We start from the raw sequence: 217,952 nt of genomic DNA, 5'->3' as shown, positions 1-217,952 counted from the left end.
CACGTGTGTGGGTGCTCGGAGGTGGAGGGGCCCCGCCGGGAGCCAGGGACCCCAGGACGGCAGGGTGGAGGCTCCGTGTGATCTCCCAGTCCGGCGTGCTGGGAGCCTGCGCCGTCCCCGGTGAGCCCTCAGCAGCACGGCGGGGCCCCGTGGCCCGCTGGCCTCACGTAGGGCCATCTGCTCTCCAGCCCCGCTTGCCCAGCCACGTGCCTCCCCGGACGGCAGGGGAAGGACGCCTGCCCCCAGCAAACGTGCCTCCAGGTTTGCTTGAAAGCAGGACTCTGCCCTGGGCACGGGTGCTGGGCTCGCGGGGCGGCGGGCGCCCTCTGTCCTGCCGTCAGGTCCGCGGCCTCCACGCAGCGGGCAGGCTGAGCAGCTTCTCCAGGTGTGGACAGCGTGGGACACCTGCGGGGCTGCCGGGGAGCCCGTGCCCCAGCCCCAGCACAGCCGCAGGCTGCAGCGCAACCAGGGTGCGGCGCAAACGTTTTATCTTCTCGTGGAAAGAGGGATGAAAGGAAATGCCCGTCAGCAGTAAGAGGGCAGGCTCTGAGTGACTTGGGTTTTTTTTTTTTCTTTTTTTGTAATACCCGTCTCAATGGGATGCTTTTGAGAGAGAAAAGGAGACGCCCCCGGGATCACGCCCAGGTGGGAAGTGGCACCACGGGCCCCAGGAGGTGGGCACATGGGCCCCTCTCTGCGTCCCCACCTGCCTCTGTCCCCTCCCACCAAGAGGGGCAGGGTCGGGCCTGCAGGAAGGCCCAGGCCTTTGGAGGGGCCTTACCCGCCTCGATCCCAGGACGAGGGGGCACCGAAGCCACCCAGGCCCAAGGTGTTGGGGCTCGGACTCCTGGCCCTGCTCCCAGCCTCAGGTCACGTTCTCCTGTCCTGGTGCCACGCTGCTTCCTCTCTCGCGCGGGATGTTTGGGTGGGGCTGCCCCTGCCCTGCCTCGGGGTCTCCTGGGATTTCTTTGGGATCCGGACCCAGCTAGCCCTGGTCTTGGAAATGATGTGAGACATAAACTCTCTTGCTGGATGATTAGCCCAGTTTCGATAGGGTTTTCACAGGTGGCATGTGCAGCCCTGGGCCAGTACCGTGTGGATGCTCGCATTGGAAGGTCTGGGGGTAGGTGAAGCCCTTGTGCCCCCAAAGAGGTGACCCTGCGCAGACTGTCGTCCTCTGCACCCCATCTGGCCCTCGTCCTACTCCCAGAAATAGCTCAACTGGTCGCCCCCAGAGCCTGCAATGTCCTGCTGGGCCCAGGCCCCTGCCTCCCTCCAGAAGGACACACGGAGCCGACCGGGCCTGTTGCTGGGGCGCGGGGCGTCCGTTTCTTCTCGGCAGGTCTGCTGCCTCTCCTGACCGCAGCGGGTTATTAGGCCGCTGACTCAGGCCCCAAACTCCAGCCTCACCCACAGCCAACGGCGTCGTCAGTCAGTGGCTTGAGAGCTGCCTGGGTCCCACGGGGAAGGGGGGTCTGCAGCAGGCCGAGCTCGGGCAGTGGGAAGGACCCGGGGTGAGGGGGGCTTCTCCCTTCTGGGCAGCACCACAGGGGTCGTCCTCCCAGCCAGGTGACAGGGCCTGGTCCCCCCTGCCTCCCGCAGGGCTCACTGTGCACCTGTTCAGGAAAGGAACCCCCCTGCCCTACTAGGGCTGAATGGACCACAGTCCGGAGGAACATTTTGTCCCCAGAAGGAGGACACCGGCTGCAGCCACCCCAGGCCACCCCCACCAAGGACTGTAGGAGGGACTAGAAAGGACGGGATGCGGGGTCTGGCCTTGGTCTGAGTCTCAGCTCTGCCCTTGCACCTGCCAGCCCGTGGTGGGCCTTCTCTCCCCACCTGCATTTCCTTCTCTCAAAATGGGGAGAGTGAGGACGTCCACTCTGTTGAACCCACAGGCCCCGGGGGCGACACGCTTCCCAGCCAGATGCCGCGGGTGTCTGCGTCACCCCCGCCCCCCGAGCTGTCCCTCGGACACCCTCCCCGTTCCCACCCCTGGGCAGCGGTTTGTCCCCCGACAGCGCTGCCCTGGCCGCGAGCCCCAGCCCGGGACGGCAAGCAAGCTTCTTCCACGGACCCGTGGAAGGAAAAGAGCAAAACCAAAGACCCGCCCGACAAACTGGCCGGAACGTGGCGAGCCCGGCTCCGTGCCGCCGCCCTCCGAGCCGGGCCGCTGATCCCCTAACAAGCGGTAATTAGGGGGCTCCAGGAGGAGCAGGCGATTTGCATGTTCCCCAGCTAATAGGCCACACGCCCCTCCTCCCTCGCCGCCACTGACACCAGCCCCGCCGGTGGCCTCTCATCTCGATGAAAAGACTTGGCCACTGGTCCCTCTTAATCCTGATTTAATGGTGGCCGGCCTGCCTGGGGACAGCACGGCCCCGCGGGCCCGGCTCGGGGCCCAGCCTTTTCTCTCCCGCCCTCGCTTCGCTGCGAATCCTGTTGTGCAGCACCCGGGACTTCTTTTATGGGCAGCTGTCCCCCAAGACCTATCGGTGACTTCGGGATCGATTTGAGGGGAAACAGAGCAATCACGTTATCTGTTCAGCTGATTGATTTTGAAACCCGAAACCCGGGCTGTGAGTGAATTCTGGAAGCCTGTGGCTCGCCACCGCCCCCGCAGGGCTGCCCCTGAGAGCGGCCTGGGCCCTGGTGGGGCCTCCGTTGCCCCCGAGGGGCTGGGGCAGGTGGGGTGTCCCCGTGGCCGTCTGAGGCTCAGTGGCCGGGCCCCGCCCCCCCCCCCCCCCCCCAGACCCCGCAGTCGTCAAACTCTGAGTCAAAGCCCAAGTCAGGTCAGGGCCGTTTATTTCACCAGAGGTCACCCTTGCACACGTCGGGCATGACACAGTCTGTCGAGTTAGGGCCCCGGAATCACCCTCCGCCTGCCGCCGGGTCGTCAGCGGCCCTGGGAGGTGCCCCAGCCTCTGGCTCCAGGGTGACTCCTGGGGTAGGAAGGGCAGCGGGCTGTCACCGTTGGGGGCGGGGTAAGCGGCCACTCCGACTCTGGGTGGGGGCCAGGACGCGGGCAGGGGTGCTGGGCAGTCCCAGGGAGGCTGGCTCAGCCCGGGCTGCATGGGCGGTGCCACATGCCCCCACCTTCTCCAGGCCCGACTCTGTGCACAGAATGTCTGCTAGAGGGGCCGTGGGTGAGTGTCCCCGGGTCCAGTGAGGTGGGACAGGTACAGGAGCAGGTGCACCCGGAGAGGGCTCCCAGAGCACCTCCAGCCCACGCGCAGAGGGTGCTCCGAATCTGGGGGCACCCAGACAGGTCTGTCCCCTGCTCTGACTTCACGGGGGCAGGCCATCCCGGGGGGACCCGCTCCCCAGGCAGCTGCGGGGAAGCAGAGGTGCCAGCTGGTACCTTCTCCCTGTCGGTCCAGGGTCAAGGGCAGAGGGCAGGGCCATGGGTGGTCCGGGCACTGGGGCAGGGGCGGCATGAGGCCGGGGGCCGCCCCCGAGGCTCATCACTTGTCCGCGTGCTGCAGCAGCAGGTCCACGGCCTGGGCCAGGTTGTCCACGTACCCGTCAGCCTTCACCTCCGGATGGCGCTCGTCGCTGGGCCTGGAGGGCAGGGCCACAGGTTAGCGGGTCCTGACCCACCGAAGCCTCCTCCCCCCCGTCCCCCCATCTAGCACAGGCCCGGCCTGCCCTCCGGAAAGCTCCAGGTCCTTCCGCGCCAGGTTAACGGATGGCCCCCTCCTCCCGCTCCCCGACCCGGCCTCCCCCCGCAGGGGCACGCACTTCTCTCCCGTTCCCTCTCCCAACCCCTACCATCAGAGGCCTGCTCGGAGCCCCACGCGAGTGACCACTGCCCCCTGCGCCATCTGTGCAGCCGGCAGAAATGTCATACTCTTGACGGTAGGGCCAGGAGCTTGACCCTGCTCTGAGTGCCTTCCTGCCCAAACCCCAGGGGTCACTGTCCTCTGAGGTCGCTCCCACACAAGAGCGGGGGCCTCCTGGCAAAGCAGCTCTCTGGCTGGGTGGGATCTGGGGACCCCGGACCTTCAGAGCCCCAGATGCTTCCTGACGTCTGGCTGGATGCTGAGCACAAGGGAAGTGAGACCAGGGCATCAATGCAAACACCTATGGGGTCCACAGGGGACCCCAAAATGGGTGCCCCAGGAAGGGAGGCTGCGAACTATAGTCCTGAAGTGGAGCAGGGCTCCAGGGGGGGACATGCGAGGGGAACTGTGAGAGGGCGGGAGTCCTTGCCGCAGGAGGGACCTGGGGTGGGCTCCTAGGGACATCCCGGAAGTCTTCAACAGCTGTAGGGAGGGTGGGACCTCGTCCCTGGGGCTGCGTGCAGCCTGGGTGCTGTGAGCTGGAGACTCAGGTCCGGGTCCAGAAGACCCCTCCCCACTGCTCATGGGCTGGAGTTGGTGGGGGTGGGGGAGCCGCCCCTCTGCAAGCTCACAGCCCTGAGGACCTGCTACTCGGATCACCCCAAGGTCTGACCCAAGCTCCCTGGGAAAGCATGAACCTGTGCCTTCCCAGCAGCCAGGCCACCACCTCGAAGCTCCCACCCTGGTTTGGAAGGAAGTGGTTGACAGTGGTTCTGACAACATCCTAAGAGCCAAGTCGGCCCTTTTGAAAGGTTTGGTTTTTGTTTTTTTTGGTTTTTTTTTTAATTTATTTTTTATTGGTGTACGATTTACTAACATACAGAAAGGTTTGGTTTTTGCAAAGCGTTTTATCCTACAATGGTTGTCCTTTTGTTTTAAAGAGTCAGCCCAGTGGATCGAGGCCACCTGCCCCAGGCTGGGGCCCTGGGGGCAGGTCTGAGAGAGAGGAGGGCAGAGTGGACAACCTTACGGCCGAGGCCCCAAACCAGAGCCCTGGAGACACCACCAGGGGCTGAGTGCACGGGGACCCTGACCGCCACCCGCTGGGTCAGCGACTCGAGCGAGAGTAACTGTCGTGTCAGTGCAGCTCTTTGAGGGGACACCACCCGGCCACCGCGGGAACACAGCAGATGCGTGCTTGTCTATCAAAAGGTTGCATAGGAGGCGGCCACCTGAGCAAACGGTGCGTCGACACCTACTCGCGACCCACCGGTTTCGCTCCTGGGTACGCACACAGCAAAAATGCACCAACACGTTCACCAGATGACACGCCCTGGAACGTGCCAAGCAGCTTTAGAGATGACAGCACGAAGGGGGAAGCACACGAGTGTCCGGGGAGGGAGAAGCACTGTGGTGTGAGCGCGCGTGAGAGCTTGGAGGGAAGGGCTCCAGCTCCGGCTCCGCCGCGGCGGGTGGGCCCCAGGAAGCCAGGCTCGGGGAGCCCCAGCTGGGTGACCCGCTCAGGGCAAGGTCAGGAATGGGCACAGCGCGGAGGCCGAAGACAGTTACTTCTCGGGGGCACGTGACCCGCGGCACTGGCTGGCACTGTTCTAGACCTTCACTGGGTGGCGGTCACGGAGGGGAACGTGCACCACACTGGTCATTTCAGGGTGTTTTACGTGCAGACACACGTACGGGTATGGAACAAAACGTCACCTAGGACCTGACAAGCACGAGGCAGGCCTCTCCCACACTGTGGCCGTTCTCTGTGGCCCCCCAGGCCCAATCCTGCCCTCAAGCTGCTGCAGAAAGCAAGGACTATGCAGCACGGGGCCCCCAAGGCCTACCCAGCGCCTCCCTGGGCCTGTGCCACAGGCTTGCCGACCCCTGGCTCTGGCCACCTGCCACTTTTGTCCACCCAGGATGGCGCTCATGCCGCCGGCTGCCCGGGGCTTCCCTGGACAGGCCCTCCTGCGGGATGCTTCATCCCTGGAAGGCCAGCGCGCCCCCCTCAGGCCCGCCCAGTGTGCGTCAGGTGGGTGCTGCGGGCCATGCCCGATGCAGGGTGCGCGACTGCCCCCCATCACTCAGGCCCCGGGGCAGGGAGGGGCGGGGATTCTTCTCTGAGCAGCTCGGAGCCCAGGGCTCAGCAAGGGGCGCACAGGTGGGTGGGAGGGGTTCTCAGAGAGACGAGGCACCCAAACAGGCAGTAAACCCCACCCTGGCAAGCTGTCTGCCTCGGTTTCCCCACCTGTGCCCTGAGCAGAGGCGTGGCTCCACCTCACTCAGGTGACTTGGGCAAGGTCCTTGCACCTCTGTGCCTGGCGTCCCTGTCTCTAAACAAAGGTCGTAAGAGGACACCTGTGGGGGCTCCGGTGAGGAGCAAGCCGACACGCCAGGCCGGAGGTGCACGTGCAGGTGCGGTGCGAGGCGGGGGGGGGGGGGGGGTGCGGTTCTTGCCTCGATTACTGAGGACCCGGGAGCCGTCGGGGAGCGCGCCGGAGGCCAGGGCTGGGCTGGCAGGGAGATGTCGTGGCGGCCCGGCCTCGGGCCCTGACCTGGGTGCCCGTGTGACCAGGGGCACTGGAGCGAGAGGGGCAGGCAGGCTGGGCCCAGGCCCCCCGCGGGATGAACCCACAGCTCGAGGGAGTGGCCGGGGGAGGCCGGGGAGGCCGGGGAGGCTGGGGGAGGCCGGGCACCACCGCTCCCCTGCGCCCAGAGCCCTGGCCTCACCTCTTGCCCGGCCTGGGCCTGGGGTCTGGCGCCGCCCTGGATGTGCCCGTGGGGGCCTCCCTAGCTGTCCCTGGGGCCCAGCGGCTGCTCCAAAGCCCCACTTCGCCAACAGTGGAGGGGGGTACCCAGCCCTTCACTCTGCGGGGGTCATCGGGGCCGCGGGGACCGCCAGGCAGGCCTTGGGTCGTGCCCGTCCAGGCGCTGACCCCCCGGCCCAGCTCTGTGCCCCCAGTGCCCGTGGCCTCCCAGCTCTCACCCCAAAAACACAAGGTCACCGTGACCGCCCCAGGGACCCAAACTTCTTAGAGCGAACCCCCCCCCGGCTCATCATCCCAGTCCCCGGGCGGCTGGCCCGGGGCTCCCCCCCCCCTCGTCGGACATCCGCCCTGGGCCCCGGGGCCCCGCTTACCCTTCAGTCCAATGAACTGGACCCCGAGCGGGAACCAGAAATCTGCGGGTGAAAGCAGCCACTCGCGGCCTCCGCAGCAAACGGCCCCGACCGCGTACGCGGCTAATTACGCGTAATTACACAGCATTAAGTTCGAGAACCCGTTACAAGAAGGGACCGCGTTAGCAGCGGCCGGTGTTTGCCAACACGGGGAATCGCGGCCTCCTACGTCTTAATTACGTGGCGCTGCCGTGGGCTGTGGCTCTCCGGGGGCACCGGGTCTGGGCCGCCCGCCCCCGCCTGGGGCCCCCGCAGCGGCTCCGGCCAACTCGTGTCCTGCGGGGCCTAGAGACGCCGCAAAGATGAGCCCTGGGCCGCGGAGCGGGGAGGGCGATGGGACAGCCGGGCAGTGACGGCGGGGTGGGATCGCGGGACAGACGGATGCACACACACAGGGAGGGGAGGGAGGAGAAACTGAGTCAGACAGACACAGGCGGAGGGAGGGGGAGGAGAGAGCGAAACAGAAGGTGCTAGAGACGGGGAGGGAAGGAGGCGAGGACAGACGGGCGCAAGGGGGCCGAGAGACAGCGAGTGTGTGCGAGGTGGGGGCCGAGTGGGCAGCGCTAGGCCTCCTGGGTCCTGGTCACCCCCCTGCCCCTCCGTGACGTCGGGGGCCCCCTTCCCGGCACCCCCGTGGGGCCCCCGTGGGCTCGCTGCTCGGCCCACCATGACCTGTCCCTACCTCCCCGAGCCTCAGCTTCCCCATCTGTACGGTGGGCACGTGACGCGGCCTCCGGGCTGCTCCGAGAACACCTGGTGCCCCCACCCCAGCCTGCCCTCTGCCCTCCGGGTCACAGGGCGACAGCTCTGAGGGCACTTACAGGGGACCTGTGGGGCCAGGGAAGCTTCCAGGAAACGGGACACGAAGCCTGGCCCCCGTCCCCCAGCCCCGGGTCCTCCCCGCCCTCCAGAGGCTGGCGTGGACGTCACCCTAACTAGGCAGGAGCACGCGGCCCTCAGACCCTGACCCACGATGGTGGCAGAGGCAGATTCCACAGGTGGCTGCCCTGCAGGGGGCCCAGGCGGTCGCCTCCGCTCCCCGGGGCCCCTCGGGTGGCACCTGGGGGTCGCTGGCGGGGCCCGGGTTGGGCGCGTGGGTCAGAGCAGCTTCCCCGATGCTCATCTGCCCCCACGTCTGCCCCTGCTGCGGCCGGACCCTGGGCAGGGTGGCCAGGCCCGTGCTCCTTCCCCGGCCGGCCCGGCGGCGTCTACACTGCGTCGGGGAGCGCTCTCCAGACCTGCTCCAGCTCCGACTCCTGTTCACCCGCGGGCCTCACTCACTCTCCCCACCTCCAGCAGCCCGAGCCCAGGGCCCAGCTGCCCCCTCCTGTGGGCACACGGCCCCTGTCCCCGACCGCGCCACCCCGGCAGGTGCTTGCCGACCTGGGCTGCTGGGGGGGGGGGCGGCTTCCTGCCGGGGGTGGTCAGCGCAGGCCGGGCCCGGGGCGCGCACCCAGGAAGTGTCGCCGGCGAGCGAGTGGACAAAGGCCCCCACCCGGCAGGGCGCCGCCTGCCCTGAGCTACTCCTCCGCCTCGTGCCCGGTGACAGGCAGAGAACAAGGCCCGTCTGTGCCCGGCCCGCGGGGCCTGACAGGGACAGTCTTTGTGCCGCAGAGAACGGCGGCCGGACCCGCCACGTCCTCGCCCGCCTGCTTCTCGTGCGGGGCCGCGGGGTGGCCTGTCCTCCGGGAGCTCCCGAGGGGCCGGCGCCACCGAGGCAGGCCCGCCCCCCGCCCCTGCTCCGCCCCACACGGGCTGGGGCACGCGTCCCTGTCCTCGATTGTTCTGGAAGCGCCAGGCGCTGGGGGCAGGCCGGCCAAATGAACTCAGGGACGCCAAGCAGGCCGTGCTGACGAAGTCAGAGGGCAGGACGGAGGGAGTCGCTCACGGGGCCAGAGGTGACAAGCCTGGGCCAAGGGCGTCTTCTCATCTGAGCCGCGGGGCCCCGACCCCGGGAGGCCGGAGTGTGGCCTCCTGCAAACGCTTCCACGTCCACCTGCTGGCCCAGGGCGCCGCGGGCCGAACGGCAGGCAGCTGGGAGCCAGAGGGGCGCGGACCTCGCGGCGGGGTGGCCGGGATCCGAGGGGCCGCTCCTACCCCGTCCCCGGGACCAGCACGGGACCCGGGTCCCGGATGCGGGGTGGATGGGACAGACGCCCGGGCCACCCCTGGGAAAACTCTGGGTCCTCTGCCAACAGAGAAGGGCGGCAGGAGCCCCTTCCCGAGTCAGCGCCTCCACTACCGGGGTCCCCCGGGACCCTCATCACCTTGCCCTCAAGGTCACCACGGACACAAGGGCCAGGTGCCCAGCAGTCATGGGCAGCAGTCATGGGCTGCCCTGTCCGCACCCCACCCCCACCCTGTGTCCCCCGTCACTTGTCCCCGGCCCCACCCTTGCCGACCCAGTGCCCGTAGACAGGGCCCTCGTGACCTTAAAGTCGCATGGGGGGAAAATACCAAATAAAAGCCCAGGCCTCAAAGATTGCTGGGTCCCCCGGCCCTCTGGGGCGCAAGCTCCCAGGCCAGGAAAGGAGGTGGGGACATGTCCCTGCTGGCCAGCACCTCTGTTGGCGTCAGAGCTCCGCTTGGGTGGCGGCTGTACCCCCCGGCCTCCATCTCTGGCAGGCACCTGGGCCCCCCCTCATCTGGCCACCAGCTCCTCTGTAATGGGGGGGGGAGATGACAGGTAACCCTCCCTTGGGGTCCCTGCCGGGGCCCCATGCAGGTCTGAACCACCTCCCACCACCTCCCCCCCCCAATGAACTTCCTTGCACCTCAGGTGACCAGGCCCCTCGGGAGCGGACAGCGGAGCCAGGGGCCCGACCTCGTGGGGGAGGCCTCGTGGGGGGAGCACAGGCTGGCGGTCTCCCCGCCCCTCCACCCCTGCTGGTCCAGGCAGGGCAAGGCCCCAACACCCACCCACTGGGAGACACACCCTCCCTACATCTGCACCTGTGGACTGTGGCGACTGGGGGTGGCACCCAGAATGGGGAGCGCCCTGCGGCTTCCTGGTGGTCCAGCCCTCACTGGACGTGGAGGCGAGCTGTGGCGAGGGGCAGGGCTGGGCTAACTGGACACCCCTTTTGTTCAGGTGGGTGGCGTCCCTGAGCTCAGAACGGCACCCTGGCTGCCCCACCGTCCAGCTGCGAAGCACCGGGAGGCTCTCCCAGCAGGAGGCACTTGCTGGACCCATCTCAGGGGCTCTGAGCCCTGGTGGGTAAACCGAGGCAGGGGAAGGCGGGCAGGCCCCGGAATGCAAACAAAGCTGGCCTGGCTTGGGGGATGGGTGAGCCGCAGATGCCACACCCCAAGGACCAGGGCACAAATGTGTGGCCTTTGAGGACCACACTGCACAGGGGCCCGAGAAGCGGGCACCACAACCCGTCATCCCAGAGACGACGACACGGACGCATGAGGGGAAGGCACGGGCCCAAAGTCGCGAGCAGGAAACGGCAGAGCTGGGACTGACCACACGTGTCTGGCTTTCTGGAAAAGTTAAACCCGCGCTCATGTTAGCGAGTCCTCTCCCGCACACGGGGCGGACTCGGCGTCCGTCTCACCAATGTGCCGAGAGGCCTCTGGATCCGCTCCAGGGCAGGGGGTACCCCAGGAGGTGCCCCCAGCATCAACAGATGCAGTGGGGACGGCACAGCGTTTGCAGAAAACCAACGAGGAAAATGAAAGAAAAGGGACAGGCGAGGCCACCTCCTCCCCGGGCCCCACAGTCCCCAGCACGGGGAGGGGGGGGCGGGGGGGTGCGGTCACCACGCACCCCAGCAGCCCGCCCCGGGGCCGCTCCGCCTGCAGGGAGGAGGCAGGGCTGTTTACGGTCGGTCTGGGCCCACTGGGGCCTTGTCACCCAGAACCCCCCACCCCGTCACCCCTGCCAGCTGCTTCCTGGGCGGCTCGCACGGCCGCTCACCTGCAGGTGCGCCCAGAATGGACGCGGGACACAGCCCCGCCCGCGGCTAAGGTGGCCGCCTCCAGGGGTCCCTCGGCACCCCGAGTCCTGCTGGGAGCCCCCCACAGCCTTTGCTCAGTCCACCTGCGCCCCGAGGCTGGACTTACAAGCCGGTGGCTCTGGACACTTCGGGTTGGGCCCATGTACCGTTTTTAAAACCAGAAGCTGGATGGGACACCTGGGTGGCGCAGTGGAGCTGGGACCCCTTTCCCAAGGAATAAGTAACCTCCTCCAGGAAGCCTTCCCGGAAGCCCTTCCTTGGCCCTCACCTCCGTCAGGTGCGTGCTCCATGGCACCCGTGCCGACCCCACCGGGGCACCCGTCTCTCTCCTGCAATTGCCTGGAGCTGTGTGATGCCCCCAGACTGTGGACTCCCTGAGGTCAGGGGCATCGCCTCATACTCCCGGCGTAAGGCCTCGGGTCCTCCGGAGACGGGAGCAGTCAGCAACGGTCCGAGCAGACAGGAGGTGGCCGCCTTCCTTCTGACCACCGGGGGCCGTGTGTCCGGCTCCCCCCGAGCCCGAGCGGCCGAGAGATCTAGGCGTGAGGCCCCGTGCGTCTTGTAGCGGAGGGTGACGGGCAGTCGGGCAGGCGTCTAGGGCCCAGGGCCCCGGCGGCCCGGCCTGCTCGCCCCTCCCCAGCCCTCCCGAGAGCCCAGGCCCCGACACGCGGGCCCACGTGCCCTCCGGGCGCCTCGCCTCCTTGAGGGAGCCCCACTGCTGGGTCCCCGGCACCTGAGCTCCCCCGTCCAGATGTCAAAGCCTGGAAGTGCCACCCCACGCCAGGGCCAACACCTGCCCGGCAGCAAGCTCCCCGCACGAGGCCGCGTCCTGAGAAAAGCCGCAGGTGCCAGAGTCCCGAGCGGAGGGCCAGTGACGGGTCTGGGCAGGACACCCGGCACCCCCTGCCATCCCGCTCCCACCGAGACCAGGTCCACCCTCCCTAACGGGGCCCAGGAGGGGGCCCTGGAGCCTGCCAACCCCCACCTGTAACCCCGCGGCTCTGGTGTTCACCCTGTCCCGTCCCCCAAGCCGCCTGTGCTGCTGCCTAGGTCACCTCACATGCCCGTGTCCCCCATGAGGCCCGACTCAAGGGACCGGGGTCTCCCCCCTCCCCGGGTCTCCAGGACCCATCGTACCCCCCGAATGGACACCTGCAAGGCCTCGGGGACTCGGGCCCGGGGAATCCAGTTGGGACCTTCCAGAACGGAGGCCTGGCTCTGCTGTGGGAAGGGTACCCCAGGGCGGGCAGCTCTGGCCACAGCACCGCAGGGCACCCTGGGCACCCCGGGCACCCAAGTCAGGCGCCAGCAGCAAGCCACCACACGGCCCTGTGGCTCCCCCAGCCCGTGCAAACAGCAGGGGCGGCTTCTCCTGTCTTCCCTCACTTTGTTCCCAGAGACCCCAGGGTTCCTAACGACAACCAGATGCTTCCCACCCAGGCAGGGACCAGGCAGGGCTGGGGGGGGGCGGGGGCTGCCAGACGGAGCACGTGGCATCCCTCCCACTGTCCCAGCCCACGGCTGTGCACCGGGCCGGCCTGCCCACTGTGTGACCTTGGCCAGACACCAGACCACCCGGAGCCCCCGGTCTGGGGCCAGGGAGACCCCCTCCTGGGGCTGCACTGGGGCGTCTGGAGACGCTGCAGCTGGCACAGGGCGGGGGCCCCGGCACATGTGCCATCCGGGTGGAGGGACACCCGGCAGGCCCTAGACTGGGGTGGGTCGAGCCCCTCGTGGGCGCCCTCTGGCCAGAGGGGAGGGGCCGGGTCCCCAGCGGCTCCTGGGACGCTCCGGTGGGCTCCACGTCTGGAGAGCACATGCCATCTCTGGAGAAGGTGGTAGGTCCTGAGGGCCAAACACCTCGGGGGGCTCTTGACAGGACCCGGCCAGGCTGCCAGGGGTGGGCACAATGCTCCCGGCTTGGCAGGTGTTGAGCGTGACCATGGGGACCATATGCCTGGGCCTGGGGACAGGTGGCAGGGGCCACTCTGGGCTCCTGGGAGAGAGAAGGGGCGGCCACGGGGAGTCGCTGAGCCAGCCTGTGCCCCCCGCCTGCCCCTGGGGCCTACTCCTCCAAGCCCACAGGACTCGCTGTTCATAATATTATTCACAATAGTCACGGTCACCCAGAGCCGTCTCCCTCCAGGGACTCGGCGAGGGGCCTCGTACGCTTTAGTTCCTCTGGTTTCCACAGCGGCTCAACGCGTGGCTGCTACTGCCTCGCATCTTACGGCTGACAAAGTGGAGGCTCAGAGGGTGAGGGGCCTGCCCGGGGTCGCTGAGCCACTGCCCGAGCCCGAGGGCCTCGCCGGCCCGGCTGGAAGCACCTGCAGCGTGGCCTAGGCCTCACCAGGCGCCGGGCGGGCTGGGCGAGCAAGCAGCAGGCAGGCCCGCACCTAAAGGCCCCGCTCGGGCAGGGCCCGGGGCCCCTGGGGGCTGGCATCGGGCCTCCCGCAGAGGAACTCCTGACAGCTGCTCAGAATATTTTGATAAAAACATGTTGAACACCTGGTGTTTAGTTTAACACAACTGGCCCGGCCCCTTGCAATATGCTCTCCAACGGCCAAATCCCCCGAGAAGTGTGCACGTGCCCCCACCCGGCCCGGCCTCCCCCCAGAAAGCTGCCACACCCCTGCCCCCTTGGACGCTGGGCCTCAGGCTGGCAGGAGACCCCTGGCTAGCCCAGCGACCCTGGGCTTGCACACCCACGCTCTGGGTCCTCGTGAGGGGGCCCAGGAGAGAGGGAGGGTGCGGGCGGTGGTGCCCTCCCATGCTGGGGGCAGAGGGGCCACTGAGGCCTGGTGTCGCTTCCACCAGCACGCGCAGACCTAGCGGCTGGGCCAGCAGCTCTGGGTGTCGGAGTGCAGCTGCGGGGTGGGGGGTGTCGTGCTGGCTTCCTCAGGCGCCGATAAGCCCCCTCGATACATGAAGACAGAGGCTCGGGACGGGTGGTCACCGCCCGGTGCTCCGTGGCAGCTCGAGGCTCACCCCCGAACCCTGTCCGGGTCTGTTAGCCTGGGAGCAAAGTCTCCCGAGTCAGGGTGCCCCCTGCCGACGAGCCAGGCCGCGCCTCCCCGGGTGCTGCTCAGCGTCCAGAGGCGGGGAGTACAGCCTGGCCTCAAGTGCAGTGTCGCGACCCCACGGTCTCCGGGGGACGCACGTGGGACCTCATCTACCAGCCTTCGCCTACTTGGCGCGTGTTCCTCTTCCACGGGGTTAAAATGGGCACTTCACAAACCGGGTCCCCCACGGCCCCTGTGCACGTGCGAAGGTGCCCAGCGTCGGGGCCAGTACGAGCCCCCCCAGAATGGCCCGAGTGAAGGTCAGGGAGCGCTGGCAGGATGTGAGCAACAGGAACTCTCCCACGTGGCCCGCAGGAGGACCCACCAGGCAGCCCTCTGGAAAAAACTGGTTTGGCGCGGTATCTCCTAAGTGGAAACGCGTGGAAACCACGTGTGTGACCCGGGATCCCGTCGTGTGCACCCACCCGGGGCACTGAGCCTTTGCTCCCCGAGAGACGGGGACAGAGACGTCCCATCAGCTCTGTTCATAAAGACCCCAAGCTAGGAACAGCCCCAGTGCCCACGAGCAGCAGAATGAATAAGTTGTGGTCCAGACAATGAAACATGGAACAACACGGATGAAGAGTTGGCTTTTTAAGGGTCTTGGGTACCGAGAAAGGCACACGGTGACGTTTCTCCAGGACAGCCAGAGGAAGTTAGACACACGGCTGAGAAACCACAGTGAAGAAGCGGGGAAGCACCTGTGCCACAGGCCTGGGAGCCAGAGCAAAACACGGCGGCTTTGAGCTCCCTGGCGGCCAAGGCAAAGAGGGGAGCCCTGGGGTTACACAGAAGCAGGTGATCGTTCAGAGGGGACACCTTCCTAGCGGCCGGGGCCAGCAAGGTCTTGTTCCTGCCCTCGGGAGGGCACAGTGAGGCTCCAGCACCCCGTCTGCAGAAACTCACAGGTCATCCTTCCCAGACGAACAGACTCCTGGCTTCTCACTCCGGGGAGCCTGTGACGTGGCGCCAAGGGGACAGTAAGGCCTGGGGCCCGGACTGGCTCCCCCTGTCCCGCTGGCTTCCCAGCACCCGGCACAGCACCTAGGTCATTGGATTGTTCAGCTCAGGTTTTTCCAAACTAGCTCCCACTTGCACGGAGAACCCCCTACCACCCGCCAGCCGCCCCTTGTTCAGGGAAGTCCCTTCTCTCTGGACTTAGGAGCCTCCACTCTAGAACTGCTGACCCTCTGGCCCTCCCACCCTGTCGCCCATTCGTGGATGGATGTCTGATCTCAGGGGCCGACAGGAGACAGGCGGATACCGGCGGGGACAGGTGGTACAGGGGATGTGGGCACGGGGCTGGGAGGGGCGCCAGCGGAGGGATGCTGGCGCAGAGACGCGGAGGTCTTAGGAGCCAACAGGGTTCCGGAGCCCGTGTTGAATGAGACCCGTGCTGGGATATTACTGTTCAGCTCGGATCCTGCACTTCTCTGAAGATGCCCCCGGCGCGGGGTCACCGGTCACTCTCCTCCCCGGCAGCCTGGCCCAGGGTCTTCATGGAGGAAATGGGCTGAGCGGATCCACCTCCAGTGCCCGGGCCCCAGCCCACTCCAGAAGGCCCTCCAAAGGCCAACCTGGGGCCCTCACCTGGTGAGGACTGCTTCTAGCATTTTTTTAAAAAAAGATTTCATTTATTTGAGAGAGAGAGAGAGAGAGGAGAGAAGGAGTGGTGGAGGGGGGGAGAGAGAGAGGGAGAGAAGCAGACTCCCCGCTGAGCGGTGAGCCTGATGCAGGACTCGATCCCAGGACCCCGAGATCCTGACCTGAGCTGAAGGCAGATGCCCACGGACTGAGCCCCAGGTGCCCCAGGACTGCTTCCACCTAAGGAGGCCCCTGGCCCCGTAAATGAAATCCGGTGTGCCGGGCTCGTAGCACTGAACCGCACTCCGTCCTGCGCTCCCGAGCTCACGGCCTTCCCTGCCTCACCACCATCAGGAGCCGCCGCCGCGACAGCAGGGTGGCAGGAGGGACGGCACCCGCTTCCCGTGCCAGGCAGGGAGCTGAGCGCTGCCGGCCCGGCTCCCACCAGCCAGAGAGCTTGGAGTGCGAGCTCCTCGCTGCGGTCCTCACGGAGCTCGGGGGCCTGGCACAAGGCCTGGGGACAAGGGCCCCTTGCACACGGGCTCGGGACTTGCGTGGCCAGGGCCCGCATCCTGCCTGGGCAGGTGACGTCCCCCGCTGCTGCGGCACACAGATGTGAGGACTGAACAGGATGGGGGCCGCCGGCCCGCGAGGGGCCCCGAGGTGAGCGGTCAGGTGAGGCCAGAGGCAGCGGTGCTGACGGCCCTCACAGCCCGGAAGCCAGGCAGCGGGAAAAGCCCAGATCACCCCGAGTGGCCATCAAGAAACCCTTCAGAGGGGCTGCTCTTCCACTTCCCACCAGCACCCGGACTCGTGAGGACTGTCCCCTGCGGGGTGGGGCTCACCTGCCGCAGCCCTGACTCTGGGCCGCCCCCCATCCTCCTGCACGTGATCCTGCTGCAGCCACGTGGCGGCTCCGTTTGTCCTTACGCATCATGCCCGGGACGCAGACACGGTCCCCTCTGCCACCCTCCCTCCCCCCTGGCGGATGCTCAGCTGTCGGCGCTTCTGATGGGGGTCATCCGGGGAGGACGTGGAGGAATATAAAATGAATTATGGTCTTTAACCCCATTCCTGGAAATCTTTCCTGAAGATTTAATTCTAGAGAGACCTCATACAGAGTCTGGCATGTGCAAAGTCTTCAGTAAAAGTTTGCTGAATCGAGGGAAAAAAGTACTTTCAGAGACGTTTGTGACAGTGCTACTCGGAACAGAAAAGGCACCAGTCCAAACGCCCAGCCGTGGGGGAGGACTGAAGCCTCACGCAAAGCACGCCAGCGCTCTGAAGCGGGCCGGGGCCAGGGGGCGGGGGCAGGGGCAGGGGCTGCTGCACCCATGCCCACGGTGCAGGAGGGGGCCGGCCGGAACCCCGAGACGGACAGCCGTCTAGGCGGGGAGGGATGAGAGACAGAACCTTTGGTCTTCCAAGCTCCGCTGGAGGCTGCAGTGATGCCGTCTCAATAACGCACATAATAATGACAACGGTTTCTCGGTTCATCTCGCCACGGCTTCACCCGAGGTATTAGCAAGGCTGCAAAGTCGAGGTTAGATTATGCTTCAGCCCAGACAGACGCGAGAGGCCCAGCAACCCCGCCGGGGCCCGGGGCTCACCAGCCATGGGGACGACAGTCCAGGCCAGCCGTCCCGGGGGCCAAACACTGAGCCGGGCACCACCAAAGTCACCTGCTCTGCAGACGGTATCAGTTCGTTACAGGGCAGGGGCCTGGCCAGGTGCACCAAGGTGACCCCGGGGACGGGTGGCACCAGCCATGTCAAACGCACCACGGACCACCACCCTGGACTGGTCCTCCCCTGGCCCCTCTGCCCGGGTGGCCAACCATCGGGTGTCAGGCCCAAACCCACCCCCTGCAGGACGGAGAGTCCCAGAGCTCTGCCCAGCATATCCACGGCGGCACCTCATTCATATCCACCCAGACTTCATGTCTCATCCCCCAGAGAGAAGGACACTGGGGACGGGGCGGGGGGTCAGCTTCAGGTCGTGCAGCCAGCGTGCAGCAGGGTGGGACTTGGACCCCGGTTCTGACTTCAGTACCAGCACCTTCCCTGGATCTACTGGATGAAGCACGACCAGAGGGAAAAGCAAACGAGCCCCAAACCCAAAAGCTGGGGGCACTTCTGGGCACGACCCCTCCTTCCTCCAGTGAGGGAATGGAGGCCCAGGAAGGAACAGATGTGGGCCCGAGATGGCCCGGCCACACTGCACCCTAGATGACGAGTGTCAGTGTGGCTCTGGGCACCCAGGCTGTCTGCCTGCCACCCACATGGCCCCAGCAGAAGGGGTCCCTGGGGCCGGGGGCCTCAGTGCCTCCGTAAGGATGGGGAAACCGAGGGCCTCGAGTGACCCAGCAAGGAGGCCGGTGCCCCTCCCCCTATTTACTTAGCACCTTCCACCCGGGCCAGGTTCCCCGAAACGCTGACGGACGCCACCTCATTCATCACAGTCCAGACGGCACCTCATAAATGGTCAAAGCCGCCCGGCGAGGGGGCCGTTCGCTCCGGGCCTCGGGGACGCCAGGCCGCCGGGACGGCGCACCCCACAGTGGGCCGATTGTGCGCGCAGGGTCCCCGGCCAGGCTGCCTGGCTCCTGGCCGCCCGCCGTGCCCTGGACGATTCCTAGACGGAATCTTGTTTTCATCGCTTCCGTCTCCAGCAGGCAGACGAGCTGCTCCTCCGGAGCGCTGGCTCAACACAGCTCCGATCCTCCTCAGACCCTGCGCGCGCCCCACGGGATACAGGGCAGCCATACACCAGCCCCAAACAAGCCTGCCCTGCAGCCCCCGGAAAGGCCTGGAAGCAGCTCCGCAGAGGCCCGTCCATCACGGTGGGCTGTAGGTGGGGACGGGGACGACGGCGGCCTCTGGCTGCCCTGACTCGGTGATCCTCAGGGGGGCGCTGTCCTGTCTGCAGAGGGGGAAACTGAGTCCTGGAAGAGGAGGGGAACCGGGACACGGCAGCCGTGTAGGCTCAGGACCAGGGTTTGCCCCGAGTTCCGGGAATGGCCCGGTGACACGACTTGCCCCTCATAGCCTCGCAGAGCCTGTTCCCCACCAGCGGCTTCCGGGGCTCAAGCCCTAGTTCAGTGTATTTGGGGGGCTCGGGCACACCAGGGTTCCAGAACCGGCCAGGGCCCGTCTGGTGACGGGCAGGAGGGGGGAAGCAGGACCGGCCTCCCGGGGTGCGGTGTGGGCTGCGGTCCAGCGGGAGGCAGGGCCCAGCAGGCCTGCGATGCCGTCCCTTCCCGGTGCCGGGGACGGGGCCCGGCAGGTGCAGGAACACCTCCCCTCACGGCCCCGGCCCGGGCGCACGCCGGGACCACACTGTTCCATCCTGTTCCAGCGCTGAGCACCAGGTGAGGCCCGGCTCGCTGGCCCCTCACCCCCGCCCCTGCCCCCAGAGGCTTCTATTCACTTGTTCTCTAGATAAGCTTGAGGAGTAACTTGTCGGTGTGTCTGTGTCCCGAGGCGGGGGAAGGAGAGAGCCGCATAAACGGCCGGGCTGGGGTCTTACGTTGTCCCCCAACCAAGTCCTTCAGCAGGCGAAGCCCAATTTCCTCCTCGCAGCCCTGGAAAAGGACTGGGAAGTGCTCTCAGCTCCCCGTCGGGGTGGCCCGAGAGCCACAGGAGATGAGGACACTGGTTCTCAAAGCCCCGGCTCCTGGGGCGTAGCTGGGGGGCTGAGAACCGCCACCTGGGGCCCAAGCTCAGGCCAGGACCTGGAGGGAGACTCGCAGCTCCACAGCGATGCTTATGCTACGAGAGAAGAGTCCCCAACCCTCACCTACGCGCCCACCTTGAGAAACTAGAAAGAGTAGAGCAAACCAAAGCCAAGGCAAACAGAGTTCATAAAAGGTCAGAGCAGAAGGCAATGAACTGAAAACAGAGAAACAACAGAACGTCCCTGAAACAAGCAGCTGGTTCTTTGAAAAGACCGCCTGGAAATGCTGATGCCCGAACCCTACCCCAGAGGTCTTTTCAGTCGGTTGGTCCGGGGTGCGGCCTGCGGGCTGGTCTAGCCCCTCACCAGGTGCTTCGGATGGGCACCCCGGGCAGGAGACCCCCTCGCTCCCAGGGGCAGACCACTCGAGGGCTGGCTTGCAGGAACAGAGCAGGTTCCACGCCTGGCTGTGTGGTCTTGGGCAGGTCGCCTCCCCCATCTGGGCCTCATTTCCACACCGGACTTTGTCCTAGAGCTGCCACTGTCCACCTGTGCTGCTTGGGCCCTGGCTTCCCAGAGGCACCCGGGGCAGCCAGGGTGGGAGTCAGGGTGCCAGTCCCGTGTCCTGCCTCCCCAGCTCTTCCCCTGAGGGTGGTACGGACTCCTCCCTCTGGGGCGCAGGGTTTGTCTCTCCTCCCTGGAAGCTCCCACCCCAACTGGACGCTCGGGACACTATCAGGATGCGCCCTGACGGTCAGGGGGGCGTCCCTACTGCCCCCCACCTCCTCTCTAATTAACAAGCCTGGACCCCCAAACAGCACTGAACACAACACCCACCTCACCCCACCCCCTTGGCTGTGTCCTGCAAACTGCGCCCCCTCCTTCCACACCCTGGAGGCTGCTCCATGTTCCCAGAGCAGAGAGCCATGGGGATGGGAAGGCCTCAAGCTTTCTGGCGGAAACTTCATGAAAGCAGGGTGATGGGTGAGATCTTTTCTGTCTGGGACAAGGATCCTGCTTCTTTCAAAGAGGCGGGCAGCAGTGTGTGCTCACCACAGTCCTTCCCTGACGTTAGGGGGCACAGCCCACGCTAGGAACCCCCTCTGTGCTGGATTTGCACAGTATTACGATCTAAGAGTCTCTTTTTTTTTTTTTTTAAGATTTTTATTTATTTATTCATCACATACACACACACACACACACACACACACAAACACACACACACACACAGAGGCAGAGACACAGGCAGAGGGAGAAGCAGGCCTCCCGCAAGGAGCCCAATATGGGACTCAAACGTGGATCCTGGGATCACACCCTGAGCCGAAGGCAGATGCTCAATCCCTGAGCCACCCAGGTGTCCCTAAGAATCTGTTTTATGGATGAGGAAGCAGGCTCAAAAAAGGGGCCGTGAACTCCCTTGGTCCCAGAGCAGGTAAGTGGTGGTGCTGGGCTTCGGACCCCACGGTCTCTGGGCCCATGGTCTCCCCGCTTCCCTCATCTGCACACCACTGGGTGCCTCTGCTGGGACGGGCCCTCCATGCCGGTGCGGGCAGGCTCCAGACAGATGGGACGGCCTCAGAATTCAGAGCCAGGAAAAGTTCTCTTGGCTCCGATGGCGCCTTTGGAGCTCAAGAAAGACAAAAAAAAAAAAAAAAAAAAAAAAAAAAAAAAAAAAAAAGAAAGACCCCCGACAGCGTGCCCTTCATGCCCTTGCACCAGGGAAGACGAGGGAAGGCCAAGTCCGGGGGCCGCACGGCGCTGCCCCTCCCACCGTGGGGAACAGGCGGGCGTATACACACAGAGCTGGATTATCAATTAAGCCAGGCCTTTCACAACATCACAGGCACAGAGAAGAATGCCAACAGGGATGCCCAGCTGCAGCAAACCCTGTGCAGAAGGTTCCAGCATTTCCCTGCGGCCACCCATGGGCACTGTCACCCTCTGGCAGCCCGTGGCACTTTCCTTGGCACAGACCTGGAAAAGCTCTGTCTCGCTCCGTAGCCCCAGCCTCGGAGCGCTCATTTCCCATACTCTCCCACTCCCGTTCCGTGCGCATCTGGAAGGACAGAGGGGGAGTGTGATGTGAATGAACGAATGAGCTGTTCACGCCATTCTTTGCAGAGGACGATGGGTTCGAACCCTGCAAAGCCCATCAATCGCACATCTATTTCTCCAAAGGGGCAAGTGGGGGTGGAGAGAGCTTTCCTGAAAGGACTTGGCCTTGAAACATTAAGCCAAACAACTGGAGTTGGCAGCGGCCAGCTTCCGAGCACCGCCAGCCTGAAGAAACGGGCGGCCAGGCCTGCGAGGCAGGGCCGGGAAGAATGAACTCATTCAAAGCCAAGCCGGGGGGGCTGGAGCCCGTGCGCGCCGGGGGCCTGCACGTCAAGAGGCTGCAGCCCGGGGGTCCCCGGGGTCCCGGAGAGCCTGACCTCAGCTCCGCCTCGGGCTGCCAACGGGGAAGCACAGGTGTCGCCAACACGTCTGTCCAGGATGGACAGGGAGAGGCCTCGCTCCGCGGTGTTGGCGCAGCACGGAAGTCCGGCTCCTGGGAATTGTGGGGGCCCGTCGCCGGCTGGCACTGAGGTGGCAGGGGGGTGACCCCCCGCAGGCTGAGCCCGCAGGGCTCCGGCCCACACCTCCTGTCTGTGCTCCTGCCGGGGGCACGTGGCGTGGGAACCGGGCCGGGGCAGCTCCGTGGCCGAGCCCGGGCCACCTTTTTGAAGACAAGTTCTATTTTCATTTATTTTAAAGATTTTATTTATCTATTTGACAAAGCGGGGGAGAGAGCAGAAACGGGGGGAGCGGCCGGGGGAGACGGAGAAGCAGGCTCCCCGCTGAACACGGAGCGTGACGCGGGACTCGATCCCAGGACCCCGGGATCATGACCTGAGCTGAGGGCAGATTCTTCGCGGCCTGAGCCCCCCAGGCGGCCCTGAGGCCTTCATCTTTGGAGGCGGCTCTGAAGCCAGACTGGTGGGCACAGCTCATCCAGCAGCGGGAGCTCGTGTGGACGGAGCGGTAGAAACGCAGGACCCGAGGGAAGCACGCGAGCCGCCGAGGAGGTGCCAGCTGTAAGCTCTGAGCTGCTTTATGCAGGAAAAGGCGTCTGCCACGCACAACCTAACTCCGTTCCACCCACCAGGCCGCTGCGCGCCGCCCGCTAACCCGGGCAGGCACTGCTCCTGCACGCTCTGCCTCAGAGGCTGCTCAGAGGCTGCTCGTAAACCCGCGGTCCAGGAACACGGTTTGCCAGGGTCTATGCAGGCTGGGCAGAAGCCATGGTTCTTGCAGACTACGGGCTGATTTCTCCCGGATGGTTTAGTGGAGGGCCACCGTGAGATCATTCCACAGTCCTCGCTGGCTGCATGGCTCGGGGGAGCCGTGATTACGGACGCTCCGCCAGGGTTATGAATAACCATGCTTTGCTGGCAACACGCTGGTCAAGAAAATGAGCATCTGGTTTTCCCTACCCTCTGCTCTTCCTTCCTCGGCTCCTAGAGCACAATGCCACATGTGGGCCAGCCTCTCTGCCCCCTGGACCCCCCACTCCAGGGGACAAGGTAGGCATTGGGCATGTTCCAATGTCCCCCCCTTGGAGAGCAGACTTGTCTCCTCCAAGCGGTCACAGCAGGTCCTGAGGAGCAAGAACCCAGCAATATGGATATTTGTGTGCAAACATTTGCAAAACCTTCCCCCGGCCTCCTCCTCCTCTTCCTCCTCCCTTATTTTTTTATTTTTTTTTTTCCTCCTCTTTTTAAAATTAAAAGCATAGCTTGCTGCCCTAGAGAGCAATGCTTCAGGTCGGCCAGAACCCCATGGTCACCTTGGAGGTGAGGCCTAGGCTGACATGCATCATGGCCCCAGCTCATGGGGACCGAGAACACACGGAGCCCCTTGAGCTGCAGACACTTGTAAGGTCAGAGCCAGCCTCTGATGTCTCAGCAAATATTTCCTGGCTTTCCTTCTTCTAAACTCAGAGTTTGTTCCAGCCACACTGGAGAATCAAGAGCTAGAGCGAAGGGCACGGAGCAGAGTGGAGGGACTGTGGCAATTGGCAGGAAGTAGGGCACAGCAGGGCTCAGGGGTCTCGTCACATCACTGTCAAGGGCCCGCTGGCCTCAGAGTTGATGGGAGGGATGGAGAAAGGAGTGAATCAAACAGGGAGGGAGACAAAATCAAGGAGCAAAATCAATGAAGTTACTGGAGCTGAGGTGAGAGGCAAGGTGGCCTTGGTCAAAAGGACAGAGAAGGCTGCTCGCTGAGTCGGGGGCAGCCTCACCCTCCTGTGGGGACCACCCTTGCACCCCGCACCCAGGGCCCCCCAACCCAGCCAGGCGAGGGGGAGGAGCAGAGAGCCCGATGCGGAGCTCCACCTGGACACTCAGATCGTGACCTGAGCTGAAATCAAGAGTCACAGACTTAACCAGCTACCCCACTCAGGTGCCCCCTGAAACCTGGAGATGTCTGACCTCCTTGGGCTGTTCTCCGGGTGCTGGCTTCCCCTCAAGGGAGGCAGATGCTCCCTCCACGCATCTCTAAGTGTAACTGATGTGGGGGGTGCACGGGTCAGAGCCTAGGGAATGCTCCGGAGGTGGCATTTCTTATGGGATTGCGACTTCGTTGTTCTTCACGCCTCCTTCTTGTCCCTTCCCTACAGCTCACCCAGAAACTGCTTTGCTTCTTCATTCCCTGAGAAGACCAGACTCCCAAGCCTCCTCTGCCCTCCCAGGGCCACGGCTGCACAACCACAAACAAGCACTGGGGGTGAAACCAGCTGATGACGACCCTGCTGACACAGACCAGTTTGCCCCAGCAAGAGTTGTGTGACCGGTTTCTTTTTCAGAACAAAGGTTAAGTGGGGGTGTGCACGGTGGTGTGCTAGAGCTGGTTTGTACTGACTGCGCATCTCCTCCCAACTTCACGTTCGGTGACCTCGCTTTGGTGGCTTGAAACCAGCAGGGCTGGGAGCACAGTATGCCACGGAAAGTGCAAGCGCTACCAATCAGGGCTTCCCCTGCCACCCCAGAGAGCTCGCTGTTACATCTAAAGCACACCGCTTGAACTTGGTAATCCTCCACGCTGCTCTGAGGTAAAAACAATTCCATGAGACAATGATTTATACGCTCACATGTAATTAAGCCCATGTTCACAGATGTGTGGCAGGGCAATTTCCAAGATAATGACAATAAAACCTAATTACCGTTAATCCAGGGAAGGTCTGCTGAAATGAGCAAACCTTTAATTCTATAAAATTTTTCTGAGTCACTGAGATCAGTATTAGCACGGTGGGGGTCCACAGGAGGGCCACGGCCTCCTTCCTGCCTGCACAGTGACAACAGAATAGCCACACACGAGAGAACAGAACGGGACCCTTACCTCACACCGTAGCAAAAATAAAGTCAAAACGGCTCAAAGATCTGAATGGATGAGCTAAAAACATAAAATTCTTAGGAGAAAACACAGGTAAGTCTTCAGGACCTCAGATTGGCCAAGGGGAGGGGAACTGCAAATCAGAAGTGCAATGAGACCACTTCACCACCCGCTAAGACGGCTGGAATCAAAGGGCCCGATCGTAACAGGTGCAGGCGAGGATAAGGAGAAGTCAGAAGCCTGAGCTACTGCTGGTGGGAATGTAAAGTGGTGTGGCCGCTGTGGGAAACAGTCTGGCAGTTCCTCAAGTGATTAAAATTAGTTACCATACGACCTGCCAATTCCACCCCTAGGTATATACCCATGTGAAAGAAGCCAGTAAAAACAGACTACTTTTCACATTTCCATTCCTACAAATGTCCAGAGTAGGGAAACCTATAGGGATAGAGACTAGATTAATGGCTGCTGTGGGCTGGGGAGACGGGGTAGGTTGCTAGATGGGGAGGGTGGTACACAGTTCTTTAGGAGGGGATGCAGGCAGCCTCAGTGGCTCAGCGGGTTAGCACCGCCTTCAGCCCAGGGCCTGATCCCGGAGACCTGGGATCGAGTCCCACGTCGGGCTCCCTTCGTGGAGCCTGCTTCTCCCTCTGCCTGTGTCTCCCTGCTCTCTCTCTCTCTCTCTGTCTCTCATGAATAAATAAATAGAATCTTTAAAAACAAAAAAAAAAGGAGGGGATGCAAATGTTCTAAACTCAACCGACAGTGATGGTCACTATATATACTAAAACCTGTCAAATTATACATCTTAAGTGGGTAAGCTATGTGATTATAGATGCTATCTGAAAAAAGCTGTTTATTTAAAAAAAAACACATTTTTAAGAAAGATTTTATTTATTTATTCATGAGAGACAGAGAGAGACATGTGCTCCCCGCAGGGAGCCTGCTTCTCCCTCTGACTGTGTCTCTGCCTCTCTCTCTGTCTCTCATGAATAAATAAATAAAATCTTAAAAAAAACCCGACAAAATAATAAAATAAAATAAATAAAAAGATTCATTTATTTGAGAGTGGGGGTAAAGGCAGAAGGAAAGGGAGAGAGAATCCTAAGCAGACCACGTGGAGCCAGGAGCCACCTCGGGGCTTGATCTCATGACCCTGAGATCATGACCTGAGCCGAAACCAAGAGTCAGATGCTCAACCAACTGTGCCACCTGGCGCCCTGGGTCAACTGTCATTTTAAAAGTGACAAGCATTCCATAGTAAAGCGTACAAACTATTCGAACACATAATCCACAAAGGGGCATTCGGGTGGTCATTAAGCATTTGAAAAAGCGCTCAACCGCACCAAACGTACAGGGAGTGCAGTTTATATTAAAATGAGATATTATTACACATTCTCCAGACTTGGAAACGCTTCTTAACAACGTAGCAGTACCAAGAACTGGCAAGGATGTGGGAAAATAGGATTCTTTTCCACTGCTGGAGGGGACAGGAGTGGGCTCGTCGATGCACTCGGGAGTGGTCAGCAGTATCGAATTCGTAAACGGACAGCCCGGCCGTCCGCTCTGGGCCAGCTCTCCTGCTCCCGAGTCAGGGCGTGCTAACGCTCCCCGATAACAGGAATCACTCAAGTACTGCTGAGAGACAGCAAAGAGTCCGGGCTCCCAAGTCGGACCTGCCAGGACAGACCTCGTAATATGTATGCTTAACCAGCTCTCCACAGTGATGCTTATTGCCCGGCAAGCGGGAGGAAAATTGTCCTAAAGAAAACCTAGCACATTTGCACAAGAAGGCATGCCAACACGGTTCGCCACAGCATGATTTATAATCATGCAAAAATTGGAAACCATCTACACGTCCATCAACAGGAGACTGGAATGCAAACTGCAGGACAGCCATACATTGACACGCTGTAACGTAACTCTGGCCGCCTTCCTGGCCAACCCTGAGAGGCTCATTTCCAGAGGCTGGCCGGGCCTCTACATAAATAGGGCCTATGTGCGATTTTCCCTGTTGGTGCCATGTCGCATGAACGCAGCTGAGGGAAACTGGAAGGCGTTCAGTGCTAGGATTCTTCTACCTTTCCAGTAGCTGTTTCCATGCAGAGGCGGGAGTGACTCACACTCGCCAGTCCCACGGTGGCGGCAGGACCGTCCGGGCGGCCAAGCCCTGGTGGCGTGAGGTGCTCCTAGAAAGAGGGGTTCTGGGGTAGCACTCAGCCAGCTAGGACACGTGTGCACTTAGGACAAGCACTGGGAAGACCTGCCTGAAAGAGGCAGAGACGCCACAGGAGCATCTGGAAGGCCTTCAGGGGGACGTGTTTCAGCACCGGGGCTGTCAGCACGTTAGCCTAAAGCAGCCAGCTTTCCCCAGATTACCTGCCTGGGAAACCCCTTTACCGTGGAATCCCCTTTACTAGAAACCTCTCTGGGCCTTGAAGGGCCCTTCCAAGCAGCCCGACATGGGGGTGGCCAAAGATAAATCATGCAAAAGGCTCTTTTTTCCAAAGGTCCAGATGGAAATGTGCAAGCCAAGGGTGAGTGCCCACTGGAGGCCAGGCACCGCAGAAGGCTCAGGAAGCTTCTGGAAAGAGCAGCAGGGGCAGAAGACGAATGGCCTAACCCACCGCATCCTGGTGCCATTAGCATTCCCTCAGCCCTGCCCCGGTTGGGCTGCTGCTGGGGACGTTGGTGACTACGACAGTGTGGCCTCACCTCAGGAGGCAGGCAGCCCGGGGGCTGGGGGGGCGCACACATGAGGGAATCATCACAGAGGAGTTAGAATAGGTAATCGCACCATGAAAGGGGCTTTGAGAGAGGACGTGCTGTCTGCAGGGAAGGGAATAAGGGACAAGGGTGAGTAGGTCTGTGGCCACCTCGCCGGGAGGCAGCGAGGCAGCCGTGACACCGTGTGGCAAGGTGGGGAAGGCAGGGAGGGCCGGGCCCCGACGGCCACCTGGCCTCGTCTGAAGAGGGAGGGCTGCCGGCCGCCTGCCTCCAGGCCCGGCCTCCCCGAGGGGCCCTGGAAGCCGAGGCAGGCCCTCTGGAGAGTGTCAAGAGTGACAGTTATGAACCTAATTAACTTCTTTCTTTGGATCAATAAAATTGCAGGGTGGGCTCCTTCCAGGGTGCATCTTGCTTCAAAGAAAAGGTTAGATGGGGAACAAGGCTGCACGGGTGGGCTGAGGACAGGTGCGCCCTCTGCGCCCAGGAGGCCAGCGTGGGTCCAGGGGACACCCCATCTCTGATGCTGGAGGCTTAGGGGAGCTGCCTAGTGGGTCCTCAGGGCCCAGCACCCGGTCCATGTCCCGGCCAACCACACACCTGGGCCTCATGCCCCCTGGCTCAGAAGCAGGGGTGATAAGGGCCCCGACTTCCTATCCGTGAGGGTGGCATCAGGCCTAACATCAGTGAGCGCTCAGTGGGCACTATTATCATTTTCCCCGTCCTCAGAACGCAAGGAACGGCTCCTGCTTTGTCTCAGTTACAGGTTGTGACGTGGCTGGGGCAACGTACCGAGAGCTCAGGGCTGTCCACAGCCCGGGGTTCAGCAGCCCATCCCGATGGGGTGGAGGCAGGGCCTGGGGAAGGAGGGGCGGGCGGAGCGGCGTGCACCCTGACCTAGGCCCCACGTGGGACCCCGGCCTGGAGCCCTCCCCGGTCCTCCTGCCGTCGCTCGCTCAGGGAGGAGGGAGGGCCGGGTGTGCTCACGCAGGGAGATCCAGAACACCCCGCACCCCGTGTTTCCGGCAGGCCTGGGGACAGGCTGTGGGGGGGAAGCGTGGGGGCAGGATACGGAGGGGGGTCTGGCCCAACTGCGGTGGCCCAAGCGTGCCCCCGAATTCCCTCGCTGCCTCACACTTCACACTGGTGCTTTATGTTCCTTCTGGGTTCTTAATGGGTTTTTTTCTTTAAATATATTTCTGGGAAAGCTGTATTTTTACTCTTGTCCTGCCAGGTTTTTTTTTTTTTTTTCCTTCTCTTTTTTAAATATGTGTGCACTCCACGAGGCAGTAAAATCTCCACATGAAGTCATCCTCGACAGCTAATAATCAAAACCCTGGGTGTTCAGAGAACAAAGCGATTAAGAAAAGCAGGCCTGAGTGCCCCGGACCAGAGAAGTGACCGACGCAGTTGAGATCCACGCTCGCGTCCAGCTCATGCCTCAGTTTTACGAACTGCTGATGGCTAACATCACCACAACACCCAAGGGGTGCGAGCCTCTCGGGGGGCCAGCAGGCTGCCCGGAGTCCTTGCCCTGCTGCCCCCCCGCTGTCCTGCCACACTGCCCTCCCACTCACACACCCACCACGCTGCAGGGTGAACACCGACTCTTTCTGGGAGAATTTTACTCACCCAACCATGCACGCAAGGCCTCCGACAGCCAGCCTGTCGAGGAACAAGACGCGGCCCCACGCCCCAGAGCAGGGGGCCAGAGTGGATGAAGGGGTCAGGGACATGAGAGCCAGCCTCAGCTTAATCATCGTCCCCCAGACGCTGGCACCCTGATCTTGGAAGCCCAGCCTCCAGGACTGTGAGAAAATCAAGGTCTAGTGTTTCTGCCCGGGTCTGTGGGGTTTTGTTTCAGCAGCTGGAGCTGACTGATACACGGCGTCTGAGCAGAGCAGACGGAGGGAGGAAACGTGACGTTCCTTGGAGAGAACAGCAACTGTTTTGTACAATGTTCCTCAGTGAGTTTGTTCTTAATGATCTACGGAGCTGCGATTCACATGCCGTCTAGGTCACCTGAAGTGTGCAAGTCAGTGGTTTTGGGTGTATTACATTATTAAGTTTTCTAAATTGTGGCAAAACATACAGAACAAAAAAATTTGCCGTTTTCAAGTGTACAGTTTTAAGCGTACGGTTCAGTGGCATTAATGACATTCCCAGTGCTGTGCCATCATCATCACCAACTATTTGGAAAACTTTTTTTTTTAATATTTTATTTATTTATCCATGAGAGACAGAGAGAGAGAAAGAGAGAGAGAGAGGCAGAGATACAGGCAGAGGGAGAAGCAGGCTCCATGTGGGGAGCCCGATGCGGGACTCGATCCTGGGATCTCAGGATCACGCCCTGAGCCAAAGGCAGATGCTCAACCACGGAGCCACCTGGGCATCCCTTGGAAAACTTCTTCATCACCCCAAACACACACTCCACCCCAGTTAAGCAGTAGCATCCCAATCCCCCTCCGCCCCTCTATGTTCTGTCTCCACGTCTCCCGAGCCTGCCTCTTCTGGGCACCTCACCTAAGTGGTCCCTTTGCAGCTGCGTCTTTCACCCGGTACATCTTCCGGCTTCCTCCAAGTCATGGCCTGTGCCAGACCCTCGTGCTCACCGAGGCTCCGCCAAACCCCAGGGTGCTTATCCCTCACCAGCCGACGGACAGGTCACTCCCACCTTTTGGTGACTGTAAGGAACGTGTGTGACGACCTGCGTGCAATTCCTTCCTCGACACGGTTACATCTGAGGTTTTCCCGTGATTCCCGGGCCAGGACACGCGGGGCCGAGCCGCCCTTCTCAGCGCATGGTCAGGTCTCAGGGCCGCGCCGTCCGTGAACCTTGATCACCAGGCTAAGGGTGAATCTAAGGATCCCCCGTAGACTTCCCACGTTGCCCTTTGTGACGGCTGAATAGATGGCATGTTAATGCCACGCAAATACCCTGTTTCTGGAACCTGCCAGGTTGGAGATGGCGAATGAGGGGAGGGGAGGCTACTAGAGGCAGGGGTCAGGGAAGCTGGGTTTAAAGCCGGAGTGGGTCGCCTGGGGGGAGAATGGAGAAGCAGAGCAGTGGGCCTAGGCCCAGCCCTGAAGCCTGTGACATCTGTGACATCTGGAGACCGGGGAGGGGAGGAGCCCAGCAGGGAGACACAAAAAACCCCACGAGTGACCTCACACTTCAAGGGCGTGAGAAGACACATGGCCTCGTGGCCTCAGCAGGAGCAACACTGGAATCCATCCTTAACCCTTCAAGGGAACAGGCCCATTTCCCCCCTCCGCAGAGCGGAGCCCGCACCCTTCCCTCCCCTGCCTTCCGTTCTCTCCCCACCCGGGTCTCCACACAGCCTCCCTCTCACCCTACAGGGTCCACCTCACGTGCTGCATCCCCTGGAGCCCTTCCAGGGGCTCAGTGGAACGTGACCACCCCCCTCCCCTGGCCCAGACTCCTCAGGACTTTGTGCCCTTGGAACAGCACAGATGCCCGGGTCAGTCCCTGTGAACTTGGAGCTCTAGGAGCAGCTCCCCTCTCTGATTTTCCACAGGCCACATGCACCCACCCCTCTGCACACGAACCCCCGTCAGCCCTCCGAGCCAGGCGCTGTGTGTGTGAAGTTCTGGGGATCCCAGGTGACTGCGACGTGGTCCCCTCCTCCCCGGCCCTGTTCTAGGCGAGCGGATGAGTCCCGTGTGCACGTTCCTACAGGGAGATGTCCCGGACTCCCACTTTCCAGCAAACCTGTAGCCCTCCGCACTGTTCTGCTTGTTTGGTGTAGCTGTGCGTCAAGAGCCATATGTCAGAAATGACTTACTATTCTGTGTGACAACAAATATTTTGACAGGCAGGGCTCATCTGCTTGTCTTGCAGGTTTTACGCATGCACACACAGACAAAACACAGGGATGCAACTCGCAGAGGCGTCAGGGGGAGCCAGCACTGAGGTTTCCAGTCACCTGTGCTGTGCCAGGCACAACCAGACACAGCTCCCAAGGGTGCCAGAGCCTGAGCCTGGCGTGTTCGCAGACAGGTACAGCGCGGTGACTGCAGGGTAGCTGGGCTGTGCTGCAGGCCTGGGGCCTGTGTCCCTGGAGGCCGTGATGGTGGCTTTTTATTTCCCAGGCCTCGAACGTGAACTCAGACTTGTCTGGTCTCAGGTACTTAGTTGGATAAGATGAGTCTGGTCTCAGGTACAGGCAATCACAGCTCGGGAATGCGGAATCTTCTGCGTACCAGGGGGTATGAGGAAGCTACCTCACTCCATCCTGTCTCTATGACTAGCTGCTGCAAGCCTGGGACCTCTTCACCTTGGGTCTCTAAACATTCCCTCTGACCTGGTGCCTGGGTGGCTCAGGCACTGAAGCATCTACCTTCAGCTCAGGTCATGATCCCGGGGTGCTTGGATCAACAGACTCCCTGCTGGGGAGGGAGTCCCTCCCTCTCCCTCTGCCCTTCCCCCTGCTTGTGTGCTCTCTCTGTCTCTCAAATAAATAAATAAAATCTTTTTAAAAAACTAAAAAAAAAAAAAAAAAAAAGAAAGTTCCCCTGACCCAACAATTCCACTTTGGGGTATTTATTTTACAGAAACAATCAGAGGTGGGACGCCTGGGTGGCTCAACGGTTTAGCATTGCCTTCAGCCCAGGCCCTGATCCTGGAGACCTGGGCTCGAGTCCCACATAGGGCTCCCTGCATGGATCCTGCTTCTCCCTCTGCCTGTGTCTCTGCCTCTCTCTCTGTGTCTCTCATGAATAAATAAATCTTTAAAAAAAAATTAAAAAGCAATCAAACGAGCATATAAAAATATGTTTGTGGTAAAATCTATATGAAGTTTAGAGTTTAGATGAAATAAACCAATACATGCATCAATGCTGTTTCACTGATGTGGTAAGTGGACCATGGAAACGTAAGGTGTTAACCAGAGAAGAAACTGTGTGAAGAGCAGACAGGAACTCTCTGCTGTCTTGGTAACTTTTCTGTAACTATGAAATTATTCCAAAATAAAAAGTTTATTTTTAAAAATACACACACATATGTTTGCATAGGAATTTTCACTGCAACACTGTTTAAAATAGTGGAAAGCTAGAAACAGCAACGTCTACCAGTCTGGGAATCGTTAAACCTACAATAGTGCAAGCGCGCTCTACACGCGTGTGGCTGCAAGATGGGGAAGGTGCACCGGGTATGCTGGGGAAAAACAGGATTACTGAACTTTATACTTAGGGTACAGCCCCAGTAGAGTAAAAAAGTATGCGTTTATAGACACATAAAGAGTCCAGGAGGACAGAGGTCAAGCTGTGAGAGGACTGTCTGGGGGGGGGGGGGGCGATGATGAGGTGACATCACTTTGCAGTGGACGCATTTCTGTGTTACTTAGAACAGAGTGTTTCTTTACAACATGCTTGTACTGCTTTGTGCAAGCGACCGCCACCTCTCCATGCCGAAGCCACCTAACTGGTGTCCCTGCTCATCTTATCCAACTAAGCGGCAGAGGGACCCCTTTCAAATCTGAAGTCAGACCACACCTGTCCTCATTGCGAAACCCCACCATGGGCCGTCTTTGCAGAATAAAATCGAAAGCGTTTGGAAGGCCTGCAAGGCTGTGACCCCTCTTATGCCGGCTAATGCTTCTGGCTCCTTCTCTCTGCCCCGGCCACCCTGCTCCAGGCCGTTCCTTCTCCAGAAATCTGCAGGGACCCCACCATCTCCTCCAAGGCTTTGTTCGAATCTCAACTGACCTCGTGTGTTAATGTGGCACCTGCACCCTGTTCACTATCAGGAAACTCTCTCGTCTCCTCATGCACAATATGATCGTTCACTTAGCATCCCCATCACCTGTCATCTTTGGTGTGGTCCTAGGGGCAGATCGCTGTCTCTCTGGCACACTAATGCCTCTCACGCACCCAGTGTGGTGGGTGCCGGCACCGAGTGGGTGCCCCGTGAGCGCAGGCTAAAGGAGTGAACAGTTCCATGTAAAAACACCATAAAAACAAGGTTGCCAGTGACAAGATTCACATCTTGACATGTTATTTGGCAAGTTTCTTGACAGGAAATGGATAAGCTTAGTCTTTTCCTTACGTATATTTTTTAAAGATTTTATTTATTATTTGAGAGAAAAAGAGAGAGAGCATGTAAGCAGGGAGGGGCAGAGGAGGAGGGAATAGGAGAGAGAATCTGAAGCAGACTCCACATGGAGCGTGGAGCCTGCTGTGAGGCTCCATCCCACGACCTCGAGATCATGACCTGAGCTGAAACCAGGAATTGGACGCTCAACTGACTCAGTCACCCGGGCACCCCATTTCTTTACATATTTTTATCCAATCTTCCAAAATGGCTGCTCATTCCTTAAGAAGTTTAACTCAGAGTCAACCATATGACCCAGAAATTACACAACTCATCATATATCCCAGAATTAAAAATACATGTCTGCCAAAAACTTGTACACAAATGCTCACAGCAGCATTCTGTACAGCAGCCAAGAACCAGAAACAACCCAAGTGTCCATCAGCTGATGAACTGATAAGTCAAACGTGGTCTCAACATAGGATGGAACGTCACTCGGCCATAAGGAGTTTAGTACGACGTGCGCTACGACACAGATGCACCCTGAACACGTTACGCTGAGTGAAGAACGCCAGTCACGAGAGGCCAAGCGCTGTGTGATTCCACTGACATGACATGTCTGCAACAGGCAAATCCGCAGAGACTGAAGTACACCAGTCACCGTGCTGGGGGCTGGGGTGCTGGGCAGAAAGGCCGAGTGGGTATAGGGTTCCTCGTAGGGTGATGGAAATGTTCCAGGATTAGACAGTGCTGATAGTGGCACAACTTTGTGAATATGCTAAAAACCCCAAACCCACCGAATTGCACACTTTAAAGGGAATTTCACATCTCAATTACAGTTTTAAAACCTGGCTGCTTGGAGGGTAAAAGCTCTGATTTGAGGCCGGTCCCAGCTGGCTTGTCCCCTGCATCCCCCGGGGCCCTGGGCCGGCTCACTGCCTGACTCACAGTAGGTGCTTCACGACGGTCGGCTGCACGGAGCTGCCCCAGGTGAACCCCATCTGAGGGCCTGTGTGCCAGGGTCGGGGAGCGGGCCATCCGCTCAGCGGGGCAGGTGGCGAATGCAGGCCGCCGGGACGGCCAGAAGGGCTCTGAGGGGCTCCGGCGCGGTGCTGTGGGGACAGAGGGATGCACTTCCTCCAGTGTGGAGCAGGGTGAGGGTGCCTCAGGAAGGAAGGGACAGCAACCTGAGCTCTGAAGGGCAAGTGCTACTTAGCTCAGGTGCAGCTGTGTCTGGAATTGCCGTCCTCTGCATAGTTATCCTGGGAGCCCCTCAAGATCTCTTCAGTGGCGGGGAGGGGGTTGGAATACTTGCCGGATTTGCCTCTTAGAAATAAATCTTACACCTAAGTTAATAATCAAAGTCCTCTCCAAGTAAAAGGCCTTCCTCGTCTGCTGTAGGGAGCACCGGGAAGTGAGAAAGCTAAGGTACTGGCAGGAAATCGGAACTGCAGTAACCTGGGGAGGGGAGAGCTGACCAGGAAGAGAACCTTCTGGGGGCTGGAACGTTACACGGATGGATCGGGGGGTGGCTCCCAGGTGTACACACATGTACCAGTGCATCAAGCTGTACATTTCAGAATCACGCACTTTACTGTACGTTAAGAGACATTCAGGGCAGCTCTGGTGGCTCAGCGGTTTAGCGCTGCCTTCAGCCCAGGGCATGACCCTGGAGACCCAAGATCGAGTCCCACGTGGGCTCCCTGCATGGAGCCTGCTTCTCCCTCTGCCTGTGTCTCGGCCTCTGTCTCTCTCTCTCTCTCTGTGTCTCTCATGAATAAATAAATAAAATCTTAAAAAAAAAAAAAAGAGACATTCAAAAGGAAGAGCAGATCAGGGCAGCCCCGGTGGCTCAGTGGTTTAGCGCTGCCTTCAGCCCAGGGCGTGACCCTGGAGACCCGGAATCAAGTCCCACATCGGGCTCCCTGCATGGAGCCTGCTTCTCCCTCTGCCTGTGTCTCTGCCTCTCCCTCTCTCTCTGTTTCTTTCATGAATGAGTAAATAAAATGTCTTTTAAAAATAAATAAAAATAATATTTAAAAAAAGAAAAGAAAGAAAAGGAAAAAAAGAGAAAAAGAAAGAGCAGATCAAAACGTACTGTTAACAGTCATTACCCAGGGTGCCTGGGGGGCTCAGCGATTGGGCATCTGCCTTCAGCTCAGGGCCTGATCCCAGGATCCAGGATCGAGTCCCACGTCAGGCCCCCTGCGAGGAGCCTGCTTCTCCCTCTGCCTGTGTCTCTGCCTCTCTATGCGTGTCTCTCGTGAATTAAAAAAACAAAAACTAAAACAAAAACAAACACCCCAGTCATTACCCAAGGACCTCGCACCGCTCTGGCCCTGAGCGGCAGGCATCCCCTCTGAGAGGCTGGGCCGAGGCCCCTGTCTCCCTCCCAGGCCCTGGGCTCCGTGGAGGCAGCGACACCCCGGCGGGCGGCCAGGTGCATGAAGCCACCCAGCAAATACTCGTTAGCCAATGAGTCCCACGTGACAAACGGTTCTCAGGGGTTTTGCCCTCCACATTCTCGTTTGCTTTGGAAACCCTGGTTCTCCCAGCTCTGCCTTCAGAGGGGGCAAGACCAAGCGCCGCGCTGAGGCGAAGGCTCACTGCTTGTGCTTCTCATGAAGCCGCGGTGACACCCCTAAGCCAGGCACAGGAAGTAACGTGTGGCGGCTGCCAGCACAGGCTCCTCACAGACCACAGGGGTGCGAATCCAGTGTCCCAGGTACTTGCTGTCACTTCAGTTTTCTGTGTCGGCTTCCTGAGGTCAAAGGTCACGGTCAGCAGCACTACCTTGTAAAGTTTAAATGAGACTGGTGGGTCCCCCTCACGGGCCTACAATGAAGAACAGTGTCAGACACTCCCACTGCCAAGCTCACACCTGGGAGAAATGCATCTCGTGTGCACCCCCCAGTATGCAGGAATGTTCTGGAATGCTGTTCCTAACAGCCTCAAATGCCTGCATCAGTATCCCAGAGATGCAGTAGGGACTGCACAGCACTGATCAAGGCAGGACCTGAACCGCAGGAAGCTTACGGTCCACCGTGGGGACAGATTTAAACGCAGGAAGCCCCAGCAGAGGTTGGGACAAGGGGCTGGAGCATCCAGAGGAGGGCGGAGTCGGGTCCACACCATCTGGAACTCTGAGACCAAGGCAGAAGCCCCAGCCCTGAGGTTCCGGAGTCCCAGGGAACGTCCCCTCCTCTTCCCCTCCCCTGCGCTTCTCACCCTGGGACCCGTCACTAGACAGGGGGCTCTGCAGGCCTGGAGGCCAGCTCCCGCAGAAACAGGGCGCCTGACCTGGGGAGGTAGGGCGCTGCTTCTGGGCAAAGTGGGGCCACCTGCAGACACCCAGTGGAACCTGTGTGGGTGCCCGGGATGAACAGCCTCCAGGCGCAGAAGTTCACCCTCAGAACCTCGGCCTCTGTCGTCCAGGTAAACAGCGCGGCTGCCCACCCACCTCTCGGCCTCACAGCCTCACGGAGACCCGGCCAAGTTTCTGTTGGGATTCCACTCACTCTGCACAAAAGACCCCAAAAGCTAGAGGTGTCCAGTAAACCAGCTCCCCGAGGGGGTGGGAGTAAACCCTGGTTGGTGAGCGGCTGCCGACTGCCGTGGTGTAAAGACTTCCACAGAGGCCGATTTCAAGCTGCGAACGTGATGATGCTGAACACGGGAGAAAGGATGTGTAAGCTGGTGCCGGCTCGCTCCACACACCTACACGACCGTCACCCACGTCACCCGAGCTGAAAGGTTTAGTGTCAACAGTCGGGAAAACCAGAGGACAGTGGGCAGACGCCCTGCAGTGGTGGCCGGCACGCACGGCCTCCCCGGGGGGAAGTAAGCAGCATGCCCCTGGGAGGCCAGGACAACCCCTTCAGAGAGTGGGTCCCCCGGGGACTCGGCGATGCCAAGCAGCCTGCTGGCACCTCGAGGGGACCTGAGCTTCGGGAGGGGGATACGATGACATGTGCAGCCTCCAGGATCTGCACACCCACTCCCACCCTGAGAGTAACCGGAGAAGGTGCCACCTTCTGGCTCGGCCGGGCTGGGGAATCACTGGGCTCAGGCACCCGTCCCAGGGCCTCACCTGCTGAGACGCCTGAGCGTGGCATGACAACCCCCACAACAAACACGGCCCAGCGGCCCAGCCCAGCCCTGCAGGCCACCCAGGGCCAGGCTGCCCACACGGCGCCCACGTCCCCAGACGCCCCCCGGAGGACAGCAGGGGCACTCTCTCTCCGCTTCGGTGCCCCTGGGCAGCTGTATTTCTGAACGTGTAAAAGCCAGTTTTCTCCCGAACACACCAGCATGGAAGGGCAGCCCAGGTCTTCTGACCCTGCTCAGACCCGCTGGAACACGATGCACGGCTGGAGAGACAGCTGGTGGCCACGGTCCAGGCTCTGGGTGCCGGTGTCTTCAGTGGCCACCCGGTGACCCTGGGCCAGGCCATGCCCCCAGGTCCCCAGCTGCATGCTCGGATGAGGGGAGCTGTGCTTCTACCCCCACCTGATGGAACTGGATGTGCCAAGAACTGATACCAGAAACCTTGCAATTCTTGGGTGAAGGTGGCCACCAGGAGGTGGCCTGGGGCTGCCTCACTTTCTCATCAGGACTGAGCCCTGGGCCTCTTTCCCAGTGACCACTTCAAAGGACACAGGGTTACATTTAGACTCTGGGCTGGAGGCTATCGATTTAAAAATAGTGCCCTTCCTAAAAATAGGTGCAAAATCCGGAAACGCAGCTCGCCGGGTCCTGCTCCCCACAGACTCAACCGTAACCCTACAACACTTCAGAAAGGCCAGCGAGTTCTTGGGGACTGAGGCCTGCACAGCGCGCCAGCAGGCACCTGTGTTCTTTATCAACTTCCAGTAAAGGACGCGCGGAGACCAGTCCTCTCGCTTCTGCAAGTGGCTAAAGACCACGCAAGCAGACCGACGAAACCCTCTGTCTCGAACGCAAAAGATTTCCAAGGGAGGAAAGAAATGTCCTCCTCACACTTGCTCCTCAGCTGCTGTGGGAACGGGGAGGGGGTGCACCCAGCAAAGGCCTTTGAGTATCTCAGGTGGGCCTCACCTGCTGCCCGGTGTGCCGTCTGCAGCATCGGGGCAGACCGTGTGTTAGCCTGCGTGGGGCGTCGTCCACCCCCAGGCGGTGGACGCCAGCAGGTGGCCTCCAATCCAGCCCAACCCTGACACTGTCCACCTGGAGAAGCATCAGATCCTACAGGTCCAGGGTTCAGTCTCGAGAGATGGTCCCTCCCCCACTTGAGACACCAATCACCGGCCGGGTTGTCACCGGGCTTCTGATCGCCCAGCTACAAAGCAGGTCCCCAGGCCCTACTCCTCGGGTTCAGTTAATTTGCTGGAGCAGCTCACAGAACTCGGAGAAACATTTCCTTGTGCTCACCGGTTTATTATAGAGAGTGTGATAAAGGCTACAGGCCAAGGTCCAGGGCAAGGGTGGGGAGAGCGGTGACGCCCTCCCCAAGCACGCCACTCTCCTGGCACCTCCACGGGTGCACCAACTCCGAAGCTCCTGGAAGCCCATCCTTCCAGGTTTCTAGGCAGTTTTCATGACGGAGGCATGATTGGTGAAATCACTGGCCTTGGCCACTGAAGTCAAGCCCCTCCCCCAAGGGGTCGGTGGGTAGGTACAAAGTACCAACTCTGATCACGTGGCTGGTTTCCCCGGGACCAGTCCCATCCTTAAGAGCTTTGCCTCAAGTCACCTCAATAACAAAAACTCAGATGTGGTTGAAAGGGGTGTGTTATGATGAGACACCTTCATCCTCTTACCACCTAGAATTGCAAAGGCTTTAGGAGCTCTGTGCCAGAAACAAAGACAAAGACGAAACCTATATTTCATATTATAAATCATAGGATCGCAGAGCCTAACACGGGACATGTGGGGGCAAGGACATCGCTGCTGAATGGAGACACGGGCTCCTGTGACAACCCCGCTTCACTCCCGCCTCCTGCTTTATTGCTTGGTGGGAAAACAGGCTGGAACAGGTGTGTCTGGCACAGGTGAGGCCCACCACCAGCCATCTGGTCCTGGGAGGCGCTTGTGTCAGAGAAGTGCAGGGCAAGGCCCCGGCAGCAAAGTAGAGCAAAAGTCCTCTCTCTGCTCCCCAGAACCCAGAGCTGTTGTCAGGAGACGGTCTAGTGGCTCAGTGCACCCCACGAGCTCCCTGAGAATAGCCAGCAGAAGACTTAACTTTGCTCATGTGGTTTCCTTTTTTAATACGTAACTTCTCCCATCATAAAAAAAATAATATAATCATAACACATGTTTAGAACTTAGAGAAAAACATCACCCATAATTCCACAGCACAGGACACTGCCTGTCACCTGCCCCCAGGCCACACCACAACTGCCCCCTCTTCATGGGTCTCCCATTCCTCCAACTCAGCCACCTGAGCCACCTAAGTATCTTGTCTTCAGAGACTTTCCCCACAAGCATGTTTATCCCAGAATTACCATCACTCTTAAACAGTTCGTCATCAGCCCCTGGCACTTCGGTGACATCACAGGCATTTTTCTGGGTTGCTACACACAAAGGGTCCCCTCTCCTTGTTCCATTGCTTTCTCAGTAAACTGTTTATTTTAAAGTAATCATAGACTGACACACAGCTATAAGAAGTCTACGAAACACAGATTTACCCATTTCCCTCAACAGTAACCATCTTGCAAAACTATAGGACCGCATCAAAACCAAAATATTAACATCAGTATATTCAAAATACAGAAGGTTCAATCCCTAGGATCCCTCATGCTGCTCTCTGTAGCCACATCCACTCCCCTCTCCGCTGACATCCTCTCCCTAATCCCTGTCAACCAAGAGTCTGTTTTCCATCACTATAATCATATCATTTAAAAAATAATTTTATCATTTTGAAAATGTTATATGCTCGGGGTCAGAGAGTACATAACCTTTGGGCACAGGCTTTTTTCACTGAAGAGTTTATCCAGAGCATCATCTGTTTGTTTCATTTCTTTGCCAAGCAGGATTCCACGGAATGGACAAACTATCCACCCACCAAAGAACATCTGAATCACTTCCAGTTTCAGGCTTGGAGAAAAACTGCTATGAACATTCATGTACAAGTTTCATGTGAATTATAAGTTTTCATTTCTCTGTGATAAATGCCCGGGAGTGCCATCGCTGAGTCCGAAGACGCTTGCATGTTTAGATTTTTAAGAAATTGATGACCTGTTTTCCACGTGGCCATACCATTTCACATTCTGACCAGCAACGCCAGAGTCGTCTAGATTCTCAGCATCGTCATCAGCATGTGCTCTTGTGACTTTTTTACTTTAGCCATTCTGATAGGCGTGAAGTGATACCTCACTGTGTGGGGTTTCAACCTGCATCTCCCTAACGATTCACGCCACTGAACATCTTTTTATGCACTTATTTGCTATTTGTGTATCATCTTCGGTGAAATGTCTGCTCATTTTCTTGAGCCCATTTTTTTTCTCTTCTGCAAAACCTGTTTCTATCTTCATGTTCACAGACTATTTCCTCTGTCCCTTCAATTCTGCTACTGAGCCCATCCACTGAGTTTTTTATTTTGGTTATTGTATTTTTCAGTTCTACAATTATCATTTGGTTCTTCTTTAGATCTTCTATTTCTTTGCTGAGACTTTTTTTTTTTTTTTTTAGATTTTTATTTATTTACTCATGAGAGATACAGAGAGAGAGAGGCAGAGACATAGGCAGAGGGAGAAGCAGACTCCCTGCAAGGAGCCTGATGTGAGGCTCAATTCCAGGACCCTGGGATCATGACCTGAGCCAAAGGCAAACACACTCAACCACTGAGCCACCCAGGCGTCCCCTTTGCTGAGACTTTCTACTTTATCATTTGTTTCAAGCATTCTTATAACAGTGCCTTTAAAATCTCTGTCCTAAAAAAAAAAAAGAAAAAATCTCTGTCCTAATATCTGTGCCATCTCAGTACTGGAGTCTCTTGGTTGTCTTTTCTCATTCAAGTTGAGATTTTCTTGGCTCTTGGCATGATAATGATTTTGTATTCAAACTTGGACATGGAAATATTACTGTATAAGACTCTAGATCTTTTTTAAACCTTCCCTTTTAGCTGGCTTTTCTTGGACATACCTCTGGCAAGAGAAGGTGGTTAGAGCTGGTTCCCCATTTGTCTTCTGTTGACACTGAGGTTGGGGAGGGGATCTTATTACTGCTGGTCAAGAGTGGGAATTCCTTGACTGTTTCCCAATATGGACTCCATTGGCACTCTGTGTGGGAACAAAGTGGGGGTGAGGCAGCCTCATCACCACTGGATGGGAGCAGAAGCACAGGATCTCTGTGTGGTCTCCATTGCTACCCCAGTTGAGGGGCCCTCATTACCACCCGGCTCCTGGCTCACTATTGGCCTTCTCTGATTTACTCCCCACCCCAGTGGTGGGGGCTCATTACAGCCTCATGAGGGTAGAAGTCTAGGCTTCCCATTCAGCCCTGGCTGGCGTAGACGGAGATGGACCACAGTTTTGCTGTGGTATTTGGCTGGTATAGACGGTTATTGACTATGAGTTTGCAGTCTGGCTATGCTGCCCATTTCCTCATCCTTAGGCTGGAGAGAGTAGGTTTTTGTGGGGCTTTTCTGGCTGTGCCCACTGGTGCTTCCAGATACTGGCCTCTTCAACCTCAAGTCTGGGATCTGTGATGCAAAAAAATAATTCAGGGAGCTCACCGCTGTGTTATTTCTCAGGTCGCAAGGTCGCTAGACTGTGTGCCTTCTTCTCTCCACCTTCCACAGTCTTATGTTTGCTTTATCCCCAATGTCCAGGGTCTTTGGGTGTACATAGCAGGAGAAATAGGGAAAGGTACTTCTACTCCATCTTACTGGAAGAAGAAGTCCCTACAAATGCTCTTCACAGTTGAAGATTTTTCCTCTTGCAATCAGGGTGGGTCTTGGGTGAAGAAGTAGTGGATGTCCAACAGAAGACCCCTCCGGCTCCCTACAAAGTGTTTGCTTTGCAGAAGAAGCTGGAGAGCTCTTGAGGTTTCTCAGAAGCTGGGATCTCCCCCTCCACAGCCAGGCCAGGCCATCCTCCAGCGCCCCTTCCCGTGACAGCCCCTTTCTCATCTCCAGGCTCGACAGAGAGAGCACCACATGTGCTCCGTGAGCCTAAACACCAAACACCCACCAGAGGGTCCATTCTTGATCCTGGCTAACTCTGCCTCATTCCCTTGGGAGGAAAACGTGCAGCCATGAGGTTCCTTGTGCCAGGCCAACGAAAGGGATAAGCATCAGCATTCTGGTCTTTTCTGTGCAGCCCATATCAAAAATGCAGATGAGTCTCTTTCAAAGTTGACAAGTACTGTAAAATTCTGTAAAACTGTACAAAAAACATAATATCAATTGTGTTTACAAGATACAAAAGAGTGGGGGAACTGGGAGAAAACATTCCAAAATGTTAATCGATATTACTGGTGGGTCACAAAAGGATTTCTTTTAGCTGCTTAAGAACTGTTAATAATTTCCAAATTTTCCATGTGAACATACCACGTTTAGAAAATTAAAAATCACAATTTGAAACCAAAACCAACCCTCTCAAAACAAAAAAACAAAAAAACAAAAAACTAGGACCATTTGAAGCTCTCGCCGGCTGCGTGCCTCCTCTGGACCTGAGCTCACACCTCAACAGTACGAGTTGTGGTCGAGGCAGGACTGTGATGGCGTTGCCCAGGATACAGACCAGACCCAGGACCTGGAAAGTGGAAATGCGCCTCTTCCCTGGGCGCCTGAAGCTGCCATATGGCCCAGCCCCAAGGCCTTCCAGTGTCGGTGGCACATTGTGGCTGCTCCAGGGAGTCACTCCGTAGATGCAACTGAAGATGGACCCCATGGAATCTATTCTGGGGGCTACAGAGTCAGTGGGACTCACCCCGCGCAGGAGCTCTAGGGGCCTGCAGTAGACAGCGCCGCCAAAAGATCAAAAGTGCAGTAATGCTCAGCACTTCCAAGAATCAACACCGCCGCCCCATACCATAGCCTCCCCCAGACTGGCCAGAAGAAGTCCTCTAGGACGGAGGCAAAAGAACTGCTCGTTGCCCTACAGGAGCCAGCTCCACAGCAGGATGGCCTACAGCCCGGGGCATCTTCCCCAGCAGACACATCCTCGGCCCCCCCACTGTTCCCCCTCTACAGCCTTGGTGGGTGGCCTCCATTTCAGCATGCAAGGCGGGTTGTAGCTCCCTGGAAAGCTTTGGGCCCTGGGGAAGCCAGATGGCCCCCTGGCTGGAAGTCTGGGACCCACAGCCAGGCAAGTGCAGGAAAGTGAACACAGCTAAGAACCAGCTGGTCTGCCTCATGGGCAGGTGCCCTCGGACCCACCCAGATTCCTCCAGCAGACAGAGCTGTCAGAGAGCCGAAGGGCACTTCCAAAATCCAGGACACACTCGGCAAACCTTCTAGGAGTTGAAACACATCTTCAGGTGGCACCATCTTGCAGGGAGCCGTGCACCCTGTAAGCTCCCCCCGTAGTGTTCTTTCTTTGGTCGTAGGGTGTGGAAACCACGCTCCCTGTCCCTCTGCCATCTGGAATCATCCATTAGCTTCCCGTCACAGAAGCAGGGCCACATGGGGACCCTCGTGCTCAGTAACAGCTGTGGAGAAACCACGGACGGCCAGCTGGGGGAGCAGGGCCAGGCCTGGCCATTGGCTGCGTCTTTATTTATAACTTCTTTTACTTCCAGTGTTAAGGCCCTGCAATTCCAACCAAAAAGGTCGAGAGAAAAATGAATGCCTTGACATTTTTTCCAAACATCCTCTCGGAGAGCGCTTGGCAAGGGGACTTGGTTTTGCTGAGAGCATGAGAATGTCTGTGGCCGCAGAGCCCTCCTTGGATGGGATCTATTTTTGTTTGGTGAGACAGCTGTGTTCTGCTAGGCTCAACACTTGGGACTATCAAGGAATAACAAAACGTGGAAATGGGGACAAAAAGCTGAACCAAAATAAGAGCGGGTCTTTAGGCACGCTGTCACACGTCCAGTGGGCGGTGAGGAGTGTGGCGAGTGCCCCTGCCTGCTGCCTGCTGCTCCTGACCTTTCCAGGAGGTTCTGTGTTGGAACAGAACAAATACAAGTCAAGCGCATCCACCCACGGGAGAGGCCGGGGCTCCCCACAACTAAGAGGGAGACAGACAGAGCAGCTCAGAGCACGGCTTCCAGAATCACACCACCAAGGGGCTGAGTCCCGTCTGCCTCCTCCCCCTGTGGGCCTTGGGCAGGTGACTTACACCTCCCATCTCTCTGTATCTCACCCAGAAAGTGGGATTACGATCAGGGGCTGTGCCAAGCAATGTGTGTACATGCGTGGATGGCGTGTGTGCAGCATGAGCTACACGCGAGTCTGTTGTGCATGTGGGTAGATGGTAGCTCCAAGGGGCGACGAGGTCCACCGGCCATGACAGGACATCCACCAGGGAGGACATGGGAAGCCCTTCCAGCTGCTCCTTGCCATGCAGATTCCAGAAGTGTCGGGATCCCTGGGTGGCGCAGCGGTTTGGCGCCTGCCTTTGGCCCAGGGCGCGATCCTGGAGACCCGGGATCGAATCCCACGTCGGGCTCCCGGTGCATGGAGCCTGCTTCTCCCTCTGCCTATGTCTCTGCCTCTCTCTCTCTCTCTCTCTCTCTGTGTGACTATCATAAATAAATAAAGAAAAAAATATTTAAAAAAAAAAAAAAAAAAAAAAAAAAAAAAGATTCCAGAAGTGTCATCATGACTTCCTCCCCCTGCAAAGGCCACCAAGTGCACTGCCACCACCCCCTGGTGCAGCCCAGCAGCTGCAGAGTGGCCCTTGAAGTGGCTGGTGCAGCTGTTCAGTTGCAGCAGGAGGACGTGAGGCTACGTGGCTGCTTCCCTCTCACAGCTCTGTGCATCCCGGCCTGCCACCCAGAGTCTGTGACCCTGAAGCACCACAGGCCAGTCAGAAATGACAGGGAAAGAAGTGGGACAGGCTTCGCTCGACCATCCTTAGTATCAGGACACACGAAAGGAGGGGGCCAGGGCTGTACCCCCTGCTGGCTTCTGTGTTTCTCTCACCAACTCCTGCACACGCTCAGGTTCCCTAGGCAGCCTGTGCTCCCACTCAGCCCAAGACCACCCTGTGGGTCCCCACCTCTCCAGACCACCCCCAGTCCCCTCCTGTGCCCTCACCCCCCGTGGCCAGCCTGGCCCAACATCACCACAGGACAGAAAGGACACCTGATCCCATCGATGGCTGTGCCAGGGGGAGCCCACCAGCTGGGCAACGACGAAGTCTCACGGAGTCCAAGCCCCACGCCAAGACCAGCACACCTAGCTCTCCTCTAGGAAAGAGTTTCCAAATGGACGGTGACTGACTCTAGGACAGAAATCACTTATTTCTGTATCCTTGTTTCTCCAGTTCCTGGGGACACAGGAGTTTGAGCACACAGCAAACACAAGATGTTGCACATTGACTCACTTTCCCAACACAAAGAGGAGGCTGGGATGCATGCGCTCTGAAGGCGGAGCACACGAGGGCCCCCAGAGCACCACCACTCATTCAAGTGACATTTGCTGAGCACCAGGCCCTGATCCGCCAGCCGCTGCTGCTGGGCCTCCTTCCTTCCTTCATCAGCTCAGGACCAGGCCTGGAGTGCACGCCAGGACCCCCGTCCCGCCCCGGCCTGGACACTGGGGATGGAAAAATGAAGAAGCCCTGGCCTGGGGGTCCAGATGCTCTTGGATCTAGTACAGAGAGGGGCCTGTCAAGAAAGCTGTGACCAGGGTACGGATGAGGCCCAGATCCTTACGCACGCCGGCCACCAGTCTCGCCTGCTGCAAAGCAATTTGCCAACATCTTTTGGTATCTTATTAGATTAGAGAACAAAAACCAAGCATCTTCTCTTGGGAATAAATGAGTGACAGACTCTGAGTTCCAACTTTGATGAAATGCAGAGTTCTCATTAAAAGAAAAGCTTTGAAAAATAAAATAAAATAAAATAAAGCTTTGGTTTTGAAAACATACAATAAAAATTAAAAAGGATATAAATATGCAATTTACAGAAGGAAAAAGAATCAGTGACCAAAGAAGCTAAGAAAAAACCTTTAGTCTCATTAGTAATCAGAGACACTACCCTTTTTTCCATCAATGGAGATGTTTTTGAGAAGCTGACGATACCGTTCAGGGTATCATCACCTGTCGGTGAGCCTGCTGAGGCGCAGAGCACGCGGTCCATGCGGATGGGGGTGCCACGGACGTGGGGAGGGAGGACCTGCAGAAGCACCAGAAACCTTAGACTTCTGCCTATCTTTAGACCCAGGAATTCCATGTGTGCCCAAAACAGGCATTCTGGAATGCCCCCAGTTTTATTATCAATAAGAAGAATCATGAATTATTATATGGAAGCTTTAATAAAGAGGTTAATGGTCACAAGAGTGATTCTCCTGCCTTGAGACGACCAGAAAGTGGGAATAAAATACATAAAACGACAGCATTCAGGCCCTGGACGACAGGCAGGGCAGGGCTGTGGTCCCAGATGAGGGGGAGCAGTGAGGCCAGCCCCCCAGCTGTCCGGTGCAGGGAAAGGGGGTCTACCCATGCTCCGGGGGGGGGGGGCTGCACCACATGGGAGGGGCGGGTGACCTGTCCCCAGGTGTCCCATCCCTGCAGGGCCCTCCAGGAGGAGGGATGCCTGGCTGACTACCCCCCACCCCACACCCCCCACCCCAGCAGGCCCTGGGCAGGATCTCCAGGGCTCAGTTCTCATTCCTCCTGGAGAGGACACCCTCCCCCAGGATCCTGTAGGCTCCTCCCTCTGGTCCAGCCAGGGGATGCTCACCTTGCAGGAGAGGGAGGGTGGTGGGGGCTACAGCCCAGCCCATCCAGATCTTTCCTGTTCTCTACCCCACAGAGGGAGAAGTGTCTGCATGACCATCCCCTCGCTCAGCCCCACTGGCTGGCCCAGGAAAGAGCGGGTAGGGGGCTCCCCTTCAAAGGGAGAGAGCAGAGTGACGGTGAGAATGGCTGGTCCTGGCCCAGCCACTCCCTTGCTGGATGAATTCAAACCAATGACTCAACTTCTCTGAGCCTGTTTTGTCATCCATGAAGGCGACTAGAATGCCAGCTGCACGGAGCTATAGTCGGGAGTCAGTGAACCAGTCTGTGCAATGCTCAGCTGAGTCTTGCACACAGTAGGTGCTCAGTAAATGACAGCTTCTTATTATGATTTGCCATTTGCTCCCCTAATGTGTGTGCTACCCCCAACCAACCGCCTGGTTCCTATGGAGATATACCCTGTACACGAGTGCCTCCATTGGAAAACCTGGTCCTGTCTGGAAATTTCTGCTGGAGTTGTGAAGTCTCTGGGGTCCAGAGTCATGGAGGTGGGCAGAAATAGAAAAGGGAGAAGAGCCAGCACCAGGACCACCGCACACAGCAGACCAGCATCCTCGTGGTGGGGAGAGCCCAGACCCCAGCCTCCCTGACCCTGTCTGTCTCACCCAGCCCCTCCCTCCCACACCCCTGCCTCCCTGTAGCCCTGCGGCCACCTGCCCTGTGTCCTCCAGAGCCTCTGTCAGTGACAGGGGTGGCAGCAGCAGGAGCAGCGTTAGCTGAGCACACACAGTGGAGCCACGTCAAGGACCTCGTGCACGTTATTTCAGGGCGCACCTCACTTAGATATGCACGTCACACCCCCATTAGTGACCCGGGCTCAAGGTGCTTAAAGAACTTCTACCGGCCTAAGTCACAGCAGCTCAAACGGCAGAGGCAGGAGCTGAGTCCAGGCAGCTCTAGCTAGTGACAGCCCTGCCACGCTCCCTCCCAGCACAGGCTGCGGGCTCCTTCTATCTGCGCTGGAATCCCTCCCAAAGGAACCATATGGTGCTGTCTAAACCAGCACCTGGTTCCCAGAGGACCGGGCTGCATGGACAAAAGGAGGTCCCTGTCCCTTCCAGAGTTCTGCTGCTTTCCCGGGCAGGAAAAGGACAGATTCCAGACAGATTAGCCCGTGATAATCCACCCCTGCCCCCTCCCCCGTGGACACTGCCTGCTGAGGCTGAGGCTGCCACTTATCTCCGGCTCCGGATGGGATGGGGTCTGGCAGGAGGGCCTCTGCGCAGCTCCCGAAGCTGACGTTCCCAGGAACCCGGCAACATGCAGGAACAGGAGCAATCCTGGCCCTAGCATGCAGCTGCTGGACTTTTCCTGAGGTTGGGAAGGGAGAGGGGTGAGGTCTGGAACATTCTGTATCACTCAGTGTTCCTTTCCCTGGACACACAGATTTGGAGACTGTGCAAACGCCACAGGCAACTAAGTGCCTCTAGATTTCCTGGCTGGCTCCCCTCAGCATCAGCCCTGGACGTGGCCTTTGGGGACTGGCTGTGCTCCCCTGATCCTTGGGCCTCTCCTCTTACCACCTGCAGCCCCCCACACCTACCAGGCCCACCTCCCCACCCACGGGGAAAGAGCAGGGCAGTCCCACCCCGCTTCTACCCGCAGGGCAGTGAGGACACAGGTGTAGTCTGGCTGCAGGTGCAGGGCATGGAGGGGAGGAAAGCCCGAAGGTAGACACCCCCCTCCCAGAAACTTCTGAGGCTGGGGTAGGAAACTCCATATTTGGTCTGGTTTTTAGTTCCACATGCTGATCTCGTTCTCTCTCTCCCAGAGCTGCTCCACCAGGCTGAGTCTATGAGCCAGAACTCAAGCTAAGCACTGGGGACGGGGTCTGGCTCCCCTGGTGCTGTTGTCATCGGCCGGGCGCCTGCCACAGAGCCCCGGGGTGGTACCAGCGGGTGCCGACCCCACCCCCGGGAGGTAGGGCGCGAGCACTTGGTGCAGAGGCCCGAGGTGCAGAAGCCAAGAGCTCCAGGAGGCCCCAGAGCACCGCGCCGGCCTCATTATCAGCTCGGAAGGCCAGCTTAAAGAATATCCCAGTAATTGCAAGGTTTTTTGTAAATGTTAATTACAGTTGCCTTAATTAGCTCGGAACCCATTGATCTATGGATTATATTAGGTTTATAAGTGTAATTACCTTAACAGGCATATGGATTACAATTATGCTCCAATTAAACCCCAAGCGCATGGCATATAAATCAGCCGAGGGGGCCTCCTAATTCTTCAGGGTCGGGCTGTTAAAATGCTGGGGCTGGTCCTGCACAGGCTCAGGGGCATTTGCGGGTTTGGAGGGAGGGGGAGAGGGAGGTGGGCCCCATGATCTCTGGCGTCTCCCAAAGGATGGTGGCCACGCGTCCAGCCGGTCAGGCCTGATTTCGAAACGGCGGCCGAGACGGGCAAGGCGCGGCCCCAGCCTGCGGGGCAGTGTGCGCAGCATTAGGGGCTGTGCCCGGCCTGGCCGCTGAGGCGCGGCGCCCCCTCGGCCCCCTCAGCCCCGGGCCCCTTTCTGCCCTCAAGGAGATCAGGACGCTCAGCCCTGCAGGGGGAGACGGCTTTCTCTCCTTATCTCTGGAGAGGCTTGATGAATATTATTAGCCTACTTTCCAGGGTGGGGGGTGAGGAGGCCATGGGGGCAGATGGGCACGGCGGGCAGGAGGGCAGGGGTCAGGGCGATGGAGTGCCAGGAACCCCCACCCAGCAGCCTGGGAACCGGGTGACGAGGCGACAGCAAGGAAAGGCTCCGGAGGACAGCCCAGCAGAGCAGGGAGAGAGGACGGAGGTGCCTGCAGTTAGTGGAGGGATGAGAAGGGTCCTGGGGCCTCAGGACACTGGACCTCTTGCAGGGTCCCTCAGACGACCTGCAAGACCACACAGGTGGCCCGGCACAGCAGCCTCTGAAGGCCCCAGTGTGAGCCCCGGCTCCGAGGGGAGGAGGCTGGCATCCCAGCAGGGGCCAGGGGTGGGAGCTCCCGTCTCCCCTGCGCCCTCCCAGGCCTGTCACGGCCGTGGACTTTCCTCCTGTGGAGGCGGGAACCACTGGCATCTGAACGTCAGAATGCTCTGGCACTTTTGCCACCGTGGCAAAGGTGGCTCCTCTGGCCCAGGGTCCCAGGCCCCCTCTACCCACTTTGGCTCTTGCCGTTCTGAATCTCCTGCTCAGGGCTTCATCCCATCCCCTGGCCCTTACCTCCCTGAGCTTATGGAGGGAAGTGCCACCCCCACCCGAGCCCATGGGGAGGCAGTGGGGGACAGGGCTGTGCCCGGTCAGCAGGCTTCCAGGAGGGGACTGGGGTGACGGAGGGCGTCTGGAAGTCTGGGAGGTGGATGTCTGTCAATGGCCGAGTGTGACCACCCAGAGGGCACAGGAGGGTAAGAGTCCAGGGCCTGAAGGGCGGTAGGCAGGCTTGGAGTCTGGGGGGGGGGGTGGGTGGCAAGGCAGGGGGAACAGGGCTCCACCCCTCTGGGGATGGGCCAGCTAGTCATCGGTCACCCGGCCTTCCCCTCTGCTCGGTTTCTAAGGCAGGGGGGGTAATGAGGCTGGGGGGTGTTGTCTCCTCGGGAGCCCCGGGGGGCAGATGGGCGCCGATGCTGGTGGGCATGATGAGGATGAAAACCAGCACCAGGGGAGGTGGTGGCTCCTGTGGTCCCATTTTACAGATGTGTTACATAGAAATAGAGGCCCAGTAAGATCACAGAGAGAACCCAAGATCGCAAGTTCGATTCAGACCAGGGATCGTTGCTCAGGCTGTTGGGCTCCACGCTGGGCTCGAGATCCCCACCTAGACGGAGCCCTTATGTGGGGCACAGGGCGGGCCCCTCGCTGCCAAGGACAGTCTTTACCCCAGGACACAGAGGTGCTGGCAGGGCCGTGAGCGGGCGATTCAGCTCCCCCGGGTCTGCGTGTGCCGGCTGGGCCCTCCTCGCCGCCCTGGCCTCCCTCCCCGCCAGCTGGCATCCCACAGCCCGTTTTCCAGAGTCTCAGCCTGGAGAGGGGAAGCAACTCTGCCTTCTCCACAACCAGTGCATGTGGGGAAAAGTTGTGCACACGTGTTCACAGGCAGGAAGGGCGGGCCCGGTGCATGCTGGGGCCGGGCCCTTACCTGGTGGTCCCCCCTACTGCAGCCGGACCACCCCTTCCTCCACCTACACAGAATTTTGAACACAAGTACTACAGGGAGAGTGGGGATGGGTCCTCTCTCCTACAGCACACAAGAGCGGGAGGCAAGGGCCAGGGTCAGCCACACGCCCCCTGCCCCACAGCAGCACAGGTCGGGAAAGACGGTACAGAGACGACGGCAAGGACAGCGGACCAGGCTCCCTCGGCCAGGAAATGAGCTCCCCAGCGCCAGAAGTGTTCAAGCCCTGCTTGCAGGCACGAAGAGGAGGAGTCCATCCAACCCCCCTCCTCCAGGCCTGGGAGGGGCTAGGAGACGGGCCATCTGCCTTGCACCCCAAGGTCAGGACATCTGTGCCACCCATTCCCTCACGGCCAGCGATTACCAAGCCAGACGCTTCACAGACACAACCTGATTTGATTTAATCCTCGTAACGGCCGACAGAGAGGCATTACCATCCCCAATCACAGACAAGAAAGGCAAGGCTCAGAGAGTCTGTCACTTGCCCCAAAGTGCCCCATCAGGCAGTGACAGAGCCAGGATTCAAACCCGAGCCTCTGATCGCAGACACCAGGCCCTCTCATGCAGCCAGAAGCCGGCCCGGCCTGGCAGACGCTTCCAGACTATTCCATGAGGGGAAAGAAGGCTCACTCCTGCCAATCACAGCATCGGGCCCCGCAGGAAGCCCACATCCTATGCTCCAATGAAGGGCAAAGACTACCAAGTGGTTTCTTCTAGGAGTTTCTAAGGTTTTACACATAAGACCGAAGCTTAAGAAAAAAAGAAAGAAAGAAAAGAAAGCTGGTTTTCAGAAGGAAGGCTCAGAAACAGTTCCTCCTTTTCCTTATGCTTCTGAATTTAACAAATAAGATTCACTCATCAGAGGGCTCTCTGTCCACGATGCGCTGCTGGACATGGTCTTGTGGGAAAAAGCTAATTAGACTAGATCTGTATATTCGACTCAGTTCCCGGTCACGCCTCAACTTGATAATCAACATTGCTACTTACAGGTGAAAAGAGGCCACGCATTTGAAAATGCGTATATTTATTCTAAACTGTCCCCCTTCTCGTTTCTTTCCCGGTCAGGGTGGCTTGGCCAGTGAGAAGACCCCGCTGTCCGGGGCCAGGGTCCGGCTGAGGCCCTGCTGGACAAGCTGTGTGGTTGACCCCAACCCCTGGTCTGTCACTTGGAGCTCGAGACTCGAAGGCCCAACCATCGGCGGCTGGGGGGCTCCACCTGGGGGTCTGACAGGCCTCTCCAGCATGAGAAGGCCAAGGCAGGAGTGCCCACGGCCCCCCAGCCCGGCTGCCCCCTCGCCGCCCCCCCACCCCCGCCCTCTCAGCCCTGCCCGTCTCTGGCTCTGGACTGAAGTGTTTTCAGACGAAATGACGAGATGCCCGTATTTGTTCCAGTCATTGCTGTGGACAGGCCTGGCTGATACCAGTTGTGACAAAGCACCACCAACTGGGGTGGGGGCGGGCGTGGGGGGTTAGCGCGCGCGAGAGACATTCTCTCACAGATCTGGAGGCCAGGACTCTGAAATCAAGGTGCTGGCAGGGCTGTGTTCCCTTCAGAGCTCCTGGGGAGGGCCCCTCCTGTGCCTTCCAGCTCCTGGTGGCCCCAGGCGCCCCTGGGCTGGTGGCCACGTCGCTCCACCTCTGCCTCTGCATGGCCAACTTCTCCCTGTGTCTTTCCCATCTCTTCCCCTCTGTTAGGGGCCCAGTTAAAGGCCCATCCCACTCAGCCCTGGCCTCAACTTAATTAAATTTGCAAAAGACTTTCAAATAAGGTCACGTCCACAGCCCTGGGAGCGAGCACCCTCACCAGCCTGCGCAGCCTGCACCTGCCGGGACCTCCTTGCAGCCAGAAAGCCTCCCCTCTGCAGCAATGTTGCATCACCAAGCATGGAGCCAAGGTCAGGGGCCTCAAGGTCAAGGGCAGCTTTTCATGTCCCCAGCACGGGCCCCAGGGAGACCCAGAGTGGAAACCTCCCCCAAGACACGGTGGGATAAAGGCTCACCCTTCTGCATGCTCAAACCTCACCCAGCGGACACCGGGAAGGACAGGCTGCACAGTTACCAGAACTTCTCTTTTCTCCACAAAGATGTACATTAGTAGAAATAATAAAATCATTAAGAGAATCTAAAGTCCAAACCATTGAAGTGAGAAATTGGAAACAGTTCTAAAACATGAAAATAAGCTTAAGAAAGCATATTTTTTCATTTGTAATGGAAAACGCTGAAAGGAAAGAGGCCGAATATCCATTAACGGGGGATTGGAGGAGTAAGCCAGAGCATCCACACCAGGGGCGGGCACGCAGTTATTCAAAAGCATGAGCCAGCACTTCTGCTCCCACTTGGCGGGTGGCCAGGATGTGAAGTGAGAAAAGCAAGGTGCAAAGAAAAACAGTGCGATCCCATTCTTTAAGAGATAAACAAGACGACCCCCATGTGTACCTGCGGGTGTGTACACGCGCGCGAGCAGAGACAGAGGCTGAGCAGATTGTTAACACAGATTATTCCGGGATGGGGGTGGGGGTAGGAGAGAGGAGGGCAAATCGGTGGAGAAAATTTTAAAGACCGTAACAAAAAGGACAATATGGATGGTATAATGTTAAGTGCCAACGCAGAACACAAAATTCTAACTACAATATTATCTATAAACTGGTATGAATGAGGGACACCCAGGTGGCTCAGTGGCTGAGCATCTGCCTTGGGCTCAGGTCGTGATCCCAGGGTCCTGAGATGGAGTCCCACATCAGGCTTCCTGCATGGAGCCTGCTTCTCCCTCTGCCTCTCTCTGTGTCTCTCATGAATAAATAAATAAAATATATATTTTTAAAAAACTGGTATGAATGAGACCTAAATGTGCATATGGACCAAGAGGGACTGTGGAATGTGATAAGGAGAGGGACACTGGGGAGGTGCGGCCGGGGGGCAAGGGAACACAGAAGACCCACACTCGCCACAGGCCACAGGAAACTGCAGGGTGTTCAAGGTAGGGGGCAGGGTGATGGAGAGCGCATTCGAGGTCCTTCTCCCTCCCAGGGAAGATGGACTGGAGGTGATGCAGAATGGGGACAGGATGCCCGTGTTGGTGTGACCTTCACTGTCACCACCAGCACCAGCCACCTGCCCTGCTGCCCTGCTATGACTGGTCCCACCCAGCGCCCCGTCCCTTGTCCATAAAACAGGGATGGGAGCATTGCCTGATTCTGAATTTTAAGGGAGGGTGATTCAGGAAGAAGGGCACAGAAAGCACCGCCTGCAGAAGTGCCCCGTCCCCACCAGCCACTGTCACTGCCATCCTCACAGACATTGCCACCATCATGGTCAACGTCACGGCCAAGGCCCCACAGCTGTGGAGGAACAGGCCATCGGGAACGCTAAGGCCGGTGCCTCCAGAGGGAGTGAGGCTGCACTAGGACAGGCTGTCCTAGGAGAATCATCCAGACAATGGCGTGATGAGTTTGGCCTTGTTTGGGAGGCAGTGGGGAGCCTGCCTTTGGCCCAGGGTCTGATCCTGGAGACCTGGGATCAAGTCCCACGTCGGGCTCCCAGCATAGAGCCTGCTTCTCCCTCCTCCTGTGTCTCTGCCTCTCTATCATAAATAAATAAATAAATAAATAAATAAATAAATAAATAAATAAATCTTAAAAAACAAAAAACAAAAAACAAAGGGACTCTCACGGGAGGGGAGCTCACCGGCACGGCCTTGAAGGTGACCATGACACCCGGTACCGTGGCAGCCATCTTATGACCACGAGGTGACAATGTGTTCCCCCCAAAGGCCATTTCTAAATTGGGGTAAAAGTCACAAAACATAAAATTCACCATCTCAGAAGGTGCACTTCAGTAGCTTTTGGTGCATTCACAACATTAGGCACCCATCACCACGATCTACTTCCAGAACATTTCATCACCCGCAACGGAAACCCCGTACCCATTAAGCGGTCAGTCCACCAATTCTGGCTCCCCTGCAGCCCCTGGCAACCACTGATCTATCTTCTATCTCCACAGATTTGCCTATTCTGGACGTTTCTATAAATGGGACCAGGCAACATGTGGCTTCTTGCGTCTGGCTTCCTTCCCTCACGCCATGTCTGCAAGGACCGTGCGTGGTGCCGTCTGCCACAGGGCCCCGTTCTCTTTTATGGGTGAACAGCATTCCACTGTATGGGTACGCCACATTTTGTCTTCCATGCATCAGCTGATGGACATCTGGGTTGTTTCCACTTTGGGGATATCGTGAATAATGCTGCTCTGAATATTCGTGTACATGTTTTTGTTTGAACATATGTTTTCAATTCTTTGAACCTAATTTTGTATTCATTAGACCTAATGTTGCTTTTTTTTTCTTTTTCTTTTTTTTTTTTTTTTCTTAAAATGCCCCCCTTGTCCATGCCGTCTAAACTTCAGGCTTTAGAAAACTTGGATTTACCCTGATACTAAGGCTGGTGGGCCAGAAAGACAAAGACAGCCCTTGTGAACGGCAGTGCCAGGCCGGAGTCGGAGGATCGCCGGCTGGGTTCTTAGGTAAATAACTACCCTGAGGGTTGAGGCCACTGCTGGTAGAGCGTCCTGTCAGCTGCAGCCAAAGGCGTCCTGACGGGAACAGGGGGTCATGACAGGGATCCAGGCCAGGGGCGCTGACAGCGGACGCGGTGGCTGGCTTGAAATATTCAGGCGGGAGAACAGGAAGGCTTGGCAGCGGCAGGACAGGACACAAGAGGAATTTAGGATGGCTCCGGACTTCTCCCGGCAACTTCTCGGGCACAAGTACAACAAAATAATTCACTGTCTTATTATTTAGCTAATAATTTGAGCAAATATTTGGCAGGTACATCTCAGTGCCTGGCAGGGGCCAGGCATTTGATAAATGCGAGTGGCCGACGGCCAGGAATGGAATGATGCGTGCAGCACCCAGCCTGCTCCAGGCACAGCAGGCATGAAGCGACCCTGGCCCTTCGTGGCCACCCAAGGTCAGGAGAGGGTGGCAGTCCTGTGGCTCGTCCCTTCCACCCCCTGCTGCTCCGAGAGATGCCCCCTGCAGACGCTGTGCCCCTCACGGAGTCCTACACACCCTGGACCTCCCCACCAGCCCGGAGAACGGCAACCCGGCATCACCCTGATTCCAAGCACACCCCCGAAACAGACGCCTCATCACTGCCCCACCTCCGGCCTCCTGGCTCCATCAGAGCCGTGGTGACGTCTGTCCATCGCTGGACTTACCGAGCTGACCGCAGAGGCAGCTGCATCCCCCACCCCCACCCCCCCAACAGAGCTTCTCACCTCAGTCTCAACAAAACGACATCAGCCTTTATGGTAAAGACCCTGGTTACACCTGGCAATTTGGGGGAATATTCAGGAACCACAGTAGTGTCTCTCGTAGTTTCTGATTTTCTTGTTACTGAAAACCAACACGAAGCCTCGGGAACAGGTGAGTTGAAATAACAGTTGGTTTGGACGCAGCAGTGATCATCTGTGGCACTTTTATGGGGAGCCAGGCACGACTCGACGCGACGTGCATGATCCCACTCAACTCCGCGGCAGCCTGCGAAGCCCGCGTGATCGGATACCCCCATGTCCGGATGAGGATGTGCATGTCTAGAGGGGTGCACACCGGCTCGGTCACCTGCTCCCAGGGAGCCACCTCCTCTCCCCCAGAGCTTCCCTCGGGCACAGGAGCCCCTCCTCCTCCAGAGGGCTGTGGGGCCAGGCTGCAGCTGAGGACCTCGTTCTGCCCTGGGTTGGGGGGTTATGGGGGCGGCGCCAGCAGAAGAAGGCGGAGAAGCTCCATCTCTGGCTCGGCTCTAGGCACCGACACACCTCGGGTACAGGAAGACGGGATAAGGCTGGGAGCCACAGCCCCTCGGGGAGCCAGCCCCGACATGCAGCACCATGGCAGCACATGGGTCACACCTCCACGGGTGCCATCCACCCATGGGACCCAACTCCACGGGTGGGTCACACGCAATCGGCATCCAAGTGCTGGTGTCTGTGCCAAGAGATGGCCTCACCCTACCAAAGGCTGGCTGGGCACCAGACGCATTTACTTGTCAGGTCCTGTGAGGTCGGCATCCTTCTCCCCACTTCAGAGATGAGAACGCGGAGGCCCAGCCCAGCCAGGCATCGTGCCGAAGCTTGTGCTCACGGCTCTGATCACATTCTTGCCCTCACCCCACATGACGTCGTGGTGATAAGACATAAAAACAGGTGCCAGGTCTCCTGCAGGGAGGGGCTGCCGGCCAAGAGGTGAAGTCAGGGCCTGTCAGTAAGTCAACATGCTGGCTACGCTGGCTTGAGCGGACTGGCTTGCCTGCACTTGGCATCTCAGAGGGGTCCACGCAGCTCTCCAGACTCTGGAGGTGGAATGAGGAGGGGCTCCTCTCTCAAAGACAAGATCAGTGGCCCCTGTAGGGTGCGAACCTGACTTGACTCAGTGGCATTTCTTGGATGTGTCCTGGCCTCTGCCAAGGTCAGGGTCCGTCCAAGGCAAAAGTGCCAATGGCCTCCAGCCAGTTGTTCTTGCGCCACTGCCCACAGAGCAGTACCCAGGGTTCCGGGCACACAGAGGGCCCGATGACAGCCCCTCACACAGCTCCTTACCCCGATGTCCCATTCACACCATCTCTGCACTCGAGCCACTGAAGCCCAGCCCTGGCCCCTGGGGGAGAGAGCTGTGCCCCCCCCCCCGCAGCTCTGCCCTATAGGCCTGCCTTCTGGCACGCCTGCCCTCCCTGCCCACCTGCATTTGGGCACCTGAGGCCTTGCAGCGGGACACCACCCTCCATCCCACGCACTCACCATGGGTGAGGGACCTGCAGTCACTCACACCACACGTCTAACCAGGGGGTAGGTAGAGCCAGAGGGACCTCGAGAGACTCCTCTATCCAACCCCCACCTCTTCTGGAGGCTCGGCCGAGTCACAGCTGCCCCCCGTGCAGCACCCCGCCTGCACCTGCTGTCTCCCCTCCCAGAAGCATGTGTCTCAACCCTTAGGTCTCATGGTGGAAGAAGATAGGGAGAGGTCTCTGACCAGCAGCTTCTTCCTGGTGCCGCTGGGAATCCCGGCACGTCTGGTGTGCAGCAGGCTTAGGGCCCAGGAGATGGACGCACAGGTCCAACACCGGGATGGGTGGTGCTGAACGGGCCTCCTCGAGGGCTGAGCGGGCAGGAGGGCCACTCCGGCCTCCGACTCCGCACGTGGCTTCCTGGGCCCAGGCTCAAGAGGAGCAGGACCAGGGAGGTGGCTGCATGCGCAGGGCTGGGAGCCTATGAGGAAACGAAGCTCTTCCTTCTGGCCTTGCCCTGCCCCCAGCTCTCGTCCCCCCAGCAAACTCCCTTGCACCCCTCAGAACTGCACTCGGGCTCTCCCTCCTGCAGGGAGCCCCCATTCACCCTCTGGGCTAGCTCTGCATCTGTGGGCTCAGCCCCCGTGCCAGCCAGCCCCAGAGGGAGAAACTGTCTATACACCAGCTCCCGGCCCCGCGGACCCAAGGTTTCTGCAAAGCCAGGTCTTAGCGTCCCTCTGGCAGGAGCAACAGTCAGGGAGCGTTTGCAGAGTGACTGAAAAACCCCACCGTTGGAGAAGCGTCGCTGCCCGATCACGGATGCCCTGACGACGCCACATGGTCCCACCGCCCACCCAGCAGACCCCCCCCCTTAAAAGGCCGAGACCATGAGAAAGAAGAGCACGTGTGCTATGATTCCCTTTATAGAAAGTTCCAGAACAGGCAAACCAATCTCTGCTGTTTGAGGTCGTCAGGGTCGTGGTTATCTCAGGGGACTGGTGACTGAAGGGACCCAAGGGGGTCTGGGTGAGGGAGGCTGGTCACGTTCTGCTTCCACGGGCCTGTTCACGTCCTAAGCTAGCGTGACCAAGTTCTGTATGCTGTTCTGTACGTTACCTGTCAAGAGTAAGTTTTAAAAATATGAAAAGAATCCTGACACCATTGATGGAACCCTGACCCCGAGGCTGACAGTAGCCAGGGGTGTGTGCAAGGCCACTCAGCACCCTCATTAGCCCGGCCGATGAAGCAACTCAGGGGCACTGATTCTCTGCCCTTTGACCCCGCTGTCCAGGAAGGGGGGGAGGGGGGAAGGGCATAGGCCACCCCATGAGGAGGGTGAGCCAGGGCTGCATGTGCCCCACCAGGCTGGGCAGGGGCAAGGCAGGGAGGAGAGGCACACGCACCCCCCCCACCCCAGGATCTCCAGGGCCACCCACCACATACACACTTGTTGAACAGGTATGTGGAAGTGGATGCTGGAGCCTGCCCGTCACTATCTGCCACACGTCCTTCCCACCGTGCCACCAGCAAGTCTGCTCCTGGCCCCTGGGGGCTGTGGACTGGCAGGCATGCCCAGAGCCATGAAATGGTCATGTGGGGAGCGGGGCACAATTCCTCCCACCCAGGGGTTCCAGACACGATGGGGTAATAGGGCTTTGTCTGCACAAAGGGGTGGGGGAGGGACATGCCTGGCTCAGACCTTCTCTGTCTCCCAGGCCACCCTGGGGCAGAGGGCTGCAGGTGTCACCAGCCTGCCCTCCTGCTCTGCTGGGCTGGTAGCTTCCCGACAGGTTGCACCCCGGAGGATGCAACCCCAGGCTGGACCCCAGGGAGCTTTGTTGGGAGGCTGGAGGCTGCAATTCAGTGAGGACACAACCACATCCCAGAGACGGGAACACGCTTGGAGCAAGTGACTCCTTGAGCATGCTCTTAACTTTTTTTTTTTAAGAAACAGGCAGAACAGGGACACCAGGATGGCTCAGTGGTTTAGCGCCGGCCTTCAGCCTAGGGCCTGATCCTGGAGACCCAGGATCAAGTCTGCATCCCGGCTCCCTGCATGGAGCCTGCTTCTCCCTCTGCCTGTGTCTCTGCCCCCATCTCTCTCTCTCTCTCTCTGTGCCTCTCACGAATAAATAAATAAGTAATCTTGAAGAAGGAAGGAAGGAAGGAAGGAAGGAAGGAAGGAAGGAAGGAAGGAAGGAAGAAGGAAAACAAAATGCTAACTATGATTCCCTTTGTGGATTTTCCTCTTTGTGCTTTTCTCTACTTTCCCAAAAAGATATAGATTTCTTTTACAATCTGAGAAATTACATTAAATTTTTAAAAAGGAAAAAAAACCCAACCACTGGAAGCAATATCAAAAACATTAACCCCCGACAGGGTTGATGGGGCTCTTTGGGGTAAAAATGGCTTTTCCCCGTGCTGCTGTGTTCCAGCCTAGACAGGCCCACTGAACCCACCACATGGCAGATGAGAAATGAAGACACACCCCAGCACCTGCTCGGTACCAGCAACTGAGTTCGTGGTGTGAGGGACCCTGGCATCCAGGATGTTCCATCTTGAGATAAAGGCCCTGAGCCCAGAAAGACTCCTATTCCCAGGCTCCCAAGTCTCAGCCTTCCAGAGCTTCTCTGCTTCGTCCCATGGGCATGACTGCTCCTGGATAGGGAGGTGCAGTCCCAGCTGTGGGTGATGCGGCCTCAGGCAGTGCCCCACGTCAGGTGGGTCATGAACTTGGGTCCCTGTGGGGTGTGCATGTGTCAGACAGACAGCTAGATGCCACTGGTGAAACGCAGGTGGGCTGTGCCCACAGGAAGGCCCGTGAAAGTGAGGTGGGCAGGGTGGGCAGAGCAAGGAGGCCATCAGAAAGCCAGCATGCAGGAGGAATGAGGCCCAGAAAGAGGATTCTGGGAGAGATGGGCCTCCAGCATGGCTGAGCCCCGGGCTGCACAGCTGGGTGGAGTCAGTGGAAGACTGGCTCCCGCTAACTGCCCCATTCCCCCGCTGGTTTCATCCTGCCCATCTCTCTGGTCCCCAAGTACAGGTAAGGCCCGAGGAGGCTTGATGCAGGAGGGCAGCTCCCCAGCACCTGCTCTCCAGTCTGTGTGATGCCACGAGGGCGGGAGCCCCTGGGAAGCCTACAGAGGCCCCTGGCACCACCTGCCCTGGACAGCCCCAGCCCGAGCACTCAGACTGGAAACAGAACACCAGTGCCGCTCGCTGCTGGTGGCCAACCCCATCTCTGTGCCTGTGTCCTCACCTGTGAATAGGGAGACATTAATCTCACCCAGGGTGGTTGTGAACATCATCTGTAAACATCTACGTCAGTAAACGAGTGGAAGTCACCCTGTGGCGAGCCTCACAGACAGGCCGGGAGCCCCAGAGGCTTCTGGTTCTGGGACTGTGAGCCACAAGTGTGTCTCAGGAGAGCCCCTCGAAGCCCCCTCTCTGCTTCCATCTGTTGGGGCAAGGGTCTAGGGTGGACATAGGTGGCTTGCCACTGGAGCACTCTGGCTCCAACTTTTGGGAGGGACAAGGGCCCAGTCCTGTGGCCAGGACCTAGGAATGGGCTCAAGGGGACAGGAGAGGGGACAAGTGTCTTCTATGAACTGCCAAGTGCGCGGATCCATGGGTCTTGATACCTGTACCTCTGCTGCTCCTGGGGACTGGGGGCCCACCAGGGCCTGTCAGAGAAGATCTGCATGCTCCCCACAGCCCTCAGGCCCCTGCCCTGGCCCTGCCTGCAGAGCCCTGCTGCTGAGCAGCACAGGAGCAGGGGAAACCGGGTGGTTTTCTAGGTAAAGTGGGCAGCGGGGTGCAAGAGGCCGGCCACAGCAGCCCGGGGTCCCCTGGCACAAAATCTACTCAAACTGTGAAGGGCAGACCAAGTGAACAGGGCGTGCTGGGAAGAGGGCCGGGGTGTGAGGCTGGGCCACGTCAACAGTAGGGGTGCCTGGTGGAAGAAGCTGGCTCTCTTTCAGAGAGAGGCTTCCCTCTATTCCAGAGATCACTGCGTACAGGGCTCCACACTATAGTGAAAGGTCCCTCCTTGTGTGGCTCCCCTGCTCCCAGCCCCACCACCACATGGCAGGGACCCAGAGCCACGTGGACCAGGAGGGACAGTGTAGGGCCACGTGCCTGGGCTGCGGGCCCCTGCTCGGGTGGGAGACCCCCGGCCTCTGGAGGCTGACAGCTCGGGCACACCCAGAGCATCTCCCCAGAAACGGGCTCACACGGCTGCAGAGGTGCAGTGAAGAGGCTGCAGTGACACATGGACCCCAGTAGCTGCAAGGCAAGTCCCTCCCTTCCACAGTTATCCTGGTGCCAGTTTCCTCAAATAATCACCCTGACGGGAACACCCATAAAGATAACACTACTCAGCATTTGCTGAGCACTCACTATGTGCCAGGAAATGTGCTGAATGCTTTCTGCAGGATACGCTGTTCTATTCTCCCCAACCCGAGGGTTAATACTCATTTCCATTTTATTCTTTTATGATTTACTTATTTATTAGAGACAGAGGGGGAAAGAGAGAAAGAGATAGAGAATGGGGAGGGGCAGAGGGAAAGGGAGAGAATCCCAAGTAGACTCCCCACCGAGTGTGGAGCCTGACATGGGCTCGATCTCCCGACCCTGAGATCATGACCAGAGCCAAAATCAAGAGTCAGATGCTTAACCGAGTCACCCAGGTGCCCCTCATTATTCCTTTTTTAAAAAAGATTTTATTTATTTTTTCATGAGAGACACAGAGACAGACAGAAGCAGAGACACAGGCAGAGGGAGAAGCAGGCCTCCTGCAGGGAGCCCGACGTGGGACTCGATCCCGGGTCTCCAGGATCACACCCCAGGTTGAAGGCGGCACTAAACCACTGAGCCACCTGGGCTACCCTCATTATTCCCTTTTAAAGATTAGGAAACTGAGGCCTGAAGGGACTGGAGCAGGATGGGAAGGCAAACAAGTGGCTTTGACCGAAGATGCTTTGCTGCCGCCCCTCCAGCGTCCCCAGCCCTCGCCTTGGGGAGCTCAGGGGAGGGAGGGCATTTGGGTTTCAGGATGCTCGGTGAGCCACAGGGAACACCTGGGGGCCCGCCACATTTCCTCGAACCATCCAACTGCCCCGGAAAGGGGCCGTGACTAACCACTCCACACTAGCAGTCTGTCTGCCCGAGCTGCGGCAACCGTATTCTCCAATCCCCGTGAGGCCGGGGTAAAAATAACTCAATCCCTACAATATTTTGAAAAATAAAGTGCCTTGAAATGTCATGGGAGGTAGCACAAACTTCTCAGGAAGTGCTTGCTTCCTTGGCCACGCCTGTGGCAGGAATCGAGAGGCAGGGGGAGCGCGGGGGTGAGCACTCCCAGCACCCGGGATCCAGGCCGCTCTCCCACGGCCCTGGGAGCCACTCCGAGGCCTACTTTTCTGTGAGGTGCGCGGGGAGGAAAGGAGCCAGAGAACTCCTCAGGGCTCTCCACACTCCCGGCCCCTGGAGCATCAGTCCCCAGAGCTTCACCATCGCCGCTCTCTTCCAGAACCGGGTCGCGAACCAGTCGGTGGGCAGCCGCAGGGTTCAGGGCAGAGGGGCGCGGCCCAGCCCGTCGCCCGTCTCGGGGAGGCCACCTGTCCCCTGGGCCAGCGGGGCAGCGGGGCTCCGAGCAGCAGCCTGCTCTCCGGACGCTGCGGGACGTGTGCAGGCCGGAGCCCGGGAGCCCCGCGCCTCTCTTTTCTCCCACAAAACATCCCGACGGGGATCCCTGGGTGGCGCAGCGGTTTGACGCCTGCCTTTGGCCCAGGGCACGATCCTGGAGATCCGGGATCGAATCCCACATCGGGCTCCCGGTGCATGGAGCCTGCTTCTCCCTCTGCCTGTGTCTCTGCCTCTCTCTCTCTCTCTCTCTCTGTGACTATCATAAATAAATAAAAATTAAAAAAAAAAAAAATCCCGACGGGGAGAGAAGAGGAGGCGACAGGGAGACCACGCTCTGGGAGGCGGGAAGGCGGTGGCAGGGCTGTGAGTGGGTCAGGCCCGCGGAGGCGACACCTGCAGACCGCAGGAAAAGCGACAGCAGGGTGGGCCCAGCCCTCGGCACCGGGCTGGGAGGCTCTGGGGACGGGGGTCCCCGAGGAAGGGGAATCGGATTGGCGGTGCCCAGAAGACGGCTCGTCGTAGCAGAGGTCGAGGACCCCGCCAGGTCCTAAGAGGGTGTTTCTGTCACCTGGGCCACAGCCCCACATCTGAGCCCTGTCCACACCCCTGTCTCTGCTCTGTGGCCGCGTACGTGTGGGGATATAAACCGCACGCTTATAACTGGGCAACACAGGCCCAGCAGCGTTTGTTCACGACGCAGCCTACACTACTCACACCCGGCTCATCTCTCCAGGTCCCACCCTAGAGGCCGTAGGCACAGAAATAGGAGCCGGGAATAGGGAGCTCGGCTCCTAGGGCTGGCCCTCACGCTGGCCACGCGGCTGCCTGGCCTCAGTGTGCCTCATCTGTGAAGTGGGGACAGTGCGATGGGTGAGATAGAGCCCAGCCGGGATCTACAGCAGGCGTAGCCCGTAGGTAGCGTCTTGATGCAACTGCAGAAGCGCTCAGGGAAGCGCCGGGCTCACGCCGCTGTCTGCTCCGGGCCTGGGGCTGGCCAGGGAGGCAGCAGGTGCTCCGGGAGGGCCCGCCTTCCCACCTCGCCTGCCTGCAAAGAGCCTGCTCCGGGCGGGCGTGCCTGCCGCCCCCTCTCTGCAGCCCTGATTCAGGCCTCCAGCCTGGGCCCCACTTGCAGCCACAACGAGGAGCCCTGCCACATGACTGAGCTCTGACACCCCCAAAATGTTCCTAGGCCCCCACAATATCCCCAGGCTCCATGTGCCCAGGACCTCTCTCAGCAGCAGGGAGGCAGGGGCAAGTGGGGAAACTGAGTCTGGGCAAGCTCCACAGGGATTATAAGTAGAGACTCTGGGGGTTAGACATACCTGGTTCAAAAAAAAAAAAAAAGAAAAAAGACATACCTGGTTCAACTCCCAGGCTGCTACTGTCTCTGATGCTCAAGTTTCTCATTTAAAACCCAGAAAACTATATTTACCCTACAGGCTGGTTACACAAAGGAGGAAATGTGCCACTTCCTGGACCTGGCAAATGCTGGAATATTCCAAAAAGACTCTTGCCATCACCTGAGAGATCAGGAGGCCTGAGCCACCACATGGCGGTCCGTAGCAGAGCCAGGAGGCCCAGTCCAGGCACCCAACCCCTCATGGCCCAGTCCCTCCACCCCCCAGCAGCTAAAGGACTTCTGACAGCTTCCAACGTGGCCTGTCAAGAGCCACTGTCCAAACCAATCCTTGCCGGATCCAACCCAACTCTCCTGGGGCTGGAGCTGCGGCACAAAATTTGTTTTTTGTTTTTCTTTTTTAAAAAGATTTCATTCATTTATTCATGAGAGACACACAGAGAGAGGCAGAGACACAGTCAGAGGGAGAAGCAGGCTCCATGCAGGGGGCCCGATGCGGGACTCAATCCCGGGTCTCCAGGATCACGCCCTGGGCCGAAGGCAGCCGCTCACCTGCTGAGCCACCCAGACGTCCCACAAGATTTGTTTTTAAACGTCTCCGATTGCCAATGGCCTTCTGCCAAATGGGAGCCTGTCCTGCTTCCTGCCTGCCTTCAGAGGGTCCCGTCCACAGGAGCCCTGAAACTCTCTGCTTCCTCCCCTCCCTGCCCGCCTCCAGCCTCCCCAGCCTAGGCTCACAGAACCCTCCGGAGACTTCTACTTCAGCTCCAGGACACGCCAGCTGGGCTCCCTGGGGCCCCGGGGTCCCTCGGCTTGCCCACCACCCCCAGGTCTGGGAGCAGGTGTTCGCAGGCCTGCAGAGGGGATCTGGAGCACAGGAGGCACTCAGGAGCTTCCATCCTGGTAGGTGGAGAGGCAGGACAGGAGTTTATTTTAAGCTCTCTTATATTGGGTTGGGGGAGTGGGTGGCTTAGTCGTCTGCCTTTAGCTCAGGTCATGATCTCGGGGTCCTGGGATTGAGCCTCACATGGGCTCCCTGCTCAGCGGGGCATCCACTTCTCCCTCTCCCTCTGCCCCTCCTCCTGCTTGTTCTCTCTCTCTTAAATAAGTAAATAAAATCTAAAACAGAAAACCCACTACTTGGTATGATGGGGTGCCTGGGTATCTCAGATGGTTAAGCAGCCAACTCTTGATTTCAGCTCAGGTCATGATCTCACAGTCTTGAAATTGAGCCCTGAGTCAAGGTCCACGCTGGGTATGGAGCCTGCTTCAGATTCTCTCTCTCCTTCTCCCTCTACCTCCCCCCTCCCAATAAAAATAAAATATCCTTCAAAGTTTTGTATGAAGACACTGATGCTTCCCCTTTACTGGCAGGTTCCAAACAGATGAACCCACCTCTTCTCCCTCCTGGCTGACTGTGGCCAGAATAAAGCCAGAAATGACTTCCACACACCACCCGGGTCCTGCCAGCCCCCAGACGCAGACAGTATCCATGAGACCCGTGAGGCCTCCAGACGGAGTGCTGGGGAGGGAGCCCAGGGTGGCGGGGCCCACCTGGCTGTGAGGTGGGGCTGCACGCATAGGCGGAGGTCGGAAGGGCAGGGAGGGGAGGGGGCGCTGGTGCCCCTGCCATGCCTGCCTCCCACCCAACTCCTGGCCTGCCTCAGCCTCCCTACCTGTAAACGGGGAGGTGGGGTGGGGATGGGGAAGATCAGTGCTCCTCAAAGTTGTCACATGCTTTGAAGGAGCAGAACCTGCTGGGACACTCAGAGGCTAGGACCCTGGGAATTCACAAGGCACCCGATCCCGACAGGAGAGCTGCTCCAGCTGAATGAGGGGTAGGGTCTGGAAGCCCCACCTGGATCGCTCTCATTTCCAAGGGACCAGAGCAGAACTGAGGCTCGTAGTCCCCAGCCTGATGACCCTGAGCCACATTCTCTCTGCCCTGCAGCTTGGAGCTCCTCTGGCGCCAGCGAGTGGTTCCTCCCGGCTCCAGCCCCCACCTAGCAGGACTTCACAGCACTTGCCCCTGGCGGCTCACTTGATTTAAAAGTCCACCGGACTAACCTAAAACGGTACAGAAACAGATGGAGAAGCAGTAATCACAGGTAACGGTGCTCACGCTGGACTATGGGTTCAAAGGGCAGCTCTCTGACCCCAGGAGAGTTACCTAACCTCTCAGAGATAATAATAGTTAACCACCCCATACAGCTGCTTTGAGGGTAAATGAACTAATAGAACAGTCTCTGGTGCAGTAGGTCCTGCGTCTGTTGCTGTCACAGTTTGTGTTTTCCCAACGACCTTAGGAAGGAGACACGTTACCCCACCACCTACAGCGAGGAAGCGAGCACCAGAGAGGTTAAGTAACCAGCCTACAGCCAAACAGCTGAGCTGGGATTCACACCCAAGCAGCAGCTCCCAGAACCTGTGTGCTTAACCACTGGGCTCCAAAGACCAGGGCACACGAGAAGACACTCAGATTCCATGAAAAGTCTTTATTTGGAAATATTTCCAAGGCCTCACTGCTACGTATACAGCTGGACCAAAGAGCTCTTCCCAGCCGTGTGTCAGTCTGAGCCGGAAACCATGAGAGATCTCAGTCAGGAACTGGGGAGGGAGGGAGGGAGGGGACAGGCAGGCTCACCTGCACCCCTCAGAGCATCCTGCAAGAGCAACAGTGTCACCTGTAGGATACAGACAGAGCACAGAGAGAGAGAGAGGTCAAGTAGCCCATGCAGGGTCACATCCCAGAGACTTCATCCCCTGCCTTGGGGCTGCAGAGTAGGCTCCTCCCCAGCCCCCGTGCACCTGGGCCAGGGCTGGTCAGGCTGAGAGGCACCCACCCAGGGCCTGGTGCCCACGCCGCTGCTGCTTCCGACAAGCCAGTGCTGCCCCCTCCCTGCCAGCAGCTCTCCTTACAATCCCATGATCAGAGAAAACGCTACAGTGCTCTGGTGAGAAGACCCAGGCCGACCCAGCGCCTGCCTCCAGGTACTGAGATCCCCAGCACAGGGTCGGTTGCGGGGGAGATAGCGACACAAGTTCCCCAGCAGTGGCCATCCGGCTAGCCCCATGCGGGGCGTCTGCTCCTGAAACACAGGTGACCCTGCTATGGGGCCTCCTCCTGCGGCCCACCCACCTCTCAGTCATGCTTTGGGGGCTTTCAGAGATCCTTGCCGCAGCAGAGGGCTCTGCTCTAGCCCGCCCACCATCTCCAGGCTCCCACCCCGGCTCCCTTGGGTTCTCAGCCCTGATGCCCTAACACTGTCATTCAGAGCCTGCAGTGTGTCCGGCCCCGTGCCCACTTTGGGTAGGACAGAAGCAGGGCAAACACAGTCCCTGCTGGTCGGGTGATCCCCTGTGCTGCCACCCTCACCCTATCCGCCTTATCTCCCCGCATTCTGCATCTCACAGAGTCCCCTTCCAGCCCCATAAGCCCCCTGGACACACATTCCATGCCCGGCACTAGACTGGGGACTCTTCGTCCGACACACTGCTGAGCACACACAAGAGGTGCTTGCAAAGCTGAGCCGCCTTTCCAAATCACTCTGGGTGGCAGGAACGGACAGCCGTGGCGACAGTGGGATACAGCTCCTTGCATGAGGGTGAGGGAGGCTGGGAGCAGCCACCTGCTTCTCCCCGCACAGTAAGCTGGGAAACAGCCAACCGCACCCTCTTTACAGAAAAGCCAGCTTTTCCAATCAAGCCTCTTCCCTCCTGGGTGAGGCCGGCCCTGTGGAGGCCGTGCCACGCTCCGCCGGCTGCCACAAGGCTAGGAGCAGCTGAGACCAGCTCGGCTGGACCAGTGCTTCCTCCTCCCGGCCCCGTCCAAGTACCTAAACTTGTGAGCACTGCCAGCCATCCCCCCACCCGAAGGGAAGGCTGCGAGCCGGTCTGCGAGGATGTTTTGGAAATCGGAGGACATGGTCTCTAGGGGCAAATTTTCAAAGTGGTGCCGTGACTATCCTGGTTCATGAGCCCCGTGATTCTACCCAGAAGTGGGGGCCTGGGGGAGCCTGCCCTCAGGAGTGCCCCGGGCATCGGGAGGGTCAGGTGGGCAGCCTCGGGCCCTGCTGTACTGTGCATACGTGGCATCTCCCTGACTCATCTCCTGCAGCTGGGTGTGTATCGAGCTCCTCCTGGACCAAAGGTGCTCAGGATGTAAAGGAAACCGCCCCCCCATCCCCATCTCAGATGAGACCTGAGGCTCAGAGCTCTTCCTGCTGGAAGCGGCAGCTCCAGGATGAGCTGGGGTTCCTCTGTCCTGGGAGCACGTGCTCTCCCACAGTAGCGGAGCCCAGGGGACTGCCCGGAAGCCAGCCACAGATGGTCCCTTCTCCCATACGGACACAGACACGGCAGGGCTTGGCGTTCATCCAGGCACAGGGACAACGGTGACAGACATGGGGGCAACTGCCCTGCCACTGGCCTCACTGGCTGGGGAGACCCGAGGTTGAGTCAGCTTCTTCCCCAGAAAACAGCACTCACTCCGCCCACCATGCGGCTGGAAGGGAGCTACAAACGTGACAGTGGCCAGGAACCTGAAGGGCCTCTCCCAGCGGGGAAGGCCGTCACCGCTCAGCTTAACCAGCTCATGCAAGGCATCGTGGGGAAAGCAAACTTGGCAGACTCATCGCTTCACTCAAGAATCAGGGTGGGAGAGAGCAGGCAGGCAGATGAGGCAGCAGAAGTCTGGGGTCTTTCCTGCCTCCTCGTGGGAGGGTAGCCCATGGCCCCCCAGGCTTGGGAAGGGGTCCAGCGCCCCATGTAAGGAGGCTCTGGAGTGGTGAGTGGGATGACAGCCTGGCCACAGAGAAGCGGGCACCCAGCAGCCTGGCAGGGGAGGAGCGGGCACCCAGCAGCCTGGCTGGGGAGGAGCGGGCACCCAGGAGCCCAGTCGGGGAGGAGCAGGCACCCAGGAGCCCAGCCGGGGAGGAGCAGGCACCCAGGAGCCTGGCAGGGGAGGAGCGGGCACCCAGGAGCCTGACAAGGGAGGAGCAGGCACCCAGGAGCCCAGTCGCGGAGAAGCGGGCACCCAGCAGCCTGGCAGGGGAGGAGCGGGCACCCAGGAGCCCAGCAAGGCCAGTGTGGTATATTCAAGGGGACTGAGCAAATCTGTAAATGGAGAGAGAATAATGTAAACCAGTTCTCTCCCTGTAGGAGAAGGAGGGCGCACATTTGCAAAGGCATCAGGCTGGGATGAAGCCGGCGGCGTTGGACTGGAATCAGAGGTGCTGGTGTGAACGCACAGGGCTTGAGAGATACGGAAACAGAGGTTCCGGTGGATGGACGTGTGCACTGCAAGTGTCCACCTAGGCGTACGTGTCCTACCTCTGTCCACGGAGAGGGCCAGAGAGCAGAGACACCCAGAGGCCAGGTAGGAACGTCTGGTGCACTGGGGTTCGATTCTAAGTACCGCTTGCCACTAAAGGAACCGGGGCTCCGTGAGAAATGGTGAGATAAAGGTAGAACATTATGAATGTGAAACATCTTTTTGCACCAGAAAAGTAAGGGAGGGCTTAGAGAATGGTTGTGACCCAGAGTTGGCTGGAAAGGGCTGCCATGAGCCACATCGGGGACCATTTGAGCCTCAAAACAAATTATGATAGTAACAGATTATACCTGTTATAACTGAATCAAAGAGAATTCCATTAGTCCACGCTGGTATAAGGAAATAAGTGGGGAGAAGAAAACATTCTTTACGGTAGAAAGCCAACCACAAACGTAAGTAAGAATGAAAGATGGGATGTCTTGGCAACCATCAGAGAAATAATTGATTCGAGAAGCAGCAACAGACGTTAGAGCCAACGAATAGAAGTGGGGTGAGGAGTGGGATTCTATAGTCTCCAAGCATCTCCCCACAAACGGCCATAGATCCCAAAGGGAGGAAAGCCTCTAAGCCTGCCTGACTTTACGGCAGTCACCATCTCCATCAATGGACATTACCACCCACGCCTCCTGTTAGGACGCCCCTGAGAAGCACACAGAGAAGCACCACTTCTGGGAGATTCCCGCCCAAAGTGCATAACCCAGGACACATCATGAGGAAGCATCGGGTAAAGTGGATGTCCTGTGATCCTCAAAAGCGTCAACGTCCCGGGAGCTGAGGCGAGGCCTGCAAAGTGCCCCAGCCCGATGAAGCAGTCTAGGGACAGGCCCCTGGGCCACCTGCCCCCCGCTGCTCCTCTCTACAAAGTAGGACATCGGGGACCAATGGGTGAATCCTGACCAGATGGGCACATTGAATTTTTTTCTATTCTGGAAATCTCAAAAAGGATTTGGAAATAAGAAGGCTGTGGGAAGTCAAGGCAGTGGCAGATAATTCCGGAGGTGAGATGTGTGGGGGGAGCAGCAGAAAGGGCCCTGGTGTGGGTCCATCACAGACTTGTGATGGCCACGGGTTACCCCTGCCCTTGAGATGGTCTCTCTGCTACCCCTGGTTGCCCACATGAAGGGCCCTTCCATGTGGGAGGATTCTGGGAATTCCTTCATTGGGAAAGCTGAGGAAGGGGTGGTGGGACAGGCGGCAGGCACAGCGTGAAGGCCGGCGTGGAGGTGGGGCAGGGCGGAAGCGGCTGGAAGGGCTGCCACTGGTGGTCACCCAGGTGGTCACCCAGCCTCTGCTGGGCTTGCAGGTTAGGCCAGGAGGCCCGCCCCCACACTCAGAGCACTTGCCGGTTTCAGGCTCCTTGCCCCTGAGAAGGTGCCAGGTGCCAGGTGGAAAAAAGATAAAAGGGCTGGTGAGCTGATGCGAGGCTGCTCCACCTGATTTTTTTTTTTTTTTAAGGTTTCACTTATTCATTCATGAAAGACACACACACACAGAGGCGGAGACACAGCAGAGGGAGAAGCAGGCTCCATGCAGGGAGCCCGATGTGGGACTCGATCCTGGGACCCCAGGGTCACACCCTGAGCTGAAGGCAGACGCTCAACAGCTGAGCCACCCGGGCGTCCCTGCTCCACTTGCTTTAAATCCTGGGGCCCCCGCTGGCAGCAAAACCCTGAGACCCAGCACCTCCATGTCTTCGAGGCCTTGGTGAGGGTGCCTGCGAGGGCAGCGGAGGAGGGCGAGGGCCCAGAGGGAGGGCAGGCTCCCCAGGCCTGCTGCCCCAGTCCCAGCCCAGACACAGCTGCCTCCAGGAAGAGGGGGCGTGCGAGTGAGTGGGGCCAGCCTGTGGGCTGGGCGGGAGTGTGTGTGGGTGTGCCAGCAGGCCCACATGTGCAGTCTGAGGGGGCCTGGGTGTGGGTGTGTGTGTGTGTGGCCTGGGTCTGCGTGCATGAGCGTGTGGGAGCTGGGCGTGAGTCTGTTGTGAGTGTGGCCCTGGGCGTGAGTGTGGGACAGGCGTGTCACGCGGGAGTGGGTGTGCATCCGGCCCCTCCCGGCCCGGCAGCACGGCGCCCTCTAGCGGCCCCAGCCGCAGGCAGTGCGCGGAGGCAGGGAAATGAAAGCTGAGCCTCCCAGACCAGGGGGGAGGCCGAAGGCCGGGCCCAGGGACGGGCAGGCGGTGAGAACAGGGGGGAAGGGCACAGGGGTGAAGGCGGGGAGAACACGGAGGCGGCCAGGGGGCACCTCCCCTGGGGTCCCGCTCAGGGAGCAGTGGGTCTTCCTGGTGACACCCACCCTCCTAGATGACACAGGGCCCTGGCCTCATAGGGCCGGCCTGGCCCTGCAGCCAGGAGAGCCCCGAGACGGCCTTCTGACGCCCCCTCTCCAGCTAGGGCTGCCTCAGGGCCCTCTGCCGGCGACACACCTGGCCCCCCACCCCATTCTGGGGTCCACAGTGTGCAAGGCCAGAGAAAACCGCCCCAAACATCCTCTCCGTGCTGGGGAGCCTGGGATGCCACCCTTGTGTGGCAGCTCTTCCATGGGTCAAAATGTGTGTGTGTGTGTGTGTGTGTGTGTGTGTGTGCACGCGCACGCACATGAGCATGTGTCAGCAGGTGTGAAGGGTGAAACGAGGCCACGCCTTGCTGGGCCCCTGGGAGACAATGCCATGGGGAGGTCGCAGGCAGCTGCACATGTGTGGTGGCCCAGAGAAGGCACTGGTTTCACCGCCACGGGGCCCGGAGCCCCTCGCCCTCATCCCCTCTGGATGAAACACCCCGAAAGGTACAGAACGTACCTTGGCCTTGTCACGTCGGAAGGGGAGGCAAGGGGCGCTGGGGGTGCCGTCGCCGGGCCAGCCAGGCTGGGGGCTGGGAGGCTTCCAGTACCAAGAGGCCTATTTTCGGTGGTGATTTAGCCTTGTGAGTGAGGAGGGGTCCTCTCTGGGCACCGGGGGGTCAGGGTAGAGCTGCACACAGGCTTGGGGGTGTTGGGGTCCTTGGGTCGGTTTCTGTTTCTGAACTAATAAAGCTGTGCTTTCATTTTATTTTATATATTTACTTTTCTTTTTGAGACAGAGGGAGAGGTAGCATGAGCAGGAGGGGCTGGGGGAGAGGGAGAGAATCCTAAGCAGGCTGCATGCTCAGTGTGGAGCCCAACTCGGGGCTCGACCTCACGACCCTAGACCACGACCTGAGCCAAAACCAAGAGTCAGACACTTAACGGACTGAGCCACGCAGGCGCCCTGAACTTGTACTTTTAGGTGGTTTTCTGTTTTGGAATGTCCCAAATTCACAAACCTATGGGTGGGGGCACAGGTATACTTTGAAAAAAATTACTCTTATTCAGAGTCTTATTGCAAAATGTTTAGAAGACACTTAACGAAATCAGCTGTAACATCTGCAAACATCTGCCAGTCTACTCGGATGTCTACACGGCTGCATCTATCTCTACCCGTGGTGGTTTTCACGGCTCTTGCTCAGCCCATGACCTAGAGGAGGAGGCCACAGACCGGGTGGAATCAAGGCCAGGACAGTACCAGCGCCCCTGCCCTGCCTGGGCCTCAGCTTCCACCTCCGCAAGTGGGAAGTGGTGGCGCTGATTCTCCGTGTCTGTCAGTGGGAAACAGGACTAGCCTCCCAGGGTCCTCCCGGGGTCCTCCCGGGGTCCGTCCAGGGGCCAGAGGCACAGCAAAGTTCTAGCACAGGTGCCATCACCATCAGCAGACTCAGGATGCATTTGAGGCTTCATTTCGCCCCAGCCTCTGGCTGCTGCCCCTTCTTCAGCCTCCCCAGAAGGAGGCCTGCCAGCCTCTGCGGGCCATCTCTAGGTGATGAGCATGCCCTCCTCTCCAGGCAGCCCATTCTATGTTCAGCTGGCTCTGGGGGGCCCGGGGGCCGTTTCCTCTGAGGCTAAATGAGGTTCTTTCTAGCACTTTCTAGAGCATGGAGAAAGCCAGCAGTGGTGTGAGCTGAAGGCCACCGTGGAGGTCTCTAGCTACCCCTCGGAAAGGGCAGCATGGGGACATCCTCCACATGGAAAGAGAGGGGAGCCCTGGGGCAGGCTCCCCAGTGGGCATACGTCAGAGAGAAGCCCACAGTGCTAGCCGGCCAGGGAGACCTCAGAGGCTGTGCGGACCAATGCTGACACACCACAGCGCGCTCCTTGCTGCGTTGCTCACGAAACTACGAATCTAATGGCCACTTTACCAAAAAGGCCAGAGGAGGGACCTGCTTCGGGTACAGCTAGATCCTGATGCTCCAACGACATCATTGGAATCTCTCTCCCCATCTCTAGACTCTGCTTTCTTGACTGTCCACTGCACCCTCGATCAGGGTTCCCCCATCCCTGGGGTGCCAGAGATGGTCACTGGAACTTCTTGGCTTATACTTCACTGGCCATTTTCCCAGGGGTTCTGGAAAATCCTGGGCTAACCCACCAGCCTGACGCAGATCACTATCCCATCACTGTGGCCAGAAGCTCTGCACGCTCCAGACTGGCCCAGCCTGAGTCCCATGCCCAGGCCTGCACCTGCCGGGGGCCTGGGGGTGGACGAGGGTGACCCCAAAGGAACACAAAGATCACAGTCCACACAAGCCAAACCCCAGGACACCTGACCCACCCACAGGTGAGGCTCAGGGGAGGCAGCTGGGCCCAGTGTCACAGCAACTGCCCCCCACCACACCCGCGTGCCAGGCGGTCAGCTTGACTGCCCCAGGGACCACTGCTAGGCCGGGGTCACTGGGGCAGGACTGGCCAAGTTCCAATCTGCTGGGCAGTCAGTCTGAGTCCAGTGCTGAGGGACTGCTTCTCCCAGAAGCTTTCCAGGAGGGGAGCCAGGGAATGTGAAGAGCCAGGGAGGAAGGCAGGGAGAGCCGCCCGGGGTCCTATGGGGTCGCGCTACAGGGCAGCAGAACTCCAGTGTGTGACGTCAGGAAGCTGGGGGTCAGGGGGCTGCCCCCAGCGGTCCCCAGCCTGAAGACACCACCAGAGCTGGGGGAGCACACTGAGATCTTGTGGGCACAGCCTGGGTCCTGCCTGTGACACAGGGAACCTCGGCCCAAAGAAAACCAGAAATTGTGTGATCATCAGAGACAAGAGCTGTGTCTTCAAGAATGGGGGTCCCGGGGCCACAAGCCACCTTCTTTTCCTCATTTTTCTGGGGAAGAGGCAAACACCAGAGACCTAATGAGTGGATCAAAAGTGTACCTGCCCTGGGGTGTTAGCAGACAGCACGCTCTCTCTCGGGACACTGCACCCTCGCCCCCCCAAGGCCGGCTCATGCCCACAACACTGGCCACATCCCAGAGCCGTGACACCTGGGGGAGGGCAGAGGCTGTCTCCGGGTCTCAGAGGGGCTCCCAGGCGGGGGCTCTCTCAGCCTTTGGGGGGCAACTGCCTCAGCCCGAGTAGCCAAGGTTTGTGTTGGGTTAGAGGCCGTTCTAACAGCACGAGCTGTCAGGCCACAGTTCCTGCCACGCTTAGAGTGGTGTCCCCCCAGGCCTCACGGCCTCACTCTGCAGCCACCTCCCAGCCTCACGTGGGACCCCCTTCTGGGCACTGCAGAGCCCACCCAAGGTGTCTACAGTTTGAGAACCTTTCCCCTCTCGCCCTGGATGTGAAGCAGGCTTGGTCAGGGACCAAGAAGGGCAACTACTGTCCCCCGACCACCAGCCAAAGCACAGGTAAACGGAGCAGGTGTGGAGGACGCCACGATGGACATGCCTGCCCCTGCCTCTCCCACGCCTTCTCACCCGAGGTGCCTGGGGGCCCCTCCCCAACCTCCTGGGTGGTGGGTGGTGACACTGCCCTCGAGACCCCCTAAGCCCATAAACTAAGAAGAACACAGGCCTCTCATTCAAAACAGCCCATGGGGAAGAGGCTGGACGCAAGTGGGGCCCTGTCCATCACGAGGGCAGTGTACACCCGCACAAGCAAAGCGGAAGTCCGGCATGACCCAGTAAACGTGACCATATGCACTCCCCGTGACCCAGCAATTCCATCTCAAGCAAATCTACCATACGTGGACTCACGCCCACGTGCCCGGGAAACATGGATCGGACATTCCTGGCAGCACTTCAAAGAATGGCCAAACCGGGACCCACCCGAGCGTGTCCCCGCAAGGGGAGGGGAAGAGAGAGGTGTGTTCACACCACGGAGGACGCAGGGCCACCAGGACGAACCGGCTACGCTCGGTGAAACACGCAGCAACTCCAGGTAGATGAAGGTCAGCCCAGGCAGACCGACTGCATTCTGGAAGGAAGCAGACCCCCATGGGAGAACCGCAGACAAGGGCACGCAGCGGTCCCCATGCAGGGTGCCATGGGGCCTCAGGCGCTCCGGCCTGCGGGGCCGCGGAGCACAGGGTTGCTCTGGCATCCTCTGGGGTGTGTGTGTGGCGAGTGCCATCTGCAGGGCAAAGGGGGGAGGTGCAGGGCCCCCGCTGCCCAACAGAAATGCCCTGAGCCCCGATGTGAGCCAGGGAGGCAGGCAAGAACCTTCTAGCAGCTACGGTGACAAAAATTAAAATAAGCAAGTGAAATTAACCTAAGATAGCACCTGTGAGCATGTAAATGGTACACAACACTATAAACGAGCTTTTCCACATTCTTCCTCTCCCATGCAGCCTCTGCCATCTGTATCTTGGACTTCCAGCCCAGTCTGTATCGTGACCCAGCCCAGTGCTCAGCAGCCCCCCGCAGTTTGTGACTCATCGGCGCAGCAGAGTGGCCCCCGCAGAGACGCCTCGCACGTGCTTTCACGCGCACAGAACCCAGCGTCCCCTTCCACCTGTGGCCTCCTCCTCAGATGGCTCCTTTGCTGCCTTACCTGTAATAGAGCTCCTCTCACTCTGCCCTGCATGCTAACGAAGGCAGATTTACGTCCTTTGGGCAAACAAATAAAAAGATATGAAGTTGTAACACCTTCGAGAAAAGACACACTGCGTCCCATCCTCTGCCTGCTAGGCCAGGCGGCTGTCCCCGGAGGTGAGATGGTGTCACCGACAGCATCACCGTCACCTCACCGTTGCTGAGGGCCTGCCGGATGTCAGGCACTAAACAGTACTTAACGTACAACATCTCCTTAGGTATTTAAAAATTATGAAGAATGGTCATGGAAAAACACTCAAAACACCGTTCAAGAAAACAGCAGGCTGTGCAATAATATAATGCCATTTTTATAAAAAAAAAATAAAGATATATATGTATCTTATACATTAAATCTACACACGGTGAGCAGGCTAGAAGGATCTGGCCAACTGTTGATGAAGTTTACATCCCTGGAAGACAGTCACGGGGCACTCCGAAAAGCACCAACCCTGGGGCTGCAAAGTAGGACATGGGCAACACCATGCAACAGAGCATCAAGCAGAGGGTGCCCAGTCCCGCTGCTCAGCAACAGGCCTCGGTGCTGTACCTTTGAGGGAGCGATGGAATTAGGGACTTTGGGGCCCCAGGCAGCTCTCTTGAAATGTTTCTGAGGTTTGTGAGTGGAGTCTCCCTCACTTCTTCAGGCCAGACATAGCCCAGGGGACCCAGAACATCCTCCTCCTTTGAAGGCCGGTATTTCAGGTGTGCTAGGGGCTTGAAGAGAGCCTCTAGTGCCCTGGGAGCGTCCAGGACGTGGCTAGAAGGGACTTTCTGGCCGCAGACCCCACATGGATCAAACCTTCCCCACTCACCTTGTGTCCACCCCAAATCCCAGGTCTCTTGGGTCTCACACACAACAGAGGGGCCTCACAGTGAGTAAGACCTTCTAATCCATTTCCCTGACCCAGGTTCTTTGTTTTCTAAAGATTCTTAAATTTATTTTGGAGAAAGAGAGTGAATGCGAGTGGGGGGCGGGGCCAAGGGAGAGAATCTCAAGCAGACTCTCCATGAGCACGGAGCCAGACACAGGACTTGATCTCATAACCCATGAGATCATGACCTGAGCTGAAACCAAAAGTCAGACGCCAAACCAACTGAGCCACCCAGGCACCCCACTTCTCGGAAGACGTTAAGCAGACACAGGACAGATACACCCCTCCTTCCCCTCGACCCCCGCCACCAATCCAAGTACCTCTGGGTAACCATGTTTTAGCCAAACTCTCTAGCAACCACAAAATTGTATTTTCTCCGAAGCGCCATTATCAAAATTGTTCAGGACAGGTGAGACATTGCTCTGATGTCTAAGACACCCTCAATGGCCCAACAAGCCAAACCTCAATCCCACAGGGCACCTCCACATGCCCACAAGCAACTACCTAATCCCTGAGAGATGCCTGTTGGCGATCTGCTGAAAACCAGGCTGACCCAGGAAAAGAACACAAGTTCCTCTGGAGATGGAGGTTTGGTTCTAAGGGGTCCCTGACCAAGGACCTGGCATCTCTAAGTTCTGTCTCCCACAAACAGAAGACAGAGCACGAGAGGGAGGGTGACCAGGTGGGGCTGAGTGCCCAGAAGCTGGAAGCTCCATGTGCAGGGAAGGCTCTGACCACCTTGCCCAATGGAGCACGGCCCAAATTCAGCCTGAACCGCTGCAGCCTGGGATGGCTGGAGCCTTTGGTCTCTTGTCTCCACACTACACCCTGTTCAAATCCCAGTTGTGAATTCTGGACCATGTATCAAAAGCTGCTTTACCTGTCCACTCTCTCCTATGAAAAGGTCAGCTAGGCCCGTCCTTAGGGGACAGTTACACAGATGTCAGCAGATGTCCACGTACTGTTCTTTTTGGAAAAAATAATCCCCTTTATTTTGGGGGAAGAAACCCAAACCAAACCATGGACACCCCAGGAATCCACGGAGGAAGGGAGGCAGATGAACTGGACCACGCGTGGGGCACTCACCTGAACTTTCCTGTCCGCACCTGCAGGGCTCTCATTCCACAGCGCTGGGCACCGCCAACATCACCCACGATATCGTCCCCAATCATGACGGCCTGCCGGGCAGGGACATGAGCTCAGAAGTGGTATCAGGACAGTTCATTCCTGTGTTCCTTCATTATTTTTTGACACAATCAACTGCTTGATTTAATGTTTAAAACCACTGTCATACAAATTAAACAAGGCAATATTGTCATCATATTGATGAAAAGTCAACCCACCTTGAATATATCTCCTGCTGCTAAACCCCCCACCCCACCAGCCTCCTGCTCTGCCCATGAGCCAAGTGGCTCTAACAGTGCATGTGTGGGCAATCTGAAATCAATCAGCAAGTGGCAAAGTGCTACAGAGTCCCAAGGCTGTGTGGGGAGGTGACCCCATCTTGCCTCTACTGAAACACAGGCTCAATTTGACCTGCAGCTAAATACTCTGTAACTAGGTGCCAACCACCAGCTCTGTGAAAACTAAATTTTTGGCAAATCTTAGCAGCTCACAGTTTAGGAGGTTTTGCTTTCAATAATGAAGGTACTACCTATAAAAACCAAAATACCGTGGAAACAAAAACACACACACAGAGGAAATGCTTGCAGCCTGGCTGTCATTTCAAAAAGCATCCTGTGGGATCTACTCTCCCACCTAAAACAAACAGAAAGCCAGACAAACTATATGAAACAAGTTTTCAAGTTATTGGACAACAAGCCATGAAGGACAATGATTTCTGGGACACAGGAAACATATGAGGTGAGCCCTGCAGTGCCCTCAGTTTCCAGACTAGGGTTGCAGGGAGGGAGGACCCCATGGAGCCTGGCAGACTCCTGGAAGTGAGGGACAGAGCCAGGAACTGGGAGACAGAGGCAGTTAAGTTCTCAAGATGAGTCTCAGAGAAGAAGGGGAGGCCCAGAGAGAGAGGAAGGACGCAGATCTGGAGAGGGTCCCTCTGAACAAGGCAGCGTTCTGTTGACTGCTGATCAGCGTGTATGAGTGAGGAAACCACCAGGGGAAGAATCACACTGAAAAATGAAAGAAAACACTGCCTGGACCTCACACGGGGTTGGCAATAGTGCCTGTTCCCACCAGCCAGACTGGAAAATCTCATAATTCACAGGGCACTGGGTAGCGTTCTCAGAAGCATCTTGCCTCGGTAGAGGGAAGTAATTAGCCTTAGACCCAACCCTGCTCTGGTGCTGCCTCCCAAATCTTAAAAGCTAGATCTGGAAGGATCAGTTTCCAAGTTGCTTAACTACATCCCAGAACAAAGTGCAAGAAATATTTATAGGCACACAAAAATATCCATCACCCCAAAAAAGCAAAATTCACAACGTCTGGCAACTTATTTAAAAAAGTGATCAGACATGCAAAGAAGACAAATATCACACATAATGGACAGGAAAATCAGTCAACTGATCCAGAACACACATGGATGTGGGAATCTGCAAACAAGGATATTAAATTAGTTACTGCAAGGGCAGCCTGGGTGGCTCAGTGGTTTAGCGCCACCTTCAGCCCAGGGCCTGATCCTGGGGACCTAGGATCAAGTCCCACGTCGGGCTTCCTGCATGGAGCCTGCTTCTCCCTCTGCCTGTGTCTCTGCCTCTCTCTCTCTCTGTCTCTCATGAATAAATAAATAAAATCTTAAAAAAAAAATAAAAGAGGCCAGAGATGTTGGCTACATTCTTAAAAAAAATATTTACTGCAACTATCTTCCATATGTTCTAAAAGCTAAGTAGGGACATGAAAGATAAAAGAAAAGATCCCATTCGAACTTCTAGAGATGGCAACTGCACCAAGTTTTTTTCTGATGGAGAAGAACTGCTTTTATTTTTGATTACTAGTTAACAGTGTAACTTACTGATATTTGTAACCAATGGCAAGTGAGCAGTAATAAATAATGCTTATGTTTTATTTACATAGGTAGCACTTGATATACACTATGTCTAGAATGGAAAACCTGCCAGATGAAATTAATACTGGATTACCCAGTACAGAAGAAAATATTAATGAACTTGAAGATACAGTAATAGAAACCATTGAGGGAACCCTGGGTGGCGCAGCGGTTTAGCGCCTGCCTTTGGCCCAGGGCGCGATCCTGGAGACCCAGGATCGAATCCCACGTCGGGCTCCCGGTGCATGGAGCCTGCTTCTCCCTCTGCCTATGTCTCTGCCTCTCTCTCTCTCTCTCTCTCTCTCTGTGTGACTATCATAAATAAATAAATAAAAAAAAATTAAAAAAAAAAAAAGAAACCATTGAAAATGAAACTAAGAGGAAAAAAAGACTTAATAAAAATGAACAGAGTAGGGAGCCTGGGAGGCTCAGTCAGTTAAGCATCTGCCTTCAACTAGGGTCATGATCTTGGAGTCCTGGGATGGAACCCCACATAGGGCTCTTTGCTCTCAAATGAAATCTTTAAAAAAAAAAAATGACAGAGCATCATCAAGCTATGACATGACTTCAAAGGGCCTGATACATGTGTAACTGGAATCCCTGATGGTGAGATGAGAAGAGGTGACACAAACAATATCTGACTTCCTCCTAATGGCTGAAAAATTTCCAAACACCAGTAAGACTCATAAATCCACAGATACAAGATCCCAATCAACACCAAACACAAGAAACCTGAAAAAAATTACATTAAGGCATGACATAATCAAATTGCCCAAAGTCAGTAACAATAAGAAAAATCTTAAAAACTGCTGGAGAAAAAAACAAAGGCATATTACATACTGAGAAACAAAGATAAGACATGAGATTTCCCACCGTAAACAATGTAGGTGAGTAGCTGGTAGGGAACCATCTGTAAAGCACTGAGAGAGGGAGACACACCAACCTAGAATTCTATACCCAGCAAAAATATCTTTCAAAAAAACAAAGGTGAAATAGACATTTTCAGATGTTGTAACCTAAAAGACATTATCACCAACAGATCCACACAAAAGAAATATAAAAGGAAGTCTCTCAGGCAAAAGGAAAAGGGTACTAAGTGGAAATATGGACCTTCACAGAAGAACAGAGAAAGGGTGACCCACGGGACACGCTGACATTTGTGCCTGCTCTCCCTTCTTCTCCTGGCCAACTCCTAACAGGCTTTCAAGACCACTGCCTTTGAACCCTGCTGGGTCCCGAGGCCCTCCCAAAGCCCTCTGATTACCCCCTTGCACAGCATGTCCCTACTGCATTGTACTGCTTCACTTCTCTCTTTTCCAGCAAGCGTGAGGTCCCACAGGCAGGGATGTGGGCAGATGCTGGCATTTAGCTAATGACCAGCAAAAGCTTGTTGAGTGGACTGGTGTTTGGATTGAAGGCATGGCTGCCCATGTCTGGAGAGAGGGAGGAGGCACAGCCAACAAGACTCTTCACTGGTCACCAGTGTAGAGTCTACTTCAGTGCTGCCTGAACTGGAGTCATTAGTGGGCCTCCTTTTGCCGTATCAATCTGTATTATTAATATTCTTGTTTAAATCGAGTCATACTGGAATGCCTGGGTGGCTCAGTGGTTAAGCATCTGCCCTTTGGCTCAGGTCATGATCCCTGGGTCCCGAGATTGAGTCCCACATCGGGCTTCTTGCAGGGAGCCTGCTTCTCCCTCAGCCTGTGTCTCTCATGAATAAATAAATAAAATCTTAAAAAAAAAAAAAAAAAAGAAACAATCAGGGGTGCCTGGTCCAACACCTCAGGCAACCAAACATGTTCCCAGATCTATTCTCAAGTCCAGTCAGGAATTTACACAGTAGAGACTAAACAGGCCTGAGAAACCAGACTCCCATGACAAGGTGGGTGTCCTGATGCTGCCAGGACAGAAGCTTCAAAATCAACAGTTACTCCCCAAGTCTCCTCTCTGGAATCCAGATGCCAGATATGGCTAACCAATGAATAGACACACAAGCCAAAATCAAGGAAAATCAAATTGATGACTGTGAAGCAGTCACACTGGGGAAATTACTTGTGAGTTTGGACTCTGCCTGTGAGGACAGGAGCCCACATGGAGCTTGTCTGCCATCTTAGAGTGGGGCATACAGGGCAGTGGAAACAGAGGCAGGCCCTATATGGCCAGCAGAACAGACTGAGCTAAGGATTCAGATGTGGCCACAGCAACCTGGCTCACATTCGAGCTCTGTTATCTCCTAGCTCTGTGGTCCAGGGCAAGCCTCCACTTCAATCTGCAGAATGGGTACAAGCAGTGTGGTGTTTAAATGAAATCATGCAAGTTAAGCATCAAAGCCAATGCCTGGACATGAACTATCTGTACATGTTAAAAAAGAAAAAAAATATTAGGAAATGTTTTGTTGGGGAAATTCCTAATCTAGCCCTGTTGGAGACAGTCCAGCCTCTATCATGGTGCTTTTGCCTCCAGTGACCCAGCATCTTTGTATCAAGCTGCTTTGGGGCCAGGCAGTGAGGACACAGGGAATCAAAGAGACATAGTCCCTACCCTCATGAAGCTCTCAGTGGAACGCAGAAGTCAGATGATCATCAGACAATCTCACAAATACATAGCCAAGACCGGTGAAAAAGTACAGGAGTCTCTAAGGGGGTAGTGGTCAGGGACGGCTTCCTGCAGGAGGTGAGGTTTTGAGCTTCAATTGAAGGGCAAGAGAGGCCACCCAACCAGGTTAGGAGGTAGGGGAAGGGGTGAGGGCCTGTCCGGCAGGGGACCCCACATGTGTACCAACAACCCATCTGTCACCACTCACCAGTGCAGGCCGTATGATGAATTCCACTAAGTACAGGCTAATAAGCCTGAAGCAACTGTCCCTGAAAACAGCCAAACAGGCATTCAAAGAAGTGGAGGGATCACGAGGGGTTTGTGGAAAAGCTGGTGCCTCTCTGGAAGCCAGGGAGGTAGTTGCAGGTAAACACGAGGCTCTTCTAACAACCGGCACAGGCGGTGTCACAGGTACCAAGCCCCTGTCACTCAATCGTATACAAGCAGAGGCTGAAGGGGCTCTTCAGCAGTGAAGCCACAGGCAGATCCCGGCCCCAGGAGGAAGCCCGGAGATGGACAATGACCACCAGTATGAAGAACTGTGCCCAATGCCAGCGGCTACCACACCCGCCCTCCCCCACAAGACACGTAAAGAACTTGAAAAAAACTGCATTTCTTCCAGTGAATATTCTAAACTTCATAGGCTTCACTAATGCCCTCTGCTCTCGTCTCTAATCCACATCTCCCAAGTCAGTTTTGCATGTGGGTGACACACTATTTGATTTTAGGTAGAACGACATTGCATCTTAATGTAACCGTTTGGCATTTATTTTTGGAGTAATCTGTGGTAAGTAAGTGATTCTGATTCTCCACTTATAGGAGTGATCGAAGTTCCTTTAAAATACATTTATTTAGGGGCACCGGGGATCCCTGGGTGGCTAAGCGGTTTAGCACCTGCCTTTGGCCCAGGATGTGATCCTAGGGTCCCGGGATCGAGTCCCACATCAGACTCCCTGCATGGAGCCTGCTTCTCCCTCTGCCTGTGTCTCTGCCTCTCTCTCTTTCTGTCTCATGAATAAATAAAATTTTCAAAAAGGTATACAAATAAATGAATGAATGAATGAATGAATGAATAAATAAATACAATACAATACAATACATTTATTTAGGGGCACCTGTGTGGCTTGGTGGGTTAAGTGTCTGACTCTTGTTTTCAGCCAGGCCATGATCTCAGAGTCCTGGGATCGAGCCCCACATCAGGCTCCCCACTCAGTGGGGAGTCTGCTTGAAGATTTTCTCCCTCTGCCCCTCGCCTGACTCTGCATGCTCTCTGTCTCTCTCTCTCAAATAAACAAATCTTTAAAAATAAATAAATTTTAAAAATAAAATACATTTATTTAGGGGTGCCTGGGTGGCTCAGTCAGTTAAGCATTCAACTCTTATCTTGGCTCAGGTCTTGATCTCAGGATCATGAGTTCAAGCCTCACAGTGGGCTTCACGTCCACTTAAAAAAAATTTTTTTAATTTAGTTAAGTTTTTAAAAATAAAGTGATTTGAAGAATAATTAAGCAAATAGAAGTGCTGGTAGGCAAGTACCCAGGTATGGTAAAAATTGTAAATTTTTTCTAGAATGACTGGTGCTGGGGAGAACGCTGCCAAAACCAAATGGGTTTAATTTTTATGTCTATCAAGCTCCCACGCAGCTCTGGGGAAATCATCGGTCACCAAAGAAGAAACAGCCAGTGGCAACGTGTGCATCCTGAGGAGGGAATGGCTGCAGAGCCTGCTGTATGCACAGGTGATGCTGCAAGCCAGGGGTCACCCAGGCCACCACACGCCTCAGCTGGGGGTGGGGGTGTGGGGGCTGGAGCAAGCGGTGCTCGGCCCCGGGGGGGTCGCACCAGCCATGAGCCTCAGTATGAGATTCTGCTGTGCCCTCTCAAGGAGTTCTCCTGAAACCATTAAGTCGGCCTGTGAACATGCATTACATTCCAACTTAGGATCCTGTCCATTGCTACCAGAGGCTCCAGGGGCCATCTTGCTAGAAGTTCCTTGGAAATGAAACAGGCCTTCCAATGATTACATGTCAAGCCTGATGCCTTCTGTGCTTGTGGGGAAAATGAAATTTTGTGCACACGTACTCCCCAGGCAGCAGAAATTCCTCCCCCTCAGAACAGAGCCTCCCAGGGTTTCCTGGGCGAGCACATTTGTCGACGTGGCCCACAAAGATGGAAGCAGAGATCTGGGCCCTCGGAGGAAGAACTGCGGAGAAGCAGCAGCTACACTTATGCATGATGAGCCGCTGCCCAACCTAGACAGCGCCCCAAAGCCGTGTGTGACGCTCGGGGAGCGAGGGGTGCCGGAGACGCGGGGTGCGCAGCTGCCCGGAGCAGTGATGCCTGTCCGGGCCAGCTTGTGGGCTCCGCATACCAAAATGTGCTGGGGCCCCCGGGGATTTCACAGATTTACTATCGGTGAAGGGCAATAATCACGCAAGGAGGAGCAATTATTGCCAAATCATTTAGGATTTAAAAAATCATTGGCAAGAAGATAGAGGTCAAGAGGTGTGCTGTCGGGGGAAATAAAAAACCCCTACCTGTCAGGCCTGGGATGCACTTCCTCTCTGACTGCGATATGGTGAAGGGAGCTCGGAGACACCGCAAGGCTAGACTCCTAGGAACGCAGAAATCCAGTGCTGGAGGGGGCACCGCAGCCCTGCAGGCGGGTTTTCTGCTTCGAGCTCTCACGCAGATGCATTCACCTCTCTTAAATCTTTCCTGCCACCATCCCTTTACCATCTTGGGTGCCAGGGGGAGAAGCCGTTCTAACAGGTGATGATGTTTGGGAGCATGACCTTCCAGTGCCAAGGAAATTGCCCAAGCAAGCCCACATTTCAGACGTTTCTGGTTATCCCAGGACTCTGGCCAGGAGCCCGGGCTGGTGCTGCAGGAGCACTGGGCTCCGTCCGGATCTCAGCCGGAGGGGGGCACACACGCTCACAGGGAGATGCCTCAGGAGGCATCCACCTAGCGCTCGACGAGCCCCGGATCTTCAGCCTCCGAGACCTGCAGACGGCTCACTGCCAAGTCATGTCCCCCAGAGTCTGACACATTTGTGAGGAACACCACCAACACAGCACAGCTCAAAGATCACTGTTTTATAAGAAGTAAGACACAGGGTGCGTTAAGGATGTGGGGGATTGCAGCTGGCAAGGAAGGTAAACTGATGCCACCTTTCTGAATTAAGCCATGTGCATCATGGCCTCACAACCACCGCACTAGGCAGGATTTCCCCACAAATGATCAGATGTGTACAAAGGATGTGCGTTCACGGGTGTTCATAGGGTCCGAGAGGGAAAGTGAATAAAGCTCAAGGTCCAACAACAGGGGAGGGGTAACACACATTACAGTAGCCCATGTGAGGAAATACTACATAGCCACAAACGTTATTTTGTACAAGTGCTTAAGAAGGCACAAAGGAAATTGCTCCCAATGCAATTTAATACGGTGCGTAATATTTAATATTGAAAAAGATCAGGCTTCAAATAGCAGATACAAGATTATCCAAATTGTGCATTAAAAATGTATATATAGAAACTAAAAAGTTGGAAAGGTTAAGCATGCTTTGCGTTTATTCTAGGTTGGTGGGATGATGAACAGTTTTTTTCCTTGTACTTTGTGAATTTTTCCCATCTCCTTTAATGAACGTCAGTTACTTCATACGACAAAATTCTTGTGCTTTGAGAAGAAAATCTATTTTTAAAAAGGCTCTTGGTGGCGGGGGTGGCGGGGGGTGGGGAATGTCTTAGGAAAATGTAAGGTTTTACAGACACCTTGTGACTGAGATAGATGCCAAGGGCAACCTCAAAGCCAGAACTTCCCGAAACTCCAGACGGTCTCAAACCCGAGGCTGGGGTGATAGGCCTGTCCCTGTCTGGAGACAGAGCTTCACGTTCAAATCAGGGCCTGCAGGAGCGGATGAGCCACTCCTCTGGCTCGCTCTCCCGATGCTCCAGGCTCACGATGTCCCAGCCAGGTGTCCCTGAACTGACACCCAAGACTGTGCACACAGATGGGAGGCAGGGCCTGGGCTGGTGCAGGGGACTGGGGATGGGTCTTCCATGGAAATATGTGATGGGGAGGAGGCCAAGAGAGAAATGAGTGACCCCACGTGGAAATTCACTCCCCAGCCACAGGTCTCACCACTAGGGTAACAGCCTGTCCCCACACCCACGTAGCTAGGACGAATAATCTGAGAACCAGCAACAGAATGACAGCACCTAGTCCATGTTTTATGCCTGGCCCTCTTGGGAAAAATCTACAAATCTTGCCCCCATGTTTGATAAGCCGTCCTGAGGGCATCTACCCTCCCCACCTAAGATCTTAACTTCATATTCTATAGTATATATTCTGTCAAAATATATAGTATTTTTCAAAATAGCAAGTGATGCTGTACTACTAAATACAACTTTTCAAAGTTCAATTACCAAGCCTAGAAATCCCACTATAGGGCAGCCTGGGTGGCTCAGCGGTTTACTGCTGCCGTCGGCCCAGGGCGTGATCCTGGAGACCCAGAATCGAGTCCCGCATTGGGCTCCCTGCATGAAGCCTGCTTCTCCCTCTGCCTGTGTCTCTGCCTCTCTCTGTGTGTCTCTCATGAATAAATAAATAAAATCTTAAAAAATAAAAATCCCACTATATGTTCGGCCCCCTCCTCGAGAAGTGGGGTACCGCAAACGCCTGGAGGGCATGGGGTCCCTAGCAGAATAATCCTAGGATCAATACTAGGGTTTCTGCAACTACTCCCTAATACTGTCCTTCTCAACTGGGGGCAAAGTGGCCCCCGGGGAACGTGTGGCAACATCTGGAGACATCTGTGGTTTCACAACTGGGGGAAGGATTGCACAGGATGCCCCCCCCCCAAAGAATGATCTGGCTCCAAAATGTCAAGAGCACCGAGGTGCAGAAACGTTGCCCTAACCTTAAAATGGAAACGTGAGCTCCGACAAGGACTGGAGCGAGGACTTCGTGAAATAAACAGACACGTGATGGTGCCCAGGTGTGCCCAGCACACGTGGTGCTCCAGCATTCCAGGTCCTTCCTTGCCAAGCCTCGGGCTCCCCATCTGTGAAATGGGTGCCCCCAGCTTCTTGGCTGCTGTGTGCTGGCTTCTGTGCTTACTAAGCACTCTGGTTTCAACAGCCCCAATTTCCACGAAACCTGCACAATTTGCAACGGATGCAATTTCTATGTTTATGGAAAACTGCCAAAACCCTCACATCATTTGGGCTTCAGTGTGAAGCTATAAAACCACCCACTGATTCAGAAGCCTTAAGCCATGAGAAATTAGGTATTTCTAGAAGTAACCTTTAAGGTATGTTATTCTTTGCCTTATTACTGAATCCCGGAAAGGGCCTAGTTACCTCTAAGAGGTTTGAATTTCCAATCTATTAGAGTAATACCAGCAATCTGTTATTTCTAGGCTATTGAGGAAAGGTTAGAATGAAAATTGGATTTGGGTGGTTGTGTCCATTCCGCGCAGGAGGAGGACTCAGCAGTGGAAGCGGGCCGGGCCCTGGAAGGAGCAGTTATCAAGGGAAATGACTGGTGATAACTTTATTGATTAAAGCAGCTTGAAAAATTTAAGATTTGCCACAGCCTGGCACTTTGGCAGCAAGATCGCTCCTCGTAGGCATTTTTCATTAAAAATAAAATAGCAGGAACAGAGAATTATTACCTTGTGCATAAGACACAGTTCATTTGAAATGGCCTTATTTTGAAATACTGCCTCAAAACGTCTACACATCCTGAGGCTCAAAACAACATTAACGAACATTCTAGAAAAATGGTGGGGTGAGGGTGTTAACAACATGCAGTTGCCACTCAACTGTCTGTCAAAGGGAAAGACAGAAATGACATGTGAGGGCGGAAGGGAGAATGATAATGTGAGAGGTAAATAAGATTCAGCTTCGCTGCCAGAGAAAACAATCCCTCAGCTACCCGGGGCCTCTGACGCTTGCAATCACTGCCGAAGGGACCTCAACCTCATCACGCACAAAGATTCACGAGGGATCCCCAAACCGAAGCCCACTCCTGGGCCCCACAGCCCCAGCACCCGCCAACTGAGATGTGCAGATTAACTGATGGGCCTCAGCTCCTCTCTGAGGTGCAGGGAGGGCAGTTTCTCATTCAGAATGTAAAAGGTGCCGGCTGTGAAGACACCTGAAAAATGCCAAAAAGCAAAAAGGGGAGAGGGGACCCATGCCAGGTTGAACTACCCAAATATGACCAATGATAATGTCATGACATGCAGGTCCTCTGGCCTTGTGTCTAAGCAATGGAAGGCAGTTTCTGTTTTCTGTTTGTTTGGAGGAGGTTTTCTGAGATGACTGTGGTCATATTGCTTATATAATTCTAAAGACTCATGTTTTATTTTTATTTATTCATTTGAGAGAGAAGAGAGAGTGCACAGAGGGAGAAGCAGACTCCCCACGGAGCAGGGAGCCCAACATGGGGCTTAATCCCAGGACCCAAGCCAAAGGTAGACGCTCGGCCAACTGAGCCATGCAGGTGCCCCTCAATACTGTTTTTTTTTTTTTAAGATTTTATTTATTTATTCATGAGAGACACACAGAGAGAGAGAGAGAGGGAAAGACACAGGCAGAGAGAGAAGCAGGCTCCATGCAGGGAGCCTGATGTGGGACTCGATCCCAGGTCTCCAGGATCACACTCTGGGCTGAAGGCGGCGCTAAACCACGGAACCACCAGGGCTGCCCTCAATACTGGATTTAAAAAAAAAAAACTCACATTACATTAGCCTTTCTCCTATTCTGTAACAAATTATCTTAAGAATTTATTCTCTTAAATTTATCCTATGAGTAGAATATAAATATTTGCGGGGTGCCTGGGTGGCTCAGTCGGTTGAGTGTCCAACTTTTCATTTCGACTTAGGTCGTGATCTCCAGGTCACTGGGTCGGGCTCCATGCTCAGTGCAGAGTCTGTTTGAGATTCTCTCTCACCCTCTCCCTCTGCCCCTCCCCCTGCTCATGTGAGCTTGCGCTCTCTAAAATAAATACATAAAATATTTTAAAAATAAATATATAGGGACGCCTGGGTGGCTCAGCAGTTGAGTGTTTGCCTTCGGCCCAGGTCGTGATCCTGGAGTCCCGGGATTGAGTCCCACACTGGGCTCCCTGCAAGGAACCTGCTTCTTCCACTGCCTATGTCTCTGCCTCAATCTCTCTTATCAGTAAATAAAATCTTAAATAAATAAATATAAATATATATGCATACACATATTGTTTATATTTAAGAAATGGAAAAGTAAGCCATAATATTTATAAAAAGGGCTCCAATGAGATGAGTAGGAAGAGAAAGAAAAGGACAGGAGCTCTACATGCTTGACCATATCTTGTTTTATGGATTTGATTTTGGAGCAAATAAGCATTTTACAGAACTATAGACAAATGTAAAAAAAAAAAAACAAAAAACAAAAAACAAAACAAAACAGATGTAAATGTTGAAAACCAATTCCTTAAAAAAGTAGAAGTAAAGTGAATTCAAAAAGGAACTATTCCTTGTGGCTCAGTGTTTTGGCTGTAAATCTCTAGAGTGAGGCGCTCTGTGCAAAAAAAGGAACTTTCAAACAGAGAAATCTCAAACAGTAAAGGTAATCAGTCCTATCAGATTAAGTGATGAGTCAGGACAGTGACACTGTGATGGCCGTCCAGTCCACTGGGACAGCCACCACAATACCGTCCCTAGCACTGTGGCGGCAGCCCACTCTTGTTTGGCTTCTTTCCCATAGTTTCTGAGATTCAAGGCTTCTGTGCATACTATAGGCTAAAACAAATGAGTGATTCTATTGGTATCCTGGAAAGCCAAGACTTTGTTGTTGTTGTTGTTTTTTGGAGAGCCAAGATTTTTGATGTGGAAAAAGGAAATACAGATAGAAGACTGATAGGTCAAGTACAACCCCACAGGCCTGATGAATCAGAGGTTTCAGTATTAACTCCTGATATAGTTCGTGTTTAAAGAGAGACTTGGGGCCTGGGTGGCTCAGTTGGTTCAGCGTCTGCCTTCAGCTCAGGTCATGATCCTGGGACTCTAGGAGCCCCACAGAGCAGGGAGCCTGATTCTCCCTCTGCCACTTCCCTGCTTGTGTGCTTGCACTCTCTCTCCCTGTCAAATAAATAATTTTTCAAAAACTTTAAAAGGAATATAGATACTTATCTGAGCCTTGTTGACTAAAAAAGCTTAGAGGAGCACCTGAGTGACTCAGTAGTTGAGCATCTACCTTCAGCTCAGGGGATGGTCCCAGAGTACCGAGATTGAGCCCCCCACATCGGGTTCCCCTCAAGGAGCCTGCTTCTCCCTCTGCCTATGTCTCTGCTTCTCTCTCTGGTCTCTCACGAACAAATAAATAAAATCTTTTTAAAAAACAAATAAATAAAAATTAAAAAGCTTAGAAAAGGGGCGCCTGGTGGTTCAACTGGTCAAGCATCTGCCTTCAGCCCAGGTCATGATTCCAGGGTCCTGGGATCGAGCCTGTGTGGGGCTCCCTGCTCAAGGGGTAGGCCACTCCTCCCTCTCCTTCTGTCCCTCCCCCCACGTGGGTGCGCTCTCTCTCTCTCTCTCTCTCTCTCAAAAATAAATAAAAAGTGTTAAATAAAAATTAAAAGACTTAGAAATGATGATCAATCCAGTAGCAACAAGAACTGTTAATGTTCCAATTATGGTTTCTAAATACCACTTTCCACTAAAGTTAAGCATGGCTCTTTGGAAGGAGGGTGAATCCCAGGCCTGAGGCAGGAAATGTGCAAAGCAGATGTGGAACATCCTGTCATAACAGGGTATAAAGAACCTCAAAGACTATTGGGGTCAGATGAGAAGGACCTAGAGGCCAACCTTAAGGGGATCCCACTGGTCAAAGATGAAATACTTTGAACAGGAATAAGATCATGACTGTAATGGACTGAAACACATCAAATATGCTTACACCTATCTATTTATAGTGATGTATGTAGTTTTAAATCTCCTTCATTACCTTGGGAGGATGCTAGAGAATCAACTCATTATTCTGAAAACTAATTACCAATGAGAAAGAAACAGGCATTTATCTGGAGTTCCCTATGTGAACCGTACCTCAGTTTGGTGAGTTTTCCTATGCAGAAGTAATCCAGAGGGGAAATAAAGAAGGAATGATAGAATTCAAATATCTCCATTCTATAGTCCTTGATGAATTAAAGGAGTTAGCACCAGTCATGAATAGCAACTAATAACATGAAAGGAGAAAACAGGACATTCCATGCTTGCTGATGGAGGACACGCTACCACCTATAAAGCAGTTATCAAAAAACTGAACCAGATTCTGATCAAACTTCTAGATCTAACTATCAATATTCAGAGAACAGAGGACAGAAGAGCATGTGAAGGTATACCAGAGGTGCAAGCAACAAAATCCAGACTGTGGGACAGGACAAACCACCCAGTTTCCCCTTCATAACGTTGCAAAACAAAAGGGAGATGGAGGGTGGGGGAGGTGGGGGGGAATCAGTAGATTAAAAAACACTTGAGAATCTCACTGACCAATCACAATGTAAGAGCCTCATCTGGATCTGATTCAAACAAATTGTAAGCAACATAAAACAATTATAAGACCATCAAGGAAATGTGAACAATGGATATTTGATGATATTAAGGAATTATGGTCGGTATTATTTAGACATGACAACGGAATTATCTATGATTTTAAAAAGAACTCCTCTCTTCTGGGGACACAGAAATATTTACGGCAAAGCAACAGGATTTCTGGGATATGATTCAAAATAACCTAGGGGACGAGTGCCTAGGTGGTTCAGTCGTTCAAGCAGCTGCCTTCGGCTCAGGTCACAGTCCCAGGGGCCTGGGATGGAGCCCCACATTGAGCTCCCTGCTCAATGGGCAGCCTGCTTCTCCCTCTTGAGACATTGCTTGTGTTCTCTCTCTCAAATGTGTAAATAAAATCTTTTAAAAAAATCTAGGGGAGAAGAACAGGTGGAGTATAGTTTAAACAACTATAAAACTTATTAAACTTGAAAGACTATTTGATGGCCAAATATGGGACAATCTGAGCAACAAAACTAAGAATAATGGGAATGGACTGTAACTCAAAGAATAAAACAAATATCCCTGAGTCCATGTTGGAATAAATAAGTCAATGGGGAAAAAGAGGAAAGCTCTTCTTTATAGTAAATTCTAGCTAATAAATACAGAAGGAATGATAGAAATACAAAATCATCATTTGGCAAACACCCCATAATAACTGCTTCAGGTTAAGGATTATCAATGGACGCAAACATTAAGAGGGGAAAAGAATGATGGGAAAGAGGATATTTATACAGTCAACATGCTTTCCCACAAGATACTTATTAGTTACACGGAACAAGAAGTAATTCTGCAGTGGAGAACCCTGGCACGCAGCACCTCCGGAGCTGATCAAAGTGAACCCAAGCAACAACGGAGTAAAGTACTGTCACAAGCCACCTGATGGAATGCACCGAGGGCACAAACTGTTTCTGGGACATGCCTGCCAAAAATGCATAACCTAAAATTAAATTAGGGCGCCTGAGTGGCTCAATCATTTAAGCATCTGCTTTCGGCTCAGGTCATGATCTGGGGTCCTGGGATCAAGTCCCACGTCAGGCTCCCGGCTCAGTGGGGAGTCTGCTTCTCCCTCTCCCGCTGCCTGATGCTCCCCCTGCTTGTGTTCTCTTTCTCTCTCTGTCCAATAAATAAATAAAATCTTTTTTAAACATAAAAAATTAATTTAATTGTGAAGAGACATCGGGAAAAAAACAAATTGAAGGACAGTCTACAAAATAACCACCCAACACGGAAAGCTGAGCAACTGGCCCAGAAGGGGGCCTGGGTACACGACTGCTACATGCAACTGTCCCAGACAAAGAGGCTGGTGGGCTGGCTGATGACGTCTGATTTTATCACCGTTCTGTGTCTGTTATGTAAGATGTTAGCATCTGGCGAAGCTGGCTTAAGGGCATATGGCAATTCTTTGTGCTAATGTTGCAACGTTTGTAAGTGTGAAATTACTTCAAAATGAACAGTTAAAAATAAGGGTTTTTTAAAGTAGTTGTTAGTTGATCATTAGTGAAGCTCGGTGATGACTATCCAGGAGCTCATTATACTACTCTCTCCACTTGCATAGATACTTGAAATGTTCCAGGATAAAAAGTTAAAATGAGGAGTTCCGGAGATGAAACAGCCACATGCAAGGTACAGACCCTGTTTGGATTTGATTCAAACAAATCAACATGAAAGAACATTTCTGAGACAGCCAGGGAAATTTAAATATGGGTGATGGGATGATACTAAGGAGTCACTGTTAATTTTGCAGGTAGCTTTTTTTTTTTTTCCATTATGATAAAAAGCACACAATTTACCAGTATAACCATTTAAAGCCTACAAACCAGTGGGATTAAGTACATCCACAATGTTGTATGACCGCCACCCCTGTCCAGTTTGAGACATTTTATCACCCCAAAGGGGGGATTCTCCCCATCAGCAGCCAGTGCCCCCTCCCCTCTCCTGACCCCAGCAACCACTAATCTGTTTTCTCTGATTTGCCTATTCGAGGTATTTCACCTAAAGGCCATATATCATGTAAAATGGGGCCTTCTGTGTCCGGCTTCCTTCACTTACCCTAATGTTTTCCAGGTTCATCCACACAGTAGCTTTTATCAGCATTTCGTTCTTTTTATTTTATTTTTTTAGTTTTTTTTTTCATTCTTTTTATAGCTGAAATATTCCACTGCGTGAATAGACCATATTTTGTTTATCCGTGCATGTGCTGATGAGCGTTTCCATTGTTTCTGCCTTTTGGCTATTGTGAATAGTGCTGCTATGAATATTCATGTACAAGTTTTTGTTTGAACACCTGTTTCCAATCCTTCTGGATGCAGTCGTAGGAGTGGAGTTCCTGGGTCATACGGTGCTTCTGTTTACCTCATCCAGAAGCTGTTTTCTAGAGTGGCTGCTACATTCTGGCCAGTGTTCCCACGTAAGGGTTCCAACTTCTCCACATCCTAGCCATCGCTGGCCATCTTCCATTGTTTTTGTTTTTAAAATTATTATGCATAGGAGCACCTGGGTGGCTCAGTTGGTTAAGCGTCTGTCTTTGGCTTGGGGTCAATCCTAGGGTCCTGAGATCGAGCCCCGCATCAGGCTCCTTGCTCAGCAGAGAGCCTACTTCTCCCTCTGCCTGCTGCTCTCTCTGCTTATGTGCTTTCTCTCTGTCAAATAGATACTCTTTTTAAAAAATTATTATGGATGGCCATCCAAGTGGGTGTGAAGTAGGATCTCACTGTGGTTTTGATTTGCATTTCTCTAATGACTGATGATGCTGAGCATCTTTCTGTGTGCTTCTTGGCCATCGTTAGGTGTTTTAACATATTGTAGTTATGTCAAAAATAACCATCTTTTTTGGAAAGACGTACTATAATATGAAAGGATACCACAACAACAAATCTGGGATTTAAAATACAACAGGAAAAAAAAAAAAAAAAAAAAACCAACCCACAAGTTAAAAAAAAAAAAAAGATGAAGAAGAAAAGAAAATGAAGGGAATCTGGCAAAATCTCTTATTTACTTTTTTAAAAGATTTTATTTATTCATGAGAGACACAGGCAGAGACACAGGCAGAGGGAGAAGCAGGCTCCATGCAGGAGCTCAATGTGGGACTCAATGATCATGCCGTGAGTCGAAGGCAGACGCTCAATCCCTGAGCCACCCAAGTGTCCCTGGCAAAATCTTTTAATTGTTAAATCTGAGTGATGGATATATGGAGAGAATCACTGCATCATTCTGTAGTTTTTAGGGTATAGGTCCTTTACCTCTTTGGTTAGGTTTATTCCTAGGTATCTTATGCTTTTCGGTGCAATTGTCAATGGGATTGACTCCTTAATTTCTCTTTTTTCAGTCTCATTGTTAGTGTATAGAAATGCCACTGATTTCTGGGCACTGATTTTGTATCCTGCCACACTGCCGAATTGCTGTATGAGTTCTAGCAATTTCAGGGTGGAGTCTTTTGGGTTTTCAATGTACAGTATCATGTCATCTCCAAAGAGGGAGAGTTTGACTTCTTCTTTGCCAATTTGAATGCCTTTTATTTCTTTTTGTTCCTTGATTGCTGAGGCTAGGACTTCTAGTACTATGTTGAATAGCAGTGGTGAGAGTGGACATCCCTGTCGTGTTCCTGATCTTAGGGGAAAGGCTCCCAGTGTTTTCCCATACTGCATCATTCTGTTATTTGTGTATGTTTGAAATATGCCACAATAAAAACAGAAATTAAGTCCTAGGAAACAAAGTCGTGAAAACCCAGGGTTGTTAATGCCTGTGGTCTTCGTTCATTCAAAGCACAAGCCTCTCCTCTTCTGCCAAGCTCACAAGGCATTTCCTGGGTTCTTCCTGGGGAGCCCAGAGACCTCGTACCTTCTGACATTCACAGATGTCAAGGAGGCTTGGGGGCAGAGGTTCTCAGCTTCTGGGGCTAGGGGCCATCCTTCTCCAGGCACCATGAGAGACCAGCGCTCTAGACCTGAACACATGTGGGAAATCCAAGTCCAACAAGAAGGGAGCACTATCCTGGGGGCACTCGCCTCACTGCAGGACGCTGACATTGTCCCCAATGCCATGTCCCAAACAGACATCAGGGTGGCCTCAGGCCGGCTGCAGACACATACCCATTGTCTTTTCAGTGATGCTCTCAGAAAACCACCTGCTGCTGGGGACCAACTCCATACTACACAGGAAGTAGGGGGTACTGTGGACACCAAAGTCGTTTTGGTTTTTTTTTAAGATGTATGTTGGGAAGGCCATCTGTCTCAAAAATAGTCATCATGTAAAGGTGGCAAGATGCATGATTTTATTGTCACATATTCTTTAAATCTTGCTATAGATGGTCTTTTCAACGAACTGGCTTTTTTGGGTTTTTTGTTTTATTTTGTTTTTTTACGGAAAAACGTCATCTTATTTTATCATTACTAACGTAAGCATTTGATGCCAAAGAGATGAAGGTAATTTCACAAACTCAGAATGTTTGCAAGGACATAAAATTTCCATTTTATTGCGGTTTTCTGGCACACTAGCTCAAATGCACTTGTCTCCAAGCACTCCTGCACAGCTCCTTCGGAGTTATTTCAGGCAGCCTCAACATGTGACTCTGCCCAATACTGTGGGTCTAGAATAAACATATAAAATTTTAATTATTAACTTTTTGATGAATGAGGTAAGAAATAAAGTCAACAGGTGATGGGAGTCATCAGTTGGACTGTTAATTTCCAACGAGAAACTCAGTTGAAATGTTTCTTCTGATACTGTGGTTACAAATGAGAATTTTCCAAAAACAAGGGCAGAAAAGTACAATGAAAGAAACTTCTGGGATCCCTGGGTGGCGCAGCGGTTTGGCGCCTGCCTTTGGCCCAGGGCACGATCCTGGAGACCCGGGATCGAGTCCCATGTCGGGCTCCCAGTGCATGGAGCCTGCTTCTCCCTCTGCCTGTGTCTCTGCCTCTCTCTCTCTCTCTCTCTCTGTGACTATCATAAATAAATAAAAATTTAAAAAAAAAAAAAAAAAGAAACTTCTGCAGCTTAGGCCTCTCCTAGCACTAGGCCTCTGAGAGCAGCAAGGCAGAGAACCTTTCCTGCAAATCAAGTGGGTTTCCAGGATTTCATGTAGTGGAGCTTCCAGGGATAGACTCTCAAGATGTATCATTAAGCTCAACACTCCCTGGGCTCTGGTCATTTTAATCATGCCCGAAGAGTTAGATACCCATCCAAGTCCAAAGGGCGGAGGAGGAGCACGCACATTGGTCTGGTCGTAGGCAAGGGCCAAGTGTTGTACCATGCGAAGCTTTCTTCCACAGACGTGGAGTCGAACAGTCTTGCTTAAGAGACTGACCCCATAAGGGTGGTCAACGTAGGAAGAGCTAGAGACATTTCTCTCCCCCATGTCTTACTGCCACTCTGTTTAAAAGGTAAGTGGTAAAAAAAAAAAAAAAAAAAAGTGGTATTAAGAAAATTCAGTTGTATGTGTTGTTGTCTTTAATGATGCTCTACTGCTACTCCATTTCTTCTTTTAAAAAAAAAAAATTATTTATCCAAGACAGAAAGAGAGAGAACAAGCAGGGGGAGCAGAGGGAGAAGGAGAAGCAGGGAGCACGATGCAGGGCTTGATCCCACGGGATCAGGACCTGACCCTAAGCTGAAGGCAGATGCTTCCCCAACTGAGCCACCCAGGCGCCCCTGCTCCATTGCTTCTTGCTTCTGTTTTTGATGTGTCATCCTAGCCGCCGGAGGTACCACATTAGGGATGCCATCAATAATTAGATGGGCTATTCCCGACTCTTCATTAATCAATTCATTTGTTGATGCTTCGTATCTGAGAGGCTTCTCGGAGAGTGGGCACACCAAGAACTCCAGCGGCACCCCGTGGAAGGCGTGGGCCGGATCCCCTGTCCTCTGGCTGGCCTGCTGACCGCCACGACCCGGACACATGAAGGCACCTATGGGCGACGTGGGCAGTGGCGTGTACCCACGGTGCTGAGACGAGCATGGTCTAGACGGCAGCCCGTGACCTTTGGCCGGCCCCCCCAGCCCCTCACGTCTTCTGTGAACTGTTTTCAATACATTGGTCAATTCTTATCCTTCCACAGAAGAAGCAGAAGTCACTTAGAGATGGCCATAGGCATTCGTTTCTTTCTGTTACTGAAACTAATTTAACTGGATGAAAGCCTTCAGTAGGTCTCCTCTGTGGTCCTTCTTCCCCTTTCCAGGAAAATCAGCTCTCGTGGGTGGAAGGGTCCCCTCTCACTGCCCAACCTCCAAGGCTGCCCGAGCCCTTGAACCCACCTCAGGCCCCAAGGCCGCCCTGCCGGAGTGCTCAGGACCAGAGCATTCCCACGACGGAGCTGCGTCCACACACACACTCCCAAGAGAGGCCACCCTACCTCGTGGGCTTCCACTGCCATCTCCTTCAGGGCCGACCGGAAATACTCAGGAGAAGGCTTCCCCACCACTTCGGCTTCGATTCCACAGGCATACTGGCAAAAGACAAAAGGACACAGCATGGGTTGAGAATGAAGCAACAGGTGAACCCCACTCCGAAGGCCTCCCTCTGGGGAACCAAGGAAAGAGTGCCCCAAATGGGTGCCCATAGGCCAGGGCCTCCTAGAGGCAGGACACTTGGGCCGAGAGACACATCTCAGAGGCAAGGGAATCGCGACTCCACATGAGGAGGCTATGCTCACGGCAACCCCACAGGCCCCCTACCATCTGCTCTAAACCCTGAGCACAGCAGGAAGTGGGCCACCCCAACACGGCCACCACCACCATCCCCGCTGGTGCTCTCATTTGCATACTTGCTTCTCCCCTGCCCCCCAACTCTGTCACAGGCCCTCCAGGGGAAGGGGTGCAGGGCTCTATCTGCCTGCTGCTTAACCCTCCCACCTGAGTGCAGGTAGGCAGGAGCCAACAGAGCAGTGAGGATGGCAGGCAAGCTGACCCATCGGGAGGGGTCAGAGTGGGCACCGGCGGCTCCATCTGAGCCTGGCCTTGGAAACTAGAGGAGGGAGTCGGCAAGGAGTCCTGTGAGGACACATCAAGCTCAAGGTGCTGCAGGTGACTAGCGTCAGCAATGAGGCAGGTGGTCCACACAGATACGGAAGCCAGAGTCTGAGAGGAGAGCACCCAGTGAGCACACCGGATGCCAGCCGGGGCCGCAGCATGCAGGGCTGGGGTGTGGGGAGGAGCAGAAGGGACAGGAGAGCAGAGTGACGACCAAGGCGGCCGAGAGGCCAAGCTCTGGGGTGGAGGGGGTGCTCAGCCTGAAGCCCCAAACAGGAGCGCCTACTTTGGAAACATAGAGGGCGAGTCAGACGTGGAGAGCACCCCCACCTCCAGAAAGACCAGAAACATCCCAGGCAGCCCTGATCCTTGAAGAAGGTGCAGACAGACTCAGGGCAGGTACCTCAAGCGCCTTCGTGTAGGCACCAACGTCCAGCATCAGGCCAGAGGTCTCCTTGTAGTAGCGTCTACGAAAGAGCAGGAGGGGACAAGGTGAGCTGAGCCCAGGAGCTGTGCCAACAGAGCCCAGCGGCGGGTCACGGTGCCCGGGCAGGAGGACACTGGGTCAGCAGCTCAGTCCCAAGGGCCCCCTGCTGCCAGCCTTATGGGGACGCCAGGGGCAGATGGATCCAGTCCCTAACACAGAGACAAGTGGCCTCTGTTCTGGGAAAGGGCAGAAGGTCCATAGAGCATGTGGTGAACCCCTAACTGCTAATAATTAACCCCTAATTGCTGCCTGAAAAAGAAAACTCCATTAGTTCCACGGCACCCTGCAGCATCTCCTATTAGCCAGAGGTCGAGGTGCAGGTTTCACGCACACCAGATGCTTTTACGAGAAGACAACTATGTCTTCCCTGTCTCACTGGGGACCGACCCAGCTCGGCTCGCGGGAGCCTGCCTTTCTGAGGACAGTTTTGTGACCTCCTGGGAGCGCCCTGTGGCCCCGGCTTCCACCATCTGGCCCACCCCGGGCCACAGGTAGAACCCTCGGGACACACAGTGGACGGAGCCTGGCTCCTTCTGAGCAAAGCCATTTGACTATAAAAAGGGGCAAAGGTAGTGTTTTTAATTTTTTAAAAATATTTATTTATTTATTCATGACAGACACAGAGAAAGGCAGAGACATAAGAAGAAGCAGCAGAAGCAGACTCCCTGTGGGGAGCCCGATGCGGAACTCGATCCCAGGACCCTGGGATCTATCCTGAGCCAAAGGCAGATGCTCAACCAACTAAGTCACTCAGGCGTCCTGGGCAAAGGTAGTTTTTTTTTTTTTTTTTTTTTCAAGATTTTATTTATTTATTCATGACAGACAGAGAGGCAGAGACACAGGCAGAGGGAAAAGCAGGCTCCCTGTGGGGATATTGTTGAGAGATTCAATCCCAGGATCCGGGATCACGCCCTGAGCCAAAGGCAGATGCTCAACCACTGGGCCACCCAGGCGTCCCAGGGCAAAGGTAGTTTAATCTGTGCCTTTCTAACGGCAGGGTTAATGGGAGTCTGGGAACACCACTAAAATGTTTTGAGACCCATCACATCAGGAGTGCTCTCGTTCCTATGCCCTTCAAATCGGGGAGACATTGAACACATATGCAGAGACCCAAAGAGAAGGCAAGTGAGGCATGCTGACCCCAGGGCCAAAATCCAGCTCTACTTCTTTTTAACAGTGGGCCTTGGGGTCCCTGAAGCCCTCTGGGCCTCAGTTCCCTAATCTGAAAAGTGGGGGGGGGGGGGTCCAGGTGCCTATCTAATGGATTGTCGTGAAGCTCAAGTGAGATCATGCATGCCAAGTTCTTAACATGACGCCTCATGTACAGAAACTGCTCAAAAAATATTAGAAACTATTGTTATGGGATCCCTGGTTGGCGCAGTGGTTTGGCGCCTGCCTTTGGCCCAGGGCGCGATCCTGGAGACTCGGGATCGAATCCCACATCGGGCTCCCGGTGCATGGAGCCTGCTTCTCCCTCTGCCTGTGTCTCTGCCTCTCTCTCTCTCTCTCTCTCTCTCTCTGTGACTATCATAAATAAATAAAAATTAAAAAAAAAAAAAAGAAACTATTGTTATGCTGTTTACCCAGACAGAGCGATAGGCAGTAAGCTGAGCTGGGCCAGGAAGGATGAACACAAGTCTTCCAATCTCTGGGGGATGTGATCCGTTCTGTGCCTACTTAAATGTTAGAGGTGAGCTTCTCAGGAGCTGCTGTAGGGCTGTCTCCTATCCTGCAGCTCTGCACACCCAGGAGTCCAGCGTGTTCCTCTCTGCCCCCAAGGCCCTGAAGGCTGCAGGAGCCTGACCGCCCGCCTGCACTCGGCCAGCATCAGTGTTTTCTGCTGCCCGATGTCCACCTCCGGCAGCAGCTCCTGACTTCACACAGGCTGGCCTGCAAGGCTTTAGCCAAAGCTTTGCTTTGGCAAGGGCTGGTCCTGTCGGGGAGATCTGGAGCCCATGCAATGAGCCAGGAATGGGGAGGGGGGTGGTTCTTGGCACAACAGGACTCATGGGTCTCCAAGGGAACCCTAGGCTCCTCTGTCAGGGTCACCCCATGAGGGCCAGCCAGGACACTGCATACCTTCAGGAAGATGCTTGGAAATCAAAGAGAACTACTTCCTCCTTTCAGTGCGGGGGGCCTTTTAAAGGGTGACCCCAAAACACAGGGTTAGAGGTTCTTAATTGCATTTGTCTTAAATCCAAAATCCAGGGGCACCTGGTGGCTCAGCTGTTGAGCGTCTACTTTGGCTCAGGTCATGATCCCGGAGTCCCGGGATCGAGTCCTACGTCAGGCTCGCCGCATGGAGCCTGCTTCTCTCTCTGCCTATGCCTCTGCCTCTCTCTGTGTCTCTCATGAATAAATGAATAAAACCTTAAAAAAAATCCAGAATTCAGACATGTATTCTGCACTGACACGGCCTCACCAAAGTGTTCCTTTCCTTCTATTTCCCCATTTCTACAATAAACCACCTTCCAGAGTGGTCCCAAGTTTTAAGGAATGGCAAAGTAAAGCCAAGTCTGGCCTACAGGAAGAGGGAGACGCTGGATGCTGGGTCCTGCACATGGTGGCACCACAGCTGGTGACATTCAGGACACAGCTGCCCCAGACTCCTTTGCAGGACTTGGTGACCATCCCAAACCTGGGCTGTCCCCCAGGTCCTCCCCATCTGGTGGGGAAACAGACCAGTCCACGAACAGAGGGGCAGGGCACAGGCGATGTCCAAGGAAACCCCATGCTCTGCATGCTCTGCTTGAGGAGGGCTGGACGTGCTGGGGACGGGGAGACAGAGAGCACCCCGGGGACACATCACAGCTGAGACCTGAAGCTCAAGGGAGAGAAACAGAATCATTCAGCCCCGAGGACCTTCTCAGAATCACGCAGCAGCACCCTGCTGAGGACCCTGGGGGTCAGACACTGCTGCAGGCCCAGGCTTCAGCCAGGTGCTCGTAGGGCCACCACACTTTGTCCCCTTGCACATCCACGTGATGACTGCCATGGGAAGGGGAGAAGGCGGGGGTGGTGGGAGCCCAGAAGGGGCAGAAAGGGGACCAGGGAGGGCCCCCCCGAGGAAGGGACTTATCAAGGTGAGCCAGGGACAAAGGACAGAGGTGAGGACAGGCTGACCCAGAAACCAGAGGACAAATTAAAAACAACACCACCAAAAAAAATTAAAAATTAAAAAAAAAATAAAAACAACGCCACCTTGTTGCAACAGGCACAGCTCTGTTTGGAGCTGAGGATTCTAGGGGCCTCTGGCCAGTGCCCTGGGCTGGCTGGAGGAGGCAGGAGTTGGGTGTACCTCCCTCTGGAAAATACTCCCGAGGTCACCTCCACAGCAGGACTTCTGGCCTGGCCCATACTCCCCAAAGTCTTTCTTCCCAAATGACAGGAACCGAGACTTTCTTAAGCTTAAATTTAGTCCTGATGGGAAGGAAAACCCGAGCACACGGCTTAAAATATTCAATGCAAACCTTGTCTTTGTTACGCTCATTTTTAGAGCCTAAAGAAGAAAACTGACTTCCATAAATCAAAATTAGAAACCTTACAATTTCTCTTTAAACTGAATCCGGGTTTGTTTTGACAGTGTCCAGAATGTCTCTTTATTCGGTGTTCACTCAAGACAACCAAAAGCCACCTTGAAGGCCATCTGTTAGCTGAAAATATTTTTAGAGACACGGTAAATACAAGTACCGGAGTTAATTTTTTTCTAAATATAAAGGCCCAGGTTAGCCAGGAAACCGAAGAGACTTGCCCTACCACCTTTTGTTACTGGCATAACGAGGGCGACAGCAGGCGGGGTTGGGACTCAAGTGTCCCGGCCCCAAAGCGACCAGCAAAGGGCTGGGCAGGAGCAGGAGATAGATCTGATGCTTTAGTCCCCTGCCCTTCCGATTATTCAGCGCGGCCTCCCTTCAAAATGACCACTTGACCTTTCCCACAAGAGCCATTAACCTTCCATAGTCTGTCGCGTAAACAGCTTAATTTTCTGACGGCAGCATGACAGAAGAAATTACAAAGGCAATTCCCACTCTCGATCCAAACAGATGCCAAATGTAAATCACTCCATTTCCAGGAGGAGGACATTCTGCCCCAGTGCCTCGGCCTACCCGGCGCAGGGCGGCCCCTCGCAGGCCACGACCCCCCCACCCACGCCAACGGGCCTTGGGCTGCCCGAGAAGCTGCTGACCGAGGCTGGAAAGCTGTCAGTCCCTGTCCCTTGTTTCTGGGCGCCCAACCCAACTCAGAGCCCCCATAAGTCAGAGGCACCCCCCGACCGCTGGTCTGTAAAACCAGCCCTTGCCTACTCTTGAATTTACCGCAGGATGACGAAGCTAAAACTCGACAGTTTCCATTTCTTCTTCAACAGCATACCTACTTTGACTACTACCCATAACCTGGGATAATAATGTTTAATAATGAACGATTTTATTTATTTACTGAAGATTTTATTTATTTATTCATGAGAAAGAGAGAGAGGCAGAGACACAGGCAGAGGGAGAAGCAGGGTCCACACAGGGAGCCCGACGTGGGACTCGATCCCAGGACCCTGGGATCACACCCTGAGCCAAAGGCAGATGCTCAACCACTGAGCCACCCAGGTGCCCCAATTAGAGACAATTTTAAAGGAAAAAGTTTTAACGTAAATGAGTTATAACAGAGCTTCTTAATTATGCTGTTCTCTAGTGAGGGGTTGGTGATTTTAGGGACGGTTGATGGACCAAGCCTGGAACTGGAGGGAAGAGGCCGGGTTCCATGGTTTGCGGTGCTCTAAATTATAAGGCTGTGAGCTCGGAAAGGGACTAGGATGGTGAATTTTATCTGTCAATTTGGGCCATAGCACCAGATATTTGGTCAAATAATATTCTGGATGATGCTGTGAAGGTCTTTCTTGAGTGAGATTAATATTTAAATCAGTGGTCTCTGGGGACGCCCAAGTGGCTCAGTCAGTTGAACAGCTGCCTTTAGCTCAGATCATGATCCGGGGTCCTGGGATGGAGCCTTGTGTCGGCCTGCCTGCTCAGCGGGGAGTCTGCTTCTCCCCCTGCGCCCCATCCCCGCTCATGCTCGCTCTCAAATAAATAAATAAAATCTTAATAAATAAATAAATCAGTGATCTCTGAGGAAACAGACTGCTCTCCATTCCATGGTGGGCCTCATCCAAGCAGCTGAAGACACGAACAGAACAGTGTGACCTCCCTGAGCAAGAAGGAACCTGCCGGCAGACAGCCTTTGGACTCAGGCCACAGCTCTTCGCCACGTCTCCAGCCTGCCAGCCTGCCCTGCAGCTTTTGGACTTACCTAGCCTCTCTCGGTTCTGTTTCTGTGAAGAATTCTAATGAGGGACACATTTTATTTGTATAATAAACACACTAGAATATTTCTAGTTCCTAAAGGAAATATATCCTCCTTTCCTTTCCTTAAAAAAATCTCGTTTGCCTATTTTGTTAGAGACAGAGCCTTGAACAGATAGTATGAGAAAACCCACCAACAGTGCAAGGTAAGTGACAGCAGACGGTGAGCTAGGTGAAGGGGACGGCAGGACGTGGTGAGGTCCACCATCAGCTGGAATTGATGGAGGTAGTAGCCTCATCTAAGCTTTTGTGTGCTCAGGAATGTGGGGCCCTGAACCATCAGATCTTTTGATTTTTAAGAAGAATCCCGAAATCTGGATATTTCATATAAAATCTCCCAGTTTTTAAACACATTTGCCCCCTCCCCACCCAATTTAAGATCTTGTGTGGGCCAAACATCTGCTCTCAAACATAGGCTGGAGGTGACAAGCACAGGCTCTCGGTAGCACTCCTGGCCCTGTCAGCATTTCCTGGCTGGCGACTCCGGCTTACTTTACGCGCTCACACCTCCATAAGCCCACCTCCAACACAGTGATGCTGCTGCCTACAGCTCACAGGGTTGTGGTGGGAATTAGACAAAATGAGTACATCAAGTGCTTGGACATGGCCGGTGGCCAAAGAAAGGTCCCTCCCTTGACCACTGCAATAGCCAGGCCCCATCCGGCAGGCCCAGGCAGGGAGCTCCCAAAGAGCAGAAGCACCAAAGCTGGGAAAGCCTTCCTCAGAGGTGGCCCCCAAATCTCTGCCGAGCACGAGAGGCTGGGGCCAGCCTCTACGGTGTCCCTACTACTTTATGAGCCCGTGATTCTAAAATCCTAGCACTACGCCTGTCAATAAGAGAGTCAGTCTACAGAGCTTTCTGAAAAGCAACCTGATGACATGTTGGAGCACCTCCGATGCGCACATCATCCTAAATGCACAAAGATGCTTATCGTGGCCTTACTTTGTGTAAAGATCAGAATCAGCCTAATGGATATCACCAGGCATCGGTTTAAGAAACTACAGGATATCCTGTAAAAAAAAAAAAAAAAAAAAAAGATTACAGGGAAACGACGCCACAGAGACGTTTATTTATTGAGTCGAGAGTTGTTCACAAAGTATTATCTGGTGAACAACAAAAACCGGGTGACAAAACTAGGTCAGGTTTGATACTGATGCTCCGAGGACGTCCCTCTGTAATGATTTATTTGGACCAGAAATCAGTTGGAAAGAAACACAGCAACACGTTGACAGCTGTTTTCTTGTGCAGTGGAATGGAAATACTTTCTGCTTTCTTCTTTTTGCTCATCTCTATGCTCTAATTTTCCTTCCATGAACATGCGCTGTCTTGGTGGCAAAAGATGTTGAGAAAAATAACCAATGTGGTTTGTTCTTTTAAAGAAAAATACAGTGAGGACTGTGCTAAAGGCTCAGAGGAAAATGCTGGTAACAAAATCATGACTTTACAGAGATCTGTGCCCAGAGATGTGGAGCCCGGCCCAGAGCATTCCTCACTAGGCCCGGCCCTCGAGCCCTCTCTTCACTATGTCGGTGTCCCCTGGACACAATCTTCGTGCCTAGTGTGGTATCCCGTGCAAACCCCCCTAACCTTCGGACAGTCAGCACTTGCGCTCTGAGACCTCGATGGGCGCCCCCCACCCCCCCGTCCGCAGTGACCCTGCCCGGCTCCAGCCCCTCCCAGCCCAGTGCCCACACGGCAGCCTGACCAACCAGCTCCTGAAGTCAGGATCCTCATTTCCTCACAAGTTATTAAAAGAAAGGAAGGAAGAAATGACGAAAAAAAGCAAGAAAAAGGCATTAGGCAAAGCCTGCGCCCACCCCACACCCTCTTTTCAGCACCGTTTACTGATTCCGTAAGCCAGAGACCCACAGAGTGTCGTCAAAGCAGCCAGAAACGCTCCTCCTGAAGCTGACTTACCCTTTTCCCAGAGATATGAGCACAGGATTTTCCAGCTCCATGAGCACCTGAAAGGCTTTATTCATGTTTTGGTAAGAAAAGGCTTCTCCGGCATCTGCAATGACCACACAGTTGGGGTTGGACATGTCATTCTGATCAAATTCTGAGCGGACTCCTGGAAAGAGAAGGAGGGATAAAGCCCTGGGGTGATGTGGCCTACCTCCTACCTCCTCCCAGGGACACCTGTCAGCCACGTGTGCCTGCCCCGTTCTCAGACGTGCATCCTGATCCTCACAGCTGTACAGGAGGTGGGCAAGGTAGGGGTATTATTCCCACTTTATAGACAAAGGAATTCCCTTCCCCACAGTTAGGGTTTGTTAGGAGAAAGATGGGCCTGTCCCTGGGGCTCCCACCCCAATACCGGCATTACCCCAGGGGCTACTCACTTCATACCCACAGGCAGGAAACCCAGAGCTCTGTAACTGAGTAGGAATATTTGCCTAGAAGACACAGATTCCCGGATATAGACTGAAATGAGGCTGCTGGCAACCTTTATAGGGTTGGTGCAGCTGGACCCAAACTGTAAGGACACTGAACATTCTGGCCCAACCCCACAGAAGACAGGAGAGCTGAGACATATACAGGTGCTGAAAAGAAGGAGCAACAGCTGATTCCTGCTGTCCCTGCTCACTAATCCCCTTAGCAAAGCCTCTTCCTCCTTTGCCTTCTCTGCTCTCAATTTTAAATTAAAATCCGGAAAGTTGCAAGGATAAACTGAGTCAGTGACCTTATGCCTCCAGTTCCTAGGACAAAACACACTCTCGCCTATCTTGGTATTAGACATTGACCTTGGGACACCTGCGTGGCTCAGGGACGCCTGGGTGGCTCAGCGGTTGAGCGTCTGCCTTCGGCTCAGGGCATGATCCTGGGGTCCTCGGATCGAGTCCCACATTGGGCTCCCTGCGTGGAGCCTGCTTCTCCCTCTGCCTGTGTCTCTGCCTCTCTCTCTCTCTCTCATGAATAAATAAAATCTTTAAAAGAAAAAAAAGACATTGACCTTGCTGGCTTTAAAAACCGAAGTAACCACATGATAACCCGTCCTACCTGCCAGAATGCCAAGATTTACGAAGACAGACACCACCAAGTGCTGGTGGGGAGGCAGGGTGCCTGCAACAGCCAGCTGGCGGGAACATAAAGTCCTCTGGGGAAAGGCTAGCTGTTTCTGATAAAAACTGAAGAGCCACTTACCCTCTGACCCAGCAATTCCACTCCTAGGTATTTACCCAAAAGGACTGTGAAGAAGCACTCCTAGCAGACTTCCTCCCTAATAGCCCAAACCTGCAAATAGCCAGGTGTCCATCAACAGGGGAAAGACCAACCGTGGTATGTTCACTTAACGGAGTAGCACTCTGCAACCAAAAAGAGTAAATACCTGCAACCATACGGCTACATCCCAACTACAGTATTGTTGGGGCTGCTCTGACCCCGTGGATTCCAAAGAAAGGCTGTCCTCAGGGCACCTGGGGGGCTCAGTTGGTGAAGCATCTGCCTTCGGCTCAGGTCATGATCCCGGGGTCCTGGGATCGAGCCCCATGTCGGTTCCCCGCTCAACAGAGTGTCTGCTTCTCCCTCTCCCTCTGCCCCTCGCCCCTCTTCTGCTCTCTCTCCAGTAAATAAATAAAGTATTAAAAAAAAAAATCAAGAGTTTTTTTCCATGCCTGAGGCCCTGGGGGCCTGGAGATTGAATAGCCAAGGTCAGTCCACAGGTGCTGTGTGCCTACCTGACCGACCCTTAATCAAAACCCTGGATAAGAGGCTCCAGGGAGCTTCTGCGGGTGATGACACGTCGCAGGTACCGTCACACAGCTCTGCTAGAGAATTAAGTGTGTCTCAGGGCAACTCCAAGGGTGGGGACCGCTGGAAGGTGGCACCTGGATTCTCCTGGAGTTCGTTCGCCTTTCCCCCCTTTGCTGAGTTTAATCTGTGTTTTTTTGGTAAGTGAGTCTGACAACTGTTCTGAGACCTGTGAGTCCTTCCAGCAAATCATCAAGCCTCAGGGTGGCCTGTGGTCTGGAGAACCCCTGACACAACTAGATACTGGATGGTTCTTTTCTTTTTTTTTTTTAAGATTTTATTTATTTATTCATGAGAGACAAAGAGAGAGAGACAGAGAGAGGCAGAAACACAGGCAGAGGGAGAAGCAGGCTCCATATAGGGAGCCCGATGTGGGACTCGATCCCGGGACTCCAGGATCAGGCCCTGGGACTCCAGGATCATGCCCTGGGCTGAAGGCAGGTGCTAAAACCCTGAACCACCCACGGATCCCCTGGATGATTCTATTTATATAAAAATCCACCCGAGGCAAACTTATTCATAACCAGAAAAAAAAAAAATCAAAGCAGTGTGTGTCTCTGAAGGGTCAGGGGATGGGGATTGGCCAGGCAGCACCTTTCAGGGTGATGGTAAAGTTCTAGATCATGAGCACGACAGGGGTCTGGGATACACAGAGTGGACGTCTGTCAAAACTCAGCAGAAGTACACTTGAGATTTTTGTACTTCACTGTGGATAAATTTTATATCAAGAGAACAAAATGTAAACAGATGTTGAACTCTAGTTAATGATGTGCTGAAGTGTTTTGAGGACGTGTACCGACATCTGCTATTTACCTTGAAATGCATCAAAAAGATAAGATGAAGGGGCGCCTGGGTGGCTCAGTTAAGTGTCCGACTCTTGATTTTGGCTCAGGTCATGATCTCAGGGTCGTGGGATCAAGGCCTGTGTCAGGCTCCACAGTCAGCACAGAGTCTGCTTAGTTTGTCTCTCCCTCGCCCTGCCCCTCCCCCACTATGCCACTCCAATAAACAAATGAATCTTAAGAAAAAAGATGAGATGAAAAGTTGGACGAAGGGATGGGTAGACATAATAATGAAGAAAATACAGTAAAATGTCATTGGTAAAGTCATGGTGATGAGCATATAAATATTCCCAGTAGAATTCCTTTAACTTTGTTGTATGTTTGAAAATTTCATAATAAAATGTTGCGGGGGGTGGAATCCATCAACGATAAAACTTGGAAAAAGATTCGAAGTCTGAAAACACAGGCATATTTATGGAAAACAGATGCAGGACTGCAGCCGAGGAGGTGCATCTGCTCAAGCTCTAATATCAGCTCCTCGAACTCATCGATTAAGGAGCCCTTCAAGGCAAATCCTGAATTTCCCTCCTCTTCCCACCTCATTCCACCCCCATCCCTCCCTTTGCCCCAGGGGTGGGTATTTTCTTTCTTAAGTTTTTCTCTTTCTTTGAGGACCTGTTCTAAAGACACTGGCAGAGATCCCAGATCACAGAGGAAGGATTTTGAGAAAGAGGATTTCTAAAGGCTGGGCATGTTGCCCTCAACTGGCACCAGCGCTATGGATTTGACACTCAGGCCTTTCAGGGAGCACCCTCAACCTCTGGGGGCCCCACTCCTGCCGGGAGGCAGAAAAGTATGCTTGCTTCTGCCAGTGGTTCCTAAATAAAAATACCAAGTTCAGGGGAAGAAAGAGGGCTCAGTGCATCGACAGGGAAGTGTCCTGAATTCTGAAGCACTGCTTATGTTTCTTCTTTTTAAATATTCAGAAGGCAGCAGATAATATTGCTCCTTCCATTTCTTTCCAGAAAAACTCCCCACTGAGGGTCAAAAGGGCTCTTTCCTTGCATTTAGACTAAGATCAGGATGTAAACCTGGTGCCATTTGCCAGAGCAGAGCTGGTTTTCACAAAGAGTTCAAGTTCAGGGTTGGGGGTGAGGGGGAAAGGCTGGGGGGTAGACTCCCTTCCTACCTGCTCCCCCAAACCCTGAAAGCTAGAATTCTGCCCCCTTGACAATTCCCTGCCCCCTCAGTCCATTCTAGAACAAAGAAAGCAGGCTCAGGGTTTTGCTCTGCAAAAACTGCTTCGACAGGAACGTGCCTCTAAGAATCCTCTGGTGTGAGGCCGGGGGTGCAAGGGTTCTGGTCCCCAGCAGGAAGCCCACGAGGTTTCCACCTCACAGGCCCATGAGCACCAGCGGCAGGAGCCAAGTGTTCATGTCCTTCCCAGTGGCTTGGGACAGGTGAGAGGGACACCCTCTCTCAGCCGCCACCATGCCCAGGGTCCAGCGGGCTTACCGTCATGGACAAGCAGGTGTGGCCGCAGGCCTCGCTCCTTCAGGATCAGGGAGGCGGCCGGGGCCGGGGCGGTCACCTCGCCCTCTGAGATGTCGAAGCCCAGGCGTCGAAGCAGCCCCACCAGGTTGCCCCGGGACTTCTGGCTCTCGTTGGTACAGAACCTCACCTTCAGCCGGGACCGCTTCAATCTGGAAGTGGGAACAAAGGCAGGGGGTGCTGTCAGCACTGGGACATGTGGCCTCCGGGGAGGAAGCTAGGTGGTCCCTGCCCAAGGGCAATCGGGACTTCCAGCGAGGGCCAGGCGGCGGCAGCTCCCTGAGGCCAGCCTCGGCTGACCCTCGGGTGCTGGACGGGGTTGCTGAGCTGGAGCCCACCCTTTCCAGGGAAGCCCGACCATGCCCCACACCCCTCCTCTCCATCCTCACTGAGTTTGTCGCCCGGGGCGCATCCCCGCTCCCTCCGCCTGGGACAGGTCCCCACCTCTTCATCAGAGAAACATCTCTACACCAACGGCCTAGGACACATTCCCTCCACTCCCACACGGGACACACACCTCCTGCTTCTACCCGGGGTATGTGCCCACTCTCTGCCTAGGGCTCATCTCCACACCCTCCATCCGGGACACATCCCGTCTAATCCCTCTACCTAGAACACATCTGCACTCTCTCTGTGACACATCCCCACTCCTGGGACACATCCCTGTTCCCTCTCCTAGGACACACTGCCTCTCCACACGTGGCAATTCAAACACCTCCAGAGACCCCCTGGACATGTCCCCTCCACCACTCCACCCACCCAGCCTGGTTAGAGGTCACCTGTGAATGTCCACAGTAATTTCTCTGGACCATTCCACTGTGATTAGCACTTGCACTCTACAGGTGAGCTACGTATGCCTAATTAACTCTGGATCCATACTTCCCCTAAAGTGCCAAGGCTGAGGGACCAGGCTCAGGTGTGTCTTCTCATTGCTGTCGCTGAAGAAGGGTTTGCCAGATGTTCATTACACAGATGATCCCGGGATGGACAGAGGGGACCCAGGGAGCCCCTGCAAGCCCGGCATTAACCTCAGACGACCCGGAGATGCTGTGGCAGGCCAGCTACATGCACATTTCTTCTTTCCTGAGCTCCCAGGATACCTGCTGCATCCTGACTGCATTTGGGCAGGTTCTCGGAATGCAAAGCCACAAAGCAGATGCCTAAAGAGGTCCCAGATGCAACAACATCCAGCCCTTCCAGTTACTGAGCACCTACTAAGTGTCTGGCTGGGGGCCAGTGCCCAGAACTGTAACCTGGGACCACAGGCAGGCTCCCCAAGGGGGCCACAGGCCAGGCAGTGGGAGGAAACTTGGCAAAGGAAGGGGGATTTGTGATTGTGGACAGAGATGTGCTCTGAAGGACTGGATCGGGATGAAGAGACAGAAGGGGGTTAGGAGGAGGCAAAGGAGCAGCACCCAGCGGAGGGAAGAGCGGACTGCACGGGAAAGGAGGCCGGCATGGCTGAGCCCCCAAGCAAGGAGTCAAGTATGATGGCAGCTGTCCACGTGGGCCCAGGGCCTAAACACACAGCCCTCCCTGGACAAGCCTCGGCCAGGGCAAGAGGAGAGTCCTACTCAGCATCTGTGCAGAGCTGCCGTGTGGGGTCGTGGAAAAGACCCCAGGCTACAAGCCAGGTGGCCTGGGAAACCCTAGGAAAATTAACTGAGTATACTAATCGCCACCTAGCACTGTTCTAAATAGGTCTCTAGGGACGCCTGGGTGGCTCAGCGGCTGAGCGTCTGCCTTCAGCTCAGGGTGTGACCCCAGGATCCAGGATGTGACCCCAGGATCGAGGATCGAGTCCCACATTGGGCTCCCCGCAGGGAGCCTGCTTCTCCCTCTGCCTGTGTCTCTGCCTCTCTCTGTGCGTCTCTCATGAATAAGTAAAATCTTAAAAGAAAAAAAAAAGGTCTCTAAATACATCCATGTCAACGGTCTCCAAACACACAGGAAGACATCTTTACTTTTCAGCCATCCTTTCAGATTTTACATTTTTTATGATATAAATAGTACATTTAATACAGTGTTAAGTACATAATTTATCATTTATTATTTATCAATAAATACCCATGTACAAGAGCTACACACTCCAATTTCGTACTCACAGATGGCCCATGTGCAGAAGTAACACGGAGGTGACCCAGTTTACTTGAGCTATGGACTTGAAATCAACCTCCATCTGGGCAAGTGAGACCCTAAAAATGCAACTCTGCCTCAACCCCAGTGGTAACTTACTTTCTATCCTGCTTTAGGAGTGATGACACTGAGTCTTAGAAAGGTCAAGAAGTTTCTGTCCCTCTCCCTGGATCTGAGGCGCCGGGGACATGGGCTAATTCCTACTTGGCCCTAACACGGGTCCTGGAACTGATACAGAGTCAGGAACAGGAAGCACATCCACCACAGCTACCCCACAAAGGTGGGTCCAGAGCACGGAAAGGTCTCCTCTCAGGATGGGGTCTCAGAAAAGACTTCCCAGAAGAGCCAACTCCAACTCCAATCGTGCAAACAAGATGGCCAGGGAAGGGTGGGTGGAGCAGCGGGAGCAGCAGTTGCAATGCAGGCCCTGCCTTCCTGGGACCTGGTCAGGCGTCAGAATCTTCGAGCAGCCCAGGGTATGGAAGCAGAGCCAGAAAATGAGGCTGGAGAGGAGGCTCATTGAATGGGTAGGGATGCCTCAGGCAATCTGCACCATCCTGGGGGGGAGGGAGCTCCAAATGCAATGCTCCTTAGTGATGACAGACCTGGGAAAAGGCAGCAGGTCTCTTCAATGTCCGCTTGTCCACCCTGTGTGATGCTGCCCTCATCCTACCTCTGCCAGTATTTTTCTTTCTTTATAACGCTAACCAGTATCTCCAATTCCAACTTTTATCTTTGTTTATTGTCTCTCTCCCAGACCTCTGTGCTCCATGAGATCAAGAATGACATCTGGTTCATTCTCGGCATCCCTGCTTCACACAGGGCCGGCACGCAGCAGGCTCCCAACTGCTAAACGACTGAGTGATGAAAAAATCCAAATGACAACCAGTGAGAGGGACCCTTCCTTAGTACCACACACCTACTGCCTCCCCCAAGGGTGTCCTGGGCCTCCAGCCCCCTCACAAGCCCCATCAGAAACAGGCAGGTGTTCCCACGTGATGATGAGCCTCCTGACCCTCCAAGCACTGGAGCTGACAGGTGCCCCTTGGAAAGGAATCTGTAGATCTACCATCAACACAGTGAACACACACCTCAAGTCTAACCGTGTCTTAATCAACAGCCCAGGTGGTTCAGTCCTTTCTTAATATTTGTCTTTCCTAATCAGAGGGTTATGAATGATCAATTACGCTTAGTGGTTAATTGCCCTTCATAAAGACAGCTTTTGTATTTTTAAATTAGGCAGTTAATATATTGTAACTAATAGCATCACCTTGTGCGTTATGGACGGATCTTCATTGATTGGCGCCTGGAATGTGTGATTCGCACCCAAGTTAATGGAGCAGTTGAGCGAAGAAGTGCAGAGGTGTCGGGGGACTAATTATTGCTAATGAATTATGATGTGACCTTCTCAGAACAGTGAACAATCGGTGTGACAGTGAGATGACAGTGCCTCACATCTGCTATTCAGAACGTGACTTCAGATGCCGATGACAAATGAGTAAACACAACTCACTTCGGGACACTTCCGCCACAGGGTGTTCTTTGAAATACTCACCTAAGTTCATAAAACACGTGCTTTAAAGTCAAAGTACTGGTTTTAGGATTAAATCAGTCCCTGAAAAAATTGAGTGCGAAAGGTGCGGGAAGTCCCCATCCCATCTCGGCCGACTGCACCCCCTTTCTGACCATTTGGGACGAGTCCCAGGTTCTCTCTCTGCTTCTCGCAATCACTGAAAATAATGAAAGTGTGTGTTAGTAACAGAATAAAGCATGATTACAATGTTACGTTGAGCCCTGCCTCGGGATCAGCATCTGTGATCTGATGTCATCCAGACCCACGTGGTTTTTTCTGTACAAACATCCCCTGGGCCTGGCGTGCAGGCTGAAGTATGAGCTCAACGAGCAATGAGCCAAGAAATGACAACCACTGTCCCCATTCTACCGCTGACAAAACAGAGGCTCTGAGAGGCAGAGACCAATAAAGTCATGCGGCTTGTGAGCAGCAGAGCCCACGGCTGTGAACCGACCACACGGTGGCAGCTACAGGGTGGCATGCCCAGGCCTGCATGGTCCCAATAAGGGAAGTGTCATGTAAGACACAGCAGCCCAGGGGCGTGCGTGGAGCACACATGAGTGTGCTCGGGGGACAAGATTGTGAGATGACGGGTTGGCACTGAAGGGAAGGCCCTGAATGGCCAGTGCTCTGGGCCGAGTCGTGTCCCCCATCCTGCAGCCCTAAGGAGGTAATGGGGGCTAAGTGAGGTCAGGAGGCTGGGGCTGTGATAGGACAGGATTGGTGTCCTTAGAAGACATGCCAGAGATCTCTCTCTGCTGCACAGAGGCGGCCACATGAGGACAGCAGCCCCTAGAAACCGGGAAGAGAACTTTCACCAGAAACAGACCCTGCTGGCACTAGATCTTGGGCTTCCCAATAAAGTCTGCTGGAAGCCCCCTCAGCCTGTGGTTTTCTGTTGTGGCAGCGTGAACAGACACGACAGCCAGAGAACCAAATCCTCAGCATCTCCCGCCGGGTCTGCTGCCAGATGTCACAGATTTGGCCTTAGGGGCCCTAGACCACAAGGATTCAGAATGTCAGGAGAGCTCCAGCCAGGCACGGCTTCGGGACTTGAGCATAGCCTGCAAGCAAGAGCGGGAGAGCAACTTTCCAGGATCTCAGCATCAGGCTGGGCCCAGCTCCAGGACAGGCTGCTAACCTCACACACCCCCAAAACCCAAGAACTCCTGGAACAGGTGTTCTATTGTGGGGCTCTGATGTCCCCGGGTGGGGCTCTGGCCACACTGCCCCTTTGAGACCCCGGGCACCACCTCAGCCTGCTGCCCCCTCCTCCCCAGGAGTCCCACGAGAGTGGGATTTGCCCCCACTTCCTGCAGCCACACCAGATCTTTGAACTGACCTTTACCTCATCCCGGCAGGCCAGGACGAGCCTCTGAGTGACAACGTCGCCTGGTGCAATTATTGTGCATCACATGAACTGGTCCCTTGCAAATCACCTCGGACCTCACACATCTGCTGGCTGTCGGCATCTGCCAGGGGCGCTCACCCGAAAATAATGGAAACCCTCTCATTATGGCTCCATAGCAGGTAGAGCACTAGGGCGATTACTGGACATCCTGACCGACCTTGGCATAGCTCCACAGCCCACTGTCCTCTCTGGCTCGCCACAGAGGGGCTGGGAGGGGAGGCCACCCGGGGGCGGGGGGGGCAAGAAGGCTGCCCCAGACAAGGCCCTGCTGACTGTGCCCATCCTCCCTCCTCACAAGCCCTGGGAAAGCTGTCACCTTCGTGGGACCCAACAAGGCCTCCGGTCACCCAGAGGCTGCTGACTACAGGCACACCTTAAGTCATCCTTTAAGGCCAGGTTCATGCTTCCCTTCCTCCAGGAAGCCCCCGGACCCCAATCCCCCAGGTGCCCAGGCACAGCCCATCTTCACAGCTCTTGGAGGGTGACAATGCCTTTCTGTGGGAGTCCCCAACTCACCCAAATTGCAGATCTGATGGGCCCACCTGGTAAAGGAACCACATCATTCCGGTACCCAGAGGAGCTCAGGAAGAAAGCCCATGCTCCCAGGTAATCCCCACGCCCCACCCAGGAGGAGAGGCCTCTACGGGACGGTGGAGGGAGGAGGCCTCGAGCTGAGCAGGTCCTGGATGAGAAGATGAGGCCACCGGCTGGCAGGTTAGACTTATGACAAATGAAGTTAGTGCCTAGAGGGGACGGGTGACTTCTCTGCCTCAAGAGAAAGCTGAGTGTGCTTTCTTTGGTTCTCTCCTGAGGCTGGTCCCCCGAGAGCTGAATGAGGCCCCCCTAGGCTGCCCTGGGCCAGAGCTCTGGTCTCCAGCTGGGGCCACCACCACCTCTACTTCAGGGGTCAGGAACCCTCTCCCGCATGACAAGTGACCAGGAGGGGGGGACTGAGGGTCACAGAGGGGGAGTCCCCCCATCCTTGCCTTGGCCTGCTCTGCCCCTGGGGCCACAGCTCAAGAGGTTCTCTGGTGGGGCGGGGGGCATGACTACTAAAAGGGGAACAGCAGCAGATAAACAAAGCTATGCCTCAGTTTCCTTACAGAGAGGAAGTGACATTCACAGCACCTCAGGGGGGTGTTATGAACCAAAACACGGGTGGCAGCGCCTGGCCAAGGCCCCCAGCGAACCCCAGTCCCAGCGACCCTGATGGCACCCAGATGCGAGCCTGAGCAGCGCTCTACGGCCGTGCCAGCTGCTGTCTGACTTTAAGATCTCTGGCTGCTTCTCTCATGGAAAGCCACAGGGATTGAAAACACACATTTGGAAGAAGTGAATCTTGCAAAGTACTTATTTGCTCTAAGAACCCAATTTTTTAAAATAGAAGGTCAAACAGGAGCGAGTGGAACAGGAACAGTTTTGCAGCAGAAAAACAGTCACTGACGCCTACCAAGAGGCGCCCACACTGATTCAGGGAGGGACCCAGCCTGGCTCCCCAAGTGCCCCAATGATGGGCCTCAGCTGGGGTCAGGGAGCCGCCTTGTGGCTCGAGCAGCCACAGAAGGGTTTTTGCCCCGTGAGAATAGGTCTGGCTTCCCAGCTGGGGTCCTGCACTTGCACCCGGCAAATGCCTTTGGCCAGACATCCAGACACCAGACTCTTGGGGTCCCTGAATCCCAGCCATGACATGGGGTAACAGCAGTGCCTGGTCCTCTGCTCTCCAGGTGTGGGCATGCCGTGGGCCATCCCACATGCTGGTGTCACCATTCGACCAGGAACGCCAAGGGGCACCAGTAACAGCTTTTGCCAGTAGCTGGGGCCGGGCCCGCCGCACCTTCCCCTTCCTTCCTACAATCCACCAGGGCAAACCTTTCAGCTAGGCTGACAGCCAGCTGCTCCCCGACCCTAAAGTCCTTCCCCATTCTCCATCTGACATTCTGTGGGCAGCGATGCACATCACTGTGTCGTCAGAGTCCAGGCAAGAAACAGAGTCCAAAGTCTGGATGGACAGAAGAGAAAGAACAAAGGACAGGGTGACGCACATGGCTGGGTCCTGGCTGGGCCTCTCAGTCCCAACCAGCTGGCTGGTGACCTCAGGGAACAGCGATGAGGTCAAATAGACATCGGGCAGGCTCCAAAGCCAGAGACGTTGCGAAACCCCAGGTGCCTCTTTCCTGTGCCCGTGACCACCTCACCTGCCACCCAACATGTTCTCTCTGACCTTCCTAAGCCTCAGAGCTCAGACCAAAGGGACATGCTGAGTCCACAGACATCAGTTTACTATTTCTTAATAAAGACAACTTAAGGGCAGCCCGGGTGGCTCAGCGGTTTAGCGCTGCCTTCAGCTCAGGTTGTGATCCTGGAGTCCTGGGATCGAGTCCCGTGTCAGGCTCCCTGCATGGGGCCTGCTTCTCCCTCTGCCTGTATCTCTGCCTCTCTCTGTGTCTCTCATGAATAAATAAATCTTTTAAAAAACTATTTTAATAAAGACAATTTAAAATCAAGTGCAGGGAATCTAGAAACCAGAGGAGAGCTTGGGCAGCATTCAACCAATGGCTCATTTCAGAAAGCGGGGGACAGGAACAGAGGGACACAAGGTGCCTAAGGGCATGGGCTGTGGAGTTGTGGCTTCTTGGACCACTCCCCAACCTGGGAGAGTCCGTGGCCAGCCAGTCCTTCCAGAGCGCCATCACGGGCTGGTCCGGGCCAGGGGCTGCAGGGGACAGAGGCCAAGGACTCCCGGGGCGAGGTGGCAGGAGGTGGAAGCCCGACTCAGAAGGCAACACACCTGCCACCTCTGACTCTGTGGCTGAGGCTTCTGACCCAACCCTCTCCAACCTCAGTCTGCCTATCCATAAAACGGGACACTAACAGAAGCTACTTGACTGGGCTGTTGTGAAGACAATAGGCAGAACCAGATCAGAAGCACTCGGCACGCTGCAAATACTCAATAATGCCAGTGAAGACGTGGGTGGTGACAGTGCCTATCACCCCTGTGGCAAGCCCGTGCTGGGGACATCTGGGCCCTTGAGGTGGGCAGTCTGACAGGAAGCCACAGGCCAGTGAACCAGGGCCCAGGAGGGGCCAGGAGGTGAGGGAGCTCAGAGAGCACTGTTAAGAGGGCAGAGGGAGGCTGGGGCAAAAATCCAGGGCTGACCATCCTGAAGAACAATCCTGGGGCACCCAGGACAAAGGGAACCCCAACAGCAGCTACCACAGTTCCGGGTGACTGGCCGCCAGTGCCTCCCCAGCCACCCAGTATGTCACCCACAGGCTCACAGTGAATTCGCAAGACAATCCGGAAAATGGGTCAACATCCCCATTTACAACGAGGACCTTGGGTTCCGAGGGGATGAGTGCCTCTCCGGGGGGTGGGGCACAGACGAGAACCCCTCATTATGAACTGGCCTCACGAAAATGCACACAAACGTGAATAATACCCTGTGGGCCGAGCTGAGGGATTTCGGGTTGACCAAGTACCAAGTTCAACAGGTGAAAGACTCCGCTTATCAGCAGAAGAACCACCTCTCCACCATTAGCTGACCGTTCAGGCCACAAAATGCTCCGTTAGCTCCTAGAGGTGGCACAAGTGAAATGGCAGTGTAAGAGGAAATATCTCACTTGACTTCCCCCCGCTGACACAGGTGGGAAACTGAGGCACAAAAAAACTATGACACCTGCCTGAGACCACATCACCACCACGGGACAGAGCTGGGACTCAATGCCCAGGGCCTCACCCACAAGAGCTGGCACCCACCCTCTGTTGGGTGATACGAGGAAGCAGCACCCGCCCTGGGGAGGGCACCGGCCCTGCTCTCCCTCCCCGGGGGGGCATCTTTAAGGCAGGCCTCTGAGTCTCTGGTTTCTCCTCCACACGTGGGCAGCATCCTGTCAGCCGCAGGGTCATGGAAATTTGTGGCAGACGCCACTCCAGGCAGGGCTGGGGCCGGGTGTGCCAGCATGGCTTCCCCGCACATCCTTGGGGTGCTAGAGGTGGGGCGCCTGGGGGGCGCAGTCAGTTAAGCATCTGCCTTCGGCTCTGGTCACGATCTCACGGTCCTGGGATCCAGCCCCACATCCTGGGATCCAGCCCCACATCAGGCTCCCTGCTCAGCGGGGCACCTGCTTCTCCTTCTCCCTCTGCTCCTCCCCTGCTTGTGCTCTCTCTTTCTCTCCCTCTCATAAAAAGAAATGAAATCTTTAAAAATTAACTATTAAGCTGTCCACTGGTCGGGGCTTCAATATCGTCACTCACCAAAACACTTCGATCATTTTCACTGACTGGCTTCATCATGGATTATGGACTTGAACAGAGACAACATACACTTGTTGAACTTTGTCCTTTTGTTTAATGGGGGGGGGGTCTACCTTGGATTCATTTGGGGGGTAAATGTTCCAAGGCTACATAAGAGTTGGAAAGCCCTGGCTCGGGATCTGCAGGGACTCAGCCTTCTGTGACCTGGGAGCACCAGGGAGAGGAGGCCGGAGTGCGGGGCAGGGGGTGAGGAGGGTGTGATGTCAGGAGAGGGTCTTGGAGGCACTGGGTCTTCAAGTCCTCTGTGCTTCGGGGTAGGGGGAAACAGAGCAGAAGGGGTTTGGGAGGAACCACAGTGTCACCCTAGAGGAATGCGTCGGTCAGCGCTGGTGACAAAGGTTTGGACTTTTTGCTCCGTACCTTCCAGTACTAGTGGGACTGTTTGCGAGGAGGGAGCCACCCACGAAATGGCAGCAGGAAGTGGCAGGGTGGTCCCGTCAAAGCACACCTTGTCCCAGGTCTGGGCTGAGTCAGGAAAGCTCCTGTTGGCTCAAACAAGCTCAACCAAGTGGCCGCCCCCTCCTATATCCCCAAGGGACCTCCTCTGGCAGGTGCTGGGCCCCAACTGGAAGGATGGGCCGAGGCAGCACAGGTGAGGCTCCCGGCTGTCTGTCGTGGGTCCCTGGCAGTTGTTACTATTGCCACCCCTAGGGCCAGATGCAGCCGGGCGGCCCAGCGTCGAGGAGGGGAGGCCGGAGGAGGGGTCAGTCCTGAGAACTGCAGGCTGGTGACTTCAGACACGGTTCCCCTGGCCCCGTCCCTCGCTGCTCCAAAACCTGCTGGGAGGGGCCTCGCCGGGAACAGGGTCCCAGGGCTTCCGGTGCACCCTGGGGCTTGAGAGGCCCCACCTGGAAGGATGGCTTGTGGGACTGGCGGTCCTGGGTGGGAATTGCTTTATGAAGCGACCCTGGGCCGAGCTGGGCTTCCTTCCGCCGGCCACAAAAAGGCCTGCGAGCAGGGCTCAGCAGCTGTGCTTTAGTGGCCTGAGACAGGACGCAGTAAAGGCCCACCTGCCTTTCACATGCAGATGCCTCCGGGGCTCTCCTTTGTGCCGGTCAGCCCCTGCTGTGCCCAGCCCTGCCTCCGAATGGCTCCCCTCCGAGAGCCCAAATGCCCAAGAATGGGCTCCAATAAAGGGCCCGTTGGGGGCACCCCGGGCTGGTTACAGATGTCCCATTACCACGCCCGCCCACAAATCCTAGAGCCGTCAGAGAGCTCGAAGCACGGTTCCCAGCAGCTCCAGGAAGGGGCCTGTGTGGCCCTCTGAAGCCTGGGCCTTCGGTTCCATCTGGGACACTCTGGCCAGGTGGTATGTCCAGATCCCAGCGCACACAAGCAGCCGATCTGCAAGGCTGTGCTTCCCCACTCCTCAGCTCCCTGTGGATCACACAGATCTCCCAACTGGGCCCTCGGCTTCACTAGGCAGGGACTTCCATCTGCCTTGTGTCCTGGCAGTTTAGAAGGGCCCAGTGAATACCTGTGGGGTGGGAATGACTGAAGGAGCAAACACATGTACTGAGAAGCAGGGTGGTGCTGGGAGGGCCATGGAGGCCTTGCAGTCGCACAGACCTGGGGCTGACCTGGCCCAGCCACCTTTCCCACTTCTGCTGGTTCCTGAATCTCTGCACCTCACTTTGAAAGGGGCCCAAAATCCCACCTCAGGGCTGGTTGTGAAGGTAGCTTTGCAGTCAAGCACCGGCCCAGAATGTGACAGGCCTCCCTCAATCACTGGTGACCGCTATGACCGTGGTCCACATTGTTCTGTAAGGCAGAGTTTATCCTCCGCATATGTTCTATGTCCCCCAGATGGTGGGAACCTTTCAGAAAAATCTGAGGACACGTGTCACTGCAGAAAGTCCAGGAAGGAGAGTAGTGAGCCGCCCCCTCCAGGGTTCCCAGGATGGAAGGTACTGCTGGGAGCCTATGGTGCTGGGGAGCTGCCAGGGGGTGAAAAGCCCCCCAGGACGTTGTCCCCTCCCCATGATGCCTGTCCCTCTGCAGCCGCTGTCACCCCTGGGACTTCCCTGGAGCTCCCTTGGATAATCAAAGCAAGCCTCACATATCAAGGAGGCCACAGAATGCAGGGTGTAAAGAAATCACCCTTGGGGCTACAGACACTATCCTTGGCAGGTAGCACCTGTTCCATAAAAGGTTCCTGGGAGAGCCTATGCTTGGTGTGGCCGCTACAAAACAGGGGCATTCTGCATGTGTGAAACATCCCCATGGAAACTCCAAAAGCAGTGGGAAACTTCTAGTACCACACTCACTACCACGGTGCATCTGGGCGCTGGACCTCGTGCATGCCCAGACCACCCACAAGGAGGGCCCGAGTGTGATCAGTGGGCCACTGGAGGCAGGGCAGAGGAGCTGAAGAGAAGAGGATGTCCAGGGAGCCAGAGCGCACGGTGCTGTGGGTGAGCCTGGGTTCAGGGGGTGCTGGCCACCAAGGGGCTCATCGGCAAAAACCCTACCCACGAGTCTATGCAACTAGGAGCACCAAGGGGCTCATCAGTGAAAACCCTACCCACGAGCCTACGTAACTACGCAACTAATACTAGGCGGGTGCGGGAGTGGGTGAACAAAAGGCCACAAAGCTCACTTGAGAAGGCCCTAGTAGGGGGATCCCTGGGTGACTCAGCGGTTTAGCACCTGCCTTTGGCCCAGGGCATGATCCTGGAGTCCCGGGATGGAGTCCCACACCGGGCTCCCGGCATGGAGCCTGCTTCTCCCTCTGCCTGTGTCTCTGCCTCTCTCTCTCTCTCTCTCTCTCTGTCTATCATGAATAAATAAATAAATAAATCTTTAAAAAAAAAAAAAAAAAGATGGGCAGCCCGGGTGGCTCAGCGGTTTGGGGCCGTCTTCAGCCCGGGGCGTGATCCTGGAGACCCTGGATCGAGTCCCATGTCGGGCTCCCTGCACGGAGCCCGCTTCTCCCTCTATCTGTGTCTCTGCCTCTCTCTCTCTCTCTCTCTCTGTCTCTCATGAATAAATAAAATCTTTAAAAAAGAGAGAGAGAGAGAGAGGGAGAGACAGAAGGCCCTAGTGGACCAGGGGAGGCCGGGGACTTGGTCCTGTGGCATGGGAACCCGGGAGGTTTTGGAGGGACGAGACCATTAGGTCTCCAGGCCCCTGGACAGCACAATGATAAAATCTCCCAGGATAAGGAGCACCCTCACCAAAAATAATCCCACCTGCTCTAGGGAAGGAAATCCCCCTCTCAGCCACAAAACAGGCTCTGATATATTTTAAGACTGTTAGTATACAGCTGTTAAATTTACACAATATAGCTGCTACCAGAGACATCCCAGCTACAAAAATCAGCCTGAGATAAACAAAATCAAAAGAAAACCCTCCTGGCGATCAGTGGGAAGGTGCCAGCGCAGAACCCACACAGGTTAGCAGGCCAGAGACCCCTCCTTACCACTACCCTGGGATCTGTGCCTCCATTGGTTGGCAGGTCTGTGTCAGGGTGGGAGCATTCCTCAGGTTGGCCTGTTGGAAGCCCTGACCTTTGTCAATACCCACTCTTCCCACAAAGGACTCGAAGTATGGCTCTGGCACAGCTGTTGGGAGTCAGGCAGATTTGGGTCGCCGGAGTCCCTGGGCCATCCCAGCTGAGGCCCTGGCAAACCCTGAGCTGCACCGGCTTCAGCTGACAAAGGGGAACCACAGGGATCCCTGGGTGGCGCAGCGCTTTGGCGCCTGCCTTTGGCCCAGGGCGCGATCCTGGAGACCCGGGATCGAATCCCACATCGGGCTCCCGGTGCGTGGAGCCTGCTTCTCCCTCTGCCTATATCTCTGCCTCTCTCTCTCTCTGTGACTATCATAAATAAATAAATAAAAAAATTAAAAAAAAAAAAAAAAACAAAGGGGAACCACAGCCCCTCCCCAGCCCAGACTGTCAGGGGCCACACAAGGTAGTGAGAGGAAAGCATGAACACCTAGCACAGAACAGGCACCCTCTGAGAGCAGCCTCGCCCAGAAAATACAGGCAATATAGTCAATAATACTGTAACAACATTGTTTGGTGATTGATGGTGACTACACCCATCCCGGTGAGCACTGAGTAATATTCAGAACTGCTAAATCAATATGTTGTCCACCTGAGACCAATAAAACATTGTATGTTAATTATATTTTAATAAAGGAATTCCAAAGGATCCCTGGGTGGCTCAGTGGTTGAGTACCTGCCTTCAGTCCAGGGCGTGATCCTGGAGACTGGAGATAGAGTCCCATGTCAGGCTCCCTGCATGGAGCCTTCTTCTCCCTCTGCCTGTGTCTCTGCCTCTCTCTCTGTCTCTCATGAATAAATAAATAAAATCTTTAAAAAAAAAAAAAGAATTCCATAACTTTAATAAACGTATGTATATATGTTGTGCTGTCATGGGGTCTATCGTGCACTGAGCACTCAGCCAAAAACTTCACATACATCACGAGCCATCAGGGCACCTGCCCTGCACCCCCTCTCCACTCCTCTCTATCCTTTCAGGTGCTCTAACCCAACACTGGGAGTCATTCTTTATTCCATCTTCTCTCTGGCCCCCACAATACTCATCAGTAGGCTGTCCTGGTCCTACTTCCAAAACACCTCTTTCATTCACTCCTTTCTTGCCACCCCCCTGGTCCACATCCCACCATCTCTCTCTGGACCATACAATGGTCTCCTATCTGGTTCCCCTGCCTCTTTTCTTGAGCCCTGCCACCTACTACACTGCCAGGCCATTCCCCATTTTGCAACCAGAGTGATCTTAAAATATTTGTAATTTTTTTTTGGTGCAGTACCTTTTTTCCAGCTTTAATGACAGATAATTAACAAAATACCTGTAATTCAAATTTACAAATAGGAGATACATTCATGTGGTCCAAAAACGTTAAAAAAAAAAAAAAGGTTAATACACAAAGCTGTACAATGAAGAAGCAACCACCCAGCACCCCTCAATTGTCCGCCCCCTTGCTCTTCAAATAGTGAAACTCTTCTCTCGGTTTCTTTACACAAACACAGCAGCAGGAACACATCACTGCATTTCTGCCTTTTTTCATCCAAAAGACAGACACTGCCCAGTCTGTTCTGTGCTTTGCTGTCTTCACTGACAATACGTCTATACGACAGGCACACACTCATTCCTATTTATGCCACATGGTATTCCACTGCATAGATGGGTGGGCCATGACATTTCCCTATTGGTGGATATTTGACCTGTTTCCAGTGTTTTCCTATTTCAAAAGTTATTGTCACGAATGACCTCGCACTGATGTCCTTTTCTCATGTATGAGGTAGGGCAATTTCCAGAAGTGGAACTGGTAACAGATAATGCCAAATGTATCTTCCACAAGACAGGCTCTGTTTCCACAAACTCTCACCAAGAGAACGTATGCCCAAAGTTGTGCATTTTTGCCAAGTTTCTCATATTGAAGAAAAATGGCACATTGGCATTGTTTCAATTTGCATTTCTCTTATCTAAGTAAGGCTGAGCATCTTTCATATGCTTAGGGGTCACATTTATTTTTTCTTCCTTATGAACTGTTTACATCTTGCATGCATTTTTCTATTAGGCTGTTGATTTTTTTTTTTTCTGTTGACTTCTAGATTTAAGGGCATAATTATAAAGGTCCTCTACTCCAAGATTTCAAAGGAGATCTCTCCTGTTTTCATTTGATACTTACACAGTTTCACTTTTTACATTTCAAGTTCCTTAAAACAAAAATCAGATCACACCACTTTCCTGCCTAAGATCTTCAGTGACTTCCCAGGGCACTGAGGATAAAATCAGGCACCTCTCCGTGACAAGTCCCTGCTACGGCCATGCTCCCCGTCTCCAGTTCCGTGAACATGAATGTGCCAAGCCCTCTTCTGCCGCAGGCCTTTGCAGTTGCTGTTCCCTCTACCTGGAATGCACTTCCTCTGTCCCTTGGCCCAGATGGCCCTTCTTACCCTCTAGTTCCGTCCAATGCCTTCTCCTCAGAGAAGTCCAGCCTCTCCTCTGTCACCGTCCAGCCAACCTTATGTTTACTTGTCTGCATCCAAGTTTACTGTCCATTTCCGCCTCAGACATGAGCCCCATGAAGACGTGTCTGCCTCATTCACAGCCCTAAGACTGTGGTCTCATGCTCCCCCTTACTAGGTCCAGTTAACCCCCAAACACAGTCTTGTTCATGACAGAGCTTCTGTGAGGCCCTTGGGACACCAAGGCAAAGGGCAGGACTTAAACCTGGACTTTAGGAAATGAAGCTCCCAGGGCCATTGGGAGTCTCCCAGGTCTGAGCTGTCCTTCACATGCTCTCCTGGAGGCCCTGTCTCCATTTTCTGACTTCCTGGCTTCTCAAACACCTCCTGCTTCGTGACACAGGACAGTATGGCTCCTGTACAGACCAGTGGGGTGGGCTCTCAGAGAAGGACCAAGACGCTCACCTAAGTGCCATCTAGGGCAGCCCGGGTGGCTCAGCGGTTTAGCGCTGCCTTCAGCCCAGGGTGTGATCCTGGAGATCAGGGATCGAGTCCCACATCAGGCTCTCTGCATGGAGCCTGCTTCTCCTCTGTCTGTGTCTCTGCCTCTCCCTCTCTGTGTGTCTCTCATGAATGAATAAATAAAATCTTAAAAAAAAAAGAAAAGAAAAGAAAAAAGAAACTGAGGTTCAAGGACATGACATACTTTGCTGATAATCCCCAGCTCTGGAGCTGAGACTGGTCCCTGGGCAGTGGTGTGCTAGCAAATGTCAAAGACCCGGCTCGCTGGCACAGAGAGGGCTTTGGGCAGGTCCTGGTTGCGTTTGCTGGTTTCCATGGTGTAAATACTTCCACCATCGCTGATTTCGGGCTATGGGCATGGCACTGAATGCAGAGTCGGGAAGAGATGTGTCCCACCGGCTCTGGAGAAAAGCTGGAATCAGCTTTTGTGTCTCTCATGAATAAATAATAAAATCTTAAAAAAAAAAAAAAAAGTGCTATCTATAGGTAGGTAAACTGAGTCCTAGTGAGGTCAGGCCATGAACCAGGGCCCTCCAACTAGTGAGTTTGGGAAGCCAGGTCCTGGGCAATTAGCCCTTCCTGGGCTGCCCCTCAAAATCATGGCAGCACTGGCCTGTCCTGCCAATGGCAACTACAAAGCAGAGGGTCCGGTGGTGCCAACCGTCCGTGGTGGTCCTTGTGCGGTCTTCTGGGAGCAAGATGCCCTCCTCCTCCTCTCCCTCCCCAAAACAATCGATGCCAGCACATACATGATTGAAGGTTCTCTGTGAACCACATCAACAAAAGCAAAAAACAGGTGGAATCTAATACCTTTTATTTAACCTAATATATTCAAATCCTTATCACTCCAACACGTCATCCCTAAAAAGCAACACAAGGAGCTCTTTACGTTTCTGCCACGAAGTCTTGGAAAGCGGCGTGGACTTTGCACTGAGAGCGCATCCCAACCCTGCCCGGCCCCATCCCGAGCGCTCAGCAGCCGCAGGAAGCCAGGGGCGGCCCGGGCGACAGCGCAGCTCGCACCCGCACAGGCTCTGCGTTCCGCGGGGTGCGGGGTGCGGGGTGCGGGGTGCAGGCTGCGCGGCGCTGCGGAGGGGGCGGGGCCAAGTCGAGGCCACGCCCCCGACACGCCCCCGACACGCCCCCCGGCAGCGGCCGGAAGCCGTGGGCGGGGGGACCCGGCGGAGCGCCGAGCCTCGCGCCCCCCGCGGCCCACTCACCTCGCCACCGCCTCCACGGAGCCAGGGATCGGCGAGCCGCCGTCCTCACCGCCATCGTACAGCACGCCCGAGATGTCGAGCAGCACCCCGCGCACGCCTGCCAGCCACTCGCCCCACGCGGCCATCGCGCTCCGCCGTCGCCGCGGACTCCGCGTCCCAACCCGCGGCGGGGAACGGCGGCCCGGCTCGCCGCGCAAGGGCGCCTGGGAAATGTAGTCCTGGGCTGCGCGGGCCGGCGGGGCGGGGCCAGCGGGGCCGGCGGGGCGGGGCCAACGGGACCCGCGGGGAGAGGCCAGCCGCACCAGCGGGGCGCCCCGGGTGCCGCCAGCCCCACTCCCGGGTCACACGCCCCCGAAATGGGAGCCGTCTCCCCAGGAGAGCTCAGTGGACAAAAGGCAGGAAAAGCAAAGACAAAAAGCAAGCAAAAAAACCCAACAGTCAACCTCCCTAAAAACCAGAGCAAGGCCAATCGAGACAAGGAGGTACCTGGAAAAGTAGCAAAAATCAAAGACACCAGCGCTGCATTGGTGTCCTCATCCTTTGGCTGAAGAGTGTGACAGCCCTAAAAGCAGTGGAGGTAGTTGCACCGATTGGCTGGATGATGGCGCGCCTGGGAAGTGATGCTAAGGAAGTGATTCGAAAGTCGGTGAGCGCACCTAAGCTATCATGCCAGCATAAGCTGCAAGAGTCCATGTGCCAGCAAGTACGACATGGCTATAGAAAGAAACATTATGCCGTCAAAAATGAAGACGAAGACAAGGCAACGACATGGAAACTGCACGTGTTATATGAGAAAACAGACTACGAAACTGCAGTGTGGACTTCAGCTCTGCAAAATTAAGGATTCAAAGGAATAGGGCTGGAAACAAAATAGGAAAGTTAAAAAAAAATGGGAAAGTTGCAATGTGTTAGGCCAGTGACCTTATGGATGAATTGTTACATTCCAATTACCATTAACTAATTTTTGCATTAAATAAAAATTGAAAAGGGGAAGTTTCCTTGACTAGCCCTCTGACCGTTCCAGGTATTTAGACTGAAACTTGAAGGGCGTCTGGGTGGCTCGTGGGTTAAGCATCTACCTTCGGCTCAGGTCATCATCCCAGGGTCCTTGGATCCAGCCCCACATTGGGCTCTCCTCTGCGCTCAGCGGGGAGTCTGCTTCTCCCTCTCCCCTGTCGCTTCCCCTGCTTGTGCTCTCTCTCTCTCTCTCTCTCTCTCTCTCGTCAAATAAATAAAATCTTAAAATAAATAAACTAAAACTTGAAAAAATCAGACTTCTCTGGGTGTGACTTAGCTTTGAGGTATCAAAAGAAGACCATAGTAGAATGGCTACTTCATTTAGGTTCTCAAGTCACAGATAGGATGAAGAATTCATCAGAATCTTAGAACTTAATTGTGCATATCATGTGCCAAGTTTACTGGGGAACTGTGTACTCTGTTGATTTTATAGGAGAGATGTAAAATGTAGTTCCCATTCTTTGGAGATTTATAATCTGGTTGTGGGAGAAAAGAATATTAGACCTTACGTTAGCCATGCTTCTTAGTTGCAGAAAATAGAAACCACTCCAGCTAAAGGGTTATGTTTATACGAGGCAGTAAGAAGCTTACAGATTTCCATGGGAACTGGAGTTTCCAAGCTCGAGGACTATACAGCCAAGAGCCATGCAGCTATGAGAAACACCCAGTTGCATTATTCCATTGGAGTACTGCTCCATCACTTGGCTCCTAAGATGCCAGGGGAAGTACAGGCCCCAAAGAATCAAATCTGCCCACCACTGTGCCCTTAAAGGAGGCTCTCCACCTGAGGCTACCACCTACGTTGCTTTCACCTTGTTTAGCTTGGTGGAACCTAGCCCAACGTGCAAGGGAGTCTGGGAAATGCAGGTTTTAGCCTTCCAGATTCTGTGGTAGGGGAGCTAAGTGAATCAGTCTGGATAATCTGCCATGAACATCATGCTCCATATACATGTATTGAACTTCTGTGGGCTCAGGGCTCTGGGTTGCAAAAAGACCTAAGGTGTGATCTTTGCCTTTGAGCCAAGACTGAAGAGAACAAGACGTATGCCTTGAAGATTGCTGACCAAATGTGTGCCAAGTGCCAACGAGTAACATAGACACAGCCACGAGGATGGGCTCTTGTTCACCACAGAGGGCAGCAGTGGTTTCTGAGCCAACCTTGAAGAATGGCTGGCCTGTAGCTTCATGACAAGGAGGAGAAGCAAGGGCATTTCTGCCAGTGGTGGGGAGCCTGCCCATGGTTCTCCCTCTTCTGCTGGCCATGTATGACCTTGGGCAAATCACTTTCTATACCTAGATTATGGTAGACAAAATAATGCCCCTAGAAGGTATCCACATCTTTCTCTCCAGAACCTGTGAATGTCCTACCTTACCTGGCACAAGTGACTAGGCTAATGTAATTAATCTAAGGATCTTGAAATGGGAGGTTATCCTAGGTGACCCCAAACAGGTTCAGTGTAGTCACAAGAGTCCTTATAAGGGAAAGAGGGATACAGGAGAGTCAGAGAAGGAGACATGACAATAGAAGCAGAACTGAGAGAGAGAGAGAGAGAGAGAGAGAGAGAGAGAGATCCAAAAATGCAGCACTGCTGGCCTTGAATATGAAGATGCCAGAAGCCAAGAAATGCAGGCAGCCTCTAGAACCTGGAAGAAGGAAAGAAATGGATTCTCCTCTGGAGCCTCCAGAAAGAATTCAGGCCTGCTGACACCTTGATTTTAGGGTTTCTTGCCTCTAGAGCCGTAAGATAGTAAATATGTGTTGTTTTAAGCTACTACATTTGTGAGTTTGTTACAGCAGCAATAGAAAATGAATACAGGGACTCAGGTTCCTCATCTGAAGAATGACATTGGTCCAAGATAACATGGTATCATGGGCCACTGATAGACTCAGGCCTAGCCCAAAAGTCCATGACCTTTCTTTGGATATAATGCATGAAGGGCATTATATAAGTTATGGCTGCATTTGGCTGCATGTAACAGAAATCCATCTATATTTGCTCAACAAAATAAGTTACTTTTCTCATCTATCAGGAAGTCAAGGGACACTGCCTGGGTGGCTCAGTGGTTGAACATCTGCCTTTGGCTCAGGGTGGCCTCAGGACTCTGGGATCGAGTCCCACATCGGGCTCCCTGCATGGAGCCTGCTTCTCTGCACTCTGCCTATGTCTCTGCCTCTCTGTGTCTCTCAAAAATAAATAAATAAAATCTTAAAAAAAAAAAAAAAAAAGAAGGAAGTCAAGAGGGAGGCAGGCTGGGCAGGTACAAGAGCTTCCAGGACTATGAGGGAACAGGCACAGGCTACTTCTATCTCCTGCTCTGCCATCCTTAGCATGAGGCGTTTGCCCTCATGTTCTCCAGGTGCCTACTGTACCCCTAAAACATTATGTCTACATCTAAGGCAAGAAGGCATTTAAGGCAAGAAGGGTAAAGAAAGGGCAAAGGGCCTGCAATAGCGGAGTCTTGCCCTTATACTAAGAAAACAAGCTTCCTCCAGATCCTGATCCAATCGACTCTTGTTTATACCTTTCAGGCCAGAGCTAGTTAAGCAGCACATTAACACTCTAGTGTGCAGAGCTTTGGGCCTATTATGCTTCCAATTATAAGTCTACAAATCACGTCTGAATTTCTGCTTATATGTGAATCCATTCAATCTTGTATTGCTATAGTAGATGTAGTATAATCCTTCTGAATTTGCTTGTATTAGCTAGGACTCTTTGGTTGCCAGTAACAGAAACACACTTTCAAATGGCTTAAATTTCAAAGGAATGTATTGGCTCACATAACCAGATAGTCCAGCAATTGATGGCTTCAGGCATGGCTGGTTCCAAGGTAGTGTTCTAGGCTCTCCAGCTCTCCATTTCTTGTTTCTGCCTCATGTGTGGGTTGACCTCCTTCTCTCTCAGTGTGGTCAGGCTTTTTCCAGGCAGCTAGGAGAGAGAGCTGTGACAGTTCCAGCCCAATGGAGTCCCAGGTAAACCACATGGTGAAGAACCTTTTCCTCAACTTGGTCTGACATTTCCAGAAAGAACTCTGGCCCTCTTGTATCAGAGCCCCCAAACTCCTCATGTCTGTGTTCAGAGGGACGTGGCCCTATAATGATCCAGCCTGACCTCGGTGCCCTACCAGACCCTGTATTCACAGTCTTACCACACATGGAATTAGGGAGGAGAAGCCTCTCAGCAGAAATCAGGGCACTATTACCAGAGCACTATGGTCTAAAAGTTTGTGTCCTCAACAAAATTCGTATGTTGAAATCCTAATGCCGAATGTGATAATAGGAGGAGTTGGGGCCTTTGGGAAGTGATGAGTTCATGAGGTGAAGTCCTCATGAATGGGATTACTACCCTGATAAAAGCAACCCAGGGAGCTAGCTCACCCTTCTATCCTGTGACAGCACTGCAAGAAATCAGGCAGTCTGAAACCTGGGAGAGGTTGCAGCAAACCCAAGCACGCTGGCACCCTGATCTTGGACTCCCAGCTTCCAGAACTGGGAACAGTAGATTTCTGTTGTGTATAAGCCACCCAGTCTGTAGCATTTTGTTTAAGCAGTCCAAATGGATAAGACAAAGAAGGAACAGATACATACTGTGCAGGCAAAACGAGGGCCCCCCACAGGAACATTCTGTTTTTTTGTTTGTTTGTTTGTTTGTTTGTTTGTTTTTTAAGATTTTATCTCTTTATTCATGAGAGACAGAGAGGGAGGGAGAGACATGGGCAGAGGGAGAAGCAGGCTCCCTGTGGAGAGTCCAATGCTGGACTTGATCCTGACCTGAGCCAATGGCAGATGCTCAACCACTGAGCCACCTAGGTGCTCAGAACCTTCTGTTCTTATCAAAATTTGTCTCCCCTGGAAAGTGAGACCAGACCAAGTAAGGTCTGGGTGGGCCAAGGGGTCTTCCGTGTTACTGAGGTAGGCCATGGTAGAAAAGAAAGAAAGGAGCGAGCCATCAGTCGAGAAGTGCCTCTCAAAGTTTCATGTTCACTAAAATCACCTGAAGAGGGGGATCCCTGGGTGGCTCAGAGGTTTAGCACCTGCCTTTGGCCCAGGGCATGATCCTGGGGCCCCGGGATCGAGTCCCTCATCGGGCTCCCTGCATGGAGCCTGCTTCTCCCTCTGCCCCCCCCACCCCGTCTCTCATGTATAAATAAAATCTTTAAAAGAAAAAATCACCTGAAGGGCATATTCAAACAGAGATTTGGATTCAGGGGGTCCGGGATGGGCCTGAGAACCTGCATTTCTTACAGGCTCCCAAGCAATGCTGATGCTGTTGGTCTCTGGATCTAGATGGATGTTTCTCAATTTTTAAGATACACGTGAATTTCCTGGGGGAACTCATTAAAATCTACATCTGGTTCAGTATGTCTGGGGTGAAAAGAAGTTCTGCATTTCTTTTTAAATTTTTTTTTTAAGATTTTATTTTTAAGTAATCTCTACACCCGACACGGAGCTCAAACTCACAACTCCAAGATCAAGAGTTGTGTGCTCTCCAGACTGAGCCAGCCAGGTGCCCTGAGATGCTGCATTTCTTTTTTTTTTTAATATTTTATTTATTTATTCATGAGAGACACGAAGAGTGAAGCAGAGACACAGGCAGAGGGAGAAGCAGGCTCCCTGCAGGGAGCCCGATGAGGGACCCAATCCCCAGATCACGCCCTGAACCAAAGGCAGATGCTCAACCGCTGAGCCACCCAGGCGTCTGGAGAGTCTGCATTTCTAACAAGCTCTGTGGTAGGTTGATGCTGCTGGTCCACAGACCATACTTTAAGTAACCAGAGTCTAGATCCTGACTCTAGAATGACCTCTCACGCCTGTGGCAGCTCTGATATTCTATGATCCTGTGATGGGTTTTTTCTTTTTTCTTTTCCTAAAAAGAGATCACTTTGAAGAGGAACATGTTCAAGACTTTGCTCACTTATGTGCACGTTGTTAGGAGAGGTACTGATTGGACAGGCTGTAAATGATGCTCATCACGGTTCTTCCCTCCTTCCTGTTGCTGCCTGGCAGGGTCTCCTAGCCAACACCGAGGTGAGGCTCGGGCTGTCAGTTCTGTTGCTTTTGTGTGACCCGGGCAAAGGTGTGTGGGAGAGGACACAATGTGTGATACTTTCTCAGGATTTCCATATTTCTTCAGCCTCTCTTTGGCCATGGAGCCACCTGCTTCCTGTTTGTACAAATAGCAGGGAGTTAGTTTTATTTATTTATTTTTCATTTTTAATAATAAATTTTTTTTTGGTGTTCAATTTGCCAACATACAGAATAACACCCAGTGCTCATCCCGTCAAGTGCCCACCTCAGTGCCCACCACCCAGTCACCCCCACCCCCCACCCTCCTCCCCTTCCACCACCTCTAGTTCATTTCCCAGAGTTAGGGAGTTAGTTTTAGATAAGTATACTGAATTAAGGGGTGCCTGGGTGGCTCAGTCGGTTAAGCATCTGCCTTAGGCTCTAGTTATGATCCTGGGATCCTGGGATTGAGCCCCATGTCTGGCTTTCTGCTCAATGAGGAACCTGCTTCTTCCTCTTCCTGCCCCCCACTTGTGCTCTCTCTCTCTCTCTCTCTCAAATAAATAAATAAATAAAAATCTTACAAAAAATCTTTTTAAAGATTTTTATTTATTTATTCATGAGAGACACAGAGAGGCAGAGAGGCAGAGACACAGGCAGAGGGAGAGGCAGGCTCCATGCAGGGAGCCTGATGTGGGACTCTGATCCCAGGTCTCCAAGATCACGCCCTAGGCTAAAGGCAGGCGCTAAACCGCTGAGCCACCCAGGGATCCCCACCAAAAAAATTTTTAAGTATGCTGAATTATATGGATCTGGTATCAGACCATCAGCACACTCACATGAGGACTTTTTACTGAAGAGACTACTTCCCAAGGTATGGGTAGGAGTAAGGGGAAGCAGCAAAGAAATTGTACTCAGAGGCTAGCAGTGGTGGAGGCGGAAGCTTTAACACCCTAGGACTTGACTTCTTTATTTTTATTTTTTATTTTTTATTTTTTTAGGACTTGACTTCTTAATACAGGTGCACAAGACCTATAGCTGTAGGACCTGCGGCCTTGGGTGCCGTCACTGCCAACTGGGAGCTGGATAAGGAGAGACTACATAATCTCTTTCCTCCCATCCCTTCTACCCCTACAATTTTCTTTTTTAAAAAAAGATTTTATTTATTTATTCATGAGAGACACAGAGAGGGAGAGAGGCAGAGATACAGGCAGAGGGAGAAGCAGGCTCCATGCAGGGAGCCTAATGCAGGACTTGATCCCAGGACTCCAGGACCACACCCTGGGCCGAAGGCAGGTGCTCAACTGCTAAGCCACCCAGTCTTCCCTACCCCTACAACTTCCTTCTGCAAAGGGCATGGTTGCCCAGCATGCAGGCCTGCTTAAGAGCATAAAAGTTATTCCGCAAAGGCACGGGATTTCCCCTGAGGAAGGAGGACCCATGGAGAACCTAACCATGTGCATACCTACACATTTCTGGGTCCTATTTATATTTTCTTTTATTTTCCTTTTTTAATTTTTTAAAGATTTAAAAAATCTTGTTTATTTGAGAGAGAGTGAGGGTAAGAGAGCACAAGCAGGGTGAGGGACAGAGGGAGAGGGAGAAGCAGACTCCCTGCTGAGCAGGGAGCCCAATGTGATTGCGGAGCTCCATCCAAGAACCCTGGGATCATGGCCTGAGCCAAAAGCAGACATTTAACTGACTGAGCCACCCAGGCACCCCCAAATTTTATTTTCAGCTTAGCCTATACCACCTCTTAAGGTGTGGGGTTTCTGATCCATCTTAATCAGACTATAGGGCTTTGGGTTTATGCTATTGGGCCACTATTTATTCCTTTGGAATCTTCAATCTGCTAAATGCCAGGGTGTTGATGGGCACAAAGACAAATGCTGTGTGGGCTCCAACTTTTCTTTTTAAGATTTATTTATGTATTTATTTATGTATGTATTTATTTATTTATTTATTTGAGAGAAGGAGAGAGAGTGAGCCTATGGAAAGTAGGGAGGGGCAGAGGGAGAGGGAGAGAATCTCAAGCAGACTTCCTGCTAAGCGTGATGACCCTGAGCTCATAACCTGGGCCGAAATCAAGAGTCAGACACTCAACCCATTGAACCATCCAGGCACCCCAGTGTGGGTCGCAACTTTAGGAAAGTGCAAGGACCAGACAGTCTGTACCCCATATAGTATGACAAAGGCTGTGCCAATCAGCATCTCTGGACCCTGGCTATTTGAATTCCAAAATGTGAGAGGGCATGGTGAACCTTGGGAAGGCTGTAAGATGATTTACAGAATCAAAGAAAATGCTGGATAACTAGACCTTGAAAAGTACTAGAACCAAAAACTCCAGAGTGAAAATTAGTAGATGACTTCTTTCAGGCATTACTGCTGAGATCAAGCAGCCCCAGTTCAGTGCCATGTTGCTTCAGATTCCCAGGAATCTGGAGAGAGAACATGAAGAGTCCTGCAGGAGCCCACTCCCACTCCATGGCCAGGACAAGGTGGGGCCCTCCTTGGCAGTCCCACCTAGGAAGGAGGGTGATCTGAGCAGAGTCAAACTACCAATGCCAGAAAAGGAATGAGGATGCTTATCAGACAAAAGGAAGTGATGTCTACCAAGGCTGGCTGGAAGGCTGGGCCCCCCTTGGAAAGGAGTGCCAGGGTCAGCTCGGGCAGGGCAGGGCAGGCCTCCCAGAGGAAAGAGCACTCGAACACAAGCGACTTGAAGCTGAAAGCAGGTTCCCCGGCAGGTGTGGGATTGATAGAATATTGCTGGAGCGACACACACAGGTGTGAGAGCAAGCTCTATCCAGGGTTCCTCTCGTTGCCATGACTAGAGTCACCTCAGGGTATGTGATGGTTCATTTTTCTTTTTAAGATTTTATTTATTCATGAAAGACACAGAGAGAGAGAGAGAGAGAGGCAGAGACACAGGCAGAGGGAAGTAGGCTCCATGCAGGGAGCCCGACGTGGGACTCGATCCCGGGTCTCCAGGATCAGGCCCTGGGCTGAAGGCAGGCGCTAAACCTCTGAGCCACCCCAGGCTGCCATGATGGTTCATTTTGTATATCAACTTGACTTGGCCCTAGTGTGTTCAGATATTTGGTCAAACATTACTCTTGGTGTGTCCATGAAGCTTTTAGCGGATGTAAACATTGCAATTGGCAGACTTAATCAAGTAGATTGCCTGCTCCAATATGGGTGGGCCTCGTCCAATCAATTGGAGGCCTAAATAGTGCCCAAGGACTGACTCTCCCCCAAGTAAGAGAGTCCTTGCTGTCTGACAGCGACAGCCTTCAAACTGAGACAAAGGCTTTTTTCCTGCCTTCAGACTCAAACTGAAACATAAGCACTTCCTGGGGCTCGAGCCTGCTGACATTCAGACCAGAACTACACCATTGGCTCTCCTGGCTCTCCAGCTTGCCGACACATCCTGCAGATTTTGGGACTTGCCAACTCTCATAACTGCAGAAGCCACTTCCCTACTTTATTACCTTTTTAAAGATTTTATTTATTCATGAGAGACACAGAGAGAGAGGCAGAGACACAGGCAGAGGGAGAAGCAGGCTCCATGCAGGGAGCCTGATGTGGGACTCCTGGAACTCCAGGATCACGTCCTGAGCCCAAGGCAGCCGCTCAACCGCTGAGCCACCCAGGAGTCCCACTTCCCTACTTTAAAAATCTCCGTATTTTGGGGCACCTGGGTGGCTCAGTCAGTGAAGCACCCGCCTTTAGCTCAGGTCATAATCCAGGGGTCCTGGGATCGAGGCCTGCGTTGGGCTCCCTGCTCAGCAGGGGCCTGCTTCTCCCTCTGCCCTCTGTCTCTCTCCCTTCAACTCACACTCTTGCTCTCCTTCAAAAAAATAAATAAAATCTTAAAAAAAAATAAAAATCTCCATCTCTCTCTCTCTCTTTTTGTATATCCATGCAGCAGATTGCAGCTGGCTCCCTGGAGAACCTTGACTAATAAGGGTGGCCCTCATCAACGTGAGGGGGAATGTTTGTAAGGATGCACAGAGGCTCACAGGGAACCCAGAAGCAGCCGTAGGGCTGGCCTCTGGAAGAATGGAGCGCAGACAGTGGCTGGTGCTCGCCCATCTGCCTGTGTCTATCATAGCTTCCCCGCTGTGCTCTGCACATCTGTTCTGTTCTGCTCTCCCGGCTCCCACTGAGTCTCTACTTCCTCACTACTTCCATGCCCATGTGGTCCCACAACAGTCGCCCCATCTCCGTATCTCTTGCCCAGTGAGCTCAAGCACCCACCACTGGCAGGAAACATGTCCATGGGTCTTGATCAGACTCCTGGGATCAGACTCCTGGGACCTAACTGGTCCAGCTCACCTGGTTGAGCTGACTGCTTTAGGCATCCCGGGAATGGGTGTCCCCTCACTCCCAGCCTGGCCCATTGCCCACTCACCGGGACCCAGAGGCTGGGCAGGGCCTCTGAGAAGGCAGCATGCATGGGCAGGAGACCCAGGCATATCTCATAAGAACCGTCACAGCCCAGGGATCAGAGTTGCATAGGCAGTGGGGTTGGATTGTGAAGAACCTCACATTCGGAGCTAAGGCATTTTGTCTTTACCCCGTGGATCACAGTAGCTATGGACATGCCGTGAGCAGTGATGAGGTCACTTGGCGTGAGCACAGCAAGAATAACAGACTTGGGACCCACAGACATGCTAGGGTTTTTTTAAGATGTATTTTTAAAAAAGATTTTATGTATTTATTCATGAGAGAGAGAGAGAGAGAGAGAGAGAGGCAGACACACAGGCAGAGGGAGAAACAGGCTCCATGCAGGGAGCCCGACAACGTGGGGACTCCATCCTGAGACTCCAGGATCATGCCCTGGGCTAAAGGCAGGCGCTAAACTGCTGAGCCACCCAGGCATTCCATGAAGATGTATTTATTTATTTGAAAGAGAAAGAGAGAGTGTGGGCAGAGGGAGAGAGAATCTCAAGCAGCCTCCCTGCTGAACATGGAGCCCAACTTGGGCTCTATCTCAGGACACCGAGATCACAACCTGATCTGAAACCAAGAGTCGGATGCTTAACCCAGGCGTCCCCACAGATGTGTTTCTGATGGGCTAATTTTTCAACATTTTGAATTGGTGGCCAGCATTTAAAACTTTGGACTTGGGCAGCCCAGATGGCTCAGCGGTTTAGCGCCGCCTTCGGCCCAGGGCCTGATCCTGGAGACTCGGGATCGAGTCCTGCAATATAGGCTCCCTGCATGGAGCCTGCTTCTCCTCTGCCTGTGTCTATGCCTCTGTGTGTGTGTGTGCGTGTCTCTCATGAATAAAAAAATAAAATCTTTAATAAATAAATAAATAAAAATAAAACTTTGGACTTCTCACGTACGAACCCAGCTTCCCAGCTACTTTCGGGCAGCATGGACATCTGGCAGCTCTGATCCCCTCCAGCTGACATTGCACCCCTAGGCCACGGCCGGGCCCTCGGCTGGGGGTTTGCACACCCAGGCGAGGTGAAGAGCCTGCGGAGGTGGAAGGCTGGAGGCGGGGAGACCAAGGAAAAGAAGTTGAAGGCATGAAATTTAGACACAGCTGTGGGGAACAGAGGGCTTTGACACCTACCTTGCAGGAGACTGCCTCCGAGCGATGGACCGTACTTACCTCCATTCAACACGAAAGCAGGTGCTTCATACACCTGCAAAGTCCCACCTTGCTTCCTCATCTTTATTCTGCGTGTGCCTCCTTGGGGAAGGGCGTTAACATGGCATTCGAAGCTCACGGTCAGCAAGAGCCCAGACTGCACTCATGTCCCTGTTCCTTCTGGCTCTGTCCCTTATCAGTTCTCTCCCCGTATGTCCTCATCTTGTCACTTGGTATTTCCCACCCGTCCCCCCATTCTCCTTCTTCCACTTACATGTCTCTACTTTTCCAGGTGCCCAGAGCAATTTGGTTTGCCTGGAAATTCCCTTGTCTTGGGCTCCTCCCAGGAGTATCTTGGAACGTTAAAAAACAATGAACATAAGAAATGCCAAAGCTGGATCACCAGCGTACCCTCCCAGGCAGGGCTGGGCTCAGGTATTTTCCGGCAGGTCTTCTTACACATCCCAGCTCTCTGTGTAACTTTGAAGGAAAACCATTCGATAAATGTCTATGATTAGATTTCACCCTGGGGCAGGAATGTGATTCCCTTAGTTCTGAAATCTCACCGCTCCGGGGTCAGATCCCAGCTTTACCACTTCCTAACTCTGGGGTCGTGGACAAACTGGCGACAATACCAGTGCCTGCTGTGTGGGGTTGTGGGGAAGGATTGGATGAAATAACCCAAAATGAGCGAAGAGCTTAGCCAAGTGCCTGGTCCAGAGCAAATTCCCAAAAAGGATCATCATCAGAAGCAATTAACATGTATTCTACTTATCAATATAACTGCTGCTTTATCCTCTTTGATGCTTCCCCAACATTTCTGAGATAAAGAAGTTGATTTTTTTTAAAGTTGTTTTTTTTAACCTGTTGATTTCCAAGAAAAAATATTGATTTCTTAAAGCAAAATATGTTGAGTACCCATCTTTCTTTTGGCTGCAATGGGGTTCAGTGGGAAGGCTACCCTTTGAGCTTTCACAAATCAAAGTCTCCGAGGTGGGTTTTTAAAAGGAATACTTGCTCTGCTTGGCAGCCAGAGTTCAAAGCCCCGGTGGGAAACTGTAAATGCTACCCTTTAATTGTAAATGAACTCTCCAGGGCAACAAGGGGTGTGGAGTCAAGTAAACATTAACACCTGATTCTGCTACTATCAGTAGTTCCCTTTTACAACCCAGAGCCTCACACACACACACACACACACACACACACACACACATACTCCCCGTTTTGCAGAATGGTTTTGAATTGAAATATACTTTGGGGAAAGCTGGCCGAGGTCCCAAGTAATGGGGTTGCCCACACGGCCACCCCGCAGTTGACTTCTCTCCTTCTGTCACCAAGCCCTGCCTTATGAAGCTGTCTCTTTGGCATATATGTCTTACCCAGGGGGCTGGCCCAAACTGCAGGGTTTTACCTAGAGAATTTGTTTATTTTATTTCAGGAACATAAGATTTTATCTAAGGTGCTTTGACACAGCTCATAATATTGCTCTCCCTCTGCATAAACAGCAAATTCTTTCCATGCTCACCCTGTGCACGTCTCAGGCAGCAGCTCTTCAAGGCTGTGCTGGAATTATAGGCCACTTTGTTTGTGGAATAGCTCGGGAAGCTTGGCACCATCGATTTGCATCAGTGCCTCCGGAATAGCCTTTGCCTTCTCCTTAAAGATACTATCTAAACTGTGAAATTCATTAAATAGCCCCAGAAATGGATCAGGTTATTTAACACAACATCCCTAATGGCGCAATATCTCAGCTGTCTGCACTGATAGCGAACATTGTCTTGGATAGTGTTATCAGCCCAGGACACCCGCTATGAATATTGATCCTGAGCTTGTTACAGCCATCACTTGCCATCAGGACAGGTCAGGGTTGGAACCCACCTAGCATCAAAGCAATTTAAAGACAGCACTCAGGCAGAATGTTAATGCCCATGTTGAAAAAACAAATCAACTCCATGCACAGAGGGAAGGCAGCTTGCTGGATATGGATATATTTATTATATAGGGACACCTCGTGTAGAGATACACGTGTGAGGATGTTAGTGAGTGAACACAAGGCCAGATTGTACCTATGGGAGGTCTCGCTAGCTCCTGGTCATTTACAAAGCAGTGGCCAGAAAGACAATTCCCTAAGGCCCCCTTCCCCTCACCAAATTGATGAATTTTGCCTATTTGTTGGGTGGAGGAATTTCTAAGTTGGGTGAGTAAGAGGGCATATTTTCTATTCCTTCAATGTTGATGGGAGACAGAAAGGTGTTTCTAATGAGTCATCTATTTCCAGAAGCCACACGCATAACTTGTGCTGGACTGAGCTCATATATCAGAAATATAGGGGGAAAAATAAAGGCCAGGAAAATTAAAAATAGCTAAAAGAAGTCCTTAAAGATTGAGTCTTTAAAAACATGGTTTCTCTGTGCTCTTGTCTTTGTCTCCAATTTGTTGCTTCTCCCTTTGCTGCTCCTCTTCTAAATTTAATACCTATCGACCTCGAAGGAAAGGTGATTCATATCTTTTAAACAAAAAAATTTTGAGCCATTTTATAAAGTGAAATGAAAATGACCCAGATGGGGGTTGCTCCTGGCTGACTGCAGCTTTCTCTGTCGCCCTGGTTTGGGTACAGGGTGCCTCTGGAATGCCAGCCCACCTACCCAGGGGGGAAATGGCTGCAAGGTTGCTAACAAGAGAACAGATAAGAAGACAGATCGTGGGATGCCACAAATATCCCTTCTAGAGCTACCTTAAGGTATCTATTTCTACCCTGAAGAACCTAAATGTGGAAGAGAAGTGAATGTGGGTGGGAAAAAAGTAAAAGGAGGCCGGGATCAATATGGGGCGGGAGGGAGAAAGAAAAGGATATTAAAAAAAAAATCAAGTGAGATCTGGGTGAGAAAGAGTTGTCAAAACAGAAAGCAAAGTTACCCTATCAGTATGTGTTCCGGAAGGTTCTGTGATGTGCAATCCAAGTTCCTGGGTGCCACTGTTTATTTCCAGGGCCACCTTTTCTTTGGTTTTCACAGGGCGTGCATTCCCTCTGGTGGGAGGTGGGCCAGGGGGGCTGGGGCAGGGCACTTCCCTTCCTGCCTTCCCGTAAAAGCACAATCCATCATAGCTTTAGGACCAGGGCCGGTTTGAATTTCGGCAGGGCTTTAAAATCGGCAGGGAATACAGGGGCCGCCTCTGGGAGGGGCCACAGGTTTGAATGAGAAAAGCTACAAGGGGCCGGCACGTAGGGTCTTCCCTTCAATAACAGATGGGATTAACAGCGCCCCACCCACCCCCGCACTTTAATGAGGGAGTTTCTCCTCCTCTTCCTACTGCTACCTTCTCGGACAATATTAATTGCCAAGTCATTGTTTGGAAGCCCCATGGGGGCAGGGAAGAAAGGAGCAGCAGAGTTAGAAGTGGTTCTGGGCAGAGGGGTAGGAGAAGCCTCAGAATCTGCCGCTGGGGCAAATGATCCCTGCTCCTAGACTGACCCCCAAGCCACAAAAAGAAAAAGGAACGTTAGGATGGGCCTGGCTGCTGGAAGTTTCAGGAGTCCACGGGATGGGGGGGGGGGGGGGGGGGGGGGAGGGAGACCCGCTCCATCATCCCTGTTCTCTGACCTTAAATTCAAACCAGACAAGCATCTTTGAATCTTTTTTCTTCTTGGGGCTAGAAGGGGAGGTGGGGCCAAAGACGCAGCCTGGGTCCCAGGGACCCAGTTTCTGTTGCGAATGATTGAATCTGTGACTGTGAAGAAGGACTGGAGGGCCTCAGGGTTGTGCCTGGCGACTCAGCCAGGGCAGCCTCCCCCCCCCCCCCCCCCCAGCCACCTGGCTCACCTGCCTTACCTGGCTCACCTAGCTCACATGGCTCTGAACCCGCAAGGCGCCAAGGTTTCCAAAGCGGCGGGACACCCTAGCGGGGGCCCCTATCCCCCCCTACTCCTCTCTGACCCCCCGCGGTTAGGCCCCCCGTTTGGGGCAGAAGGGAAAGCCTGGGACACAGGGCAGGTTTCGTCTCCCTCCGTTTGGGACAGGGCAGGATATACTGGAAAGGGTCCCGGAAAAGAAGACCTCTCGGTTCAAATCCGGCCGAGGTCACCGGTCAACCGTAACCTCGGGCAAGGCTCTTCTCATCTCTGATTCTCAATTTCCTCATCTTTATTTTTTTTAAGATTTTTATTTACTGGGATCCCTGGGTGGCGCAGCGGTTTGGCGCCTGCCTTTGGCCCAGGGCGCGATCCTGGAGACACGGAATCGAATCCCACGTCTGGCTCCCTGCATGGAGCCTGCTTCTCGGTCTCTGCCCCGCCCCACCCCGTGTGTGTGTGTGACTATCATAAAAAAAAAAAAAAAAGATTTTTATTTACTTATTCATGAGACACACACACACAGAGGCAGCAACCTAGGCAGAGGGAGAAGCAGGCTTCCCGCAGGGGCCTGATGTGAGGACTGGATCCCAGGACCCCAGGATCGCGCCCCGAGCCAAAGGCAGACGCTCAGCCCCTGAGCAACCCAGGTGCCCTCAATTTCCTCATCTTTAAATGGGGACGAAGGTCTTGCCAGGCCGCTCCCACCTCAGAGGGATGCTCAGAGAACCCAGTGAGACCGCGCAAGCCCGGGGGCTTTGTAAACTGTAAATCGTGAGAACCTTAGAGCTTTTAAGCCGCGGTGGCCAGCTCTGAGGCCCTCACTGTGATTCCCCGGCGGGGCAGGAGGTGTGCAGAGCACTGCCTTCCAGTACATCGCTGCCGGCCTTAATTACATCCCCAGTTCAGAGTCACCGGGGAGAAGTCACGAACCCGAGCCCGAGGCAGCGTGTGCATGGGGGAGGGGGGATCCCCAGGAGGGAACCGGCCCGCGATCCCTCGCTCGCGCACATCCGGAGTCCCCGCGGGCCGGGCGGAGGCGCGCGGAGCCGGCGGCGAGGTACGGGCGGGCGCGCGCACCGGGCTCACGCGGGCGCCCCCGTGCCGAGGCGAGCTGCCCCCGCGCGGCGCGGGGCAGGCCCGGGGCAGCGGCGAGCGCGCCCCGCACGTGGCGGGGGTCTGGGCCGCGCGAGTGCCAATCCCCGCGCAGCGCCCCCGCCGCTCCGTCCCGGCCCCGCCCCCGCGTGCCCCTCCCCAGCTCCACTTGGCCGCCTGGACCCTCCTCCCCGCTGGAGAGCCGCGGCCCAGCCACAGCCGCAGGCGAGCCCGAGCGCGGCCGTCCCGGACCCCGCGCCGCCGGCCTCGGGCCCGCGGGCGGCGGGCATGCTGGCATGGCAGGACGGCGGGGCCAAGGCGGCTCCCTCCCACCACAAGATCTCCTTCTCTGTCCTGGACATCCTGGACCCGCAGAAATTCACCCGCGCTGCGCTCCCGGCCGTGCGCCCTGCTCCCCGGGAAGCCAAGAAAAGTTTGGCAGAGGCCGACGCGGGGAAGGACGCCAGCCCAGGGGACTCAGCTCGGCAGCGGGAGCCCTCGGGTAAGGACGCGAAGCGGCCCCGGGTCCCGGGAAGCCCCAGCCCAGGTGATGCGATGGGGGGGGGGGGGGTTGGGACGTGGGTGGACAACCAGGGACCGATGAGTGGTCGTTAGCGGAGCCTTCACCAAAGAGAGAAAGCGCACAGGACAAGGTGCAAAGTGTCGCCTCGTCTCTGTGTTGGAACTAAATTGAGGCAGAAGAGAGCCCCCCCCCCCCGCCCCCGCATCCTGGGTCAGGGATTTGCCTACCCAAGTCCGTCCCTGCTCACCGGCCAAGCCACTAAGCAGCACAGCTGTTTTGCTCGCGCTGGAAACTAAACCGCCAGCGTCCACCTTATCCAGGCCCATTCACTGATGGGGCATTTGGTGCACCCAGCACGTGCCAGGGCCTAGAGCAGAGACTGAGATAAAAGTCATGGAAAACTTCAGAACCTGCGAGGTGTACACAGCATCATGAATATTGCCCCCATTTTACGGATCAGGGAGCTGAGGCTAAATCACGCGTCGGTGTCTTGGAGTGCGAGGTCAGGTGGGCGCACCTAGTGCCCACTTCCAGCCAACTAGACACCTGCAGAGATTCCGCTGCCCCACGCGCCCGGCCCTCTCTCCCCAGACCCAATCGTCGACTGGGGCGGGAGCAGGGGTGGGGCGGGGTGATGGGAGGCCTTTGGTCCTTTCTCCTGGAAAGCTTTTCACTTACTCCTGACTCTGGCGGGCACCCGATGAGAGGTCTGCGAGAGTTTGTGTCTGGAAGGACGGACAAAAGACAGCGGGATCCGTGCTGGGTGGAGCGTGGGCACGAGGTTCCCTGGAGGGACGCGGAGTCAGGGGCGCAAGTCCGAGGGAGGCTGGATGCGGCACAGCCCCCCCCCCCCCACTTCTCCTCCCTAAGTTTGGCAGTGATTGTCTGGGGTCTCGGGGCGCCTCTGGCGGCTGTGCTTGGGCCCGGGCAGTCCGCCCGGTAATTGTTCCGATCGCCCCTCCGAGGGGCTGCGCTCCCCTCCCCCCACAGCCATGATCGATATTCTATTACTGGAGCCTGCATATCTCCTGCCCGCAGCTTGCAGGTACCGACTTCAAACCCCCTTTCCCTGTCTGATCCTAATATTGTTCGATTAAAACTTACCTTTAATAGATGACATCTATCGATCCGGTCCCGCACAAATCTGAAACTCTATTAACACGGCAGGAGAGAGAAGATGGGAAAGAGGGAATTTCACTTTAAAGGGGGGAGGGGGGGAAAGGGAGCTTAATAACTTCTTTTTTAATTGCTAGGAGTTCCAGACCAAAATAGGCTTCTAGGGACTAGGGAGGGAGACTGAGGCCTGAACGCACCCGACATCTCGATGTCTCCATCCATGTACAGTGCTCCCACCCGCCCGATACCGTGCAATATGGTTATTATATATTCTTAATGGGGGATCGTCATTCATTCATTCATTCATTGCAAATTCATTTCTTGGACGTCCACTAGATAGCAAGTGCGTAAAGGGCAAGAGGCCACCGCACCCCTAAACCCCAGCTCCTGGGAAGGGTTTGCGAGGGTGCGTGCCCGCGGGGTGGTGGAGGGAGCGAGAGGCGGGGGATGCGCAGGGCTGGGGGCGCTGGAGAAGAGGGCGGGGGGGGGGAGGGGGGTCCGGCGACCCCGAGGGGCTGGGTCGTTCCGGGCTTCTGGTCACGCTCCGCTTCTCCGCTAGATGCTGCGGACCGCGGCGCGGGCGCGGCGTCCCCCTTGGAAGGCTCGGAGGCCGAGGAGGCGGAGGACGAGGACGAGGAAGCCGAGGACGCGGGCGCGCGGCGGCCGCACGGGCGGGCTGAGCGCCTGCAGGCGGCCCCGGCGCGCTCCCCCGAGCCCCGGGCGGCGGCGCTGGCGGCGGCGGAGCGCGGCCCCCGCGGGCTCGCGGGCTCCCCGGGCTCGCCCGGCTCCCCGCGGCCCCGGCGGCGGCGCGCCGAGCCCCGCTGCGCCAAGCCGAGGCGCGCGCGCACCGCCTTCACCTACGAGCAGCTGGTGGCCCTGGAGAACAAGTTCCGGGCCACGCGCTACCTGTCGGTGTGCGAGCGCCTGAACCTCGCGCTGTCGCTCAGCCTCACCGAGACGCAGGTCAAAATCTGGTTCCAGAACCGGAGGACCAAGTGGAAGAAGCAGAACCCGGGCGCCGACGGGGCGGCGCAGGCGGGGAGCGGCGCGCCCCAGCCGGGGGCGCCGGGGCCGGCGGCGGGCGCGGGGGGCGGCGGCGGCGGCGCGGGGGGCAGCCCGGGAGCGCCGGGCCCCGCCGCGCTGCCCTTCCAGACTTTCCCCTCCTACTCGGCGGCCAACGTCCTCTTTCCGGCCGCCAGCTCCTTCCCGCCGCCGGCCGCAGCCGCCGGGGGCCCCTTTGCATCCTTCCTCGGGCCCTCCTACCTGAGCCCTTTCTACGCCCCGCACCTGTGAGCCCGGCGCCTCTCGGGCCTCTCGGGGCCCACCGGGTCGGAACTCACGAGTGACTGGCGTGGTCGGGCTCCCGGTTCCACCGCGGGCGCCCACGCGCAGGGACCGCCCCCTCGTGGCGAGCGGCTGTCTGCGCGCCCCTTGGCTCCCGGCCGTCGGGAGGCGCCAGCAGGGGGCTCGGCCGCGCCCGCTCCGGCCTTAACCCCCTCGACTCTCCCGCCCGCCCCCCGAACCCACGCGGGCCACGGAGGGGGTCAAGGAGGGGCCCGGCATCCCGGCCGTCCTCTGCGCCTCCCGCTCCTGCACCGGGCCCTTCTCCTCCGCTCAGGCTCCGTTCAGCTCTGGGGGCTGCGTGTCCCGAGCAGGGATGGAGATTCGGGGAGCCAAGGCTTCCTCCTGCCCGCCCGTCGCTCACGCTAGGATGGAATCTTCTTCCAACATTTTAGCTCCCTCGGAGGGTAAGCAGCCTCCCCCCCTTCCCAAGCGGATTGTTTCCCTTTTCATACTCGATGTTTGGCCCAAACCCAGCGGTTCCTCCCAGATACTGAACGAGCTGGGTCCACGAGCACACACTGCCGCTGTGAAATGGACTATTTTTAAATGCACAAAACTGCACATTTTTAGATCTTCGTTTCAGATTGGGACTTGAGCGCAGTTCTTGTTCCAAACAGATTCCCCACAGGCTGTCCCTGAGAGAATAGGCATTTTACTTTTCTAAGAAGACCAGAAGTTTCTGCTAAGAAATGGTAGTAACTTTCCGGCTAGACTTACCTGCTCACGCACATGCGGTTCCACGGTCCTGCAGATTTTGAGAGCAGCTTTGACCAACCAGGCCAAGGCCTCCCTTGCTTAAAAATGTTAATGAACGGACTAGTGGCTCAACCAAAATCTTGACGTCTATGCCTCAGGCTGCCTGTTTTGCTTTGCAGTATTTGATTTGCAATATTTGATACTTTTCATACATCTGTCCTGGCCTTGCCTACGCTCCCAAATAGTGAACAGTGCCGAGAGAGCACAGCCCTCCTGCTACACACGAAAGTCATGAATCAGACTATTTTTTAAAGGCACAAACTCAACATTTTTAGAGCTTCATCTAGAGCAATCCTTGTTCCAAACAGACTCTAGGATGGCATGACATGCGAAAGATTGTCAAGGGTGTGAAGAAGTAGTTCTTGGGCTGCAGGAGGGCCTTGGAAGCAAAAACATTTCCATCATGGATCCAACCGTGGGAACTTAACGCATGGCCCTTCGTTGAAACTGCTACTTTTATTATGTCCTTGAAAAAACTAGCTGTTTTATAAAATTCTCATGTCAGATCTGTTTGGAATACTGCCCTTAGTTTTCTAGGTATTATGTTTGGAGCTCACATCTCAGAAACCCCAATGTTCCCAAATCAGGTCACGTCTATCTCATTCTCACCTTTGTTATTTGAGGCCCACTGACACCTACACAGACACCATACTGCTTACTCCTCATTGATAGCCTGTGCCATTAACAATTTAATGAGCAAAGGCTTCTAAGCAAACCCAGTTTGGTGTCATGAACACATGATATAATTTTAAAATGTCTAGTTCTGTTATAATCAGGAATGATAGAAGATTTCCCCTGCTTCTGATAAATTAAATGAAAACTTCCTATTCACAGGACTCTTACAAGATTTGAGAATGGGTATCATTTAATTACATATCCTGTACTAATTACTCTTTTCCTTCTATGTTAAAGAAGAGTGTCCCCAAACAACACATTGTGACTTTCTAGAAGACAATTGATGCCAGATGAGATTAGAAATGCAGTTACTATAGATGAGAATGTTTGATTCACTTTACCTTTTGAGAAACACTCCCTCAATAACTGTTCATTGGATTTTGAAAAGCAACAACCCATGTGTCATGAACAGGCAGTCCAGGTGCACAGAGGCAAGATCTGTAACGAGAAACTGAATTTCTGTAAGATGTGGGAAACATTCCATCTCTCTCAGGTACCAGAGTCACAGAAGACGCCAGTTGAACAGAAAGGGACTAGGGAGGGAGGTGGGAGGCTTATCTGTCTGTGGACTAGCATGGAGTGCTGTCATTCCTCATTTTTCTTGTTTCTACAAATTGTAGCAGTCACTCCAAGTATGTGACTTTGGACTTCTGCTGCTTCGAAAGGCCCAGTGGCTTTCCAACCAAATCCTTAGACTCAATCTATTGATGTGTTTGTCTAATAAATCCTTTTTTTGTAATGATTTCTCATTTAACTATTTCTTGTTCTCTGTTGGCCAAGTTTTTTTTTTTTTAAAGATTTTATTTATTTATTCATAGAGACAGAGAGGCAGAGACACAAGCAGGCATCATACTGAGAGCCTGATGTGGGACTCGATCCAGGGTCCCCAGGATCACGCCCCAGGGCTGCAGGCGGCGCTAAACCGCTGCGCCACCGGGGCTGCCCTGTTGGCCAAGTTTTAAACTAATTTTATTTTATTTTATTTATTTATTTATTTTTATTTATTCATGAGAGACACACACAGAGAGAGAGAGAGAGAGAGAGAGAGGCAGAGACACAGTAGGACACAGGCAGAGAGAGAAGCAGGCTCCATGCAGGGAGCCCGATGTGGGACTCGATCCCGGGTCTCCAGGATCACACCCCAGGCTTCAGGCTGCGCTAAACCACTGCGCCACCGGGGCTGCCCTTAAACTAATTTTATAATTATTGGAGTTTGTATAGGATATGTCTCCCTCTCCCTGCTAGTCTCCATAAATAGAGGGTATTTGTACCATGCTACTTTTTCATGCCACGCTAGATGCTTTTCCAAACCCATGCTAGATAAACACATAGTGGCCGTACCACTGGCAGGCAGTATATACAAACACACAGGGCCATTTTCATGGCAAAAGTGAAGCATCTTACAGAATTTTATTAGTGGTGACAAAATTAGATCAACACCTAGGTACCAGATTTTTGGGACATTAACTTCTTAGACTCACAAGTTCTTAATACCCCCATGAAGAGCCTGGCAAATTACTTTTTAGGCTTGGAGTGTCCATTGGGCATAGATTTCTTTTCTCTTCTTTTATATTTTATTTATTTATTTATTTGACACAGAAAGAGAGCACAAGCAGGGGGAGAAGCAGACTGCCTGCTGAACAGGGAGCCCCATGTGGGACTCTGTCCCAGGACCCTGGGATCAGAACCTGAGTTGAAGGCAGATGCTTCACCACCTGAACCCAGGCACCTCTGGTCATGGACTTCTGCTGTTAAAAATGACCATTGCAGGGCAGCCCAGGTGGCTCAGCGGTTTAGCGCTGCCTTCAGCCCAGGGATCGAGTCCCACGTCGGGCTCCCTGCATGGAGCCTGCTTCTCCCTCTGCCTATGTCTCTGCCTCTCTCTCGCTCTCTCTGTGTCTCTCATGAACAAATAAATTAATTAATTAATTTAAAAAATGACCATTGCAGATCCCCCACTTGAAACCACACAGCCAAGGAGCTACATGTGTTTAAGGGAGGGAGTGGAGAGCATACCATACATTGAGAAATCCCCATCCATTTTATTGGCACAGATCAATTTGGTGTATTTGTCTTTTTAGAAATAACTAATAAGAACCTAATTACCTAGCTTTTCATGGCTTTTTCAACTTTTATAGAAGTAATCCATTGGCCTTAGGAACCAAAAAATTGATGCAACTGCAGGAGCATCCGTTGATCTTACAATTTTCTCAATGAAATGATATAGAGGACTAAAGAACTGATTAAGATGCCCACGCCCGTTAGGGGCGTGGGCATCAGCCTCTCTGCCCAGTGGGGAGTCTGCTTCTCCCTCTCCCTCTCTTTCTGTGCTTTCTCTCCCTCTCTCAGATAAATACATAAAATGTTTAAAAAAAAAAAAAGGAACCAACTTAATTAGCTTTAAACATTATAAGTAGGCTAAAAGATATTCTCCAATAAATGCTAATGAGTACACTTAAAAATGTAATTCCACCTTAAAGTCAGTAAAGGGAAGCATCTAAGGGTCAATGAAGTGGGAAGAGCCACTTAGGGAAAGAGATACAGGAAGTGCCCCCTCCACCTCCAGCTGGGAGCCTGAGGCAGATCCCAGAGGAGCCCAGTTATGTAGACAAAGGGAGAGCCTTGGAGGAGGGTCGCTCTTGGAGGGGGGCAGCCGGAGAAAGCCTTACTTGCCACACCTAACCCTCCGTGGTTCTCTTGGGCTGTGGTTTTCAAGGGCTATAGAGGAGGCCCTTGGCCTCTGAATGGCTGGGCTTAAAGCCACTTCCAACTCTGAGACCATATGTGAATTTGGCAAGTTCCTCCTGTCTTTGGGGCTCCATTCCCTCACCACGTGCCTAGCTCAGGGGACTACAGAGTCTTTGTGCTGAAAACACTTAGCTCAGTGCCTGGCACAATGAAGGTAGCTGTTATTCCACTTGAAGCTAGAAAGGACATTAAGCACGCTGTACCTAGCCCAACCACCTCATTTACCACATTTTTATTGCAGTATAATAAACGTTCAGAAAACTGAAAATACCAGATGTGTACAGCTTGGTGCATTTTTACAAAAAGAGTACACCTGGCAGGCTCAGCTGGTGGAGCATGCGACTCGAGCTCAGGGTTGTAGGTGGAAGCCCCATTTTGGGTGTAGAGATTACTTAAAAATAAAATATTAAAAAAAATTCACCCTTAATCATCACTCAGATCAAGAAACAGAACAAATGAGCCCCTAAGAGACCCCTTGGGTCCCTTTCCAATAATTACCTCCCCTAGGGTAACCACTATCCCGACATCTAACCACATCGATTCATTGTGTCTGGTTTTCTTTTCTTTTAATTATAAAAATGGAATCCTACAGTATGTACTCTTCTGTGCCTGGATGTCTTTGCTCAGCATTTCTTATGAGTTTCATCCATGTTGTGCGTTATTCATTCCTATTCCGGTTGGCGTGTTATTGTATACACAACTTATTTATCCGTTCTGCTATTGGTGGGTAAGCAAATATTCTTTCATTATTTTTTTAAAGATTTTATTTATTTATTCATGAGAGACACACAGAGAGAGAGAGAGACAGAGACACAGGCAGAGGGAGAAGCAGGCTCCAAGCAGGGAGCCCCACGTGGGCCTTGATCCCAGGTCTCCAGGATCAGGCTGAAGGTGGCGCTAAACGGCTGAGCCACCCAGGCTGCCCGTTCTTTCATTATTTTGATTATGGTCTTACACAATTCTTTTGGTAAATGTATCTTCATACTTTCATCGGTAATATAGCAGTGGGGTTATTGGGTGCACATACACAGGGCTTTAGTAGATACAGCCAATCCATTTTTTGGTTGTAACAATTTACATCCCCACCTGCAAGGAAGGAGAGTTGTAGGTGTTCCACATCCTCCCAACACATAGGAATGACCACCTTTATCATGTGATGATCCTGGAAGTAATCACTTCGCCTTTTGGCTAACATCAAGTGTTGATGATTCTGGAAGATATGTAGTAGTATCACATTCTGGTTTTAAATTTCATTTCCCAGTGGGTAACGATGTTGATCATCTCTCCATATGCCATTTGGCCGTTGGGGATCTGTTTTGGTGAAGTGCCTGGTCAGATCTGCCTGCTGATAAAATAAACGGAGTCTTGGGATGCTTGGGTGGCTCAGTGGTTGAATGTCTGCCTTCAGCTCAGGGCGTGATGCCAGGGTCCTGGGATCAAGTCCTGCATCAGGCTCCCCACAGGGAACCTGCTTCTCCCTCTGCCTATGTCTCTGCCTCTCTGTGTGTCTCTCATGAATAAATAAATAAAATATTTTTAAATAAATAAATAAATAAATAAATAAATAAATAAATAAATAAATAACTGAGTCTTAGAGGAGGTGACTTACATAAGGTCATCTGTATTACCTAAGAAACTGAGACTCAGTGAGGTTTTGTGACTAGCCCAAGGTAACACAGAGAGTAAGAGAAGAGCAGAGGGCAACCTGGGTGGCTCAGTGGTTTAGCACCTGCCTTCGGCCCAGGGTGCAATCCTGGAGACCTGGGATCGAGTCCTGTGTCAGGCTCCCTGCATGGAGCCTGCCTCTCCCTCTGCCTGTATCTCTGCCTCTCTGTGTCTCTCATGAATAAATAAATAAAATATAAAAAATAAAAGAGAGAGAGAGAGGGAGAAGAGCAGAGCCTAAAAGCTGGGCCTAATGACTCCAGGATGATTTTTTTTTAACTGGGAATATTCACAGGCTCTCAAATATCAGCCCATAAATTATTATATTAATTACAAATGGAAATGGGTTTCTTTACAGTGGTGAAATCTGGAGGATATTCCTTGACCAACTAATCACATTCATTCACATCACCAAAATTAGACAAATTAACATCATGTCCCTCCTGGTGTAATCGGGATGATTTAAATTGTACATCAGGCCACCAATCATATACAAGTATTTAGTAAAGTATTTTTTTTTTTTAATGATCTGATAGCTATTTGGGCTATTTGTAGTTACAGTGTCAGTATTAGAAAGAAAGGGTATTCCATTGCTCGTCCTTCCTCTGTCCCCTGCCTCTTTCCTTCCTGCCACAGACATGTACGGAGTACCCATTGTGTGCCAACTGTTGTGGATGGTGGGAATTTATTAAGCAAATGAGTCCCCAGGCACAGGGTAGATTACACTCTGTGTATCTCTATTTTTTCTGTGACCATGGTAGTTTATGGAGCCAAAAAAGAGGACGACCCTTTATTTCCTCTCTACCGTGTACTAGCTCTGCAATCTGAGGTGAATTTTTGCAAGTTTTTTGAGCCTGAGAGGTGCACAGTACACTCTCAGCAAATGTTAAGGTTCTCCCTGCCAATGTATAAATTGGCTTATGTAGGTAGCTGACTGAGCCAGCCAGGTGCCCCGGGACTGCATTTTAAATAAACGCTCTTCCAGGCAGCTGCTAATCACACAGTGCTCATCCTTCGCAAGATTTAACCTGGCCAAGAACACTGGGGGCGGGAGAGAACAGTAGACAGTCCACACAAAATAGCTGAGTGGACAATCTTAGAAAATGATTTATTTTACGAAATCGATTCCCTTCTTTGAACCATTTTGTTTCGTGCATAGTTAATACGTTTACAAAATGTTCTCTTTGCTTCTAAATAACTTGCAGATCCGAAGGTAGAAGAGGCCAGGTGTGGGGGAGATTTAGATAGCACTTACAGAGCACCATATCCACGAGATCCAAAATTAACACGGATGTGCAGGAAGGTTTAAGAATAACCATAAAAAGGCTAGTTTATTTAAAAAAAAAGATAAATAAATAAATAGCTAGTTTATTCCCTTTTTGAAAGTTCTCTTCTGGGGCACCCGGGTGACTCAGTGGTTGAGCATCTGCCTTTGGCTCAGGTTGTGATCCCAGGGTCCTGAGATTGAGTCCCACATCGGGCTCCCTGTATGGAGCCTGCTTCTCCCTCTGCTTATGTCTCTGTCTCTTTCTCTGTGTCTCTTCATGAATAAATGAATAAAATCGGGATCCCTGGGTGGCGCAGCGGTTTAGCATCTGCCTTTGGCCCAGGGTGCGATCCTGGAGACCCGGGATGGAATCAAATCCCACGTCAGGCTTCCAGTGCATGGAGCCTGCTTCTCCCTCTGCCTGTGTCTCTGCCTCTCTCTCTGTGTGTGCCTATCATAAATAAATAAAAATTAAAAAAAATAAATGAATAAAATCTTAGGAAAAAAAAGAAAGTTCTCTTCTTTCACAACTGCATTTTCTTCTAAGGGATTCTAGTTTTGCATGGGAGATTCTCTTTGGTACATCATCATTGTGGCTGGCTAAGTAACTCCAAGTTCTCAGGGATTCAGGGATTCAAAATATTTAGTTCCTATGAATATATCTATGGGAAGAAGGAAACCAATCAACTCCTATTGGAACCTAAAAATCCCCACTTCCCTTTAAGCAAGATTCTGATGGAATCTTTCTAAAGACATCAAAGTTCAAGCCTGTCTCTGATTTGAAATTAGCTTCCTTCCATATAAATCAGTACAGTAATATTGGTGAATTGGAGCAAATGGCAGTTATTCAGGAGATATCAAAAAGATACCATGTCTTATCTGATAAATTCACAAGCTGACTTAATAAAAATACCTTACATGTGAGTCACACTTCTTAATCTCTCAAAACACTTTAAGTTCTTTAAGCTTATTTATTTATTTTTAAAGATTTTATTTTTTTATCTGAGAGAGAGAGCGCATACAAACCGGATGAGAGGCAGAGGGAGAAGCAGACTCCCAGGTGAGCAGGGAGCCCAATGTGGGGCTCCATCCCAGGACTCCAGGATCATGACTTGAGCCGCAGGCAGCAGCTTAACGGACTGAGCCACCCAGGTGCCCCAGTTCTTTTCAATGTGTAAGTAGGAGTGGCCATTCTGTGTTAAGCCATTGAGGAATCCCAGATTATTTTGCACAGCAGCTAGAGTGCTGTACTTTTCCCATCAGCAATGTATGAGGGTTCTGATTTCTCCACATCCTTACCAACACTTTTTATTTTTTATTTTTATTTTTTTAGGTATTTATTTATTTATTTATTTATTTATTTATTTAGAGAGAGAGGTGCAGAGAGACAGGCAGAGGGAGAAGCAGGCTCCATGCAGGGAGCTTGATGTGGGACTCGATTCCGGGTCTCCAGGATCACACCCTGGGCTGCAGGCGGCGCTAAACCGCTGCACCACCGGGGCTGCCTTTTATTTTTTATTTTTATTTTTTAAAAGATTTTATTTATTTATTCATGAGAGACAGAGAGAGAGAGAGAGAGAGAGAGAGAGAGAGAGAGAGAGGCAGAGACACAGGCAGAGGGAGAAGCAGGCTCCATGCAGGGAGCCCAATGTGGGACTTGATTCTGAGTCTCCAGAATCACACCCCTGGGCTGAAGGCAGTGCTAAACTGCTGAGCCACCAGGGCTGCCCACCAACACTTTTTATTATTATTATTTTAAAATTAAAGCCAATCTGGGGCTCCTGGGTGGCTCAGGGGTTGAGCGTCTGCGTTTAGCTCAGGTCATGATCCTAGAGCCCTGGGATGGAGTCCCATATCGGACTCCTCACAGGAGCCTACTTCTCCCTCTGCCTGTGTCTCTGCCTCTCTCTTTGTCTCTCATGAATAAATAAATAAAATATTTTAAAAGTTTGAATTAAATTGAAACCAATCTAGCGTGTGAAGTGTATCTCATTGGATTTTGATTTGTATTTCTCTAATCACTAATGATATTGAGCATCTTTTCAGGTGTATGTTAGCCATTTATATATTTTTGAAGAAATGTACATTCAAACCTTCTCATTTTTTAATTGGGTTGTCTTTTTGTTGAATTTTAATAATTCTTTATGTATTCAAAACACATACCCCTCCTCCAACTTTTTTTGTATATTAAAATAAACATATAGTTCAAAGACGTTGCTCCTGGCTTATGGATCCAGGCAAGGGAGGAGAGGTGGGGGGAGTGACAATCACAGACGGCTGTGCACTTGGTACAACAGAGTGTAGAAAATGCCATGGCCTTCTTGTCGCTGTTTCTGTATGAAGGAACACTCTCCTTAGCACTGATGTCATTTGGAATTCAGGCTAGACAAATATGCCACTAATGCCACCTTTGCCTTGCTAGTTCAAATGATCTGATTTGTGTTATACAAAGGTCTTGCCAGACATTTATAACTCCCAGGGTGTGGCAAAACATTGATAAAACACTATTATCATAGAAGTTAATGGGATTACCAGGATAAGTTCCAAGAATCAGAGTTACTTGTTTTCCTGAGATGAGTCATAATTGTTTCTTTCTCCCCTACAAACTTTCTAGCTCCATCTTAGTTTTCCAAAATAATTGTTTGAAAATATTTTATTCATTCATTCATTCATTCATTCAAGAAAGAGAAAGCAAGAGAGGAACAAGGGAGAGGAAGAAGCAGACTCCCTGCTGGGCAGGGAGCCTGACTTGGGGCTCAATTGCAAGACCCAGGGATCATGACCCTAGCCAAAGGCAGACGCTTAACCTACTGAGCCACCCTGGCGCTCCCCAAAATAATTATTTTAAATTTATTTATTCATGAGAGACAGAGAGAGAGAGAGAGGCAGAGACACAGGCAGAGAGAGAAGCAGGCTCCATGAGGGGAACATGATATGGGACTCGATCCCAGGACTCCAGGATCACGCCCTAGGCCGAAGGCAGGCATTAAACTGCTGAGACACCCAGGGATCCTTCCCCAAAATAATTTTAAGTAGAACTACTTCCAATGGTGTAGAGAAATATATTGCTTCCTGGCAGCAAGGTTTATGGAGTATAAACCCAGGTAATTGGATTTGCCAGTGGATTTCTAATTTTTCTTTCAACTCCAGAAGACAAAAACACTATGTTAAAATAACAATTTCATGGCAGGACAGATATAGGATGTTTTGTCCTATCTTTCTCTTTGGAATCTTCAATATTTAGCAAACACACCTACAGAAGCAGCTGGGACCTTGACACCAACACTTATTTTCTTTTTTTTTTTTTTTTTTTTAATTTTATTTATTTATGATAGTCACATAGAGAGAGAGAGAGGCAGAGACATAGGCAGAGGGAGAAGCAGGCTCCATGCACCGGGGGCCTGACGTGGGATTTGATCCCGGGTCTCCAGGATCGCGCCCTGGGCCAAAGGCAGGCGCCAAACCGCTGCGCCACCCAAGGATCCCCCAACACTTATTTTCAATGCTGAATTGGATCCCACATAATCCTTCTTTGCTTGCTGTGGGTCAGGCACTGTGTCCCTGGGAGTACACTGGTGCACAAGACAGACCAGATCCCTCTCCTCTAGTCCTGCCACATACCAGTGCAGTGGTATTCCAGAATAAAAAATAGTGAGCCTGGGGATCCCTGGGTGGCGCAGCGGTTTAGCGCCTGCCTTTGGCCCAGGGCGCGATCCTGGAGACCCGGGATCGAGTCCCACGTCAGGCTCCCGGTGCATGGAGCCTGCTTCTCCCTCTGCCTGTGTCTCTGCCTCTCTCTCTCTCTCTCTCTCTCTGTGACTATCATAAATAAATAAAAATATTAAAAAAAAATAGTGAGCCTACATCCCCGTGTATGTATTTGCTTAAATTGTTACACGTCTACTACAGTGCTAATAGGTTATTTATATTGCAAAATAAAAACACACATTGAAAAGGATAAGGTTATAAAATATAAATCAAATTTCTAACATTTCCTTCCTGCACATTCCTATTTCATCCTTACACCCCGTTCCTACTTTTTAAAGATTAGTGTCCTGGGGGCATCTGGGTGACTTGGTGGGTTGAGCATCTGACTCTTGATTTCAGCTCAGGTCATGATCTCAGGGTTGTGGGATCAAGCCCTGCATCCCTGCATCGGGTAGGGCATGGAGTCCATTTGTCCCTCTCCCTCCCCTCGCTTGCAAGTGCTTGTGCTCTCTTTCTATGAAAGACATAAATCTTTTTAAAAAAGTAACAAAATAAAGATTGGCATCCTGGCAGACAGGATGATTCCTGATACATTGCTCTTCTCTGCCTGGGCGGCCAGCTCCTTCTGCAGGAGGACTTAGCACCTACTACATTTTGTATTATGTCATGTCTGCTCCTCTCATCTGGGACAGCCTGCCTGTTTCTTTCTCTCTCTGTGTCTCTCTCTCTTCCTGTCAATTCACCCATATATTTTGGGGGATCTTTTACCTCTCACACTGGAATGTGTTGGCACTCAATCAATTGCTATTAAATGATTGAAATATTTTTTCACTTTTTGATTAGTCTAATTTTGTTGTATTCTCTGGTGTCCAGGGATGGTTCTGTTTTTCCACTATCTTTCTGGAAATTTGGATAACAAATCTGAGGCCACATCACATTAAAAAAGAAGTCATTCATAACTTTTGCCTCGCAAGGGACGTAATTTTGTTCTTACCAGTCATCATAGGTGGATAAGATCAATAAACCCAACTGCTTAGAAATATGACCATGTGGGTGAATGTTGCAGTGGGAAACCACTCCAAGTTTTCAACTGCTCTCAATTTCTGCACTAATTGCAAACCAGCACCAGTCCAGGGATAAGTCCAGGATTACACAATAAGTAGCCTGCTTTTCTCTCCCTCTCTCTCTCTCTCTCTCTCTCTCTCTCTCTCTCTCTCTCGTCTGAGAGCTGGATTTAGAGTCTCAGCCTTGAAATTGAAAATGCAGGCCAGTCCTTTGAGTCAGCAATCCTACTTCTAGGACTTTATCCTACAGATACATCTTCATGAAATGTCAGAGATGAGGTTACTTATTGTGACTCTGTTTGCAATAAAAAAAGATTGGAAATAATCTAAGTGTCCAGCAATGGGGATATTCATGCAGCTATAAACAAAAGAGTGCAGGCCATCTCTCTGTGTTGACATAGAGTGTGCTCCAGGGCTTCTTAAGTGGCTAGGTAAAAAGAGTCTGTGTAAACCTGCTCTTTTGGGTGTTAGAAAGTGGAGGAAATAAGGGCATGCATTTGTATTTGGTTCTATTTGTATGAAGTAACCCCGGAAGGATAAAGGAGCTAATATAAAGGGTTGCCCCTGGTGGAGGATGTCTACTGCATTGCTTTGGGGCAGGAGGAAGACTTCTTGGGTTGTACTTTTCATTTGTAAATGAGGCAAAGGTATTAGCTATTTACAAAACAAAAAGAAGTTGCTGGGAGGAGAAAGTGTCAAGGGAGGAAAGTAGTTCTACAGATTTATTTAAAAAAAAAGAGAGAGAGGCGAGGGAGGCGAGCGGACAGCCGGGGAGGGGGCGGGGGGGGGGCGCGGGGGAGGCGGAAAAAAAAATTAAAAAAAAAAAGAGAGAGAGAGAAAGAAAATAAAAAAAGAAAAAAAAAACCCAACTAGATACTTTACACAATTGGAAGGTTTCCAAAGTTCCTTCGAATGTCACTCTTTGGAAATTAAGAAGAAAATTGGAACTGTCTTTTAATAATCTGCTCAGTGGGACACTGGGCTACCTCCCTGGATTTATCACAAGCTTCTTTTAGAAAATTAAACACAAAGGAAGGTGTGACCAGAGCTTGTTCATGGATCAGAAGAAGGCCAGCTCAGAGTGAAATTCTTTTTTTAATTTTTATTTATTTATGATAGTCACACACACACAGAGAGGCAGAGACATAGGCAGAGGGAGAAGCAAGCTCCATGCAGGGAGCCCGACATGGGATTCGATCCCGGCTCTCCAGGATCGCGCCCTGGGCCAAAGGCAGGCGCTAAACCGCTGCGCCACCCAGGGATCCCCAGAGTGAAATTCTTAACATATAATCCAGCCCAGTTGTGCTTCCCAAACTCCAAGGAGCAGATTAGAAAACTCTAGGGTGGTCGTGTGTAGGGCCAGGGTGGGAACAGTGTCTGAGGATCTGAGAAACACTTCAACGACTGTTTTTAAAAAAAGTTGTCTTTTCTTTTTTTTTTTTTAAGATTGTATTTATTTATTCATGATAGAGAGAGAGAGAATGAGAGAGAGAGAGGCAGAGACAGAGGTAGAGGGAGAAGCAGGCTCCATGCAGGGAGCCTGATGCAGAACTCGATCCATGGTCTCCAGGATCACACTCTGGGCCCAAGGCAGGCGCTAAACCACTGAGCCACTCAGGGATCCCCTGCCTTTTCTTTTCTTTTTTTTTTCCCCCTGCCTTTTCTAAATAAAATTTACTTCAGCAGATCCCAGTAATAAAATATTGTTGCCTTTTTAATCTAACTTTCTAAGTACAATACACAATTTACTTAGATTTCAGTAGGAATCTGCAGAACATGGAAGGGTCAAGGCCAGATGATGATCATGAGGATTGCATGCAAAAGAACCTTTACTTATCACTGTAAATAAAAATAATAATGTCCCCATGGCTTGAGCCGCTGGGTAGCTTCGAGGTAGCTGGGTGTTTTAGGGTGTCACATCTGTCTGTGATCCTCAGGACAACCCATTTTACAAGGTGGGTAAGTGAGCCCTGGGGTCTCAGGTTGCCAGCTAAGGAGTGGAGTCAGGATTGACTTCTAGATTGTCCAACTTCAAATAAAAGTTATCCAAGTTTTGGCACTCAGAGTTGGCCTTCACGGAATCAATAAAAAAAAAAGTCATTGCAAAATATGCTGGGCTTCTTAGTACCTGGACAGATAAGGATGTAAATATTTAACTAGTACTTGAGGTTTCTCTTATGTTTTAAATTAATGAGCAATATAAATATTTTCCAACGTAAATCGCTGCAAATTCCCTAGAGTTTTGTGGAAATTTCTACTTTAACTTTTTATGTTCTTAGTTGAAATTCCTTCTTCTGGACACCTGGGTGGCTCATCGGTTGAGCATCTGCCTTTGGGCCAGGGTGTGATCCTGGAGTCCTGGGATCGAGTCCCATATCGGGCTCCCTGCATGGGGCCTGCTTCTCCCTCTGCCTGTGTCTCTGCCTCTCTGTGTGTGTCTCTCATGAACAAATAAATAAAATCTTAAAAAAACAAGATATTCTTCTTTTTTTAAAAGATGATTCATTTATTTATATGGGGGTGGGGAAGAAAGGGAGGGAGATAGGATCTCTGCTCAGCAGGGAGCCCAACAGGGGGTTCTCAAGACCCTGAGATCATGACCCTGAGATCATGACCTGAGCCACCGTCATGGGTTGGATGCTAACCGACTGAGCCACCCAGGTTCCCCTGAAATTCCTTCTTCTGATTGTCTCAAGCATGGAATTTGATTAAGATGGAATACCTGACTTCTTTGCTTTTCCATTACCTATTTCTTATAACATTGACTGGCACCCTTTACCTTGGGAGTCTTGGGTTTCTCTTTAAAAGTGTTAGATTACGTCTTTAAAGCTCTTCAGTGCCAAAACAAAACAAAACAAGACTCTTCGGCTCTAAAATCTACCATGCACTTACATCTCTCTATACGTATGTTCAAAATACCTTATTTATTATGTTTCATTATTCAGAATTAACTGACTTTTCAGCTCCATGAGCTGAGTCTCTTTAAACACTACCTGTTCAGCTGATTGAAATAGGCTTTACTTCTAGGTGGGTGAGCTGAATTGGTCTGGTTGACCTCCATCTTCTGGTTGACTACTTCTAGATGGGTGAGCCAAATTGGTCTGGTTGACCTCCTCAACCTCCCATTCTTTCTCTACTCAGCCTTTCAGTCACAAGGTGTCCTCCAGCTACAGTCACCAGTTCCCAGGGCCCTCTCAGAGGCCCCCCATATGGACCCAGTTCTGTCTCCATGAGATATGGAGATCTCATGACCCATGCTAAGGACTGGTCCACCTCCTTCCTTCCAGCACTCATTGTTATAAACTTACCACACCCAGTGACATTCCTTAAGCACTTAGATAACTAACAGGGTGTTAATGAACAATAATGGTTTGAAGTGTTCTCTTTTCTTCAACCCAGGCTTCTAGGTCTTTAGTCTCAATGGCTGTTACTAATCCAAGAATGGGGAAGGCTTTGAGCAGCCTGGGTTTCTGGAATCCCAGGATCATACTCCCATAATGGCCACTTGCTCTGCACTAATTCCTGCCCCCAGGAATGCGGTGTAGAATAATCATTACTGCTAAAGGCACCACGAAGATGGGAGGCTGTAAAAATCCCGCAAAAACAGGCTCCAGCTTCAAGAACTTTATAGAGTCAGCGGGATGATAAGGCACAGACAGAACTACAGGTATATGGTAGTGAAACAAAGACTGCAGGTGTGTGACCCCTGTGGCCTTTGTCACTAGGGAGTGTGTCATGTGGAGAAGGAGAGGACCTGCAGCTAGCTTGCTTTTTCTTTCTTTCTTTCTCTTTCTCTTTCTTTTTCTTCCTTTCTTCCTTTCTTCCTTCCTTCCTTCCTTCCTTCCTTCCTTCCTTCCTTCCTTCCTTTCTTCTTTCTTTCTTTCTTTCTTTCTTTCTTTCTTTCTTTCTTTCTTTCTTTCTTTCTTTCTTTCTTTCTCTTTCTTTCTTTCTTTCTTTCTTTCTTTCTTTCTTTCTTTCTTTCAAGATTTTATTTATTTATTCATGAGAGACACACACAGAGAGAGGCAGAGACAGAGGCAGAGAGAGAAGCAGGCTCCATGCAGGGAGCCTGATGTGGGACTCCATCCCGCAACGCCAGTAATCATGCCCTGAGTTGAAGGCAGGCGCTCAACCACTGAGACACCAGGGTGTCCCACATATTTATTTATTTAGAGTGCATACAAGCAGGGGCAGGGGGAGAGAGAGAATCTCAAGCAGATTCCCTGCTGAGTGTGTAGCTTGGATGTGGGGCTAGATCATGACCTGAGCCAAAACCAACAGTCAGATGTCCAAGACTGAGCCAACCCAGGTGCCCCCATGCAGCTGGATTTTTTTCCCCTTTTTTCAAGATTTTATCTTTATTCATGAGACACACACACACACACACACACACACACAGAGAGGCAGAGACACAGGCAGAAAGAGAAGCAGGCTCCATGCAGGTCCCATGCAGGGACGTGGGACTCGATCCTGGGACTCCAGGATCACGCCCCGGGCTGAAAGCAGGTTCTTTTTTTAATTAATTAATTAATTTATTTATTTATGATAGTCACAGAGAGAGAGAGAGAGGCAGAGACACAGGCAGAGGGAGAAGCAGGCTCCATGCACCGGGAGCCTGATGTGGGATTCGATCCCGGGTCTCCAGGATCGCGCCCTGGGCCAAAGGCAGGCGCCAAACCGCTGCGCCACCCAGGGATCCCTGAAAGCAGGTTCTAAACTGCTGAGCCACCCAGGCATCCCTGCAGCTAGATTTCTTAAGTGGAGTTCAGCTGCTGGGGAGGGAATGGATGTACTCGGGGCAGACAGAACTATGAGAACTAGCGTTTCAGTTGCAGAATTTCTGAATCTCTGCCTATCATTCCCAGGTCAGAACTAAGTTTAGAACTTTTTTTTTTTTTTTTTTTTTTTAATTTATGATAGTCACACACACAGAGAGAGAGGCAGAGACACAGGCAGAGGGAGAAGCAGGCTCCATGCACCGGGAGCCCGATGTGGGATTCGATCCCGGGTCTCCAGGATCACGCCCTGGGCCAAAGGCAGGCGCCAAACCGCTGCGCCACCCAGGGATCCCCTAAGTTCAGAACTTTTACCGTCTACTCTCCAGCTCTTTTACCATCTACTCTCCAGCTCTGCTCCTGCCAGATCCCTTCTGGTCCTAAAGAGGTTTACTCTCCCCTAGACACAACTGTCTGCCCCAGCTCAGTGCAGTAGCAGCAGGAGGGAGTCATGTATGCTACTGGGTCTTTTGTGAGGATATTTTTCTAGGTTGAATATAACCTGGGGGAAGGTAAATTTCTCCTGCTGGGTAAAAATCACGAAACATTTATTTTCTGAGTCTCTTGACCAGAGTTTCTCTTTGGCTGTCAGCTTGGATTTTTCCTTTTTAATTAATTCAAAGCCAAGTATATGTAGGCTGCACTAAACAAGTAATAAGAAGGTGGATAATGAAGGAAGTAGTGATAAGTCAAAGGCCTGCAGAATCCATAAGTTATTTTTCTGGTCATTGAATAATTGAGACTTGCCTATAGGAGAAAACGAAGAGGGATACTTGGGTGGCTCAGTGGTTAAGTGTCTGCCTTTGGCTCAGGTCGTGATCCTGGGGTCCTGGGATGGAGTCCCATGTCGGGGTTCCTTGCATGGAGCTTGCTTCTCCCTCTGCCTGTGTGTCTCTGCCTCTCCCTGTCTGTCTCTCTCTCTGTGTCTCTAATGAATAAATAAATAAAATCTTTTTTTTTTTTAAGGAGAAAGTGAAGACTCTTTTTCTCTTTTTGTGTAGTTATAGCTTTTTTAGATGATCAGGGTTGCCAGATTTCAGTTCACTCCTGTTGAAAGAGCACTTCTTGAATTTCTTTCTCACTAAAGTAACCCACGTGCTTCTTGCCTGATTCAAAACTCCTTGCGGAACTGGGCATGCAGGCACTCAAGGGACTTTGTTGAGTGAACTAATAAAATTAATTTAGGTGTTGGTTATCTACTGTAGGGTCAGTCTTTATATCTCCCTGATTTATGGCTCCTGAATAATTACTTGAATATATGAATAGTTATAGAGGATAAAAAATCTTTGTAAAGGATGTTTTGTTTTACATATTCCTAGATTGCACAAGTAAAAAATTAGCATACAAACAGAACAGTTCTGTTTCTTGGTTGAAAACAAGCTGCTTTCCAGTCCAAGGCTTCAAGGCCATGTTATGCTGCAAAATAACACAGCAGTAGAGAAACCATAAAATATTATCATGTTCTTTGTACCTATTGCATTTTTTTCTGATAAGAGAGAAGAGATAAAACCCAGACATTCTCAGGAGTTTCTCACATTTGAAAACTTTTTTTGTTTAAGAGCATCTTATCTGAGAGTCCAAAGGCAATGCAACATATTTTGATGTTACACTCAGATCTTGGGCGTCATGCTCCCCTTCGTGAACTCAGGAACACCTGTCCCTACTTGCTAAGACTTAAGAAAGGATTCCTGGGCTCTGTAAGAGTTCCCAAGAGCTGGGCTTAGCTCTAAATACCTGCCCAGGTTTGTAGAACAGGACCTTAGAGAAACTATCCCTCTCTGACCTGTTGGGTAGAATGACCTAACTTCCAAGAAATTACACCATATTTAGAGTTGTGGAGGCACATCAAAGAAGTAAAAGACAAAGTCCTGTTCTCAGTGAGCGCCGGAGAGCCTGTGGCTGTAACAACTGGAGTAAGTGACCTTGGTCTAGGGAAGGGGGAGCCAAGGAGGACAGAATTCCTTTTGGTGTCTTGCTCTGGACATCTGCAGACACAGGCTATGCTGTTTACAGCTCTGCTTCTGTGCCCACAGCATTTTCCAGCCCTGACCACAAAGCTTTGAGTTTACTGTCTACTCAGCTAGGACTAATCTTAGTTGCTTATGTGTGTTGAATGTCTTCCATTTGCCTCTGTACCCCGTCTACTCTCCACCCTTTCCCACCAGGTCTGTGTCCCAGGACAGTAAGTTGCAGAGATTTCCCTAAAGGGGCTCTGTAGGTCTCTGGCTTCCTAATGTATTCAGCCCATGGAGAATTCTGGTAGGAGATGGGAGATCAGGATCTTATCACTCCAGTGCCCTCCCAGGGGGGGTCACTGATGACCACAGCTTAGGTAGGTAGCTTCTCCTTTCTTCCTCTCTTTGGGGTTTGGGAACACCTCCCTGTCAGCTTAGGGTTGACAATGGTGCTCTGACTCTGGGCTACTTCTCCATCCTTTTTTTTTATTTTTATTTTTTTATTTTTAATAAAAATTTTTTTTAAAAAAAGATTCCACTTATCTATTCATGAGAGACACAGAAAGAGAGGCAGAGACACAGGCAGAGGAAGAAGCAGGCTCCATGCAGGGAGGCCGATGTGGGACTCCATCCTGGGTCTCCAGGATCACACCCTGGGCCGAAGGCGGCGCCAAGCCGCTAAGCCACCTGGGCTGCCCTACTCTCCATCCTTGTGGTTTACCCGTCTATGCTTCAACAATTCCTTTAACAAATGCACCTCAGATTTCCAGTTTGGAGTGTGCCATTTTTTTCCACCTGGGACCCTGACTGGCCACATAAGTCTTTCTTTCTTTTTTCTTTCTTTTCTTTTCTTTTCTTTCTTTCTTTCTTTCTTTCTTTCTTTCTCTTTCTTTCTTTCTTTCTTTCTTTCTTTCTTTCTTTCTTCTTTTTTCTTCTTTCTTTCTTTCTTTCTTTCTTTCTTTCTTTCTTTCTTTCTTTCTTCTTTTTCTTCCTTTCTCTTATTATTTTTAAAATATTTTATTTGTTTATTCATGGAAGACACAGAAAGAGAGCCAGAGGCCTAGGCAGAGGGAGAAGCAGGCTCCTCCCTGCAGGGAGCCCGATGTGGGACTGGATCCCAGGTCCCCGGAATCCCGACCTGAGCCCAAGGCAGAAGCTCAACCACGGAGCCCCGCAGGCGCCTCTTCCCTTCCGATTCTACTACGAGATTGTCCTGGACTGTGCATTCTGAGTTCTGAGTTCTAATTATGGCTGGTGGAGGGCGCTCCAGACAAACGTACACGGGGGCGGGGGGGGTGTCGCGGTCATGCAAGGGTCTACCCGCAGCCAGGAGGAGGCGGGCAGTGCGCGGGCAGCCGTGATGACTTCTGGGGGTGCGGCGGGGCGCGGTTCGAGGGTCCTGCAGCTGAGTCTGGGGTACTCGGTGGCCGCCCCCTAGAAGGCTCCGCGTGACAAGGGCCAGGCGGGGAGCAGGGCCCGGGAGCGCAGGCAGGAGGTCGAGCGGGTCGTGCCGCGCCCCGCGGCTGGGGCCCGGCGGACTTTCCTTCCTGCCCATCCTCGTCGTCCCGCCAGCCGCGGGCGGACAGCGAGCGGGCGGGCGGCCCGGAGGCGCCGGGCAGGACCGCGAGGAGCGCAGCCCCTCCCGGGAGATGCGGGCGCCGCTGGAGCCCGCGGCGGGGGGCGGGGCGGGGCGGGGGCGGGGCCGGCGCGGGCCCACGCCGATTGGTGCTCAGCCCTGCGCCGCCAGCCAATGGGCGGCGAGGGCGTCTGGGGGGCGGGGCGGAAGCCGCGTCTTAGGCTCTGTGACGCGCCGCCGTCGCGCTGCCGCGCTGTCGACGCCGCGTGTCCTGGGCGGGTGCGGAGGCGCTGCCAGGTACCCGCGCGGGTGCGGAGGGGCCGCGGCTCGGGGGGTCGGGCGTCGGCGGCGGCGGCGGCGGGCACCGCGGGGCCCTGGGCGCGGCGCATCCCGGCGGGGAGCGGGGGGAGGCGGAGGCGGCCCCGCCTGCCGGGGCGCCCGGGTCCCTGCGCCTGCGGGTGTGCGGCGGGAGGTGCTGGGCGTCGGCCCCGCGCACGGCGGGCACCCCGCGGCCTGAGCTCGCCCGGAGGCTGTGTCCCGGGCGCTGCGGAGCCGCTCAGGGAGCCGCGGCCTCTGTGCTGGGCGGGGGGCGCCGGGGGAGACGCTCGGGAGGGTTGGAGGCCCCGCGGGCAGCGCCCGGGCCCCCCTGCTGGTCCCCGCCCCCCCCCCCCCCCCAGCGTCGTTTCCCCTACGGCCTTGATGCAAAGACGGAGCTGGAGCCTTATCTCCAGGAGCGTGCGGACTACACGGGGCGGCGTCCAGGGACTGGGGCCAACGGGGGTTCAGCTGGAAGACTTCGTCCTTCGGCTTCTTTGCCGGCGCTGCTGAGCATCCCTGGATTCCGGGTGAACTCAAGGGGCCGCTTGTTCTCAGGGACCTGTCTCCGGGCTCCACCTTTTGGTAACTCTTCTGGCTTTCAGTGTGGACCGCCCCCCCCCCTTTGAAAAGGTGATGCTTGCTTGCTTATTTATTTATTTATTTAGATTTATTTCTATTTATTTATGATAGAGAGAGAGAGAGAGAGAGAGGCAGGCTCCACGCAGGGAGCCCGACGCGGGACTCGATCCCGAGACCCCAGAATCGCGTCCTGGGCCAAAGGCAGGCGGGAAACCGCCGAGCCACCCAGGGATCCCCTCTTTTTTTTTTTTTTTTTGATTTTTAATAAGGTGTGATAAGGGAGAAAAGGAGGAGTGAGTTTGAAATGCATTGGCCTTAATAAATGACGAATCTTTTAGTTTTCTCAATTCTAAATCTCCTCTCTGGCGTTGGGGGGGAGCTTCCGTGGGCAAACCGGTTTCTCTCCAGTTTGAACCTGGAAGTGTTCTTCACGTAACCCAGTTTCTTTATCTTACCTCTTTGAAATGAACAATAGACTGTCTTTCATTAGGATGACTTGGCTTCATCTTCGGAAAATCTAGTTCCAGACGCTGAAAGAGTTCCAAATATTAAAGTAGAGTATTTTTTTTTTTTAAGATTTTATTTATTTATCCATGAGAGACACAGGGAGAAAGAGGCAGAGACAGAGGCAGAGGGAGAAGCAGGCTCCATGCAGGGAGCTTAGCACAGGACTCGATCCCAGGACCCCAGGGCCACGTCCTGAGCTGAAGGTGTGGCGCCAAACCACTGAGCCATCCAGGCTGCCCTCAAGATCTTTTTAAAAAAGATAAATGCACTTTTTAATTAAAAAAAAAAATATTTTTTAAATTTGACACCACGAGCAGGGGGAGTGGCAGGCAGAAGGAGAGGGAGAAGCAGACCACCACCACCCCGCCCCCAACTGAGCAGGGAGCCTTACATGGGGCTGGATCCCAGAACTCTGGGATGGAGACCTGAGCCAAAGGCAGGTGCTTAACAGACTCAGCGACCCAGGAGTCCTAAATGTATTTTTTTTTTTTAAAAGATTTTACTTATTTATTTGAGAGAGCAGAGTGGGGGGTGGGGGCAGTTGGGGGGTGCACAGAGAGGGAGAAGTAGACTCCCCGCTGAGCAGGAAGCTCCAACTCTGGGCCCCATCCCAGGACCTGGAGCTTTTGACCTTGGCCAAGGGCAGCTGCCTAACCAACCAAGCCACCCAGGCACCCCTGAATCTCATATTTTGAAATAGGAACTGGGGCACCTCTGTGCTCAGTCAGTCAAGCGTCCGACTCTTAATTTCCGTTCAGCTCTTGATCTCAGGGTCATGAGTTCAAGCCCTGGCTAGGCTCTGTGCTGGGCGTGGAGCCTACTTAAAAAAAAAAGTAAAATAGAGAGGAATAGACTAAATTCTGGAGGTGTGTGGAGGGTGTAGTCTGGCAGAGCCAGTCCTTTTTCAATAGTGATGGTGAAGGTGTTTGCCAGTGACGCAGTTGAGTTGAATCTTAGCCAGATTATGTACAAAAAAAAAAAAAAAAATCCCCACCAAACTTTTGTTGGCAGAACTTAAAAAAAAAAAAAAGGGACCGTATTTGTGAATGGTTACCTCAAGAAAAGTAAATATTTGACCAATATAGTAAAGCCAAATTTATTCCACAAGTGGAATATTTTAAGTGGTTTTTCTTTTACAGTAATTAAAAAAAAAAACTATAGTGCGTGCTAAATTAATGCTTTAAAATGCAGCCTTTTATGGAAATTCTATTTTAGGTATGTTTTCATGTAGGCAGGATGGATTAGATAGAGAGGAATAATAATAGCTTGAAGAAGGGCTTTGTGAACTATGTAGATTACTGAAAACAATGTTAAAATATTCCCGGTCAGTAGTAATTTGTTTTCTTCAGCACCTGAGTATGGGCCTTGGTTAAATGCATGACAACAGCCAGGACTGGTTACGTTTATACCTGTTTTGTCTCCTAAAGGCCTTTAAATTTAATGAAGTAAAGTTTTAAAAGTTTTTGTTTTAATCCCAGTGTGTTAGCAGACAGTGTAGTATTAGTTTCAGGTGTGCAGTTACGTGATTCAGCACTTATTTTTGACACCAGTGCTCATCACAAGTGCACTCCTTAATCCCTGTCCCCCGCGCTCCCCCCCCTTACTCTGCTCCACTAACCACTTGTTCTCTATGGTTTAGAGTCTGTTTCTTGGTACCCCCCCCACCCCATGATCCTTTGTTTTGGCTCTTAAATTACACATGAGTTAAATCATATGGTATTTGTCGAAGTGAACTTTTGATGGAAAGATTATAGTTGCTTCTGGTGCTTTCTTAGAGAATGCTAGCTTTCTCTGAGAGCTAGGCTCAACTCGGTTAGGGTTGGGTGATTTTTTTTTTTTTTTAATTTTTTATTTATTTATGATAGGCACACAGTGAGAGAGAGAGAGGCAGAGACACAGGCAGAGGGAGAAGCAGGCTCCATGCACCAGGAGTCCGACGTGGGATTCGATCCCAGGTCTCCAGGATCACGCCCTGGGCCAAAGGCAGGCACTAAACTGCTGCGCCACCCAGGGATCCCAGGGTTGGGTGATTTAATCACCTTTCTAGATGACCTTGCTCTCTCTTGCTGCCTTGACTCCTTTAGGAATCCTAAGTGTATTTAGGAATGCTCTGATGTATTTGGCAAACAAAGGATACCAGTGAAATGTCCAAACCTGGGCTGGGTTCTGGGAATGCAAAGTGAATTTTAAGATATGGTTACTGTAATTTTTTCTTTAAATTCTTTTTTTAAAATTTTTATTTATTTATGATAGTCACAGAGAGAGAGAGAGAGGCAGAGACATAGGCAGAGAGAGAAGCAGGCTCCATGCACCGGGAGCCCGATGTGGGATTCGATCCCGGGTCTCCAGGATCGCATCCTGGGCCAAAGGCAGGCGTCAAACCGCTGCGCCACCCAGGGATCCCTGGTTACTGTAATTTTAAGGAGCCTACTGGAACTCTATTTTTTTTAAAGATTTATTTATTTATTTATTCATGAGAGACACAGAGAGGCAGAGACATAGGCAGAGGGAGAAGCAGGCTCCATGCGGGGAGCCCGATGTGGGACTCGATCCTGGGACTCCAGGTTCACGCCCTGAGCCAAAGGCAGACGCTTAACTGCTGAGCCACTCAGGCATCCTGTCCTACTGGGATTCTAGAAGGGGGACCCACATGAAGACCAGTGTCCTAAAATATTAGGACCTGTGACAAAAATCTGCAAGATTTGTGGGAATCTTCAGGAGGGTCTTATGTCATAAATTCTATGGGTGCGGGTGAAAGAAAGCTAATGTATATTGAAAGAAAACTAATGTATATCGTATTTATGCATAGAAAAACATGATTATAGAATTGCAGGTAATTTTCTTGTCTGTGTTTCTGATTTTTTTTTTAAATAAATTTTTATTTATTTATGATAGTCACACAGAGAGAGGGAGAGAGGCAGAGACACAGGCAGAGGGAGCCCGATGTGGGATTCGATCCCGGGTCTTCAGGATCGGGCCCTGGGCCAAAGGCAGGCGCCAAACCGCTGCGCCACTCAGGGATCCCCTGATTTTTTTTTTTTAATCAAAAAATTAGAAGAGTGGGATCCCTGGGTGGCTCAGCGATTTAGTGCCTGCCTTCTGCCCAGGGCATGATCCTGGAGTTCTGGGATCGAGTCCTGCATTAGGCTCCCTGCATGGAGTCTGCTTCTCTCTCTCTCTCTCTCTCTCTCTCTCTCTCCCCCCCCTGCCCCTCCCTCTCTCTCTGTGTGTCTCTCATGACTACATAAGTAAAATCTTTTTTAAAAAAAATATTTTATTTATTCATAAGAGACACAGAGAGAGGTAGAGACATAGGCAGAGGGAGAAGCAGGCTCCCTGCAAGGAGCCCAATGTGGGACTCGATCACGGATCCCGGGATCAGGACCTGAGCCAAAGGCAGACACTCAACCGCTGAGCCACCCAGGCATCCCAATAAGTAAAATCTTAAAAAATTATGTCCACAGGATTCTAGTTATATCATCACACTCCCAATTGCAGGACTTTTCTCAGTTGAATATTCAGAATTCATCTTTAAAAAGCCTTAAGGAGGACAGTACTACTAATTTTTTTTTTTACTAATGTTTGAATGTTATTTTGTTGGTAAGTTGTTATTATTTTTTATTTTTTTTTTAAGTAAAGATTTTATTTATTTATTCATGAGAGAGGGAGAGAGAGGCAGAGACACAGGCAGAGGGAGAAGCAGGCTCCATGCAGGGAACCGGATGTGGGACTCCAGGATCACGCCCTGGGCTGAAGGCAGGCGCTAAATCGCTGAGCCACCCAGGGATCCTCTTAAGTTGTTATTTTTTAATAGGACTGCCTGAACTCTACAATAAATGGATCTTTTGTCCCATGTCTGTTGCAAATTAACTGAGCAAATACCTTCTTATATAAGATGAGACTGTTGAATTTAGGTAATTTCAGAGATTTCCTTTTCACTCAGAATACTGTGAATCAACCTGTTAATGAACTTAAAACATGCTAATCAGGGGGCGTCTGGCTGGCTCAGTTGAAAGAGCTTATGACTCCTGATCTCAACGGGTTTTGAGATTAAGCCTCACATTGGGTGTAGAGCTAACTTAAAAAAATGCTAGTTAGAGTTTTTAGTATTTTTTAAATATTTCACTGCATAGTGCCTCTCTGCCTGCTTCTGGTCACAGAGCTGTAGACCTCGATAGCAAAATCCTTACAGAGTAGTTTTTTAGAATTTGACCCTGTCCCCGAGATACAAATGAACTTCTAGACCTAATTGTTGTAATCCAGCCTGCACTTCCTAGGGGAAATGACCTCTGCCTTTCTTTTAACCACAGGCGGTTTTCTCAGAGCTTTTCAAAGCTTCTTTTCCCCTTGGTTTTGTTTTGTATGTTGCCTAAGCTTTCTCTGTCCAGTGTGACAACCTAGGCAGACGTTCAGCTTCATTTGTAATAACTTTTTCTGATTATAAACGTAGTTCATGATCATTAGAAAATGTGGGAAGTACAGAATAGTAGAAAACCAGTGAACATTTTTGTGCCTTTTCAGGTGGTTTTTCTTTAATCTTGAACATTTTGTATATATGGTTTCTTTTTCACTTAAACACATCGTAAAACACCTCCAGGTCATAATACTATAATTATTTTAATAATTTTTTTTTAAATTTATTTATGATAGGCACACAGTGAGAGAGAGAGAGAGGCAGAGACACAGGCAGAGAGAGAAGCAGGCTCCATGCACCGGGAGCCCGATGTGGGATTCGATCCCGGGTCTCCAGGATCGCGCCCTGGGCCAAAGGCAGGCGCCAAACCGCTGCGCCACCCAGGGATCCCTTAATTATTTTAAATGACAACATGTTATGTATGTGATTATATTGATCCATTTTTATTGTTGAATATCTTTTATGCATGAATGTTTCTCCGCATTCCTGAGTATTTATAATAGGATCTTCCGAGTGAAATTACTGGTCTAAGAGTACAAACCTCCTAACGCTGTGATAATGGCTATAGTTCTTTGTTCAGAGTATACCACCATGGAACACTGTGTTTTATTGCTAATTTGATCAAGGTAAAAATTGCGTTAATTTTTAGTTGGTTTAATAGAGCATTAATTCTTACTACATAGAGCATAAAAAGGCCAAGAAATAAAGTTAAAATCCATGTTTTAGACTTCACAGTAGTACTTTGGGGGAAGTTCTGTCTCATTTTCTATAGCTAGACCTTGCATTTTTGCTAGCTGCTATCTCCAGTCTGTTAGTTCCTAAATAATGTGCGTTTCTGAGATAAAACCTGGTAAGAGCTAGGACCTTCTTAGGAAAATGCACTTATGCGTACAATTCTGCATTTTATTTCAGGAGTTATTGGACCCTCTGAAGACTCTCCCTGGACCTCAGATTAAAAGTCTGTATTCTGATCTGAACCGTGGGAAGAAAGGATAGTTGGTGAGTCTTGGCAAACTGAGTGCTGGATTTTGTTTAGTAACTGTGAATTTCTGAGCACACTGGATTTACCAGGTCGAGCCAAGCTGAAAGGGAAGTAAGCCAAGCTCCATGTATTAAGTTTTTGCTAATTTGGCAGCTCAGTTTGAGTGCCAGGAGGTTGTGTGATTTGACTTGTCTGTCATTCATGGGAACTCTGTCTAAACATGAGTTAAGTAGTCTTTTTAAAAAATAAGTATAGACCAAAAAAAATTAATAATTAAAAAGACCTAAATATGCTTAATGTTTGGCAACTACTTAAAAATATTCTATTTTGGTGGGGCCGGGGAGGAACAGAGGGGGAAGGAGAAGGACAAGCAAACTCCATGCTGAGTGACTGAGCCCCACCCCTGAGATCATGATCTGAGCCCAAACCAAGAAACCAAGAGTCAGAAGCTTGACTGACTGATGCAGGCACCCCTGGCAACTTTCTATTAATCTTGAAATTGTTTTTAAAAAACATCTTTAAAGATCATTTTAAAAGATGTCGTTGCTATGCGTTTATTTTTTATTTTTTTTATGTTTTATTTCCTTTTTCTTAGCTTCTTCCATAGCTCAGTCTTTACCTCAAGGTTTCTGGTGACTATTAATGGGACAAAGAGAGGCAAAGCCATAAGGGAATCATTGTGGTGGGGCTAGTTTTAGGGCTGGTGGTGACAGATGAAACAACCAAGACTCTGAAATAGAGATTGTGAGGAAAGGCTAGTTTGCTCAGTGATATTTAGGTTTTGTTACTAAAATTCTTAGCTCATTGTAGTTTGTTTTATAGTTACTGATCACCTTTATTTCCTTTAAATAATTGCTTTTGTGGTGCAGTTTTTGGTTTCTAGAAGCAACCGTCCTGGCAGAGTAAAGTGTTTTTTGGGACTTACCTGTTTTCACCTCTTATGTGTGTATATGTAAATAAATGTATATAATATATATTTTATATAATGCATAAAATTTTATAATATATATGTCTGTTTTGATCTGTTCACCTTATTGTAAAAGCTTTTCAAAATATGTTATAAATTACCAAATATTTTTTTCCTAGTATGTTTGCCTTTCACTTTTGTTTCTGATAATTTTGTGCTGTAGAAATTATAGATATGTGGGCTCAATAATAGATTTTACATTTTGTAGTTTCTGTCTATGGTGTTATACTTTTTTTTTTTTTTTGAAGATTTTATTTATTTATTCGTGAGACAGAGAGAGAGGCAGAGACATAGGCAGAGGGAGAAGCAGGCTCCATGCAGGGTGCCTGATGTGGGACTTGATCCTGGATCCTGGGACTTGAGGATTATGCCCTGGGCTGAAGGCAGGTGCTAAACCGCTGAGCCACCCATCATCCCTATGGTGTTATACTTGAAAACACCCTTCCCTTCCCCCAAGAAATCACTGTTTCCACTCCACACCCATTCTTTTTCCTCTAGAGCAGTCCCTGTTTTATTTGTAGAAGCCAAATTCTTTCTCCATGTTTCCATTCCTTACATACAAGGAAGGAGTTGGTATACGAGGTAGTTCTCGTCCCACGATCACCTCCTTCTCTGATTTGGTCTCCTTACTGGGACAGATCTGAATGGATCCTGCCCCCCACCCCCGCAGTTCCTTTTTAAGGGGTGCTCAGTCTGCAAGGTCAGGTACCACCTCTTTAGCCTCCCCCATGTCCCCCTCCACCTTCCCCTGCTGTGCCTGACTCCCCCAGCGTGAGTTCCTTGTCCTTGGAGGTACTCTCAGTGCTGATGACTTCAAAAAAGTCTGTGTTTAATAAAGAAGTCTCGAGTGGCATAGAAGATTGTAAGTGAAAGGGAAAGCCCCTGACCTCCCATCCATAGTTTTTCTTGATTTCCTTACCTATTACAGCCTGCTGTAGTGCTTGTCAGGTTTCACTCTAAACATTCATGTGCTTTTTCCCCTTAAGCTTCCCAGGTCTCTGTTCTCTCTCATTTGCCTGATTCTTTGGCGGGCTGTGGTAAATTGGTTAACACATGATGAGCTGATGTACATGGACTCTGGGAACATTCTTACTCTTACTGCCTTGTCTTCTTTTTGAATAGGTGAGTGGTATTCCTACTTGAAGGACATGATGTTTTCCAGACTAGCTCATTTGCAGACCGTTGCTGTGCTCCGTCGTGGAGTTCATTCTTCAGTGGCTTCTGCTACGTCTGTTGCAACTAAAAAGACAATCCAAGGCCCTCCATCTTCTGATTACATTTTTGAGCGAGAATCTAAATATGGTGCACACAACTACCATCCTTTACCTGTAGCCCTGGAAAGGGGAAAAGGTACATTTTGAATTAATCCAACATCCCTTCTCTCTTTTGCTTGAAACCTTTTAAAAAGATTGCTTTAAAATTTTCTCAGTATACATTTTTCCAGGTGCATTTAATTTCTCTATTGCAGATACAGTTAATTCAACATTTATTGAGTTTCTAGTGCTTGCTGTTTTAGCTACTGAGGGGAGATACATAGATGAACTCAGTCTTTGCCATGATGAACCTGGCCAAGAACAGATGTAAGATACAGAAGTGCTATCGTTTTTTTCCCTTTGACTTTTCTCTTGGCATAATTTTAGGCCTAAAAGTTACAAAAGTAGTACAAATAATTTTGTTTTACTCTTCACCCAGATTTTTTTTTTTTTTTAAGATTTATTTATTTGAGAGAGAGTAGAGGGAAGGGGCAGAGAGCGAATCCTCAAGCAGACTGCCTGCTGATCACAGAGCCTGACCCAGGGCTCCATCCCAGATCCCTGAGATCATGACCTGAGCTGAAATCAAGAGCTGGTGATCCAACTGACTGAGCCACTGAGGCACCCCTCTTCACCTGGATTTCTTGAGTGCTAACATTGTTTCACATTTGCTTTATCATTTTCTCCCCCTCCCAACACACACGTAGGGACTCGTGTGTGTGTGTGTGAGCTACATTTTGTCCTTGAACTGTTTGAGAGGAAATTGCAGACATGTGATGCCTCTTTATGCCTAAATACTGAGTGTGTCTTTCCTAAAATACAGGACTTTCTCTTACATAACAATAGTGTAATTATCAAGATAGGGACATTAACATTACTACAGCATCATTATCTAATCTACAGACCTGATCAGATTTTATTTGAAATCTGTCCTATTGTAAAAGGAAAATCTCATATCATGGGTTACATTCAGTTTTCAGGTCTGTTTAGTTTTCTTTTTTTTTTTTTTTTTTTTTAAATTTTTTTTTTTTTTTTTATTTATTTATGATAGTCACAGAGAGAGAGAGAGGCAGAGACACAGGCAGAGGGAGAAGCAGGCTCCATGCACCGGGAGCCCGACGTGGGATTCGATCCCGGGTCTCCAGGATCGCGCCCTGGGCCAAAGGCAGGCGCTAAACCACTGCGCCACCCAGGGATCCCTGTTTAGTTTTCTTTAATCCAGAACAGTTCCTCAGTCTTCATCTTCTTGATCTTGATGTTTTTGAAGAGTACAGGTCAATAATTTTGTAGAATGAACCTCAGTTTGTAGTTGGCTGGTAAGGTAGCGACCGCCAGCTGTCTTCAGTGCAAAGATACTATGTTGCCCTTTTGAATATCTTGTGGAGACATGATTTGAGATTGCAAACTTTTACTCACACTTTTAGCATCCATTAATTGTTCTCTGCCTGAATGATTACTGATAGTTGCCAAGTGGTAATTTAATGCACGTTTTGAAATAATAGCCTTAACCTAATAAAATCTAAGTTTATTACTTAGCTCGGGGCCAGAAGATGGTGTATAAGAGTATTAAACATTTAGGGCAGCCCCGGTGGCTCAGCAGTTTAGCGCCGCCTTCAGCCTGGGGTGTGATCCAGGAGACCCGGGATCAAGTCCCACATCGGGCTCCCTGCATGTAGCCTGCTTCTCCCTCTGGCTGTGTCTCTGCCTCTCTCTGTTTTTCATGAATAAATAAATAAAGTCTTATTTTATTAGTAAAATAAGTAATAGTAAGGTTTTTTGAGGAGATAAGATGCAGAAGCACTTAACACAGTATGTTAAATACATGGTAAAACTTAGCTGGTAAGCTACCTAATACGTTTTTATATTTATAGTCCATTAAAAGATTTTAAGTGTATATAACTTAAAATTTACCATTTTAGCCATTCAGTTCAGTACCACTAAGTACATATTCAGTGTTGTAGAGCTACCACCTCTAGTCCCAGGACTTTATTACCCCAGAGGACCCACTATAACCATTAAGCAGTCACTCTCCACTCTTCCCTCTCCTAGAACCTGGCAGCCACTAACCTGCATGCCATCTCTGTGGATTTGCCTATTTTGGATATTTCATATAAATGGAATGGCCACAATATGTGGCCTTTTGTGCCTTGCTTCTTTGACTTAGTGTAATATTTTCAAGGCTTACCCATGTTGTAGCACGTGTTAGCACTTCATTGCTTTTTATGGTTGAATAATACTTCATTATATGGGAGATCCCTGGGTGGCTCAGCAGTTTGGCGCCTGCCTTCCGTCCAGGCATGATCCTGGAGTCCCAGGATCGAGTCCCACATCGGGCTCCCTGCATGGGGCCTGCTTCTCCCTCTGCCTCTCTCTGTGTGTGTTTATCATGAATAAATAAATAAAATCTTTAAAAAAAATACTTCATTATATGGATAGATCATATTTTATTCATTCATCAGTTGATGGACATTTGTGTTTCCACCCTTTGGCTATTATGAATAGTGCTGCTATGAGCATTTGTGTACAAATTTTTGTTTGAACACCTGTCTTTGACTTTTGGGGGTATATACCTAGGTGTGGGATTGTTCAGTTGGATGGTAACTTTATGTGTGACTTGCTGAGGAGGTGCCCAGCTGTCTTCTACAGCTACTGCACCATTTTACAATATACATGAGTTGCAGTTTCTAGCAATACATGAGTTACAATTTCTCCATGTCCTTGCCACCACTTGTTTTCCATCCTTTCTTTTTTTTATTTTTAAAGATTTTATTTATTTATTCATGAGAGACACAAAGAGACAGAGAGAGGCAGAGACACAGGCAGAGAGAGAAGCAGGCTCCATGCAGGGAGTCTGATGTGGGACTTGATACGGGGTCTCCAGGATCAGGCCCTGGGCTGAAGGCGGCGCTAAACCGCTGAGCCACTAGGGCTGCCCCACCATCTTTTTCTTTTCTTTCCTCTTCTTTTTTTCCCTTTCCCTTCTTCTCTTCTTTCTTAATTATTACCATCCTTATGAATATGGAATGCTATTGGTGAGGTTTTGATTTCCATTTCTCCAGTAATGGAGATATTGAGTATTATACGTGTTTTTTTTTTTTTTGCCATTTGTATATCTTCTTTGGATAAATGTCTATTCATTTTCTTTGCCCATTTTTTTTTCTTTGCCCATTTTGAATTGTTTTTTTTGCTGTTGAGTTGTAAGTGTTCTGGATACTAGATCCTTAGCAGAATGGATGTATGAATTGGAAATATGAATATATTTCCCATTCTGTTGGTGGTTACAGTCCACAAATCATGATTTTTACGTTCTGTAAAACTTCTGTTTTAAATTTCAAAACCCAGTATTCTAGGAGTGAAGGTTTCACTCCAGACTTTATAAACCTTTTCATGTTATGGTGTTCCCGTTAAATATGTAGTTTCAAGCTGAACAAACAATTCCTTATAAACCAGAGTATTTATAGTGAACCCTACTATGCTTGAGCTAAAACATGCCTTAACCACAATTCTGTGTTAAGTAGAGGTTCCTGTGTAGGTATTCAGAAGGCTTGCCAACAGTTTTCATCTTTGAACTTTATGTAACTCAGTGATTTTTCTAAGATGACTCTCTTTTATGTATTTAGGTATTTACGTATGGGATGTAGAAGGCAGAAAATATTTTGACTTCCTGAGTGCTTACAGTGCTGTCAATCAAGGCCATTGCCATCCGAAGATTGTGAATGCTCTGAAAAATCAAGCAGACAAACTGACCTTAACATCCAGGGCTTTTTATAATAATGTACTTGGTGAATATGAAGAGTATGTTACTAAACTTTTCAACTACCACAAAGTTCTTCCTATGAATACAGGTAAAATATTTCCTTTTGACGTTAAATAGCCAAGAAAATAATCTTACTACTTTTTGATAATTAAAAAAATTTTTTTTAAACTGAAAAACTTTTTTCTTTATAGGAGTGGAGGCTGGAGAGACCGCTTGCAAACTTGCTCGTAGGTGGGGATATACCGTTAAGGGTATTCCAAAATACAAAGCAAAGATTGTTTTTGCAGGTATGTGAAATTCAGCGTTAACTTCTGTGATAGGAACTTAAAATGCCATTACTGTTTTAATTTACTGATGGGATATTTCCAGTGTGTTTGCCTCATCCATGATACATTATTTGCTGAATGTTTCATAAAAATTGAGAGATTTCCTCTGGAGAAATTATTTCCAAGTATTTCTACATAAATGAGGTTTTTCTCTGCTAAGTTACTTCCTACTTCCTACTTCCTAAAACGAGCGATAAGATGATTTGTCATCTGCTTATCAGATTTTTTTCTTTTTCTTTTTTTTTTTTTAAATTTTTATTTATTTATGATAGTCACACACACAGAGAGAGAGAGAGAGAGGCAGAGACACAGGCAGAGGGAGAAGCAGGCTCCATGCACCGGGAGCCCGACGTGGGATTTGATCCCGGGTCTCCAGGATCGCTCCCTGGGCCAAAGGCAGGCGCCAAACCTCTGCGCCACCCAGGGATCCCTATCAGATTTTTTTCATAGTAGGTTTCTCCTTAAATAGATGGTCTTTCTGGTATTTTGTCAGGTTGCTGAGGTTGGATTTTGTTAGAGTGGGGCCATGTCCTAGTTGTGATATGAAGTTTGAATCTTAGTATTTGATGAATTGTTGTACCATGTTGTCAGAAGCTGTTGGAAGATGAGGACTGGAGTTGCCCTGGATGTATTTCTGGGAATGGTGGAGAGGAATGACTTGGATACTGATTTGGGAGGTGAACAGTTAATTCAGATGTTGGAATCTGACCTTCCTCCTCTCCAGCCCTACCGTGTATTAGCATCTTATTTTATTTAAAATTTACTTTTATTTTTTGAATAAAATAAAAGGGTGTATGTAATTAAAGTAGACAACTTGCTGAGCTTGGAGGTCAGTGTTCACCCATGAAACCACCACCACAATCTATGCCACTACCCCAAAAGTTTCCTTTGGCCGCCTTTTTTTTTTTTTTTTTAAGATTTTATTTATTTATTCATGAGAGATAGAGAGGCAGAGACACAGGCAGAGGGAGAAGCAGGCTCCATGCAGGGAGCCCGACATGGGACTCAATCCCGGGTCTACAAGATCACACCCTCAGCTGAAGGTGATGCTAAACCACTAAGCCACCAGGGTTGCCCTCCTTTTGCCTTAATTATTGCTAGTTGTACTTTTTTTACTCTTTTTTTTTTTTTTTTTTTTTACTTGAAGTATAATTACCATACAGTGTCCTGTTAATTGCAGGTCTACAATGTAGTGATTCAGGATTCTGTACATTCTTCAGTGCTTATCATGTTAAGTGTACCCGATGCCCTTTATTTCACCCATGCCCCCCCACCTTCTCTCTGGTAACTACCAGTTTGTCCTCTGTATAATATAGTCTGACTCTTAGACTCTTTCTAATGATGTTCAATTGCTAGATTCTGACTTCTTGGTAAAGCTTTGATTTTAATTTTTAAAAACATGAAGTACAGACAAATTTATCATTGCTCATGGTCAAAATTCATTCTTTTGATGGTTGAAATTGTTAAATATTCTGATGGCCAGGTGTAGTTATCATTTGGGCGTGATAGATTACTGTTCCCAAAGAAGAAGTCTTGGCTCACCTGTTATTTTGGAATCTTGTACCTTAGTTGTAGGATAGCATAACATAACTGTTTCTTGCAAACAAAAATGGCATTTCTGGTGATTTTCATTCTTACAGACTATTGGTCTCTTACATATTAGCAAAAGGTGTTTTTTTTTGTTTTTTTTTTTTTGACACATCTGCCTTTTTGTCCCACATCTGCCTTTATTGGGAGCAGCAGGTAGGACACTTCCAGCAATAGTAAAAAAAAATTAATTTACAAAAGCGGGAGTTCAGGGAAGCCACCTGGTTGGAACCCTTGGGTGCTCATACATAGATGCCGATCCAGAGCAGCAGAAAGAGGACTCCAAAGCCCATGAAGAGTGAGGCCACCAAGGAGATGAGGAGTTCTTTGTAGATATCCCGAGTGTACTTGGTGGAGGTGACCTCATAAACAAAGACCCAGGTGGTAAACACGCCAGTTGCCAATAGCATCACAGTCAGATGGGGGAAAACCGCAGGGTTCACTGGGCTGGTGTATCTGCTCATGGCCTCGAGCTCCATTTCGCCAGGTATAGGGTCATCCACCGTTGCAAAAGGTGTTTTTATCTGTGTACTGAAAGCAGCTGTTGAGTGTGGGGTAGAGATCGAGAAGACTATTCCCAGCTGTAAGTCCCTTACACTGGCAGAGTAAGGCACAGAGAAGGGAGACTCCTGAGTCTGTGCGGAGGAGAGCAGATAGGTTCCTGGTCTGACAGGTGCGTTTTCTTTTTTCTTTTGTTTTTTTAGAGAGTGTACACTGAGAGGAGTGGGGCAGAGAGAGAAGGAGGGAGAGAATCTTAAGCAGTCCCTGTGCCCAGATCAGAGTCTGTCATGGGGCTCAATCCCACAATGTGGAGATCATGACCTAAGCAGAAATTGAGTCAGACACCTAACTGACTCAGCCACCCTGGTGCCCCTGGTGTATTTTCTTTTAAACAAGCCTGGTCAGAATCAATGTGCTGTGACTGGTGGACAGGTAGGGTGGGGGTCTCTCATAGGTGGGAGATCCTTTGCAAGAGTAGTAGTATTTAGAGGTGCTTTAAGCCAAAATACAGTAATTCAGTACTGGGTTAATTGAGTTGGTGCTGGCAGAGCTGGTAAAAGTTTTTAAAAAAAGGCTCTCTGTTATTCTCTGCCCAAGCCTCTCTGTTACTCTCCATTATTTCATTCCATGCTTGAATGTAATCCAGTTGAAATTATTATTTTTAAAGATTTTATTTATTCATTAGAGACACACAGACACAGGCAGAGGGAGAAGCAGGCTCCTTGCAGGAAGCCTAATGTAGGACTCCATCCCAGGACTCCAGAATCATACCCTGAGCTGAAGGCAGATGTTCAACTGCTGAGCCACCCAGGCGTCCCCACCTGAAATTATTTTATGCATTTGCTTTACTCTGATTCAGGTTATGGTGTTTCTTCCCTCTAGCATTTAAGCAAACTCGCTGAGGGCAGGGAGCCCTCATGATGACCACTCTGTCCCCAACACCTCGAACAGTGCCTGACCTACGTAGTAGGGCCTCACACTTATTAACCAAATAATTTAATGGGTAAAATATGTTCCTGAACAAAAAAAAGTGTCAGTCATTTAGCACATGAAAGATTATAATACCAAGAAAGGCAAATTTGAAAGTGTTTAAATTGCCTGAGGATGTTTTCTGCAAATGAAATTTAAAGTTCATTCTATAGTATTGGTTTTTTATTATTTATTTTATTTTATTTTATTTTTTTAAAATTTTTATTTATTTATGACAGTCACAGAGAGAGAGAGAGAGAGAGGCAGAGACACAGGCAGAGGGAAAAGCAGGCTCCATGCACCGGGAGCCCGACGTGGGATTAGATCCCGGGTCTCCAGGATCGCGCCCTGGGCCAAAGGCAGGCGCCAAACCGCTGCGCCACCCAGGGATCCCAGTATTGGTTTTTTAAAAGGAAAATACTAATTCTCTATAAAGGATATTCTTCTCTTATTACTGTCGTAATGTTCCATGTTTAGACAAACGTGTTGAATCCCTCAGTTGTCAGAGTTTGGGATAATTGGAAAAAAAGACCAGTGTTGACCCTCTGGGGCTGCATGTACAGTCTGGAGGTTCCATAGGGGAACCTCCAGTATCAGGTTTGTTTTTTTCCCCCCCTAATATCAGGTTTTATTTTAACAAATGAAAGCTCACTGGAGGTTCCATAAAGCAAACCTTCATTTAAAAAAAAATCAAACTTCTTAAGGTATTTTTTTGGGGACAGTGCTTATTAAATTTGGAGGGTCTGTCTGAAATAGTCTATTTTTCCTTTTCAGCTGGAAATTTCTGGGGGAGAACATTGTCTGCCATCTCCAGTTCCACAGACCCGAGCAGCTACGATGGTTTTGGACCGTTTATGCCAGGTTTTGAGATCATTCCATACAATGATCTGCCTGCTCTCGAGGTATTGCACATAGCGTCATGGGGCTTGGGCTCAGAGCAAATAGAAATTCAATTTGTTAGGGGCGCCCAGGTGGCTCAGCGGTTTAGTGCCACCTTTGGCCTGGGGCCTGATCCTGGGGACCTGGGATCGAGTCCTGCATCAGGCTCCCTGCATGGAGCCTGCTTCTCCCTCTGCTGTGTCTCTGCCTGCCTCTCTCTCTCTCCCTCTCTCTCTCTCATGAATAAATAAATAAATAAAATCTTTAAAAAAATTAAAAAAAAATCAGTTTGTTAAATGTGTGCTTTGAAAGTAGATTTGGGACTGTAATGAACATCTGTCTCATGTAAGTTGGGCCAAGATGTCAGACTAGTCTCTTGTGACAGTCGGCTAGTTTCCAGCACGAGGAAGTCAGGTGCCGTGGTCTCATCCTGAGAACCAGCTACTTTCTCTTTGTATACTGCATGAGTAGCTTGCAGAGTATGTGGGGTATTTTCCTTTATTTTTAAAAAAGATTTTATTTATTTATTTATTTATTTATTTATTTATTTATTTGAGAGAGAATGAGTAGGGGAGGGGCAGAGGCAGGGGAGAAGCAAAGTCCCAAAGTGGGGCTCCATCCCAGGACCTGAGCCTAAGGCCGATGCTTCACTGCCTGAGCCACCTAGGCGCCCTTGGATAGTGTATGTGTTTAATTTCTTTACTAGATAAAATTGCTCCATTTTCACTTAGCCTTTTAAAATTATGAGTGGAGAAAAAAAAAATTATGAGTAGAGGACTTGTAAAATAAAAAGATTCACTGAAAATGTCATTTATTTATTCATTCATTCATTCATTCATTCGAGACAGAGGGGGACAGAGACACAGGCAGAGGGAGAAGCAGGCGCCATGCAGGGAGCCTGACACAGGACTCGATACCGGGTCTCCAGGATCACACCCTGGGCTGAAGGTGGCACCAAACTGCTGAGCCACCTGGGCTGCCCAGAAAATGTCTTTTTAAAAGCTATGTTTTTTAGTTTTTATAATACATTAACTGTATTAGAGAATATAGAGTAGCTTAAAGCTGAAGTGTTTAGAGCTTTTGGTAACTGTCAAATATTATATGCGGTTTCTTTTTTTTTTTTTTTTTAAGATTTATTCATCTGTTCTAGAGAGAGATTGAGAGCATGTTGGTGGGGAAGGGTAGGAGGAGAGGGAAAGAGAATCTCAAGTAGAATCTGTCTGGAATGCAGAGCCTGATGCGGGGCTCAATCCCATGACCCCAATCATGACCTGAGCCATAACCAAGAGTCTGACGCTCAACGAACTGATTGTGCCACCCAAGTGCCCCAGAAATGTTATATACTCTGAAGTCAGAATATAAGTTAGTACAAAAACTAAATTTGCATACTTAACATAAAAATATGTGCGGTGTGTGATTTCAGATTTAACCTATTTTTAGTCTGTGTAACCAAATAGGATAAAAAAGGAAGTTACTAAAACTTATTCATATTTTTTTGTAGCGTGCTCTTCAGGATCCAAACGTTGCAGCTTTCATGGTAGAACCAATTCAGGGTGAGGCGGGCGTCGTCGTTCCGGATCCCGGCTACCTGATGGGTGTGCGAGAGCTCTGCACCCAGCACCAGGTCGCCCACCTTCCATCTGCCTGCCTTGCTTAGGGCTGGTCGGGTTGGAGCAAAGATGACATCACCTTTCCACCAGGGGGAGACTTCATTCTGAGAGCCTCAGAACTTTCTAGTACACTTTATCAGCAGCCTGCACAGAAGCTGACTTTTTGCTAGCCCTGGAAACTGGCCAAGACAGGGCCGGGTAGAGCTGCAGACTTCCTGGCCCCAACTGTGGTTCTTTCCTCTCCACTCCTGCAGCCTCTGCTGTGATCCTTCTCAGACCCTTGCTTATTTATCCATCTGTTCTCTTCCTCTTCCCACCAAGCTAGTTCATATTTAAGAAGTAGTAACTATTTGATGAATGTTTGGAATAAGCAAGTGAATTAATCTGTTTCCAGAGAGTAGTTTTATCTAACTGCACCCTCCACCCCACAACAAAATGCCCAGTCTCTACCCTGAAGAATAGAGTGGAATGGGCCCCCAGGGAAACTGTGGCCTGATCTAGGAAGTAACTGTGTGTCCATAGGGTTTTCATAGGATGCTGCTGACATTATGTTGGTAATTAAAAGGTTCCCACAGTTCTGAGGGGATGTCAGAATGACAGATTTGTGTGGGGAATAGTTCAATGTGTTCCCCATGGAAACAAAATCGATAATTACTGTATTCTGTTGTTTCCCACCAGGTTCTGTTTATTGCTGATGAGATTCAGACAGGATTGGCCAGAACTGGAAGGTGGCTGGCTGTCGATCATGAAGGGGTCAGACCGGATGTAGTTCTTCTGGGAAAGGCACTTTCCGGAGGCTTATACCCTGTAAGTTGTAGGTTTGGCCTCTCTCTCTCACCCCTACTCTCATGAAATCTGTCCTTAAGATATTTTTACGTCAGCCAATTGTGACAGTGTGCATTCCTGTGGTTTGGGTATACGTCTCCTGTGCTGTATGTCACCTGGAATGCATAACAGAAACATTTCAGAGTTCCAGGGGGTCGATCCACTGAGTTAATTTTAACTGGAGAACTGCGTGTGCCTTGGAATTGCTACAGCATTTGTTTTGGACAGAAACATTTTACCCCAGAAGTACACTTAGAACCCTGTGCTTTTTTCCATTGTTCACAAGCCTAGCATTACTAATTATCTAAAACCATGACTGATTAATGTAGAGGTTGGAAGAAATTTGTTTTAGTTTTGTCCTTGAGTTTACCATTCAGAGCCAGTCATTGGTACTGGAAGAAGGGTAAAGGGCTCTGAACGTAGCGCAGGATGTTGTTTTCTAAGCAGTTAAACCAAGCATTTCACCTTGAAAGTGGAAAGAATTCTAAATTCCGTCGTTGTAGAAACCACTTTCCTCTTCGTTCCAAAATGCTCTTGTTCTGTGCCATTGAAGCGTGCCCGACGTGCTCGCACTGGGCTTAGGGCCTCACCAGTTTGTCACTGGCAGTTATGATGAAAGATGTGCAGCCCTAGTTAGTGGAAGCTTTATGTCAAATTTAATACCAGCTTCATAAATATTTGTGTTCCCGGTGTGCTGAGAATGGGAACAGTTAGTCTGAGAAATGATTTGGTTGGTGCTGAATTCTCTCTCGCAGGTATCGGCGGTGTTGTGTGATGATGAAATAATGCTGACCATCAAGGCGGGGGAACATGGGTCCACGTACGGAGGCAACCCGCTAGGCTGCCGAGTGGCCATCGCAGCCCTGGAGGTAAAGACTGACTCTGATGTCTGGTGTCTGTCTGTGTCGACGTGACTGAAATTTGAGCCCATTGGTGTCGTGAGAAATATAATAAGATTGCCAAGCATCATAGAATATGAAGTCCAGAGGAAGGGCAATGCATTCTCAAAAAGTAATTTAACCTTGAACTAGTAGATGGGAATTCTCCAGGGGCTTCTGAGTTATAGTCACCTGGGAGTTTGGGCTCGTAGATCCTGGGTGGCTCTCAGAGCTCTTACTCTGTGACCAGACCTGGTCTGCAAGGCTGTTTTTGTTTTTTGTTTTTTAAAGGTTTTATTTATTTTATTTTAAGAGATAGTGCACAGGAGAGGGAGAAGCAGACTCTCCGCTGAGCAGGGAACCCGAGGAGCAGGACTTGATCCCAGGACTCCAACATCACGATCTGAGCTGAAGGCAGACGACCTGAGCTGAAGGCAGATGCTTAGCTGACTGAGCTGACCAGACGTGCCCCCCTGAATTTTTTTTTAAGTGTCAATTTGAATGCTTTTAGACTTATTCCTTAGGTGCCTACTACAAGGAACAAAATTATGTGATTAAGTAAAGGGAACTATTGTAGTTTAAAAATTAGTTTGGGATGCCTGGGTGGCTCAGTGGTTGAGCATCTGCTTTTGGCTCAGGTCATGATCCTGGAGTCCCGGGATCGAGTTCCACAATGGGCTTCCTGCATGGAGACTGCTTCTCCTCTTGCCTTTCTCTCTTCCTCTCTGTCTTTCTGTGTTTCTTATGAATAAATAAATAAAATTTTTAAAAAATAATAAAATAAAAATTAAAGTATATTCAGTCCATTGATTTATTCAACTAAGAAGATACCAGTTGCATTAAAGAAATTTTTTTAAAAAGATTTTATGTATTTATTCATGAGCGAGAGAGAAAGAGAGGCAGAGACACAGGCAGAGAGAGAAACAGGCTCCATGCAGGGAGCCTGAGGTGGGACTCGATCCTGGGTCTCCAGGATCAGGCCCTGGGCTGAAGGCGGCGCTAAACCACTAAGCCACCTGGGCTGCGTGCATTAAAGAAATATTAATTCCTATTTTGCCAACGAAATCAGATCGAGGATAGATTTGTGATTAAAGTAAGGTTCTTTTTTTTTTTTTTTTTTTTTTTAAGATTTTATTTATTTATTCATGAGAAACACAGAGGCAGAGACATAGGCAGAGGGAGAAGCAGGCTCCTCACAGGGAGCCTGATGTAGGACTTGATCCCGAGACTCCAGGATCATGCCCTGGGCTGAAGGCAGACGCTCAACCACTGAGCCATCCGGGTGTCCCCTAAAGTAAGGTTCTATTTGAGCTTTTATATGTTTAATTAGAAACTAAACTGGTTGGGGTGCCTGGGTGGCTCAGTTATAAAGCATCTGTATCTTGATCTCAGCTCAGGTGTGGATCTCAGGGTTAAGTTCAAGCCCCACATTGGGCTCCATGCTGGGTGTGGAACCTATTTAAAAAAAAAAGAATTAGGGGATCCCTGGGTGGCTCAGTGGTTAAGCATCTCCCTTCAGCCCAGGGTGTGATCCTGGAGACCCGGGGTTGAGTCCCACATCAGGCTCCCTGCAGGGAGCCTGCTTCTCCCCTGCCTATGTCTCTGCCTCTCTCTCTCTTTCTCTCTCTCTCTCTGTGTCTCTCACGAATAAATAAATAAAATCTTAAAAAAGAAATTAAACTGGTATAGGCTTTGGAAAACAGAAATGAAAGTCCAGTGACTGATCTTTATCTGATCATGTTCTTCCTTTGCTTATAGTCCATGTTTCCTTCCAAAGAACAACCTAAAACAGGGTAGTCTTAGCATTTGTGTAATTTCTCTTTAAACACAGGTTTTGGAAGAAGAAAACCTTGGCGAAAATGCAGAAAAAATGGGTATCATCCTGAGAAACGAGCTCATGAAGCTGCCATCTGACATTGTCACCGCTGTCAGGGGGAAAGGATTACTAAATGCTATTGTTATTCGAGAAACCAAAGGTATGGACACAAATATTTTATTCAAGATGTTATTTTTATGGGAAGGACCAAAACACATGTGGTGTTTTATCTGCTTGTTGGGTTCCCCTGTTTGAAATTGTTGACCAGGTCTTTTACTCAGAGTTATCATCTGACTTCGGTTAATGGTCTCTGAAAGTAGAGCCCAATCCTACAGGAAGGACTTAACTACTTTGACCTGTTTTTGTTCTGTGACATCATTTGTTATTTTGCCATAGGTTACTGATGCGGCACTTGGAGATGCCCAGTTCCTTGCTCTTACTGCATGGAGCACTTCCCTAGGAAGTTTCCTCTTGCTGTCTTACCCGCCTCATTCAAATACTTAGTATGGCAGGAGTATGGAATACTTAGTAAAGGTGGCAGGAGCAGCAGTCATGATGACGAGTGACGCTGCTGATGGTGATGAGAATAACCGCCCCCACCACCACTGAGTGTGGGGAGTTTCAGTATGCTGTCTGTAGTAGCCCTCAAGGGCTCTCTGCTGGATTTTCCTGTGATAACCCTTCCTTTTAAAGCAGGGATTCCAACCTTGGCAACCCTTTAGAATCACCTGAGGAACTTTTCATTTTTATCTTTTTATTATTTTTTAAGATATTTACTTAATGGGGCACCTGGGTGCCTCTGTTGGTTAAACGTCTGCCTTTAGCTCGGGTCGTGATCTTGGGGTCCCAGGATAGAGCCCTGTGTCCAGCTCCCTGCTCAGCAGCGTGTCTGCTTCTCTCTGTCCTTTTGCCCTCTACCGCCCCCCCCACTCATGTTTTCTCTGTCTCTCAAATAAATAGTCTTTTTTTTTTTTTTTAAAAAAGATTCATATATTTTAAAGAAAGCACTCATGCTTGAGTCCATGGAGAGGAGCAGAGCGAGAGAGAATCTCTAACAGATTCCACACTGAGCACAGAGTCAACATGGGGCTCAATCCCATGACCTGAGCCAAGACCAAGAGTTGGACACTTAACCGACTGAGCCACTCAGGTGCCCTTGCCCTCTGAGGAACTTTTAAAAACTTAATCCAAACCTAGCTTCCCCTTGGAGGTTCTGATTCGATGGGTCTGGGAGGGGCCCAGTACCCTTGTTGATTCTCATGAGCAGCCAGCGTCGAGAATCCTACTGCAAAATGAAGAGAGTAAAAAAAAAAAAAAAAAAAAGTCTCTTTCCACAAGCTCCCCACGGGGAGCACATCCGTTTTTGGGAATGTGCAGGGTTTACTGTGTTTGAGGATCACTCAACGAATGCCCATTAAGTTCCATGTATTCTCCCCAAATTCTTTTTGCATTGGTCCCTCATAATTAGTACAACAGCCTTAGCACATAATTGTTTTGCTTGGTCTTTTTTCATTTTTGAAAGACTTAACAAATCTGTATGTCTAATCATACCATTCAAACCTGGTTATGCACTTGCTGAAAAATAAACTCATTTTTAAGAATAAGAACAAAGCAAGCTTGCAACCCCAAGCCATCTTTCTTTAGTAGGCCCTGGGGGTTCTCTTCTGCCGGGCGGCACTTTGATCAGCATGTGTGTTTGACCATTTTTCTTTAGATTATGATGCTTGGAAGGTGTGTCTGCGGCTCCGCGATAACGGACTTCTGGCCAAGCCGACCCATGGCGACATCATCAGGTTTGCACCTCCACTTGTGATCAAGGAGGATGAGATTCAGGAGTCTGTGGAAATCATTAACAAGACCATCTTGTCTTTCTGAGGAAGAGACAGTTTTCAGTGGGGTCCGGCGCCAGCTGGAGACAGCAGTTCGAGCAAGTCCTGGAGCGCTCCTGGGCTTGACATAGGCATGTGCCACTCCTCAGTGTCTTCAAGGACTTTTTTTTAATATACATTTTTTTTCAGTTGATGCATACTAGAATGACATTTATAAACATGCAGTTTGCTATGTAACGTGACTAAGAGAGTGGAATGGCATTTCTATTCGACTACGTTTCTGTGTGCATATGTGCTTTATAAGGTGAAATGTACCCACCTGTATATAGAGAGCCTTTTAATCAAGCCCTTCAGTATAATTTATATGTTTTTATCATTTCCTTACTGATACAAATGTTTTGTGTTTGAGAAAGTTACATGGGATAGTAGTACAAGGAAGACTTGCTTAACCTTACAAAGTTAAGTTCTCATGATTAGTTTTTAGGAAGGATTAATGGTTAAGCTTATATAAAATACTGGATTTCAGGAAACTTCATATTGGCCAACACCAGGGTGTATCCTATGAATGTCACTTTGAATTGGGAGTTAATGTTTAACGTTCCCAAATTATGTTTTAAATGATTGATTTGTAAGAAAGGTTTATTTTCAGTGTTTCTTGACATTTAAAGCAAAGCCTCTATTTAAAGCGTCTGTTTTGTGATCAGTGTGCTATGACGGCAGTAACCGATTACCTAACATTTTTAAGCTTTTTGAGACTGTTCTTGTTTTATTTTGTTTTCTAAGAGCATTTCAGCAGCTTCGGTGGTATCTAGAAAAATAGAAATTATAAAAAGAAAGTCTCTTATTATATTCCCTTCTCCCCTTTGACAATAATTGCTTTTTTCCTGTGCTTATTACTGATATTTACCATTTTTATTAAAGTATCCTTATTATGCATAGTATTGTGCAATTTTCCCCCTCTTTTTAAAAAAATCTGAATATAGTATTTTGGATGCTTTTCTATGTCAGTAATTAGAAGTTTATCTCACTCTGTGATGACTATCATATGTAAATGTATTGTAATTTCATAATGGGGGACATTTGAGTTGTTTCCAGTTTTTCACTCTTTAAACAAAGCTTGTGACTACTTTATGTTTATATAGTCCATGTGTGTGGAGGAGGTCTCTAGGGGTGGATTGCTGTGTCAAAGGGAATGAACTTTTGTTTATATTTATTTTTATTTTATTTATTTATTTTAAAGGATTTTATTTATCATGAGAGACACAGAGAGAGAGAGGCAGAGACACAGGCAGAGGGAGAAGCAGGCTCCATGCAGGGAGCCCAATGTGGAACTGATCCATGGACTCCAGGATCATGCCCTGGGCCGAAGGCGGTGCTAAACCACTGAGCCATCAAGGGATTCCCTATTTTTACTTTTAAAAATAATTTAAGTAATCTCTATACCCAGTGTGGGGCTCGAACTTACAGCTCTGTGATTGAGAGTTGCAGGCTGTACTGACTGAGTCAGCCAGGCAGCCCGGGAATGAACTTTTATTTTTTTAATTTTATTTTTTTTAAAGAGATTTTATTTATTTATTTATGCATGAGAGACATAGAGAGGCAGAGACACAGGCAGAGGGAGAAGCAGGCTCCATGCAGGGAGCCCGATATGGGACTTGATCCCGGGTCTCCAGGATCCCACCCTGGGCCGAAGGCAGCATTAGACTGCTGAGCCACCCGGGATGCCTGGGAATGAACTTCTTTTTTTTTTTTTTTAAAGATTTTAAAAATTTATTTATTCATAGAGACAAGAGAGAGAGAGAGAGAGGCAGAGACACAGGCAGAGGGAGAAGCAGGCTCCATGCAGGGAGCCCGACGCAGGACTCGATCCAGGGTCTCCAGGATCATGCCCGTGGCTGCAGGTGGCACTAAACCGCTGCACCACCGGGGCTGCCCGGAATGAACTTTTAAACGCAGTTAGTGCCATGTGGCTCCCTGCCACTCCCGGGTTCCAGTGAGTTACTTCGCAGCAGCGTGGGGTTCATGACTAAATGTGTGAATGGTTACAGGAGGGTCTGCTGGTACCATGATGGCAGCGCTTACTGGTCTGGGTGGGCCATTTAAATGATTTAAATGTTTACAGAGCCCAGACGGGTCTGTGACACTGGAGCATGGTTTCCTCCTAACACGTTCAGAGGCAGCCGGTTTTCCATCCCTGGTTTGGACTCAAGGACTGGGTATTTCTGGTGCTGGTGCCAGTCTCAGCCTTCCCTCCAGGCCTCCCGGAGGTCCCTGATGGGAGCCTCCAGATGGCCTTGAGGCTGCACATTAGAACCACCGGGACTGCTGGAATCTCCGGGGTAGCACCAGAGTATCAGCAGGCTTAAAGCTCCCCAAGAGGACTGTGTGTGCAGTCAGGGTTGAGAAACCTGGCTCAGGGGCCTTCCTAAAATGCAGATCCTGACTCGGTGTGAGCGGGACCAAGTGCATTTCCAGTGAGCTCGCAGTGGGCTCCGTGCAGAGGCAGCCTCTGATGCTGCCTTTGGGCATATGATCATCAGTCAGGAGTCCGTTTGGTTTGCATTCAGCAATTCTCACCCATCAGAGAAGCCCTGGAGGCTAGGTCAGTTCAACAGACCAGCAGGCTTCCTGCTAACTTCTTTGCAGGCCTTAACAGCTTGAGACAGGACCCAGTAGGAAAGCACAGGGTGCCCTGGGGAGCAGTTAGAACCCTGGGTGCAGGAAGGTGGGATGTCGGGGAGTCTGGAATTCCTTTGGCCTCAGTGGAGGAAGGGCGGGAAGCAGGGAAGTGGGATGATGCTGAACATACTAGAAAAGCCTGCGGGGGTGGGGGGTGGGGTAGGGGGTCATGTTGCAGACCTGTTCACCCAGCGCAGGCTTCCTGGTTTGCTGGCTGTGTTTGCGGGTGGGGGTGTGTGGGATGTGGAGAACCAGGAGGAAAGACCCACGCGCTTGCACTTTATAGTTTGTGGCGTGGGGAGCTTGGTGAGGGGAGCCCAGGTAGTGGGGAGGCAGGAAGGAGGTGGAGGCTTTGGGATGTTAGAGCCAACGACTTGTCTTTAGAGCCTCACTCTCCCCATGGGAGGAAGTAGGGTAATGCCTACCTTTCTGGAGAGGTCCAAGCATTGAGCATTGAGCCCGAGAGGGTAGGGGGAAAATCTAGGTCAGTAAGGGAGTAGCTGACCTAAGAGGTGCGTGTGATCACAGTCAGGGGCCCCCACCCCTCTCAGAGGAAGAGAAAAGTGGTAGATGGGGGTGCTAGCCAGAGGAGGTGATGGCGCAGAGTTAATGGAGCTGGCTGTGCCCTGACAGGGAGGAGTGGCCCGAAGCAAAAGCCATGGAGAAGATAGGAGGCCCATACAGCCCCTGAGTTGAATCAAGCTCAAGGAAAGATAATCCAGGTGTTATTTTGCATATATAATGTCACACACCATGTGTTGATTGGTTGGAGCTGCCGGAACAAAGTACTGAGGACTGAGTGTCCATAAGTGGCAGGAATTTATTTTGCAATTCTGGAGTCTGGAGGTCTGGTCAAGGTATCTGCAGGGTTGGTTTCTTCTGGGGCCTCTCACATGGTCTTTCCTGTGTGTGTGTGTGTTTATAAGGACACCAGTCACACTGGGTCAAGGCTCACTCTAATGACCTCATTCTAACTTAATTACCACTTTAACGACCTGATCTCCAAATACAGTCACATTCTGGGGGTTAGGACTTCAACCAATTAATCTGGGAAGAGGGGCACAATTCAGCCCCATAAGAAACCCCAGCGAGGATTTGTTCTTTGCATTTTGACTTTCTAGGACACCTGATCTAAATTTATCCTTGCACACATAAGAAAACTGAGGTTGGGTAAGACCTCTGATTTACCTAGGACAGTACGTGAGGCAACATTACAGTGCATTTGAGACACGAGGAATTCAAAGTTCCCAGCCTCTTCCCTATAAGAGAGGAACACACCATCTGGGGGCCGCCTGTAGGTATAGATGTGTGCTTAATGCTGGCTGCAGACAAGGGTCACCTGGTTTGCTTAAAAAATGAGTATCAACATCTAGGCTTCACAGCAATTGCATCAGAATCTCTGGAGATAGAGCCTGGGAATCTGTATATTGGATGCCCCCCAGGGGAGTCTAATGTGCAGCCTTTGCAAAATGGGTGTTGAAGGTAGATGTGTGAGTGGATGAGTGTGAATGCAGGGGTCGTGCACTCAACTTACCATGGGGGGCCACTGGTGAAAGAGGACTGCATGGGTTTTTTTTTAGTACATTAATTTTTTTTAAAGATGTTATTTATTTATTAGAGCGCACAAGCTGGGAAGACTCAGAGGGACAAGCAGACTGACTGCTAAGCAGGGAGCCCGATGTGGGGATTGATCCCAGGCCCCCGAGATCATGACCTGAACCATAGTGAGAAACTTAACTGACCGAGCCATCCAGGTGCCCCTAATTGGTACATTTATTTGAAAACAGTACCACTTGACTAACCCCAGAGGGGAGGTAGTGATTCAAAGAAATAGCATTTATTAAACAGTGTGTGCCAAGCACTATTCCAAATCTGTTGTTTTACCACAGGTACTATCATTCCCATTTCACAGATGAGAAAACTGAGTCTTAGGGCAAAGAAACTTGTCTTGGGTTATTAAAATAATAGGTAGTGGAGGCCTAGAGCCCTGGGTGGTCTGGGCTTCTCTGGGGAGGCAGGGGGTAGTCCCAGGTGGCCCAGGGGCTGGGGGGCCGGGGGACAGACAGTGCCTCCATTTGAGGAGTGGTTGAATGGCCCCAAGTGTGCATAAAAGCATTTCAGTTCGTTTCTAACTTGGGTAATGGATTCTTTTTTTTTTTTTTTTTTTGGCGGGGGGGTGGGGGAATGAATTCTTAAAAACACCAGCAGGACCCATTCAAATGAGTAATATATTAAAAAAGCAGCTTAGTCCACTTAGGAAAAACTGCGATATATTTCAGGACTTACTCTATCTACTGTTTCATGCATGTATAATGGCTCAGAGGAGTTTTATTAGCTCCCAGCCTTTATTTTGATTAACTTGCAAATGAGATCCCCCCCCTGCCATGCACTAGTCCAGTCCCACAAATCGTTAATGAAATATCTGAGCTAATATGGCTTTTATAATTTGCATCACAAAACCTAAGTGCAGAGCAGATGGTGGCTAAAGATAAGTGGGGGTGGAGCAGCGCTGCTTGAAAGCAGCCCGTTCAGTAGGGCTGTGGCTCTGGCTGAGGAGGGCCTGGGTGCCTTCTGACCTTGGCCGGGGGGAGAGGGACAGTGAGAGCTGCTCGCACGAGTCCCCAGCCCCCAGCCTCTTCTATCTTCCGTCTTATCACACAGACCTTGAACTAGTGGCTCCCGAGTGCCAAGCCCTGTTGTTGTTAATGACCCGGGTGGAAGTCATGACTCCTGGAAGGGATTTAAAACTAAAGATGCGAAAGCATGCAGAGCGGCAGGCCTTCCCCCAAGAGGACCTGTTGCTCGGACCCTCAGGACCTGGGTGAGGGTCGTGTCTGCCCGGGAATTCTGGAGCCACGGAGGGTCCACCGCCAGTGGTTGGGTGTTGGAACACGGACCTGGGGGAGGGAGACGACTTGCCCCGCGCACACAGCCATGCGGCAGGCCTGGGACCAGGACCTGGGGGCAGCCTCCTGGTTTCCCAGATGTGGGATGGCGGCAGGGGTGGCAGGCGAGCTCTTCCCTCTGCCGGAACCTTATGCAACGAGGGGTTGAATCAAGCCAGTATTTCTTCAGGTGTGGCTCTGGCGGGGCGGTCTCTGGAGGTGAGGCCCAGGAGGGACTTGGGTGAGCCTGGGCCCCTAACGCTGGGCTCTCGGCGCCTCATGAGCCCCCGGGGGGTCTGAGAGCCCCGCAGACCGTGTCAGGTAGGGACCTGCCAGAAAGCACCCCCGCCTTTTGTGAGGTTCGCGTCCCCCAGTCTTAGGTGTGTAGACCCTCTTGTGACTTAGTTATTCCTCTGAGTCAGCTCCTTGGAAACGGGAGGTCCCATGACTGCGGGGAAGGGGCTTCGGGCTGTGGGCAGAGGACAGGGCCGCGCCCCTCGACCCCGAGACCCAGCGCCCCTCCGCAAACCGGGGCCGCCTTTGGGCCGAGCGGCTTGCAGGCCCGGGCGCCTCGGGGCGGCAGGGGGCACTGTCCGCCAACTTTTGCTCCCGGGGCCCGCGCTCAGGGGCTGGGGAGCGGGCGGGGGCTGCGCCCCGGGGTCGCCGGCGGTCCCTGGGCCCGCGACGCGGAGCCCGGCGGCGCCCGGGGTGCAGGGGCGGCTTCCGTGACCCTCGGTTATTGCTACTAAACCCGCGCCTCGTAGGAAGCTGGAAAACGTGGGGACGAGGCTCCCGCGGCTGCTCCGCAGACGATTGCCCGGGGGGGGGTGGGGTGGGGGGGGGGGTGGGGGGGGGTCGCGCCCCCTCTCGGGGCCCAGACGTGCCCTTGCAGAGGTGCGGGCTCCCGGGCCTGGTGACCCGAGGCCGAGGCCGCGGCAGGGAGGGGCCCGCCTGTGCACCCACCGGGCAGGGGCAGGGGGCGCTGTGACCCCGCGGGCGGGCCCTGCTCGCCCCCCCACGGGCTTGCGGCTTGGGGCCCTGCAGGGCGGTGCAGGGGCGGGGGGGTGGGGGGTTGGCTCTCTGGCTCTCTGGGCCTCGGTGTGCCCCGGTGGCGTGGCGGGGGGAGGGTGGGATGTGGGCCCTGGTGCTGGCCTGGCTGTGGCTGCCTGTCCTGCCGGGGTCACCCAGATAGTGACCGGCTGCTCCAGCGAGGTCTGGCGGGCCCTGGGTGTGTGGGTGCCAAGGGCACGGCGGCGGGGACCCAGACCTGAGCTTATCGCCCTCTTCCTGGGTGGGAGGGACATGGAGGGGCAGCTAAGAGGGGTGATATCCCTGCCACTCCAGGGAGGACTGCCCCGGGGAGGGGCCCCATGGCCTTGGACCACTTAACTCATTCAGAAGATGGGAGCAAAGTCCAGGGTTGGGGACAGCGCATTGGGTTCTTGGTCCTGCCTGTCTCCGCCTCTGCCCCTGACCTCTCCTCTGGGAGTTCTCAACCTCCAGAGGGCCCTGGGATGGCCCGAGACTTGATAAACGTGCTGATGCCCTGGGCCCTGCTCCACAGGTGGGTTCTGTAGGTCTGGATGGCCCCAGGAATCCTGCGGGGAACAACCCTCCTGGGGTCTGATTGTGGATCCCATGACCCCAGCGCTGGGTCAGGAGGTGCTAGGCTAACAGAGTGGAGGGGAGCTACCCACTCCAGACCCATTAACCCGCAAGGCCTTGTCAAGAGTGAGGGATTTGGGGCGCCTGGGTGGCTCAGTGATTGAGCGCCTGCCTTCAGCTCAGGTTGTGATCCCAAGGTCCTGGGATTGAGTCCCACACTGGGGCCCCCACAGGGAGTCTGCTTCTCCCTCTGCCTGTGTCTCTGCCTCTCTGCCTCTCTCTCTCTCTCTCTCTCTCTCTCTCTCTCTCTCTCGTAAATAAATAAAATCCTAAAAAAAGAGAGTGAGGGATTTTAGTGATTTGGGTGGGGAGCTTTGGGACCTGAGTCAGTGTTTCACTTAGGAAAGCTCATTGCCCCCAAGGAAGTGAGGACACCCTGGGCTTGGGTGACCTGGAGGTCCTAGTCCCAGGTTCACCTGCCCAGTACCTGTCCCCTGGAGTACACCCAGGGGTCTGCACAGGGTCTCAACCTGATGAGTGAATAATGATCCTAGCCTTCCTGACTGAGGGCCAGTTCATGCTTTAGAGTCATGAAACCCTACAGCAGCCCCACAAAGTTGGTGGTACCCAGACCCGGTCCCAGGGAGGCCACACAGCTCTTAGAGTCTTCAGACTTCAGGAGGAGAGGCTTGACCCCCGTGGAGTCTGGTACCCACCTCGCCGGCCTGTGCAGTGGAGTTAACTGAAACTCCAAACCCCATGCTCCAGACAACAGTGCTCTCATGTTCTCCAACCCAACAGTGGATGGGGCTGGTTCGGTAAGCAGGGTCTGCGGTGTGGCTGGGTCCAGCCTGGTCTGGAGGCCAGGGGTGGGGGAGGTGGCTCCCACCAGTGGCTTCTGTGCCCCTCACCTATTTCTGATGCATGGGACCGAGCCCCAGTCCCCAGGCAGAGCTGTGACCCCATGCCACCCCACCGGGAGCCTGGCCCTCTCTGGAGGTGCTCTGCTAGTTTGTGCTTTGGTGGAGTCTGGGCAGTGTCCTGCGGTGAGGAGGAGTCTGGGCCCCCCCTTTGGAGGAATGTGCGTCTCAGAGGAGCCTTCTCTACGCTGCTCTGGTGCAAGGTGGGGGAGCTGGGCAGCCTTGGGTGTGGAGCGAATTGGGCTGCAGGAGCGGCGCCGGGCCCCTTGTGCCAGAACTCAGCCTCCCCTCCTGCCTGGCCTTGGCTGTTTGTGCTTCTCGCCTCCGGAGTAGGTTTGTTTGGGTTGACATCCCCTACAAACACCCAGCCGAGGCACCTCTGTGGCAGCCAGACCTAGCCCTGCCCGTGGCCAGCCACTTTTCCAGAGGAAAGCGCGGCCTCACAGGAGCCCCAGCACGGGCCAAGGGGCGAAGTCAAACTTGCATGGAGGGTAAATAGCCGAGGACCCAGGTTGGCCTGGTTGGGATGCCGGCTGGCTACAAAGGGACACTGTGAGGAATGCCCTCGGAGCAGAAGGGACCCATTCAGTTGTCCCAGAACGGGATTTGCCTGCTAATTAGGTGGGGAGGACCCTGGCGGTGGGTGGGCTGCAGGAAGGGGTTTGATGGGGAGGGGGGGAGCCAGTGGTCCTGTCGGGAAAGAGCCTGGTGGTTCTGACCAGCTTGAACCAAAAGCCCAAACCTGGCCTTGCAGGCCAGCTGCTCCAGAACCCCGCGGGGAGCTTGTTCAGAAATGGCACTGCTGGGCGCCTGGCTGGCTCAGCCCATGAAGCACTGGACTCTGGATTTCAGCTCGAGTCATGGTCTTGGGGTGGGGGGATCGAGTCCCTCTTCGGGCTCCACGCTTGGCATGGGGTCTGCTTGGGATCCGTCTCCCCCCCCTCTCAGCCCCTCCCTCCTGCTCACGTGCTCTGAATAAATAAGATAAATAATCTTAAAAAAATAGCAAAGCTGTCCCAGTCCTCCCCGACATAATCCAGCCCTAGGTGGGGGACTTAACATAATGCCAGGTCCCTGCCTGGTGCTTTGAGAGGTTCAGACCTTGCACACTGCTCCCCTCAGCAACCTGGGCAACGGGGACAGAGACGGGGACCCCTCTAGCCCGGGGGGCAGGAGGAGGCTCACAAGCGTTGTGTTCCTTTTTTTTTTTAATATTTTATTTATTTATTCATGAGAGACACACAGAGAGAGGCAGAAACACAGGCAGAGGGAGAAGCAGGCTCCACGCAGGGAGCCGGACGTGGGACTTGATCCTGGGTCTCCGGGATCACGCCCTGGGCTGCAGGTAGCCCTAAACCTCTGGGCCACCAGGGCTGCCCCAAGCAGTGTGTTCCTTTCCTCAGTGCTCCGGGCACCTAGTTCTCATTGTCCATGTGCCTTGTCGTGAGAACGTGGTGAAGAACCGGGTGCTTACGTTTCATCTCGTTGTACCCATTGCACAGGTGAGAAAGCCGAGGCTCTGCGAGGCTGGCCGATTTGCCCAGGGTCACGCTGTGCTGCGGCCAGGACTTTCTCCACGAGTCTGATGTCGGGGGGTGGATGTGATGATGTGGAAAACCCCACAGTGATGGGACTGTGCAGCCCTGTCGGGAGCCACGGTCCACATAACCCCTCGCTCCCTGTCCATGTGGCCTCGCCGCACAGAGGACCAGCTTCAGGGGCGCGCAGGACTCTAGGTGGGGGAGGCGAGGGAGAATCCCGCAGAAAGGCTGACTGATAATGTGAAGACAGGCCCCGGGGGGCCTGGGAAGGGGACCCACTTCTGTGCGGGGACGCCCACCCATGCACAGTGGTGGCAGCTGAGAGTCATCTCTAGACCCTTCTGGAGGTGCGACTATTTTTACAATACCACTAGCTCGTGTGCTTGGAAATGGTCCAAATGCAGCTTGGTGGGCATCTGCTGGGCTCATTGAAGGTCACCTGACTTTGGGCCCACCCTCTAGGCCTGGCATGCGGGCCAGCACCCAGAGGACACTCGCCGAAGGCTAGTGTGAGTGCAGTAAGTGCATCCCAAGGCAGGGATCGCCAGGCCGAGTGGAGCCAGGCTGCCCGCTGCTGGACTTTGTGCGGGGGGCTGCGCGGGGCACGGCGGTCCCACGAGAGGCAGAGAGGCTGAGTGGGCTTGAACAGGGCTGAGGGGTCCTGCGCAAGGCTGGGGGTGCCTGGGCAGCTCCCTGGAGTACACCCAGGGGTCTGCACAGTGTCTTGGTGCCAGGTGCCAGGCAGTGATGGGCTGACCACAGGCACAGGCCCCGGGCAGCCCCGGGGCGGCACTTGGTCCGCATGCCAAGCCATGCCAGGGGACGTCCCTGCCACAGGCCTCTCATCCTCCTGGGCAGACCCCCTCCCCGCCCAGAAGCCACCTACACGGTGAATTCCCTTGCGAATGATTTCATGACCCAAGTGAGGGGAGAGCTCATTCCCATTGTTCTCTCCCAAGGACGCTGAAGAATGTGCTTGGACAGGTAAAAAAAAAAACGGGAAAGGTTTGCTTAGCTAGCAGATTGTTCCCAAAGCAATTCACAATTTGGATTGAAAAGTGGATTGCTGTTTCTCAGGCCGTCCCTTAAGGCCTGGTAGGATTTTCATTCCAGCTCAAGGCAGGAGAGAGGGAGCGTGGCCGGGGCTCTGGGAGGCTGGATGCAGCCCAGGAAGGCCCCCGGGCTGTCCGAGTCTCTGGCATCTGCCTTGGGTCCCCACCTCTGCTCCGGGGTCTGTGGGCGGGAGACGTTGAATATGAGACAAAAATCTGTGACTTCCGGACCCTGTAAAGTCTTATTTTGACACTAGACACTTTAAAAAAATTTTTAAATATATTTAAATATTTTATTTATTCATGAGAGACACAGCAGAGACACAGGCAGAGGGAGAAACAGGCTCCTTGCAGGGAGCCCCATGTGGGACTCGATCCCAGGACCCCGCGATCACGACCTGAGCCAAAGGCAGATGCTCAACCACTAAGCCACCCAGGTGCCCGAAACTAGAGACTTTGAATTTCAGAGCTCAGAAGACCCTACAGAGCCCTAGGCGGGAGAGACTTCACTCGAGGACACGCAGCAGGGTAGCAGCAGGAGCTGAACTTGACCCCAGGTCATGGGACTCCCGACCCGGTGCTTTCTCTGGACTCGGAAATCAGAGTGGAGCCTGGTGTGGGTCTCGGTTCTTTTAGACACAAACCCTCGTGTGCTAATGACATAATCACCCAACATGAGGAAGCAGATCATTCAGAGCAATTATCAAGTGAGATGTTTCTTGAATCCGGGTGTCATGGAGCAAAGTCATGCTTGCTATCGTCTGAGGGGCCAGGACTTTACTTCGTCTGTTTTATAGACGAGAAAGCCGAGATTCCGACCAGTAAAGTGACTGACACCAAATGCACGGGACGTCAGAGGCAGAGCTGGGGCGCCGTCCCCCCAACACTCTGTCCCCTGGTCCAGTGGTCCTCAGGCCCTGGAGCACTCGGCGGGGGGTCCCCCGCATGCACCTTTGTAACAGACGTCACGGGTGCTTCGGTTGAGAACCCTCGGATCAAACATGCGATGATCAAATCCAGAAAGTTTGGTCAGTGAGGAGATGAAGACAAGTGTCCACTCCCTGAGCATTGAATGATTTCATCTTGGACAACTGTCCACGGATTCACGTTCCTGGGTCTAAGTCAGACCACAGTGCGTTGTGATTACGTGTTCGATGCGGCCCTGCCCCCAGCACTGGGAGTTTGGAATCCATGGTCCAGCAAGCTTTACTGCGTACCTACCTCGGAGGCAGGGGATGCGGAGTTGGGAGTCTACAGAGAGCACCCCCGCCTCCCCCCAGCCGGAGGCCAGGAAGCTGCCTTTAGTTCTTCATTGTCTGTCTGTCCAGCTAAGAGGCATCGTGAGGGGTACAAAGCAGAACAGGCTTCTGGTTATCTGAGCTTTGGAGTTTGTGCAGGTGGGATGTGTGCTGCTCCTGCAGATTTTTTAAAAAGATTTCATTCATTCATTCATTCATTCATTCATTCATTCATTCATTCGTAGCATGAGCAGGGGAAGAAGCAGAAGGAGAGGGAGAAACAGACTCCGGGCTGAGCGCAGAGCCTGAGCCGAAACCAAGAGTCAGATGCTTAACCTACTGAGCCCCCAGTTGCCCCATGTTCTTGCAGTTGTGATCTCAGGGGTCCCCTTGGGTGCCTGTCCTGGCTCTGATGTCACCGGCCCTGGGACCACCTGACCTTCCCACTCGAAGTGTCCCCAGTCTCTCTAGGATGCTCCTGGCACAGCCGCGATCCCGTGAATGTGGCCCATCAGTTAAAGACGACCCTCCCAGGGGCAGCCCTGGTGGCTCAGCGGTTTAGCGCCGCCTTCGGCCCAGGTGTGATTCTGGAGACCCGGGATCGAGTCCCGCGTCGGGCTCCCTGCATGGAGCCTGCTTCTCCCTCTGCCTGTGTCTCTGCCCCCCTCTTTCTCTCTCTGTGTCTCTCATGAATAAATTTGAAAAAAACAAAACAAAAAAAAAGACGACCCTCCCAGGACAGGCCCTGATGTCGCTGCCTTTCCGATAGCGCTGGGGAAGCCGGGCCCCATCTCCACCGCCGGAGGGGCCCGTGGTTTCTGGTGATTTATTGTGCTCGCAGCACTGATGTTCGCAAGGCGCTGCATATTTATTCCAGTACAGAAATTTGCTCCCTAAATACACACATGCAGGAAAACAGAAGAGTCAGAGTCTGGGAGGCTTTCTAGGGAGCGGGGAGAGGCTGCTTTCTGATTTCCTCAACGTGCCTGCCCCCTCCCCAGCGGGGCATCTTGAATCAATTTACAGAAAACTGCCAAGGAAGTCTTGAGATGGATTGTTTTCAGAGACTGGCCAGAAATTTCAGCTTCACCCAGGGTTGGCACGGTGCTTACAGGGCCAGGGACAGTGCCAGGGGCCAGAGGGTGAGGTTGAAGAGAAGATAGATGGCACCTCAAGGTCACAGGGATGGAGAGACCTAAATAGTAAACCTGAGGCAGGTTAGGGGAGGGGCACAGACTTGCCGGGCAGAGCTGGGTATAAGCGATGGGGCATGGAACAGGTGGCATTTTATTTTATTTTTTAAGAGATTTTAATGATTCGAGAGAGAGAAAGCTCTTGCCTTCTCTGCAAGGAGTGGAGCAGGAGGAGGAGGGGGAGGGGCAGAGGGAGCAGCTGACTCCTGGCTGAACAGGAAGCCCTGGCGGGACTCGATCCCAGGATCTATGGGATCATGACCTGAGCCCAAGGTCGGTGCTTAACCGACTGAGCCCCCCAGGCGCCCCAGGAGGCGGCATTCACATGGGGCCTCATAGCCGAGCAGGAGTGTGATTGGCAAAAAGAGGGAGTCAGGCCCAGAGGCCTGCTGATGGGATGTGGCTGCTTTTCCCTGGCCACAGAATGGGCAAACTGGTGCAAGGAGGGCCAGTCACGCAGCTGTCCAGGCCACCTGTCTGAAGGGCAAACAGCATCACAGGAAATAAGCCTGATTGGCAACACGTCAACTTGGGTTTGGGGGGTGGAGAGAAACGAGCAGCCTCTCAGGCGGTGCCTGGCTGGGAAACGACCTGCAGTGAAGTCTGCTTCTCCCACAGTCTCTCTCTCTCTCTCTTTTAAAGATTTTATTTATTTATTCACGAGAGACACAGACAGAGAGGCAGAGACACAGGCAGAGGGAGAAGCAGGCTCCATGCAGGGAGCCCGATGTGGGACTCGATCCTGGGACCCCAGGATCACGACCTGAACCAAAGGCAGATGCTCAATCACTGAGCCACCCAGGCGTCCCTCCCACAGTGTCTCTTACGTGTGCTCAACAGATGTGTGTGTATCAAGCATACCTCTCGGAAGGTACCAAATTATGAGCCTTCTTGAGTACCTGCCCCTTCTCTGGCCCTTACAGTCGGGCGCTGCCCTGAGCTGAGGGACCCCCGAGTTTGGGCCTGGAGGCCCCGATGCGCAGCCGCCGGTTCATTCTGCATCCAGGCAGTGAGGCAGTTGAGCCCTGCTCTCTGAGGAGGCAATTTGGAATTGAATGGCCTTCGAGAAGCTGGATCAGACTCAGCTGCCTTGGCTGGTTACCCTGCTCCTTGGGCAAGCTGTCTCTCTGTAAGGCTTTCCCCGGCCTTCATTCCTTCTGAACAGTGTGCGCTGGGCTACCGCTCCACGGGGATTCTAGCCTGGGAAAGGCCCTGGCTCTGCCCCGAAGCACCTGGGATGTTTGCCACCCTTCCTCACCCCTGCTCATCTCACTTGCATTAGGATGCTGGTCCCAGCTCCTTCCCTGGAGATCTCTGCTGACAATTGGCAAACTGTCAGGCCAGAGACTGATGACTAAACCTTCTGGTAGTTTCATGCCCCAGATATGCCCTCGGTGTCTGAAAGGCCAAAGATGTGGCCTCATTGCTTGGCTACTGTGTGTTGCAGCAGAGCCAGGCAGGCAGCTGAGCGCGTGCCTTCGCCCGGCCCCAAGCTCTCCCTGGCTGGGCCTTCGAGTGCTAAGCACGTTGATCTGCTCCGCGTGGACCAGGGGGTGAGGGGAAGCCTCCCTGCATTATAAATATACTTTTTAATTTCAAAAGTAGTATATGTGTATATGCTCACTGCAAAAAAAAAAAGTATAGGAAAAATGTACAGGAGAGCAGAGAAATTATCCATCATCCCATCTCGCAGAGAGCACTCCTGGTGATGTGCTAGCATCTTTCCTTCTGGGCTTTCTGTCTATACCCTCACACGGTGATGCCTTCCAAAACCGGAACACCACGGGTAACATACTGGCTGGGAAGGCGGAAGTTAATTCGCCATCTGTGTTTACCTGAAGAGTGCCATCTGTGGTCCCGCTCACTTATGCAGATCACCTAGGTCTGGGGGCTGAGGGTGCATCGTGAGGTTCTTAGACCTATAAGGAACCAGGGCCTTTGGGGAGAAGGCTGGGCACCAAGTCCCCATGCCCAGCTGCCCAAGGTTGCAAGTGAGGGCCATCTGTGGGTTGGGGAGGCCCCGTGTGGCCGCAGCCTAGCTGTAGGGTTGGGGTTGGCTCAGGATATCTCTAAAATAAATCCATCTCTAGGAAAGGAGACCCCTGGGCTGGAGAGCAGGGCTCCACCCCGGGCAGAAAGTCCTGCCTCTGGTCATTCTTGTTCATCAGGGCCAACCTGCAGTGTCCGGAGGCCCAAGTTACCCAGGGTCGTCCCACACACCTGCCTTCCCACAGGTTGGTGAGCAACTGATATTTCGCCCAAGTATTTTTTTTTAAGATTGATTTATTTTGAATTTTTTGAGGTTTTTATTTATTTTAGAGAGAGTCCATGAGTGAGCAGAGGGAGGGGCAGAAACCACCCCAAGCAGACTCTGGGCTGAGGGCAGAGCCCATTGTGGGGCTCGATCTCACAACCCTGAGATCATGACCTGAGCCGAAACCAACACTGGGTGGCTCCACCACTTCACGACTGTGCCACAGGTGCCCCTGCCTGAGATTTTGAAGAAGTCAAGGGCACCAGGTTCCCTTCCGCTGGGGAGACTGGAGCAGGGCGGTGGGCACGACGGGGAGGTGGGGGCTCACAGAACCTGAGGCTCATCAGCAGCATCTGTGGCCCCGGCCCTGGGAATGTTTGCTCTGTGTCGGACGACGGTCCCATCACGCGCATCAACCCCAGGCCGTCGCTGTGGGCACTGTGCACCCTTTCTTCCCTGACTTCCTCCCCGTCACATCCACCTTCCCTGCTCTGTCTCTGTTGGCAGGGCAGGCGATGTCACTGCAGGGAGGGCCCGCCCCCCAGGGACGGTTACGCAGTGCCCGCACCCAGGTGCCACCTGGTCCCTGGAATCACGGATGTGTTTGCATCATATAATCATCCCATCATATGTATTATTATTTTGTTATTATTGCAGCTATTTTTAAAAAGATTTTATTTATTTATTTATTTATTTATTTATTTATTTATTTATTTATTTATTCATGAGAGACACAGAGAGAGAGGCAGAGACACAGGCAGAGGGAGAAGCAGGCTCCACGCAGGGAGCCCGACGCGGGACTCAATCCCAAGACTCCAGGATCATGCCCTGGGCCGAAGGCGGCGCTAAACCGCTGAGCCACCAGGGATCCCCTTATTGCATCTCTTTGACACATGTGGAAATGGAGGCTGGGGAGCTCCCAGGCCCCGGCCTGCTGCCTCAGATGCTGGCTCAGCACTGGACGGGCCGCGGGGGACCCACGGCCCACGGAGAACCTTCTCCGCTGGCTGGGAGAGTGTCCAGCCCCTTTCAGGGAGGAGCTGGGTAGGGAGGGTGCTCCCCACCACCATCTTCTCACCCTGCTCCCTCTTCTCCATTTCTTCAAAACTGTCAGTGCCCAAAGCAAGAACTGGGCCCTCTGCCAACCGCCGTGGACGCTCAGCTGATCCAGGATGGGTGCTGGGGTGGAAAAGGAGGAAAAAAGGCCTTAGGAAGGAAAGGGCACTGGGAGGAAGGTCCTGAGGACCCCCATGTGGTCTTCTCCCCCAAAGAGGGCACAGCATCCGGATGCTACTTGGTGCCCACAGCCGGCCGTCTAAAATAAGCACAGCAGCCTGGCAGGGAACGCCCTCCCCTGTCCCCTGGGGACCCTGGACACCATCCCAGACAGAGGGGCAGAGCCATGGACTCCCATGGACTCTGTACGGTTTTTCCTGTTGCAGAAGAGAAAGCTCAGGCATAACTTCTGTGAATGACCCTTGCAGGGACGTGGGGAATGAAAAATATACCACCTCCCTCCCCTTAAGAAAGGGTGCCCAGAAGCGAGGGCTGGAGGACACCTCAGCTCTTTGAAGTGGAATGACCAAGAGAATTCCTTTATACCTGGATTCGAAAGTCTGTAGCATCACAGGGGATAGGGGTGTGGAGGGAGAAGGGGTTGGGGACTTGGAATGTGTCTTGGCTCTGCCCACCTTCTTGCAGAAATCACCTGACAGCTGTTGAAAGATAAACTGAGGCATATTCACCATGTTAGGGGTCTGAGCAAAACTCAATTAGGGTCAGGGATCCAATCGAGCAGATAGAAAGGAGCTCTGAGGAGCTGTACAAAATAAAAGACTTTTGCAGGCAGAAGGGAGTGGGAATAAGGAGGCTAAACTGGTAAAAATGTTATTGCAAAGTCACTTTTCTTTAGGGGATGGCAGGGGCCTAGCAGGCAGATGACCTAACTAGTGCTGATCAGGGGATTCCTGATTGACTGCTTTTTTTTTTTTTTTTTTAAAAGATTTTACTCATTTGAGAGCGAGTGCAAGTGACAAGCATATAAGCAGTGAGGGGGAGACGGGCAGAGGAAGAGGGAGGAGCAGGCTCTCCATGGAGCAGGGAGCCCGATGTGGGGCACAATCCCAGGACCCTGAGATCATGACCTGAGCCCAAGGCAAGTGCTTAACCAACTGAGCCTCCCATCCACCCCCCAATCAACTGGTTTAAGATTCCATTTCTGGGAGCGCTGAAGCTACTGAAGTCTGGGTTTAGTGACCTGGGGCTTAGCACAAGCGATTCCATTTGAGGTCTGTTGTCTCGGTTTTGTTTTTAAACATGGCCTTTCCATAACGAGTCCTCCTGTCTGGGAACCCACAGCAATGATTGTGGGGAGGCGACAGCATTTCCCCCCATCCTTTACCTCTCTGTCGGGCTTGCAGCCTGTAATTTGGGAGAAATTATACACTGTGATGTCTTTGTTAGTAGCCCCGAGGGGAGGAAGCAGGAGGTGAGATGAGGGGACTTTGCCTCCAGAAACCAAGCAGAGGGGCTCTGAGGGTCCAGGAGGACAAGGACCCTGTATCATGGTAGGGGATACATATGTGAAGGGTGGAGGCACCTGTGGGGCAGGAATCTGTTCACTCACGTGCTAAAGATGGCCCAGGCATGGCGCTCGGCCCTGCTCCCACCTCCACTGAGTCTGTGTCCCCAACTCCAGCTCCAGGTCTCTGGAAACAAGTAACACTGGGTCTGCTGACCTGACTGCCCGGTCCCTCGCCGTGGAGCCGCTCTGGGAGGGTGAGTGATGGGTGGTAGCCGTCTCCCAGAGAGGCCAGGCCCAGCTGCACCACCTGCCTTCACCCACCCACCAGGGCTCCCCTTCTTCGCCAGGGTCTTCAGCGTTTCAGCATGCTGGCCTTTTCTCTTCTCGGTTCCCTGTTCTGCCAGGGACTGACCTAAGAACTTCATGGCGGTTATTCCGGGAACGGGAATAACATGCCCAACTCCAAAGCAAAATTCCTAGAACCTTCTTGGATCCTTGGAGCCAATGCCCTGGTCTGAGCTTTCTGTACCATCTTTTTCTGACATAGTTGCCAAAACCCCCAAAGTTTCCTTGCCCGCTCCCTCCATCTTGAGGGGGAGCTTGGTGAACTTGGCCTACTTTGCACCTGCTCTTCCTTTTGTCACCCTGACCTTGCCCCAGGAAGGGACCGAGCAGTGCTATTGGAGGGAACAGTAAGTCAGCCAGGGCCCAGGCTGCTGCAAGAAGAGACATGAGGGCATTTTCATCTCAATAGAGAGTCTCTGAGGATTAAATGAGAAAATACAGGGAACCTGTTGAGCATGGAGCCCAGGACTGAGTTTGCCAGGTTTGCTTACTCCAGCATCCAGCCCACAGCACTAAATTAATGGAAGAATTTGGGGCTATAAAGATCGGTTAAGAGTGCAGTGGGGTATCAAAATAGGGTATGGGGATGCCTGGGTGGCTCAGCAGTTGAGCGTTTGCCTTTAGCTCAGGGTCTGATCCTGGAGACCCGGGGTCGAGTCCCACATCAGGCTTCCTGTACAGAGCCTGCTTCTCCCTCTGCCTATGTCTCTGCCTCTCTCTCTCTCTCTCTGTGTCTCAAATCAATAAATCAATAAATCAATAAATAAAATCTAAAAAAAAAAAGGTACGGATGCTGCTTCAAAACAGAGCATCTCAATGGCTATCCAGACAGCCTACTCATTCTAGAAACCCAACCCAGAAAAGTAGCCCAAATTTTTACAGCATAACTTAGAAAGTGGACAATGAGCAACAGCCTCAGTGTGAGACAATAGGATGGCTGACAAAAACGATGGGAAGCCCTCATTTTGGATGGTTAGCATAACATTAAAAGTCGGGCTTTCAAATAATATTAATGACGTGGGAAAATGTGAAAATCAATAGTAAAAGTGAACCTGGGTTAGAATGGAGTCGGAGGGCTGGCAGCGGAAGCTCTCAGGCTCTATCCCTCCTCGTCAGTTGCAGAGCCAATGGGAAGGGAGGGACCTTCCAGGGTGGGTACTGCTCTAACTATCCCAGCAGGAGGAGGAAAGACTTTCCTTCTCCCCCGGTGACAGCCTAACCAATGAGACGTGGTCACAGATCAGCCAATGAAAAGCTACCATGCTTCAAACTCCCAGTTTATTCCAATGGAATTTTATTTATAACCGCCCTCCTCACATCCCCTTTTCCTCTATAAATGAGTGTTCCTCTCCTATGTTCTCTGGACTTGCCTGTGGTTTCACAGTAGCTTGCTTGTCCTGGATTGTAATTCTCGGTTATTCCTGAATAAAACCTTTTTTTTTTTCTGATAAAACAACTGACAGTTCTACTTTTTTTAAAGGTTAACAATGTCCACAACAAAATGTGAGGAGGGATGCAAAATTATGTGTAGCCAGGGCCCCAGAATAAACCTAAGCTTCATCTAACAAGGGGATGTGTGGAGGCAGGGCAGGCTGAAGTGCATCCTGGTTGTGAATGGTCAAGGGACCATGATCAGAGCGCGCCCTTGGGGTAATGGAGACCGTGACAGGGGGCCTGGGACCTGGGGCAGCCTGGAGCCCAACCACATTGCCAGGAAAAAAACCCCGGCAAACTCAGTCCTTGGCCCCATGCTCAACAGGTTCCCTGTATTTTCTCACTTAATCCTCAGAGACACTCTATTGAGATGAAAATGCCCGGTTCAAACCAGCTTAAGCTAACAAGGAATGATTGGCTCATGGAACTAAAAGGTTTAGCAGTATAATTAGTTTCAAGCCCAGCTGGATGCAGGGGCTGGAAGGTGTCATCGTGCCCCATCTCTCTGACTGTCCTTTAGAAGCCGAATCTCACTCAGTGCTGCTGAATCTCAGTGCTTTTCATCACCCCAAAGGGCACTTTCTGCATTATGGCTAAGATGGCCACCCGCAGCCAGAACGTACCCCAGCCTTTGCAGCAATCCCAGCAAAAACAGATGGTTCTTTTTTCCTTTTGGAGACAGAGAGAGAGAGAGAGGGAGAGAGAGAGAATGCATGTGTAAGTGGTGAGAGAGGCAGAGGGAGAAGAGAGAGAATCTTACATAGGCTCCATGCTCAGTGTAGAGCCCCACATGGGGCTCGATTTCATGACCCTGAGATCATAACCTGAACCGAAATTAAGAGTTGAATGCTTAACTGACTGAGCCTCCCAGGTGTCCCCCAGATGGTCCTCTTTTTTTAAGTTTAAAGATTTTATTTATTTCTTTGAGGAGGGAGGGGAGAGAGTGAGAGAGAGCATGAGTGCAAGCAGGGGAGGAACAGAGGCAGAGGGAGAGGGAGAAGCATACTCCCCACTGAGCCGAGAGCCTGACAAGGTGCTCGATCTCTGGACCCTGAGATCATAACCCGAGCCAAAGGCAGACGTTTAGCCAACTGAGTCCCCCAGGCACCCCCCAGATGGTCCTTTTTTTTTTTTTTAAAGATTTATTTATTTATTCATGATAGAGAGAGAGAGAGAGGCAGAGACACAGGCAGAGGGAGAAGCAGGCTCCATGCAGGGAGCCCGACGCAGGACTCGATCCCAAGACTCCAGGATCGCGCCCTGGGCCAAAGGTAGGTGCAAAACTGCTGAGCCACCCAGGGATCCCCAAGATGGTCTTTTTTAACCAGAAAAATCCTGGTTTTTAATCTTAATGAGCCTGGTGACCCATGCCCATCCTCAACAAGTCATGAATGAATTTACTCCAAGAAAAATGGACTCCATCTCCAGGAGATGGAGTCGGGTTGCTGGGCAGACAGGAAATTCTGAATGTCTACTACAAATCTCCAGTGTTATTATCTTCACTTTATAGATAAAGCCAAGGTTGGAGAGGCTAAGTTACCTACCCAAGAACACACTTACCAAGCCACCGAGGACCCGGGATCCTAACCTAGGCTGGCAGCTGCCAAAGCTCATGCTCAGACCACTTTCTTACACCACTTCTATTAGTCTGCTTGGGCTTTGGTAACAAAATGTCATAAGCTGGAGGGCTTAGTCAACAGAAATTAATTTTCTCACGGTTCTGGAGGCTGGAAAGTCCCAGAACAAGCCCTGGCAGAATCGGTTTCCAGTGAGAGCCCTCTTCATGGTTTGCAGCTAATGCTTTCTGTGCCCTCATGTGGAAGGAAGAGAGATGTCTGTCTCCTTCTTCTTGCAAAACCACTGGCCCTACCAGATTAGGTGGCACCATCGTGACCTCGCCTAACCTTAAGAACCTCATAAAGGCCCTATCTGCAAATACAGTCACATTGGGAATTAGAGCCTCAACATCTGAATTTTTGGCAGGGGATGGGGCACAGTTCAGTCTACAGGGCCGCTCGTTGGAAAGAGGAGCGAGCCAGCAGCCCAGTCTTGAATGCAAGAGGTCACACAGAGCTCAGACCCTGGCCCACTCCCAAACCCTCCCACCAGCATCCCAGAGCCAGAGCGGCTGCAAGCAAAAGCCGGCAGACTGTGTGCACTAAACTGTGCGTCAATCAGAGAGCTTAGTTGCAAGCAGCTGAGGCTAATTTTGCTCATTAAAGCAAACCAGAAATGCATTAAATGCTATGGAGCAGCTCACAGGACGGGCCAGACGACTAGGTCTGGAGGCTGTGCAGCCGGGGACAGTGTTCCAAATCACTCTGCTGAGCTGCCCCGGGAAGACACCCGGGAGAGTGGGAACTGACACCTCCCTGCGTGCTAGTGACCCTGGTAGTGAATGGGCTGGCCATCGCTGCTTGAACCCAACCCTGGAAGCCTCTAGAACTGACACGTGGGTATCTCCGCTACCCTCGACCTCCCTGGCGTGGTGTCCAGACTCTGTGTCCCTGGCTTCCTGGGCATCTAATTAACAAAACTCTTTTTTTTTTTTTTAAAGATTTATTTATGAGAGAGAGAGAGAGAGAGAGAGAGAGAGAAGCAGATCCCATGCTGAGAATGGAGCCTGATGTAGGGCTTGATCCCAGGATCCTGAGATCATGACCTGAGTCGAAGTTAAGAGTCGGATGTTTAAACGACTGAGCCATCCAGGTGACAGAACTCATCAAATGTCTGTCCCCCTGGCTGCAAGGGAGGCTGGGAAGGCAGGGGCTTCTGGCATTTTCAGTGTCTATAATGGGATGGGGCCTCTGCCTTTCTTCAAGCTTCATGAATTAGGAAAGGAGCGGAGCATACAAGGATGCTAGGTGGCCAAAAAGTGACCCTGATCGGAGCAGCAGAGCCACTAGGAGGCAATACATGGGTGTGTGTGTACATATCTCTATCTATATCTGTATCGAAATCTGTCTCTGTGTATATATATCCATCTCTGAGTCTCTGGTCCCCCTGTTTTGGCCTCATCCCCCCCACAGTGAGAGGCTTTCCCAGCAGGCATGTGACCCAGTTGGTGGCCAGCAGGATGCAGGCCAGATCTCTTGGGAATCTGTTAACCAAACCTGTCTGTCTCAGAGCAGGTCCATGGCCAAACACCAATGCCCTGTGCTGGTCTAGAAACATCCACCGGACCCTATTTTCTGTGTGGTCAGAGTGAGCAGCATCTCCTTAGCTCTGCCTCCCCAGGCCCCCTCTAAGTTTTCATTAGGCTTATTAATAAATTATGGCCACATCCCCCTGCCCATAAAGTCGACTTGTTATATTTATAGCTCTTGGAAAACTCCCTGCCCAAAGCCTCAAAGCCCCCACCCTGCCAGAGCCCCTGCCTGGCCCACGGTGCTCCTTTCCCAGAGCCACTATTTGAGCCTGGCTCCGACGGGGCGCTATGGCATCTGCGGGCACATGCAGGTAAATGGTAATGGGTGACCGCCTCCACCCAAACAGGTCCAATTTTGTCAGAAAGCAGCTTAAAACCACCCTTGGAGAAGGAAACGTGTTTCATTTAGGGGAAACAGGAAGAGTCTGTTGCTGTTTAAAGTTATGTATTTTTCATCTCCTTTTTTTTCCCCCTAAGCCCTTCACAGGAAGCAAAATGGGATTATCTGAAGCCTGTTTTTCTACACACCGGGAGCAGAATTCAGAACAATTTTGCTCTGACCCAAAGAGACACTTCTGGAAGATTCTCAGGGTGCAGAGTCCTAGCTGGAATCGCTCCCACACGAGGGGGGTGGGAGAGCCAGTGTATGAGTTTCCCTTTGCTGCTGTAACAAATACCACACATGCGGTGGCTTAACACAGCACAGTGTATTAATTTGCCCTTCTGGAAGTCAGAAGTCCAGAATCAGTCTCACAGGGCTAGGGTCAAGGTGTGGGCTGCGCTGTTGCCTGCTGGGGGCTCCTGGGGAGAAGCCCATTCCTTGCCCTTCCAGCTCCTCAAGGCCACCCGTGTTCCTCGGACCATGGCCCCTCCCTCCGTTTGCAAAGCCCAGCACTGACCTCTGCTTCCGTCATTACTTCTCTGACTCTGGCCTTGCTGCCTCCTTCTCCCAAGGGCCTTTGTGATTCCATCGGGCCCACCAGATACTCCAGGATGGGTGGCTGAGCGTGCGGATGCTGGCCATGGGGCCACCCACCTTCTAGACCCACTCGCCATCCGCCTGAGGTCACACAGCCAGCAAGTCCTTCAGCCTTCCTGCATCTCAGTCCTTTTGGGCAACCAGTTCTCTCAAAGTGTATTTATGAGGATAAAATAGAATTTTCTAAGAATAGTGGTAAGGGTTGGCTATGTGGTAGCTGTTACTGTCACCTATAGGGCAGAGCTCCCAGGTGCAGAGGCTCCGAGCTGGGTGCTGTGGCCACAGGAGGCCTCAGCTCCTGCCTGCCTTGCTCAGGCTCCTACAAATGCGCTATGCTTCTTTTTGTTCCTCTCTCTTAGCCAACCCTATTCGTCATTCTAGGCCTGACTCCGACATTGCCACCTCCAGGAAGCCCTCTTTGACCGTGCCAGGTGGAGCTGGCCTCTCCTTCCCGATGTTGGCACCTTCCTTGCCTCTCAGGAGGGGTGGACGTGGGGGAGGACGGAGCCAGCATTACCCGCTGCAGGTCCGCGGTGTGGTCCTCGGCCCATCACCGACCAGTATGTGACCTTGGGCTGCGGCGAACTCGCTCGCTTGCCTGTGACACGTGGCTGAGGATGCCAGGCTTGCTCCCCAAGGGGCCCGACTGAGATCATGCCTGCCAAGCGCCCCCCTCCGGGGACTCGCACATGTGAAGTTCTCGGTGACTGGTAGCTACACACAAAGGGCTCTCATTGTCACGTGAGACCGGAGTCAGAGCACCGACCCTCTGCTTTGGGCTGGAAGCTCCTCAGCATAAGGGCTTAGCTCACGCACGCAGGACCCTGGTCACGCCGTCTTTGATTGCCAAGGACGGGACAGCAAATGAACGACTATGAAGCACATGAGCTGATGGAAACCAGGGGGTGGTTTGGGGGAGCGGAAGCTGTTTCCAGGGTCCTTGGTGTTGTTG

General features: G+C 52.5%; 4 protein-coding genes and 2 long non-coding RNA genes across 10 annotated transcripts; 2 read left to right on the top strand and 4 right to left on the bottom strand.

Moving 5' to 3' along the window:
* Nucleotides 1-2,788: 2,788 nt before the first annotated feature.
* LOC112672471 (phospholysine phosphohistidine inorganic pyrophosphate phosphatase) lies at nucleotides 2,789-129,648 on the bottom strand. Of its 3 annotated transcripts, none has more exons than XM_025467554.3 (7): nucleotides 129,463-129,647; nucleotides 112,306-112,493; nucleotides 108,176-108,329; nucleotides 100,823-100,886; nucleotides 99,804-99,896; nucleotides 79,347-79,438; nucleotides 2,789-3,561 (listed from the first exon to the last, which is right to left on the bottom strand). In XM_025467554.3, the coding sequence occupies exons 1-7, from the start codon at nucleotides 129,585-129,587 to the stop codon at nucleotides 3,465-3,467; spliced, it is 813 nt and encodes a 270-aa protein (XP_025323339.3). In that variant the 5' UTR covers nucleotides 129,588-129,647; the 3' UTR covers nucleotides 2,789-3,464. The 3 variants fall into 3 exon arrangements, with proteins under 3 accessions (XP_025323339.3, XP_048959453.1, XP_048959452.1); XM_049103496.1 differs by lacking the exon at nucleotides 2,789-3,561 and adding an exon at nucleotides 67,669-67,877 and having other exon boundaries at nucleotides 129,463-129,648; XM_049103495.1 differs by lacking the exons at nucleotides 2,789-3,561; nucleotides 79,347-79,438 and adding an exon at nucleotides 96,493-98,035 and having other exon boundaries at nucleotides 129,463-129,648.
* A 3,581-nt stretch (nucleotides 129,649-133,229) lies between these two features.
* LOC125753919 (uncharacterized) lies at nucleotides 133,230-144,630 on the bottom strand. The gene is made up of 3 exons (XR_007406795.1): nucleotides 140,843-144,630; nucleotides 135,393-135,641; nucleotides 133,230-133,406 (listed from the first exon to the last, which is right to left on the bottom strand). It is a non-coding gene; the product is annotated as an uncharacterized LOC125753919 (long non-coding RNA).
* Nucleotides 144,631-146,220: 1,590 nt separating this feature from the next.
* NKX1-2 (NK1 homeobox 2) lies at nucleotides 146,221-151,202 on the top strand. The gene is made up of 2 exons (XM_025467553.3): nucleotides 146,221-146,536; nucleotides 148,233-151,202. Exons 1-2 carry the CDS (start codon nucleotides 146,323-146,325, stop codon nucleotides 148,964-148,966), a joined length of 948 nt encoding a protein of 315 aa, XP_025323338.1. The 5' UTR covers nucleotides 146,221-146,322; the 3' UTR covers nucleotides 148,967-151,202.
* On the bottom strand, nucleotides 146,529-148,130 carry LOC112672470 (uncharacterized). The gene is made up of 3 exons (XR_003144297.3): nucleotides 147,662-148,130; nucleotides 147,236-147,343; nucleotides 146,529-146,936 (listed from the first exon to the last, which is right to left on the bottom strand). It is a non-coding gene; the product is annotated as an uncharacterized LOC112672470 (long non-coding RNA).
* Nucleotides 151,203-169,370: 18,168 nt separating the features above from the next.
* OAT (ornithine aminotransferase) lies at nucleotides 169,371-194,334 on the top strand. Of its 3 annotated transcripts, none has more exons than XM_025467546.3 (12): nucleotides 169,371-169,503; nucleotides 169,938-170,106; nucleotides 175,937-176,023; nucleotides 178,096-178,323; nucleotides 181,847-182,071; nucleotides 182,175-182,270; nucleotides 186,141-186,268; nucleotides 187,747-187,869; nucleotides 188,534-188,662; nucleotides 189,436-189,549; nucleotides 191,390-191,534; nucleotides 193,089-194,334. In XM_025467546.3, the coding sequence occupies exons 4-12, from the start codon at nucleotides 178,122-178,124 to the stop codon at nucleotides 193,247-193,249; spliced, it is 1,323 nt and encodes a 440-aa protein (XP_025323331.1). In that variant the 5' UTR covers nucleotides 169,371-169,503; nucleotides 169,938-170,106; nucleotides 175,937-176,023; nucleotides 178,096-178,121; the 3' UTR covers nucleotides 193,250-194,334. The 3 variants fall into 3 exon arrangements, with proteins under 3 accessions (XP_025323331.1, XP_025323332.1, XP_025323334.1); XM_025467547.3 differs by having other exon boundaries at nucleotides 169,938-170,154; XM_025467549.3 differs by lacking the exon at nucleotides 169,938-170,106 and having other exon boundaries at nucleotides 169,424-169,503.
* On the bottom strand, nucleotides 184,139-184,375 carry LOC112672468 (transmembrane protein 258-like). The gene has a single exon (XM_035707793.1). The coding sequence runs from the start codon at nucleotides 184,373-184,375 to the stop codon at nucleotides 184,139-184,141; it is 237 nt and encodes a 78-aa protein (XP_035563686.1).
* Nucleotides 194,335-217,952: the final 23,618 nt, after the last annotated feature.

Source organism: Canis lupus, chromosome 28, assembly GCF_003254725.2.
Source record: "Canis lupus dingo isolate Sandy chromosome 28, ASM325472v2, whole genome shotgun sequence".
Taxonomy (NCBI): Eukaryota; Metazoa; Chordata; class Mammalia; order Carnivora; family Canidae; genus Canis; species Canis lupus.
This window is presented reverse-complemented; position numbering and strand designations above follow the sequence as displayed.

Bases quoted from the DNA above. Each gene is read 5' to 3' on its own strand.
- LOC112672471 (XM_025467554.3), bottom strand. From the start codon at position 129,587: ATGGCCGCGTGGGGCGAGTGGCTGGCAGGCGTGCGCGGGGTGCTGCTC. The intron at 108,330-112,305 runs GTAAGCCCGCTG...TTCTCTTTCCAG, and splicing joins ACACCTGCTTGTCCATGACG to GAGTCCGCTCAGAATTTGAT. The intron at 79,439-99,803 runs GTAGGGTGGCCT...CCTGCCCGGCAG, and splicing joins TGGCAGTGGAAGCCCACGAG to GCCGTCATGATTGGGGACGA.
- NKX1-2 (XM_025467553.3), top strand. From the start codon at position 146,323: ATGCTGGCATGGCAGGACGGCGGGGCCAAGGCGGCTCCCTCCCACCAC. The intron at 146,537-148,232 runs GTAAGGACGCGA...CTTCTCCGCTAG, and splicing joins TCGGCAGCGGGAGCCCTCGG to ATGCTGCGGACCGCGGCGCG.
- OAT (XM_025467546.3), top strand. From the start codon at position 178,122: ATGATGTTTTCCAGACTAGCTCATTTGCAGACCGTTGCTGTGCTCCGT. The intron at 186,269-187,746 runs GTATTGCACATA...ATTTTTTTGTAG, and splicing joins ATGATCTGCCTGCTCTCGAG to CGTGCTCTTCAGGATCCAAA. The intron at 191,535-193,088 runs GTATGGACACAA...ATTTTTCTTTAG, and splicing joins TGTTATTCGAGAAACCAAAG to ATTATGATGCTTGGAAGGTG.
- LOC112672468 (XM_035707793.1), bottom strand. From the start codon at position 184,375: ATGGAGCTCGAGGCCATGAGCAGATACACCAGCCCAGTGAACCCTGCG.